Here is a 288,358-nt window from a genome sequence, read left to right as displayed (position 1 = left end):
CCCCAAGTCCCTCCTCCCTACCTTTTATCTTAGCCTGCTGGACAAACTTTCCTCATTCCTGAAGAAGGGCTTATGCCCGAAACGTCGATTCTCCTGTTCCCTGGATGCTGCCTGACCTGCTGCGCTTTTCCAGCAGCACATTTTCAGCTGAAATAGATGGACAAAAGCACATAAACTCAATGCAAATTAGTTTTTTAAAAAGGTTTTGGAATCTCATGGTAATTCATGGGTTATTACCTAAGTTAGCCCCAAATCAATTTCACTGCACCACATTAGAGAGGATTCAGCAAGCCATTTATCTACGTTCCAAATGGGAAGGTTTTCTCCAACGTACACCCATTTTGGGGCTGATTCAGGACAAATGCAGGAGTAAAATGGCCCATAGACTCTACTACTTCAACTTAAAATAATTGGATGTACTACAGTCCAAGAATGTAAGTGCCTATGATCATAGTAAGATTTGAAGAATTGAGTCTTTTCACCAAAATATTTAAAAAGTCAGTTATTTCACTTGGGATAGGGCATTTGCATCTATTATATAATAAACTTTACTAGTTAACTTTAATTTGATTGCATAATTTAAATAAACTTAGCTTGTTATCACATTAATTCATTGCAATGTATCCAATCTTCTTCAAATGTCAGGGACCATTATTATAAATGTGATACTAACAACTTTATCAACATTAATTTTCTCCTGAAAATTATTTGCAATTGTATTGAATCAATGTTGTAAAAATGCCAAATTATTTTTTTAAATGCCTCTGTTTTCCACATACTCAGGGTACTGTTCATTGCTGCATTTAGCTGTGTTGATATTGCATTTTCTGACACACAGTCACAATAATGAAAACCGATGTTTTCACAAATGTCACTTAATTTGATCATTGACAATCATTATTTGCATATATTTATTATTCAGGAGCAATGACAGCACATCTTCCTAGAGTGGCACATCAAAATAACTTCTCACATCAGTTTATAACATACCGTATACTATACAGAACAGTTATGTATATTTTAATGCAGTTTGAATATGTAAAATTAATTCTTATGGTACAATGATGATATTTATGTTGATCTCAATACCAAGATGATGGCGACAATTATAAATTAAACTGGGGTTGATTGATCAACAACCACTGAAAGAAAGGAAAACCGGTGAGGGCAAAAAATGGGCAGTGATTCCTTAACCACCAGTTTATCATCCACAGTAAACATGGGAACAACCTCCATTGCCATTACACTTGCTTGATTGTGATCTTTAGGCTTGAAACAAACAGTTAAGTAATTATGATTTGGAAATGCTGGTGTAGGACTGGGGTGTACAAAGTTAAAAATCACACAACACCAGGTTATAGTCCAACAGGTTTAATTGGAAGCACACTAGCTTTCGGAGCATCGTTCCTTCATCAGGTGATAATGGAGGGCTCAATCCTCCATTATCACCGGACAGAGACCCACATGCACACATATATTTTGTGGGGTGAATTTGTACTTGTAGAGTTATATTGTACTTTGCTCAAAAATGGCATTACTTCATGTAAAACTATGTTATCTCATTTTTTAGATTTAGAATCAATCTAAACATCATGGCACAGACAGAGAACACAGGGAGCTAACACCTCCAACATATTGTCTAGCTAACACCATTGTTAACAGCTAACCTGAGAATGCAACTTAAAAAAAAATGTTTTGTGATTTACACATGAAAGAAGTGAAACTATCATGGTATTCAAACAGATGGAAGACTCAACAGACAATCAATTTTTCAATGTATAATTTCAGTTACATCACACTGTGTAAATTTTTGCTATAAATTCTGTGTGTTAGAATTAGGCCCTCCATTATCATCTGATGAAGGAGTGACGCTCCGAAAGCTAGTGTGCTTCCTATTAAACCTGTTGGACTATAACCTGGTGTTGTTGATTTTTAACTTAGTTAAGTAATTAAGCATTTTCATTTAACATGGTAAGTTAAGTGCTAAACTCTGAAGCCCTACTGATAGTGACATCAAACATAGTGACAAGTGATGTGAGACTTGACATGTTCTGTTATGATTACATTTTAAGAGTTTTATTATAGTTTTGTGAATGAAACAAATGTGACTGAGCTAAATGCTAAAGTACATTGTAGAATACATCTGGTAAAGCATACATGAGGTTTGTAAATAAACATAAAGTACATGGAATTTGAGGTGATATACAAACATGGACAGCAGATTGGCTAACAGGCAAAAGATAGAAAGGAGGAATAAATGGGTCATTCTTCGGTTGGTAAAAAGTGGCCAGTAGGATACCACAAGGATTAATGATTGAACATAGGAACATAGGAATTAGGAGCAGGAGTAAGTAATTCAGCCCTTCAACACCGCTCAGCTTTTAACATCCATAGGGAGTGCTGCCTGGCTTATTGCTCACCAGCTCCCTGGTTCTAACACTGGGTTTATGTAGTGCAATGTGGTGTGGTCGAAAGCAGGAAACCAATGCTTTAGAGGCAAAGAAACCTCTAATTTTATTGATAACAAGCAAATTGAATATATGATTTGTGGATACCAGTGTTGGGCCGGAGTGTACAAAGTTAAAAAATCACACAACACCAAGTTATAGTGCAACAGGTTTAATTGGAAGCACTAGCTTTTGGAGTGCCGCTCCTTTATCAGATGGTTATGGAGGACAGGGGTGTAAATGGTTTTTTGATGGTTTGGAGTGTCCAGAATTTTCCTCGAATTGATGCTCATTAAAAGCTTGACTAGTAATGTAAAGGCTCTTACAGCCAAAGGCGAAACAGTTTTACATGTAGCACAATGGTGTGGTATATTCAGTACTTTTGTGCCTGAGCACTGATTGAAAGTTGAATGGCTCTGTACCTCTGTAGGGTCCAGAAGGTCTGAAGTTGTTTTGTTTTGCAGCCTGGCTTTCATTGTTTTAAGTTGGGGCATGAATGGGGGCCTTCCTTTAGTTTTGCAAGCTAACCCCTGTTCCAGCCAGCTGCCCCTAGGCTTGTGTATTACATAATCTGTCCTAATCAGTCTTCCCTGGCTTGGTCGAGATCCATAGTGTCTTGAACCCAAAAGTTCAGTGAATTTTAATCTAATGGACTTTCCATAAATTTAAGTTCAGAGGGTTTTAGTCCAAGATATGCCCACAAGCAGATGGGGACTTTTGCCCCACCTTACACATGATCATGGCTTATCTTATCCTGGTCTTGACTCCACTTTCTTATCTGTGCCCCATTGCCCTCTATCTCACTTTTGACCAGAAACATATCCATTTCCTTCTTGAATCTGTTGATTGATTCTGTCTCTACTGCATTCTGTGGCAGTGAGATCTACACAATCACAACCCTGGGAGAGACGTAGTTTCTCCTCATCTCAGTTTTGAACCTACCTCCTGTCACTCTATGTCTCTGACCTATTGGTTGTGGCCCAGCTGTTTGTAATCTGTATCAATGATTTTGATGTGGGCGTCATTTGTCATATTTTTAAGTTTGCAGGTTTGTCATATTTCTAAGTTTGCAGATGATACAAAACATGGTGGAAATGTAAATTATGAGGAAGTTTCAAAGGCTAAATGACAGACTACTGAATGGGCTAGAGTATGGGAGGTGGAATAATAGGTCTATAAGTGTGAGATTGGTAGAAGAAATGAAGATGAAGAGCATTTCTTAAACTGAGAGATTGGAAAGGGCCGATGTTCAAAAGCTTGTTCACAAATGACTGAAAGTTTGGATGCTTTCATGCAAGTTTAGCAAGCAATTTGGAAGGCAATTGGTATGTTAGCTTTTATTACAAGAAGACTTGAGCACAGGAGCAAATAAGTCTGGAGATTGCGCTTGGAATATTGTGTGGTTGTGGCTTCCTTGCATAAGGAAGTGTATATTAACCATAAAGGGAGTGCAGCAGAGGCTTATGAGACTGATTTCTGGGATGGTGAGACTGTACCTCAATGAGAGATTGAGGAAACTGGGTTTGTATTCTATGTAATTTAGAAGAATAAGAGACAATCCCGTAAAACTTCAAAAATTATTAAAGTAATAAACAGAGTAGATACAGAAAGGATATTTCTTTTGGCTGTGGGTCTAGAATTAGGGGATACTGCTTCATAGTAAAGACCAAACCCCTTTGGGCTGAGTTAAGGAGGAATTTCTTCAGTCTGAAGTTGTTAAATCTTTGTAATTCTCTATCCCGAGGGCTTTGGAATCTCAGTCATTCATTGCTTTCAAGACAGCGATTGATATAGATTTCTAGTTACTAAGGATATCAATGGGAAATAGAATGTGGCATTGAGATGTGATCACAATGTAGAATGATAGAGCAGGCTTGAGGGCTTGCTATAGAAAGGATATTATTAAACTGGAAAAATTTGCCAGGATGTTTTTAGGAATGGAGCATTTGACATGGAAAAATATACTGGAAAGGCTGGGACTTTTTTCACTGGAGCATGGAATGTTGAGGGATGACATTATTGAAGTTTATAAAATCATGAGGGGCATCGATAAGGTGAATGCCAAGGATATTTTCCCAAGGATGGGTGAGTTCAGAGCTGGGGAGCATATTTTTACGATGAGAGGAGAAAAGTTTAAAAATGACATGCAAGGCAACGTTTTACACTGAGTCGTTCGTATGTAGCAGAGGAAGTGGATGCAGGTACAGTTACAACTTTTTACAAGACTTTTGGATAAGTTCATGAAAAGGAATGGTTGGATGAGGTCGGAGCTAAATGAAGGCAGGTGGGGTTAGTTTAGTTCGAGAACATGGTCAGCGTGGACTGGTTGGACCAGAGAATGTGTCCATGCTATATGACTCTGACTCGGATATGCTATGGCTGGATAGCCTACTCCAGCTCTTATATTCCAATAACTCTATGTCGCTAAAAGGATGCCAAGTAAGACATTTTTATCATAAAGTGCCGAGAGACAACTTAACACTGTTTTCTTTCAAACAGATGATTTTTGATGAAACAGCCAAAATGTTGCTTGCAGAAATTGTGATTTCTAGATTCAAGAATATTAACACATTCCGATTTCTTAAATTGAAGTTGAGTATAGAATGTAACAGAGAGTGATTTACATCCACAAATACTTTGGTCTCTGGGAACAATAATTTAACTCACATTGACCTATGGTGCCAATCTTGTCTGAGTCAAAATATCATATGTTGAAGTCCCCCTCCAGTGAGTTGAGAACATTATCGAGAATGACACATCAGAGCTATTCTGAGAGAGCACTATCCTGCCAGGATGCTGCTCTTCAGATCAAATTTCCTTCAAATGGATATAAAACATTTCATAGTTTTAGTTCAACAAGGAAATGTTCTCATTGTCCTGGACAAGATTTACCACTCAATCAACGTTGCTAAAAACAAATCATCTGATCATTTATTATTGGTTTATTGTAATGGGATGTAACAACACACAAGAGTATGGACTCTGCCTTAGTACACTTTGGTAAATGCTAAGTTTATGAAAGATATTATTGAGATTATTTCACAGACTGGAGAAATTGGGGTTTTTAGCTTTGATTAAGATAAAGTTTGATAAAGATGTTTTTGAAATCATGAAATTTACTTACAATTAATTTACAAGTATTGTGAATGAATGAATGAATGAATGATTTATTTATTGTCACCTATATCTTGAAGATATAGTGAAAAATGTTTTGTCGCCTCAATCTGGCAACATTTTTAGATACAATGAGGACAGAAAGAAATTCCTTAAATAAGAGTTTAAACTTTTGTTCAAATTGAGGTCTCAAGCACAGCCTGGACATCTGCAAGGTCTTTGCCAAGTGTTCCAGTCCTCAGGAGTCCCATTCCAGGAACAGCAACAATGCCCCAGGATCCCCTGCTCTGCTATCATTGTAGCCTCATCAGTATCACCAAGAGTCCAGCCTCTAGGCCAACTGCCAACAGGACTCCACATTCAGGGCACTGCGACCACCAAGAATCCAGGCTCCAGGCTGATTGTCGCCATGCCTTCAGGCTCCAGGCTCATAGCAGTACGTGTCCAGGGCTGAGCCCATCACCATGAGGAGTACACGCCCCGGGCCTATCATCACCAGGAGGCCAGGCTCCAGGCCTACTGCCACCATGTGTCCAGGCTCCAAGCCTACCCCGTGCCAGAAGTCCAGGCACCGGGCCTACTGCTGCCAGAGGTCTATGCTCCAAAGAAACTGTTTTTAAAGGTTGAAGGACGGAAAACCAGATGGCACAAATTTAAGATGATTGTCAAAAAGAACCAATAGTGGAACAAGGAAAACTAGTTTTATGCAGCAAATGGTTAGGATTTGAAAGACATTGTCTGCTGGGGTGATTGATAAAGATTTAATGGTTGCCTTCAAAGGAAAAAAGTTGTAGGAACCTGGGAAGTCCTGAGAGTCGAGTTAGATTGCTCTTCAAGAAGCTAGTGGAAACCCAATGGGTTGAATGAGCTCCCTCTGTTCTATGTTATGATTTTAAGCTTCTCTGCATACAAATGAGTTATATATGCTTTCACATTTTAATTCAACCTGTTAAACCTGGTGACTCTGACAAGCTCCAGATACTACTTTTGGATGAGCTATAATTTCAATTTATTTTCCCTTTGATCTTTTTTAAAGAAATATGCCTTATAAACTGAGAAGGAAACATTATGAGTTGATTCTATTTTGGGAAAATAGAACCAACAATGATAGTATCTGGAATTCATTTCAGACAAGATCAATTATGCATGTGGAAGCATATGCTCTTTGTGATGAATTGGATGGAAAGTTCCTCTTAAGCCAACTTTCAAGTTTTTCTTAAGAACTATCTTTCTTTAGAACAGTTTGCAATATCTTTGAAAGAAAGGTACAATCATGAGTGATCTGGACCTGGTCATGCATGGAACTGGAAAATCCTGGGTACCTTAGTCTATACTTCACTCTTGGTATAAGATGAGGAAGCTGCAAATGTGTTGCTGGAAAAGCAGGAGAATCGACATTTCAGGCATGAGCCCTTCTTCATAAGATGAGGAAACACAGTGACATTTTCCACTCATTTGTGCAGAATGGGGAGTGCCGAGGAACTGGGGAAAAGAAAAATATTTGAAGTTGTACATTGAGATCATCCCCTTAAGGTTTAAGTGGTAAGTTCAAAATCTGGCAATTATGCAGAGAATATCTTGTTCCAGGCAGTTGTATGGAACTGTTTCTATGTATCTTCCAATTCTCCTCTCCTTCCCCAAGATATTAAATGGCACCAATACTGCACATAATAGAGCAGTTTACCTGGGAACAGCAGTTCACTGTTTACTTCTGTGGGTCTTAATCCAACTCTGTTATCACCACAACATTCTTGTATGCCCCATCCTCTAGCCTCTTTCATATTTCATACAAACAAGTCAACATTGACACACTACCAGCCTCACTACATCTTCATACCTGCTGGTAGCCAACTGACACACTATTTCAGCCCTATGGACTTCACTTTGGAGCTCAGGTATATCTACAACTTGCATGTCTCAGCCAGGTTACTTTCCACATAGGGAGACGCACATGTCTCATGCTTCGATACAGAATGCATCTTTTGGCCCTTAGCTTCATTTCTTAGTGTTCAATCACTTTGTGCTTATTTGGAGGCTGCCAGCCTCTGTCTCTTTATTTATTTAACGTGGAGAGAGAGGCAGGCAGTTTATCATGTTTGGAACAGTCAAGGGATGTGGGCATATCACTGAACAGCATTGTGCTGCATTGATATCATACCTATAGTATGCAGCTGACATGGCAAGAACACTGCACGTGCTTCAACCAAGTTGACAGGTTTGAAAGTCAAAAGTGAATTGGCTTTGATGTGGTTAATGGAGACTGTAATCAGTCATGTTATAATGGAGCATCCAGCAGCAGGTGGCAATAGTGAGGGTTTGCACTGAAGATGGCAGCTTGAGCAGTTGTGTCAGGACCTTGAGCAGAGGGTGGCAATGGTGAGGAAGGACATGGAGCACAGCAGCTTGACCAGTTAAAAATGTCCTCTCTGGGGGAAAGGGTAAATTTGGGGGTATCAAGTCCTCATAGGGTGAAGGATCATGGTCACAAAAGATTTTCTCAGCTGATTGTAAATCATTGACTTAATTCAGTGTGAATATCATATCTCCCTTTGTTAACTTTATTGTCTTTTCACGCTTGTAATGACTTGAAGCGAGTGGAATAAAGAATCCAAGCTTCATGGTTTGTAGACTGTTCATATGCTTACTCTCATATAACATTTTTGGTGTAGTTGGCAGGATTCCCCAGGACAGGCATTAAGTCATTATGAACAAGTTTGAAAGGCATCTTCTAAGACAAAGTGGATAGTGCAGGAGTTGAAACTGGCAATGACTATGATGGAGGCTGAAGCTGTAGCAGTATCATTAGAGGGTCAAGTACTGACCAAGGAAATCAGACATTCAGACCAAATGCAGGCAAAGGCTCTCCATGTACATATTCTTCAGAAGGAAGGAAATGGTACTCCTGATTGGGTATTCTATTTGCTGGTGCTAAGGAAGTTCACAGATTCAGTCGAAGACCAAAACACCCAGTTTGGTTTGAAGGCACACAGCTGGTTATGGTTTCCAGGGTCCTCAACACTGGTGAGCAGCCAGCATTCACGATAGATCATCCATGTGGGAAAGTCTATCAGGGAATAGTGGGGAGAGGTACAGATATTCAAATAAGTTTAAAGTGGATCTTTGAGGTACTGACAAGGGCTGTTGGAGTCTGTAGTTATCAGACACAGCTACAAGTAGAGGTTTTGTGACTACAATCAAAGAAGAGGACCTGGACTCTGTACCCCTAGAGCTGTTGATGTTTGACCACATCTTCGTCCTGGACCCTTTCTTCAAATCAACCAGCAACATTCAGCTGAAGGACCATTTAAAGGAAACAGTCAAGATGGAGTTGTAGAGGCTTAATAATGATAAACTTCAATTGACTTTCTTTGGAGCATAGTATCACATTATCCTGTTCATGATGAAAGTTTGGACTCCTAAGATATGAAGGAAGCTACCATCGAGGAGGTGCTGATAGGGATGGTGACAGTAATGGAAATGTTCAGCTGAAGTGATTATTACAAGGCAAACAGAGATCCAGTCCTTCCTGTCTTATCTCCACAGTTCGCCTCAAAACTCATCCCACCCAAGTTCTGCTCCAAAGAGGTGTTGGAAGTGTGACACATCTTGGCACTTCAACCAAGACTGCCTTCAAAAACCATGGTCACCACTGCTGTCAAACAGAGAGACCACATCAAGTACAACGTCCTTCCCTTCTCAGCAGACATTTAACTAATTGGGCCTTTGAGCGACAGCTAAGCCGGAGTGGGGCTGAGTGGGGAGGTTCCTTCAAAAAGTGGCTAAGTCATTTGTAGAGGGAGACGTCATACCTAATTAAGGAGAAAGTGAGGTCTGCAGATGCTGGAGATCAGAGCTGGAAATGTGTTGCTGGAAAAGCGCAGCAGGTCAGGCAGCATCCAGGGAACAGGAGAATCGACCTTTCGGGCATAAGCCCTTCTTCAGGAATGGGGAAAGTTTGTCCAGCAGGCTAAGATAAAAGGTAGGGAGGAGGGACTTGGGGAAGGGGCGTCGGAAATGTGATAGGTGGAAAGAGGTCAAGGTGAGGGTGATAGGTCAGACTGGGGTGGGGGCGGAGAGGTCGGGAAGATTTCAGGTTAGGAAGGCGGTGCTGAATTTGATGGATTTGACTGAGACAGGGTGGGGGGAGGGGAAATGAGGAAACTGGTGAAATCCGAGTTCATCCCTTGTGGTTGGAGGGTTCCTAGGCGGAAGATGAGGCGTTCTTCCTCCAACCGTCGTTTTGTTGTGGTCTGACGATGGAGGAGTCCAAAGACCTGCATATCCTTGGTGGAGTGGGAGGAGGAATTGAAATGTTGAGCTACAGGGTGGTTGGGTTGGTTGGTCCGGGTGTCCCAGAGGTGTTCTCTGAAACGCTCCGCAAGTAGCCGGCCTGTCTCCCCAATATAGAGGAGGCCACATCGGGTGCAGAGGATGCAATAGATGATATGTGTGGAGGTGCAGGTGAATCTGTGGCGGATATGGAAGTTTCCTTTGGGGCCTTGGAGGGAGGTGAGGGGGGAGGTGTGGGCGCAAGTCTTGCACCTCCTGCGGTTGCAGGGGAAGGTGCCGGGAGTGGAGGTTGGGTTGGTGGGGTGTGTGGATCTGACGAGGGAGTCACGGAGGGAGTGGTCTTTACGGAATGCTGATAGGGGAGGGGAGGGAAATATATCCTTGGTGGTGGGGTCCGTTTGGAGGTAGCGGAAATGACGGCGGATGATGCGCTGTACATGGAGATTGGTGGGATGGTAGGTGAGGACCAGTGGGGTTCTGTCCTGGTGGCGGTTGGAGGGGCGGGGTTCAAGGGCGGAGGAGCGGGAAGTGGAAGAGATGCGGTGGAGGGCATCGTCGACCACGTCGGGGGGGAAATTGCGGTCCTTGAAGAAGGAGGCCATCTGGGTTGTGCGTGTTTGGAACTGGTCCTCAGATGGATTGTTCAGCGGAGGAAAAGGTGAGGGGTGGGGCCAGTGTAGTTGCGGAAGAGTAAAGGAGTAGCCATGGGCACCCGCATGGGCCCCAGCTATGCCTGCCTCTTCGTAGGATATGTGGAACAATCCATCTTCCGCAACTACACTGGCCCCACCCCCCACCTTTTCCTCCGCTACATCGATGACTGTATCGGCGCCGTCTCATGCTCCCACGAGGAAGTTGAACAGTTCATCCACTTCACCAACACCTTCCACCCCGACCTCAAATTCACCTGGACAGTCTCAGATTCCTCCCTCCCCTTCCTCGACCTTTCTATTTCCATCTCAGCCGACCGAATCAACACGGACATATACAACAAACCGACCGACTCCCACAGCTACCTGGACTACACCTCCTCCCATCCTGCCCCCTGTAAAAACGCCATCCCATTCTCCCAATTCCTTCGACTCCGCCGCATCTGCTCCCAGGAGGACCAGTTCCAAACACTCACAACCCAGATGGCCTCCTTCTTCAAGGACCGCAATTTCCCCCCCGACGTGGTCGACGATGCCCTTCACCGCATCTCTTCCACTTCCCGCTCCTCCGCCCTTGAACCCCGCCCCTCCAACCGCCACCAGGACAGAACCCCACTGGTCCTCACCTACCACCCCACAAATCTCCATGTACAGAGCATCATCCGCCGTCATTTCCGTTACCTCCAAACGGACCCCACCACCAAGGATATATTTCCCTCCCCTCCCCTATCAGCATTCCGTAAAGACCACTCCCTCCGTGACTCCCTCGTCAGATCCACACACCCCACCAACCCAACCTCCACTCCCGGCACCTTCCCCTGCAACCGCAGGAGGTGCAAGACTTGCGCCCACACCTCCCCCCTCACCTCCCTCCAAGGCCCCAAAGGAAACTTCCATATCCGCCACAGATTCACCTGCACCTCCACACATATCATCTATTGCATCCTCTGCACCCGATGTGGCCTCCTCTATATTGGGGAGACAGGCCGGCTACTTGCGGAGCGTTTCAGAGAACACCTCTGGGACACCCGGACCAACCAACCCAACCACCCTGTAGCTCAACATTGCAATTCCCCCTCCCACTCCACCAAGGATATGCAGGTCTTTGGACTCCTCCATCGTCAGACCACAACAAAACGACAGTTGGAGGAAGAACGCCTCATCTTCCGCCTAGGAACCCTCCAACCACAAGGGATGAACTCGGATTTCACCAGTTTCCTCATTTCCCCTCCCCCCACCCTGTCTCAGTCAAATCCATCAAATTCAGCACCGCCTTCCTAACCTGAAATCTTCTTCCCGACCTCTCCGCCCCCACCCCAGTCTGACCTATCACCCTCACCTTGACCTCTTTCCACCTATCACATTTCCGACGCCCCTCCCCCAAGTCCCTCCTCCCTACCTTTTATCTTAGCCTGCTGGACAAACTTTCCCCATTCCTGAAGAAGGGCTTATGCCCGAAAGGTCGATTCTCCTGTTCCCTGGATGCTGCCTGACCTGCTGCGCTTTTCCAGCAATACATTTCCAGGTCATACCTAATTAACCCAGGAGTGGTGGTGTCAACAGTCTGCAAACATCTTGCTGAGGGGTGTAAGCTTATTGATGTCTTCTCTCGTCCAGATCTCTGCTTCATAGGGGTTGGACATCCCCTATTATGAGTTTGCCCGAACTGTCCTCCAATTCACCTTTTCACAACCAATTGAAATTCTAATGGAAGTAAGAGAATATCCATGGTGTTAGGGTCGGTTGTGTTAAGAGATATCCAGTCATTCTTGGAAAGTATTTGACTGCTCTGAGCAGCATATTACAAGGTCAACAGATGAGGCTCAAGAGTCTATGACCTTGTTTCTCACACTCCAGGTGTATCAACCAGTATAGGATTCTAGAACTGCCCAAGCATCATGGAATAGTGTGCTTTTTTTACATGCTCACACCACCACTGTTCTTAAAGACTCACACCAGCCATCTCCAATTTGCCAACTTTGGGTTTTGCTAGGATGTCATGTGCCACACATAGCAGAGCTCCCATTTAGTGTAACTCAGGGTTGGCCGATAACAATATGGGAGAAAAGGACAAGGTTCTCTTCACAGAAAGAGCGGGAGCACCAGGGGGAAGTGACGACGACCAGAGGGGCAGCCGGGAAGGAAAGCGGTGAGTATTTATACTCACCCTTCGAAGCCGTCAGTCATTTCCAGTGCGAGCAGCAGCGAAGGTAAGACCGTTTGGTTTTAAAAGTACTTACCGGTAGCGGGCGGCGGTGTTTTTTTTTCTCTTTCACTCTCTCTTCACAGAAAGAGCGGGAGCACCAGGGGGAAGTGACGACGACCAGAGGGGCAGCCGAGACCCGGAAGCAGTTAGTGTAAGCTTACCTGGGTAGGTTTTTTCCCCCTTTAAAAGCGCGAAGGAGAGGAACCCGAGGCACTACACGGGTAGTGCCTCCCACCCGCCCTCCTCCTCTAACCTAATAATAACATCTGTTGTGGTAAGTAGGTAAGTGCTGAATTTTGCTTGTTGTATTCTTTAGACCCAGTTTTTTTTTAAAATAAAAGTTAGCTTTAGAGGGATGGCAGTGAAGGCAGTGCAATGTTCCTCCTGCAACATGTATGAGGTGAGGGATGCCATCGACGTCCCTGCCGATTACACTTGCAGGAAGTGCACCCATCTCCAGCTCCTCCAAGACCGTGTTAGGGAACTGGAGCTGGAGTTGGATGAACTTCGGATCATTCGGGAGGCAGAGGGGGTCATAGATCAGAGTTATAGGGAAGTAGTAACTCCAAAGATGGCAGATAGATGGGTGACAGTGAGGGGGACTGGGAGGAAGCAGCCAGTGCAGGGACCCCCTGCAGCCGTTCCCCTCAAGAACAAGTATACCGTTTTGGATACTTATGGGGGGGATGACTTACCAGGGGTAAGTAACGGGGCTCAGGTCTCTGGCACGGAGCCTGTCCCCGTTACTCAGAAGGGAAGGGTGAAGAAGAGCAGAGCAGTAGTAATTGGGGACTCGATAGTTCGGGGCACAGATAGGCGGTTTTGTGGGAACGAGAGAGACTCACGTTTGGTATGTTGCCTCCCAGGTGCAAGGGTACGTGATGTCTCTGATCGTGTTTTCCGGGTCCTGGAGGGGGAGGGGGAGCAGCCCGAAGTCGTGGTCCATATTGGCACCAACGACATAGGTAGGAGGAGTGCCGAGGATGTTAGACAGGCTTTCAGGGAGCTAGGTTGGAAGCTCAGAGTTAGAACGAACAGAGTTGTTGTCTCTGGTTTGTTACCCGTGCCACGTGATAGAGATTCGAGGAATAGGGAAAGAGAACACTTAAATGCGTGGCTACAGGGATGGTGCAGGAGGGAGGGATTCCGGTTTTTGGATAACTGGGGTTCTTTCTGGGGACGGTGGGACCTCTATAAACAGGATGGTCTACAATTGAACCTGACGGGCACCAGTATCCTTGGGGGGAGGTTTGCTAGTGCTCTTGGGGGGGGTTTAAACTAACTCTGCAGGGGCATGGGAACCCAGATTGTAGCTTCAGGGTGCAGGGCCTGGAGTGTAGGGAGGTTAGGAACATGGCATCAATTTCCAAGGAGGGTGCCTGTAAACAGGAAAGTGGCTTGAAGTGTGTATACTTCAATGCAAGAAGTATACGAAATAAGGTAGGTGAACTTGCAGCGTGGGTTGGTACCTGGGACTTCGATGTTGTGGCTATTACGGAGACATGGCTAGAACAGGGACAGGATTGGCTGTTGCAGGTTCCAGGATTTAAATGTTTTAGTAGGGTCAGAGGTGGGGGTAAAAGAGGGGGAGGTGTGGCATTGCTTGTCAAAGATAGTATTACAGTGGTGGAAAGGACGATGGATGAGGACTTGCCATCTGAGGTAGTTTGGGCTGAGGTTAGGAATAGGAAAGGTGAGGTCACCCTGTGAGGAGTCTTTTACAGGCCTCCTAATAGTCCTAGAATCATTGAAGAAAGGATAGGGAAGGTGATTCAGGAGATGAGTGACAGTAATAGGGTGGTTGTTATGGGGGACTTTAACTTTCCTGATATTGATTGGGAAAGCTATAGCTCAAGTTCGTTAGATGGGTCAGTGTTTGTTCAATGTGTGCAGGAGAGTTTCCTGACACAATATGTAGACAGGCCAACAAGAGGTGAGGCCATACTGGATTTGGTTCTGGGTAACGAACCAGGCCAGGTGTTAGAATTAGAGGTAGGTGAGCACTTTGGGGATAGTGACCATAATTCGGTGATTTTTACTCTCGTGATGGAGAGGGATAAGTGTGTACTACAGGGCAAGAGTTATAGCTGGGGTCAGGGAAATTATGATGCGGTGAGGCATGACTTAGGATGTGTGGCTTGGAAAAGTAGACTCCAAGGCAAGAGTGTAAATGATATGTGGAGCTTGTTCAAGGAGCAACTATTGAGTGTCCTTGATAATTATGTACCTGTCAGGCAGGGAGGAAAGGGTCGTGCGAGGGAGCCGTGGTTTAATAAGGAATTGGAATCCCTTGTTAAATGGAAGAGGGCGGCCTATCTCAAGATGAGACGTGAAGGTTCAATTGGGGCGATTGAGAGTTATAGGGTATCCAGGAAGGACCTGAAGAGAGAGCTAAGAGCAGCAAGGAGGGGACATGAAAGGTACTTAGTCGGTAGGATTAGGGAAAACCCTAAGGCTTTCTATAGGTATGTTAGGAATAAAAGAATGACTAGGGTAGGAATAGGTCCAGTCAAGGATAGTAGTGGGAAGTTGCGTGTGGAGGCGGAAGAGATTGGGGAGACACTGAATGAATACTTTTCTTCAGTATTTACTCAGGAACAGGGCATTGTTGTCGATGTGAATACTGAGTCACAAATAAGTAGAATGGATGGCTTTGAGGTATGTAGAGAAGAGGTGTTGGAAATCCTGGAAAAGGTGAAAATAGATAAGTCCCCTGGGCCTGATGGCATTTATCCTAGGATTCTCTGGGAAGCAAGGGAGGAGATTGCAGAGCCATTGGCCTTGATTTTTATGTCCTCTTTGTCTACAGGAGTAGTGCCAGAAGACTGGAGGATAGCAAATGTGGTTCCCTTGTTCAAAAAGGGGAGTAGGGATAACCCTAGTAACTATAGGCCGGTGAGTCTCACTTCTGTTGTGGGCAAAGTCTTAGAGAGAATTGTAAGGGATAGGATTTATGCACATCTGGATAGGAATAATGTGATCAAGGATAGTCAGCATGGTTTTGTGAAGGGCAGGTCATGCCTCACAAACCTTATTGAATTCTTTGAAAAGGTGACGAAGGAGGTTGATGAGGGGAAAGCGGTAGATGTGGTATATATGGATTTTAGTAAGGCGTTTGATAAGGTTCCCCATGGTAGGCTACTGCAGAAAATACGGAGATATGGCTTTGAGGGTGAGTTGGAGGTTTGGATTAGGAATTGGCTGGATGGAAAAAGACAGAGGGTAGTAGTTGATGGCAAAGTTTCTTCATGGAGTGCCGTCACTAGCGGTGTTCCGCAAGGATCTGTTTTGGGACCATTGCTGTTTGTCATTTTTATAAATGACCTGGAAGAGGGGTTAGAAGGTTGGGTGAGCAAGTTTGCGGATGATACAAAAGTCGGAGGAGTTGTTGAGAGTGAGGAAGGATGTGGCAGGTTACAGCTGGATATAGAGAAGCTGCAGAGCTGGGCAGAAAGGTGGCAAATGGAATTCAATGTAGCTAAGTGTGAGGTGATTCACTTTGGGAAGAATAACAAAAAGATGGGGTACTGGGCTAATGGTCGGATACTTGGTAGTGTGGATGAGCAGAGGGATCTTGGTGTCCATGTACACAGATCTCTGAAAGTTGCCACCCAGGTAAATAGTGCGGTGAGGAAGGCATATGGCGTACTGGCTTTTATTGGTAGAGGAATTGAGTTCCGGAGTCCTGAGGTCATGATGCAGTTGTATAAGACTCTGGTGCGGCCGCATCTGGAATATTGTGTGCAGTTTTGGTCGCCATACTATAGGAAGGATGTGGAGGCACTGGAACGGGTGCAGAGGAAGTTTACCAGGATGTTGCCTTGTATGGAAGGAAGATCGTATGAGGAAAGACTGAGACACTTGGGGCTGTTTTCATTAGAGAAAAGAAGGTTTAGGGGTGACTTGATTGAGGTGTACAAGATGATTAGGGGGTTAGATAGGGTTGACAGTGTGAACCTTTTCCCGCGTATGGAGTCGGGTATTACAAGGGGGCATAGCTTTAAATTAAGGGGGGGTAGATATAGGACTGAAGTTAGGGGTAGGTTCTTCACTCAGCGAGTCGTAAGTTCATGGAATGCCCTGCCAGTAGCAGTGGTGGACTCTCCCTCTTTATGGGCATTTAAGCGGGCATTGGATAGGTATATGGAGGATAGTGGGTTAGTATAGGTTAGGTGGGCTTGGATCGGCGCAACATCGAGGGCCAAAGGGCCTGTACTGCGCTGTATTCTTCTATGTTCTATGTTCTATGTTCCTATTCATATCAGCAATTTTAGTGACAGAGATGTTTGCCTCCAACCAAGAAAGCCCATAGGTGTCCTTAAACCTGTACTATCATTGCCAGTAGACTGACTGAAGGATACATCTCTAACAAGATTATGAAGATGGACATTGGCAAGTTGAAGAAGACCCAGAGGAGGCAGTTTATTTCTATTCTCGCTAAGTATGGAACGACTTTCAGTAAAGATGATAATGACTGTTGGTTATTTTGACCTGGAGAGCCCCAAATTAGTCCCAGACTGTTTGCAGAAGTTTTTGCAGTAAGGAGTTATCACGTTCACATGCCTCCCCGTTGTCTTCTATGGGAAGAAAGAAATCTGGAAATATGTGTTGTTACCAGAAACACAACACAAAGACACCAAAAGACACTTACCTCTGCCTAGGATTGAGGCAGCATTACAAGTTCTCCAAAGGTACAAAGTATTTCTGCAGCTTCAGATAGGCCCATAGTTATAATCAACTACCCAACACTGAATAACACATTAAAAAGACAACATTCCAAACAGGCATCCCAGGATTTTAGACAACTCTGCCATTTGGACTCTGTGTTGCAAGTACCACATTCATTGAGGTATAAATGCAGTTTTGCTGACCTTGCTGGTGTATTTGGACAATATAGCTACATTTGGCTCAGCATTCAAAGAGTAGCTTGAAACTTACCAGCATGTGATGATGCCCTTTGCACTCTTAAGCAGAGGCTTGTCCCCACACATGTCCTTGACTGCTCAAGTTCACATTTCCCTTTCAATCTGGAAACTGATGCTGGTTTCGGATTTTTTTCCTGCAAAGAGACAAAGGGGGGAATACACTTTGATGGAAGTGAATAGAAGAGCTGTTAATGGTGATGCATGGGCAGGAGAAATTGTGAGGCATCCCCTTTGAAGATTGCAAGAGAAAGTCATGATGGGCTGTAGTAGCACCATGAATCTCACTAAATAAAAGCAGGGAAGACTTAGGTCACAGTTTTTGGTTCCAGGCTTAACTTGTGATCCTTCCAGACTGGGAAATGCCATGGAATTATTGTGGCCTTGCAGACTCATCATCTGTGACTATGTTACTTTTAACTTACCAATTTACTCAAAATCCTCAATCTATGCTCCATTGTTACCCATTAACCAACCACTTATCATTTCATCAAAATGTGCTCCCAACTGCAAATATCTGAACAGCAAAGTCTGTCCATTACTGTATTACTTTTAAGGTAATACCATGTAGTATATTTTGCAATCTTTATACAATCTTCAAAAACATACAACCTGGGGTGGCACTGTGGCTCAGTGGTTAGCACTGTTGCTTCACAGTGCCAGGGACCTGAGTTTGATGCCAGCCTTGAGCAGTTGTCTATGTGGAGTTTACACATTCTCCCTGTGACTGCCTCTGAGTGTTCTGGTTTCCTCCCACAGTCTAAAGATATGCAGGTTAGGTGCATTGGCTGTACTAAATTGTCCATAGTGTTCAGGGATATATGAGTTAGGTGTATTAGTCAGGGGTAAATATGGGGTAGGGGGAATGGATCTGGGTGGGTTACTCTTCAGAGGGTCGGTGTGGACTTGCTGGGCCGAAGGGCTTATTTCCCAGGGATTCGTCTAAAAAAAAGTTATTTGACATCTATCTGCTTAACTGTAACAGGTCTCTTAGAAGCTATGATATAAAATATCATCTGATGATTCATGTACAGGCATAACATTTCTTTAATCTATAAGCTCTGAGATTTCATCAAAAACCTCATTTATATTAGTCAAGCATGGTCTAACCTTGGCATTATCTTTCATTAGCCCATGTCATTTTAATCATTCGCTAATTTCATCCCATGTTAGAGATTCGATTTTGACCTTTGAGTGGTTAATCAGTGGAGTGTCCCAACTGGCTGCCCATTCTAGTAGCACTGAGGCAGTGACGATTTTATGGTACTGATCTCAGACATCAATTTGCTGCAAGGTCTGAGTACCTGAGCCAGAATATCGATCAGCTGAGGTGCAACCAACAGATGCCGAGAAGAATCACAGGACAGCTGGCCTCAAGATGGGGGAAAAGCTAGGCTGGCAGAACCTGTCAATGTTTTTGTAAAATCAGGAGGGGCAATTATGTGTGTGTGTGTGTGAGACAATTGAGATGTACAGGATAAGTACCTGGAAAGAGAAAAGTTTCAGGACTATAAGGGAATTAAAATGAATCGGTAGCTCTTGGATAGTATTGGCTGAGAATGATAGACTCGAAATGTGTTGCTGGAAAAGCACAGCAGGTCAGGCAGCATCCAAGGAACAGGACTGAATGGTCTGCTTTTGAGCTGTACCATTCTGTTATTAGAACCCTGATTTTCATTAGAAAGGGGTTCAATGTCCATTTGCACCAAAAACTTCCAGAGAGCCATTCCCTTGTAAAATTGTGGTGGCTCAAACGTAAGAGTTAATGAAGTATTAAGGCTAAGAAAACCATTTTGAGACGATTTGTTATGATCTCAGCTGACATTATTACTCGAAAAGACAGATCCCAGAATGAAGTCTGGTTTAATAGATCATATTTTGTTTTATTTTTCATTTTAATGATGTGGTCTTTCACTGAAACACAAACGTGCAATATTTCAGATTTGGATAATATCATAAAGCTTGTCCTTTTTTTCTAAAAGCTGTTCCTTTTCTCAAGGATATATTTACCGAAACAAATTTCAAAGCTATGGTCTGAGCTGCCTGCTGAAGAATGTTTTGAGTGGTCTGGCCTTGTCCATAATGGACTGGCGGCTTCTCTGGGCTTTTAAACAGTGAGTGGAAAGTCATAAAACACTCTGGGCTCTGAAGCAGCTCGGTTGGGCAGAGAGAGATGAAGGGTATTGAGAGGCCTTTTTGTTTATACGTAAACAGATGAGACTTTAGGCCAAAGTTTTTATGTTTTTAGAAGTAACTTGGGTATGTCAAGGGAGCGCGGCCATCTCTCTCACTGAGCAGTTCAGTCCAGAACTAGGTCTGGAGTTCAGCAGTGAACTGTGTGGAAGAAAGGCCAATAAACTCTCTTTCCTTCTGCCCTTCTAATATCAACCTGTCAGCCTTCGTTTCATTTTTACTGTGTTTAGGGGGTTTGCTTATTGAGACAGTTGTGTATATTTGGAACAGCATAATTAAATCTAATTTTGCTAGACTGACTTCTGTGGGGGTCCTTTATTCGGTTCTTTGTGTTTCATTGTATATTTTTGTGAATAAATTATTTTTGTCTCTTTTGAACCTGGTAGTCAACCAAGCTAACTTACTCTGAGTAATTTTCACTGTACACTGACCGAAACAAATTGCAAAGTTATGATCTGAGCTGCCTGCTTAAGAATGTTTTGAGAGGCCAGGCCTGTCCATAATGGACTGGGGGCTCTTTGTGGGATTTTAAACAGTGAATGGTAAGTGCTAGTGTCGGGTGTTGGTTTGGTTGGGTAGACAAGGCTTGGGATAATAATGGCTCTTTCAGTCGCCAAAAGTTATTGGAAGTGGATGTGGTGACTGGAAGTTTTGCAAAAGGTGAATAAGACTAAGCTGCAGGAATTAGCAGACAAACTGGGATTGGAGCTGCCTCCTTCTGTGAGGAAAGGAGAGATAATTACAGCAGTAGTTCCACACTTAAACTTGCTGGAGAAACCATCAGAATCTATAGAGATGGCAAGAATTCAATTGCAACTGAATCAGCTTGAGTTAGAAGCAAGAGACAAGGAAAGGGCAGCAGAAATGAAACAGTTTGAATCACGGTTAAAAGCAGAAGAGAAAGAAAAGGAGATAAAGTTTGAACTTTAGAAACTGACACCTAAAAAGGAAAGTCAGCTTAAAAGGATGGAGATGAAGGCTGGAGGCAAGTCAGTGAGGAAGATAATGGGGATGAGCAAACCCATGGTGGGCGAAAGCCGGATGAGAAACTGTTTAAGTATATACAAGCATTACCTAAATTTGATGAGAAGGTTGTGGAAGTTTGTTTTCATCTCATTTGAAAACGTGGCTAAACAAATACAATGGCCAATGACCATGTGGGTTTTGTTTGTCTAAATGAAACTTGTAGGTATGGCTGGTGAGGTATTCACATCACTATCAGAGGAGGTATCTGGAGAGTATGAGGAGGTGAAAAAAAAACATAAGTGCATTACACCAGAAGCCTATTGACAAGGTTTCAGGAATCTAAAGATATAGGTTCAAACCTATATTGAGTTTGAAAGGATCAAACAGCGTAATTTTGACAGATGGATAAGAGCATTAAAAATAGAGCAAACCTACGATGCCCTTAGAGGTAATTATTTTGGAGAAATTTAAAAATTCACTGTCTAAAGCAACGCAAGCTCATGTGGAAGAGCAGAGAGTTAAAACAGCAAGGTTCGCAGCTGAAGTGGCTGGTGATTATAAGCTGGTCCATAAAACATGGTTTGGCTTCCAGAGTCAATTTCAGTCCATGAGGGATAGAAATTGGGGCAAAGAGAAATCCTCATGTGGAAAGTAAAAGACAGATCCCAGTGAAGATCATAAGGTGAACTTAACCACAGGGTAAAAACGAAACCCTTGAGGGGGACAAAGAAGTTAAAAAGCTCTGGTGTGTACATTGTAATAAAGTGGGCCACATAAAATCACTCTGTTGGTGGGCTAGGAGAAAGCCAGATGTAAGAAAACAAGACAAGACTGGAAGTCTTGTTGGACCAGTAACAAAAAGCACAAGGGAAGTTAAATAACTGCCTTAGAGTGTACAAGGTGATCAGAGGTTGATTAAGAAGGAAGTGCCAGATCTGCTTAAAAAAATACACACAAGGGTAAAGTTTATTCACATAGGCCAGTAGCAGTAGGTAAGGAGGTTACAATATTAAGGGACACAGGATCCTGTCAGTCTGTAATGCTGAAGGATAAGGAGATATATACTCCTGATGGACTATTGCCAGAAAAGGTACTGGTAACAGGAATTCATGGTGAGACAAAAGCGCTCAATTTTGCAATGTGAGGCTAGAGTGTCCAGAGAAGAGTGGAGCATTGTGGTAGGAGTACTGGACAGACTCTCAGCTCCAGGAATTCAATTTGTCCTTGCAAATGATATAGCTGATTCACTGGTGGGTGTGCTGCCTACTCTAGTTAAAAAGCCAGTGGAGACGCAGGCAACTGAAGAAATGCAGGACGTTTATTCAGGAATTTTCCCTGATTGTGTAGTAACAAGATCACAGAGACACAAGCTGAAGCAGGAGAGATCAAAAGGCACAGATAAGGAAGCTGATATAGCTTTATCAGGGACTCTTTTTGATCAGATAAGTGGGACAGAGCAGGAGCAAATAAGTAAACATGCAAGTATCTTTAGCTCTGCCAAGCAGAAAGATGAAAATTTAAAACAGTTGTATCAAAAGGCATTTACAGAGAAGGAGAGTGAATACATCCCTGTTGTTGTTATTTAACAAATGATGTCTTAATGAGGAAATGGAGACCATCACACATTCAAGCAGATGAGAAACGAGCAGACGTTCATCAAATTGTTTTGTCAGTAGGGTAGAAAAAGGATGTGCTGCGAGTGGTGCATGAGCTACCATTTTGAGGTCATTTAGGAGTGGGGAAAACACAAGTTAAAATACAAAGATATTTTTACTGGCCTGGACTACACAAGGATGTTGTTGAATTTTGAAAGACATGTCATACATCTCAGCTAATCAGAGAACCACAGGCAGTAATAAAACCTGCACCTTTAATACCTATTGCAGCATTTGAGGAATCTTTTACAAGAGACTTGATTGATTGAGTAGATCCCCTATCTCAAACAAAAAGTGGGAATAAGTATTTATTAACAATAATGGATGTATTGACTTGATTTCCAGAGGCAGTACCATTACACAATATCACAGCAAAAAGGGTTTAGATGAATTAATCACATTTTTTACTAGATACAGACTACCAACAGAGATCCAGCCAGATCAAGCTATTCAAGGAGGTTATGGATAACTTGGGAATAAAGCAATTCAAATCTACTGCGTACCATCCAGAATCACAAGGAGCGCTAGAGAGATAGCATCAAACACTAAAGACCATGTTGAGGGCTTATGGTCAGGATTATCCAGATGCTTGGGATAAGGGAGCTCTGTTTGTATTTTTTACGATCAGAGATGCACCAAATTAATCGATCAAATTCGGTCCATTTGAATTAATTCTAGGGCATGAAGTAAGAGGACCATTAAAATTGATTAAGGAGAAATTAATAAGCCAGAATTCAGAGACCAATGTGTCAAATTTTAGGGAACAATTAAATAGAACTGGAGAGTTGTCTAGGCAGCATTTAAAAGTATCACAGCATACAATGAAACAAGAAACAGATAAGAAATCACAAGTTCATAATGTTGCCATTGGGGATAAGGTATTGGTATTACTTCCAGTAATAGGTGAATCTTTAAAAGCAAGGTTTAGTGGACTGTATCAAATTGAGAAGAAATTGAGTGAGGTGAATTACTTCATAGGGACTCCAGACAGGAAGAAATCTCACCAGGTGTGTATGTGAATAAGCGCAAAAAGGTATTTTGAGATGGAAAGCAAGAGGAGAAGGTGTTAAGCACAGAAAGAAGAACCAAGTTCAGAGGATTCTGAATTGGACGTTCCTCACATCAAATTGGACAAAGAGGAAGTTATCAAAAAATGGGATGAATAATTAAGTTACCTTCCACAAGAAAATCGAAATGACTTGTAAGAATTTTTACTATCACATGGGGGGATATGCAGATATAAGCTGGGAAGTACTAACCAAATTGTGCATGATGTAGATATGGAAGATGCTGTTCCAATAAGGAAAATTCTTACAGGCATAACACTCAAAGTTGGCACAGGTTCAGAATGAGATAGAACACATGCTCCAAGATGGCAAAATTGAAGTGAGTTACAGTGACTGGAGCTCACCTATAGTCATGGTGCCAATGCCAGATGGTACCCAGCGGTTATGTGTCGATTATCGCAAAGTCTATGTTTTCACAAAGACTCGTGCATATCCAATTCCATGGTTGGAGGACTGTGTCGAAAAAGTGGGACATTGAACTTACATTTCTAAGTTGGACTTGCTCAGAGGCTATTGGCAAGTACCTCTGTCAGAGAAATCAAAGGCAATTTTGGCTTTTGTAACATCAAATGGACTATATCAGTTCAAAGTCATGCCACTTGTATGAAAAATGCTCCAGCCACATTTAACAGACTGACTAATAATGTCATTGCTGGGTGACCCAACTGTGTGGTATTTTTAGTCACTCATGGAAGGAACATTTACAGCATTTATTGGACTTGTTCAATCGATTTGGGAAAGCAGGCTTGGTGATAAACCTGACTAAAAGTGAATTTGCCAAAGCCCAAGTTGCTTTCCTGGGCCATTTTATTGGACATGGACAAATGGCCCAATGGGATGTGAAAACAAAAGTAATTTGGGAATTTTCCACACCATCGACCAAAAGATGGTGGGATTGAATGAATTTTATCAGAAGTTTGTACTGAATTTTAGCAGTGTGGCTGCTCCACTCACCGAATTAAAAAAGGGAAGGAGTTTCAGTGACAGTGGATTGTCAAAAGGCATTTGACAGCCTAAAAACTATGTTAACCACAGCCCCAGTATTATCCACACCTGATTACACAAAGCCTTTGAAAAAGGTGGCTATCGGTGTGGGTGTCGGTGCAGTGCTCCTGCAGGAGGATGACAAGGGAATAGAAAGATCCATCGGATATTTTTCCAGGAAGTTGAACATTCATCAACAGAAATATTCAACAATGGAAAAAGAGACTTTGAGCTTGGTATTGGCCTTAGTACATTTCAGTGTTTATATTACCAGCAATGCATTCGAGACGATCGTATCCACTGATCACAACCCATTGACATTTGTGGAAAAATTTAAGAATAAAAATGCCAGTCTGTTTAGATGGAGCTTGTTGTTGCAGCCATTCAATTTGACAATTGTGCTTGTGGCAGGCCCCAAAAAACGTGTTTGCCGATGTGTTATCAAGACTCGAATGAGATACGGGGCATTTGGTTGTGGGTGTACCACGGCTTGAATTCACCTATAGTTTGTGTATATGTGCGTTTTAGACTACTAACCAGTTTGCTTTTGAAGAGTTTTAAAAATGAAGCCATCTTTTGATATTAGAACATAGAACATAGAACAGTACAGCACAGAACAGGCCCTTCAGCCCACGATGTTGTGCCGACCATTAATCCTCAAATTTCTGTGACCATACGCATGTCCAGCAGTCTCTTAAATGTCCCCAATGACCTTGCTTCCACAACTGCTGCTGGCAATGCATTCCATGCTCTCACAACTCTCTGTGTAAAGAACCCTCCTCTGACATCCCCTCTATACTTTTCTCCAACCAGCTTAAAACAATGACCCCTTGTGTTAGCCATTTCTGCCCTGGGAAATAGTCTCTGGCTATTGACTCCATCTATGCCTCTCATTATCTTGTATATCTCAATTAGGTCCCCTCTCCTCCTTTTCTCCAATGAAAAAAGTCCGAGCTCAGTCAACTTCTCCTCATAAGATAAGCCTCCAGTCCAGGCAGCATCCTGGTAAACCTCCTCTGAACCCTCTCCAAAGCATCCACATCTTTCCTATAATAGGGCGACCAGAACTGGACACAGTATTCCAAGTGTGGTCTAACCAAAGTTTTATAGAGCTGCAACAAAATCTCACGACTCTTAAACTCAATCCCCCTGTTAATGACAACCCAAACACCATATGCTTTCTTAACAACCTTGTCCACTTGGGTGGCCATTTTAAGGGAGCTATGTACCTGCACACCAAGATCCCTCTGTTCCTTCACACTGCCAAGAATCCTATCCTTAATCCTGTACTCAGCTTTCACGATATTGACAATTCTTATTTTTAAGGGGGGAGGTGTCACAAAGCTGGTCCTTATTTTTCTAAAAGCTGTTCCTTTTTCCAAGGATACTGTATCCTTGTTTATTTTCGGAGGGGTCATGAAACATTCCGGGCTCTGAAACAGCTTGTTTGGGTCGAGAAATAAAGGTTATTGAGAGGCCTTTTTTGTTTTTACGTAAACAAATGAGACTTTAGGACAAAGCTTTTATGTTTTTAGAAGTAACCTGCATAAGTCAAGGGGGCGAGGCCATCTCTCTCGCTGAACAGTTCGGTCCAGAACTAGTTTGGGAGTTCAGCATTAAGCTGTGTGGAAGAAAGGCCACTAAACTCTCTCTCCTTCTGCCCTTCTAACGTCAACCTATCAGCCTTCGTTTCATTTTTACTGTGTTTAAGGGGTCTGCTTGTTGGGACTGTCGTGTACATTTGGAACAGCATAATTAAGTCTAGTTTGGGTAGACTGTGTTCTGAAGGGGTTCTTTATTCGGTTGCTTGTGGTTCATTGTGTAATTCTGTGACTAAATTATTTTTGTCTGTTTTAAAACCTGGTAGTCACCCGAGCTAACTTACTCCGGGTAATTTTCACTGTACACTTACTGAAACAATTTGCAAAGTTATGGTCTGAGCTGCCTGCATAAGAATGTTTTGAGTGGTCTGGCTTCATCCATAACAATAACAATAAAACAAATCTTTATTATGGAAAATAAATTAAAATAAATTAGAATAAACCAAACGACTCACATTGGAACACAGGGACTGGAGTAGGCCATTCAGTCCATTGAGCCTGCTCCAGCATCCAATGAGATCATTGCTGATCTGTGGCCATATTGGGCTTTATCCCTCATTATCTTTGCTGGACAAAACATTATCTGTCTCAGATTGAAAATTTACAACTAATCCTGCAGCCAGTGCTGTTTGTGGAAGAGTGTTCTAAACACCTACCACCCTTTGTGTGTGGAAGTGCTTCATAACACCTTTCCTGAACATTCTGCCCTAACTCTCAGATTATGTCCCCTGGTTCTAGAATCCCCAATCAGTGGAAATATTACATCTTTATGTATTCTGTCATTTCCTATTATTATCTTCAAAATTCTAGAGAAAACAGACGCAAATGTGTGTAATCTCTCCAAATAATGTAGTGTCACAGCACCCAGTGCAAGGACGTTTTATGAGCAAGAAATCTATAGTATTGGATGCATTGCCTCCTCGCATTCAGGTACTCCTCCAGAGCATAATCTGCAGATCGTGGCTTGATCCATAAAACTTGCTGAAGATTACTAACTCATTCCTCTACTATTACTGTTCTCCAGGGATCCTTGCCCCAGTGCCAGGCAGGAACTGTAAGGTAGATCCTTTTCTGCTTTATCTGAATGAGAGACTCAGAGCAGAAAGCCAAATTTAAGGAATCCTTATTTAGATTCAATACCCTTTGGGCTTTTGGGAAAGGCATAACTTCCACCCCCTCACAGCTATTCCAGTAACTCTGCTGCTGTGAATGAACTTACAGCTGCTGTGTATGTATTATCAGATCTTTAAAACTCACTCTTTCTTCAAATATTCCTTCATGTCAAAGTGCTTGTGGAAGTCTTTGATATTTCTTTTTCTATTAACTGCTTGTTGCTTTTTGTAACTCCTCTCAGCCTTCCCAATCCTTTTTGATGTTTACATTTTATGTTGGTTTCTTCTGTATTTATCCTCTAATAATCATCACTTAGCTCTTTTTAAAATGCCATTTTTTGTGTAATCTATTTATGGTCATTGTCTTCTCAACGATCATTTTATTCTTTACTCTTTTAAATTTAACTCATACATCCCAAATTCTTTATATACCTTCCATTATTTGTTTCCTCTAAACTGTCATTTGTTACTATTTGTTTCATTAACTCCAGTACTCTGGTTACTCACATGTTTGTTATTGCTCTAAAATTAATGGTTTTGAATCCAACACCAAAGACTGTTCCTTTCTCTGTATTTCCACAATGAACCTAATTTTGTATGGACAATGATTTTCAAGCACTCTGCCTTCAGTCCACATAATCACTTTGTGTTATTGCTCAAACACCGATTATATTCAAGATACTGATTAAGAAATCATCCCATAATATCCTCGATAAAAAACTTTCTATTTTGACCTGACATTTATCTTATCTGACTTTACTTTGTTAAGGTCCATCAAAATTTGAACTATTCCCACTACACATGTTTCAAAAATGCTTAAAGTGGAAAAACACTGGAGTTTAGGAGCTCTGAGAAGCCAGAGAGACTTTTAGGATGTTCATTTACTTCTTACAAAGAAGCTTTTAGAGATGTTATGCCTCGTTTAGGTCTGTGAGTTAGCACTGCATAAATCTGCTTGTAGACCTGCTTTAAGTTATCTAGTTTGGTTTGGTTTGGTTTGGTTTGAGTTACTTTCCAAATCTAAATTGACAACAAGAAAATTTTCTGATTCAATATGTGGATGTACCGACCAGAGAAGGTGCAAAGCTTGATTTACTCTTGGGAAATAAGGCAGGGCAGGTGACTGAGGTGTCATTGGGGGAGCACTTCCGGGCCAGCAACCATAATTCTATCAGTTTTAAAATAGTGATGGTAAAGAATAGACCAGATCTATAATTGAAATTCTAAATTAAAGGAAGGCTAATTTTGACGGTATTAGGCAAGAACTTTCAAAAGCTGATTGGGGGCAGATATTCGCAGGTAAGGGGAGAGTGGGTAAATGAGAATCCTTCAGAATTGCGATAAAGAGAGTCCAGAGACAGTATTTTCCTGTTCGGGAGAAAGGAAAGGGTGGTAGCTATACGGAATGCTGGATGACTTGAGAAATTGAGGGTTTGGTTAAAAAAAAGGAAGCATACGAGAGCTTAAATGAATCCTTAGAAGAGTATAAAGGCAGTAGGAGTATAAGAGAGAAATCAGGAGGACAAAAAGGGGACATGAAATAGTTTTGGCAAATAGAGTTAAGGAGAATCCAAAGGGTTTTACAAATACATTAAGGACAAAAGGGTAACTAAGGAGAGAATAGGGCCCCTCAAAGATCAGCAAGGCGGTCTTTGTGTGGAGCCGCAGGAGATGGGGGAGACACTAAACAAGTATTTTGCATCAGTGTTTACTGTGGAAAAGGACATGGAAAATATAGAATGTATGGAAATAGATGGTGAATAGATCTTGAAAAATGTCCATATTACAGAGGAGGAATTGCTGATGTTTTGAAATACATAAAAATGGATCAAATGTTCCCTAGAACTCTATGGGGAGCTTGGGAAGTGATTGCTGGGCCTCTTGCTGAGTTATTTGTATTATCGATAATCATAGGTGAGGTGCCAGAAGACTGGAGATTGGCTAACGTGGTACCGCTGTTTAAGAAGGACAGTAAAGACAAGCCAGGGAACTATAGACCAGTGAGCCTGACGTTGGTGGTGGGCAAGTGGTTGGAGGGAATCCTGAGGGGCAGGATGTTCATGCATTTGGAAAGGCAAGGACTGACTAGGGATAGTCAAAATGGCTTTGTGCGTGGGAAATCATGTCTCACAAACCTGATTGTGTTTTTTGAAGAAGTAATAAAGAGGATTGATGATGGCAGAGCAGTAGATGTGATCTATATGGACTTCAGTAAGGCATTCAACAAGGTTTCCGTGGGAGATGGTTAGCAAGGTTAGATCTCATGGAATACAGGAAGAACTAGCCATTTGGATGCAGAACTGGCTCAAAGGTAGAAGACAGAGGGTGATGGTGGAGGGTTATTTTTCAGACTGGAGGCCTGTAACCAGTGAAGTGCCACAAGGATCGGTGCTGGGTCCACTAACCTTTTGTCATTAACATAAATGATTTGGATGCGAGCATAAGAGGCACAGTTAGTACATTTGCAGATGACACCAAAATTGGAGGTGTAGTGGATAGTGAAGAAGGTTACCTCTGATTACAACAGGATCTTGGTCAGATGGGCCAATGGGCTGAGAAGCGGCAGATGGAGAATAATTTAGATAAATGCGAGGTGCTGCATTTTGAGAAAGCAAAACATAGCCCGACTTATACACTTAATGGTAAGGTTGGAGGAAGTGTTGCTGAACAAAGAGACCTTGTTCCTTGTTCATAGCTCCTTGAAAGTGGAGCCGCAAGTAGATAGGATAGAGCATAGAGCATAGAACATAGAAAAGTACAGCACAGAACACGGCCTTCCTCCCACGATATTGTGCCAAGGATTATTCCCAGTCTAAAATAAAATAATCTGACCTACACACCCTTCAATTCACTGCTGTTCATGGTTGACGGTTGGGGGGGTGGGGACGGTGTCGGGTGGTGGCGATGTTGGACAGTTGGGGGATGGGGACAGTGTTGGGGTGGTGTTGGGAGGCGGGAACAGGGCGGGGAACGGTGTTGGGGGTGGTGTTGGATAGTTGGGGGAGCGGGGCAGTGGCGGTGTTGGATGGCTGGGAGGTGAGGACGTTGTCGGGGTGATGGTGGTATTAGACGATTGGGAGGAGGGGCCGGAGTTGGGGCGGTGTTGGGAGGGGGGCAGGGGCACTGTTGAACGGGGTTGGAAAGCGGGGCTGGTGTCAGGGCAGTGGTGGTGTTGGATGGTTGGGGGGGGCAGGGGTGGTGTCGGGGCGGTGGCGGTGTTGGACAGTTGAGGGGGCGGTGTCAGGGCAATGGCAGTATTGGGCGGTTGGGAGACGGGGCAGTGTCAGGGCGGTGGCAGTGTTGGATTGTTGGAGGGGCAGGGGGGTGTTGGACAATTGGGGGCGGGGCAGTGTCGGAGCTTTGGCGGTTTTGGGCGGTTGGGAGGTGGGGGCAGTGTTGGACGGTTGGGAGGCGGGGCGGTGTCAGGGTGGGGGCAGAGATGGATGGTTGGGAGGCGGGGCGGTGTCAGGGCGGGGGCGGTGTTGGACGGTTGGGAGGCGGGACGGTGTCAGGGCGGTGACGGTATTGGACGGTTGGGAGGCAGGGGCGGTGTTGGGGCGGTGGCGGTGTTGGACGGTTGGGAGGCGGTGGCGGTGGCGGTGGCAGTGCTGGACATTTGGGAGGCGGGGCAGTGTCGGGGCGGTGGCAGTGCTGGATGTTTGGGAGGCGGGGTGATGTTGGGGAGGGGACGGTTGGGAGGTGGGGGCCGGGGGGTGGTTCAGGGTGGTGGCGTTGTTGGACGGTTCAGAGGCGGGGGCGCTGGCAGTGGCGGTGTTGGACGGTTGGGAGGCGGGGGTGGTGTCGGGGCGGTTACGGTGTTGAACGGTTGGGAGGCGGGGGCGGTGTCAGGGCGGTGGAGGTGTTGGACGGTTGGGAGTCGGGGGCGGTGGCGGGGTGGTGGCAGTGTTGGATGGTTGGGAGGCAGGGGCGGTGTCAGGGCGGTGGCGGTGTTGGATGGTTGGGAGGCGGGGCGGTGAAGGGGCTGTGGCGGTGTTGGACGGTTGGGAGGTGGTGTCGATGCGGTGGCGGTGTTGGACAGTTGGGAGGTGGGGGCGGTGAAGGTGCTGTGGCGGTGTTGGACATTTGGAAGGCATGGGCGGTGTCGGGTAGTAGCGGTGTTGGACGGTGCAGAGGCGGGGGCGGTGTTAGGGCGGTAGCGGTGTTGGACGGATGGGAGGCGGGGGCGGTGTCGGGATGGTGGCGGTGTTGGACGATTGGGAGACGGTGGCAGTGGCAGTGCTGAACATTTGGGAGATGGGGCGGTGTCGGGGCGGTGGCAGTGCTGGACGTTTGGGAGGCGGGGGCTGGGGGCAGTGTTGGACAGTTGGGAGGCGGGGGCTGTGTCGTGGCGGTGGCAGTTTGGACGGTTGGGAGGCGGGGGCTGGGGGCAGTGTTGGGGCGGTGGCGGTGTTGGACGGTTGGGAGGCGGGAGTGGTGTCGGGGCGATGGTGGTGTTGGACGGTGCAGAGGCAGGAGCGGTGTCGGGGCGGTGGCGGTGTTGGACGGTTGGGAGGTGGGGGCGGTGTCGGGGCGGTGGCGGTGTTGGACGGTTGGGAGGCGGGGGCGGTGTCGGGGCGGTGGCGGTGTTGGATGGTTGGTAGACAGGGGCGGTGGCGGTGTTGGACGGTTGGGAGGCAGGGGCGGGGACAGTGTCGGGGCGGTGGCGGTGTTGGACGGTTGGGAGGCGAGGCGGTGTTGGGGCGTTGGTGGTGTTGGATGGTTGGGAGGTGGGGGCGGTGTCGGGGCGGTGGCAGTGTTGGATGGTTGGGAGGTGGGGGCGGTGTCGGGGCGGTGGTGGTGTTGGACGGTTGGGAGGTGGGGGCGGTGTTGGGGCGTTGGCAGTGTTGGATGGTTGGGAGGTGGGGGCGGTGTCGGGGCGGTGGCAGTGTTGGATGGTTGGGAGGTGGGGGCGGTGTCGGGGCGGTGGTGGTGTTGGATGGTTGGGAGGTGGGGGCGGTGTCGGGGCGGTGGCAGTGTTGGATGGTTGGGAGGTGGGGGCGGTGTCGGGGCGGTGGTGGTGTTGGACGGTTGGGAGGTGGGGGCGGTGTCGGGGCGGTGGTGGTGTTGGACGGTGCAGAGGCAGGAGCGGTGTCGGAGCGGTGGCGGTGTTGGACGGTTGGGAGGTGGGGGCGGTGTTGGGGCGGTGGTGGTGTTGGACGGTGCAGAGGCAGTAGCGGTGTCGGGCGGTTATGGTGTTGGATGGTTGGGAGGCGGGGGCGGTGTCGGGGCGATGGTGGTGTTGGACGGTGCAGAGGCAGGAGCGGTGTCGGGGCGGTGGCGGTGTTGGACGGTTGGGAGGTGGGGGCGGTGTCGGGGCGGTGGCGGTGTTGGATGGTTGGTAGACAGGGGCGGTGGCGGTGTTGGACGGTTGGGAGGCAGGGGCGGGGACAGTGTCGGGGCGGTGGCGGTGTTGGACGGTTGGGAGGCGGGCGTGGTGTCAGGGTGGTGACGGTGTTGGACGGTTGGGAGGCGAGGCAGTGTTGGGGCGTTGGTGGTGTTGGATGGTTGGGAGGCGGGGGCGGTGTCGGGGTGGTTACGGTGTGGTTGGTTGGGAGGCAAGGCGGTGTCGGGGCGGTTACGGTGTTGGATGGTTGGGAGGCGGGGGCGGTGTCGGGGTGGTTATGGTGTTGGACGGTTGGGAGGCGGGGGCGGTGTCGGGGCGATTACGGTGTTGGACGGTTGGGAGGCAGGGGCGGTGGCAGTGTTGGTTGGTTGGGAGGCGGGAGGTTGGCAGTATTGGACGGTTGGGAGGTGGGGCAGTGTCGTGGCGGTGGCGGTGTTGGACGGTTGGGAGTCGGGGCGGTGTCGGGGCGGTTACGGTGTTGGACAGTTGGGAGGCGGGGCGGTGGCGGTGTTGGACGTTTGGGAGGCGGGGGCGGAGGCGGGGGCAGGGGCGGTGTCGGAGCGGTGGCGGTGTTGGACGGTTGGGAGGTGGGGTGGTGTCAGGGCAGGGGTGGTGTTGGACGGTTGGGAGGCGATGGCGGTGTTGGGGCAATGGCGGTGGACGGTTGGGAGGCTGGGGCGGTGTTGGGGCGGTGCCAGTATTGGACGGTTGGGAGGCGGGGTGGTGTCGGAGAGGTGGCGGTGTTGGATGGTTGGGAGGCGGGGTGGTGTCGGGGCAGTTGCGGTGTTGGACGGTTGGGAGGCGGGGCGGTGTGGGGCGGTGGCGGTGTTGGACAGTTGGGAGGCGGTGGTGGTGTCGGGGCAGGGGCAATGTTGGACGGTTGGGAGGCGGGAGGGTGGCAGTGTTGGAAGGGTGGGGCGGCGGGGGCGGTGTCGGGGCGGTGACGGTGTTGGACAATTGGGGGTCGGAGTCGGTGTTGGACGGGGTTAGGGGGCAGTGGGTAGTGGTGGAGGGGTGGCAGTATTGGACAGTTGGGAGGCAGGGGTGGTGTCGGGGCGGTTGCGGTGTTGGACGGTTGGGAGGCGGGGTGGTGTCGGGGCGGTTGCGGTGTTGGACGGTTGGGAGGCGGGGTGGTGTCGGGGCGGTTGCGGTGTTGGACGGTTGGGAGGCGGGGTGGTGTCGGGGCCGTTGCGGTGTTGGACGGTTGGGAGGCGGGATGGTGTCGGGGCCGTTGCGGTGTTGGACGGTTGGGAGGCGGGGGCGGTGTCGGGATGGTGGCGGTGTTGGACGATTGGGAGACGGTGGCAGTGGCAGTGCTGGACATTTGGGAGATGGGGCGGTGTCGGGGCGGTGGCAGTGCTGGACGTTTGGGAGGCGGGGGCTGGGGGCAGTGTTGGACAGTTGGGAGGCGGGGGCTGGGGGCAGTGTCGGGGCGGTGGCGGTGTTGGACGGTTGGGAGGCGGGGGTGGTGTCGGGGTGGTGACGGTGTTGGACGGTTGGGAGGCGGGGGCGGTGTCGGGCGGTTATGGTGTTGGATGGTTGGGAGGCGGGGGCGGTGTCGGGGCGATGGTGGTGTTGGACGGTGCAGAGGCAGGAGCGGTGTCGGGGCGGTTACGGTGTTGGATGGTTGGGAGGTGGGGGCGGTGTCGGGGCGGTGGCAGTGTTGGATGGTTGGGAGGTGGGGGCGGTGTCGGGGCGGTGGTGGTGTTGGACGGTTGGGAGGTGGGGGCGGTGTCGGGGCGGTGGTGGTGTTGGACGGTGCAGAGGCAGTAGCGGTGTCGGGCGGTTATGGTGTTGGATGGTTGGGAGGCGGGGGCGGTGTCGGGGCGATGGTGGTGTTGGACCTTGAGGCAGGAGCGGTGTCGGGGCGGTGGCGGTGTTGGACGGTTGGGAGGTGGGGGCGGTGTCGGGGCGGTGGCAGTGTTGGATGGTTGGGAGACAGGGGCGGTGGCGGTGTTGGACGGTTGGGAGGCAGGGGCGGGGACAGTGTCGGGGCGGTGGCGGTGTTGGACGGTTGGGAGGCGGGCGTGGTGTCAGGGTGGTGACGGTGTTGGACGGTTGGGAGGCGAGGCGGTGTTGGGGCGTTGGTGGTGTTGGATGGTTGGGAGGTGGGGGCGGTGTCGGGGCGGTGGCAGTGTTGGATGGTTGGGAGGTGGGGGCGGTGTCGGGGCGGTGGTGGTGTTGGACGGTTGGGAGGTGGGGGCGGTGTCGGGGCGGTGGTGGTGTTGGACGGTGCAGAGGCAGGAGCGGTGTCGGAGCGGTGGCGGTGTTGGATGGTTGGGAGGTGGGGGCGGTGTCGGGACGGTGGTGGTGTTGGACGGTGCAGAGGCAGGAGCGGTGTCGGGGCGGTGGCGGTGTTGGACGGTTGGGAGGTGGGGGCGGTGTTGGGGCGGTTGTGGTGTTGGACGGTGCAGAGGCAGTAGCGGTGTCGGGCGGTTATGGTGTTGGATGGTTGGGAGGCGGGGGCGGTGTCGGGGCGATGGTGGTGTTGGACGGTGCAGAGGCAGGAGCGGTGTCGGGGCGCTGGCGGTGTTGGACGGTTGGGAGGTGGGGGCGGTGTCGGGGCGGTGGCGGTGTTGGATGGTTGGGAGACAGGGGCGGTGGCGGTGTTGGACGGTTGGGAGACAGGGGCGGTGGCGGTGTTGGACGGTTGGGAGGCAGGGGCGGGGACAGTGTCGGGGCGGTGGCGGTGTTGGACGGTTGGGAGGCGGGCGTGGTGTCAGGGTGGTGACGGTGTTGGACAGTTGGGAGGCGAGGCGGTGTTGTGGTGTTGGTGGTGTTGGATGGTTGGGAGGCGGGGGCGGTGTCGGGGTGGTTACGGTGTTGGTTGGTTGGGAGGCAAGGCGGTGTCGGGGCGGTTACGGTGTTGGATGGTTGGGAGGCGGGGGCGGTGTCGGGGTGGTTATGGTGTTGGACGGTTGGGAGGCGGGGGCGGTGTCGGGGCGGTTACGGTGTTGGATGGTTGGGAGGCGGGGGCGGTGTCGGGGTGGTTATGGTGTTGGACGGTTGGGAGGCGGGGGCGGTGTCGGGGCGATTACGGTGTTGGACGGTTGGGAGGCAGGGGCGGTGGCAGTGTTGGTTGGTTGGGAGGCGGGAGGTTGGCAGTATTGGACGGTTGCGAGGTGGGGCAGTGTCGTGGCGGTGTTGGACGGTTGAGAGTCGGGGCGGTGTCGGGGCGGTGGCGGTGTTGGACGTTTGGGAGGCGGGGGCGGAGGCGGGGGCAGGGGCGGTGTCGGAGCGGTGGCGGTGTTGGACGGTTGGGAGGTGGGGTGGTGTCAGGGCAGGGGTGGTGTTGGACGGTTGGGAGGCGGGGGAAGGCAGCGTTGGACGGTTGGGAGGTGGGGGTGGTGTTGGGGCGGGGGCAGTGTTGGACGGTTGGGAGGTGGGGGTGGTGGCAGTATTGGACGGTTGGGAGGCAGGTGCGGTGTCGGAGCGGTGGCGGTGTTGGATGGTTGGGAGGTGGGGTGGTGTCAGGGCAGGGGCGGTGTTGGACGGTTGGGAGGCGATGGCGGTGTTGGGGCAGTGGCGGTGGACGGTTGGGAGGCAGGGGCGGTGTTGGGGCGGTGCCAGTATTGGACGGTTGGGAGGCGGGGTGGTGTCGGAGAGGTGGCGGTGTTGGATGGTTGGGAGGCGGGGCGGTGTGGGGCGGTGGCGGTGTTGGACAGTTGGGAGGCGGTGGTGGTGTCGGGGCAGGGGCAATGTTGGACGGTTGGGAGGCGGGAGGGTGGCAGTGTTGGATGGTTGGGCGGCGGGGGCGGTGTCGGGGCGGTGACGGTGTTGGACAATTGGGGGTCGGAGTCAGTGTTGGACGGGGTTAGGGGGCAGTGGGTAGTGGTGGAGGGGTGGCAGTATTGGACAGTTGGGAGGCAGGGGTGGTGTCGGGGCGGTTGCGGTGTTGGACGGTTGGGAGGCGGGGTGGTGTCGGGGCGGTTGCGGTGTTGGACGGTTGGGAGGCGGGGTGGTGTCGGGGCGGTTGCGGTGTTGGACGGTTGGGAGGCGGGGTGGTGTCGGGGCGGTTGCGGTGTTGGACGGTTGGGAGGCGGGGGCGGTGTCGGGCTGGTGGCGGTGTTGGACGATTGGGAGACGGTGGCAGTGGCAGTGCTGGACATTTGGGAGATGGGGCGGTGTCGGGGCGGTGGCAGTGCTGGACGTTTGGGAGGCGGGGGCTGGGGGCAGTGTTGGACAGTTGGGAGGCGGGGGCTGTGTCGTGGCGGTGGCAGTTTGGACGTTTGGGAGGCGGGGGCTGGGGGCAGTGTCGGGGCGGTGGCGGTGTTGGATGGTTGGGAGGCGGGGGTGGTGTCGGGCGGTTATGGTGTTGGATGGTTGGGAGGCGGGGGCGGTTTCGGGGTGGTGACGGTGTTGGACGGTTGGGAGGCGGGGGCGGTGTCGGGCGGTTATGGTGTTGGATGGTTGGGAGGCGGGGGCGGTGTCGGGGCGATGGTGGTGTTGGACGGTTGGGAGGCGGGGGCGGTGTCGGGGCGGTTACGGTGTTGGACGGTTGGGAGGTGGGGGCGGTGTCGGGGCGGTGGCAGTGTTGGATGGTTGGGAGGTGGGGGCGGTGTCGGGGCGGTGGTGGTGTTGGACGGTTGGGAGGTGGGGGCGGTGTCGGGGCGGTGGTGGTGTTGGACGGTGCAGAGGCAGGAGCGGTGTCGGAGCGGTGGCGGTGTTGGACGGTTGGGAGGTGGGGGCGGTGTCGGGGCGGTGGTGGTGTTGGACGGTGCAGAGGCAGTAGCGGTGTCGGGCGGTTATGGTGTTGGATGGTTGGGAGGCGGGGGCGGTGTCGGGGCGATGGTGGTGTTGGACGGTGCAGAGGCAGGAGCGGTGTCGGAGCGGTGGCGGTGTTGGACGGTTGGGAGGCGGGCGTGGTGTCAGGGTGGTGACGGTGTTGGACGGTTGGGAGGCGAGGCGGTGTTGGGGCGTTGGTGGTGTTGGATGGTTGGGAGGCGGGGGCGGTGTCGGGGTGGTTACGGTGTTGGTTGGTTGGGAGGCAAGGCGGTGTCGGGGCGGTTACGGTGTTGGATGGTTGGGAGGCGGGGCCTGTGTCGGGGTGGTTATGGTGTTGGACGGTTGGGAGGCGGGGGCGGTGTCGGGGCGATTACGGTGTTGGACGGTTGGGAGGCAGGGGCGGTGGCAGTGTTGGTTGGTTGGGACGCGGGAGGTTGGCAGTATTGGACGGTTGGGAGGTGGGGCAGTGTCGTGGCGGTGGCGGTGTTGGACGGTTGGGAGTCGGGGCGGTGTCGGGGCGGTTACGGTGTGGGACAGTTGGGAGGCGGGGCGGTGGCGGTGTCGGAGCGGTGGCGGTGTTGGACGGTTGGGAGGTGGGGTGGTGTCAGGGCAGGGGTGGTGTTGGACGGTTGGGAGGCGGGGGAAGGCAGCGTTGGACGGTTGGGAGGTGGGGGTGGTGTTGGGGCGGGGGCAGTGTTGGACGGTTGGGAGGTGGGGGTGGTGGCAGTATTGGACGGTTGGGAGGCAGGTGCAGTGTCGGAGCGGTGGCGGTGTTGGATGGTTGGGAGGTGGGGTGGTGTCAGGGCAGGGGCGGTGTTGGACGGTTGGGAGGCGATGGCGGTGTTGGGGCAGTGCCGGTGGACGGTTGGGAGGCAGGGGCGGTGTTGGGGCGGTGCCAGTATTGGACGGTTGGGAGGCGGGGTGGTGTCGGAGAGGTGGCGGTGTTGGATGGTTGGGAGGCAGGGGCGGTGTCGGGGCAGTTGCGGTGTTGGACGGTTGGGAGGCGGGGTGGTGTCGGAGAGGTGGCGGTGTTGGATGGTTGGGAGGCGGGGTGGTGTCGGGGCAGTTGCGGTGTTGGACGGTTGGGAGGCGGGGCGGTGTAGGGCGGTGGCGGTGTTGGACAGTTGGGAGGCGGTGGTGGTGTCGGGGCAGGGGCAATGTTGGACGGTTGGGAGGCGGGAGGGTGGCAGTGTTGGATGGTTGGGCGGCGGGGGCGGTGTCGGGGCGGTGACGGTGTTGGACAATTGGGGGTCGGAGTCAGTGTTGGACGGGGTTAGGGGGCAGTGGGTAGTGGTGGAGGGGTGGCAGTATTGGACAGTTGGGAGGCGGGGTGGTGTCGGGGCGGTTGCGGTGTTGGACGGTTGGGAGGCGGGGTGGTGTCGGGGCGGTTGCGGTGTTGGACGGTTGGGAGGCGGGGTGGTGTCGGGGCGGTTGCGGTGTTGGACGGTTGGGAGGCGGGGTGGTGTCGGGGCGGTTGCGATGTTAGTTGGTTGGGAGATGGGGTGGTGTCGGGGCAAGGGCAGTGTTAGACGATTGGGGGTCGGAGTCGGTGTTGGACGGGGTTAGGGGGCAGTGGGTAGTGGTGGAGGGGTGGCAGTATTGGACAGTTGGGAGCCAGGGGTGATGTTGGGGCGGTGGCGGTGTTGGACGGTTGGGAGGCGGGGCAGTGTCGTGGCGGTGGCGGTGTTGGACGGTTGGGAGGCGGGGGTGGTGTTGGGGTGGGGGCGGTGTTGGACGGTTGGGAGGCGGGGGTGGTGTCGGGGCGGTGGCGGTGTTGGACGGTTGGGAGGCGGGGGTGGTGTCGGGGCGGTGGCGGTGTTGGACGGTTGGGAGGCGGGGGTGGCGGTGTTGGGCGGTTGGGAGGTGATGGCGGTGTCGGGGCGGTGGCAGTGTTGGACGGGGTTGGGGGATAGTGGGCAGTGTTGGACGGTTGGCAGGCGAGGCAGTGTTGGTATTGGACGGTTGGGAGGCAGGGTGGTGTTGGTTGGCGGGGCGGGGATTGGTGCTGGTCAAAATTTGGGCCGGGGGGCAGTGTTGCACGTGGTTGGGGAACATGGCCTTGTGCTCTGTGTGCTGCTGCAGTCTCCTGAACAAGGAGCAGACTTTTAAAAACTCCGATCCCCAGTGGAAAGGCATTTAATTGATTAACCAAATAATCGTTTAATCGATTATCCGAACGAAATACTGCCCACCCATCACGTTCGGATAATCCAGATTCATATGTATACCTCCATCAGTCACCTCTCTTCCTCCGTCTCTCCACAGAAAAAAGTCCAAGCTTAGTCAACCTCTCTTCATAAGACAAGCGCTCCAGTCCAGGCAGCATCCTGGTAAACCCTCTTTCCACCCTCTCAAAAACTACTGTATCTTTCCTCTAATAAGGCGACCAGAACTGGACACAATATTGCAAGTGTGGTCTCACCAGGGACTTGTAAAGCTGTAGCAAAACCTCGCGGCTCTTAAACTCGGTCCCCCGTTAATGAAAGCCAAAACACCATATGCTTTCTTAACAACCCTATCCACTTGGGTGGTAACTTTGAGGGATCTATGTATTTGCACACCCAGATCCCTCTGTTCCTCCTATCTTCAGCATTCAAGTTTGACCTTCCAAAATGCATCACTTCGCATTTATCCAGGTTGAAAACCATCTGCCATTTCTCTGCCCAGCTCTGCATCCTGTCAATGTCACGCTGCAGTCTGCAATAGCCCTCAATACAATAAACGACATCTCCAACCTTTGTGTCATCTGCAAATTTACTAACCCACCCCTCAACCTCCTCATCCAAGTCATTTATAAAAACGACAAACAGCAGAGGCCCAAGAACAGAGCCCTGTGGGACACCACTCAGCACTGACCTCCAGGCAGAATACTTTCCATCTACCACCACTTTCTGCCTCTGTCAGCCAACTAATTCTGAATCCAGATAGCCAAATCTCCCTGTATTCCATACCTCCTGACTTTATGAATGAGCCTACCATGGGAACCCTTATCAAATGCCTGGCTGAAGTCTGTATACACCACATCCACTGCTTGACCTTCATCAACCTGTCTCATCACCTCCTAAAAGAACTCAATAAGATTTGTGAGGCATGACCTGCCCCTCACAAAGCCCTGCTGACTGCCTTTAATCATGCTATGTTTTTCCAAATAGTCATAAATCCTATCCCTCAGAATTCTTTCCAAAATTTTGCTGACCATAGGCATAAGACTGACTGGTCTGTAATTGCCAGGGATTTCCCTATTCCCTATTCCCTATTCCCCTTTCTTGAAAAGAGGAACAACATTCGCCTCCCTCCAAACCTCCAGTACGACTCCTGTGGAGAGTGAGAAAGCAAAGATCTTCACCAGCGGCTTAGCAATCTCCTTTATCGCTTCCTGGAGCACCCTAGGATAAATCGGGTCTGGCCCTGGGGACTTAGTAATTTTAATGTTTCCAAAATTTCCAGCACTTCATCAATCTTGATCTGTTCAAGCCTGTTTCCCGGCTCTTTAAAGTTTTCATTCACAACAAGGTCCCTTTCTTCAGTGAAAACTGAAGCAAAAAATTCATCTAAGGCTTCTCTTATCTGCTCAGACTCCATGCACAAGTTCCCAACACTATCCCTGACCAGCCCTACCTTCTTCCTGATCATAGTCTTATTCGTCACATGTGAGTAAAATGCCTTTAGGTTCTCCCTAATCCTTCCTGCCAAGCCTTTTTTGTGGTCCCACCTGGCTCTCCTCAGTACATCTCAGAGTTCCTTTCTAGTAAGCCTATAATCCTCTAAAGCTGTGCTAGATCCTTGCTTCCTCCACCTTATATAAACTGCCTCCTTCCTTTTGACGAGAAGCTCCTCTGTTCTGGTCCTCCAAGGCTCTTTAACCTTACCCCTTCTTGCCTGTCTAAGAGGAACAAAGTTGTGCATCACTCGCAAAAACTGCTCCTTAAACAGTCTCCACATGTCTGTTGTACCCTTTCTGTGAAACAATTGCTCCCAGTCTGTACTTCCCAACTCCTGTCTGATAGCGTCATAATTTCTTTTTCCACAATTAAATATCTTCCCTTGGTAACTGTTCCTTTCCCTCTCCAAGGCTATGGTAAATGTGATGCAGTTGTGGTCACTGTCACCAAAGTGTTCTCCCACCTCTGGATCTGACACCCGTCCTGGCTCATTGCCGAGCACCAAATCCAAAATGGCCTCTCCCCTTGTTGGCCTGTCTATGTACTGAGTAAGGAAACCCTCCTGAGCATACCTGACAAAAACAGTTCCATCCAAACCATCTGCACCCAGGAGGTTCCAGTCAATATTGGAAAAGTTGAAGTCACCCCTAACAACAATCCTGCCACATCTGCATTTTTCCAAAATCTGCCAGCCTATGAGTTCTTCAATCTCCCTACTGCTATTTGGGGGTCTGTAGAAAACCCCCAGTGAGGTGGCTGCTCTCTTGCTGTTCCTAACTTCCACCCATACTGACTCAGTAGACAAATCTTCCAAAACAGCCTTCGTTTCTGTAGCTGTGATGCACTTCCTGATTAGCAATGCTACACCCCCTCCTCTTTTTCCACCCTCCTTGTTCTTTTTAAATATTCTAAACCCTGGAACATCAAGCAACCGTTCCTGTCCCTGTGAAACCCATATCGCCGTTATGGCCACAACATCATAGTCCCAAATACTGATCCATGCTCTAAGTTAATCACTCATAGTGAAAAAGGTGTTTGGTATATTTCCTTTATTGGTCAGAGTATTGAGTACAGGAGTTGGGAGGTCATGTTATGGCTTTACAGGGCATTGGTGAGGCCACAGTTGGAATATTGCATGCAATTCTGGTCTCCTTCCTATGAGGAGAATGTTGTGAAACTTGAAAGGGTTCAGAAAAGATTTACAATGATGTTGCCAGGATTAGAGCTATAGGGAGAGGCTGAACAGGCTAGGACTGGCTTTCCCTGGAGTATCGAAGGCTGAGGAGTGACCTTACAGAGGTTTATAAAATTATGAGGGGCATGGATAGGATAAATAGACAAAGTCTTTTCCCTGGGGTCGGAGAGTCCAGAACTAGAGGTCATCGGTTTAGGGTGAGAGGGAAAAGATATAAAAGAGACCTAAGGGGCAATCCTTTCACAGAATGTGGTATGTGTATGGAATGAGCTGCGAGAAGAAGTGGTGGAGGCTGGTACAATTGCAACATTTGAAAGGTATCTGGATGGGTATATGAATTGGAAGAATTTGGAGGGATACGGACTAGGTGCTCGCAGATGCAACTAGATTGGGTTGGGATATCTGGTCATCATGGATGGGTTGGACTGAAGGGTCTGTTTCCATGCTGTACACCTCTATGACTCTATGACTCTAATTCACAAGTTACTGAATGAATGAATTTACTCATTCTTGCTGAATCATTAATGAAGAAGTCAGCCATGGAATAGTAACTACTTATTGATTAATTGCAATATCAGGACGGTCATCACCTGAACCAGAGAGGGGGGGAGATTTGCTCATACTCCTCGGGTGGGTTTAAACTAATTCAGCAGAAATTGTAGCTGAAGTATACAGGAGGTTGAGAGTATTGAGGTCAGAACTAAGGTTTCAAGGTCGCAAGAAAGCACCAGCAAGCAAAACATTGGTTTAAACTGTGTATACTTCAATGCCAGAAGCATCTGGAATAAGGTGGGTGAACTTGCAGCATGGATTGGTACTGGGATTTTGATGTTGTGGCCATTTTGGAGACATGGGTAGAGCAGGGACAGGAATGGTTATTGCAGGTTCTGGATTCTTGATGTTTCAGTAAGAACAGAGAAAATATTAAAAGTGGGTGGTGTGGCACTGTTAATCGAGGACAGTAATATGATTTGTGAAAAGACGTTTGAGGACTCATCTGCTGAGGTAGTATGGGCTGAGATTAGAAACAGGAAAGGAGAAGTTACACTGTTGGGCATTTTCTATCAGCCCCTGAATAGTTCCAGAGATCTAGAGGATAGGATAGCAAAGATGATCCGTCATAGGTGCGGGAGTAACAGGGTAGATGTTATGGAGATCTTTAGCTTTCCAAATATTGACTGGGAATACTATAGTTCAAGTTCTTTAGATGGGTCAGTTTTTGTCCACTGTGTGCAGGATTTCCTGACGCAATATGTAGACAGGCCAACAAGGGGTGAGGCCACATTAGATTTGGCATTGGGTAATGAACCCGGCCAGGTGTTAGATTTGGAGGTAGGTGAGCACTTTGGTGATAGTGACCACAATTTGGTTATATTTAATTTAGTGATGGAGAGGGATAGGTATATACTGCAGGGCAAGAGTTATTGCTGAGGGAAAGGCAGTTACGATGCGATTAGGTAAGATTTAGGATGCATAGGATGGGGAAGGAAACTGCAGGGATCGGGTACATTTGAAATTTGGAGTTTATTCAAGGATCAATTACTGTGGTTCCTTGATTAGTATGTACCTGTCAGGCAGAGAGGAAGTTGTCAAGCGAGGGAGCCGTGGTTTACTAAGGAAATTGAATCTTTTGTCAAGAGGAACAAGAAGGCTTATGTTAGGATGAGACGTGATGACTCATTTAGGGCACTTGAAATTACAAGTTAGCCAGGAAAGACCAAAAGAGAGAGCTAAGAAGAGACAGCAGGGGTCATGAGAGGTCATTGGTGGATAGGATCAAGGAAAATCCTAAGTCTTTATATGGTATATCAGGATTAAAAGAATGACTAGAGTAAGATTAGGGCTAATCAAGAATAGTAGTGGGAAGTTGTGCGTGGAGTCAGAGGAGATAGGGGAAGTGCTAACTGAATACATTTTGTCAGTCCTCACACTGGAAAAAGACAATGTGGTTGAGGTGAATACTGAGATACAGGCTATTAGATTATGTGGGATTGAGGTTCACAACAAGGAGGTGTTAGCAATTCTGGAAAGTGTAAAAATAGACAAGTCTCCTGGACTGGATGGGATTTATCCTAGTATTGTCTGGGAAGCCAGGGAGGAGGTTGCAGAGCCTTTGGCTTTGATCTTTATGTCGTCATTGTCGACAGGAATATTGCCAGCAGACTGAAGGATAGCAGATGTCATTCCCTTGTTCAAGAAGAGGAGTAGAGACAACCCTGGAAATTATAGACCTATGAGCCTTACTTCAGTTGTGGATAAAGTGTTGGAAAGGGTTATAAGAGATTGGATTTATAATCATCTAGAAAGGAATAATTTGATTAGCGATAGTCAACATGGTTTTGTGAAGGGTAGGTCATGCCTCACAAACCTTATTAAGTTCTTTGAGAAGGTGACCAAACAGGTGGATGAGGGTAAAGTGGTTGATGTGGCGTATATGGATTTCAATAAGGCGTTTGATAATGGTAGGCTATTGCACAAATTGCGGAGGCATGGGATTGAGGGTGATTTAGCAGTTTGGATCAGAAATTAGCTAGCTGAAGAAGACAGAGGGTCATGGTTGATGGGAAATATTCATCCTGGAGTTCAGTTACTAGGGTACTACAAGGACCTGTTTTGGGCCCACCATTATTTATCATTTTGATTAATGACCTGGATGAGGGCATTGAAGGATGGGTTAGTAAATTTGCTGATGACATTAAGGTTGGTGGAGCTGTGGATAGTGATGAAGGATGTTGTAGGCTGAGTTAAGCTGAGTTGGGCTGAGAGGTGGCAAATGGAGTTTAATGCAGAAAAATGTGAGATGATTCACTTTGGGAGGAGTAACAGGAATGTAGAGATCTGGGCTAATGGTAAGATTCTTGGTAGTGTTGATGAGCAGAGAGATCTTGGTGTCCATGTACATAGATCCTTGAAAATTGCCACCCAGGTTGATAGGGTTGTTAAGAAGGCATACGGTGTGTTAGCTTTTATTGGTAGATGGATTGCATTTTGGAACCATGAGATCATGCTGCAACTATACAAAACTCTGGTGCGGCTGCACTTGGAGTAGTACGTACAGTTCTGGTCACCAAATTATAGGAAGGATATGGAAGCTTTGGAAAGGGTTCGGGGAGATTTACTAGGATGTTGCCTGGTATGGAGTGAAGGTCTTACAAGGATAGACTGAGGGACTTGAAGCTGTTTTTGTTCGAGAGAAGAAAGTTGAGAGGTGACTTAATTGAGACATACAAGATAATCAGAGAGTTAGACAGTTTGGACAGGGAGAGCCTTTTTCCTCGGATGGCAATGGCTAACATGAGGGGACATAGTTTTAAATTGAGGGGTGATAGATATAGGACAGATGTCAGAGGCAGTTTCTTTACTCAGAGAATAGTAAGGGTGTGGAACACACTGCCTGCACCAGTAGTAGACTTGCCAACTTTAAGGGCATTTAAATGGTAATTGGATAGGCACAAGGTCAAGAATGGAATAGTGTAGGTTAGATAGGCTTCAGATTGGTTTCACAGGTCATCGCAACATTAAGGCTGAAGGGCCTGTACTGCGCTGTAATGTTCTATGTTCTACCACAACACTAGTGCATTGGCATTTTATGTGTGGGAACAATTAATGGACATTAATAAACATTTTCATAATCATACCAAAGTTTAATAACAAGCAATCAATAGAATTACTTTGCAGAATGATTAATGAAGGTTGTAAAGATAATGCTACCTACTGTGGGCAAATAGGCCATTTGGTCCAACAAGTCCACACCAACCCTCTGAAGGGTATCCCACCCAGACCCAATTGCTTCTGACTAATGCACCTCGCACTATGGGCAAGTTAGCGTCACCAAGCCATCTGACATGCACATCTTTGAAGTGTGGGAGGAAACCGCAGCACCCAGAGGAAACCCACGCAGAACATGCAAACTCCACACAGACAGTCAACCAAGGTTGGAATCAAACTGAGGTTCCTGGCACTATGAGGCAGTCATGCTAACCACTGAGCCACCATGCTATCCTTATTCAGTAGTATCCTCCAAATCCACGTAAATAGTCTCTGAGAGTGATACTACATTTATGAAATGTTATTAAATGGACAATAAAGATTGGCATTTCTGACCTTTATTTTAGTTGGCGTTAGATTAAAATCAGGAGGTGCACAGACTGAAATTTCAAGTGTATATTTTGTCCTACTGCCCAAAAGTCGAATTACTTCAAATCATCAGTATATTATTAATCAGGTCATTGTCTAAGACTCAAAAATTTATCTTTGTCCCTTTAAACACTACTTGGGCTAGATTTTATGGAACTTGCTCGGGTGGGTAAGAAAGTGGGCTGACATGGAGAATTGTGCAGGTAATTGTGTGTCATTAAATCAGTGGCAAAGAAGATATAAAAATTAGAAACTTTCCCGTTCACAGCAGGAAGCTAATTGAAATGCTTAATTGCTGACACACATATAATTTAAATACATTTTACTAGCCACTCTGGTGTTTTCCTTTTGAGAGCTGGATCAGTGCGAGTGTGTGTGCACGTGCATAAGAAGAAAAAAAGAAAAAGAAAAAAAAAATTAAATACATTTTGACAAAATGTAATCCTGTCTCTCCAAGTTAGTGAAACTCACATGTGGCCCTTGAGCCTTCAAAAATCTGCTTCAAGAAACATAAAGACTTCTATCCTTACTTCACTGGGAGTTCTTTGTACTCCCCAGAAATTCTGTCAGAGAGCACTGGATTATCCTTTGTTCACTCAAGGAGTATACACTTTGCTAGGAGGAATAACATTTATTGCCGATCCCTAATTGTTGTCAAAATGGTAGTGATGAGCTGCTTTCTTAAATCACTGCAGGCCATTTGGTGAAGGTACACCCACAATGTTGTTAGTTCCAGGATTTTAAACCAGAGACATTGAAGACACAACAATCTATTTCCAAATCTGGATGGGGAGGAATTTATTGGAAATGCAGTTCCCAAGTATTTGCTCTCCCTGTCCTTCCACACGGTCATGTGTTGGGGTTGGAAAATGCTTTCAAAAGAAACATGATGTATTTCGGCAGTGCATCGGTTGGATAATACAAACAGCTGCTATGGTGCTTTGGTGATCGAGGAAGTGAACGTTTGTGAATGTGGTGACGATTAAGCAGACTATTTTATACAGCATAGTGTCAACCTTCTTACAGTTATACCTATCCTTACACCACTCACGGCATGCTGTCCTGGCTTTTTGTATCAAACCATGAATTGGAGTACAATTCTAATGCTGATGGCCCAAATGTCTCAAGAATCTTGAGATACTAGATCTCATTGAAATCTGTTGCATTTAGCATAATGATAGTGTCACACAATAAGATGGAGGACACCCTCCAGTGGAAAAAAAAGCCCTGAACTGGTCTTCAGGGCTTAACCAATTCGGTCAGTTTTGCTCTTGCCAAGCCGCTTGCTGAGCTACTCTTATTGGTGGACATTGAATACTCACCCACAGTACATTCTGCACCCTTGTCACCCTCAGCACTTCTTCCAAGTGGCATTCAACATGGAAGAGTACTCATTCATTCGCAAAGGAGTGAACGAGGGAGTGATATGTGGTAATCAGCAGTATAGTCCCTGCCAACATTTGACCCCAATAGCATGACACTTTATGGGTTTGTAATCAATGATGCTCCCAGGACTCCTGCCAACTGTATAGCATTGTCTGTGACATCTCAGCTCTCAGGATCTTGTGTGAATCTTCTTCTTGGACTCTGGAAGGACGTTTCAAAAAATTCAGACAGTGGATATTTATATAACTGCACAGCTTTCTTATAAAGCCTGTTAGATGATTTCTAATTCTAGCTCAAGGCTTTAAACATGTTGATGGTGCTGGACAGCCATCAGGGAATAAGGGCTTCTGATGTCACATGATCTGGTGGCAAGCCCATGTCACCATACTCATCAACTTGCTGCCATCCAATCAGGTTCAGCTCGCTATCACGGACCAAACCAGATCCCCAGCCACCCCTGGGCTTCCTGGCAGTTGCTGCAATGATTGGTCAAACCTAGCCCCTGGTAATATCTTTGAGAGTCTGGAGATGGTGGGATTGTCATGCACCATGTTCTGTCAATGAAAGGTGTAGCTGGCGTCCTACCACGGTCACAGGGCACTGATTTGTAATGTTGCACCATCTCCAAAGTGATTGGAAATTGAACCACACACTGGAGAAACTCAGAAAGACTGGCAGCAACTGCAGAGAGAGAGAGAGAGAGAGAAAAAGATTTAACATTTTGAGTCCAATCACTCTGGGAACCAGTATGAAACATTAACTGTTTCTCCAGAATTTTTTTTATTTCAGACATCCGATATCCACAATATCTTTGCTTTTAACGGACTTGATCTAGTTGGGAGGGCTCAATGAGCAATTAAATGCTCACTTGAAACTTGATTCAGATGAGCTAGTGGGTGCAGAAGGACCCATTAGACTCAGTTGTTCAGAGAATCATAGAATCCCTGAAGTGTGGAAACCGAGCATTCAGCCCACTGAGTTCACACCAACACTCTGCAGAGTATCCCATCCAGACCAAACCCCCTAACCTATCCCTGCATTTCCTATGGCTAATAGCCTGCATATCGCTGGATACTATGTGCAATTTAGCATGGCCAATCCACCTAACCTGCACATCTTTGGACTGTGGGGGGGAAACAAAGCATCTGGAGGAAACCTACACAGACACGGAGAGAATGTGCAAACTCCACACAGGCAGTCGCTCAAAAATGGAATCAAACCCGAATCCCTGGTGCTGTGAGGCAGCAGTGCCAACCAGTGAACAATTGTTGGTTGACCACTTTTCAGTTATGCAACTTAATGTTGAGTGTTTCCTTTGATCAAATTTATATCAGCCAGTTATAGAGAGATTATTATTGGTAGAGTATAGAAAGTTGTCTATGAATAGTTTCAACCACAATATAGTATCTTAAAAATGTGTTGCTGGAAAAGCGCAGCAGGTCAGGCAGCATTAAAGGAACAGGAGAATCGACGTTTCGGGCATAAGCCCTTCTTCAGGAAGGGCTTATGTCCGAAACGTCGATTCTCCTGTTCCTTTGATGCTGCCTGACCTGCTGCGCTTTTCCAGCAACACATTTTTAAGCTCTGATCTCCAGCATCTGCAGTCCTCACTTTCTCCACAATATAGTAACACCAGAGACATCAAAATATAGAATATTTAAAAGAAAAGTCAATTTATCAGGAATATTACATTATAATAAAATAACATACATTAGTAATGATATCTAGATCATGTAGTTTCCAAGATGATCAGTCTGTAGAAAATTGGCGAGTTGAAATCAGGCTATACAATATCAGAAATGATTAAAGTCTGTTATTTGCATGCAATTTCTTTGCAATCTTGAACTCTACAAGAAGCTTTTGAAGTGAGGTTAATTGAAAATGTAAAAACTGATGTTGATAGATGTTTTTTGAGATATTAAGTTAGTATCACACAACCAAGGTGGGCAGGTTGAAGCTCGGGTGCAGATCAACCACGATCTAACCGAATAGTATAACAGACCCAAGTGGCCAATACCTGTTCCTTTGCTCATGTTGAGCAGTCTCATTGAAGTAACAAAAATAGATATTCACAAAATGAATTAAGCTATTATTGCCTCGTATTATTTGTTATGATTCCAAATGAATGCTTTTAGATCTTGACATACAAGAGAGAGAAAAATCTTTGGCATTCTGATGGAGTGTGTGCAGTTCCAATTATATAGGCATAACTCTTTTCCCTGTTGCATTCATGAATTTTACATTTGGAGTAATAGATGGGTCACAATATTTCAAGTGAATAATCTGCAGAAGTGAAGTTATCCAGAACTGTCGCTGCTACTTGAAGCTTTATAATTGTTGTTGTCTTGAAGCAGACGTCTGCTGGTGGTGTTCTAAATAGTACACATACTACATCGGAGAATTTATCAACAAATTTATCAGCTGAGATTATATTAAAATATTTGCTGGGAGAATCATGCCAATTTAAACAGTTAGGGTGTACCATTAGTTTGATAATTTGATTCAAACTGCAGTGATTATCCATCACTTGAATTTCACTGCTCCTGGGAAGATATTGCACCAATGATTCATGCTGCTGTGATAGTGTATGTCGTTTTGTAGTAAGTTTCTCTGTATAGATTATATTAACCCCGTTATAACATGACAATGTGTGCATGTTCCATATAAGTTGTTATAATCCCCGAAGAGACTGATCATTTTTAGAGAGAGGCAAACTGCCCGGAGATTGACAGAAATAATCACAGGACAATAATTCATGCTACTTTTTTTTTCCTGGAACAAACAAATGAAAATCAACATTGACTTAACATTACGGAACAGGAATCTAATACACCAGACAAAAGAACAAATACTTCTCCAAAAACTAACAAATACAACCTAAATATTCTTTATCACAAAAGAAGCACCTTGCTTCCAGCTGACGTGTAACCACAAGTTTCATGTTCCTCCCTGCTTTCCAACAGGCTTCCTTCTCCTTACCATCCAACTATTCCTGTATCCTTCGCAAATCATTCCAATCAGTCTGCTGAGCATCCTGAAACAAACCTCAAGCATCGAGGCTCACTCTGGTAGCTGCTTCTTCCTTAAACCAGCACAAATTTTGTCCTTTCAAACAGATAGTTGGTTGTGATGAGCAGTGGCTGGCTCAAAAGGCAGCCTTGTTCTATGGTCTTCATGGCAGTGGCTGCTGCCTGCTCCACTGAGCAGTGATATATTTGTCACCCTCTCTCTATCCAGAATTAAATTGAATTAGCTTTATTGTCACATGTACTCAAACGAGAACAATGAAAAGTTTTTAAGTTGCTCTTACAGCGCAGGTACCTGGGTACAATCCTTAGTTACAAACTAGACAAACAAAGAAAAAATTACACTTCAGCTATACACAGTATGACCATAGGACTAAAAAACCCGAGAAGCAAAGTTTAAAGGTCAAACATCCCTGATAACGCATTGGACCAATATATCCCCGCTCCCGCACTGGGACGATATCCCTGATATCGCACTGGGCCGATATTCCTGATATCGCACTGGGCTGATATCCCTGATATCGCACTGGGCTGATATCCCTGATACTGCACTAGGCCGATATCCCAGCTCCCGCACTGGGTCGATATCCCTGTTCCCGCACTGGGCCGATATCCCTGTTCCCATACTGGGCCGATATCCCTGTTCACGCACTAGGCCAAAACCCCTGTTCTCTCACTGGGCCGATATCTCTGATACCACACTGGGCCGATATTCCTGTTCCCGCACTGGGCCGATTTCGCTGTTCCCGCACAGGGCCGATACCCCTGTTCCCTTACTGGGCCGATATATCTGATACCGCACTAGTCCGATTCCCCTTTTCCCTCACTGGGCCGATATCCCTGCTCCTGCACTGGGCCGATATCCCTGCTCCTGCACTGGGCGGATATCCCTGATACCGCACTGGGCCGATATCTCTGTTCCTGCACTGGGCTGATATCCCTGTTCCTGCACTGGGCCGATATCCCTGATACTGCACTGGGCCGATATCCCCGCTCCCGCACTGGGACGATATCCCTGATATCGCACTGGGCCGATATCCCTGATATCGCACTGGGCCGATATCCCTGATACTGCACTGGGCCGATATCACTGTTCCCGCACTGGGCCGATATCACTGTTCCCGCACTGGGCCGATATCTCTGATACCGCACTGGGCCGATATCCCTGATACCGCACTAGGCCGATATCCCAGTTCCCGCACTGGGCCGATATCCCTGCTCCCTCACTGGGCCGATATCCCTGTTCCCGTACTGGGCCGATTTCGCTGTTCCCGCACAGGGCCGATACCCCTATTCCCTTACTGGGCCGATATATCTGATACCGCACTAGTCCAATTCCCCTTTTCCCTCACTGGGCCGATATCCCTGCTCCTGCACTGGGCCGATATCCCTGCTCCTGCACTGGGCGGATATCCCTGATACCGCACTGGGCCGATATCCCTGATACCGCACTAGTCCGATATGCCTGTTCCCACACTGGGCCGATATCCCTGCTTCCGCACTGGGCCGATATCCCTGATACCACACTAGTCCGATATCCCTGTTCCCGCACTGGGCCGATATCCCTGCTTCTGCACTGGGCCAATATCCCTGATACCGCACTAGGCCGATATCCTTGCTCCCGCATTGGGCCCGACATCTCTGCTCTCGCACTGGCCCGATATCCCTGTTCCCACACTGGGCTGATATCCCTGCTCCGCACTGGGCAGCTGCCACCACGGTCCCGCACTGGGCCGATATCCATTTTGCCACACTGGGCCACTGCTGCCACGCTCTGCACTGGGCTGATATCCTGCTACCACACTGGGCTGCTGCTACCAAGCTCTGCACTGGGCCGATATCCCTTTTGCCACACTGGGCCGCTGCTACCAAGCTCTGCACTAGGCCGATATCCTGCTGCCACACTGGGCTGCTGCTGCCACGCTCTGCACTGGGCTGATATCCTGCTGCAACACTGGGCTGCTGCTGCCATGCTCCGTACTGGGCTGATATCCCTGTTCCCACACTGGGCCGATATCCCTGCAGCCACACTGGGCCAGTGCCGCCACACTCACACTGAGCTGATATCCCTGTTCCCACACTGGGCTAATATTTTTTTTTAGATTAGATTAGATCACTTACAGTGTGGAAACAGGCCCTTCGGCCCAACAAGTCCACACCGACCCGCCGAAGCGCAACCCACCCATACCCCTACATTTACCCCTTTAACCTAACACTACGGGCAATTTAGCATGGCCAATTCACCTGACCCGCACATTTTTTGGATTGTGGGAGGAAACCGGAGCACCCGGAGGAAACCCACGCAGACACGGGGAGAATGTGCAAACTCCACACAGTCAGTCGCCTGAGTCGGGAATTGCACCCGGGTCTCTGGCGCTGTGAGGCAGCAGTGCTAACCACTGTGCCACCGTGCCGCCCACCTTTTTTTAAACAAGCTTTACTCTGTATCAAACCCGATGCCCCCTGTTCTAGGAGTGTTTGATTGGACAGTGAAGACTAGTGATTAGATTAGATTAGAATTTCTGCTCCTGCACTGGGTCATTGTTGCCACGCTCTGCACTGGACCAATATCCCTGCTCCTGCACTGGGCCGATATCCCTGCTCCCGCACTGGGGCGATACCCTTGCTCCTGCACTGGGCCGATATCCCTGTTCCCGCAGTGGGCCGATACCCCTTTTCCCTCACTGATATCGCACTGGGCCGGTATCCCTGTTCCTGCACTGGACCGATATCCCAGCTCCCGCACTGGACCAATATCCCAACTCCCACACTGGCCCGATATTCCTGCTCCCGCACTAGGCCGCTATCCCTGCTCCCGCATGGGCCGATATCCCTGCTCCCGCATGGGCCGATATCCCTGCTCCCGCATGGGCCGATATCCCTGCTCCCGCATGGGCCGATATCCATGCTCCCGCACTGGGCCGATATCCCAGTTCCCTCACTGGGCCGATATCCCAGTTCCTGCACTGGGCTGATACCACTGTTCCAGCACTGGACCGATATCCCTGATAGCGCACTGGGCTGATACCCCTGTTCCCACACTGGGCTGATATCCCTGATACCACACTGGGCCGTATCCCTGTTCCCGCACGGGGCCGATATACCTGCTCCTGCACTGGGCCGATATCCCTGATACCGCACTGGGCCAATATTCCTGATACCGCATTAGGCTGATATCCCTGATACTGCACTGGGCCGATATCCCTGTTTCCTCACTGGGCCGATATCCCTGATAACGCACTAGGCCGATATCCCCGTTCCCGCACTGGGCCGATATCGCTGCTCCCGCACTGGGCCGATATCCCTGATGCCGCACTGGGCCGATATTCCTGATACCGCACTAGGCCGATATCCCAGCTCCCGTACTAGGCCAATATCCCTGCTCCCGCACTGGGCCGATATCCCTGCTCCTGCACTGGGCTGATATCCCTGCTCCTGCACTGGGCCGATATCCCTGCTCCTGCACTGGGCCGATATCCCTGATACCGCATTAGGCTGATATCCCTGATACCGCACTGGGCCGATATCCCTGATACCACACTGGGCCGATATCCCTGTTCCCTCACTGGGCCGATATCCCTACTCCCGCACGGGGCCGATATCCCCGCTCCCACACTGGGCCGATATCCCAGCTCCCGCACTAGGCCGATATCCCAGCTCCCGCACTAGGCCGCTATCCCTGCTCCCGCATGGGCCGATATCCCTGCTCCCGCATGGGCCGATATCCATGCTCCCGCACTGGGCCGATACCCCTGTTTCATCACTGGGTCGATATCCCCGCTCCCACACTGGGCCGATATTCTTGATACCGCACTGGGCCGATATCCCAGCTCCCGCACTAGGCCAATATCCCTGCTCCCGCACCGGGCCGATATCCTGCTCCCGCACTGGGCCGATACCCCTGTTCCCACACTGGACCGATATCCCTGTTCCCGCACTGGGCCGAAACCCCTGTTCCCGCACTGGGCCGATATCCCTGATACCGCACTGGGCCGATACCCCTGTTCCCTCACTGGGCCGATACCCCTGTTCCCGCATTGGGCCGATACCCCTGCTCCCGCACAGGACCGATATTCAGCTCCCACACTGGGCCGATATCCCTGATACCGCACTGGACCGATATCCCTCCTCCCGCACTGGGCTGATATCCCTGCTCCCGCACTGGCCCGATATCCCTGTTCCCGCACTGGGCCGATATCCCTGCTCCTGCACTGGGCCGATATCCCTGTTCCCGCACTGGGCCGATATCCCTGTTCCCGCACTGGGCCGATACTCCTGTTCCCTCACTGGGCCGATATCCCAGTTCCTGCACTGGGCTGATACCACTGTTCCAGCACTGGACCGATATCCCTGATAGCGCACTGGGCTGATACCCCTGTTCCCACACTGGGCTAATATCCCTGATACCGCACTGGGCCAATATTCCTGATACCGCATTAGGCTGATATCCCTGATACTGCACTGGGCCGATATCCCTGTTTCCTCACTGGGCCGATATCCCTGATAACGCACTAGGCCTATATCCCCGTTCCCTCACTGGGCCGATATCGCTGCTCCCGCACTGGGCCGATATCCCTGATGCCGCACTGGGCCGATATTCCTGATACCGCACTAGGCCGATATCCCAGCTCCCGCACTAGGCCGATATCCCAGCTCCCGCACTGTGCTGATATCCCTGCTCCTGCACTAGGCTGATATCCCTGCTCCTGCACTGGGCCGATATCCCTGCTCCTGCACTGGGCCGATATCCCTGATACCGCATTAGGCTGATATTCCTGATACCGCACTGGGCCGATATCCCTGATACCACACTAGGCCGATATCCCTGTTCCCTCACTGGGCCGATATCCCTGCTCCCGCACTTGTCCGATATCCCTACTCCCGCACTGGGCCGATATCCCCGCTCCCACACTGGGCCGATATCCCAGCTCCCGCACTAGGCCGATATCCCAGCTCCCGCACTAGGCCGCTATCCCTGCTCCCGCATGGGCCGCTATCCCTGCTCCCGCATGGGCCGATATCCATGCTCCCGCACTGGGCCGATACCCCTGTTTCCTCACTGGGTCGATATCCCCGCTCCCACACTGGGCCGATATTCTTGATACCGCACTGGACCGATATCCCAGCTCCCGCACTAGGCCAATATCCCTGCTCCCGCACCGGGCCGATATCCTGCTCCCGCACTGTGCCGATACCCCTGTTCCCACACTGGACCGATATCCCTGATACCGCACTGGGCCGATACCCCTGTTCCCTCACTGGGCCGATACCCCTGTTCCCGCATTGGGCCGATACCCCTGCTCCCGCACTGGGCCGATATTCAGCTCCCACACTGGGCCGATATCCCTGATACCGCACTAGGCCAATATCCCTCTTCTCGCACTGGACTGATATCCCTCCTCCCGCACTGGGCTGATATCCCAGCTCCCGCACTAGGCCGATATCCATCTTCTCGCACTGGACCGATATCCCTCCTCCCGCACTGGCCCGATATCCCTGTTCCCGCACTGGCCCGATATCCCTGCTCCCGCACTTGTCCGATATCCCTACTCCCGCACTGGGCCGATATCCCCGCTCCCACACTGGGCCGATATCCCAGCTCCCGCACTTGTCCGATATCCCTGTTCCCGCACTGGCCCGATATCCCTGCTCCCGCACTTGTCCGATATCCCTACTCCCGCACTGGGCCGATATCCCCGCTCCCACACTGGGCCGATATCCCAGCTCCCGCACTAGGCCGATATCCCAGCTCCCGCACTAGGCCGCTATCCCTGCTCCCGCATGGGCCGCTATCCCTGCTCCCGCATGGGCCGCTATCCCTGCTCCCGCATGGGCCGATATCCATGCTCCCGCACTGGGCCGATACCCCTGTTTCCTCACTGGGTCGATATCCCCGCTCCCACACTGGGCCGATATTCTTGATACCGCACTGGACCGATATCCCAGCTCCCGCACTAGGCCAATATCCCTGCTCCCGCACCGGGCCGATATCCTGCTCCCGCACTGTGCCGATACTCCTGTTCCCTCACTGGGCCGATATCCCAGTTCCTGCACTGGGCTGATACCACTGTTCCAGCACTGGACCGATATCCCTGATAGCGCACTGGGCTGATACCCTTGTTCCCACACTGGGCTGATATCCCTGATACCGCACTGGGTCAATATTCCTGATACCGCATTAGGCTGATATCCCTGATACTGCACTGGGCCGATATCCCTGTTTCCTCACTGGGCCGATATCCCTGATAACGCACTAGGCCTATATCCCCGTTCCCTCACTGGGCCGATATCGCTGCTCCCGCACTGGGCCGATATCCCTGATGCCGCACTGGGCCGATATTCCTGATACCGCACTAGGCCGATATCCCAGCTCCCGCACTAGGCCGATATCCCAGCTCCCGCACTGGGCTGATATCCCTGCTCCTGCACTGGGCTGATATCCCTGCTCCTGCACTGGGCCGATATCCCTGCTCCTGCACTGGGCCGATATCCCTGATACCGCATTAGGCTGATATCCCTGATACCGCACTGGGCCGATATCCCTGATACCACACTAGGCCGATATCCCTGTTCCCTCACTGGGCCGATATCCCTGTTCCCTCACTGGGCCGATATCCCTGCTCCCGCACTTGTCCGATATCCCTACTCCCGCACTGGGCCGATATCCCCGCTCCCACACTGGGCCGATATCCCAGCTCCCGCACTAGTCCGATATCCCAGCTCCCGCACTGGGCCGATATCCCTGATGCCGCACTGGGCCGATATTCCTGATACCGCACTAGGCCGATATCCCAGCTCCCGCACTAGGCCGATATCCCAGCTCCCGCACTGTGCTGATATCCCTGCTCCTGCACTGGGCTGATATCCCTGCTCCTGCACTGGGCCGATATCCCTGCTCCTGCACTGGGCCGATATCCCTGATACCGCATTAGGCTGATATTCCTGATACCGCACTGGGCCGATATCCCTGATACCACACTAGGCCGATATCCCTGTTCCCTCACTGGGCCGATATCCCTGCTCCCGCACTTGTCCGATATCCCTACTCCCGCACTGGGCCGATATCCCCGCTCCCACACTGGGCCGATATCCCAGCTCCCGCACTAGGCCGATATCCCAGCTCCCGCACTAGGCCGCTATCCCTGCTCCCGCATGGGCCGCTATCCCTGCTCCCGCATGGGCCGATATCCATGCTCCCGCACTGGGCCGATACCCCTGTTTCCTCACTGGGTCGATATCCCCGCTCCCACACTGGGCCGATATTCTTGATACCGCACTAGGCCGATATCCCAGCTCCCGCACTAGGCCGATATCCCAGCTCCCGCACTGGGCTGATATCCCTGCTCCTGCACTGGGCTGATATCCCTGCTCCTGCACTGGGCCGCTATCCCTGCTCCTGCACTGGGCCGATATCCCTGATTCCGCATTAGGCTGATATCCCTGATACCGCACTGGGCCGATATCCCTGATACCACACTAGGCCGATATCCCTGTTCCCTCACTGGGCCGATATCCCTGTTCCCTCACTGGGCCGATATCCCTGCTCCCGCACTTGTCCGATATCCCTACTCCCGCACTGGGCCGATATCCCCGCTCCCACACTGGGCCGATATCCCAGCTCCCGCACTAGTCCGATATCCCAGCTCCCGCACTAGGCTGCTATCCCTGCTCCCGCATGGGCCGATATCCCTGCTCCCGCATGGGCCGATATCCCTGCTCCCGCATGGGCCGATATCCATGCTCCCGCACTGGGCCGATACCCCTGTTTCCTCACTGGGTCGATATCCCCGCTCCCACACTGGGCCGATATTCTTGATACCGCACTGGACCGATATCCCAGCTCCCGCACTAGGCCAATATCCCTGCTCCCGCACCGGGCCGATACCCCTGTTCCCACACTGGACCGATATCCCTGATACCGCACTGGGCTGATACCCCTGTTCCCTCACTGGGCCGATACCCCTGTTCCCGCATTGGGCCAATACCCCTGCTCCCGCACTGGGCCGATATTCAGCTCCCACACTGGGCCGATATCCCTGATACCGCACTAGGCCAATATCCCTCTTCTCGCACTGGACTGATATCCCTCCTCCCGCACTGGGCTGATATCCCTGCTCCCGCACTGGCCCGATATCCCTGTTCCTGCACTGGCCCGATATCCCTGTTCCCGCACTGGCCCGATATCCCTGTTCCCGCACTGGGCCGATATCCCTGCTCCTGCACTGGGCCGATATCCCTGTTCCCGCACTGGGCCGATATCCCTGTTCCCGCACTGGGCCGATACTCCTGTTCCCTCACTGGGCCGATATCCAAGTTCCTGCACTGGGCTGATACCACTGTTCCAGCACTGGACCGATATCCCTGATAGCGCACTGGGCTGATACCTCTGTTCCCACACTGGGCTGATATCCCTGATACCACACTGGGCCGTATCCCTGTTCCCGCACGGGGCCGATATCCCTGCTCCTGCACTGGGCCGATACCCTTGATACCGCACTGGGCCAATATTCCTGATACCACATTAGGCTGATATCCCTGATACTGCACTGGGCCGATATCCCTGTTTCCTCACTGGGCCGATATCCCTGATAACGCACTAGGCCGATATCCCCGTTCCCTCACTGGGCCGATATCGCTGCTCCCGCACTGGGCCGATATCCCTGATGCCGCACTGGGCCGATATCCCTGCTCCCGCATGGGCCGATATCCATGCTCCCGCACTGGGCCGATACCCCTGTTTCCTCACTGGGTCGATATCCCCGCTCCCACACTGGGCCGATATTCTTGATACCGCACTGGGCCGATATCCCAGCTCCCGCACTAGGCCAATATCCCTGCTCCCGCACCGGGCCGATATCCTGCTCCCGCACTGGGCCGATACCCCTGTTCCCACACTGGACCGATATCCCTGTTCCCGCACTGGGCCGAAACCCCTGTTCCCGCACTGGGCCGATATCCCTGATACCGCACTGGGCCGATACCCCTGTTCCCTCACTGGGCCGATACCCCTGTTCCCGCATTGGGCCGATATCCCTGATACCGCACTGGGCCGATACCCCTGTTCCCTCACTGGGCCGATACCCCTGTTCCCACACTGGGCTAATATCCCTGATACCGCACTGGGCCAATATTCCTGATACCGCATTAGGCTGATATCCCTGATACTGCACTGGGCCGATATCCCTGTTTCCTCACTGGGCCGATATCCCTGATAACGCACTAGGCCGATATCCCTGCTCCTGCACTGGGCCGATATCCCTGCTCCTGCACTGGGCCGATATCCCTGATCCCGCATTAGGCTGATATCGCTGCTCCCGCACTGGGCCGATATCCCTGATGCCGCACTGGGCCGATATTCCTGATACCGCACTAGGCCGATATCCCAGCTCCCGCACTAGGCCGATATCCCAGCTCCCGCACTGGGCTGATATCCCTGCTCCTGCACTGGGCTGATATCCCTGCTCCTGCACTGGGCCGATATCCCTGCTCCTGCACTGGGCCGATATCCCTGATCCCGCATTAGGCTGATATCCCTGATACCGCACTGGGCCGATATCCCTGTTACCACACTGGGCCGATATCCCTGTTCCCTCACTGGGCCGATATCCCTGCTCCCGCACTTATCCGATATCCCTACTCCCGCACTGGGCCGATAATCCCGCTCCCACACTGGGCCGATATCCCAGCTCCCGCACTAGGCCGATATCCCAGCTCCCGCACTAGGCCGCTATCCCTGCTCCCGCATGGGCCAATATCCCTGCTCCCACATGGGCCGATATCCATGCTCCCGCACTGGGCCGATACCCCTGTTTCCTCACTGGGTCGATATCCCCGCTCCCACACTGGGCCGATATTCTTGATACCGCACTGGGCCGATATCCCAGCTCCCGCACTAGGCCAATATCCCTGCTCCCGCACCGGGCCGATATCCTGCTCCCGCACTGGGCCGATACCCCTGTTCCCACACTGGACCGATATCCCTGTTCCCGCACTGGGCCGAAACCCCTGTTCCCGCACTGGACCGATATCCCTGATACCGCACTGGGCCGATACCCCTGTTCCCGCATTGGGCCGATACCCCTGCTCCCGCACTGGGCCGATATTCAGCTCCCACACTGGGCCGATATCCCTGATACCGCACTAGGCCAATATCCCTCTTCTCGCACTGGACCGATATCCCTCCTCCCGCACTGGGCTGATATCCCTGCTCCCGCACTGGCCCGATATCCCTGTTCCCGCACTGGGCTGATATCCCTGCTCCGCACTGGGCAGCTGCCATCACGGTCCCGCACTGGGCCGATATCCCTTTTGCCACAGTGGGCCACTGCTACCAAGCTCTGCACTAGGCTGATATCCTGCTACCACACTGGCCTGCTGCTACCAAGCTCTGCACTAGGCTGATATCCTGCTACCACACTGGGCCGCTGCTGCCACGCTCTGCATGGGGTTGACATCCTGCTACCACACTGGGCTGCTGCTACCAAGCTCTGCACTAGGCTGATATCCTGCTGCCACACTGGGCTGCTGCTGCCACGCTTTGCACTGGGCTGATATCTTGCTACCACACTGGGCCGCTGCTACCAAGCTCTGCACTAGGCCGATATCCTGCTGCCACACTGGGCTGCTGCTGCCACACTCCGTACTGGGCTGATATCCCTGTTCCCACACTGGGCCGATATCCCTGCTCCCACACTGGGCCGCTGCCACCATGTTCTACACTGGTCAACTGACACCACACTCCCGAACTGGGCCGATATCCCTGCTGCCACACTGGGCCAATGCCACCACACTCACACTGAGCTGATATCCCTGTTCCCGTACTGGGCTAATATTTCTGCTCCTGCACTGGGTCATTGTTGCCACGCTCTGCACTGGACCAATATCCCTCCTCCCGCACTGGGCTGATATCCCTGCTCCCGCACTGGGCCAATATCCCTGTTCTCGCACTGGACTGCTGCCACGCTCCGCACTGGGCCACTGCCGCCACGCTCTGTACTGGGTGAATATCCCTGCTCCTGCACCAGGCCGCTGCTGCCATGCTCCCCACTGGGCTAGTATCACTGCTCTGCACTGGGCCACTGCTGCCACACTTCACACTGGGCCATTGGTCGCTGGTGAACCCCACTGGCCACTGGCATCTCCACCAACCCTGCTTCGGAGGCCAGAGGCCAGAGCCGGGGCCAGAAGGACTACTTTCATTTTTTTTATCAAGGTGTGAAACAGATGCTTGATCTTCCATAGGTTTCAGTGACCAGCTCACATGAACATCCCTCCAGGCAGAGGTTATTTTCTCAGCCCCCCAGTTCAGTGCGTCCTATGTCCCCCCCGCATCCATTCAAGGAAACATTTTAAAATGTAAAATAAAAATAAAACGTATAGTTTTTCATTCATAATAAAAGACAAATGGTTATGTTGATATATTATTTCAAACTTTGGAAATATTTAATGTTTATTTTAATATTTATAAAAAGTATTGTTTAAAATTCCCAAATTTCTTTTTGATTTTATGTGAATAATTCCAGAATAATTTTAATTGATTATTGTAGTTAAACCTAAACTCTTAAACAAGCAATAAACTATTTGTAAATAGTTTGTGTAAGTAGATTATTTGAAAACTAGCACTGATGTCTTTTTTCATAGGGTGGTGGAGTGACTCATACAACTCACCAAATTAGAAGCTTACTTTATAATTATTATTGTACTCAACGGAAGTCATACTACTCTGCCTAACGTCACCCCAGGGACTCCTTATTCCTAGCATGAGCAGTCATGTTAGAATCTTTTGGATGTGGATAATAGATATGTTAAACACCCTAAATCTTTTTAAGGAAAGTCACAATTACCTAAGAGCATGACAAAGCATCCTTATTATTAGAACAACATGTCTTAAAAAGCCAAGTTCAACTCTGGGTGAGATTGAGCTGGGTGGGAAAAGTTTGTGGATGAGAAGCTCACCCACAGCAAGGGAAATAGGGTCTGGGGTATTTTAACTCCTGGCCTTCAGTCAAATCTTAGCCACTGACTTCCCACTTATCCCGGTTGGGAAGTTGATGGGAAGAGAAGGAAAACCATGTTGCTTGGAGGCCACCTGGTACGTGTGGAATGTTTGTTGGATGATTCCTCCTCCTCCTAGGCACAGACAAAATACATCTAACTGGATCTCTGCTTGTTCTTAAAATCATCTTCACTGTCTACATTGGAACTGAATCAGGGATACCCTTATGAATGAACATTGACAGGCTTTAATAAATATTAACTTACACAGTTAATGTACAAAGTAGATATCTGCTGGAATCCTATTGACTTAGGTTCCATTTCCATAGCCACTTACACACATGCTGAATGGCTATTCTTGGAGTGAATCTATAGTTAATCCTTCCTTTTCACAGCAGATGACGGTGGAGTAGCTGTGGGCTTCTGCACTCTGTTCTGTTACCCTGAAGCACTTTGTGTGGCTTGATTTGCCCATATAGCATGCAAAACAACACTTTTCACTGTGTCTCGGTACATGTGACAACAATAAATCAAACTCAAACTTCTGTTGTCAAATTTAAATTGCTATGAGCTCTTGGTGCCATCAAGTGAACCAATATGTACATGTAAAGAATGGCTTTGCCTGCAGGTGAAGTGTGTCTTTACTGCTTTCAGACAAGAAATTTAAAATGATGAGCAAAATTCCAATTCTCAGTGGTCTAAATAGCAGGTAAGCAGAGTATCTGATAACTGAAGTCTAACTATGTGATAGGCATTAGGGAGGATGGAGGGGAGATCAAGCTAACCTCCAAGCTCTTACTAGGTTGGACCAGTTCCAGTCAATGGGCAGAATCTTGTGGAAGTGTTGGGGGTTCAGCCATTATTGGGAGAACCAGCAAGAGCCTGTGTCACATCTTTTCAAGATGGCCAAGTGCATCACCTCTCACTCAGGCACATAACAGGCCAGCAAAGAGCTTACCCTTTGGCAGAGGACCCCCTTCCATGGTCAGCCAATCAGAGTCAGCAAGCTCCTCTGTATTCAACAGCATCACAAAGAGGTAGTGGCTGCTGCTAGTACTGCACTTGCCAGAGGTCTCAGTTTGAACAGGGTTTCAGGAGAGTGATAATAGGAATGGACTAATGAGGATGGAGGTCAGCATCAAAGGCAGAGGGTGTTTTTTAATAGCCAACAGCTCTCTCTTCCTAATACCAGATTCTTTGATTGGATCTTGAGTTTCTTTGAACCAGGACCCTCCTTGATGTTATAGTTCTTATATTATTGGTCAGTAATATAGAATTAATAGCATGGATTCAGTTTACTTGAAATTCTCATACAGGTTTATTTGACAGTTCTGAATATAACTTGCAGTTAGAGGTAACTATGTATGCATCTGAACACTAGCATGTTTCTGCCCTGGTATATGTCACAATTTGTCATGTAGTTTATCCTGGTTGTTGGTTTATTAGCTTATCCAGTTGTTAAAGCAACACAGCTCTTAAAATGATGACAAACCCAGAATCTTAGAAGCAAACAAGTTTACTTGTGCTCCTGCATTGTAAGACTCACTCCTTTCTTGGGTTAGTATCAGCAGCAGAGGGATGAAGACCTGAAATGGAAATCAATAACCCAATTAAAGACCTCAATTAGTGGCACAGCAGGAATGCTGGACATGAGCCTTCACTCCTTGAATGTAATTGGAACACAGGCAAGCATATAGTGCAGCCCGCACCTGCCATATCCCCTACCTGGTCAAATTTGATTTGATTTATTATTGTTATGTGTACTTAAGTACAGTGAAAAGTTTTGTTTTGCATACAATACAGCAGATCATAACATACACAGATACAGAAATCATAGGGTGATTGAACAGAGGGAGGAATACCAAGTTATGGATACAAAGATGTCCAAAATGCAAGATCAACAATAGATTTGAAATTTGAGAGGTCCATTCAGAAATCTGATAACATTCGGGAAGAGGCTATACTTGAATCTATTGGTACATGATGGAATTTCTTTCTGTCAGCCAACTCGCCACGCAGGAGGGCACAAGATTCCACCCAATGATTTCATGTTAAGAAACATTGGTTAATGATGATATGAAGTAATGAACAAAGGACTACCATATCAATATATGGAATGTTTGCAGAGTAATGGCACAAACAGTAATTTTGAGGCCAAAATATGATTGATGTGTGAATTTTAATCAATATTTCTCATAAATAGTATCAGTCATGAAAAGATTTGAATCTTCATTTGTTTGGATATGGCATACGAAAAAGAATTGCTATCCATCCACCCACAAAGATAGGAATTCATTCAAAGGAACATTGTTACTTTGGGCACTTCGCAACTTTGGTTGTTTGATGAACCTATCATGTGTTTACAAAGAGCCTTTGTCTGAGACGAGTTCTTATTCTATTTTTCATATTGTCAGTGCAGTTCTTTATCTTTTAAATCAACAAATTAGGTGCTGCTTATTGCTTTTTTATTGACTATCTAATAGTTCATGTGTGTGTATCACATTTATGACTTGTTGCAAAGCAGCTTCATGGTTAGCTTTGAATTCATCTTGAAGCTTTATGTTAAATCAAAAATAGGGACAGAGTTTTATGTTAAATCAAAACATCGGGACAGAATCAGTTATGCTCCCCATCAAACTGCTTCACCCATTCAGTTGAATCATGGCAGATCTGCATTTTACTAACATAAACTCACTTTGGCTCTGTAACCCTTAATACTCTTTTATATCAACATCTATTAATCTCTCAATCCATATTTATTTCTGCAATGTCATTGAGACAATAATCTACCTTATCAGATCAATCCTAAAAGCATCCCTAATGATTACCATATCCTGACAGTTTCTTGATTGAAAGTAAATGTGAGTGATATGGATATTCCCTTGGCAAGCACAGCACATCTCTATTACAATCTGTTATTTGAACAGTCAAACAACAATTGACTCAGTGCAAGCTCAATGATGCTGCCTCACTTGTTGGACCATATTGGTTAGCAATACGGTCAAAGATCAACTCCTCAAGGTATATCAGGACAGTAGAATCCAAACTTACATAGAATGCCTCTAATCAGGAAATCTACATGGAGTTAATCATTACTGTGAAATATCACAATACTGGTAAAAGGGTTTCTAATCTTAAACAAACTTCTCCTACAACAGTCACAAAGATTACTCACTTCTTGGGTTTCAAATTGGCATTTTATTTGCCAACACTGGAACTCTGTAAATTATTTCAGCATCCTAAGGTATGATTATTCCCCTCCTGGAGGTTGCAAGGGAGGTGGTGTGAAAGGAGCAAATAATTGGGCAAATTGGGCACATCTGGTTAAGGGAATGGCACAGTTGAAGAAATAGATGACTGAGTGATTAAACTTTGTGAGTTGAAATCAGCTCATCTTGATGATATGAAAAATCCTTGGCTTTCTTGGTACGAAAATGGCAGGTGCGTCACATGCAGATATTTCTGCTATAACTCTGCTAAATATCACCTTTGTGAGAATTTTTCCACTAGTGTTGGTTGCATGCACCAGGTATATGAAGAATCGGCAGACTGTGATGACAATCAGCATTACATGATAATTTGATGCTAATACTGCAATTTTTACTTTCAATAATTTAGCTAATACCCTTTTCTCCCAAACCCACACAGTTATAGAGTCATAGAAATGTACAGCACAAAAACAGACACTTTGGTCTAACTCGTCCATGCCGACCAGATATCCTAATCCCTGTATTCCATGAGATCTAACCTCATGATGAGGAAGTTTTTCGACTGCCTACTGAAGTCCATATAGATCACGTCCACTGCTCTGCTCTCATCAATCCTCTTTGTTGCTTCTGCAAAAAACTCAATCAAGTTCATGAAACATGATTTCCCACACACAAAGCCACTTTGACTATCTCTAATTAGTCCTTGTCTATCCAAATACATGTAAATCCTGTCCCTCAAGTACCCCTCCAACAATTTGCCCACCACGATGTCAGGCTCACCAGTCTATAGTTCGCTGGCTGTTTCTTACCACCTTGCTTAAATAGTGGCACCATGTTAGCCATTCTCCCGTCTTCCAGCACCCCATCTGTGACTATTGATGATACAAATATTTCAATAAGAGGCCCAGCAATCACTTCCCAAGCTGCCCAGAATGTTCTCGGGTACACCTGATCAGGTCCTGGGGATTTATCTACTTTTATGCATTTCAAGACATCCAACACCACCTCCTCTGTAGTATGGACATTTTTCAAGATGTCATAATCTATTTCCCAACATTCTATATCTTCTATGTCCTTTTCCAGAGTAAACACTGATGCAAAATACTTCTTTACTATCTTCCCGTCTCCTGCAGCTCTACACAAAGGCTGCCTTGCTCATCTGTTAGGGGTCCTATTCTCTCCCTAGTTACCCTTTTATCCTTAATGTGAGGTCATAACCATGTATGTAACACCTTTTCAAAACCCCACAAGAGTTCTGCTTCAGGCTGCTTGCTCCCAATCATGGGTGTATTTCGTACACTCTTCTCTGGACTGCAGCATGAAAGGGGGATGGAACTGAATCAGCAGTAGACAAATCAAGTGAGAGTACAGGGAGATGTTCTTCACCAGGAGGCTTTACCTACCCAGCATCTTCCAAGAACATTTCTTTCCCCTCCACAATTTCAGGATCAGTGGGTGTTTTGACTACAATTTATAAAGTGTCATAAAATCACTTTAAAACAGAGCTAAAACCTCAGAGGAGAGGAAAAAATGTAAATAGCTATGGACTTCTCAACAGGCCTGAATTTATTTGTGTTGGTATTTTTCTGTGTTAGAGTATGTGAAATATGTAACATTTCATGGGTTGTTGTCTGCTGTTGCATCAATGAGCTGACACGGCTTATTTGTCAAGAGAAGCAAATTCGTTGTGTTCTCTCTGAATTGAAAGAAACATGCATGTGACTTTTACAGGACTCCCAGACTTCCACATGATTCAGGATGCCATCAACTGTGCCTATGTTATTTTGTGAACATTTAACTTCTGAGATATACTGTAAACACAAAGCTGACAGCTCTCCAATTATAATTAGAGGGCAACCAAACCATGTATATCAGGCTGGTGAATACCTATTGTCCTGGCTCCATCACAATGCTTATATTCTGTGGCAGTCTGTGTTCTCTTAATTGCTAAGCCATCATTTCATTCAGCATTGGTTGCTCAAACTTCAATAGAATTTGGAGAATCCCACCGTCAGAAGCTACATTATGATAATTCTACAACTGTTCTCATGAGATTTTTCATGAGTTCCGTGCTGGAATGGATGTTCTGTGTAAAGTCGTGTCAAATTGGAGTTGACCTCCATTCTGTCCTTGCATGGTTTTCTTGCAAGTCCACTAACACACCAAGATACTTGAGTTGCTCATCAAGTTTTTTTTTTCTGTAAGATATCCCAGTAATGCTCTCACCTGAGTCCTCTGCAATTGAACTTGTATGCAGCCCCACTTTCTGGGGAACTGGCGTCAATGTTATGCTTTCCCTCCAGCCTGGCTGAAGGCCCTTTGTATCTGATGACTCACCACATGCAAATACTGTCTCTCCATACCATCAAAGGTTTATCTGAAATGGCGTCTGTAAATGTGAGACCAAGTGATGAGTTTTTCATCAATCTCATGGTCTTTAAAAAGGGGTGATATCCAGATTTATTTAGAAGAGTTAGTGGTAAAATAAATGTAGCTAGGTGGCAAAGTGTCAGACCAGGAAGTGAGAGATAAAAACAAAGATGCAGGCTGGACTGCATAATCATTGGGATAAAAGAGGCCTTAGGTGGACATGAACAATAATGTTTATACCGTAGGAAATAAATGACACCTAGTTAACAAGCAGTTATAAATTGATCAGATTAGAAATTGAATATGTGATCAAAGGTGCATAAGAGATGAAAATTTGTGGGTAGTTGTCAGAGTTTTCTTCTTAGAATATTTAAAACTGATTCTCCCAGTGTACATATAAGTAAATAATTGTAATCTATACTTGAGTCTGTTGCTAATTCAGAAGTTAAACAACAACTGTCCTCTTTAATGTCATGTTAATGCATCAGTTCCTGACCAGACGACATTTCTTAGTATCGAAAAGGGTAAAGGCATGTGAGTAAAATTGGTTTGAAAGAATGTGGGGAGTGCAAATTGTGCACGTTTATACTATCATCAGGTTATACTAAGAACTGGCATGATGACATTCTAAATCATTAAAGCTGTATTCTAAAGGCTACATTTTAAAAAGAGAAAGCAAGATGCTTTCCGAGGGTTGCAAGATGTTTTTTGTGGATTATGAAGTGATGTAATCCAAAGAAGAAGCAAAGAATATATACCAAACTGATGTTGACTCATTGCTCTTCTGGAAAGAAATTCAAAGGCATAGATGAATAATGAAATGTAATTGTGTGTTTGGCAAAATTACATAAAATCCATTGTTTTTCCATTGTACTATGATCACATTTCTTCAAATACAAAGATATGTGCAGTTACTCTCTTTAAAGTAGGAAAGCTACAACCATATGATGGCCCACTGGCTTTCCCTAGAACTTATTTGGCGAATAATACAGTGCTAATGATAAAAGTCATGGGTGGAAAGCAAACTTATTTGCCCCCTGTTAAAAGATACAGCAGAATTCTAAAAGGTTTCAAGTGAATTGTATCAGAGAGAAAGAGAGCAAGAGTCCTGCAAACAAGGGGGTTGGACCACTCCAGTTAGACAAGTAACTACCTGCAATATCTTTCCTACTCTCATCCAACTTCAAGTTCACTTGAGAAATATATTTCTGGACAAAACAACAAGATGCATCTCAGTTATTGAAAAACCACTGCACTTAAAGACCATTATTCCAGCCAAACCATCAGTTCAACCAAGAAATATCAAGCCTGCACTGAAGTAGTGACAGAGTCAAATTCCATTTTTATTGTTCTTGGTTTATCTCCATTACATGTTGTTAACCTCTGGATCAAGTATGTGAAAACTAAAATACCTTCTTCATTTTAAATGGCAGAATCTTGCTGCTGAGTATTCAAATTAGGTAAAATACTCTGAGGGTAAGAAAACACATATATCCACATACAAACTTATTAATCAAGGGTAAATAAAAGGAAATATGAAAAAAAAGATCCACCATGAATGTGGGAAGGCAAATACTGTATTAATAAATCATGATTTCAGCACCACTACTGATAACAGCCTCCATCAGCATTATCTCCTCCATGGAAGTTTTGACATGCCTGCCCCATTCTGGTTCTTGGAAGATGGGTGCATTATCTGTAGGTCATGTTTCTGTCATAACTGAATAGCTGCAATGTACTTAAGCTATGAGGCCTGAGTGTGAGACTTCTAGCAGTGCAAAGTGGGTGAGAGGGGCTATGAATATTAAGTATGAGTTATGTTGAATAAAGGCTATTGGTAGATAAGTGAAGTTAGCAGTCACGAATGGAAGACCTGTTCATTTGAGAGGGTATTTTTCTTGAAGATATAGTCACTGATCTTAACAATTTATGTGAGGAAATTGAGCTTTACTTGTGATATTGCATTCATTTGGTCATTGGCGGGCCACTAGCATTGACTACATTAGCTATTAGCTCCTGCAGGCTTTGTAATATCTATTTGGAAAACCTCTGGAATTAAGAGGATATGTCTGTTCACCTCCACCTCCTGTGCCAAGACCAACAGTGTTGCATTGGAGAAGCTTGTGGAACATACTTTGGACTATTGTACACTTGTATCACTTTTGTTCTTTTTCTGTCCATGAATTCATTCAGCTTGAATAGTTGCTATGTGATCCAAAGTGATACCAACAGCATATGTTCAATTTCCATGCTGGCAGAAGTGACCATGAAGACACTGCCTTCTCAACCTTGTGATGTGGTGTACTTCAGGTTAAACTTGCCATCAGTTTTCTCTCTCTGTTGAGAGTGTAGACTATGGTACTTTTGTTTGAGATCTGAAATGGAAAATTATCCATTGTCAAGCATAATGCATTGTCAATTTGATAAACATTGAAATGTAAATCTGAAAGATAAAAGAACTGGTAAATGTTTACAATAGCACTAACAACACAATAAGCATCAAAGAAAGATTTGGGATATTATGTCTCAGAAACATCGCAAAGTGTTTCTTTTCATCTCAAAACACTGAAATACATTGATAGTTATGTCAATAAATATGGTAGCTTTTTTTGCTCATTGTATTGTTACCATCTTTCCTTACTGTTGTACTACTGGAAAATGTCTAGTTGCAGGAATGTAGAATCTTCCTTATCATGCATGACATATAAAAGAAGATTTACTATTGGTTGGCAATGAGCCATTTTGAAGGTGGAGTAAAAAACACATTTTTGTTCATTGTTATCTTTCTTTCATTTGGATTTCCATGCTGCCTTTTTCAATTAAAGAATTAAAGGCAATCCCTCAAAACATTGTCCTTTATTTATAACAGCGTGAGTTGAATGATCTCATTGCTCAGAACCCAAACTTCTGAAAAGAATACTGTTCCAAATGATTTGTTTTACCCTGCTGGGTTTTTGGTCATTCTCATTTTTTTGTGGACATGAAACTTCATTCAAGGGAGGAGGGTTGTTACAAATCACCAGTACCTGTGCAAGATAGTGGACAATCCATCCTCAATTTGAAACTGCAAAGTATTTCGAACAATCAGATTATTTGATTATCATACACATATTCAAAAACCTTTAAAATTTCTGCTTACCTCACTCCACAAGGATATAACGCAGATTTGAAGACTAGAATTAAAAAGTGAGACTACAATAAAATCTGGTGGAAATCACACCTACATTCCAGTTTTGTGTCATTTAAATATAGGGCAGCAATTTATGCAAGGGTGCAACTTATAATCTTTTAATCAAAGTGTCAATCATAAGATAGGCATGCACTTTCTACACAGGTACAACGTATAATCAGGATATCACGAATTTTCAAAGGTTAATGTGTTTATATTATATAAAATATACAGAGCTGAGAAGGAGATAAAAGCTACACTATCTTACCAGGGTATTTGACATCATCTTGATTAGTTTACAGTATTGTCACATCTTCCTATTATCTATTTTTCTCTTCATTTTAATAATTTTCCAGACAAGTAACATCAGTTTGAAAAGACTGGACTTATTTTCAATTTGTGGTGCACAGTATAATTTATCCAAGGTCATGCTGTTCCACATTTCCTCCCTTATTGTGAAAAAGCAAATGTGCAGTAAGTAGCTGCTAAATGATTTGTCTGCCTTTGTGATCCTAAGCAGGGAAACATGCAGAGCTTCTTGCTGACACTCTGTAATTTATCTGCCATCCAACCTGTTGGGATGATCAACCCAAGCAACAAAAAGGAAAAGCAGAACCTGCAATGCAGAATTAAATGAAGCATGTTTAACGTGACATCTGTTTAGCCAAAGAAGGCAGTAGAATTACTCTTGCTGCATCAAAGGAAGATTTGTCATTTCTGATATTTTGATAAATGTCAACTTTTACCGACAAGGTGCAAAGCATTCTGGCTTTGAACTGGACAAACTGTAATGGTTATCTTTGATAGGAACACCAAGTCGGAATATTATACTTTTATGCCAAGCCTCATTTTAACTGTGATTTAACAGAAAATGGTCAGCAAAGTCTGGAGACAGAAATTGAGTTAATGTATAAAATTGCACTGGCCCCTTGGAAGTGGGCCTGCAAGTAGTGGTTGAGAGATTGGGGTAATTAAATGTTAGGCAACCACCCCATGTGACCAGAATTTAACATACACAGGGCAGTGGCAAGCAGACAATGGAAGGTGATTTTGCAGCGTCTTTTAAATTTCTCTGGCTCACACAGCTTCCACAGAGCAGCTCACCTTGCACTGATCTCAGAAAGGCATCATACCTTGAAGACAGTTAGATGACATCATGACTTGCAATGCTCCAGTATAAGTGGTCCCCATCTTACTCTGTTCAGTCAGTCAGTAGGACAGTCAACTATGTATGTGATATAATAGTAATCTAAGCATATAACCTAAACCAAATATATAATTCTGAGATGTTATATAAGCATACATAGTTGTTAATATCTTCCAGATATTTGTATCAATAAGAAGTCAGCTGTCTGTGATCAGACATATAGAAAATCATATCATAACATTGCGAGCTAATGGTTGGTGAGTGTTGGTTAGAGGTGGCACCATTGAAAACAGGTACATCACAACACAGCGGGCTGAGAATTAGAAATGGGACAATTTGTACACTTGGAAAGATTGCAGAGGATGAAGCCATAGCAGTCAGCATTTATTGAAAAGATCTAATCCAAGTTCGGTCCAACAGATGCATAATAGAGTTGACAGGTATTCCACCATGAAGGTTTGAAATTTCTACATGTTCTATATCTGCATTTGAGAGTGATAGGGAGATATAAAATCAGCCATATGGAGGGAGTCTGCAACTGCCCAAGGAGCTGAAATGTCATGAAGCTGAGAGGAGATTACACAGGAGAATAAGTCTATCAAAGTTCACAGAAGGATTTACCCAGATAAACAGTTACAGACAAAAAAAATAGTTTCTTGGAAATATTGAAGCTCCTATGTCTCTGAAAGCTGTCCAAGAAGGAGGTTGCAGACTCATGCTGATTGTCGATGGAGTACTTGAGGCCTCTTGGTGGCCACCCATTGCCTGCAGCAATGCGCATGACTGTGATCCTCAACTTTGCTATTCAGGCATATTCTGGAGACTTGTTTGAGACTTCTGTGACATCTCTCAGCCAATGGCCTGTAGGTGATATATTCCATGTGGCCAATGACAGGTAAATTCAACAAGTATTGTGCAAATTGGGTCAGTCAGGCTGAGAAGACAATAAGATTTGAGGTAATCACTGGATTCCCTGGATGTAGGAGGGTAAACAAATCCTGCAATGCCCATCAAGGCTCCAGCTAAGCTATTCTGTGCCTTCATAAGCAGGAAGAGACCCTAAATGAGGAAATACCTATAACCACTGTAAATGGATCCTGCAAGTGTATATCCCTGGGAAATTGGCAATACTTTTTCATCCTGAAACAGTATTAAGTAACCGAGCTTTTTAGGCCAGATCATAAACTTGGAGGATGGGTATCGGGTAACAAAGGATATGCAGTAAAGATATGTATGAAAACCCAACATCAGAGGATAAAGACATGTACAGAGATCGTGATCAGATGTCTTTTAAATCTGAGAGAGAACTACCACAGGCCCCCATCAAATATGTTCTGTGTTACAGTGGTATGTTATACACTGCACAACCTGATACTCCAGAGAAGTATTGAATTTGATGCTGACATTAAGCGATCAGCTTCCTCCTCAACAAAGGAAGAGAGATGGGGCAATCTTTGAGACCGGGTAGTCAGTGAAAATGTGCTTCTGTCCAACTGGATCGTAGGGCTAATATCTCATTAGAGAAATAAACAAATGATCGTGGCTTAACCTGAGGGTCACTATGCCTCGGGTGTGGGGAGATGTTGAGAAGGAGTGTCCTTTATGGTGGCTTCATGGTCATAGAGGAGGCCACATCCTCACTTGCTAGAGATATAGTACCACACACACATTCATACTTTGGGGCAATCAACCTCTGACAGAAGTGCTCCATGGTCTGACAGATGATCACACATTTCATTCTGCTTTGATAGTGACTCCTGATCTTCACATCTGTTGCATAGGTGAGCAATATTGTACCTTTTCTTATTCTAAGGATTGGGAGTGGCTGCAGTCATAAATGTCTGTGATGCCTGCTCAAGTCTTTCTGTGCTATGCTCGTTAGCTTGTGCCAACCTTTCTAAATAAGTAAAATCCCACTGAGGTGAGAGTATTTATGCAAGTGTGAGGTACACTGGACTGATGTGTGCTGAGCAACAGAGTTACCATTGTAAACATCCATGCTAATGATGTAGTTATGATGTTGTGATGATGCCAAAGTCATATGAAACAGAAAGATCTGGAAGGAAGCAGATTCTCTAATCTGTTGTGAAGACACGTATGTACGGATTTAGCTGTGTGAAAAAGAATGCTTGTATATACAAGAATGCATATTCATGGACTCAAGTGGTGTACCTCACAACCTCAGCGGTGCGAAACTATCTACAATGGCAAAGTGTAAGTTTTTACTTAATTTCACAGAACTTTAAAGGCAGATCAGTTCTCCCAATGGTAAGCATCAGAAAATGTTTTTGCATGCATCAACATGTCATGCATGCTTATGAAAACGCCTGCTCACCATAATCAAGTTCCCTTTGCAATTAAGTTTGCTGTGTCTTCAGATGACTGCTTACAACAGACATAGATAAGGTGAGGCACTGCGCTTGCTGGTCTTTGGAGTGAATAGCTGCTACTTTGCCCTCTTTGGGTAATGTTTGTTAATGTCATGCCACTAGTGAGATCAGATGGCATAGTTTAAGTTACATAGATCACAAAAGATGATCAAATGAGAGCATCTGGCAAGCAATAGATTTAGAGTCTGGCTAATAAGCACAGAGAAGCAAGCTGACAAAGGAAGAGTAGAAGGGTCAAATGTATATCTGCAGCCATCCCATCTGAGAGTCGGTGATGCTCCTGGCTTACAAAGAATGAATGCTGGTCTGAATGCCCTTTGAATATGGTGCCAGGACCTTCAAATCAATAAGGTAATGATGGGAATGTCAACTTACTACCCACTCCTACAATTAATGCTCATTCCTTCTTTACAGATACTACTACAGCATTTTGCATTTATCTCAGATTTACAGCCTGTGCAATATTTTGTTTGAAATTATTTTTTTCAGTTTCAGATAAAATGTTATTGAACATTTATAAAGATAAGCTACATGAACAGTAAAAAGTCTGCATGATGAATAGCTCTGGTTGTTAATATAGTGAGGATAATAGAAAATATATTTTAATAGATTGTCTTTCCCTAGCACTTTAACTTTCGATTTATGTAACCTCAACATAGCTAAAAAAAAGATCAGTATAGTGATAGCTCCTCTCAACTCAAGCGCAACCTCAGAAAAATATCTTAAATATATTATCTTATTGTGACTCTGTTAGAAATATATAACTGATCAATGACATTAATTGCACTCATCAATAAATTAAAAAAATATTTATATAACATCCATGACAACCACAGGACAGCCAATGGTGCTTTATAGTCAATTAATTAGTTTTGAAATGCAATCATAGTAATAGAACATAGAACATAGAATAATACAGTGCAGTGCAGGCCCTTTGGCACTCAATGTTGTGCTGACCTTTGAACTATTCTCAGCTCATCCCCTACACTATCTCATTATCATCCATGTGCTTATCCAAGGATTGTTTAAATCTCCCTAATGTGGCTGAGTTAACTACATCGGCAGGTAGGGCATTCCACGCCCTTACCACTCTCTGAGTAAAGAACCTGCCTCTGACATCTGTCTCAAATCTATCACCCCTCAATTTGTAGCTGACGTCATTATCCTAGGAAAAAGACTTTCACTGTCTTCCCTATCTAATCCTCTGATCATCTTGTAAGTCTCTATAAAAACCCCTCTTCGCCTTTTTCTTTCCAATGAGAACACACCCAAGTCTCTCAGCCTTTCCTCATAACAGCTTCCCTCCAGACCTGTTTACCAGGCAACATTCTGGTAAATCTCCTCTGCACCTTTTCCAATTCTTCCACATCCTTCCCGAAATATGTCGACCAGAACTGTACACAATATTCCAAATGCAGCCGCAGTAGCGTTTTGTATTGTTGCAGCATGATATTGTGGCTCCGGAACTCAATCCCTCTATGAATTAAACCTAACACACCGTATGCCTTCTTAACAGCACTATCCACCTGGGTGGCAACTTTCAGGGATCTATATACATGGACTCCAAGATCCCTCTGCACATCCACGCTACCAAGAATCTTTCCATTGACCCAGTACTCTGCCTTCCTGTTATTCTTCCCAAAGTGCATCACCTCACATTTAGCTGCATTGAACTCCATTTGCCAGCTCTCAGCCCAATTCTACAGTTTATCCAAGTCCCCCTGTAACCTGTAACATTCTTCCACACTGTCCACTACTCCACCGACTTTAGTGTCATCTGCAAATTTACTCATCCATCCACCTATACCTGCGTCTAAGTCATTTATAAAAATGACAAACAGTGATGGTCCCAAAGCTGATCCTTATGGCACACCACTAATAACCGGAATTCAGGCTGAATATTTTCCATCAACCACCACTCGCTACCTTTTTTCAGAAAGCCAGTTTCTAATTCAAACTGCTAAATCACCCTCAATCCCATGCCTCTGCATTTTCTCCAACAGCCTACTATGTGGAACCTTATCAAAGGCTTTACTGAAGTCCATGTATACCAAGTCAACTGCCCTACCCTCATCCACATGCTTGGTCGCCTTCTCAGAAAACTCAATGAGGTTTGTGAGACACAACCTGTCCTTGACGAAACCATGTTGACTATCCAAAATCAAATTGTTGCTTGCTAGATGATTATAAATCTTAAGTCTCATAATCCTTTCCAAAACTTTTCCTATAACAGAAGTAAGGCTCACTGGTCTTTAATTATCTGGGTCATCTCTACTGCCCTTCTTGAACAAGGGCACAACATTTGCAATCCTCCAGTCCTCTGGCACTAAACTTGTAGAAAATGATGACTCAAATATCAAAGCAAAAGACTCTGCTATCTCTTCCTTAGCTTCCCAGAGAATCCTTGGATAAATCCCATCCAGCCCAAGGGACTTGTCTACTTTCACTCCTAGAATTGATAACACCTGTGTGTAACTAACCTCAATCCTTTCTACTCTAATATCTCGTATCTCATTCTTCTCCTCTACAATATTCTCCTTTTCCTGAGTGAAACCCAATGAGAAATGTTCATTTAGCACCTCTCCGATCTCCACAGGATCCAAACTCAACTTCCCACTTCTGTCTTTGACCAGCCCTATTCCTACCCTAGTCATCTTTTTATTCCTGACAAACCTATAGAAAGCTTTAGGGGTCTTATGAAGGCAAATTTAAGAGGTTTTTTGCATTGAATAAAGTTTCACAAACAGTGATGAAATAAATAATGAGATAATCTGGTCTGGTGATGTTGGCTGAGGGATAGATGCTGGCCAAGACACCAAAGAAACTTTGCTTCTCTGCTGGAATTTAAATTCTTAGTTCCAAAAAGCCATGAGTGGACTCGCTTCTAGTTTTGACAGGAGTTAAATTTGCAGAACAGAAAATGCTGGAACAAATGTCAGAAGCAACTAAAAGAATTCCTGGGAAAGCATTCCTTCATATTAACATTTGTAGCACAATGCGGTGGGGTGGAGGCAATTAGTGATGTTATGATTGTAATGAGATCAGCCACATGGACCTTGTAGAATCTGAGTTCCCTGATTGGGGCTGTTAATCTGGTCCAATCGGGGAGCACTGACTGTCAGATACAAACAGGAGTGTCGGAGGCTCTGTTCTCTCTGAGAGCTGGCTCTTGAGGGAGCTGGACCAGTGTGTGAAGGACTCTCCCTTTTTGTATCAAGACGAGGGGACTGATTCTGAACAAGCTGGCCCACATCCAGTGTATTGAAAGGAAGGAGAAGAAGAAGGAAAAGGAGAAGGAGAGAGAGAAGGAGGAGGAGAAGGAGAGGAGGAGGAGGAGTTAAAAAAAAAACAAGCAGGAGTGTCAGAGGGTCTGTTCTCTTTGAGAACTGGCTCTGAAAGAGTCAGACCAGTGTCAAGTACTATGCATGTGTAAATAAATTGTGATTTGGTAATGGCATACTGACCCCTGTGGAGTTATTTCAAGTGATACGTTAGAAAATGGGCAACATATTATTAACAAATCATCCAGTCCATTAGATATAGGTGGCAGGTGACAATATAATAGGAGAACTGTAATAAAATAGAAACGAGGACAGAAATGCAACTGATAATTTCGATTTGGGATTTACAATAAGTGGGTGAAGCCCAAGAATGCTCATGATGTCGTTAATCAATTTTTAAATTCAAAACAACATCATACTATGAATGTCCCAAATAGTGTAACAAAATATTTGAATCTAAAAAAAATAGAAGTTTCAGTGGAAGAAAATTGGGATAGAGTTCAGTCACAGGGCAGTGTATTGGTCACAAGAAATTACAGCCAATGATGAATGTGCTGGTGGCAGAGTCTTTCAGTTGTGCAGTTTTAGACAATGGATGCACATCTGCAGTGTGTGGAGTAGACTGCCTAAATAAAGATCTGTAAAGTAGATATTGAAAATGACAAAACTATTGCATTTAGAAAATCTATGAATTCACAATTTGTACAATCAGTGTACTCTTGTCTTCCTTTAATGGAATATTACCTCTCCACTAAAGAAATTAAAGGAGTGTTAATGAATTAGGGGATTGAATTTTGGAATGTCCATTATTTTAAAATTACATAGGCAAAGGTTAAAAAATGAGTAAATGATGTAGCAAGAAGCGATGGAGAGTATAATAAGCTCATACAAGATGTTATTGGTGTGAGATTTGTTGGAAATATCAAAAGATATCATCACAGCCTTTAATAGTTCTACCCTTGGCAAAAGATTTGAATGAAGTTGTGACTATAGATTTAAAAGTGTGTGATAAAGAAAACAAAAATATTTTTTATCAATGTGATAACCAGATTTTGATAATCAACAATAACACATAGTTAGCATTAGAAAATAATTGTTGATTAGGTAATGGAAAAGTAGATAGGGAATGAACTTGGACAACTATGTGATAATGGGGGTAATGCAAGTTTGCTAACAATGAATTTAGAGATGTGTGTGTGAATATGAATGTAATAATTTTGAATATGGCAACAGAAAGCCCTTTTAGCAATGGGTTCTGTCAAAGGAAATAGACAAACTGCTTCATAAAAATTTGTCAGATTAACAGAATTGTAAATTATCATCAGCACCAGTGTGTAAATGTTAAGAATTTGTTGCAGGTGATTGGAGGATATAGTTCATATCAGTTAATCTTAAATAGGAATCCTAAAGTTTCCAAAATAAATAAGTGATCAGCATTCAGCTTGAGAAGAGGTACCACTTTGGAGCATTTGAATGCCATGCATTAAGGCAGAAAGGCTTTAATTCAAGTCAAAGTCACAGAAAGAATTCTGCAAGACTCAAAGTACAAGGCAAGGCCAGGGACAGTTCTTTGCCGAGGCAGAAAATTTACATTTGTGCAGCATGGGAACCAAACAATCCGGTTCCACTCTTTAAGTTTGCTTGGTATGGATTACAAATTTGCAGATTCTGAAGGAGTTACACAAAATAGTGAGGAGTTATGTATCTCTCGTACCTTGGTGTTGCACAGCAATATAGATCAATCACTGCAATTGGCAACTTGACAAAGGATAAAAGTGGGTTCTAAACTCAAATATTTATCAGAAGAAGCTAACCAATGGAGAAATGTGACTATTATGAATAGAGCATGGAAGGTCACCAGAAAATATAAAATCTGGATGAACATACAGGATGAGGAGGGCCTAGAAAATGTTAATAAACCATTGTTAAAAGTCCGATTAGGAAAAGTGGGAGATCAAACAGAAGCAGTCCAGAAAGAGAGATAAGGCAAGACAGAATGTGAAGTAATTCCACAGAGGCTAATATTCCATCACCAAATCAACCTTTATTTACACAGAGAAATTACTTGACACTGATCTAACTTCCTCACAGCTCTCAGCATGACAGCATCTCTGACACTTCTGTCTATATCAGGGCTCCCTGATTGGACCAGATTAACAGACCCAATCAGGGAACTCATATTCTACAAGGTCCACCTGGCTGACCTCATTACAATCACGTGCTTTAACAAGGACAGAATTACTGTGCACATCATTAACACAATCAGATGCAGATGCCCATCTGATCTGAAGATCCAAGGGGCCACAAACAAACTGGAAGACAAGATAATAAAAGATGCCCAATAACAAGAACTTCAAGGCTGGAGAGAATTTGGAGTGTACATATCAGAGACAATGAGCCCTATCACTTATAAGTCCAAAGTCAAGCAGTAACATGAGGTTTTGAAGAAAATCTGGGAGACCAAGATATCAGAATAGGTTTACCAGTGGCAGAAAAAACAACCTGGTAAATTTTCTTCATGCTTGTGAGTGACAACTGCTTGAGACAGTGCCTCAATTGATATTAAAACTGCATTTCTGACAAGGGTTCAGCCCAAAAGGGAAGTATTCCTTTATCCTCCAAAAAAGGCACCGACACAGTGGAAATACTATGGAACATAGATAAATGTCTATATGACCTAAATAAGATTGGGTGGATTGGACATGCTAAATTGCTTATAGTATCCAGGGATGTGCAGGTCGGGTGGGTTCGCCATGGGAAATGCAGAGTGACAGGGATAGGGTAGGGGAGTGTGCCTGGGTGGGATGCTCTTTGGAGGGTTGGTGGGGACTTGATGAGTCGAATGGCCTGCTTCGATATTCTAGGGATTCTATGTATGCCATAAAAATAAATCCTCTAGGAGAAAGTGAGGACTGCAGATGCTGGAGATCAGAGCTGAAAATGTGTTGCTGGAAAAGTGCAGCAGGTCAGGCTGCATCCAAGGAGCAGGAGAATCGACGTTTCAGGCATGAGCCCTTCTTCAGGAAGGCTCATGCCCGAAACGTCGATTCTCCTGCACCTTGGATGCTGCCTGACCTGCTGCGCTTTTTCAGCAACACATTTTCAGATAAAAATAAATCCTGCCATGTTTAATTGGCCTCATGAAGGCCTAATGTTTTATAATGCACAATGATGTTTTTTTTATGGGATGGGAGTAGTGAATTTGAAAACATTGTTGTAGATGGGCTTAAAACAGAATTCAAAATTGGATATCGGCTTTTGGGTTTTAAAATACATCAGAATGGAAACCAGGCAGAATGGATCAAGTGTCACTTTGCATCAGTAATCTTATTTGGAAAATATTATCCTTGGGACTATTAATTAAAGTAGGGCCCACAAAAAGATACAGTGATCTTGAAAATTGAAATGGAGGAATTGCAATGTCTAATTGGGCAGCTGAATTGGCCAAAAACCAATTTTTAAGTATTCGAGCTGAATACAATTATGAAAAATCCCAAAGTGGATAATATTATTCAGATGAATGATACATTGAAAAAAATAAAAATGCAATGTTGTGTTTTGAAGGATGATGGATCTGCTAATTCAGGGATAATTCATATCACATTATTACCAGATAATGATAATATCAAATTGTACCTGGATGTTCAATACATTACCATCTCTGAATATCTGGATATGAACTGGGCATTATCATGAAGGAGAAACTGAACTGGACTAGCCAAATAAGTACTATAGCTGGAAAAACAGGCGAGGCTAGGAATCCTGCAGCTAGTATCTTACTTCCTGACTCCCCAGAGCTGTTCCATCCAAGGCATTTGCCTGGATGAGTGCAGTTCCAAAAACATTCAAACGTTTTGACGCCATCCAGGACAAAGGAATCTATTTGATTGGCATCAAATCCACAAACATTCATTTCCTTCACCACTGACACTCATCTACCAGATATACCGCAGAAATTCACCAAGGCTCCTTTGACAGCACTTTCCAAACTCATGATCACTACCATCAAAAAGGACAAGGGCAGCAGATACATTGGAACACCACCACCTGCACTTCCTCCCCAAAGCCACTCTGAATCCAGTCTTGGAAATATTTTGCAGTTTCATCAGTAATGCTGGGTTAAAATCATAGGACTCCTTATCTAATGGCATTGTGGGTCTATCTATATCACATCAGCTGCAATGGTTTAAGAAGGCAGCTCATAACCACCTTCTCAAGGGTAAATAGGGATGGGCGATAAATGCTGAAGCAGCTAGTGATGCCTAGCTTCTTTGAATGAATAAAGAAAAAAATGTGACATGGTCACATAAATATGCTCATAATCATTGTTATATGGATTGTACTCTGTTTAAATACAGATATCATCTTGAGTATAACACCACTTGCTCTTGCTATAAGTTACAAGCAATTCTCAAGCCCACCCTTTGCAAACTAATGGAATATATTCAAACCTCACATCATTATTGAATTTGAATTTTGGGAGATTATAATTCCCTATTTGTCACTTCAAGGTAATGCTTTTGCCAATTAAAGTTAATTTGCCAAACTATCAACACCTTTTTCTCATTTTCTCGTTAAATCATGTGACACAAAAAAGAGGCCAGTGGAGTACCACAAGGACCAGTACTTGGGTCTAGCTGTTGACAGTATACTTCAATGACTTGGATATGGAGATCAAATGTAATATTTTTTAAATGTGCAGATGACATAAAGCTAATTGAGAATGTGTGTTGTGAGGGAGACATGAAGTTGTTTCAAAAAGATTTGGACAAGATTGTTACATGGGTAAGAATGTGGTAGATGGAGTATAATGTGGAAAAATGTGAAATGATTCACTTTGGTAGGAAGAGGAAATGTGCAGTTTATATTTAAATGGTAAGAGGTTGGATAGTGAAGATGTAAAAAAGGACCTAAGCTTCCTTTGTCAGTCAACTACTGAAGGCTAACATGCAGCATGCTAAGAGATGGTAATAGTATGTTGGTCTTTTTGCAAGGTGATTTTAGTAGAGGAGTAGTGCAATCTTGTATTAATTGCATAGGAACTTAATTAGACCATACCTGCAATGTGTGTATAGTGTTGATGATCTTATCTCAGAAGGGATATTATTTCCACAGAGGAAGTGTAAGGAAAGTTCACCAGACTTGATTCCAGGATAGTGGAACTGACCTCTGAAGACAGATTGGGAAAACTGGGCCTGTATTTGTTAGAGCTTTGAAGAATGAAAGGTGATCTGATTGAACTCTACAAAATACTTCAAGGGATTGACAAAATAAATGCAAGTCGGATGTTTCCCATTATTGTGAAGTTTCGATGAAGGGGGATCAAATTAAAAATAAGGGTTTGCTGTTTAGATTGGAGGGGTGTGAATGCATAATTTTTTGGAGTATAGTTAAAGCAGAGATTGGCATTCATAAGTCTATCAATTGTATAATTTTTTTTGGGGATAATGTGGATGAAGGGCCTTGAAGTATTTGATCAGCCATGATTGTATTAAATGGCAGAGCAGTCTCAACAGGCTGAATAGCCTACTCCAATGTTTGCTTTCAGTAAATTCTCTAAACAGGCTTGTAAATTCATTATTTCTCTTGAGCTTTCTCTATTGGCCTGAAAATACTTTCTTTTCTAGTACATTCATTTGTCCTATGTACTAATTTTCGTCTTATTTTTGTTAACTTGTACAAACTCTGAAGGGTATTATAGACCACGCTGATCTAATAGATAGAGGTAATGCTGAGGACTGTATCCCCTTGGCACGTTAATAGTAATTCTCCTGGACCTAGGGCAGACAGGTTAATCTTCAACCTTGAACAAGTTCCACAATATCAATTAATATTTGTAGATGAAGTCGTAGCAATGCCCCATGTCTTTTTCTGACCTTTAGGCTGGTACAGAACCATACCATTTATAATGAGCACTCTAATTCTCTGGATATTAATGACCATAAAAGAATCATTCAGAATAAATAGTAAGAAGATCAAATGAGCAGTTTTAAGACCATTTTGTTTTATTTTCATTCTCCTGCTACTTAAGGTAAATTGAGCATATATGGTAAATTTTTTTTTCTTCCAACCGCTCCATCTTAAGCCAACAATGTAATTTCCAATTAGCAGGATGTTACGGACAATGAAGAGAAGATCAGCAGAGTGACTATTAGACAAGGCAGATTTCACTTGAGATGTTCTGTGCTCATCCACCAGTGCACATACACTGGTGGATGTTGAAGTTAGTTACATGTTGACGAAACAACTTGCAATGCACACCATTGAAACATTTAATATTTTCAGAGATACTACATGACAGATGAAGGAGGGCCAATTTAGAGTCTGTAGTGCTCCTAATTTTCTAGACACCACACAATCGCCATTTACTCAAAAATGAAGTTGAATGAAAAATGGGCAGTATGCTACCTTTAAAAAAAAAAATCCCAGTCAGCTTTCTTAAATTATTGCTAACAAGGCTTTTAATGAGGCTCATTGGCTGCCTGTTTTCAGGGTTAGGTGACCTTACCAGTCCCAAAATAGTTTCTGCTAAAATGCGCAGTATCACAAAACTATTGTACAAGTCAGCATTTAATAATTTTAGGCCCTGTTTGCTTGCTTTCCCACCCTCAGCCAGGCTCAAATGTCTTGTCTCTGAGGATCAACCAGGATGCTTGCCACCACAGAATCATATTTGAGCACAAGTTGAGAGTTAGACTGCCTATGTCCACCTCCATGACATTGCCTGACTCCACCCTGCCTCAATTCATCTTTTACTATATTTATACTTGGCCATTCCAGAGTAATGTTGGCCAGCCTCCCATTTTTCAAATCCCACTAGCTTAAACTCCTCCATTACATCATACTAACTCATGCTTAGTCCACTCACCCAGCTGCAACCTTGACTATTTATAATTTGGAGATGCCGGTGTTGGACTGGGGTGTACAAAGTTAAAAATCACACAACACCAGGCTATAGTCCAACAGGTTTAATTGGAAGTACTAGCTTTTGGGGTGCCGCTCCTTCATGCTAGTGTGCTTCCAATTAAACCTGTTGGACTATAGCCTGGTGTTGTGTGATTTTTAACTTTGACTATTTATAATCTATATAAGTTAATTGGATGAAGAGACTGAAGAAATGGTCACTAAATTAGCAGATAACGTAAAGCTAGACTGGAAAGTAAGTTGTGAAGAAGATGTAATTAATACACAAAGAGAGAAAATTGGCTAAATGAGTGGGCAAAGATCTGGCAACTGAAGTGTAATGTTGGGGAAAAAAGTGGAGTTGTTTATCTTGGCAGGATGAATTGAAAAAAATGTGGCATATCAGTTATAAGAGATTGCAGAGCTATGAGATCCAGGGGGATTGGTGTGTTCATGTGTATGAATTGCTGAAGATTAGTGTGCAGATACAGCAAGTAATTAGGAAAGCTATTAATTTTTAATTTTTGCAAGGGTAACTGAAGATAAAGCATCAAGATGGCACTTGAGTATTGCAAGGCCATGGATACATCTCAAGCATTATATACAGTATTAATGTCAATCTTTAGAAGAAAAGACGTTAAGGTATTGGAAGCAGTTCAGTAAAGAGTATGCGTGATATGGTGACTCAATGATTAGCACTGCTACCTCCGTGCGAGGGACCTGGGTTCAATTCCAGCTTTGGGTGACTGTCTGTGGAGAGTTTGCACCTTCTCTCCATGTCAGTGTGGGTTTCTGCTGGTGGGTGCTCTGGTTTCCTCCCACAGTCCAAGTGGACAGTGAAGATATTAAAAGGGACTTGAGCTTCCTTGTCAGTCAGCTACTGAAGGCCAATATATAGCAAGCTAAGAGACACTAATGGTATGTTGCTTTTTTTGCAAGGTGATTTTAGTAGAGGAGTAGTGCAATCTTACAATAATTGCATAGGAACTTAATTAGATCACACTTGCAATGTGTGTACAGTGTTGATGATCTTATCTGGTTTCCTCCCACAGTCCAAGGATTGGGTGGATTGGCCATGGTAAATTTCCCTGCAGTATGTAGACTAGGTGGATTAGCTCTAGTAAATGTGTGGATATGGAGAAAGGGTGGGAGCTGGTTTTGTGTGGGATGTTTGTCGGAGGGTCAGTGCAGACTCGATAGGCCAAATGGCCTCCTTCTGCACTGCAGGGATTCTATGATAAGATGTACTAAAATGGGCTAGTTCTCTTTTGAGGAAAGTTTGGACAGGCTTGGCTTGTATTGACTGAAAGAAAGTGAGGACTGCAGATGCTGGAGGGTCAGAGTCGAAAAGTGTGGCACTGGAAAAGCACAGCAGGTCAGGCAGCATCCGAGGAGCAGGACAGTCGATGCTTTAGGCATAAGCTCGTCATCAGGAATGTGCGGGGGGTAGGGGGGCAAGGGCTGAGAGATAAAAAGGAGGGGTGTGAGGGTAGCTGGGTAGTCGATAAGTAAATGCAGGTGGGAGAGTAATGGTGATAGGTTGGAGGGGAGGGTGGAGCAGATAGGTGGGAAGGAAGATGGACAGGTGGGACAATTCAAGAGAGTGGTTTTGAGTTGGAGGGTTGGATCTGGGATAAAGTGGGGAGGGGGAAGATTGGAAACTGGTGAAATTGGCATTGATGCCAAGTGGTTGAAGATCCCAAAGTGGAAGATGATGCATTCTTCCTCCAGGAGTCAGGTGGCTTGGATTTGGCAATGGAGAAGGCCCAGGACTTGTATATCTTTGGCAGAGTGGGAGGGAGAGTTAAAGTGGTTGTCCACAGGATGGTACTTGTGTCCTGAAGATGTTCTCTGAAACGTTCTGCAAGTTGGCATCCTGTCTTCCCAATGACGAAGGCATCCAAGCTCTCCATTTCTTCCTCTCCCCCTGATCAACCAGTCCCCCTCCACCAACATATTCATTCTATTGATGGAACTGGTCCTCGCCCTCAACAACGTCTCCTTCAAATCCTCCCACTTCCTTCAGAACAAAGAGGTAGCCATGGGCACCCACATGGGCCTCAGCTATGCCTGCCTCTTCATTGGATACGTGGAACAGTCCATCTTCTGTACTTACACTGGCACCATCCTCCACCTTTTCCTCTGTTACATTGAAGACTGTATTGGCGCCACCTCAGTTCTCATGAGGAGGTTGAACAATTCATTAACTTCACTGCACCCACACCCACACAAACACCTCCCTCTTCTCCTCATCCAACACCCAAAATATCCTTCCACACCCAAGATGCTCATCTAGTGTGTCTGTTGCTCTCAATGTAGTCTCCTCTACACTGGGGAGACAGGACGCCAACTTGCAGATCGTTTCACGGAACATCTCTGGACACACGCACCAAACAACCCCATGGCCCTGTGGCTGACCACATAAACTCCCCCTCCCACTCTGCCAAGGACATGTAAGTCTTGGGCCCCCTCCACTCCAAATCCTAGCCACCCGATGCCTAGAGGAAGAATGCCTCATCTTCTGCCTTGGGACCCTCCAATCACATGACATCAACGTTGACTGCACCAGTTTCCTCATTGTCCCTCCTCCCACGACATCACAGATCCAACCCTCCAACTCGGCACCGCCTCTTGAACTGTCTTACCTGTCCATCTTCATTCCCACCTGTCTCCTTCATCCTCCCCTCCCCTCCAACCTATCATTATCATCCCCACCTGCATCCACCTATTGCTTTCCCAGCTTCCTTTCCCACAACCCACCCCCACCTTGCTATTTATCTCTCAGCCCCCTCCCCCTCCGCTAACATTTCTGATGAAGACCTTATGCCCAAAACATCGATTCTCCTGCTCCTCAGATGCTACCTGATCTGAGCATATAAGATCTGGATGGCTCTTGACAAATTATCTGTGGAAAGAATGATTACTTTTGTGGAAGACTTTAGACTTCAGGGCATTTGTTTTCCGGAATATTCTTAAATTTATAAACAGTTGTGATACAGGAGAATATTTTGCCCTGTTGTTTAAAATGGGTAAATATATTTTTTCTCAGAAATTTTCCTTTACGATATTGAAATGATTGACAAAATAATTCACATCAGCATATTGACTGAGAATTGATCAAATTTGTTTAATTTATTTTCACGATACACGTCCTGGAGTTTTGATATTCAGTGCAAAGATGGGAATATCAAAAAGCCAATAATAATCTCCTTTTGACTTGTTTCATGAATATTTTCTTCCTTTTTATATAGCATCTCTTGCCTTTTATCTGTTTGACTGGAGAGGAATGAGAAAATGTAGTTGTTATTACATTAAGTTTTTGAGGTGGTTGTATTCACAAACCTCCACAGGGGTTCTCTATGGTATTGTTTGACAATGATTTGTTCATGCCATTCAAAATCTGACCTTAATAGACTCTATTCAATTAATGATTCACCTTGCTATCCCTCAGACAATGTGGACCATTGCTTTTTATTTTCTAGTTTCATATGTTGGAAATGTTTTTTGGTCAGTTCAACATCATTAATTCCTCAGTTATAAACATGTATCTTTTAGCAATTTATTTGAAGAACTGAGTCAATTGCTCTCTGAACTTAATTGGTTTGGCAGTTCTTCCAGATTTACTACAATTGAAATAGTCCAGTCAATAGGATTGCAGTTGCATTGCTTGATATCAGGACAATTAATATTTTTTCTATAGTATTTTGAAAAGGTGTTAACCTGTGAAAGAAATTTATTTGCACCCTTCTTGATTCTGTCTCTGTGAATCTTTATTATGAGATTTGCACCTGTATGAACATTTTCACATTGAAACGGTTCAAGTGCATTAGAATTTCAAAAAGCTTGCATTTCTAGGACACATTTTATGAGTTCAGGATATACTAAACAGCTTACAGCCAATGAAGACCTTTTTCAAATGCAGTCATTCCTGCAATGTAGAAATACAGCAGCCAACCTGCGTACAACAATATGCCAGACACAATAATGTTGTAATCACAAAACAATCATAATAAGCAGAAGGGTCACAATGACTCCCACAAGGAGTGAGCTCAAGAGAGAGCTGGGCCTTCATGATAACCCCAGCAAGTGCAGGAATTGAAGCCATGCTGTTGTCATCATCCTACTTCACAAATGAGCTGTCCACACAACTGAGTTAATGAACTCCCAAGTTGAACATTGGAGCAAACTGATGGCTGAATGGCCAACCTGCTCCCTTATGGTCTCATGAAAGACACTGGTTAAGGAGCCTTGGTGAGGTGCTGTAAAGCATCTTATAGACTGTGCACACAACATTCATTGTGCACCAGTGGAGAGACTAGTGAATGTTTAAGGTGTCATTGGCATGCCCTTCAAGCAGGTTACTTTTTCTTGGATGGTGTCAAGCATCTTGAGTGTTAAAACTGCTCTCATCCAAGCAATGAAGCATATTCTGTCACAGTCCTAACTTGTGGTGGACATGCTTTGTAGAGACAGGTGCGACATGCCACACAATGCAAGGCCACTTTCCTCTCGTGCAGCTACAGTATGTATGTGGCTGGAGTCAGTTCAGTCTCTGTTCAATAGCAAACCAGGGGACTTTGGGGTTGTTTTCTCTGGAGCCTGAGGGGTGACATTATCGAAGTCTATAAAATCATAAGGGTCATGGATAGGATAAATAGACATGGTCTTTTCCCTGGGGTGGGAGAGTCCAGAACTAGAGAGCATAGATTTAAGGTGAGAGAAAAAAATTAAAAGGGAACTGAGGAGCAATGTTTTCGTGCAGAGGGTGGTGCGTGTATTGAATAAGCTGCCAGAAGAAGTGGTGTAGACTTGTACAATTATAACTTTAAAAGGCACCTGGATAGGCATATGAATAGGAAAGATTTAGAGGGATATGGACCAAGCACTGGCAATGGGACTAGATTGATTTAGGATATCTGGTCAGCATGGACGAGTTGGACTGAAGGGTCTGTTTCTATGCTGTACATCTCTAAGACTCTATGGAAGATTTGATGACAGTAATGTCATTATTTGTTAATGGTTAGATTTTCTGTTGTTAGAGATGGTCATTGACTGACACTTTTGTGGTGTAAATATTAATTGTCATTTAAAAGCCTAATCTAAATACGGTCCAGATTTTGCTGCATGTTGATCCAGACTATTTCAAAACCTGAGGAGTGAGGAGAATAGTGCTAAGCATTATTCAATCATTAGTGTACACCCCACATGTCTGACATTGCCTTTTTTTTAAAATGCTTCTTAATCAACCTGTTTAGAGATACTATTACACGGCTCTGGGGCAGGTGAGTCTTGAACCCAGGCCTCCTTGATCAGAGGTATTTCTGCACATAAGATCCCTTTTTGGTGTTGTCTTGGAGTGAAGACCATAGATGAAGCAGTTGGAGATGTTTGGTCCCTTTCTTTGGGAACTTCTACAGTGTTATCCTGGGACTGAGGTGGTAAGCCTTCAACAACCATAACCATCTTCGTTTATGCTAGGTTTGTCTCCAACCAGTAGAGATTTTCCCATGATTCCTATTGGTTTCAATTTTGCTAGGGACCCTTGATGTCATTCTCAGTCAAATGCTGCCTTGATTGACAGCTGTTACAAGCAGTCACTCACACATCACCTCTGGAATTAGATTATTTTGTTCATGTACAGAAAAAAATTGTAATAAGCTCAAGGGCTAAGTGCCCTTGCTGGAACCCAACCTATACATCAATGAGCAGATTATTGCTGAGTAAATACTGATTGATATCACAATTCAAAATATCATCGTCATTTTACTGGTAATTCAGAATAGACTGTTGGTGCAGTAATTTAGTTTCATTTGATTTTCCCTGCTTGTTGTTGAAAGAATTTACCTGTGCAATTTTCCACATTTCTGGGTCGATGCCAGTATTGTAGTTGGATTGGAAGAGCTTGGCTAAGGTTTTGGTCCGCTTTGGCAATACAGCTGGAAACTAGTCAGACTTCTGCTATATTCTACAGTGCTCGTCTGATTCTTGGTATCAAACAAATTGTCTGAAGACTGGCATCTACAATGTTCAGGACTGCAGGAGGAAGTTGATATCAACTGTTCACTCAAAATTTGCCTGAAGATTGTTGAAAATGCTTCAACCTTGTCTTTTGCACTAATACTAAGAATGGGAATATTTTTACCATGTCCTCATCTTGCCCTTATTGGTCACTATAGGAGTTGGGAATGTTGCAGCTGCACAGGACATTGGATCGGCCATTTTTGAATATAATGTTCAATTCTGGTCTCCCTGCTATAGCAAAGATGTTGTGAAACTTGAAAGGGTTCAGAAAAGATTTACAAGAATGTTGCCAGGGTTGGAGAATTTGAACTATAGGGAGAGAGTGAATAGAATGGTGCTGCATGCTGGTGCAGTGGTTAGCACTGCTACCTCCCAGTGCCAGGGTCCCAGGTTCAATCCCAGCCTTGGGTGACTGTCTGGAGTTTGCACATTCCCTCTGTGCCTGTGTGAGTTTCTTTCCACAATCTAAAGATATGAACAAAGAACATTACAGCACAGGAACAGACCCTGTCCAAGCCTGTGCCTATTTCCTCTCTCTAAATCTGCCACCTATTTTCTATGGATCTGTATCCCTTTGCTCCCTGCCCATTCATGTATCTGTCAAGTTCCATCTTAAATGAAGCTATCGTTCCCGCCCCTACTACCTCTGCTGGCAATGCATTCCAGGTATCTATCATCTTCTGCGTGAAGAACTTTCCACATCTATCTCCCCTAAACTTTTCCCTTCTCACTTTGAACTTGTGACCCCTAGTAGTTGAGTCCTCCACTCTGGGAAAAAGTTTCTTGCTATCCACCCTGTCTAAACCTCTCATGATTTTGTAGACCTCAATCAGGTCTACAATGAAAATAATCCTAATCTACTCAACTTCTGCTCATAGCTAGCACCCTCCATGTCAGGCAACATCCTGGCAAACCTCCTCTGCACCCTCTCCAAAGCATTCACATCCTTTTGGTAATGTGGCGCAGACTCCCGAGATAAGATTTTTAAATGGTTTGCTTACCTTCCCAGCAGCCCCCGGCCCTCGTTCTCTCCGCCCTCACTGCACTTAAAAGCAGGTTAGGTGAATTGGCTGTGCTAAATTGCCCATGGTGTTCAGAGATGTGTAGGCTTGGCATATTATTTAGGGGGAATGCATCTGACTGGGTTACTCTTCGGAAGTTTGGTGTGAACTTGTTGGACTGAAGGGCCTGTTTCCACACTGTAGAGATTCTACGATTCTATTTTCCATGGAGCGTTGAAGGCTGAGGGTGACCCGATAAAAGTTTATAATATCATGGTTAAGGTGAAGAGCCAAGGTCTTTTCCCCAGTGTAGGGAAGTCCAAAATTAGAGGATATAGGTTTAAGGTGAGGGGTGAAAGATTTAAAAGGGACCTCAGGGTTAACTACTTCATGTAGAGGGTGGTACATATATGGGTCAAGTGCTGGAAAATGGGACTAGATTAATTTAGGATATCTGGTTGGCATGGACGAGTATGATCGCTGGGTCTATTTCCGTGCTGTACATCTCCAAGATTCTGTGACTGTATCTGGTTAGTTGGGGAATTGTCTGTCACCATGCATGACTGCATGTGGCAGATGTGGCAGGACCACAGAGATTATTGCACAATTATTGCACAATTTATTGTGCAATTGAGTAACTCTGTTTATGCACGTTGTTTCAGCTGTTTAGCAGGAAAATCCTGTGTTATAGCTTCACCAGATTAGCGCTTCATTTTTAAGCATGCCTGGTGCTGCTTCTGATATGCTGTCCTTCATTCTATATTGAACCAAATTTGTTTCCTTAGCAAAATACACAGAAAGTACTGGAGAAGCTCAACAGGTCAAGCAACATCTGTGGAGAGAGAAAGAGTCAATGTTTTGAATCCAGTATTGTTTTTCTTTGGAATGGAAGGGAGAAGAGAGAGATTTTCTAGCTCATTTCAATTTCAAAGAAGAATCAGACTGGACTTGAAATGTTAACTCCGTTTCTCTCTCTGTAGATGTTGTCAGTCCTGCCGAGTATGTTCTGTTTTTATTTCATATCTCCAGCTTATGCAAAATTTTGGTTTTGATTGCCATCAAGCAGGGAATCAATGGTAGAGGAGGGATATGAGGTTTCAGATCATGTGAGAATAAAATTCTGCTCATGTTGATAGCTGCAGCAGTGATTGGGTAACATAATTTGAGCTGCTATATCAGTTCTGAACCCAGTCCATTGAGTGCAATGGTAGAGCTGAACAACATAATGAATGGTATCGTAGGACTTTGACTCCACAAAGACTGCATCATGGTGAATCTTATGAATACTATCATGAGGAGAGGCATCCATGACAGATTGGTGAGGATGAGGTAAAGTAGATATTTCCCTCTTGTTAGTTCTCTCAACACACCAGCAAGACAGTCAGCAGGAGGCCTCCGTTACACTGTTTGATCTGCTGTCTTGAAACTTCATGGGGTCCAGAGTCATTATTCAGTAGTCCCTTGGCTAGATCCACATGACTGACCACCATCTCTGCTGGTCCTGAACTTCAAATAGAACAAGACCTCACCAAGAGTAGTCTGGAACATGGTCTGCTAAGTATTGTTCAATAAGTGTGATAGTGTCTGGCTGTTGTTCATCTAGTCTTTTGAACAGCTATTCCAAGTTTGGCTGAAGTCCCCATATGTTTATGAGGAGGACTTTGCAGTTTGAGTGGACAAGATGCACCTTTACTCATTTCAACTGCTGAGGTAATTGACAGTTGATTTGTCTCATTTTATTATTATTCAACTTTTGTGTAGTGATTTGGTACAACTGTGTAGTTTGTTCAGAGCAGTTAAGAGTCAACCACATTGCTATGGTACAGGTGTCTCATATATGATAGACTTGGCAAGGACTACAGATCTCCATGCTGAAGGACTTTAAGGAATCAGATATGTTTTTATGATAATCTATTGGTTTCATTAACTTTATTAAAGAAACTAGCATTGTATCCCAGGTTTGTGATTTGAGTTTAAATTCCCCCAGCAGTCAGAGTGGGATTTGTACTTGTATCTCCAAAGCATTACTCCAGGCCTCTGGCTTACTCATACAGTAACTTTATGACTATGTAACCATTTACCTTTCTCTTCCCATTAGTTTCATATAAAATGAAGTGATGGTTTTATTAGAAGGTTGTATGGGAAAGAACATTTTGGAGTGATGCCAATGCATCTCACAGTAGTGGGTCTATGTGGGCAGCTGCCAACATTAAGGTATTGTAATAGTGGAATTACAGTATACACAATCCTTCTGACAGTTTTGAATTAACTTTTAGAGGTTGCAGATTTAAAGGAAAGTGAATGTGACTCAGTGGAAAAAAATTTATGAAGAAACCTTTTCGATCCTGAATAGCAAATCTCAAGATGCACAATGGAACAATATCTTTGCATCAATCAATCAAATTTTTGTAGTGCCTAATTAGGCAAACATGTGAATAGATAGATCTCACCTGTCTAAAACTAATGCGACAAAACATACAATAGAAAATAAATAATAAGTGATGCCCTAAATTTCAGGATGAGAAGTAACAACAAGTATCAACAATATCACACATTGCTACACCATGTGCATATCTTGCTTGAATTTACAGCTTTCTGCTCCACAGCCACAAATTGCAATTAATGATTGAGTTCCCAGAGGTAGACATTATTTAGTTTACTGCAAATATGATGCATCATCTTTTCGGAAATAGCATTATAATATAATTTGATTAGCAGTGTGTGTATCAGCATTTATATATGCATCTTAAAGGTAGAAATTTAATTTAATACTTGTTGAAGATGAAGCACTTTTATCTCATTCGTTTAGTTGTTTAGCACTTTAAATCCAGTGATAATACACAATGACAGAATTTTCCCATCCCTGCCTACCTGATTTTGGGCAGATGTTGGACAGTCAGATTTGTGATGCATAACCAATGAGCCAAGTTCCTGACACCTTCTACTACTTCCTGAGTTTTTCACCATAAGTGGCTACAGATGTTAAATATCAGTAGTTTAGTAGGAATAATGGTGTAATGATGAAAATATTTCATTTGAGGAATTTTCAGCACCAAATCTTCACACGGAGTGGTATGTACGTTCTTGCTTTCTTGAATAGACCTGTTTTACTAAGTTAGCACAGGGAAACCTTAAAACTTAAAGAGCTACCAAGTATAGCACAACTAATTGCACTAGATACCTATGTCAGATACCTATTTATTGAATATAGCTCCACCTTCAAAACCATAATTCCAACCAAAGTCATCTCCAAACTCAAAGATAGGATTCTGTTCCCACCTGTGCAACTGGATCCTTGATTTCCTAGCCTGCATTCTGCAAGCAGTAAGGATAAATGACAACACCACCTCCACGATAATCTTTAACACCAGAGCCCTGCAAGATTGGGTACTCAGCCCTTTTTTATGCTCCTTTTACACTTAGGACCTTGTCACCAAATTCTGCTCAAACTCCATTTATCAAATTTGCTGATGACACCACTCTAGTGAGTTGGATCTCAAACAACAAGGAGACAGAGTACAGGAAAGACATAGAAAACTTAGTGACATAGTGTAAAGACAACAATCTCTCCTTCAATGTCAGCAAAACGAAAGAGCTAATCATTGACTTCAGCAAGCAGAGTGGAAAACATGCCCCTGTCAGTATCAATGGTGCTGAGGTGGAGATGGTGAAGAGCTTCAAGTTCCTGGAGAAAATGGCTTTGGTAGGAGTGCATGTACGTTTATGAGAATGACACCTGGACTTCAGGGGTTAAGTTATGAGAAGACATTATACACATTAGATCTGCTTTCTCTAAAATTTAGAAAGTTAAGGGGTGATCTACTGAAGTGTTCAGAATATTGACAGGGAAAGATAGGATAGAAAGAAAGAGGGAAAGGTCTCAGTTTGTGTTCTGCAATATGGTTAGCAAGGTGACCACTATGATTGAATAAATGAGTGTTCGTGTGTTGGTGAGTCTGTGTGGTTTGCGTGTGTGTGTATGTGTTGCAGCATCATTAAGTGTGTGAATATGAAGTAAAGCGTATGAATTTTGAGTCAGTATTGATTGATAGAAATTGTTGATAGGTCAGTAATGGGAATGCAGATTTGAATATTGGGTCAGCTGGTAGTGCAGTTGGTACGCTTAGCTAATTAAAAATAAGATCAGAGACCTTGGCAACTCATTTCAGATTATTTAAAATCTACCAGAATTGTAGCAATGTTGACTTAATAACATTCCTGAAATTGACTTCTGCTACTTTTTTAAACTGCTTCCTAAACGTGACTGACAGTCGTCCTGTCGCAATGCAGATACACAATGACCCAGAAATTTTGAACAGGGTGGGAAAACACAATTTCCTCAATTCGAGACTCATAAACCCTTACAGCACAGAAGGGGCCATTTGGCCCAGCATTGTCATGCCAGTCAACAAAGGTCTGCCTGTAACAATAACATTTTCCAACTCTTGGCCATAAGTCTTGGTGGCTACAGTGATACAACTGAATATCGAAATACTGTTTAGATGTTTCAATAGCTTCTGACTCAACTGACTTTTCAGGTAGTGTGTTCCAGACTCTTATCACCCTTTAGATGGAAAAATAATTCTCCTCAACTCCTCTCTTAGTCCCCCATCTTTTCCTCGAAGTGGATGCTTCCTGGTTTGGCCCTTCTACTAGTTGATCAAGTATCCATCCTATCTGTGCCATGTCTATGTTTAAATGCCTCCCAATGAAGCCCTCTAAACCTTCCCTGCTCCAAGGAAAAAAACCATAGCTGAAACAATTTGTCTCATAACTCAGATCCTACAACCTAGGCAGCATCCTGTTAAATCTCCTCTACACCCTCTCACAGATGTCAGAGGTAGTTTCTTTACTCAGAGAGTAGTAGAAGGGGCATGGAACACCCTGCCTGCAACAAAAGTAGACTCACTAAATTTAAGGGCATTTAAATGGTCACTGGATAAACATATGGTTGAAAGTGGAATAGCGTGGTTTAGATGAGTAATTCAGATCGGTTCCACAGGTCGGTGCAACATTGAGGCGGAAGGGCCTGTACTGCGCTGTAATGTTCTAGTTCTATATTCTATGTCTTCAGGCTCATGCTCTTACTGTGGATTTCCTAACCCTTCACTACCTCTTGTCACTTTTTAGTTCTCCTTCATTTGAGTCATGCGCATTCCACATGATCATAATTGAAATGTTGAGCTGTCCGTGGAAAGTCTCAAACAGCAAACCTCACTTCAGCTGAATATATCAATGATCACATCCATATCAGAAAGTCTCCTGTCTCCTCTCATGTATAGATTTGCAGGTAAATGAAAATGCACTGAAATTCCAGTTTGATAGCTATTAGAATGGAAACATGTCAACTGAACTCTGTGGGCAGATCATTCTCCTGTGTCTCTTCATGGAAGAATTCTCATACTTGATGTTGCAGAATTCTTTGAAGATGGAGGGAGACTAACTGTTCAGGCCGTAACTGTTGCTGTGACAATCTTTGCCTGCTGTTGCTGCACAGATAGCTGCAAGGTTCATGTGCTGGAAAAATGTCCTAAAATGTACCTCTCTACAAGGTAGTTCAAATTGACAGCATTTCCTCTTCAATGCTTTTATTCTGTAAGAGGTAAAGGAACAATATGTAATCAATGTATTCAGAAATACTGTGTAGGAATGGAATATAGTTTCTTTTGCTGAGGAAAATGATAGTGATTATGTGTCTCAAGTTTAAATTGATGTAACTTGCGTTATTATGTTATACACATCAGGTGAAAATAAAGAAGCAGAGATAACATGAATAAGATGAATAAAAATAATTGTTATATTTTTCCAAAAAGGTTTTGTTCCATAATTTATCTTAAAGTCAGTCAGAAATCAATACAAATCACTTGCATAAGTCCGTCATGTCAGAAAAAGGAAATCTATTAGTTTTAATACTAGAGAATCCAGTACACTCTCCAACTTATGATTTGAAGAATTGTAATGCTCATGAATTTTCTTTTGTTAGAATATAAAAAGATGAAGTAATTGTTGCAATAAGACTTTCAATCTATACTTAGAGGCCTCCAAATACTGGAAACAAAATAATTTGGTTTTAAGTGTAATATTCATACTACAGATGGAGAGTGTTCTGTCCAAAATACAATACTACCTGAGTGTCAAAACATAAAAGATCCATAAGTTCAAAGATGATTGTTGCATCTCCATGAAGACTAATGATTTTTATGAAGAGATCCAATAGAAATAACTGAACAACATGATTTCTCTTTTTAAAATATTTATTGTAACAAACTCAAATCAAAATAATTCAAATATATTGGCTGTCCTTCAAGTCAAAGGAGATTGCTTAGCAGATGGTAGACAAGTGCTCCATACAGTTCTGGCAAGATAGAAAACTTTACCACTTGTACTGACTTTCATGAGGATGTTGAAAGTTTTTGCTGGTGATGGTTTTTGGTGACATCATGAATGCACCTTCCCTGACCAAGTTATCCTGGAGGGGAACCTGAACCCAGAGCTTCTTGCTCAGTGTCAGTGACACCACCAACTATGGGTCTGAGGGCATTTTTGTTGACTCTCTGTATCTGTAAAAGTGATCTAGCTCTCATAATATATTATTGTCAAACATCATAAACCATCCATTTTATTTTTAACTTATGTTAACTCTGGATTCAGTTTTGATGAAGAGTCACTGGATTTGAAAAATAAATTCTGCTTTCTTCCCTTAGATATTGCCAGACCTGCTGAGTTTTAGCAGCGATTTCTGTTTTTGTTGATGCTGCCTACCTACCTTGAGTGTATCCAAATGCCCTGCTATAATGTCTTTAATAGTAGCTCTGTCCTGCTTTTTTCCCTCTTTCCAAAGGGCTATTTTCCAATCAAAAGGAACCTTCCCCAAATCTATTGAGTTTTTGAGAAACCACTGCATTACCTATCTCATTGCTACTTCTTTTAAGACCATAGGATGAAATCTATCAGCAACTGAGGACTTATCAAATTGCAGTTCCAATAATTTATTCAGTACTACTTCCCTGGCAATAGCATTTTACTCAAGTTCCTCCTTGTTTAATACCTGATTTGTAGCTTTTATTTTTGGATGCAGCTTGCATCCTCTCTAGTGAAGACAATGCAAAATATCTGTTCATTTGGCAGCCATCTCTTCAGCCTTTATTACTAATGCCCCCAAGTAATTTTCTATTGGACCAACAATAAGTTTGTTAACTCTTTTTTTCCTTTTTAATCAGCTGAAGAAGTTTGTCCCATCTGTTTTTTTTTATGTTTTTGACAAACATTTTTTCTCTCTCTCTCTAATCTTACCTTTCTTGTTAATCATTTAGTAATTCATCACATTAGTTTTTATATTTTATCTAGTCCTCTGACCTGCTACTGACCTTTGCAGAAATATGTTTTTTTCTTTGAGTATAATACTATCCTTGACGTTTTCAATTAACCACAGATGACAGGTCTGTGCCTTTTTTCTCTTTGTTAGGTGATATCTATTCTGCACTTTTTGGGATATCCCCTTAAATGTTTGCCACTGCATCTCTATTGATTTATCCCTTAACCAAATTTTTTGCTAGCTCTGTTTCCATGCCCTCATAGTTGCCTTTATTTAAATTCAAAATTGCAGACTTGGACCCATACTTCTCTCCCTTAAACTATATATAAAATTCAATCATGTTATGGTCACTGTAACCAAGGATGCTTTCTCTATGAGGTCAGTAATTAATCTTACCTCAGTAGGCAAAATCAGCTCCCTCATCTAGGAAACTGTCCTGAAAACGTACAATAAATTCCAAATCTAGATGACTTTATCCGATCTGACGTTTCAGTCCAAATGTAGTCTAATTCTCCCATGATAATTGCTATACCTTTTTGATGAGCTCCACTGTCTCTTTCTTGATACCCTGTGCTCACAGTGTGACACATTTGAATGTGCTAGAAACTGCATACATTAATACACAGGGTCCTGTTTTAAGTAGGCAAAAGGAACTTGCACTTTGTTCATCTTTTCATGGAAACGAGTCTTGGAGACTGCTAGTCTCTACTGCATTCCCATGGCAACAACCTGACCAATCAGACTCTATCTATCTAATCTCAGAATTAAGATCTATAGTGAACTGTTCTTGTTACACCTCCATGCCACTGATGGTTCAACCAACAGCATCCTGACATGCTGTTTGTAAAAATATGATCCTTTGTATAAAATGTAGTTGTCCAAAATGATCATTTTCTCCAAATCTCGCACACTTAGCTCTGATAAGTGCAAGATGAAAAGTTCCAACTTCTTGTCTCATTTTAGCAATGCCTAGAGGTGGTAAATATGGATCTCAAAAGATCAGCATAGTTAATACTGAGGAGTGCAATAAGCACCACCCACCACAATAATATCACATGGATTTGTAACTTGTAACTTGTTGCTAGCCTTCAATAAACTACATCTTGTTAATAACAAAGATTCTTCCAGTTAGACCAGCAAGTATTTCTTTCTCTCTAATAAATAAGCAGCACCATCATCATCAGCAAGAGCTCATACAACACAATGAGCTAGCATGCCCAGACACCAAGAGGCAGAAGGTATGTCCAGAAATACTTAGTAAATATTTGTACCAGTGTTTATTGGGAAGATGATTCTGAGAAAATAACAACATAAGTGGGGGTTACATAGGTAATGAGTGGGATGGAAGTTAATTGGCAGGATGTACTGCAAAGGCTGTTTACAGTACAGAATTCACATGCTCTGAATAGCTTAACTTAAACCGTAAAGGTGGAGGTGGTCATGGAAAGGGGTAAAGAATTGTGAGGCCTTTTTGTTCCAAACAATGAATAATGATCTTTAATTCTGCCCAGGATGGTGGTGGCAGAAATGATTTCAAAAGGAAATATGAAAACTTTTGGGAAATAGCTTGCAAGGTTCAAGATAGAGCAATGGAAACAGACTGGCTGCATTGGTCAACAGAGAGGAAGCATGAATTTGAAGAGTTAAATATCCTCCTTCTGCACTGTGTGTCTCTATTTATTTGATTTCCTTTATTCTGAAGATAATTAAGTCAAAAGTTTGTTTGATACCTAGGACAGTGTGTTTGAAGTGTTTAAATTATGTAGATTGACAGATTGTTGAAAAGATGATTGTAATCTCCTTGATGAGTACACAAAAATTACTTGAAAATTATAGCTGCTGTACCAACAAAGACATCAAGTATTCTGTCATTCAATCTGGTGTGCTGAACGCAGCCTGACAGAGAGAAATCTTGTTACCACTAGCAGCTACAAAGCCTATACAGCATCCTACAGCAAAGATAGGAGATGAGAAAATGCTGCTATTTAAAACAGTATAAAACTTCAACTGCTCCCAACTCTCACGCAAAAAATAAACACTGAAACAAAAGCAGAATACTATGGATACTGCAAATTGGAAATAAAAATAGAAAATGCTCAGCAGGTCAGGAAGTATCCGTGGTGAGAGAAATTGAACCAATATTTTAGATCAGCAGTAGTTCATTCAAGAAGGCTTCAGTTGGAAATGTCCTGCTTTCCTGAATTAACAACCATATTCACCATCTGTCTTACTTTTTCTATCCATTGAACAAACGGCGCCCTCTCAAAAGACTGTGCTAAGTTTAAAAATGGTCTAAATTACATAAGGAGAAGGGCAAAGCTGACTCCAGTCAATGATGAAAGTCATTGAGCAAAGACAACTGAAGAACAATGGCAGATGTTTAAGAAAATACTGAATGAGTCACAACAAAGTATTAAATGGCAAAGCTGTCCTAATTGGCTGAATAGCTTTCTTCTGCTTCTGTATCCTGTGATTTTATTAATATTCATGCCAGATAACATTGCAGCAGTAGTTACTGCAGGAACATGCTCTGCAAACTAATGTCAGTGAATTTGCAGGCCAGCACAAATTCCAAATCACTAATTGTTGCACCTTAGTGTCTAGCCTACCTTAAAATGCTGCAGTGCTTCTGCAAGGTGCTACTACATGAAAGCTGTGGGATGATTGTTGCCCCATCAGGAATCCCTAAGATGCTTGTGATCATGACCCTGGCCATGCTACAGATGAGTTGAAGAAGTTGCAGGAGTCCAGACTTACAGGCTGGAATTTAATGGCCTTGCCCCGAGCCTAATCCACTTGGAACAGGGCGGTAGACAGTTCTTTGGGGAATGGAGTTTTAATTGAGTGGGAAGGCCAGGTGTGGAAAGCCTGTCATCATCATAATTTTCCTGGTTGAATCATAGATTGAGAGTTAAGGTCAACCTTCTGCACCTAGGTAGGTCCATAAGTTGTCTATTAGGGCAATTAAATACCTCATCCTGCCATTACTAGTATTTTATATGTCACAGTGTGTGCCTCTGGGTTCAGGTAGAGGGGGCTTTCCAGTCCTTGTACTATGTTGACATATGATATGCTCACTGGAAGATTCTTCCCACACTCCACACTTACAATTCTACTCACTGGGGCTTGCCTGACTGGCCATTGGGAGGATGCCCAACATATCTTTCTTTTGGGTTTCCAGTACTGCTCCTAGTGCTGGGCATCCTGCTGTTCCAGCGATGGTGTGTCACTGCTACTTGATTGGGAGCTCCTACCGGTGATATCTTTACCGCTAACGCTTAGAAGCTGTGATGGAAGTTAGCTGAGTATCTGGTTGGAATTTACTCCTTGTGGGGCTTCCAGAATTGGCCATGGCAGGATTTCTACTGTCTTTCTAAATGGTTGGATGGAGCCACTGTTTTGGTCATTAAGTTCAGTTCACGGATACCCTGTGAATGGGCACTTTGTGCCATTTCATTGCATAAAACGTCTCAATGATATGACTTGATTTTAATTGTACATATTGTCTTCATAGGAGAGTAATCAGAATTAGTAAATACAGATAACATCTAAATCATAAAAGCAAATTGAAAAAAGCAGATATTTCACAAAACTTCAAAAGCACAATAATTTTTATAAGTTGTCATTTCAGTCCACTTATTGAATTAAATTTTATATGGACTGCACTCTTTAGATTGTTGTCAGTTTCTTAAAATGATTGATTAAAGCATATTTAGACTTTCTGCTATAGAGACCATAATAAATCAATTACATTTTACTGAGGCACAACAGTTAGAATTAAATTTGGTCCTTTATTTAAGAAGTATTTTATCTTGTCATTTGACGTCTGAGGCATATTTACTGCTGATTGTTCTTTATCCAGTAGCTGCTTTAAATTCCATCTAACCCCATGAGCTGGTCTACAATATAATATGAGATGTCAAGTGTAACCAGCACCTTCCACTTGAAAAGACTAATTTAGAAGCCAGGCTGTTTCTTTAATCTAAATGTGGTTGAACAAAAGACTGTTTAATTTCAGCTTTGTTGTATTTGTCAACAGTACTCACAAAGCTTAAGTATATTCAAAGATTTATTCATTTAGTTTGTCCATTTTTGCTCTGTAATAATAGTTTTCAAATTATTGTATCATATGAGTATGAAGGTAAAATATCAATTCTTGAGGTGGAATTGTTTTGGCAAGTAGTTGAGAGATATTTGTCACAATGAACCTCTTAAAATATTGTGCTAAAATTCTTACGTCAGAGCTCATAACATCTCATCACATGATTTGAAACTCCAGACTCTGAGTTTATATTATTTTGCATACTGAGCTTTATTGCAAATTCGTAAACCAAACTCTAAACCTTAATCCTCAGAACCCAAGGTATGTTCATTGGTTGGCTTTGAATCAGACAACTTATGCACCAGGAAGACTTCAAAAGATTTTTGTTTTGAGATCTATGATACAGTCACATAGGAGAAGTTGCGAAAAAATGCTAATCTTGCTAATACCTGAACATGAATTTCCACAGGCAAAACCACTTTGTTGTGAAGATCATTGAAAGGTGAAAAATAAATATTTTTGCATTCTGAAGGCACATTGAAAACATTAGAAATGTTTTAGCGGTAAGGCTGCAGGCAGGGTATCAATATGGTATTACAACTTGATGAGATTTAAAAAGAAAGCCTGTTTTCATTTATTTAAAATTACACTGCATAGGTTTAAAGTAGAAGATTTATATGCCATTCCTTTTTATTACATTGGATATATTAGCAAAGTTAGAAATTGAAAGGAAGAATGCCCAGTCACTAAGGTATATTTATGCTTTTGAGCTACAGTACCCTATAATCATCAAATCCAATAGCACATAGCAACAGGGAGGCTATTCAGTCATTGTGTCAGTACTAGTGTCAGCTCTTTTAGTTGGCATCATTAGAATAGATTTTCCTAATCCCATATTCCCAAGAAATATGCAAATGTGAAACTTTTAGGAGCTTGTTATATTTTCATAATAATTTGTAAATCAAATCCATTATTTTGGAAACGGTAAATTATTAAAATATATAACAATCATTAATGTTTGATATCTCAAAATGGTATCATATCCTACTTTGCATTTATGAGCTATCAAATTAGCAATTTCAGCAAAAGCAATTTCAGTACTTTCTCAAAATTCCTTTTAATAAGCTTATTCATAAAGTTCTTTCTCAAGCCATAATTTGTTGGAACAATCAAAGTTAATATTTTAATATCCTGTTCCATAGACTCTAATCTAAATATACTCCCTCCTCAATCCTCACACAGCTATTATGGGTTTGAAATCTTTTAAATTACTCTCTTGCAATGCCATTTACTGATTAGTTTCTATTTTAACAGTAATCTGTTTTTATAACCCCAGTTGATGGTACTACTGGACAAGTGAGATCTCAAAAATGAATCATGGCTTGATAGATCATAAATTTAGTTTTTGCAGTTGGTTAATATGGTGATTAGTCACAAAAACACATGAGCTGCAGATGTTCTATAACAGAACATAAGTTTATTACATAAAAACAGAAAAATATCAAACAATAACTATTTATATATAAATGGCAGAAAGAATCAGAACAAACATCAGAACAAAGGTTCAAACTATCTCCTGACATGATCTATTATAGAAACTCAATTCCATGGAAATATCACCCTCCAGTTTTTAAATCTTTCCTTAATTTTTTTTGTTCATGGAAGATGGGCATTACTGTCTATGCCAGTATTTCTTACCAATTTTCTTACCAATTCCACGATTCAGATGATCCAAACTTACATAGTTCTAACAGCTTGGACACTTCATAGGCTAGAAACTACTCCTGCTGAGATCAGTGGTTTCCCTGAACTAAACCTATAAAACACCTACCAGGAGGAACTATTCTACCTCTGAACTAAACTCTAGACTCTTCTGAGCTAGAGTAATAGCCATAGAATCATAGAGATGTCCAGCACGGAAACAGACCCTTTGGTCCAACTCGTCCATGCCGAACAGATAGGCTAAATTAATCTAGTCCCATTTGTCTGCACTTGGCCCATATCCCTCCAAACCTTTCCTATTCATATATCCATCCAGATGCCTTTTAAATGTTGTAATTGTACCAGCCTCCATCACTTCCTCTGGTTGTTCATTCCATACACGCACTCTAAACCTATGCCCTCTAGTTCTGGACTCCCCCAAACCAGGGAAAAGTTTTTTCCATTTACCCTATCCATGCTCCTCATGATTTTATAAACCTCTACAAGGTCACCCCTCAGCCTCCAATATTCCAGGGAAAACAGCCTCAGCCTATTCAACCTCGCCCTATAGATCAAACCCTCCAACCCTGGCAACATCCTTATAAATCTTTTCTGAACTCTTTTCAAGTTTCACAATATTCTTCCTATAAGAGGGAGACCAGAATTGCATACAATATTCCAAAAATGGCCTATTACCATTTTGATCGTCTGTTCTGAAATCAAATTAACCTAATTACTTGAATGCATTTACTTTTCCTGTCATAAATCCAGCAGCATAAATATTTTACCTATTGAGACTACAGGGGTTTGCTAGGTAGTTGGCTAAAGTCATACATTCACAAACAGTTAGTCTCACTACCATGAACACACAGTAACAGCAAAGTGTGGCATCTGTAAGATGAATTGTAGAAATGCACCAAGGCTCCTTAAACAGCAACTTCCAAAGTCAAGACTATAACTGTCTAAAAGGAAAGAGGCAGCAAATACATGGGACAGGGGCCACCTGCAAGTTCTCCTCCAAGCCATTCAGCAACCTGATTGGAAATATATCATCATTCCTTCAGACTTACTGTGGCAAAATTGTGGAACACATGCCTATACCAAACGATATAGTGATTCAAGATGGCAGCTTACCACACCTTCTCCAGGGCAGTGAGGAATAGGCAATAAATGCAAGATGGCAAGGCCACATCCCATGAATGAATGAACAAAATGCCTTCTTAGAAATGATGTATTTAGGTCATTGTCCAAAGGACATCTATTTCTTTTCTAAAAGAAAAAAAAATCCAAATTCTAAATATAGTAATGATATAATACACTTGTTTCATCACACTATGCTGACTAGAAATGTTGGGAAGGTACATCAAAGCCAACGTCCGTTTGAGTGAAAATGCTATAGTAAACAAAATCTCAGCATTAATGACTTAATAAAAGAAAAGCCCTTTACTAAAGTTTTGACAAAGGTTTAGTTTATTTCAGTAACATTAAAATTGAATCAATTGATAAAAGCCACATCAGAAACTTTTATGGAACAGATCTGAGTGTGTGATTCCTCACACAGTTAAAAATCACACCACACCAGGTTATAGTCCAATAGGTTTATTTGGAAGTACTAGCTTTCGGAGCGCTGCTCCTTCTTCAGGCGCCAACGGGCTGATGAAGGAGCAGTGCTCCGAAAGCTAGTGCTTCCAAATAAACCTATTGGACTATAAACTGGTGGTGTGTGTTTTTAACTTTGTACACCCCAGTCCAACACTGGCACCTCTAAATCATTCCTCACACAATGTTTCTCAACCTCCGCTAGGAATTACAAGAAAAACCATTAGGTACAGTAATCTTGATTTACCACAGGAATAAGGGTAAATTGATAAATGATATCAATCTCAGGAACTTGCAGAACATAGGGCAGATTTAGCAAATGATTGGGACTAACTTGAATCTCTTAAAACAATTGGAAAGTATGAAAAACAACACAATAAAATTTGCAGCTCAGTGAGCTGGCCCATGAAGTGCGCTTATAACTGAAAATAGATTGAGATTTAGGATTAACACACAGACTTCAATCCATGTGGGAAATAATGCCTGAATCTCCTTTTAAAAGAGTTTTTAGATCACAAAACAATCTAACGATTTATATTAGGCTTAGAATTTCAAGGCTTTCCTATAGCACCATTCATATTACAACTTGTTTAAGATTATAGTGACTACTTGGCCAACACACCATAAATCAAATGGCATAAGTTCCCTAGTTTATTTCTGGGTCCAAGATATGATGAACAACAATTTAATTATTTTAGTTTACCAGTGTGTGGCTTATCTCCTCTAATTTACAATATTTCCTACCTTTCTCTAAATTAATTTCTTGAAACAAATGTCAGTTTACAAGTTGCATTAGTTAAACAGATTTTTGTGAAATTCCTGTGTCCAGCAGTGAGAAGACACATTGACCTTTTTATTTAAAATGACAGCTCCTTTTGAAATGTATGTCATGCAAGTGTCTCATATTAACAATCACCAACCGTGTCCAACTGGGAGACCTTTACAGGAAATATTCAAAAGTTGAATTCCAAGTGAGCAGATTGGACAAGATTTCTGAAGGATGTTTTGGTCGCAAAACAAAAGGAAGTACTCCTTGTTTCAGTGACTCAGCTGGGAGCTGAGGAGGAATCTTCCAAACCCACCTGGAAGTGGGCAATTTAATTGCGTGGAAGGCAAAAGAATGTAGTTTTCTAACAGTGGGCTATAGTTTTGGAATTTAGTTCTGAGGTCTTTCAGGTGGGTTGGTTTTCCTGACCTGGTGACACGGTGGCTCAGTGGTGAGCACTGCTGTCTCACAGCACCAGGATCCCAGGCTCGACTCCAGCCTCGGGCGACTGTCTATGTGGAGTTTGCACATTCTCCCTGTTCTGTGCGGGTTTCCTCCGGGTGCTCCGGTTTCTTCCTACAGTGCAAAGATGTGCAGGTCAGGAGAATTTGCCATGCTAAATTGCCCATAGTGTTAGGTGCATTAGTCAGAGGGAAATGGGACTGGATAGGTTACTCTTCGGAGGGTTGGTATGGGCTTGTTGGGCCGAAGGGCCTGTTTCCACACTGTAGGGCATCTAATCTAGAAAACCGAAAGCATTCTGGATGCTGTAAATCAGAAATACAAACAGAAACTCTGAGGAATGGTCACTGGACCTGAAATATTAACTTTGATGTCTAGTCACAGATGATGCCAGACCTGCTGTGCTTTTCCGGCAACTTTTGCTCTTATTTTTGATATTTAGAAGCCTGTCATTCTCTCATTAGCATACCATGAATATCATTAACAGCCCTGCATACTCAATCTACCTTCACAGGAATGTGTAGGTGGCTGTTGGACAGATCTTCATTCAAGTAGCCTGACAAGAGTTCAAAGTATGGTTTGACTATGTCAAGCACTCAAATGAACAACATGCATCTCATTCCTGGTGTTTCGTTACAGATCAGTACTTCCATGTCAGTCAGGTCAAGGTGAAGGAGAAGAAGGAATGCCCAGTGCCAAAGGAACCAGAGACAGCAAGGCTCAGGGAGCAGTAACAGTGGATGAGGAAATAGCACTTGAAGAGAGGAACCAGGATCTTCAGAGCCATTGAACAATGGCCTTGCAAAAGTCATTGCGGCTACCTGCAGTGCAATAAAATGATGTGCCGGAAGCACCTTTGCATGATTAGGATGGCTATTACCGCCATCAGCACTATTTTTATGAAGCTGAAGACCACAGTGGCATTAAACTTCCTCTCCCAGTGGTGTCTGGGGGGGGTGGGTGGGTGTGTGTGTGGGTCGTGTGGTTGTTTGGGGGGAATCTCCTAATAATCAGGACTCAAAGTGCATTTACGAGTTCACCACTACCCTTTCTAGGAAAGCAAAAAAACTTGTGCAATTTACCATTGAACCAGAAGGGCAGGGTGCCCACATCATCAGATTAGCAATCATCTCTGGATTCCCTCACGTCCATGGGAACATTAACTGCATAAATGTAGCATTCAGAGCTCCCCGGATCCATCTAATCCAATTGCTGAACAGGCTGGGGTTTCACTCCCTCAAAGTCCAGAGACAGCAAAGTCCAGAGACAGCAAGGTTTTCTTCCCCTTCCCATGGAGCAGCCACAATGCACACTTCCATTCTGCACAGCTCCTGAGTTCACTGAATGTTCACACTCCCACTTTATCTTCAGGGCTGATTTCAGGATGGTGATAAGGGATACCCCCAGAAGGAATAGTTTACTGATCCCAGCACATAATCCTCAGCTCAGACAGGTGTGGAAAAATGCTGTCCATGAATCCACAATGACCATCATTGAACAGACAATGGTCTTGCAGATGTAGTTTGATAGCCTGGACACTTCAGAAGGAGCACATCAGTGCTTGGTGGATAAGGTCTCCAGAATCGATATTGTTTTTTGCACATCCTAATTCAGTTGTTATGTTTGAAAAATATCATTCATTTGCCTTTCTTAAGTAATTTTTGAGTCTTTGTCTTGAATTAAGCAGTAGGGAATCAACACAAAATCATTGTTAAATGGATTGTTGATTGTGCAATATAACTTAAAGCAGTTTCTGCTTTAACCATTCTTATGATAGTAGTGTTCAATACTTGCAAACATATGGCTGTATAAGCCTGCAGCATAATTCAGTAAAATCATAGCTGATCCAATTACTCCACATTCCCACCCACCACCAATAACCTTCTGCCTCCTTGCTTATCAAGAATTTATCTTTACCTTAAAAATGTTAGCACTCATCCAAAAGTACACATTTTTCAAAGTGTTTTCTGGAATTTTCCTTTTAAATAGTCAATGTGAATTATGTCCTAAACCAATAAACCTGGATGTCAGCGAGGCAAAGCAATTCAATTAGTGCATTCACAGCTGAGATGGTCTGATCATGGAAGCATTGTGGGTTGATCGTTACATTTCTATTTATATCAATTTAATGCCCCCTTCATATAAATCTTTGAAATTAAACCTCGATTTTCTATTAACTTACATCTCAGATTATAATTTCTGATGGTTGGATGTGTTGTATGTGCACCTCACCTTTAAGAGAGTTCACCTTTAAGATCTCCATGTTTGTGTATATACAATGCTGTGACTCTGCCTGACAGTTGGTCTGCAGTCGGTTTGCAATCGGCACGCTCATAAATCTTACAATAGCTTACTGATTCCATGTGCAGGATCAAGAGTGCTAGAGAGCAAGTACAATTAATCTGCCTGGTCACCATCAATGTTCTCCATTGCAGATACTGCTGAACTAACAACTGCAGGTTTGTTAGCAAGCTGTGACCCTGCACTAGTGGCAGTCTATGGAATCAGTCACAAATCAGCAGACCATTAAAGAAACACTTGCAGAACTAAAAGAAAAATAGAATGTTTCACTTTCTTCCCAGCAGTCCGCGACAGAGAAACATTTCAGAGGAAGAACTGAAACTACCAGTGAGCATTAATCCAAACCTGGAACTCCCATCTTTGAGAGGATGAAGTCTTTGGAGGATACTTCTGCCAACTCAGAAAGATTGATGAACAGCTGAAAGAGAAAGAAAGGGAACAGGATGAAATACAAATCAGCAATGCAATGACAAGATTTCTGGTTCATTGGAAGATCTGGAACAATTTTGCAAACACACCTGGAAATACACAGTGCATAAAGCAACAAGCTGCATCTCAGTCATCATATGTTCCTTTCAGAAATAAATGCCAGCAAATAAATGATGCTCAAATGAAAGAAATCAAACATGACTTGGAGAAATTCAAACAACCACTGAAGCAGCAAATGGAACTGATCCAGGCTTCCAAGAAAACAAAGAGAAAGAAAAGGTTGTAGAGGCTGGACAGTTATTACAGCATGTTATGAAAGAGAACATATTCTTTACCAACAGCAAGCTATAGCTGTTCTCTTGGAAGTCTGGGTCATTTCCATTTGCTGTTTCAGTGATTGTTTAATAGAATTGGAAGTATCTGGGTGTAAAACAAGAAACTTTAAAATTAACTGGAAACTCTTTAGGAGCAAAGCAGTAAATGCCAAGAATATCTGAACCACTTTGAGGAATGAGATCAATTGTTGGCTTAACTGGAGCAAAACCTGGCTGCAGTACTTCAGGATAAGTAAATTCTGGGACAGCAACTGCAGCCCATGAAAGAAAAATCTGACAACACAAATACGAATGACAGATAAAATCACAATCATTGTGGAATTAAACGGCACTATCATGAGATCTGAACATATCAGTAAATTAACTATACATTATAGAGGCTCCCTTGTATTGTAAATAGTTTAACTTTGGAAAGGAGGGGTTGTTGTACATGTATCTTGCCTTCAAGAAAGCTTATTTTTAAGGACTTCACATACCACGTGTATTCAGTGTTGTGCCTCGCCTGTCAGTTTGTTCCCTGTATGCTTGCAATGTGACATACCATAGAAATCAATTGTTTCACTGTAATGTCTGCTTCATAACTTAAAACCTGTTTTAACTAAACTAACCAGTAGAATTTATTAACCCAGATGAACAATTGGAAAATTATCATTAACATACAGTGTTATACCATTCACAGGTCATTTGAAATAAGAATGCTGCATATTCTGTTAGACAGAACTTGCAATGAAATGACCGCTTTATCCTTTGGAAATCTAAACAATATAGGCCTAGTTTCTTCAATCTGTCCTTGTAAGACAATCACACCTTCGTAAAGATTAGCCTGCTGAATAACAGAAATATAAGTTAAGGAATTCTGAAGCCTGTGAGTTCTTTCAATGGAGGCTAGAAGATTTTTTTTGCTTACTTTCCTGAATTTAAGTTTTGAAAATTATTATATCGATGAACTCAGATTGTTCCCCCATCAAATAATAATAAACCCATTTCTATTTTTTTTTCCGCTCTTTCTGACCCCTAAAATTTGTGGACCCCTCTGATAATATTCCCATTTTTAAAAAAGAGCAAACTGTTACGTTTTGTAGAAAGTCTGTCTTGTCTGTTTTGCTGACCATTAGAAATGGTAAATGAATTCTTTGCAGCTGTAGAAGAGTTTAATTGCTGAAGTTATAATATAGAGAGAGGATAGAGAAAATAATAATCAGGTAGTGTCAAAAGAGCTTGATGCATACCAGCATCTTACTCGATGCATTTTGTGACCAATAGACAACACAGGATAAGAGTAGCCTGTAGAAGTCAAAGATAGCATTCTAAGTTAAAATGCATAGTTACACTTTACATTATATGGAACTTAGTTAGAATCATCCCATATTAATTAAAAGAAAAACTTGTGGTGAATTTCTTTGCAAGGTGACCCAGAAATGACCATTGATCCTAGCTTTGGATTCTGACAAAATTAGACTGTTCTTTTAGATCTGACTTTCTATCTACCCAAGCCAAACATTCCACCCTTAGACATACATTCACAAAGCACACATATCTTAAGGGGCATGTCTTGAGTATTCCTAGGAATCCACAGAAATCCTGCCCATAATGCCCTTGGTAAACCCATAATAGAACATCACCTGACATTTGTGTCCTGCTGAACATAATAGAAAGACTCTAAATCTCTAGACCAATTAACCGATTTTTTTGGGATGGTTATATGTCATCTACAATTTTACTTTTGATCAGAAAGGATCTTTGGCACTATAAAGAGTGTTGTTGCAGATTGGTCTGCCTTCAAGCATTGTTTCAGGATAATCACTTCTAAAGCAATTCTGCAAATGTGATAAAACTGTCATGAAAATAATCTATAAATTTTAGATGGTACTAGAATAGATACGTTTTTTACCCTGGTATACTAATATAAGTTGTGAGTCCTTTGGAATTTAATTGCCAGAGCACGTTCCCTCACATTAATTTTACTTTACAAAGCAAATATATTTAGTTTTAAAAATAATAAAAACATCTCTTTATAAGAGCTAGAGGGGAGAAGCTAGAAGGAAAGGGCAGAAGTGAAATTGATTGAAAGAGAAGAGGCAGTGGGTTCTCGTCATTATTTTAGGGGGAATGACTGGGATGTGAGTGGATGGAAAACTAATGAGAAGAGGAGTGACAGTGAGCAAAGTGGAGGAAAGGGTGCAGAGTTCAAAGCAGAATAGGTTGAGTTAATTATAAAGGTGAAGGTATCAGTGGAAACAGGAGTAGGAAGGAACAGGAGGAGAAAAGCAATGATAGTGAGAGGAGAAGCAACAGTGATTGAGAGAGAGCTGATAAAAGCAGTACTGCGCCCGCAATTATCTTGCAGCCATCAATCCAAAGGTTGTCTGCAGCAATTGGTGGTTCCTTTGGCCACTGAGTCAGATTACATCAGCCATCATATTCCAGCATAGAGGAAAAAAATGATTGAAAAGTAAGCATGAAGGCAAAAGAGTAGAGATGAAACAACATAAGGAAAGAAAAATAAAAGGGAAACAGGAAGCAAAAGAGGAAAGACAGAGACAAAAGCTGCAGAGACAGGTAATAAAAGTCCACGTCCACTGACACTCTATTCACCACCACAGGGGAGTGACGAATAAATCTTTAAATAACACTGTGAGGATGTTAGTATAGAAGTTCACCACGCATTCGAGTGCTAATGTTTACAGAACATAAATAGAAGGTAATAATTTCATTAAAATGTAACATACTCCATGGTTCAGAACATCATCACCTGAAACAGACTTACTTTGTCAGTAACATGTTAAAGTTCAGAAAAATAACTGATCTATCCTCAGAGTTATATTTTATGACTCCACTTCTCTACCCAGTGCTTCCTCAGGCTATGCTCATGGTATGGAACCTTGGCTTTCTGCTTAGCTTTTAACTTAGCTGTCTTCCCCACGTTCAATCCATCATCATGACTGCCTCCATTCATCAGCAGAGTACTACATAACTGTAGTTCTGCCATTGTCTCATGGCTGCTGAAACACTACAGCACTTTCATCACAACATAGCTTGACCTCTTCAAAACTCCCTTTGCCAGCTTTCGAAATTTCAGTCGTCCATAAATGATAATTCAGACAGAGTATGGTCCCTGTCTTTAGCAACCTCAGCTGCATTTTGTGTCCACTCACTATCCACAACCAGATAAAGTACTTCAAGATGTACTATGAATGCTGTAAATACATCAGATTTTATGATTTATTTATTAAAGGAAAGTTGGTACAGCTTTTTGTTGTTTGGCTGTTGTTTATTCCTGAAAGGCTGGTGGCTAGTTTTAGATAGTATATAATTTTCTGAGGTTAATGTTGTGATTATAACAAGGTCAACCAGCTGGATCTCTCAGAAACGAGGTCCCTGACTGAGTCTGTTAATCTGATCCAATCAGGGAGCCCTGGCTGACTTATAAAAAAGCTGAGTGTCAGAGATACTGACATTGTGATGCCCGACACTGTATGAGGCAGTACTATAAACAAGAGATTGTGGAGATATAGCTGCTCATATGTAAGTAAAGGGTCATTCAGTGAAGGGGTACCAGTCTCTGCAGAGGTATTTCCATTAGCTTGTGGACTTAGATTGATATAGGGATAATGTAAGGACGATGTAGAGATTGATGTAAGGAGGAGATCTGCTTGTGTTCCAAATTCCACATTCATATTAACCCTCAATGACCTTTGATTATTGTTGTGTGGATGAAGGGTTCAGGAGCATGGTGTTCATTGACCATTGGGGGAACATGCGGCAGAGATAGTAGTTCCATTGGAAGTGAAGCTGGCTGGCCAGCACAGCCATTCCACAATTTAAAATGGATGCTAATGAGACAAATCACTAGGCACCCTCCCTGTTTTACCAGTTGAATATCTATGCTGTTAAGTTTCTAGAAGATGGAAAGAAAAATCAGAAGTGCAATGTGAATACGACGAGTTCCATTCCTACTAAGGTGGAAATTACCTCCTTGCCACTCAACAATGAGATTCACAGCTCACCATCTAAGGCATGAGGTAACTGGCAGATTGCTCACAATGTCAAAAATCCAATATTTTAACTTTTGCTCAATTAAGTCATCTCATTCATCATCATTCTTGTTACCTAAGTGAGGGCAAATTCCTGGCCTTAGGGAAAGAGTGAGATAGACAGAGAGAGAGTAAGAGAGAAAGAGAGAGAAAATGGATGAGAAAAGAAGGAGAGGAGGAGAAACTTTCAATAGAAAGTTCCCTCACTCACTTGGAGACCATGCTACAGAATGTTTTGACCCACAGAGAATTTTATTTCTTGCAGACATAAGGAAGAGTACAGTCTCTCAAGACCAATGGGTATGATTGAAGAGGCCAACACCAGGAATGAAGTTCCTCTTTGTTGGATATTTTTGCCCTAAGAGGTCCAGTGATCTCATGAGTGCAGGAAAGGTGATTAACAATCCACTTTCACATAGTCCTTCAACTCTATGCAGCCTGAAATGCTGCATAACACTTCCTGACCAACACACCTTGCAGCATCATTGAGGCACCTCCTCACCTCACCAATTGAACATCCAAGACAGATACTCACCATTCGCTTTTTTAACAGATCATAACCATCTTTCACAGTCACGTGGCAAAATTGTTTTCAGTATATCCTTGATATAAAAGTTATTTTACATATACATAGATATCTGTCTCCTCTCCTCACAGGAGAAGTGAGTGCACCACTCCAGAGAGGCTCAGAGAACTGAGTAGGGGCTTGGCAATTATAGCCAAACTGCTTCTTTGGGCACAAACTTTAGAGATAAGTGGAGTGAAAGCATGACCATTAGTCATGGAGAGTCATGGATCTCCTGGATGCTGGGATTTAGTACCAGAAATCAAATGGCCACTTACTGCACAATCACTAATACTGATTAGTTGTCAGCATGAACTCAAATGTGAACAACTGAATAATAGTACTTTCTGAATCTTTCCTCGTGTATGTTCTAACTCATATCTTTTCTCTCTCCCAGGCTCATCTAATGTGACACAGGGAGGAGACCAATTGTATTCAGAAGAATGAGGGCAAGTCTTCTGGAAAGCTATGCAACTTGAACAGGATTAGGTAGATTCGATGCAGTAAGGATGTTCCTGATGGTGCCACAGTTCAAAACCAGAGATCATTGATCAAGGTTAGGGGATAAACCTTTCAAAACCTAGTTATAGGAAGGATATTATGAAACTGGTTCAAAAGCGATTTACCAGGATGTTGCCAAATATGGAAGGTTTGAGTTATAAATAAAGGCTGGATAAGCTGGAACATTTGTCACTGGAGGGTGGGAGTTTGTGCAAAAAGGTAGATGGGTGAAGGGGATATTGGGTAGGATCGGAAAGGTTAGTCAGGTTGGAGGTGGGTGCTGGGTGGTTAGTGAAGATGGTAGTCAAGATGGATCAAGAGAAACAGACAGGTATGAGTGGTAGTTCCGTGGTCCGAAGTTAGTCAAGCTGAGATGAACAGTGAGGTAGCAGAGGCGGGAGTCAAGTTGGGTTGTGAGGGCTAATCAAGTCAATGCTGGAGGATAGTTTGGCTGAGTTCGCTGGTGTTAGTCAGATCCAATCATGAAGAGTATTCAAGTCAGGGGTTGGGCAGGGGAACTGTTGAGCCAGAAAGATAGTCAGGTGGTCAGTAGTGTAGTCAAGTGGAGTTGAGCTGGGTAGTCAAGGCATGGGGTTGAGGGATTGGGGGGTAGTCGGGATGGGAAGTTAGTCAAATTGAATCAAGATGGTATTCAGATGCTTGAAGCTAGTTGGGTGTACAGGGCAGTCCTGTCTGGGTAGTGGTCAGATGATCAGTGCAATGCTTGGTAATAGCTTAGTCGGGAGGAAAGTAGGTAGAGACAGCAGGTTAGTCAGGTTAGGTTGAGGTTAGTCAAGGTGAGGAGAAAACCAGGGTGTCAGGCATTAGTAGGAGAGGTCAGCATCGGTTGGTGATCAATTATGTAATTACCCAGGAGAGAATCTGTATTAAACAAACAATAACAAAAACTGCTGGAGAAACTCAGCAAGGCTGCCAGCATCAGTGTGGAGAAAACAGAGTTAACATTTCAAGTCCAGTGCCCCTTCTTCAGAACTAGAAACAGCAAAGAAAAGGTGGGTATCTGCTGATGATAGAGAATTTGTAGTTAATTGGGTGAAGGGGTGAATGTGTGAACAGATAAGTGATGACAGAGCACAGAGTGAGAGAAAGAAGATGAGGCACACAAAGGGATTGTTCATAATAAACCAAAGAATAAGAGAAGCTGGAGAGATGATAATGGGGATGATGAGTCATTGAAAACAGATTGGCTGTGCTGAAAGCAACCCATTTCCTGACAGAAGCTGGGCTTATGCTGGTAGGTAATCGACATGGAAAAAGATTTTCATGCTCTGAAATTGTTAAACTCAATGTTGAGTCCTGAAGGCTGTAAGGTTCCACGTGGTGCTATTTGTCCAGTTTGCATTGAACTTTGTTGGAGCGCTGCATCAGGCCTGAGACAGAAATGTTGGCAATGGGAACTCAGTGATGTGTTTGCATTTGGAGGGACCTGGGTGATCTTTTCTCTGAATAATAGGAAGTTAATATGGAAGTACAGCAAGCAATTCAGAAAGAAAAATGGCATATTTACCTTTTGTTATGATAGCATTAGAGGACAGACTGGTACTTTTATGGGGATTTAATCTGCCCTCCCATGCAAATTAAAATCTGCTCATGGCTGAAAATGTGTTGCTGGAAAAGCGCAGCAGGTCAGGCAGCATCCAGGGAACAGGAGAATCGACATTTCGGGCATAAGCCCTTCTTCAGGAATGAGGAAAGTTTGTCCAGCAGGCTAAGATAAAAGGTAGGGAGGAGGGACTTGGGGGAGGGGCGTCGGAAATCCCCCCACCTTGTCTCAGTCAAATCCATCGAATTCAGCACCGCCTTCCTAACCTGCAATCTTCTTCCTGACCTCTCCGCCCCCACCCCAGTCTGACCCATCACCCTCACCTTGACCTCTTTCCACCTATCACATTTCCGACGCCCCTCCCCCAAGTCCCTCCTCCCTACCTTTTATCTTAGCCTGCTGGACAAACTTTCCTCATTCCTGAAGAAGGGCTTATGCCCGAAACGTCGATTCTCCTGTTCCCTGGATGCTGCCTGACCTGCTGCGCTTTTCCAACAACACATTTTCAGCTCTGATCTCCAGCATCTGCAGTCCTCACTTTCTCCTCAAAATCTGCTCATGATTAGCCAAGGTATCTGATATGAAATGCGTAATGAGATATGGTTTGGGGATTGGTTTGGAGAGGGTTATAAAGCTCTTAAATCTCTGAGCATAAGTTAAATATGTACAGTTGCTTTTGTTCTCTTTTCACCGCAGCTGAAGGAATGCACCATTTTACACAATATCTGTTCTTCAAGACTGACTGTATTGCAAATAATGCATAACTAATCAGCTCAGCAGGCCAGAAATAATGCTACTTGGTCACCTGATAAACTCTAGAAGATGGAGGTAATTATCACAAATCATTCACTTGCTGGTGATTGGGGTATGAGCTATAGAAATTGAGATGCTTATGGGACAATTTTGCACATGATGAATTTCTTGCTTAAAAAGAAACCTTTCAGATTACTATAGGTGGTGTGAAACAGAGGGTGGTTACAGGTCTTAAGTAAATTAAGGGTGCAGAATCAGCAAGAATAAACTAAGCAGAAAGTGAACAAAATACATACTGTTTACTTTAGTTATAAGGATAAGGAAATACTGGATTTGAATAAAATTGCTAAAACAAACAATGAAAATAGGCAGGATGCTGAATGAACACAACAAGCCGGGCAGCATCAGAAGGTGGAGAGTCAATGTTTCGGGTGTAACCCTTCTTCAGGACTGGGGGTGGGTGTAGAGGGAGCTGCAGATAAAGGGGGTGGTGGGGGCAGGGTGATGAAGTGGGGAGAGGTGAAGACTGGTCGAGGGTGTAACCTGGTTGGTCAATGGGAGGAATGAATCTGGTTGGTGGCAGGGAGGAGTCGAAGGGAGGGGGAATCACTGGGAAGGGAGTCAGGGAATGGGAAGGGAGGTTTTTTGAAATTGGAGAACTCATTGTTGAATCCTCCAGGCTGTAGGCTGCCCAGGCGAAAGATGAGGTGATGTTCCTCCAATTTGTGGTTTGGTTCGTTGTGGCAATAGAGGAGGCCAAGGATGGTCACATTGGAAAGGGAGTGGGAAGGGAAATTAAAATGGACAGTGACTGGGAGATCCAATCAGCCCCTGTGGGCCCAGCTGAGATGCTCGGCAAACTGCTCCCTAAGTTTACATTTGGCTAACTCCACCCCCACCCCGATGTAGAGAGGACCACATCAGGAGCATCTGAGGTAGTAAATTAGGTAGGAGTAGGGGCAGGTAAACCGCTGTCTCACCTGGAAAGACTGTTTGGGGCCCTGGATGGGGCTGAGGGAAGTGGTGCTGAGGGAAAAGCGCAGCAGGAATTCCTGAAGAAGGGCTTATGCCCGAAACGTAGATTCTCCTGCTCCTTGGATGTTGCCTGACCTGCTGTGCTTTCCCAGCAACACATTTTTCAGCTCTGATCTCCAGCATCTGCAGTCCTCACTTTCTCCTGAGGGAAGTGGTGTATCAGCAAGTTTTCATCTTTTCCGGTTGCAGGGGGAAGATACCTGGCGGTTCAGGTGTGGTGGGGGGGGGGGTTGGCTTGGCGGGGAGAGCTCGGGTGTGATTTCTCCACCTCCTGATGCTGCCTGGCCTGCTGTGTTCTTCCAGCCCTCCTGCCTGTCTACTTTGGATTCCAGCATCTGCAGTTTTTTGGTTAGCGCCACTCCCCCCCACCAAACCCCAACCCCCCACCCCCACCCCGAAACCCCAGGTACCTTCCCCTGCAACTGGAAAAGATGCAAAACCTGTTGGTACACCACCCCCTCTCCTCCATCCATGGTCCCAAACAGTCCTTCCAGGTGAGACAGAGGTTCACCTGCCTCTCTTCCAAACTAGTTTACTGCATCAGTGCTCCCAATGTGGTCTTCTCTACATCAGGAGACCGAATGTAAACTTAGGGAATGGTTCGCCGAGCATCTCAGTCGGGCCTGGAGGGGCCAACCGGACCTCCCAGTCACCACCAATTTTAATTCGTCTTCCCACTCGCTTTCCGAAATGACTATCCTTGGCTCTTCCATTGCCACAATGATCCAAACTGCAAATTCGAGGACATACACCTCATATTCTGCCTGGACATCAACAGCCCAGAGGTCTCAACATTGAATGCTCTAATTTCAAATAATCTCCCTTTCCATCCCCCGACTCTCTTCCCGGCTCCTCCCTGCCACTCCTCCCTGCCACCAGCTGGATTCATTCCTCCCATTGACCAACCAGGTCGTACTCTCTACCTTCTTCACCTATCCCCACTTCACCACCTTGTCCCCACTTCATCACCCTGCCCCCACCACCCCCTTTATCAGCAACTCCCTCTACACCCACACGCAGTCCTGAAGAAAAGTTACACCCAAAATGTCAACTTCTCCACCTCCTGATGCTGCCTGGCTTGCTGTTCTTCCAGCCTCCTGCCTGTCTATTTTGGATTCCAGCATCTGTTTTTTTTGTCTCAAAACAAGCAATGAAGACAGTACTGTACATAATTATGTTAGTTGTGAAATTATAGCTCAAATCTTCTGATCTGTGTTTGAATCTTACAAATGCAGACCTGACAAAAACAAATGCATTGTTACTCACCTGCAATGTTTTGAACCCCTCTGCTGAAGGATCCCGCAGAATTCACAAAGCAAAGGAATGCTCGGAGGGAACAGTTCTAAGAATCAATGTGGAAGTTACCCTCCCTTGTACAGCAATAGCTGTTGTATTCCAGTAAGGAAACACAGTATAAACACCCAAAGCCTCTGTGACAGACTCCACAGACAGACATTTTACGTGTGGAAGGTAAATGCGTGAGGGGATAAAGTGGCAGTTTGTGAGTGAGGGCAAATTGGTTTGTGAGTTTAACCAAGGGGTGTGGAGGCAGTCAGGTCAGGTCAGGGGCTTAGTCAGGTCATCTCTTTTAATGAGATGGTGGTAAGAGTAGTTGGGTCAGATCAGGGAGGTGGGGAAGGTGTAACAGACACATAAATTCAGAGCAGATGTAGATCATTCAGCACCTCAAGCCTGCTTTATGATTCAGTAAGATCATGGTTTGTGTTTTGAATTCCATATTCCCAACTTTGCCCGATAACCCTTGAGATGCCAATTGCATAGTTAGCAAGGGCTTCTATATGGAATATATCTGTTTGTGTTTTTGGGTTAATTGTACAGGCAAGTAAAATTCAGAACACCTGACACCTATGACCCTCGGATCTGGAGTCTTTTTTTTGTAAAATTCCAATTGCAGGATAGTTGTGCATTCGAATTTTAAACATCTTTGTCAATTCCTGCATTGTCAGCATGCTGGAAATGTCAAGGGGTCCGACCATGTATCTTTGGAGATATGTCCAGTCCCTAATTATCCAGAGACTGGAAGATCTGGGTCTATGACACCTAAAAGTAGTAGAGCTCATTAACCATTTTCCCTATTTTCTCACTAATGTGGATTTTTACCTAAGTTGAATTTTTAACTTAACTTTTGCATTACTGGAAACGTAGTGTAAGGAGATAACAACCAATGGCAGGCTGCCACAAGCTTTCAGAGTTAGTGGAAAATGAAACTATACTTTTTAACTATTTATTGTGGAAGTTAAATATTTTATGTTTCACTGTTAGATGTTCTTTCTTTTGATAGTTCTGCTGTGGTACGACAACTGACTCTTGGTTTGATATGTGTACATAATTAGTCCATTTATTGAACAAAACAGAAACATGGAACAACACACGAATCATTCCAAAACTATTAAAGGTTAAGAAAGTGGAATTTTTACATTTTCAATTAGAAATATTTTGTCGAGTGGGATACATGTTGCTAAGTCTGCCAAGGCTAAAAGCAAATGTTCTCACTCAACCCTCCAATCTTGACCTCATTAATTGTACAACTGCACCGTTGAGCATCTTTATCAGAGAATTGCATTGGTAAAGAGGCAGAAGTGAACTGCTTGCCATTGCTGGGAGGCTTTGGCTTGCAAAATGCTGACATCATATTTAAAGGTCAACTGCAGACCATTTCCGGCTCCCACGCTGTGGTCTCGAACCTCAGCATTCAGACATGCCTTAAAGCAAAGGGAAGGTTACTCCCTGCTTGATAGACAGGGACCTGTCAGTGAAGGTTAGGGTGGTGGAGTGAAGGACACTCCGTTTTCCAGCTCACCACCTCAGGACATCAGACCACCACTCAAAGCCAGCTTGTGCTGTGTCCTGGGTAAAAAGGAATATCCAGAAATTCAATAAAAAGGCCAATGATCTTCTGCCCTCTGCTAAAGTAAATGTCAACCTCTTCCTTCTGCTACCTCACCCTCACAGAGCTACCACTGACCCACTCATTTGAACGCTGCCACTCCTCAACCTTCTCATCAATTCTCATTGACTACATCTTGCATTATATCCACTCAAGGGCTCTCACAAATTCTTCCTGCCCTCAGCACTTCTGACTCACTCACTGGGGACACATTAATACTTCTATAGCTCATGCATCACCATTAGCTGTTCTTCAGTCCATTTCTATCATCGTGAATTATTCCATTTGTCTTATTGCAGGGAAAACCAACTTGCCCGTACATCCCAAACCCCCTATCTACCAGATTAAAGTCTGCATTTCCCAACTGACAGTAATCCACAGACTGGTAGCTCTTGACCTGCAAGACTGATTGTGGTCCAACTCCTAGACTGCAAGAACATGGACCCCTAGGCTTTGATAGGACACAATACCTGATTAGCCCTAACTGACCCTGGCCTGGGATAGGACCAACACCTTGGCTGACTGTGGCAATCCCCTGGCAGTCTGTAGAACCCCTTGATCTCATGAAGAATTGCTGTCCTTTGACTTTTACACATTACCACTTGCTTGAAGAACATGCAGTGTGTTTAGTACATACACTGTAAACACATGTTTAGTGTTGCATAGCAACATGTCCACCTGCCATCGCACTGATAGATTAGCTGTTCAGTGCTTCCCACTGCCACAAGCTGTCTGTCTTTCTCTCTGCTCTAAAAAGCAATGCAAGCCAGAGAGCCTGTAACTGAGCACTGAAGAGTCTTTGTCGTGTGTAAAATTAGAGTGTATATTATGAAAGCAATATGGAGTATACAGATGTTGGCAGCCTCCCAGTAAGCAGTGAAGTAACTGAGCATAATAAAGCGTGCTGAATGATAAGATGGATGTATCCCTGCAAGCAAAGTGACCCGACCAGAGCATGCGAATTATGGTTGTCCCTGAGTTGCAAACAAAGTGAAGGATAGATGTGATGTCTGAGTTGGTCTGAAAACTGGCAGGATGATACAGTAAGACTGGTGGCTTGCCAATGCTGAGTTGTGTGGATCAAACGTCTAAATGTGCATTGAGCACAATCATTGACTAGAATCGAAGTTTAGTGGAATTAACATTTTGATTTCTGTTGTGAATATTCTAATGATTCTCCTCTCATATACATCTAGTTCTATTATCTGAGATTATGTTTATGGTCATCTGTAGGCTCTGTGTACACATTGAAATACAGATTACTCAGCTATATACATACTATTTCAGGTAACAGTGAATCCTTAATGTTTGCCTCCCATGTTCTTGAACATCACAATGGTCATCTTTAGGCTGTCTTTGAAATAGAGAGGAATTACAGTACCACCAGGCTGTTGTGATCAATAAAAGGTATTTCTTCCTGTGTTTTCTTTCTAATTTCACTGCCTAGCTATCCTCAAATATTGCATTTTGATGCTTAAAGTTAATTATATTAATCAAAGTGCTGTGTGAATCATTTAAACACTGAGTACATTTTACACATTCCCTGTCAATTTCTGTTCATTTGATTTTTAAATTTTTTTTTCACTAATTTTTGTACTGGTTTTATTACTCCAAGGAGCAATTTTGAATATTGGTTAACAGCATCTGTTCCATTAACACCAACACCTAAATTTATTATTGCCCCATGCCCAATTAATAAGTACATTAACCTTAGTAAACAAAACAAAGTAATAATTATGCAGTAATCCAAATTTTTGCTTTCACAGTTATAGCTTTGTAAAAACTAAAACCCATTGCCAACCTTATGTAATATTAAATAAACAAGCTATCCACCTTATTAATGCTAGTGTTATTGGTGCCTATGCTTCTTTTCCAACTACATTTCATCTAATATTTCTTATTTTCAGATTCTACATTTCCTTTCTCAGCCTACAGATCACACCACAGTGAATATCCAGCAGTTGTAACAGTCATGTGATAGTCAATTTATTCCAGAAAAGAATTGGCGTTTTTCTAAATTTTGTATATATCTTTAGCACTGACAAGTACGTATCATGTTAGAAATTAAACATGTTGAACATGTTAAACTTGCTGATTCTTGAAATTAATAAGACCAGTAGAAAAACATAATATTGGATGAGAATTGCAAGAATTAATAAATAAAGAAAGCTTCAACAAATGAGTTAATTAAGTTATACCATGAACTACCCAGAGAATGAATTCAACAGGGATTGTGTGCCATCAGACTTATATCCAAATGGAAGGTTAGTCAGGCATTTTACAATTTGGGAAGCCAAAGGTTAAGACTAGTCATGTACAATCAGGGACTTTAGTGAAACCTAAAAAAAACAGCACAGATCATTCAAATGAAATCAAAGTCAGCTCTATAGCTGACATCACAAACAAATGATATACATAAACTTATGATAACAGATTCTTTGAACTTAATATCAAATTGTGTGAGTAATGGATTAAGATGAATTAACTGAATGATTGTTGATGCCAAAAAGTTAAGACTGTCCAAAATATCATTGCTCTGTTATGTCCCAGTCACTATCAGCATACTGTTAAGAGACATAGTCAAGAACATATTGCTGTAGAAAGTATATGACCTGTGGGATAAACATCTCATATTCCTTCTTACCCTAATGTCAGTTGAAACATGACATTCTACTTGAAGCACACTCCCCTCTTCCAAAACTAAAGCTAAATACTAGCCTAGGTCTTAGTGTGCCCATGAACGTAATGTTTGTACACGATAGCTAGCTGTAATTAATATCTGATGCATTCTTCAATACCACAATATTCATTCCCAGTTTCTTACTTTATGGCAATAACATATTCATAGCTGTATCAGTTGAAATACCCTGTTGGAAGTAAGCACATACCATTGTTAGGAGAAGAGCCTCCTCTACCTTGGTGGTAGATATTCAGAAAACTAATTGCAGAACATTTGGACAACAGCTTTCAAATCAGGAATTTGGACAATCGGCAACCTGTTTACATGAATGCAAATGACTTTTCAGATCTTAAGACAGCGCATTGATCAGCAAGAATACAGAGTTTTTATTTACTTTGTGAATTTCTTACTTTATAATAAAAAGTTTATTACAAAAACCATTAAAACCAAAGGCTTCAGAGCTACATTGGTGAGAAGTCTGTAGATATTGTGTCATTTTTCAAAAAGGGGGTGAGGCATAGAGAAAATTACTATCAGCTTGTCATTCTAATCTTAATGGTGGGCAAATTATTAGAATCCATAAAAGACAAACATATAACTGTTACTTAGAAAGGCACAGATTAATCAGGAATATTCAGCATTGCTTTGTTAAGAAAAGGTCATGTCTTTCAAATTTAATTGATATTTTTGAGAAAGTAACAAAGAAGATTGGACGTATAGAACAGTGGATGGTGTCTACATGACTTTTAGTAAGTTTTTTGACAAAATCCCACATGGCAACTGTTTAAAAATGCTTATGGAATGCAGTGAGTTGGATGCAAAATTGGCTCAATGACAGGAAGCAAAGATTAATGATGATGTATATCTTTTGCAAATGGAAAGTATTTTCCAACAGTAGCCAAAAGAGCTCAGTGTTGGGTCTCTAGCAGATGTGGTATATATTAATGATTTTGATTTAAATGTGGAGGACTAGGAAATTTGCAGATAACCCCCAAAAATTGGCCATGCTGTTAATGAGGATAGATGCCAACTGCAAAATGATGAGTGGTTTGAATGAGTGGGCAGGAATGGAGAGGTGTGAGGGCAAATAACACAAGGAAATACAATAACTGGGAGAATATTGAGTGGAGTAGAGGATGTGAAAGATCTTGGTGCACATAATCACAACTCCCTGAATGTGACAGAACAAGTAGATATGGTGATAAAGAAGGCATTGAATGAGGTAATGGATGAGTTATTGAATACAAAGACTGGAATTTAATGCTGGAACTGTATAAGACACTAGTTAAATCGCAACTGGGGTATTGAGTATAGTTCTGGTCACCATTTCACAGGAAGAGTATAATTCTCTTTGAGAGATATTAAGGAGATTTACAAAAATGCTGTCAATGTATGCAAATTGCAGTTACAAAGCAAGGTTGGATAGGCTCAGGTTGTTAGAACAGAGAAAGATGAAGGGTGATTTAATTGAGGTGAACAATGATGCGCTTGGATAGAATGGACAATGAAGACTTGTTTTCTGGTCATTCAACAGGACTTACCCAAAAGCTGTGCAGCTTTTCTTAATATCTCTGAAACATGTTGCACCAAGGAATATTGAGCAGATGTGCAGGAAATGTAGTTTTAAAGTTTAAGCCAGATGCTAGAACAAAACACAGGTTAGCAGAAATATGGTATATCTCCACAACACTGGAAGCACAGAGAGTGATAAGAAGGTATATCAGTGAAGTTCAGAGTCAAGTATCAGAGAGGCAAATTTATAATCATGAGCAAGCTTTCCATATTGTTAGTCTCACAAATGATCATGATGGTACAAGATAATCAGAACATTTTACAATCATTAATATGATATACACTGAATAGACAGGACAGCACAAGCTAAAAGCGAAAGTTGACAAAAGATTTCGGCCAAGTGACTCTGATGGAAATATGAAATGGATGGTGAGTAACTTGGAGGGGAATTTGCAGGTGGAGGTGTTCCCATCTGGTTGTTGCACTTGTCCATGGTGGTGGAAATGGTAATTGGTTTCAACAATGCTGTCTTAAGGAACTTTGGTGAATTTCTGCTGTGCAACTTGTAGATGGTACACACTGCAATTTAATATTGTGTTGCCCTTAATCCATTGGAGAAGAAATCACCACAATTATCCCTATCTTCAATAATGGAGGACCCCACATATAAGTGCAAGACACAAGGCTGATGTATCCACAGGCAGGCAGCATCCGAGGAGCAGGAGAATCGATGTTTCGGGCATAAGACAATAGACAATAGGTGCAGGAGTAGGCCATTCTGCCCTTCGAGCTTGCGTCACCATTCAATATGATCATGGTTGATCATCCTTAATCAGTATCCTGTTCCTGCCTTATCCCCACAACCCTTGATTCCACATTCCACACAGCCACCACTCTCTGGGTGAAGATGTTTCTCCTCATCTCTGTCCTAAATGGTCAACCCCGTATTTTTAAGCTGTGTACTCTGGTTCGTCACTCACCCATCAGCGGAAACATGTTTCCTGCCTCCAGAGTGTCCAATCCTTTAATAATCTTATATGACTCAATCAGATCCCCTCTCAGTCTTCTAAACTCAAGGGTACACAAGCCCAGTCACTCCAGTCTTTCAGCGTAAGGTAGTCCCGCCATTCCAGGAATTGACCTCGTGAACCTACGCTGCACTCCCTCAATAGCCAGAATGTCTTTCCTCAAATTTGGAGACCAGAACTGCACACAATACTCCAGGTGTGGTCTCACAAGGGCCTTGTAAAGCTGCAGAAGAACCTCTTTGCTTCTAAACTCAATCCCTCTTGTTATGAAGGCCAGCATGCTATTAGCCTTCTTCACTACCTGCTGTACCTGCATGCTTACCTTCATTGACTGGTGTACCAAGAACACCCAGATCTCTTTGTACTGCCCCTTTACCTAAATTGATTCCATTTAAATACTAATCTGCCTTCCTATTCTTGCCACCAAAGTGGATACCATACATTTATCCACATTAAACTGCATCTGCCATGCATCTGACCACTCACCTAACCTGTTCAGGTCACCCTGTAATCTCCTAACATCCTCCTCACATTTCACCCTGCCATCCAGCTTAGTATCATCAGCAAATTTGCTAATGCTATTACTAATACCATCTTCTATATCATTAATATATATTGTAAAAAGCTGCGGTCCCAGCACTGATCCCTGCGGTACCCCACTGGTCACTGCCTGACATTCTGAATAGGAGCCGTTTATCACTACTCTTTGTTTCCTGTCAGCCAAACAACTTTCAATCCAAGTTAGTACTTTGCCCCCAATACCATGTGCCCTAATTTTGCTCACTAACCTCCTATGTGGGACTTTATCACAAGTTTTCTGAAAGTCCAGGTACACTACTGGATCTACTGGATCTCCCTTGTCCATCTTCAGAGTTACATCCTCAAAAAATTCCAGAAGATTAGTCAAGCATGATTTCCCCTTCATAAATCCATGCTTACTCTGACCTATCCTGTTACTACTATCCAGATGTGTCGTAATTTCATCCTTTATAATAGAGTCCAGCATCTTTCCCACCACTGAAGTCAGACTAACTGGTCTATAATTTCCTGCTTTCTCTCTCCCACCTTTCTTAAAAAGTGGTACAACATTAGCCACCCTCCAATCCTTGGATGCTGCCTGGCCTGCTGTGTCTTTCCAGCACCACATTTTTCAACTCTGGTCTCCAGCATCTGCAGTCCTCACTTTCTCCTGATGTATCCTCAGCCCTTGTCAGCCAGAAGAGCAGAATAGCTGATCCAAGGCAGTCTCACAAATCATTCACAGAATGAATAGGAACACAATGATGATTGCACAGTGACACTGAGAGTGACAACAACCAGCAGCAGGACACTGAAGTTATCAACAAGTGCAATGGAAAACAAAGCACATCTCTCCTGGTGGGTATATGATCAGCAGATCAGAATGAGTTTGAAGTCACCATATCATTAAACTAATACATAAAATTTTAGCCTTGTAAATCTTTTGTATTCCTATTTGTAGATATTTTCTCATCAGCCTGCTCAGGCACATAATGACCTACCAATGAGAAGGTGGGACTTGAACCTGGGCCTCCTGGCTCAGAGGCAGGGACACTACCACTGTACCAGAAGACTCTTAAAATGGCTTTGAAATGTAGTCAGACATTTTCTAATCACCCTATTCAAAGGTGTTATGACACATCTCTGGAGTAGGTCAGATTTGATCCAGGACTCTCAGAACAAAGGTAGGGCACGACCAATGCATCAAAAGGGTATAATTATCAAAATGAAAACATGTGCTTATGTGCAAGCATGTACATCTATTAGGGATACGTTTTTTATCTTTGGAAATAAAGGCATGCTGTGTTATTCCTTATAGTTAGTATGCCATGATATTATCATATTAGCATGTGCCTGAGGGTGCAATGGTCTTATTTTCCATTTAATCCTGGGATCACTTAAATCTACCAAAAGCTTGGTCCTCTCTTTTAAATTTATAGCTCAATATCACCCCATACACTGATGTACCTGTGAATGTAATATTTGTACATAATATATAGCTGTAATAAAGGTATATTAGATTCTGCAATACCACAGTCAGTTTCTTATGTTGTAAACATTGCTGCATCAGGTAAAGTACCTTGCTGGAGGCAAATTCATGTTACCTAGAAGATACTGAAAATGTATGAAAATCAGGTTTTTTAAAAAAAAAACATATATCCATATGTTTCAAGTTTAGTTTTACATGTCTTTTTGTAAGAACATAACTGCAACTGATCATATAAGAAAGTTGTCAAGCAGAAAACATCTACAATAATACTGCTCAGTCAATTGTGAAGCCGCTAACACCTACAAAAGATTACTAATGCTGTTGTGCATATTTGTGCTTACAGTGCTGTTCATTTTAATTGACTTGTGTGGAAATGTGGGAAACCCATGCATCTAATTGGACTTGTATTTACTCAGCCCAATAATAGTAATCCTTCTACTTTTTGCAAATTACAGCCTGTGTTAAAATTTTGCTGTCTAAGACTTCACCTTGCTGCTGCAATTTGAGGAGATTTGTTCAGCTCTGACATACATGTGTACACTCTTTGATCAGGTCAGTAATTTGTTTTAAATCATTAGGAAGGAATGGAATTATCCTGCATTTAAGGGAGTAATGTGATAAAATTGAAAAATGGTCCACTGTTCATGTGTATGTACCTACACACCATACACATTGTGTAGATGCCATTTGGGAAATGTTGTAAAGCTATTTTGTATATTGATGACATTTGTAAACATTTCATCATTTTGCTCTGCAGATAATAAGATGAAGCATAGAGGTGTAATTGTACTTGAATTTTACATGGATACAAGGTAATCATCATTTATTGGTTTTACTATCTACCAATATCTTGTGCAGTCAAGCAAAACCAGTACATTATAGGACATGCAAGATTATCACAATAAAGTATGTCCCCCCATTTGCAAACCTGACATAGTAAATTATCGGTCATTATTTTTCACGGCCTTTCTCTGATCTATGTCGACATAATTTCTTAGCAAGTACACAGAGATTAACACGAATTAAGTAATATGATTATTTTAGTCCTAAAAGATTTCCATGTCCATATTTCATAAGACACAACTACAGCATTGAGGATCAGCATAGAATTGTCAGTAGCCATAGATAGGTCAGTGGCACAGAAACTTGCCAGTATAAATGCAATGCCATTGACAACTTACAAAAATCTAGTATCTATGTTCAGTTATGGGAAAAGAAAGTAGAATATTGGCTTTTATTCCAAAGGGCATTGGAGACTGCCCTGAGAAGGTTCTCTAGTTTGATGCTGGATAGTTTGTCATAAGGGTAAGTTGATTAGGTTGGACTCATTGGAGTTTAGAAGAATGAGTGGACACCTTATTGAATCATATAAGATTCTTAAAGAGCTTGACAAGGTATATTCAAGTATAAGATGTACACTTAAGAACCCAAACTTGCTAGCCCTCTGAAGTAACGCATTCCACTTTTCAATGGATGAGGCACACTGGTCCTAGATTCTCCCAAAATTAGAAAAAACCTCTTCGCATATGCCCTGTAAAGTCCCTTAAGAATGTTATGTTTCAGTAACGTTTCGTCACGTTCTGCTCGACTCAAATGAGTTCAAGCCCAACTTGCTCAACCTCTCCTTATAAGGGAATACCCAGGATCAACCTGGTAAACTTTCTCAGGATTGCCTCCAATGCCCTTTGAAAGAAAGGCCAATTTTCCACTTGCTTTTCATATTACCTGCTGAATACAGATACTAGCTTTTTGTAAGTTGTCAATCAGCACTGCAGAATTAAATTTATACTAGCAAGTTTCAAATCATTAATGGGATCAAGAATTATGAGCATAAGGTTGGAAAGTGGAATTGAAGATTTTCAGATCAGCCATGATCACACTAGAAGTTGGACTCGATGGGCCGAATAGCCTATACCTGCACTTATATCTTTGGCTTTATGCTTTTAGTGATGTGTAGATAGTTCCAGCAGCAGTAAACAACTACCATATTAACTTTGCTGTCACTTTATCATTTCCTTACCTGAATTTGAAAAAAAACACAATAGAATCGGGAATAAAGTGGGTTGAGTTTTTAAAAGCTTAGAACATTGCATTAGTCCTTTTAGTAATAAGCTAATCTTGAGTGCATAATGAATCGTAACAAAATGGGACAACGTTTCCAAAATTGTACAGTCCTAACTTTCAGTTTAGTCCTCTCTAGAGATGTGGTTGATCACAAACCTAATTTTGACATTTCTTTGCTAAAGCACCCAACTTTGTTTTTTGTAACATGTATAACACCTTGTCAATGGATTAACTTTGCATGCTGTCCATATATCAGACACTCACTACCTTTTTTTGTCAATTTCAGAAGAATTTTCCATTCCTATGCTTTTGTTGCAAGTTTTGAACATATATAATATAAACTATTACTATGGAAATGCCAAGGCTGCCACATTTTAGTTATGTAGTCCATTTAATTGCTTTTCTCAACGTTTTAACAAAGAGCAAATTTGTCTGCATGATTTTACATCATTATACTTAGATAAGCAAGTAAATTCTACACATTAACCTTCAATTCATGTGTCTGAATAATTTGAAGGAAGCTCTCGATTATTGTTCATTCAGCCACACAATGTTATTAGAATCCATAGAGTGTAGAAGCAGACTCTTTGGCCCAACAACTCCACACCGACTCTCTGAAGAGTAACCCACCGAAACCCATTCCCCTACCCTGTATTTGCCTCTGACTAATAACCTACATTATGGGCAGTTTAGCATGGCCAATTCACCTGACCTGCACATCTTTGGACTGGGGGAGGAAACCGGAGCTCCCGGAGGAATCCCACACAGACACGGGGAGAATGTGCAAACTCCACACAGACAGTCACCCCAGACTGGAATTGAACCCAGGTCCCTGGTACTGTGAGGCAGCAGTGCTAACCACTAAGCCACTGAGCCGCCCCAAAATTGTTTATGCAGCAAGTATCAAATCAATTTTCAGTGCTTCACTGCTGTATTTGTTAACATTTAACAGGTCTCTCAAAGATTCCTTTCAGAATATCCTGGTTGAAACAGAAGAATAACCTGGCAAAAGGAACAAATCCAAATTGTATTATAAAGGTTATTAAGAGGATAAAACGGAGAATTATGGATTTCTTATAATGTCTGCAAGACAGAGGTCTAGGCAAAATATTCAAATGACTTCCATAATCACCAGCTGAAATAAGATGACTCCTTTGAAATCATTTGGAGAATATTACTCTTTGTTAAATAATATGTCATATTAATTTTATTTGATTATCTTATTCAGTTCTGAGTTCAATTCTTGTGCTCTTTGAGCAATGATAGTTTCTTGATAATCAGAACAAAAGAAAAACTTACATTTTTATATAGTCACTTATTAGATTTCTCAAGGATCTTGAAGCATTCCCACATACAATGAATTACTGTCAAATTCAATGACTATTCAGCAGTCAAGCACTTGAACAATTAGCAAATATAATGGCATTATTAGAAGTACACTGAAATAAGTTGTAGTATGTTCCTCAGAAATTGAATGACTATTGTCATACTCCTGATATTTCCAAAATACGAACAACACTTCATTTAATTTGAAGAGATTGTGGGTGGAAATTTCCCCTCTCCGGTGTGATGTGACCAATGGTGAGAAAATTGAGGAAGATATTGCAAGAATGAAAAAAAAAACAGGTTTTCAATGTTGAGATAAAGTTTTGCGATTTTCCCCTCAAGCCTGAAATGGCCACGTGCCATTGGGTTATAGTCCAACAGGTTTATTTAAAATCACAAGCTTTTGGAATGCTGTTCCTTTGCCAGGTGAAGAAGCAGCACTCTGAAAGCTGTGACTTCACACAAACCTGTTGGACTATAACCTGGTGTCATGTGACTTCTGACATTTTCCACCTTAGTCTAACACCGTCACCTGCACATCATAGCCTTAAATAGTGACATTAAAATCTTGCTGTTGAGAGGCGACCTTCTTTCCATGCATTTGTATTTCACTAATTACTCAGCTCAATATTTATACACCATTTCTAATTCTCCTCTGCTTGCCTGAAAAAATAAATCACACATTCCTGACATATAAATCAGAGTGGGTACCTGGCGGCTGCAGCTCATCACAGATAACACCAAACTTGCTAAGTTGGTCCAGTGTTTTCTGTTTTTATTTCACATCAGATTAAGCTCTGTAGTTCTGTCACATGCAGTCCTACATGGTAGTGAACAATCAAGCTGCAAAAACAAAATGGAGCCTCCACAGTGATCTCCATCCTCCCTGCTGGGGGGAGTCCAATACAACATTGCAAAAGGCTAAAGAATTTACATTCATCTTCAGCCAGAACTGGGAAGTGGATGATCCATTTCAGTCTTCTTTTGAGATCCCAAACACCATAGTTGCCAGTTTCCAGCCATTTTTCTTCACTCAACATCATATCAAGAAATGTTTGAAGATGCCTGGATACTGTAAAGGTAATGCATGATAACAATATTCCAGCAGTACTACTGAGGACGTCTACTCCAGAACTGACCACTCACTTAACCAAACTGTTGCAGTACAATTGGAGCAAAATTGGAGTCTGTGAAAAACAAGGGAAAATGCGCTGCTGTTGTAGTCAAATTTGGCACAAAAGAAAATAGCTGTGGCTGTCGAAGTCATCTCAGCTTCAGGACTTCTCTGCAGGAGTTCCACAGGATAGCGTCCGAGGCTCAGGCACTTTTCGCCTCTCCATCAATGACCTACTCTCCGTCATAAAGTCAGAAGTGGAGAGGTTCACTGATGATGATGATACAATGTTCACCAACAGTCTGAACTCCTCAAATACGAAAGCAATCCACGTCGATAGCAAGATAGGTTTTTGATGAGTAAAAAATCAAGGGTAATGAGGAAATGGCACAAACGATCTGTTACGTGGTGGAACATGCTTGAGGGCTGAATTATCTACTCCTGTTCCTACTTCGCATGGTCTTAAGACTGGAAAAACATCAAGCCTGGGCCAAAATATGACAAGCAACATTCAGGCCATTTAAATGCCAGGCAATGACCTTCTTTTTAATTCATAAGATGTGGACATTGTTAGCTGGTCAGCATTTCTATTGTCCATCCCTAGTTGCCCTTGAGAAAGTGGTATGAGCTGCCTTCTTGAACTGCTGTAGTCCATGTTCTCTAGGTAGACCTACAATGCCCAGAGGGAGGGAATTCCATGATTTTGACCCAACAACCGTGAAGAAACAATGATATATTTCCAAGTCGGAATGGTAAGTATAGGCAGTGCAGCGGACATCTAGGGATGATGGAGCAGGGGAGAGCTGGGGTGGGAAAATGTGAGTGAGAGTGATGTTGTATTCAATAGTGAGATCAGTAGAGCATGGGCCTTGGTGATAGATTGATTCAGTATCAAATACAGGGTGGGTATAAGGTAGCAGAGAGAAAATGCTAGCACTTACCCTGGGGAAGCAGAATTGGTCAGTGACCTTCTTGCAGCATTCCTTCAGAGAGCTGATACTGAACTGAACTCCATTGCAACCTCAGACCAGGCTGGCAGAGCATGGCATTATGATGCCATTTGCCACTCCTAGGGGAAGAAAATAGCCTTTCATTGCAACATGCCATCCCCCAGGACCTTTTCCACAACATGGAGCACCAATTTCCCCTTATCTGCCTAGTCTGGGCCTATTTTCTCAAACTGTGCAGGGCAGCTGCAAATCACTAGAGCTTCACGGCCCACACAAAGGCCTGCTCAATATGGTGACAATGCCTGGGAACCTGGGATATTCTGACAGTGCCAAGTACTTTTTCCCCAAGACAAGTGAGAGAATCAGGCTAGCATTATGCAGGTAAGGAGCCATAGGGGCGTGGTACCTATTTCATGATGCAAGTTTGGAGCAAAAGCACAAGGAAATTTGGTGGGCCTCAGGGAGAGAAAACATTCATGAAACCTAAGGAAAATCTTACTTAGTCATATCTTTCTGGTAAAATCCAGCATTTTTACCACTGATGAAGACAGAAGAAGTCTCCCTGAAGTAAATAATGTTCACAGTTCCAGTAAGTGTGTGGAAATGAATGAAATTCCTATTTGTAAAACTCAGAAACCTAGAAATAGGAACAGGAGTTGGCCATTTAGCTATTGATCCAGCTCCACAATACTGTTTGATCATGTCTGATCATCTCAGTACCCTATTCCTAACTTTGCTCCTAACCTTTGATCCCCTTAGTTCTAAGAGCTTTATCTAATTCTTTATTGAGAATATTCAATATTTTGGCCTCAACTATTTCCTGTGGTAGAGGTCCACACAAAGAAGTGCACATGCTCACCACTGTCTGGGTAAAGACATTTCTCCTCATCTCAGCCCTAAATGAGCTACCCCATATCCTTAAACTGTGCATTCTCACCATACCTGGTGTTCTAGACTCACCAGTTATGGGGAACATCCTCCTGAATTTACCCTGTTTAGTCCAGTACAAATTTTATAATATATAGAATAGAATCCCTACAGCGTGGAATCAGGCCGTTTGGCTCAACAAGTCCACAGCAACCCTCCAAAATGTAACCCACCCAGACCCCTACATTTACCCATGACTAATGGACTTAACCCACACACCCCTGAACACTATGGGACACTTGGCATGGCCAATTCACCTAACCTGCACATCTTTGGATTGTGGGAGGAAACCAGAGCACCCAGAGGAAACCCATGCAGACACAGGGAGAGTGTGAAAGCCCCATACAGACAGTCACCCGAGGGAGGAATTGAACCCAGGTCCCTGGGACTGCGAGGCAACAGTGCTAGCCACTGAGCTACCATGCCACCCATTATCCACCCCTCATTCTTCTAAACTCATGAAAGTAGTCATAAAAAATCTAATCTGTCTTCAAACATCTGTCTTGCCATCCCAGGAATCTGTCTCGTAAACCTTTCCTGCCCTGTCATAGCTAAAACATCCCTTCTGAAATATACAGACCGAAACTGCACACAGTATTCCAGATGTGATCATACCAGTGCCTTGAACAATTGCAGCAAGATATCCCTGCTTCTATATTCAAATCTCTCACTATAAAGGCCAATAAACCATTTGCCTTGTTCACCAGCTGCAGCACCTGCGTGCTTATTTTCAGCAACTGGTTAACAAGTTCACCCTGGTCTCATTGTACCTCCCCTTCTCCTAATTTTTTGTTATTCAGAAAATAATCAACTTTCCCGTTTCTGCTACATAAGGGGATAACCTCATAGTTATCTTCATTAAACTGCATCTGCCTTGCGTTTGTCCACTCACTCAACTTGCTAAAAACATACTAAAATATCCCTGTATTCTCTTCATAGTTCACCCTTCAATCCAACTTTGTGTTATCTGCAAACTCTGAGATTTTAAGTTTAGTTCCCTCATCTAAATCATTCATAGATGTAGTCAATAGCTGGGGTCCAAGCACTGATCCTCGTGGTCCCCACTAGTCACTGGCTACCACTTGATGGGTATGAGATTAATGGGAATGAAGGTTTGCAAATCTCCAGGTTCCAAGGTTGTTTTATTCTTGAATGTTGAAGGAGGTGAATACAGAGATGATGGATACATTGGTGATCATCTTTCAAAATTCCATATTTATTCAACAGTACCAACACTTGGTAAAGAAAGGAGGGAAAGCAAAAATAGGAACCTTCAGACCTATTAGCCTGACATCGGCAATAAGCAAAATTATTGGAACCTATTATAAAACAATTTGATTACTAATATTTAGGGAATAATTGATTGGACAGAGTCAACATGGATCTATGAAGTGCAAGTTGTGTTTGACAAACCTGACACAGATTTTTGAGAATGCCATTACCACAGTTGATAAGGGAGAACCAGTGGATGTCATGTACAGAGGAACCTCAATTATCTGAAGAACACAGGTGGGGAGTATTTCGCTCGGTTAATCAAATTACAGACAATTGAATGCCAGATAATATAGTTTAGCCAAGCATTGGAACCTGCAATCTTGCCGGATAATCCGATATTTGGATAATCGAATGTCTGATAATCGAGATTCCTTTGTATTTGGATTTTCAGAAAGTTTTTGATAAAGTTCCACTCAGATGGTTAGTGAATAAAATTGAAGTGCATGGGGCTGTGTGTAATATAATAGCATGGATTGAGGATTGGTTAACAGGCAGAAAGCAGAGAGTAGGGATAAATGGAATATCCTCAGGGTGTGACCAAAGAGATCTCAGAGCTTAGATTCCATATGTTCACAATTTTTAGCAATGATTTCGATATCTGATCCAACTGTAACATTTCCAGGCTTGCAGACAGTAGAAAGATTTGGAATTGTGAGGACGATGCAAAGAGATTTCTGGAGGACAGGTTGAGCAAGTGGACAAGAACATCACAGATTGAATATATTGTGTATAAATGTGAGGTTATCCTTTTGTAAGAGCAATGAAAGTGCAGGGTATTTCTTAAATCATGACAGATTGAAGAGTATTGATTCCAAAGGGACCTAGATGTCTTTGTTAATAAGTCACAGAAAATTTCCAAGCAAGGGTGCAGGTACAGCATGCAATTTGGAAGGCAATTGGAATGTTAGCCTTTCCTGCAATAAGATTTGCATACATGAGCAAATACATCTTTCTTCAATTATACAGAACACTAGCAGAACTGCACCTGGAGTATTTGTGGAGTTGTGACATCTTTGCATAAGAAACAATGTACTTGCCATGGAGAACTACAGCATACACATGAAGATCTAGACTCAAATTTTTGCTTGCTCTCTCTCCATAGATGCGGCCTGACCCGTTGTGATTTCCAGCAATTTTTTTCTTCAGTACAGGTAGCAGCATCTGCAATAATTTTCTCCTTCACTGGTTTAATAGTCTAGTGATAACACCACTAAACCATTGCCTACCCATCTGACTCAACAGGGTCCCTCTTTCTGTGAACCATACACCATTTAGAATTGGGAGTCTGTCCACATGAAATACCTTAACACAAATGTAATCTCTTTTATAATTTTTTAGTGCATAATATAATCCTTCATGGAATAACCACCTATTTTCAGAGAGATGTCCAGTCTGACCATTCTTCTTCGTCATTTAACAGATCAACTTTCTTACAAAGTTCGTCTAACTCTAACAGAAGGTTCAAACTTACATTAGCATCTAGCTGAGAAGCATCCAGCTCACAAAACACTTTGCTTCTCATTTTAATGTTAGTAGAATGGGACAATGAAAAGGTCATTTCATTTTGGTGGGGATGTAACCAATGACAACATATCCACCATCTCCTGTATCCACTGTTCATCTGGTCCAGACTCTAAGATCATTAGAAGGTAGTTATACCTGACAAAACTACACTTGAATTCAGGCATTTTAACAACATCTATCAGGATTAGTGTTTTTTTTTGTTGCCTGAAAAGGCTTCCACTTTTTCAACCTTCACTTTAGGCAACCATCATTTTCTAGCATGTTCCATTCCAGAAAACCCATTTTCACAGGCTAGAACGAGATCCAGTCTTTACACAGTATTATATATATATTTCCTGAGTCATCCTTGACAACACAACTTCTGATCAAACAATTACATGCATATCCATAGCTATTTATAAGATCTCAACTGAATCAACCACAGAGATGAAGAGGATTTTATTTTCTCTCTGGTTAGTCGATTTGTGGAATTCTTTACAACTGAAGGCTATAGAAGTTGAGTTGGTAATTATTTCTAAGGCTGAAATGGACAGATTTTTAATCAGTAAGGGAATCAAGGTTATGGGGAAAAGGCAAGAATGTGAGCTGAGGATTATCATACTAGCCACGATTTCATTGACTCAATGGGCTGAACAGCCTACGCCTGCTGCTATGTCATATGGCCATATGTAATCCCCAGGTAATGTACACCACCTGCATCGAACTTATGTTAATATATATGAAACCAAGATGCTATACAGTCAGTATAAAATTTGTTAATCAGTTGTTCACTTGGTTTTCCCTGAAATCTCGTGTATACACCAAGAAATCATTCCTTCTCCATTTAGTTGTTGTACGTAAGTCTGAATTTCTCAGCACAGAATATATTAACCAGTTGTTAGACTTGATTTATTGGTATAGTTTAAAAAGACAAGAGGCTGTTCTTATTTTACAGAGTGTGAATATTCAGAGGTTTGTTTATTTGTTTTTGAAGTTATATCATTTCTATTCCTGCCAACAGTTCATTATACAGTTTCCCCTTTTAATTTTTTTTTGCATGCTTATGTTATTAGCATAGCAGTGCATGAAAATGTTATTAAGCAGGTCATCTGGCATTGGATGCCATGTATTTTGGAAAGTATACAAGAAATAACTCCTTTGGTAGCTCATGACGTTTCGATGCACATGACTGATGGGAAAGGGAGTTTGTTTGTATATCTAACATTGTAGTTAACATTGCGGTAAATTTTACAGCATTTATGAACATTTGTGATTTTCCCACAGGCCCAGTAAGGTGAAAATAATTAGTTGGAATTTACATTGTAGTAGAAATTATAAAGGTAATTGCTTGGTTGCTAATTTTATTTCAATTGTGTTCTGTTACGCAAGCAATATATTTGTGATTTGTGAAATGCATAATCAAATAAATTATTTTCTTGTTCCAGTAATGTTTTCCTATAGCAGTGAGGAAAATCACATGGGATTAGATGGTATTGTTAATTTAATTTCTTAAAACATTTTGGTGCAATATGGGATCAGACAGAGGGCTAGAATCAATTATGTGAAAAACATCTCTTCTTTCCATAACCACGGCAACAAGTGTTGGAGATGTGAACCTGAATTGACGTAAGCGAGTGGGTGTATAATAGATGTGATGATTAATTTTTTTGTTATCCTTCCTTCAGAAGATGTTGCAGATGTTTATTAAGCTGGTTCTATTTTTTTCTCCCACTTATGACACTATGTTGCAGGGTAGATCGATCACTTATGCCTGCCACAGAGTTTGATATAATTGCATTCACCTTTACAGGCTGAAATGAATATTGAGGTTTTGTGCAGCAAGGGATTCTGAGTTTAATTTACTGATTATTTGAGGATATTGATCAATAGGATTTCAGCCTCGATCCCGTCTTGAACTGTTGGGAAGACAACTGCAATGCAAGTTGTCTCGGACCCTATTTGGGAAGAACAAAACTGGGCTGAGTCTGAACACTGTGAGTTAAAATTCAGTTTCAGAATTTCAGTGTATAATCTTGGCTGACAGAGCAGAGCATGACTAAATAACTGATGCATTGTTGCTGCTGCTATTTCACATGTGATTTAGATGCAAGAAAGGTGTTGAGCCAGCTCTGCTATTCAATCAGATCAATGGCTGGTCTGATTGTGGCTTCAATTTGACATTGCCACCAACCCAGGATAACTCTTGGCTGTCTTATTAGTGAAGAATATATCCATTAATGCCTTAAAAATATTCAATGACTCTATCTCAACTGCTGTCTCTGGAAGACTGTTTAAGGCCCACCACCTACTAAGAGAGAAAGAAAAATTCTCATCGCTGTCTTAAAAGGAAAATTTTATACAATGATCCCTTGTTCTAGTCACTCCCAGATGAGAAACCCTCTTTTTAGCATCATCCTTGTCATGTTGCTGCAGAATCTCAGATGATTCAATAAGGCACTTCTCATTATATTGAACGCCAATAGATACAGACCTAGCTTGTCAAGCTATTCCTTGGAAAATAACCCTCATCCCAGGTAACAGTTGCATGAAATGTTTCGATTATATTTATATGCTCTCTTAAATAAGGGACCTAAACTGTACACAGTATTCCAGATGCAATATGAGCAATACATGGGCAGCATGGTGGTTCAGTGGTTAGTACTGCTGCCTTGCAGCACCTCAGATCTGGGTTCAATTCCAGCCTCAGGTAACTGTCTGCATGGAGTTTGCACATTTCTCCCCATGTCGTAGGTTTCCTCCAATAGTCCAAAGATGTGCTGGTTAGGTGGATTGGCTGTGCTAAATTTCCCATAGTGTGCAGGTTAAGTGGGTTGGTAAAGCTAAATACAGGGTTACAAGATAGAGTGGGGGAATGTGGGTCTAAGTGGGCCTCTCTTTGGAGGGTCAGTGTTAGAACCACAAATTTTCACTTTATGCATTAATGATTGAAATGAAGGAACTGAGGGCATTCTGGGTAAGTGTGCAGATGGATAAAAAGATAGGTAGAGGGGCAGTAGCATTGAGGAGGTGGGGAGGCTGCAGAAGGATTTGGACAGCTTGTGAGAGTGGACAAAGAAGTGGCAGATGGACTACAACGTGGGAAAGTGTGAGGTTTTGCACTCTGGGAAGAATAAAAGCATAGACCATTTTCTCTCCAAATGGGGCAAAAATTCAGAAGTCTCAAGTGCAAAGAGACTTGGGGGTTCTAGTCCAGGATTCTCTCAAGGTACACTTGCAGGTTGAGTCAGTAGTTAGAAAAGCAAATGCAACAATGGCATTTATTTTGAGAGGACTTGAATATAAAAGCAGGAATGTGCTTCTGAGGCCCTATAAGGCTCTGGTCAGACCACATTTGGAGTATGGCACACAGTTTGGGCCCCATATCTCAGGAAGGATGGACTGGCCCCGGAGTGTGTTCAAAGAAGGTTCACGAGAATAGTCCTAGGAATGAAAGACTTAACATTTAGGAACATTTGAGGACTCTGTTTCTATACTTGATGGAGTTTAAAAAGATGAGTGGCAATCTGATAGAAACTTACAGAATACTGAATGGCCTGGACAGAGTAGATATTGGGAAGATGTTTCCATTGGAATGTGAGAATAGGACCTGAGGGCATAGCCTTAGAGTAAAGAGAAGACCTTTTAGAACGCAGATAAGGAGAAATGTGTTCAACCAGAGAGTGGTGAATCTATAGAATTCACTGGCACAGAAGGCTATGGAGGCCAGGTCATTGAATATATTTAAGATGGAAATAGATAGGTTCTTGATTGTCAAGGCAATCAAGGGTTACAGAGAGAATGCAGAAGAATGGGGTTGAGAAACTTATCAGCCGTGATTGAATGGTGGAGCAGATTCGATGGGCTGAATGGCCTAAATTCTGCTTGTGTCTTATGGTCAGTGCAGACTCAATCAGCTGAATGGCTTCTTTCCGCACTGTATGGATTCTATGAACATCTATGCTTTCATATTGAGTTCCCCTCGGAATAAACAATAACATTTGCCCTTGATAATTTGTAGTATCTTCATGCGAACATTTTGCAATTTATGTACCCAGATTCCTCTATACTGCAGAAGTCTGCAATCCCTCTTATTATAATTAATATGCTGATGTTCTATTCCTTCATCCTAAAGGTGTAAGCTCATCTTTTGCCACTTTATATTCTATTTGTAAATTCTTCCCCATTCATTTAACCTATTTATATTTTATTGCAGAGTCCTTTGGCTGAATTTGTCATATTTTGGCTACATGTCAACTTTGTCAAGTTTTACCGAGGACTTTGGTCTGTGAGACCCAATGCAATTTCTTGCTGTATTACCCCAAACTTACATTATTAGTTATATAAGCCGTTACTATGTTGATGGTCTCATTGGATGCTAGCATGATTCTACCTCTATTTGTACCTGGAATACCTCTACATTGTCAGAATACACTGAGGTCTGCAGGCAATCATCACAAGCCCCTGGGCTTTGTGCCTGCACTAAATGGTAAGGCAGTACTGTGAGCCTGGTATCTCTAGCTGAGGTGGTGAAGGCACAAGGCAGGGGTGTTCTGACCATCTAGGTTGGGTCAAAATGAGTGACCGCTAAGACAGCAAGTGAACAGCCCTGAGATGCAGGCTGGTTGAGTCTGTGATATGGTTATTTGTCTCGGTGTGCAAAATGTCCTTGGAGCAACATTTCATTGCTAGTGGCCAGTATACCCTGAGGTGCAGCGCTGTAATGTTCTGGATATAAATGAAGAAATGTCATGAGGGTCTGAGAGGGTGAAAGGTGTCAGGTGTGGAATTGGGAGGGAGGGAAGAATGGGAGATTGCTTCAGCACATGTTCTGTTGCAGGCTCTGAACTGTTGTTACTGTATGCCCGAGATGGTGGCCTAGAGAAGTCGGCCAGCCGAAATCACCAGGTACCCGCTCAGATTTTCATGTCAAGAACTGCCAATGTTCAATTCCCATGCTTTGGGAGGTAGAATACGATGCTGCATATCAATTGTGTGAGACTGAATGTTAATGAGCTTGTTAAATAATAAGCAATAATGTTGTTAGTAGATGTCATGTTACTGCATAGCGGAAATCTCTTCATTGATACCTGGAACTTAGTTGGAAGATGCAACTGGTTGTCCTAGATTCTCTGCCTTAGCCCATGTTGTTCAGGCCCTTATGAGATTCTGTCCATATGTCCTTTTCAAAATTTACCTCCCTACACATCTTTCTGTTATCAAGAAATTTGGTAACCATGTCTTATGCTCTTTCATCCAAGTCATTGATATAAATTGTGAATAGAGTAAAAGTCTATTCCAAGTTGAATGTTGGAGTCCACAAAAAAATCAGACAACATTATAACTGAACCATGGATAGACGATCCTAAAAAAGAGGAGAAAAATGAAAGGGAAGTTGAGGCCAGGGTGGAGTTAGGACAGATGGAGGAGTCAAGGCAGAGAGATAAGTCTGGGCGGAGGGAGGAATCAAGTTGGGCCAAGTAAGAAGAGTTAGTCAGAAGCAGGAGGTGATGGAGAAATGGTAGAATCAATTTTGTTCATTGCGTTGCTGTTCCCATCACTTTTTCAGAAAACCAAGGCCTGGTCCGAGAATCAAACTAAAAACTACACAGGATTCTTTCACTGAAACATAGAGACAGACTTTTGAAGAAGTGGCAACTCTGGCTTTTTTTGATAAAAGATGGGAGCTTTGCATTTCTGAGAGAAGATTCTGCTCAGGACTCCTTCAGAAGTGTGGAGCTGTACTTCCATTCTGACAGTTCTTTCATAGCAAAGAACAGTTGGGACAGGAGGGAAACTGGAACCTGTTTCACAACAGTCAGCTGCTGTATTCTGAAATGTGAAGGTTCTGGCGGACACTCTGACAGTCAAATGTTAGAGTGATGTTAGAGTGCTAGGAAGGTACGGTGCCAGATTGACAAGGGGGTGGAGTGCCAGGTAAATGGAGTGCCAGGAGGATAGGATGCCAAGGAAGTTGGATGCCAGGTAGGTAGGATGCTGTGGGGCACTAGAGTGTCAAGTGGATAGGGTGCAAGGGTACCAAGTGGTAAAGAGGGCAAATAAGTGATGCAGAGTTTAAGGCAGGAGAAATTGGGTCTTCGTTGTGGAGTGGATTCAGATCCTGCAATGGGGAGTTTGGGTTGGATGTGACAGGAGAGCGAATGTATATTTGGATCCAGTAGCCCAGGGTTCTGGTTGAGTTGGTTAGTTTGGTGGGAGAGAGCATGGGGAGGCCAGATCTTGTCTAGTTGGGGAAAGGTTTGAGATCTGGTTGGAGTGGAGAAGTCGGGGTTTGGGCAGGTTGGGGTCATATGGTGGGGAGTGTGCGCCAGGGGTCAGGTAGGGTCCAGTTGGGGGAAAAGGAGGAGTCAGGTCTTGGGCTCTGGTCAAATCCAGCAGGGTGAGGGGTAGTCAGGTCTGGCAGCAAGGGGCTGGATCTGGTAATGGTGGTACGGGTGCGGTCGCATCCAACAGCAGGTTGAGGGATGATTGGGTGTGATGGGCGAGGTGGTTTGGGATGGGGTGGGAGAAACTCAGGTCCTGCGAGGAGAAAGGAGGATTCAGTCCTGGAGGATGGGTGGATCGATTTGTACAATGTGGGAGGGATCTGGTGGAGGTGTACTTAGGGATTTGGGACTTACCTATGGGGTAAGTTTACTCGTTACTTACAAGCTGGACTACGAATTTAATGGAGTAACCTATCCTAATTAATTATTTTACTAAATTTCATCACAACTATCAAAAGTATCTGATTTAAGAATGCAATTTCCCAGGCAATTCCTTCAAAATGTCCTACTGTGATGGGGCGATTCTACAGGGACCCAATGTACAACTCTTATCTACATTGCATAATGACCATCTGGTCAATAAAAAATCTGTCCCAAAATATGTAATGCCAAGGATTTTCTGACGAAGAAAAAAAACTCACAACACCTTTCTAGTTTCATTTGGGAGGCATCAAAACATCATGTTCTAAACTTGTGGTGTATTGACCAGTGTTATATTCCACTGTAAGTGTGGCTCTGTGACACTCCACATTATATCCTGCCACCCAAAAAAATGACTTATTTATGCCTACCTCTGATTCCTGTTAGTGATCCATGATAAAAGATTATCTCCTACACCAAAAGCTCTTATTTTATACTTAGCTCTGAAGTGGCACCTTGTCATCTGGAAATTGGCACACAACATATCCACAGGTTTGCTTTCATCCACATCGCTTGTTGCTGCCTGTACTGACAGCAAAAACTAGGAAAGACGTTTTGAACAAAGAGTATGAGAAGCTACACAGTAAGTTGAAAATCAGAGTCACAAGGGTTAGGTATAGTATTTACTACTTAAAGTTACAAAGCCTAATGCTGAGAGATGACTTCTTTCAGCAGGGGTTCTTCTTCATTATGCCAGAATTATTTGGAGGATTGATTTGCTATTGGATTTTGTTGAATAACATCAAACAGGTTTGAACAATGTCATCACCTCAAATGAGTCATTGAACTCGCTTCAACCTGTGGGAAACATATAGAACACCTAATATAGAGTACATTTATACCAAAAAGGTCACTATATATAACAAAACATACAATTGTATTTGAAAATTACACATTACCTAACCAATGATCTTCGGAAAATTAAGAAAATACAAACAAACAATTCGATGTCAAAGTGAAATAAATAACAATACTTGGATGTCTGTTATAGATGAGTGTATCACTTGAATGGTGAACATTAATTTGTTAGTTCAAAACAAGTATGTGCTGCAAATACTTATCAATATTCTCAGCTTTGAGTTGCAATATTTTTGATTTATTTCATAAACAACAGAACTTTAAAGGCTGAGGTTGTAGATAAAAATGTTAAATAGAACTATTGAAATCTAAAAATGTTATGCATTAAAGTTGCTTTTCAAATACCTTGTGAAAATAAATTAAGCTTCTTTTTTGATTAAAACACTTAAAATCTGTAGCCTTTAAAGCATAGGAAATTATTTAGGAGCAAATTTTTAAACATTCTGCAAAATTCTGTTAAAGTTTTGATTTAAAAAAGTAATCAGAGTATCAAAATAATTACTGTAAATTGTTCTGAAAGTTGAAGATTATTTTGTTTCCACATAATCATTTGCAATCATCACATCCATGATCAGCTATCCTGTATATTATAACCTGGCAGTCACAAATTTGTTGTGTTTTAGCTGGTGCTATGAATGATGGAAATGTTAAAGCTATGGTTTTGGCCACTGGTTGGAGTATTGTTCCTCTGGTGCAGATTGGCTGTAAATTGTTTCAACTGGATCAATGTTGAATCACAGCAGTTTCCTCAGTCATTGCCAGGTAAGTCTGCCAAGGGCCTACAGTAACAGTTAGTGGCATCATTCCGAATCTGGGGAATCTCAATTTGTTATTTACCTATCTCCTGGCATCTTCATTTCTTCTTGTGCCATTTCTACCCTCCATTCCAATTTGCTTTCTTTGGCACTTCTGCAGCTTTTGATGTTCATCATATTGTGTTGAATGTTCATTGAAGCTTCAATTGCAGTCAGATTTTTAGAATTTGGCAGACAAAATCCAGTTATTGTTTATTCTATCTAAATGTTCTGTAAAGATGTCTTTTATAAATTCACTTCACAAAATGATTTAGAAGCGCACATTGAATGCTAAAAAGGCAGAAGGAACTGAAAAGGAAAAATAAGCCAAGACACAAATAATTACTCTTGCTGGTTTCTGATTGGTTAGCAGAGTATCCAGTGAATCTTGTCCTAAACAAATAGGAAAATGCACCACTTATCATTTCTATTGACACCTTATTATTTTATTACAGACGTTTGAAGCATCTAAAAAGTGTTACCTGTCTTTCTTTCACATTTTACACTGGCGGTTACATTTCCATCTACTGGAACTTATGCTGCATTGAGCATGTGGCAAAACAAGACTCAGGAATTGCCTCTAAATTCCTCCCGCTCCACTGCCATAATGTTGGCTGAATCACTGTGGAAACCCCACAGACTTGCATAAGCACACTTCAGCAATAATTGTGGTGAAGTTATGGAGGAGGTTTGAAGCAACTCCAAAGGCATTTCTAATCAGAAGAACATTAAGTGAGCATGGAACAACTGTTACAAAAGTCAGAAGCCAAGGGCTTCAATACCTAGCAACCCCGAGAGTTTTGGCGCATGCGTTATGTGCGATGGCATGACAAACTGTGCATTCTCAGTTCTATTTTTGTGTATGCAAGAGAAGAAATAGTTCATTTTGTAAGACAAATGCGCCTGCAATGATAGTCTGCCATGAAAATGGCAATCACAGGACACAGTGTGTTGCCAGAACATAGGAGCCTTGTAACACAGAGAAAAGAGAACACAGAAAGAAGAGCAGAAGATGGAAGCATGTGCTCCCAAAGTGCGGCTACCAGCAAACTCTGGGCAGTTCAGCCTGTGAGATACTATGATCACTATCAGGCTGGACTAGGAGTTAGCGTCAGCATTCAGGAGAAGCCCAAAGAGCCATTTAGTGAAGTCAAAGCTTAGAATAATCCATTAAGAACTGAGAATACAACAGAAAGTCACTGGCTCCTTAATGCTGGCTGCTGGGGCAAAAGTAACCCTTTTCAACAACAGTATTCTGCCCAGAGTGGTTCACAAGATAGAATTGTAGTTGTGAGTCTGTGCTGGAGTGCAGCTTTGGGAATACAGATGAAGACAGTCTTAGGAGAAAAGATGGAACTACTGGGAGATGAACAAACTTTGAGGCAGTTCAAATTTGAACCACTTCAGAAGCAGGATTTTGGAAGTGTGGGGTTTAAGTCTCCCAGCAGTAAGACAATGTAAATGGAGTACATAGAAAGAAATCTTAGAGTGCTTCAGTGGAGAGGGCTCTGTGTGTTCTCATGCATGAATTGCAAAAAGCTAGTATGCAGGTACAGTAGGTAATAAGGAAGACAAGTGCAATTTTGACATTATCACAAAGGAATTGTGTATAAAATTGGGGAAATGTTGTTGTAACTTCAGAAGGCACTATCATAGAGTCATAGAGTCAGACAGCACGGAACAGACCCTTCAGTCCAACTTGACCACAACAACCAGGCAACCCAATCTGACCTAATCCTATTTGTGAGCGTTTGGGCCATATCCCTTTGAACTGTCCCTATTCATATTACCCATCCAGATACTTTTTAGTTATATCTGCCTCCACCACTTCCTCTGATAGCTCGTTCTATACATGCACTACCCTCTGGTCCTTTTTTAATCTTTCCCCTCTCACCTTAACCCTTTGCCCTCTAGTTTTGGACTTCCCTACCCAAGGTAAAAGACCTTGGCAATTCACCCTATCCATGCCCCTCATGATTTCATAAACCTCTATAAGGTCACCCGTCAGTCTCCATTGCTTCAGGGACAAAAGACCCAGCCTATTTGGCCGCTCCTCATAACTCAAACCTTCCAGACTCGGTAACAAGCTCATAACTCTTTTCTGGACCCTCTCAAATTTAACTACATTCTTCCTATAGAAGGGCCACCAGAATTGTGCACAGTATTCCAAATATGACCTCACCAATGTCCCATACAGCCATAACATGACCTCCTAACACCTATACTCAATGCACTGACCAATAAAGGCAAGCATACAAACTTATCTTCCCAATTCCTGTACTCAGTGTTATGAACAATGAAGACAAGTGTGTTAAATGCTTTCTTCACCACCCTATTTACCTGTGACACCACTTTCAAGGAACTATGCACCTGCACGCCCACGTCTCTTTGTTCAGCAACAATCCCCAGGATTCCATCATTCTGTACAAGTTCTGCCCTGGTTTGCCTTACCAAAACGCAACACCTCACATTTATCTAAATTAAATTCCATCTGTCACACCTCAGCCCATTGACCTATTGGGTGGCACAATGGTTCAGTAGTTAGCATAGCTGCCTCACAGTGCCAAGGACCCGGGTTTGATGCCACCCTCAGGCAACTATCTGTTTGGAGTTTGCATATTCTTCCCGTACCTACGTGGGTTCACTCCCGGTGCTCTGGTTTCCTCCCACAGTGCAAAAATGTGCAGCTTCGGTGGATTGGCCAAGCTATATTGCCCAGAGTTTCCAGGGATGTGTAGGTTAGGAAGATTACCCTTGGGAAATGCAGGTTTACAGGCACAAGGTAGGGAGTGGGTCTGAACAGGATGTTCTTCAGTGGGTAAGTGTGGACTCAATGGGCCAAATGACTTGTTTCCAAACTATAGGGATTCTATCTGATCAAGGTCTCATTGCACTGTGAGATAATCTTCTTTATTGTCTACTGCACCATTAGTGAGATCACACCTGAATTACTACAAACAGTTTTGGTCCACACACTTGAGGAGGGATACAGTTGTATTGGAGACAGTTCAGAGAAGCTTCAGTAGATTAATTCCAGAATTGATGGGTTTTACTTTATGAAGAGAGATTCCGGCCTATACTCTCTAGAGTTTGGAAGAATGAGAGGAGATCTAATTGAAGCTGCTAGAAGGGATTGACCAAGTAGACATAGAGAGGACATTTCCTCTTATGGGGCAATCTGAAATGTGTGCCGATGCTGTCACTTCAAAAAGGTTATTTTGTCCAGAGTATTCTTTTGAAGAGAGATGACCTAAATCAACAATCAAAGAGGCCTTTAGATTTTTTAAAAAATAGTTATAACAATGGATGGGGATTGACCAGTTCTCCAAGATCAGGTTTTCTAGTTTGTGAGCTGTAGCTGTCGCAGTCAGAAGGTGTTTGAGTCCCAGAAGAGTTAGAACTTCAGTTAAATGATTCCAAGCTGCTACATTCTCTGAAATCTCTCTTGATATTGTTTCCTCCTGGATTGGAGAATTACCTGTAAGAATCTGAGTCTGAATTTACTTTTTTGTCAAGGAGTGTGTTTATGGAATGTTACTGTATTGGAGCAGTTTATTATTGATAGGTACTGTATTCATTATTCAGTTAAGTTTTCCAATTGTTAAGGTATTTTAAGTTACACTTTGTATTTTAACTACAGTGTTTAAATAAATTATGTTTTGCTTAACATCGTTCTTTGACAGTTATATCATATCTGGAACACGCACTCTATATCTGCCTTTATAATAAGAAAAAGTTAGGGTCTAGGCTACCTTCTTAACATATTTTGATGGAGTCTGGTCTGGTCCACAACAAATGAGTAGTCACAGTTTTAGGATAAAAGGTAGCAGATTTAAATCAGAGATAAGGAGAAATTCCTTCTCTCGAAGGTGGTGAAACTGAGGAATTCACTGTCCCAGAGTGCGGTGGATGTAGGACATTGAGTAAATTTACAGAAGAGATAGACAGATATTTAATTAGTAATGGGCTGACGGGTTAAGGGAGCGATGGTAAGGAAGATCAGAAGCCAGTTATGTGGTTTGGAGGCAGCATGCTGAGATGCAGGTGGGTAATAATTAAAAGAAGGAGAAGCTAGTTGGAGGAATAACACTATTAATAAAGGATGGCATGTTCAGAATTGTTCAGAAATCAGTAGTCATAGAGTCATAGAGATGTACAGCATGGAAACAGTCCAACCTGTCCATGCCGACCAGATATCCCAACCCAACCTAGTCCAACCTGCCAGCACCTAGCCCATATCTCTCCAAACCCTTCCTATTCATATACCCATCCAAATGCCTCTTTAATATTGCAATTGTACCAGCCTCCACCACTTCCTCTGGCAGCTCATTCCATACACGTACCATCCTCTCGTGAAAAGGTTGCCCCGTAGGTCTCTTTTATGTCTTTCCCCTCGCACTCTAAACCTATGCCCTCTAGTTCTGGACTCCCTGACCCCAGGGAAAAGACTTTTTCTATTTATCCTATCCATGCCCCTCATAATTTTGTAAACTTCTATAAGGTCACCCCTCAGTCTCCGACACTCCAGGGAAAACAGCCCCAGCCTGTTCAGCCTCCCCCTATAGTTCAAATCCTCCAACCCTGGCAACATCTTTGTAAATCTTTTTCTGAACCCTTTCAAGTTTCACAACATCTTTCTGATAAGGAGGAGACCAGAATTGCACACAATATTCCAACAGTGGCCTAACCAATGTCCTGTACAGCCGCAACATGACCTCCCAACTCCTGTACTCAATACTCTGACCAATAAAGAAAGCATACCAAATGCCTTCTTCACTATCCTATCTACCTGCGACTCCACTTTCAAGGAGCTATGAACTGGCACTCTAAGGTCTTTTTGTTCAGCAACACTCTCTAGGACCTTACCATTAAGTGTATAAGTCCTGCTAAGATTTGCTTTCCCAAAATGCAGCACCTCGCATTCATCTAAATTAAACTCCACCTGGCACTTCTCAAGATCCTGTTGTAATCTGAGGTAACCCTCTTCACTTTCCACTAGACCTTCAATTTTGGTGTCATCTGCAAGCTTACTAACTATACCTCTTATGTTCGCATCCAAATCAGTTATGTAAATGACAAAAAGTAAAGGACCCAGCACCGACCCTTGTTGGCACACCACTGGTCATAGGCCGCCATTCTGAAAAACAACCACCACCCTCTGTCTTCTACCTTTGAGCCAGTTCTGTATTCAAATGGCTAGTTCTCCCTGTATTCTGTGAAATCTAACCTTGCTAACCAGTCTCCCATGGGGAACTTTGTCGAACGCATTGCTGAAATCCATATAGATTACATCTACTGCTCTGCCCTCATCAATCCTCTTTGTTACTTCCTCAAAAAACTCAATCAAGTTTGTGAGACATGATTTCCCACGCACAAAGCCATGTTGACTATCCCTAATCAGTCCTTGCCTTTCCAAATACATGTACATCCTGTCCCTCAGGATTCCCTCCAACAACTTGCCCATCACGATGTCAGGCTCACTGGTCTATAGTTCCCTGACTTGTCCTTACCACCCTTCTTAAACATTGGCACCACATTAACCAACCTCCAGTCTTCCAGCACCTCACCTGTGACTATCAATGATACAAACATCACAGCAAGAGGCCCAGCAATCACTTCTCTATCTTCCCACAGAGTTCTCGGGTACACCTGATCAGGTCCTGGGGATTTATCCACCTTTACCGGTTTCAAGACATCCAGCACTTCCTCCTTTGTAATATGGACATTCTGCAAGATGTCACCATCTATTTCCCTACAGACTATATCTTCCATATCCTTTTCCACAGTAAATACTGATGCAAAATAGTCATTTAGTAGCTCCCCCATTTTTTGCAGCCCTACACAAAGGCCGCCTTGCTGATCTTTGAGGGGCCCTATTCTTTTCCTAGTTACCTTTTTGACCTTAATGTATTTGTAAAAATCCTTTGGATTCTCCTTAATTCTATTTGCCAAAGCTATCACATGTCCCCTTTTTGCCCTCCTGTACTTGGAATTAATTTTGTACAGATGATGAATAGAAGGGGAGAAGGAAGTCACTTACAGAAAATGTTTGATGGCCCACAGTGTGGGTTAAAGTGTACAAGAGGAATGCCCTTGAGATAATGAGAAGTGAATATTAATACACGACTTTAATCTAAACTGGGAAAAAAATATATTTTCTAATGTACCTTGGATTCAAGGCATTTTTAGAAGTAGTCTTTTATGGCAGTGCCTTCTGGGACCAAACAGACAGTAGATTTTGTGTTGCATAATGTGGCAGGATTAATTAACGACCTCTAATGTGAGGGACCCAAGATAGCAGTGCCCACAATTTGACTGATTTTTACATTCAGTTTGAAAAGGAGAAGACCCAATCCAAATCTATGATTTAAATCTTAATAAAGGCAATTATATAGGTGTGAAAGCTGAGCTGGCTGACAGAAACTGGCATACTATGCTAGTGGAGAGTTCAGAAGAGACACTGTTGGCATAGGGGATAACTCAGAATACTCAGAATAAGTATATTCTTAAATGAAGAAATTTTCTAAAAGGAGGACCCACCATTCGTGGTTAACTAAAGAATTTAAATAATCATCAAATGTAAGGAAAAAGCATTTAACTGCACTAAGATGACTTCAGGTCAGGTGATTGATCAGAATGTAAAGAGCAGCAGAAATGGACTCAAAAGTTAACTAGATGAAAGAAATAAGAGTATAAAAAGAATGGTAAAAATGGAGAGCAAGTGTTTACATGGAGATCTGAACAATGAAAATGGTGAAGTAGCCATTGTCTTATCAGACCATAGGGCTGCTCTCTTATTAGAGAGAGATATTTGGTGGTGGTTTAACCTGGGGGTCACCATGCCTCAGGAAAGGGCAGAGGCTGAGAAGGAGAATCCTCATGGTTACCTTCGCAAGTGTAGGAATTGAACCCCTGTTGACATCATGGTGCACCACAAACCAGTCAACTGAACTAAACAGGGACCAAACAAACAGTAGACCCCCACTTAGTACTAGATAATAGGGAAAGACAGAAGATATGAACATATGTAGAGGATACAAAAAACATTCCAGTCATAGCTGTAAGTCAGGAGATGGCAGAGAGAGAGGGAAATTGCAATCACAAGAAGTGGTACTAATCAAACTGTGGATTTGTGGGCTAACAAGTCTCTGGGTCCAGAGGAATTTCATCTTGGGCTCTTAAAAGAGGTAAATAAAGTGGTAATTAATGTATTGGTTTTACTTATACAAAATTCCCGAGATTCAAAACAGATTCCTTGGACGGTAATGTAGAAAATATAACCCTGTATTTAAGAAGGTGGAGGGAGAGATATCAGGAAAAATTATTTTTTGTTTTGTCTTGATCATGGCGAAGATGTTAGAATCAATCATTAAAGAGATTATAGATACACATTTATAAAAAACCTCAAATAGATTAGAAAAAGTCAGCATGATGTTTTTCAAAGGGAGGTCATGGTTAATAAATGTATTTGTTTTCATTCAAGGAGTAACACAGTTTGCAGATAAAGGGGAATTGTAAATGGGCTTGGATTTCCTGAAAGCATTTATAACTTGCTGTGTCAAAGATTACTGTGGAAATTTAAAGCCTAAGGTGTAGAAAATAATGCATTAGCATGGATAGAAGATTGGTTGGCTGGAAGAAAACAGAGAAAATGCATAAATTGGTCTGTGTCTGATTTGCAGGATGTGATGAGTGCAGTCCCACAATAGTCTGTACTGGTGTCTCAACCTTTTATAATTGATATCCCCAATTATGTAAATGGGGAGAGTTAAGGCCTGGTAGCTAACCTCACACTGGATCCAAACGAAGTATGTTATGAAGAAGGCATAGGGAGGTTGTAGGTAAATATCGACAGGTTGAGTCAGAGGGAATAATCTGGCAAGTGGAGTACAATCAGGCAAAATGTGAATTTGTTCATTTCGGAAGGAAGAATTAAAGAGCTGAATATTACTTAGACAAAGAGTGACTGCAGAATTCTGAAATCCAGCGGGATTTAGATATTCTGATGCATGAGTCACCAGCACATAATCAAGAAGACCAATGGGATGCCACCCTTTATTATTTTTTTAACATAAAAAGAAAAACGTTATGCTTCAGTTGACATGGCATTTGTGAGGATTAATCTCAAAGTCTGGGGTTTTGGTTTCTTTATTTAATAAATTGTTAATTAATTGGAGACATTTCAAAGGAGGTTTACATGTTATTATCTGAATGAGTTGGTTGAATGAACAAGACAAGTTAGACATGGTAGGCTTGTCTCTACTGCAGTTTAGAAAAATGAAAAATAGCATTAATCAGGCACATACATAGTATGTGGAAAGCAATATACTCCAGTTTCCAGAAATCTGAAAAACAAAATCACAAAGCATTCTGGAGAAACTCAACAGGTCTGGCAGAATCTGTGGAGAGTTAAATGTTTCAAGTCCAGTATGACTCCTCTTCTTCAGAACATTACAGGTTACACAATACAAGTTGAAGATGTTTTCAACTGTAGATCTTGCATGTGGCCAAAATGCAGTGTCCAACTATGTTGGATACAAACCCTGGACATGAGCAACCTCGACCATTGGTCATAGCAGATTGAAAATAGGCATCGCTGTAAAGCAGAAGTAATCATGGGCAATCTCAAAAATTGTGAGACACAATTCAAGATCTCATAGGTTCTACAAGGATGTGTAACTTTTTTCATCTCACCCTGAACTGTAGGCACTTGCCAATATGCTCTTCCATGTAACACTATCTTTCTTGGCTGATGTGGAGTTTGGAGAGTGAGGTGGTGGAGAGGTTTCAGTAATCCTACTGCACTTACAATCTCCTATTGTACTTGTGCAGAGTGGCTAGTGCATCAGAATAAGATCCATGTTAAGGCATTCCATGGGCCTCCTTGTCAGAGTCCTCCATGTCCCAATGTATGGAGGAGGATGCTCAAGTGTAATTTATGTGCAATGTGAATGCTGACTGCTAGCTTTATTAAGGACTCTTTGTGCACCCAAAGCCTGGTGGCCTGTGGATCCTCTGCTGTAGAAAGTGGTTGAGGCCAAAATATTGAATACTTTCAAGAAGGATTTTAGACATAGGTGTTCGAGCTAAAGTGATGTAAAGGTATGGGGAGAAAGCAGGAAGAGGGTACTGAGTTAGGTGACCAGCCATAATTAGATTTCATGGTGAAGCAGACTTGAATGGCTAAATGGTCTACTCCTGCTCCTGTTTTCTGTGACCTGTCTGTTTCTGATATTCCTCACATAGGTTCGTGGGAATGTGGCCAACAGATCCAGCCACAGAAAGAGTTATCATTGCTGTTGCTGCTTTGTAACACAGGGTAGATAAATTGAGGAGCAACAAATGCACTAGCAAGCTTAAAACTAACAGCAAGCTCCAGCAGCTGCCATACAGTCTTCACATGAATAACTCACAGTTGAATATTATCTTAGGATATGAAAGAGTAACAGGAGGTCCTGGATCATCATCCTTGATAACTTTCCCTCTAGGTGAACGAGGTGCATTGCCTCAGCAGACTGAAACTGTCCCAGGACCACATCACACAATTGATTGAGTACAACATGTAACCAGCATTGGTGAGTGGCCATCTTATCCTGGTTACCATCATGGCAGCTACACTTGATTCCTTTGTAAGTGACTACTTTTAAGGATCCACTGAGGATTCTCAACCCTCCACCAACATGTGCACCATGGCTGTTACTAATACAGTTTTTTTCTGAAAACACCTCTTTAACTTTTTTCTCTGTAACAAGGTCAGTGCTGCAGCCTGGATGCCCCATTTACAGGGTGCGAGACACAGTAAACACATTACATCAAAAGTGCTATATCATAATGTGGCTGACTTCATCAACAGAACAAGGGTTCCACTCTATCAATGTACAAATTTGTCTCTGGTCATCAGTACCACATCCACCAGCTATCCTGGGAGCTACATGATGCCTATATCTTGGAGATAGATATTTTCCTGATTCATTTCAAAAGCCAAATCTCGAACAAGAATAGTTGCTGGAGATGAGGGCTACCCTCTGTATTTATGGCTGGTGACTCTGATGATCTGATGGCTGATGATTCACATCCCCTGACTGCAGTTAAGCATAGATACGATGCTGCTCATTATTTCACCAGGACTATGGTGGAGCAGAAAATAGTTCTGTACAGGGTGAAGTCCTGGTGCTTTGGGCCTTGCAATACAATCTGGAGAGTGCTGTATTAGTCTGGCATGCTATTCCCAACATGAGGAGAAAGTGAGGACTGCAGATGTTGGAGAATCAGAGTCAAAAAGTGTGGCACTGGAAAAGCACAGCCGGTCAGGCTGTATCTGAGGAGCAGGAAAGTCGACGTTTCAGGCATAAGTCCTTCATCAGGAATATGGGAGGGGAAGGGGACAGGGAGATAAATAGGAAGGTAGGACTGAGGGGAAGGTAGCTGAAAGTCAATTGGTGGATACAGGTGGGGGTGATAGTGATAAGTCAGTGGGCAAGGTGTAGCAGATAGGTGGGAAGGCAGATGGTCAGGTAAGACAGGTCAAGAGGGTGGTGCCGAGTTGGAAGGTTGGATCTGGGATGAGGTGGGGGAGGAGAGATAAGGAAACTGGTGAAGTTGATGTTGATGCCTTGTGGTTGAAGGGTCCTGAGGTGGAAGATGAGGCGTTCTTCCTCCATTTTGGGGGTGGCTTGGATTTAGTGGTGGAGGAAGTCAGATGCCCAACATAAGTGGAACAAGCAAAGGGGATGATGAAGAGCATGGAGCATAGCAACAGTTTTCCAAAGAGAAAGATGAGGACATTCAACAAAAGGAACATCACCTTCAGCATGATAGAGTGCTGCCTGCAGCATTGGGTGCAACAAGCCGAGCAGGACTCGATTGACACCTGTTTGCAATAGTTGAGAGTCAGGTGAAGTTATCATTCATTGACTGTAACTTAGTCATTGTTTGAAAGACAAGCAGTCCCTATTTGTGCCCAAAAGCAAATAGAACACTTCCTATCATTCAATAAAAGTGAATGGGTTCAACTGTTTGAAGGCTTTCCAGCATTTGATTGCTCCCACATTCAACCATGACAAGACTTTATGCTACACTGGAGCTTTGTGAAAGTATTATGCTGCCTTTAGGGTTCAAACATATTATGGCACTAACAAGAGGTAGGCTCTGTCGCTTGATTCTTGAAGCTGCAGTTACAATGGCAGTTGTTCTGACAGGTGATAACATAAAGCAACAATGCATTTATGAATGTGTGCTTCTATTTCCAATGAAGTGCTGCCTATATGCCCGCAGAAGCTGTTCGAAGTGGAGAGTAGTGGAGAATTGCCCGAGAAAACGTGTTGGAGCCCATGAAGAGAAAGCGTCCATGAAACTCCTCGAAATTGGCACACAGCCATCTTTTGGAAAAATTCAACACGAAGTTTCCAGCAAGTTTTTTTTTTGGTACTGGGCCAGAAATCTATATTAGGTGAGTTAAATGCTATGTAAAAATATAACTTGGTATGAAGATTCTGTTCGGAATTTTGCACTGAAATTGCCCAAACATGAATTTAAATGGGCATGTTAAACATTCAAATAGCAACTCCATTAAGTCAAAGTTCTACCATTTTAAATGCATTCATAAGCCTATATTAACAAATTTTATTCCATTAAAACCTCTTTCAGAGCCAGATGATTTAAAAGTAAATTCCTGTTAAAGTCAGATTGCTTTTAAAATAGTCCATATCTGAAAATAATTTGATAAGACAGATAATAGTGTAAAATTATTGCACAGTACAATATATGTCTTTCTGCATCTAATTCTTTTTTAGAATAAGTACAAGTTTGGCCCAAACATGTTTAGTATAAATCAATCATCACAAATTAGGAATAGTGAAGGCAGAAAGGAAATGGTAAATATGTTAAAAGTGTATGAATTTTGAATCATTATACTTTAATTCAGATGGCTGACAACTCTTTACTGGTTTCCATCCTATCGTTTCAATCAGTAAATATAATTCCATCATGTGCTGTTGAAAAATTAATTCCTATTTTAACTGATTTTGTTTTCATGCTCGTCTTGTTTTGGCATCTTGACTGTGTCAACTATTATTTTCTTCTGTGCATTATTGTTTGTTTATTCAATTCATATTTAATCAATGTTAACTAAATAATGATTTCTTTCTATTCTTGGCAAAAAATTCAGTTATTAAATGGCTATTCTGTGTCTTATTCATTTGATTGAATTATAAGTTTAGTTCTGGATATTCTTTTGTGACCAACATACAATTTAGCCGAAGGAAAACGGCCATGAATGAAACTTCTTTCTGGTCTGCACTCAGGAACTATGTAAGTATCTCAGTATCAGGTTCATTTTGTTTTTCTAAGATTGATATATGCTTCATTTGTATCTGCTTTTGAGGTATTTCATGGGCCTAGTGAATTAGAACATTCAAAGGCTCAGGATATTGGCATGTAGGACTTTGTAGTTCAGAAATAAGCTTATGAGTCCAGGTACCAGGAGTAAAAGGAAGGATTGTATGGTAGATACAAGAAAATATGGCTCTTTGTGCCTCACTGCAGTCTTACACTAGGTACAGTCCCACTTTATTTCTGCAGTCAGCCTAATTCCCATACACTGCAATCACTTCAGTAATGTGAATACATTTCATAACTACAATAGACATTTTTATGAGTAAGTTCATACATTTTGAGAGTTATTCTATATTTTGACTGGATAGTGCAGAATCTTACAGTCCCTGAATGATGTGAGGAAGTTGGGAGAATTGCATAAGATGGCCAATGTCAGGAGCAAAATGTCCCATTTTCTAAGCAAGTTTTGAACAAAGAAACAAAATTCACACTCGTGAGTGGCATGAAGTTCAGTTGCATCACAATCTCACTTCATTAAGATGCAATTTCACATTCTCTCACCTGTTGGGTAGAAACTAGGCAGCAATAATTCCTGATCGGAAAGTCAGAGTGGTTCCCTGGCTGCTTACTGAAGTTCAGTGGTTTGTATTCTTCAAAATATATGACTATATTAAATTACTCTTTGCTAATCAGTTTAAATGAAAATATGAAATCACATTGAACCAAGGAAACAACATTTCACCTTGCTCACCTGCAGATCTGATAGTGAACCTCAATATTGACAATATGAATAAGTTCTAAAACCAGGCAACAAAAAGCCTCCAAAATTGCAACTTGAGCATATTTAAGAACACTTACAAAGGTAATAGAAAAATGTTCAGAATTATTTGTCTCTAACTCCTCCAGGCAGTTATTGTGGACATCAGTCACCAACATTCAGAGCTCGCTCCATGGGCAGAAACCTTCATTCATGAACCTTTGCATCGGACACATATCAACCTCACCCACATTAACATGACACATCTCTGATCCACTTTTAGTATTGCTCTGAAGTTCGACACTGCATTTTGGTGCACACTGGCACCTTTCATTATGATGGCCTGTCAGAGGCAGCAGACACCCACCTTATGGTTTGGACTAAAGGAGTATATCAGGGATCCTTGTTTGGCCTTTTGGTGATTGCTCACATTGTACCTAATTCATGCTCACGCAATCCCTGCATTTTGTTGTCTTGCATTGCTGTTTTGTTCTTTGTCCCCTCAGTCACACCTTAAAGGTTCATACTACTGCAGTTTTGCTGTGCTGCTTACTGCAGACTCAAGCCTGGGAAGCCTATCATGGTTGGGCATGTTGCGATAAAACACTGTGCTATGATAATCTCAGACCTACACGCCAGCAGCAAACACGGCAAACTCATTGCATATCAATCCAAGAATGGTCATGACTTAAAGTCGAAGGGGAACAGCCCTCAGAAGTAAAAGGGGGCTGTCACCAGTCAGGGGTCTGGTGCGGGAAATTAGCGGCATCACCTGACCTAAGTCCAGGGGCTTGTCGATAGTCAATCGGCCCTGAGACAATCAAGAGGTCCATTTCACTATAGCCCAGGGAGTACGCCATGGTCAGTCTGGAAAAGCCTTTAGGGGATAGTACACTGGGCAGTCTCCTGACAGGATGTCCAACAAAATCGATGTGGAGGATGAGGAATGGGTCATAGTCAGTCCTGGATGTCAGCAGAATGAAAGCTATATTTGGGGATTAGAGGCAGAATGACCACGAATGATGAATGGGGGAATATTTGACAAAGTTGGGAGTTGATAGTGATTGATTGATTGATTTATTGTCATGTGTACCGAGATACAGTAAAAACCTTGTTTACTTGCAGTACGGGCAGATCATTGTAAGCAATGATGTACAGATCGAAAAGACTTAGACAGAGGCATCCAGGTTACATTGAACAGGGCATGCATGAAACGAGATTAGCGTTAGCAAGATCAGCATTATTTGAGGTTAGAGAATCCATTTATCAGTCTAATAAAAGTGTAGTTCAGTTATAACAAATGTTAGAGTTAGATCTGCTATGGGGAGCTCACAAGGAGTTGCACAGTGTCGGGATTCTGTAGGAGGGTGCTGCTTAGCAGTCACTACCATCATGGCCTCAACAGGGGAAAGTACAGCACAATGTTGAGAATAACTAAACTATGGGGCTAGGGTTTGGGGTAAATGATGAGAGTTGCAGACATATGTCCAAGTGGTGAGTGGGAACATCTGGAGGACCATTACTGATGAGCGGACCAAGGAATTCAAGGAAGAGACAGAACTTGGGATCCTCTTGATTAGCAGGCTGAGCCAACCAACCACAATCTGCATTTTCTGTCATATTTAATCAACTCTTAAATGCAAAATGCAAACAGAAAATGGCCGTGACCACACATAGAGTGCAATAATAAATACAGGTGTCCTTAGAAGTGTTATGTATGGGCCACAAAGTAACTAAGATCATACAAGATTCTATAAACTGCACAGGGGCATGGAACTGACTCCTCTTACTTTGAATTGTAAAATATTTGGCAATATGCTCAAATGCAATGTGTCCTTTCTTGGGTGATGAGGGACTGGGAAAACAAGGTCTTGGCACTTATGCAGCACTTACAGATTCCTAATGTGTCTTTGCGACATGACTGGTGCTGCATTTCATGAAATAAGGTTTATTGTCAGAATTATAAGTAGAGGCATTCCAGAGTCCTCTTTGTCAGAGTGCTGCATATCCCACTGTATAGACGACTATGCCAAAGAACCATCTGTGAGTGATGTGAATGCTGACTGCTTACATTATTAAAGACATGATCTGTTTCTTATGTTCCCCAAACAGCTTCTTTGCAAGTGTGACTAATGGAAACAAACACAGTACTTGCTCGAGCTGAGTGAGCTGCAGTGTTATCTCAGACTGAGGACATCCTGGGATGCTGTCAGAATTTTGCTGAAGAGAGACCTTCCTCGTGAAGATGGCCATTGAATCCCAGTCATGGTAGTGGTGGCAGCTGCAATGAATCTTTATGCAATTGGTTGCCTGTGATGATATTAGTTCTACAGCCTTGGGGAGTAGATTTTGATAATATAACTGGCTTCTCTCAGATGCAGTGCATGATATTCTGTACACACTTGACACAGAGGGGACCGAATCGTAATGCAGCTGAGGTCATCAACAGAAAAGGAATCCATTCCATTAGTGTATAAATTATCTGCGTTCATTGGTACCACATCTTAGACGTCTGTACCAGGTACCGGTGAGCTCCCATGATATATATGTGTGTGTGTGTATGTGGATGGTAGTGGTGGTGGTGGTGGTGGTGGAGGGGGGGTTGCAGGATGGTAACTTCTGGCAGAGTGCCATATAACCATAGCATGTTAAGCTCTACACAACTAGAACAGGTAAGTGGGGATGTGATGGGTGCTGAAAATAGAATGCTGGGAGACTAGAAGCAGTCTTCCAAAGAGGAATATGATGTCATAGAGTCATACAGCACAGAAACAGACTGCACTCCTACCAGTCCATGCTGAATATAATCCCAAATTAAACTAGCTGGTTCATATCCCTCTTTCCTATTCATGTACTTATCCAAATGTCTTTCAAATGTAATAATTGTACTTACAGCCACCACTTCTTCAGGAAGCTCATTTAAGAAGGAGGAACATCACTTTCTGCCGGAAAGTGTGCAGCAGCTTCAAATGGGGCTTAATTGATACCCATTAATGAGTGAATTCCAGTAGATGACAGTTGGGTGCACTGATCATTTACAAAGGTAAGCAGCCTGCATCAGCTCCCAGATACTGGGCTAGATACTGGGCTAGACTAGGCAGTAGGGAAAAGATAATGCTGACTTAGACAGAGTTGTAAGAGGGAGGTGGTAAGGATGGGTAAGGTGTATGGCTTGGTGATTAAACAGTGACAGATATGAATGTGCCTTGCATATGCAATGAAGTGTCAGTTGTACCACAGATATACACTGAGCAGCTTTGATTTGTGGATGTTGTCCCATTACTTGCTTGGGGAAGGACGTCTCAGTGTTAATTATGAATATCCAACATTTGTTTCTATGGTTGTAAGAACTTGGAAAAGTAAAGTAAATTCAGTTCAAGATCATAAGGAAATAAACAAATGTATTTGTATAAAAGTTTTTAGTTTTACTTTTTTAACTTGTTTTTTTAAAAAACTTTTCATCTGGCACAAAAATTTTCAAGAGTCCTTGTGCCAATTATTGGCCCTGTTTCATCTGCCTCTCTTTAAGCAATAAACTGAAACAAGAATGAGAATCACCCAAACCTTCCTTTCAGATGAAACAGTGAAGGACTAACATTGCAAGTCAACTGCATCAGATTTGCTGCAATAATCCTAAATTAATCTGCCACACTCATTTCCTCTGCTGCCAGAAGAGACATGTCCCATTCATGCGGAGAACACTCAGAGCTAACGTGGTGCTTCTTCAGCAGGAATGGACCTCAACCTATAAATGTGACTGGGGTGCAATGCTGCCCATTGACAGAAGCTGAAGTCCAAGGAAGATATGCATTATATAATGATAAAGATAAAAATATATTAAAGGTAACAAATCTATGCTTTTTACCCACACCATGGAAATAAATGACTTTACAATGTAATAAAAAATGAAAGAATTATCTCGTCCTCATGCATTTCATGTCTATTTGCTTCTTTGAAATTAAAAGAGAATTTTTTTGAAGAAAAGCATGATTGTTAGGGAGGTGTGCACACGACCCAGTTAGTGCCACCAGCTTCTGTGTTAGCTCTAACTTAGGTAGGCTGACAAGGATGATAGTAAGCTTATTGCATCTGTCAGTGTATAATGGGCTGCCACACAAATCAGACCAAATTGCAGGGAGGAAAAAATGTGTAGGCGTAATGTCCCCAGCACAATACCAAGATTGTAAGCTTGGCTGGGATCCAACAGCAGCTCCAACAATTTAGGTAATTTTATTTTCTTCTTTTAAACATTAGTGATTTTATCGCTTTTATTTGAAAGGTTTGTTTTATCTTGTTAGCAGTAGGATTTCAATATTAGGGATTTTACCATAAGCAACTGCACATTATGGTGTACCACTCATTTAATGACTATCATCTTCACTCACACTATAAAGCTTAAAACTTAACCTTCAGTGATGCAATACAAATCCAAGCTCCACATTATTCATAAACAATTAGTTACCAAGCAGAGTATATGTAGATATTTTAAACATTTATGTCTCTGCCTAATTTCTTTGCCTGTGTTAAATGAACCAGTTGCAATTGCTGAATAAAAGCCTTTGAGTTAATTTTTAAAGATTGTATAATATACTCAGAAGCCTGAGTAACATTGGTAACATTGTATTTCCATTTCTATTTTATCTAAATATATGGGACAACTGTGATATTAGTTATCAAGTTTCCATATTCCTCAGTAAGCTTTTTGCAAGAAATGCAAATTGTGCAAGTAATCAGCATAAAAAAAAGTTTTCCTTTTGCAAGTCTGACATGATCACTTAAATTTCTACATTGCATCACATTTATCTAATTTTCTACATTTCATGTTTTGGTCAAAGCACATTTTTTTTCATATAATGTGAATATTAATTTAGCAGACCCCAGTGGGAGTAGAGAACAAGCATAATTTAGAAATTATTTAAATAATTTCAACACACTGAATATGATATCTAATCCACACACTTTCTGCCCTTTAGTGGGAGTGCTTTGACAAGTGTCTCCAGAAGCTGACTTATACCATTACCAATTTCTCAGTAACAGTGCATAATAATATCTGAGCTGACATAAAAAATCCTTGACAAAATGCAACTGATTTATCTACAAAGGTGATATCAATAAGAAGGAGATTATTGAAGGATAGTTGGATCAAATGAGGTAAATGGTTTTAAGTATCTGTAGCAGCTGCATATATTTCTAGTCCACAATATCTTCAAAACACATTCCACAAAATTAATGACTGGCATTCAGTGTTTTGAGGACACTTCACTTGATTCACTTCTCCATACTATTAAACCTTGTTCCACATCGGTTGGGGAGGCAGTGGTGTTGTGGCAATGTCATTGGACAGAAAACCAGAACCCCAGGCTAATGTTCTGAGGCCAGGGGCTCCAGGTCCATTATGGCAGCTGGTGAAATTTGATTAAAAGAAAATCTTATTTGTCCAATGATGATATTAGCAATGTTTTTGACTCTTAACAGCTCTCCAGGCAATTAGGAATGGGCATTAAATGCTGACCTAGACAGCAACACCTATATGCCATGAATAAACATAAATATATATTTCGAGTATGATTCTTTCCAATCTTTCTTCTTGAACCTCTGACATTAGATGGGTTGAGGGCAAGGGTGAGTGAAAACATGGAGATGGTTAGACTTTGAGAGGGATGCATCTTCTACAGCACATAAAGGTCTTGGAAATGAAGTGCCCAGCAAAACAACGAAAAAAGGGTCTTCCCACTTTCTACTGATCTCTGCCTACAGTCGGAAAGATTGAGGTCACGCCTGGAGATGCCTTTCATTGTCTATTAATTGGCTACTTTTAGGCTTTAAATGGTCCATCGGCAGGCAGGTTACTGGACACTTCTTCCTTTAATGCTTAAATATGTAGATAGGCACTGGAAACTGAGTCCAATTTTACACCCCCTTACCCTCCTGCTAATTCACCGCCATGGAAGCATAAAATTCAGTCCATGGTATTGGCCCACGGACACTGCATCCAGCTGATGTAAATCCAGGTTACTACTGGCTAGACACAGCAATCATGGTGAAAAGGTAACATAAAGTTGGAATGCTGCCTGCTTTGCAATCAGTAGAATCGGGTCAATCACACTAAACTATTTTATTTGGCATTTTTAGACTTTACTTTAAACACTTAAAATAGATGCAGAACATTTATTCCAAAGATTAATAAAATGTTCAAAGTAATCCACTAAACATTCAGGTGAAACTTTCTTAACCTGAATCATTTAAACACGCAGAAAACGTGGAGCAGATTAAACTCTGAATAAGTGAAACTTCGTGAACATAAGCTTGATCTAGGGTGTGGTACAATAGTCATATCCTTACTTCAGGCCACAAACTTTGGGTTTAAGTGCCACCTCAGTACCTGGTAGCTCTAAAGATTGTGCTATAACACAGCTAGAAAGGTTAATTATCAGTGTGTAAATCCTTTTGATATGCCTTTGGCAGTGGTTAAGAGTGGGAGAGTTTCTTACACAGTCAAGTCATGAGATACCTAAAAGACACAGCCATTCTATATTATAGGACATCCTTATGCACGCTCTTGCCCTAAACAAACATGCCTCTTGTGCACTCATGCATCACCACACACAATTGTCGAATGAGGAATGTAGCCTTTTGCTATGTTAAGTTTCTACAGGATAACATCATTAGTTTATTTCAGTATTTCAAAATATCTTAAATAAACTCATGAGCATAGTCTTTGTATGATTGAGATAACATCTTATGTGGGAATTGAAGATATACTGAAAAATAAGTGATCCAATGAAACACACAAGTCATTCACTCTTCTGTAGGGTGACTTATGTAGCTGGTATTGTTTAATGTTTTGTGCTCACGTAACTCACCAAGGACCATTGTGCTTTTCGCAACAGTGAGCGGCGGGAGCTGGGCGGAAGTTCAGATGGAGCGCAAAGCCGGTCGGGAAGGTAAGTGATTACTATATAAAGAACTTACCTCGACGCCAATGGTCTTTTCGCAACAGAGAGCGGCAGTAGCTGGGCGGAAGTTCAGATGGAGCGCAAGGCTGGTCGGGAAGGTAAGTGATTACTATATAAAGAACTTACCTCGACGCCAACGGTCTTTTCGCAACAGAGAGCGGCGGGAGCTGGGCGGAAGTTCAGACGGAGCGCAAAGCCGGTCGGGAAGGTAAGTGATTACTATTAGAGTGGGTGTGTTCTAAACTCCAGGTCCTACAAAGTAGGGTCTCCCTCCCTCCATCCTCCTCTAACCTTAATTAAGAGTCCACAGACGTGCCACAAAAAGAGGGTCTAAGGAAGTTTAGATCGAAGAGTGAGGCTTCAGCTCAGGACTCTTTGACAAGGAGGTTGAGTGAAGTGATTGCACCACAGTTGAAGAGGGTGAAGACATGACTGCCCAGCTGGTTCAGTGTGCTACGTGCTTGATGTGGGAGGTCAACGACTCTGGTGTGTCTGGCTCGTATATGTGTGGAAAGTGTGTGCACATTCAGCATTTGACCAAGCATATTGCAGCGCTGACGAAAGAACTCGAAGACCTTAGGCTCATCCGAGAGAACGAGATCTTTCTGGACAAGACCTTCAGCGATGTTATTACACCAATCATGCCAGAAGAGAGCAGAAGAGAGCAACTGATGAGGAAGGCAGAGAGGAGACAGGTGCAAGAGACCCCAGGAGAAGTACCTGTCAGGAACAAGTTGAAGCTTTTGGAAGCAGAGACTGATGACACTGCCAGTTCACAAGGCGGCCAAGTTTGTCAATCAAAAGTTGCCGCAGAGGCAGAGCGGAAGAGTCGGACATCGCACAGAGCCGTGGTAATAGGGGACTCCATCGTGAGAGGAACTGACCGGGGTTTTTGTGGCAGCAGACGGGATTTAAGGATGGTGTGTTGATTTCCTGGTGCTAGAGTGAAAGACATCGCGGACAGAGTGCAGGAAATCCTCAAGGATGAGAGTGAAGAGCCAGAGGTGGTGGTACATGTCGGCAAAAATGATGTTGGGAAGAAGAGGAGGAACATACTACAGCGAGACTTCGGAGAACTAGGAAGAAGGCTGAAAAGCAGGACGTCCAAGGTGGTTATCTCCGGTTTGCTTCCAGTTCCTCAAGCTAATGTGGCCAGAAACAGGGAGATAATGAACTTGAACGTGTGGTTGGGGAACTGGTGCAGGAAGCAAGGATTCAAGTTCTTGGATCACTGGGGTATATTTTGTGGTAAACATAAATTCTACAAGAGAGACAGCTTGCACCTTAATAGGTTAGGGACCAGTATTCTGGCAGGCAGGTTTTCTACTGCAACACCGATACATTTAAACTAAGTAGCGGGGGGGAGGGGACAAGCTGGATGTTTAAAAAGGAAATTGAAGGGAAAGTTAGAACAAGAGAAGTCAAGAAAGACAACTGTATTAATGTGGCAGAAAACTCGGAAAGGCATCATGCTGTAAGGTTGAGTGAAATAGGGGTTGATGGGAAGGGTGAGAGCAGTAACAAATTAAAAATACTATACATGAATGCACGAAGCATTAGACATAAGATGGATGAGCTTGAGGATCTTTTGGAAATTGGCAGATACGATATTGTGGGGATAACTGAGATGTGGCTTCAAGTGGACAGGGCCTGGGAAATGAATATTCAAGGACACACGTGTTATCGTAAGGACAGACTGACGAGCAGAGGGGGTGGGGTGGCCTTGTTTGTAAGGGATGATATTCAGTCCCTTGCGCGGGTGGACCTAGAGTCAGGAGATGTAGAGTCAGTGTGGATAGAGCTTCGAAATACCAAGGGTAAAAAGACCCTCTTGGGAGTCATCTACAGGCTCCCAAATAGTGGTCTGGATGTCGGATGTAAGTTAAATCAGGAGCTGAAATTGGCCTGTCACAAAGATGTCACTACAGTTGTTATGGGGGATTTTAACATGCAGGTAGACTGGGAGAATCAGGATGGTATTGGGCCACAAGAAAGAGACTTTGTGGAGTGCCTCAGAGATGGATTCTTAGAGCAGCTGGTGCTGGAGCCGACCAGGGAGAAGGCAATTCTGGATCTGGTATTGTGTAACGAACCAGAATTGGTCAGAGACCTCGAAGTGAAGGAGCCATTGGGAAGTAGTGACCATAATACAATAAGCTTCAATCTGCAATTTGAGAGGGAGATGGTACAGTCGGAAGTGACAGTACTTCTGTTGAATAAAGGGAATTATGGAGCTATGAGGGAGGAGCTGGCCAAAGTTCAATGGTGCAATACCTTAGCAGGGATGACCGTGGAGGAACAATGGCGGATATTTCTGTGTATAATGCAGAAGTTGCAGGATCAGTTCATTCCTAAAAGGAAGAAAGATCCCAGGAGGAGGCATGGGCGGCCGTGGCTGACGAGGGAAGTAAAGAAACATATAAAGTTAAAAGAGAAAAAGTATAACATAGCTAAGATAAGTGGGAAAACTGAGGACTGGGAAGCTTTTAAAGAGCAACAGAGGATTACTAAGAAGGAAATACGCAGAGGAAAAATGAGGTACGAAGGTAAACTGGCCAAGAATATTAAGGAGGATAGTAAAAGCTTTTTTTAGGTATGTGCAAGGCAAAAAAATGGTTAGGACAAAAATTGGGCCCTTGAAGACAGAAACAGGGGAACATATTACTAGGAACAAAGAAATGGCAGAGGAATTAAATGGGTACTTCAGATCTGTGTTCACTTGGGAAGACACAAGCAATCTCCCTGAGGTAACAGTGGCTGAAGGACCTGAACTTAAGGGAATTTATATTTGCCAGGATTTGGTGTTGGAGAAGCTGTTAGGTCTGAAGGTTGATAAGTCTCCGGGGCCTGATGGTCTGCATCTCAGGGTACTGAAGGAGGTGGCTCGGGAAATCGTGGATGCGTTGGTGATTATTTTCCAGAGTTCAATAGATTCGGGGTCGGTTCCTGAGGATTGGAGGGTGGCTAATGTTATACCACTTTTTAAGAAAGGTGGGCGAGAGAAAGCAGGTAATTATAGACCAGTTAGTCTGACCTCAGTGGTGGGAAAGATGCTGGAGTCTATTATAAAGGATGAAATTAATGCACATCTGGATAGTAGTAACAGGATAGGACAGAGTCAGCATGGATTTATGAAGGGGAAATCATGCTTGACTAATCTTCTTGAATTTTTTGAGGATATAACTATGAAGTTGGACGAGGGAAATCCAGTAGATGTAGTGTACCTGGACTTTCAGAAAGCTTTTGATAAAGTCCCTCACAGGAGGTTAATGAGTAAAATTAGGGTGCATAGTATTGGGGGCAAAGTACTAGATTGGATTGAAAATTGGTTGGCTAATAGGAAACAAAGGGTAGTGATAAACGGCTCCATTTCGGAATGGCAGGCAGTGACCAGTGGGGTACCGCAGGGATCCGTGCTGGGACCACAGCTTTTTACAATATATGTTAATGATATAGAAGATGGTATCAGCAATAACATTAGCAAATTTGATGATGATACAAAGCTGGGTGGCAGGGTGAAAAGTGATGAGGATGTTAGGAGATTACAGGGTGACCTGGACAAGTTAGGTGAGTGGGCAGATGCATGGCAGATGCAGTTTAATGTGGATAAATGTATGGTTATCCACTTTGGTAGCAAGAACAGGAAGGCAGACTACTACCTCAATGGAATCAATTTATGTAAAGGGGCAGTACAGAGAGATCTGGGTGTTCTTGTACACCAGTCAATGAAGGCAAGCATGCAGGTACAGCAGGTAGTGAAGAAGACTAATAGCATGCTGACCTTCATAGCAAGAGAAATTGAGTATAGAAGCAAAGAGGTGCTTCTGCAGCTGTACAGGGCCCTGGTGAGACCACACCTGGAGTACTGTGTGCAGTTCTGGTCTCCAAATTTGAGAGAGGACATTCTGGCTATTGAGGGAGTGCAGCGTAGGTTCACGAGGTCAATTCCTGGAATGGCAGGATTACCTTACACTGAAAGACTGAAGCGACTGGGCTTGTATACCCTTGAGTTTCGAAGATTGAGAGGGGATCTGATTGAGACGTATAAGACTATGAAAGGATTGGACACTCTGGCAGTAGGAAACTTATTTCCACTGATGGGTGAGTGCCGAACCAGAGGACACAGCTTAAAAATACGGGGTAGACCATTTAGGACAGAGCTCAGGAGAAACTTCTTCACCCAGAGAGTGGTGGCTGTGTGGAATGCTCTGCCCCACACAGAGCATTCCACACTCTGGATTCATTTAAGAAGGAGTTGGATAGAGCTCTCAAAGATAGTGGAATCAAGGGTTATGGAGATAAGGCAGGAACAGGATACTGATTAGGAATGATCAGCCATGATTATATTGAATGGCGGTGCAGGCTCGAAGGGCTGAATGGCCTACTCCTACACCTATTGTCTATTGTCTATTGTATAGTGTATTCACTAATCATTATTGTCAAAGAGAATGTATTGTGAGGGAATGGAGAATGGAAGAATGATAGAAGAATGTGAAAGTACACATCTCTGAATATATGGCCATTCAAACTCCAGTCCTTGCAGGTTACTAACTTAAGATTGGATGATCTTGTGATGGATAAGGTCAATTGAAACAATTACATAGCAAGGAGCCAAGTCATCTTCTACCCTTCAGAAAACCAGACATGCCCACTTTCACAGTTCGCAAACTACTGACTTGGCCTATGTGTGACTTCACACACCAGTTTTATTTCTTTTCACATTGATGTCAGGTTCATAATATAATGCAGCTTGCAAGCTACACTCGAGTGCATGGGAAGAGATGGGCTGGTGGAGGAGACAGCAATAGTCATCACAAAAATTCCTGTGTCAAAACACGTGGCTGATGGTAGTTTTACATACAACCATGTTGCTGCATAGGTTTCCTATGTTGGGTATGGGGACATGTGGAGAGGGTTGGGAAGTATTGACTGGCAACCATTCAATGGAAGATGACCAAGAACGTTGATGGGGGAGGGGCTGGTGTGCACGACCTTTTCTCATGACTGCCTTATATTTCCCTCACAGGGCCATTAGCTGTGGTCTTACTCTTCCCATCAATAAACCCTCACCACTTCCACCACCTCCCCCACCATGACAGTAGTCCAATCAATGCACAATGTGTCTCAGTTTTCTGATAGTCCAAGATCAAACTTTCATAAGGCAGTAATCACTGGTCCAGAGACATATATGTCAGGGAGGTTTTAGTACGGTGACAGTTTAGTGACTTATCACTGAGCAGCAGTCAGTTGTACAGTGTCAGATAACGCATGCACTTTGATGGTATGTCAAACAGATTGGGTTAATTTTTTCATAATTACTATTTTTCTAACCATGCCCTGAGTTCATCTGCCTTCCCTGTTAGGCTTCCTGCATTGAGGTAAATGCAGTTTAATTTATCTGTCCTACCTTGTTCTTTGCTTTGTTCCCGCCTGCCCTGACTGTTTGACTCGCTCCTTTTCCCAACTGTACCAGTCTCAGATTGATCTCTTTCCTCACTATCTCCCTGGGTCCCCCCCCCCTCCTCCCCCCCCACCTTACTAGTTTAAATCCTCCTGAGCAGCTCCAGCAAATCTCCCTGCCAGTATGTTAGTCCCCTTCCAATTTAGGTGCAGTCCATTCTTCCTGTACAGGTCACTTCTACCCTAGAAGAGATTCTATTGATCCAAAAGTGTGAATGCTTCTCCCCTGCACCAGCTCTTCTGTCAGGCATTCATCTGCTCTATCCTCCTATTCTTACCCTCACTAGCTAATAGTACCGGGAGTAATCTAGATATTACTACTCTCCAGGACCTCCCTTTTAAATTCCTGCTGATATTCTCCCTTCAGAATTTAATCCTTTTCCCTTCATTCTTGTTAGCTCCAATGTGTACATGAACCTCCTGCAGGTCCCTCACCCTTTTGAGAACACTCTGCACTCTCTCTGAGATACCTTTGATCCTGGCACCAGGGAGAGAGCACACCATTCTGATTTTTTGCTACTGGCAGAAATACCTGCCTGTGTCTCTGACTAGAGAGTTCCCTAATGCAATTGATCTCGTGGAACCTGACATACCCCTCATTGCATTCGAGTCCAGCCTCAATACCAGAAATCTGGCTGTTCTTGCTACATACCCCTGAAAGTCCATCACTCCCTATATTTTCCAAAACAGCATACTTGTTTGAGATGGGGATAGCCACAGAAGACTCCTGCACTGCTTACCTATCTCTTCTACCTTTCCTGGAGTTAACCCATCTACCTGACTGTATCTGTAGCTTTTCTCCCTTTCTATAATTACCATCTATGCCACCCCCAGCTCTTGTAAATTCCTCATTGCCTCTAACTGCCACTCCAACCAATCCATGCGATCTGATAGGATTCACAACCAAAGACACTTCCTGCAGACCTAATCATAGAAACTTTCCCTAAACTCCCACATCCAATAGGAAGAGCATATAACTCCACTAAAGGTCAGTTTTGCTCCTTCACAATCTACAGAACAAGAAAATAGCACTGCCTTTTTGCTCTAAAAAACCGTGCTCCAGGCTAACTTAGTACTTAGGGTTTATATTTTTTAAATTTAGTCAAGAGACAGTTCTCAATAAAAATATAATAAAGAAAGAACCCACTCTAATCAGTACTGTAGACTTACACCTGGTACAATTACAACATTCAAAAGGCATCTGGATGGATATATGAACAGGAAGGGTTTAGAGGGATATGGGTCAAGTGCTGGCAAATGGGACTACAGTAGGTTAGGATATCTGGTCGGTATGGACAAGTTGGACCAAAAGCTCTGTTTCCGTGCTGTTTCACTCTATGACTCTAATTAATGAGGGTCTAAGCAAGGTTAAAAGTCATAAAAATTGTACTTGCTTTATGTTTGGCAATGACACCATTTTGAGGCTATTAAGATGAACTGGAATTCTGTGTGGAGTATCTGGAGTAAGCCACTTTATAAATGATGATATACTGCCTAGTGAAGGACCAATGCTGTTTGGTGTATAAAGGTGTATATTGAGGAATGCCTTAAGCACCAACTTACACCTGGTACAATTACAACATTCAAAAGGCATCTGGATGGATATATGAACAGGAAGGGTTTAGAGGGATATGGGTCAAGTGCTGGCAAATGGGACTACATTAGGTTAGGATATCTGGTTGGTATGGACAAGTTGGGCCTGAAGAAGGGCCTGTGCCCGAAACGTCAAATCTCCTGTTCCCTGGATGCTGCCTGACCTGCTGTGCTGTTCCAGCAATAAAGTTTCAACTTTGATCTCCAGCATCTGCAGACCTCACTTTCTCCTTAAGCACCAAGCACTCTGATAATGCCGCTTGAACTTGTGTGCAGGCTAGCTGAGAAAATCAAAAGGTAAGACTTGACATTTAAGTGCATTCCATAGTCTGGTAGCCATGTCTATCATATCAATGTAACCTGTAACTAATTGCTAATGTGCAATAAACTACTTTAGGTGGAAACTTTCCAGTCCCTGAAAAATAAGGCTGTGTTGAGAAATATGGATAAATCTGGTGAGATGTCTAATGAGGACCTTCTCCATGTGGAGATCAAAGAGTCCAATTTTCCAAACATGTGTTTAGATAATAGACAATACGTGCAGGAGTAGGCCATTCTGCCCTTCGAGCCTGCACCACCATTCAATATGATCATGGCTGATCATCCTTAATGAGTATCCTGTTCCTGCCTTATCTCCATAACCCTTGATTCCACTATCTTTGAGAGCTCTATCCAACTCTTTCTTAAATGAATTCAGAGACTGGGCCTCCACTGCCCTCTGGGGCAGAGCATTCCACACAGCTATTACTCTCTGGGTGAAGATGTTTCTCCTCATCTCTGTCCTAAATGGTCTACCCCGTATTTTTAAGCTGTGTCCTCTGGTTCCTCACTCACCCATCAGCGGAAACATGTTTCCTGCCTCCAGAGTGTCCAATCCTTTAATAATCTTATATGACTCAATCAGATCCCCTCTCAGTCTTCTAAACTCAAGGGTACACAAGCCCAGTCACTCCAGTCTTTCAGCGTAAGGTAGTCCCGCCATTCCAGGAATTGACTTCGTGAACCTACGCTGCACTCCCTTAATAGCCAGAATGTCTTTCCTCAAATTTGGAGACCAGAACTGCACACAATACTCCAGGTGTGGTCTCACCAGGGCCTTGTAAAGCTGCAGAAGAACCTCTTTGCTTCTGTACTCAATCCCTCTTGTTATGAAGGTCAGCATGCTATTAGTCTTCTTCACTACCTGCTGTACCTGCATGCTTACCTTCATTGACTGGTGTACAGAAACACCCAGATCTCTTTGTACTTCCCCTTTACCTAAATTGATTCCATTTAGGTATAATCTGCCTTCCTGTTCTTGCCACCAAAGTGGATAACCATACATTTATCCACATTAAACTGTTTGTGGTAAGATTCTCAATAGAGAGTCCTATTTGCATGGATTATTGCTCATTATCACCTTCAGTTGTCTGCAGTTTCTCACTCTCCCACACATCAAATCAAATATACGTGCCAAGATTTCCCTCCATAAAAGTTAGATCTGATATCTGGCAACTCCAGCTTGCCTTTTGGTCCTCCTGGTCTACATCTCAGCTAGCAGTAAGGAACATCTCAGGGCACACTCCATGGGCAGTGACTGTATGAAGTCCATGCCCACAGTTAATGTAATCAGACAAATACCAGCCTCACCACATTATCATGGCACATCTCCAATCCACTTCTGCACGTCAATGCTGCACAGTGGATCACCCCAAAGCAATCACTGTAATGATGTTGACTGGAAATTTTATATTTTGCAGGGATGGACATTCAACTCATGGTCTGATCTAGACAGTGGCTCAGGCATCCTGACTTACTCACTTAGCACTCACAATCTTTGTGCCTGCTTCAATGCTTACAGCATTTCTGACCTTTGTTGCATCTCCCTCTCAGCTACATCATAACAGCTCAAAGTGCTTCAATCATGACTCCCCTTATAGCCTAGATACAAAGCCAGGTTGCTTATCATAGCTGTCAGCAACCATTGTGCAAGAGGAGTATATATGTTTCTGTACAGCTCTGTGCTATATTAGTGTTAGAGCTACACCATGTGTCAAGTGCATATGTGCCAAGCCCATGGCATGTGCTGCAACTGAACAGCCAAATCTCAAAGTCTAATGGCAGTAATCCTCAGTCCATTTAAAAGAGAGTCTCCAAAGGCAATGTGTGTCATTACAGTAAGTCATGAGCAATCTCCAATATCAGTCCAGGGGTTTCAGCACAGCTAACCAGCTGCTTGGGACAGTCAGGGTCAGGGGGCCTGTACTTCTACATTACAGCAACTGGGCTATGGTTGACCCTATGGGTCCAATACAAGCAGACCTGGGCAGTCAGTGAGAGAGCTGAAATCTGCAAACAACTCAATATATACAAGACAAGTGAAGGTAAAGGGGTAATACGGGAGGCGAGAGCATTGACAGTATGCACCACTCTGGCTTAGATAGTGGGACAGTGCCGTATAAACCTTGCACATTTTTAAGATTTGTTCAGGGCTACTGGCAAAATGGGCAGATGAAGGTTGTGATAGATGGGTTGAGTTGAGGTTAAAGGATGTTCAAAGGGTATAGAGCTATGTAGAGGGCTACCAAGAAGGGAATGTGTACCTTTAGGGTTTCAGCAATGCTAAGAATCTGAGTCTGAACCTCACTGTTTCAGGAGTGTCTGCTGAAAGTAGTAAGTGTGCAATAGAGTTGAAAATGGCTGCAAATGCATTCTCCTTCAAATCCTCCCACTTCCTCCAGACCAAAGGGGTAGCCATGGGCACCCGTATGGGCCCCAGCTATGCCTGTCTCTTTGTCAGCTACATGGAACAGTCCATCTTCTGTAGTTACACCGGCACCACTCCCCACCTCTTCCTCTGCTACATTGATGACTGCATCAGTACCACCTCGTGCTCTCGCGAGGAGGTTGAGCAGTTCATCAACTTCACCAACACGTTCCACGCCAACCTTAAATTCACCTGGACGACCTCTGACACCTCCCATTCCTGGACCTCTCCATCTCCTTTAATGACGAGTGACGTGACACTGACATTTTTTACAAACCCACCTACTCCCACAGCTACCCGGATTACACCTCTTCCCACCCTACCTCATGTAAAAATGCCATCCCGCATTCCCAATTCCTCTGCATCTGCCGTATCTGCTCCAAGGAGGACCAGTTCCACCGCAGAACACACCAGATGGCCTCCATCTTTAGAGATCGCAATTTCCCTTCCCACGTGGTTGAATATGCCCTCCACTGTATCACCGTATCCTGCACCTCTGCCTTCAAACCCCACCCCTGTAACAAGGACAGAACCCCCCCAGTCTTCACTTTCCACCCTACCAACCTTCGCATTAACCGCATCAGCCGACATTTCCGCCACCTCCAAACGGACCCCACCACCAGACATATATTTCCCTCCCCACCCCTTTCCGCTTTCCGCAAAGACCATTCCCTCTGTGACTACCTGGTCAGGTCCATTCCCCTCTACAAACCACCCTCCCTTCCTGGCACCCTCTCCTGCCACCGCAGGAATTGCAAAATCTGCACCCACACCTCCTCCCTCACCTCCATCCAAGGCCCCAAAGGGCTTCTACATCCATCAAAATCTCACCTGCACATCCACCAATGTCATTTATTGTATCCGTTGCTCCCAATGCGGTCTCCTCTACATTGAGGAGACTGGACGCCTCCTCGCAGAGTGCTTTAGGGAACATCTCCGGGACACCCACACCAATCAACCCCACTGCCCTGTGGCCCAACATTTCAACTCCCCCTCCCACTCTGCCAAGGACATGCAGGTCCTGGGCCTCCTCCACCGCCTCTCCCTCACCACCCAACGCCTGGAGGAAGAACGTCTCATCTTCCTCCTTGGAACACTTCAACGCCATGGCATCAATGTAGACTTCACCAGTTTCCTCATTTCCCCTCCCTCCACCTTACCTCAGTTCCAATCTTCCAGCTCAGCACTGTCCCCATGACCTGTCCTACCTGCCAATCTCCCTTTCCACCTATCCACTCCACCCTCCCCTCTGACCCATCACCTCCATTCCTCCCCCCCCCCCCCCCCCCCCCATTCACCTATTGTACTCTTTGCTACCTTCTCCCCAGTCCCACCCCCCCATTTATCTCTCCACCCTGGAGGTTCCCTGCCTCTATTCCTGATGAAGGACTTTTGCCCGCAATGTGAATTTTCCTGCTCCTTGGATGCTGCCTGACCTACGGTGCTGTTCCAGCACCACACTGACTTCTCCTTGTCTGCATTATCCAGGACTGGTGAGTACCTCCACCTCTGGTGTATAGGTAAATTAGGCAAGCATTGATAAGCAGAGTGCCAAAGGGTTGTGATCTCAATTAATAACAATAACACAAGGAGACTCACCTAGTCTCACGAGAGAAACTTTTCAAAAAAATTCAATGAAAACAATACTTACCTAATTTCTGGAAAGATTCAGCTCCCATTCTTCAGTCCAAGAACCTCTTCTCAGTCAAGCAGCAAGTGATTTTCCTCTATGTCACTCGGCTAAGCAGACTCCTTAGATCCCCACACTTAATGAAAGCAAACCTACTTCATGGTAAAGCACAGCACATGCAGATACTGTTTAGCTACAAATACAACATTGTTAAGTAAATTTTCTATGAATACAATACCGTGACCCTTACTACAAATTCATAATAAAATCTGATATTGTAACAATCTATGTTGTGAAACCTTTAGCTAAAGTAATCAAATTTACTCAAAAAAGATGAATAATAAAGACATAACCAACAAGATGTCACTATTCTATCATGAATCAGAACTAATGCAAATTAAGCATGAATTAACAGGAAATTAAGTCAATAATAAAAGGCAGCTTTTACATTATACAACTGATACAACAAAGTATGTCTTACACAACCAGAAGTATTCCTTTTCAGCACATGTGACATTATTTCGCTACAGAGATCCACAATATGCTGATTTTTGTTTATGCAGGGCAGATCCAGGGTTTACCTTTTGGCTCTTGAGTTTCACAGGAATGATTACCATCAGTAAGACAAACTTCCAACCTCCCCCACCACCTCCCTCACTTGATTCGTGACAGTTCTATGATGTAGCTCTACAGAATTTCTTTTCGCCTAACCCAACTAATAGCACCTTATTTTGCACTTCACACTTTACAGTCCTTTAGTGTTTCAGAACTATTCATAAAGCTTTCTAAGTTTGAGACAGTTTTTATCCTACTCACAGTGTCTCCAAGAGCTCCTGCTTCCATATGCTCTTCAATGTATGCCTCCAATTCTTCTGTAAGTCTCTGCCAGCCACTTCCTCGTGTTCTTCTCTGTTCTGAAGAAGTCACTCAACCCAAAATGTTAACTCTGCTCTGTCTCTGCAGATGCTGCAGACTTGCTGAGTTTCTCCAGCAATTTCTGTTTTTGTTCTTTCTTGTTGATTGTTTCGAGTTCAAAGCTAACCATATCACATTGTCCATTATTTCTTATCATCTAATTATCCGGTTGCCTTGATACAAACTCTAAAAAGTCCTTTTTAAACTTTTTTAAAAATAATTACAGAGCGCACAGACTTTATTAACATTACAAATTCTCCTCGCTGCATTGCCTCCTGATCAAATGCGATACCATGTCTCTCATCAGATTGTTAGATAGATATTAATGGCATCTATTGATAGATATTAGCGAGGAAGAAAGTATTTGAATTAAAGATACATTAAAAATTTGCTTATCCTGCTTGTCAAAAGTTAAAAATCCTGCTAAAAGATTTTGGTATGCTTAATGCAGAGTTATGGAACTAATAGAAGACTAAGATATATTGTTCAATAACTTGAAGACCTGATAACTAAAGTAGCTCTTAATAGCATACTGGTAGTGGACCTACCTTTGAGCTATGAACCCTGGATTCAAGTCACACCTGCTCAAGAAGTGTGGAAGAACATCCCTAAGGAGGTTGACTAGAAAATATTTAGGTGTGGTAACTAGATTTATTTTCAACAATAATACTGAGTAAGCAAAAATAAGTTATAAATAAAACCATGGAAAAATGAATAAGAACTTTTCTTTTGGTGCTAGGAAGATTCTATCTAATAATGGAAAGGAATTTGCCAGCAATAAGTTGGCACTACAAACATGAGCTACGTTATCATAATAGATAGGCAAAGTAGTGAAATATTGCATAAAATATTCGCTGATCAACCAGACTAAAATAGATAGCATCCATTCATGAAAGGAGTTCAGTCCTGATGGTTGGAGTTTATAGTTCCTACCAATTAATCTTTGGGTAAAATCCCAAATTGCCTTCTGTCTTAAGCTCTAGTCCTTCTGCTCCAGAAGATGCTCCAAATAGTGCAGTATTTTTGGACCTTAAATGTTTACAAGGTGGGGAAGATTAGATTTCATGAAGGCCAAGGTGCCAGTGGTAGTTCATAGCACTCTGAGGCAGTGTATAAGACAATCTAAGACAGAATTTCCTTCAGGACATTTGATCTATCATAAAAGAGAGTGATAGGAAATAGAAAGACCCCACTAAGGTAATACATTGTAATGGTAAGACATGGCAAATATATAATCAAACATGCCAAACGCATTATCAAGATTTATTCCATATCATTGTTAGGAATTAATGACAAAATGTTGAGCTTTGAACAAATGATGAAACTTAACTAGGTGCTGGTTACCTCAGGTGTTCATGTGTTTTGTGCTGGCGGACTTGAGGAACAGAATATGGTAAATCAAGGACGGAATAGCAGTGATTAGTAATCCTTCATGACTTGGAGCTCAGAGCTATCTCACCAATTGGTCAATCCCTCAGAGTGAGTAACATATATTCTGGAGAGGTCTAGTGAATAGACAATTTTGGGACATGCAAAAGTAGCTCCTGAAAGTTCACATATTGTTTGAATGTTGAATGATGGGCAAGAGTGATATCCAACAAAAGCAGATGGGATGAAAGGTGAAGAATAAGAAAGTGCAGAATCAAGTATTGATAATCAGTCTGAAATAACTATTAAATCAGAAAACAATTATATACAAGAAAAGACCCAACAACAGTGCAAAAGGAGATCTCACAGTTGCAGTCCTGACGTAGTAGTAAATGGAAGCCAGAGTCTGACTAAGTTACACAATGAAATGAAGGTCACAGGACAGTCTCAAAACAGAACCAGAAACAGTAGTTTTCATAAGATCACAACGTTTTCATGGCTTCCACTAAATTTGAGGTTAAACTGAAAGCAGTGGCAAAACAAAGGGAAGTTAGTTGGAGAGAGCTGGAAGATTATTCTGAGAGACCATAGAAGAAGCAATCGGCTTTGGTACAGAATAATTATAGTTGGATTAGGAGCTTTGGAGTTGCGACTTATCAGTGTAAAGTGAGGCTAGCTTTGACATACTAGAGTTAAGTATGATAGAGAAACAAACCAATACTGTTTTTTAAGGGCAAATAAAAGTTTAACAATAACATTTAGAGCAATGCATACATAAACTTAGATATACATAGGTAATCCAAAGAATATGAAAATAGTCCTTGTTAACACTGCTGCAAGTGGTCATCTTCCTGATAGATATTTGAATGAGGTAGTTTAATAACGACAGCTAATGTTGCATAACAGCTGTGTATTCTTATTTTTATGTCTTTTAAACATGTGTACTGCAAGAAGAAAGAACAATGTCTTTTAAAAACAAAACAAGTATTTACAGAATGGCTGCATAATTTCTCTGCAAGGAATTGAATACATATTGTGAACTTTATGTTTTCATAGCTGTAAGCTTAAGCAATTTACAGATGACCAACAGGACTTGTTTACAAGGGAAACTGATTGGTTCTCAGTGAACTGAGCAGGTTGGAACTGCTAATAGGTTACTGAGACACATACACAGAGAGAGAGAAAGACACAGAAGTGTATGCTGTTGTTCTCCCTAGAAGAAGCTGCCTGTTCATTGCAGCAAAACAAACCTCAGGTTAACCTTGAAGAAAAGTAATAATCTTTCCTGTAACAGTACCTGAAAGCTATAACTGTTGACTTAATAAATCATTCATTCAATACTTCTTACAAATCAGTGGAAGGTTCCATTAGAAGAACACCAAGGGCATGGCAAGCTGAAGAATGATCATTTTAAAATCGGGAAGCAAAGACTTAACTTTCTAATTTTTTCTACCTATGCTAAAAATCTGCTTTCACTATTTACTTGTTGTGGAAAGGGAGCTTATAAAGGGACTATAGTTCAGTTTATAACATTAAATGTCAATGGTTTATATCTGACGACTTATATTTATAGTCTAATTACTTATAATAAATAATAATTCTTGTTTCATACAGAAACTTGGTGCGTGGTCTCTATCAACTTTGGGTTGAAAGTCAGGTAAATCAGGAAACTGTGTGCATCTCAAAACAAAATTTTAACATTCGGAACAACTCTCGGAATAGTGGGGCTTAGCTTGTGGTGCACTACCCCAAAGGATAGAAACAGCTGAAAATGGGAAATGTTATCCTTTAGCTTGGAGAACTGAATCTGTTTTTATTCAAAAAGAAAGAAAGTGGATGAGATTCTGTACACTGGTTTACATTGAAGATAGGACAACCAGTGAATGTTATGCAGATAATGGACTCATTTTTCTGGCATGAAACAAATCTTGAAGAGAAAGGAAATTTCTAAAATTAAATGTGGGAAATTGGAGCAAGCCAAGAGAGGGGACATATCACATTGTTTCAGATTTCCAGCATCCACATTTCTTTGTTTTTTTTTTAACATTTCACATTGTAATCCTTTGAACAGAATACAGATCTTTTCAATATAATTTGTTTCAAAATTTTGGCTCTGCATTTTAACTCCAGTGAGACAAAGGAATACGTTAATTCTATACAGGGCAACTGCAGTATCCGCGGGTCTGGTTACCATGGTTTCAGTCATCCGCAGTTTACCATGGGCCGAACACATTACACGGAACATTCCAGAATCACGGACCGGGGGCTGCCGGGGAGGTTAATTTCCCATTTAAATGAATGGGTGCACTGCTATCCATGGTTTTGGACATCTGTGATAGGTCTTGGAATGCATTCTATGCGGTACTGTATTCATTATGCATAATTATATACACATGGTGAATATTAATTGAGGATTTATTTGAACCTCTATGAAAGGGTTCTTCTGGTGAAGTGGTAGTGCCCCTACCTCTGAGTCAGATGCCTATGTTCAAGTTCTTCCTTCATTGCAGAAGTGTAATCTCTGAACAGATTAATTAAAAGATATCTTGAACGCCTATAAGTAGATTCAGACTACAATTGTGGTTGTGGGTATAGAGAAATGTAGGGCTGTTCCTTCAAAGCTACCGCTAAAACTAAAAGTGTATAGAGATTAACTTTAGTTCTGTCTTTACAATGGCTTTCTGGAATTACACGCAATAAGCACAAGGTAGGAATTGCTTTGAGTCTTTTGTATTGATTCTTATTTTGAGCTCAACATGACAAATTCAATAATAGAATTGTTTGTCAGATTTTGGTGAACTGCTGCTGACCTCTTGAAAATACAACTTTCAGGATTCCTGACACACTTTTATGTAATACATAATTTTAAAACCGTTTGTCTCAGGATGAAATCTCTGTTTCACTCAAGGAATAACCTGTAAAATCAATTGTTACATATGTAATATATGTACATTATATCTGGCTATCAACAAAATATTGATTGCACATTGACTATATCCCAGCTGGACACTGCTTTTTAATATTTTAGTCATTTTCAGCAATCTTACAGTGAGCTAGAAAAACTGAGTAATCCAACTTATTCACTATGCAACAAAACACTAAGCATGAAATTGCAGTCCAATGAACAATATAATTCATACTGGAATGTAATGTGAGATGGACAATTTAAGATGGATAGGGAAAATTTTGGTTCGACCAGATATCTGTGGATCTGGTATTTGGCAAAATGTATTCGATAAGAAGCGGTGTGGAAAATATTTCCTGTGTGTCAGTGTGTGCTAAGTTCATATTTCCCTGTGATAATAGATGGAGGGGATGTCCAGTCTCTGTGTTTGAAGTTGCAATGGCAATAATAAGTTAATTTCCCTAAATTATTGTAGTTTTACTGGTTATTATGAAATTATATAAGTAGGTGGCTGGAGTCAAAGCAGAATTTATTTTTAAACCACCACAATGATTTTAATGTTCATGCCTGATAGAAATTAGGAGATTGTGTGGTTAAAATCAGGTTCATTACTCACTCTAGAGCTGCTGGGAGCTAACTGCCAGTTTTCAATTTTAATCTATTCCTTTGATCAGCCACCCAAAGTCAGCTCTGTCTTTTTTGCCTCCCACTAATGAAAGATAATGCAGAACAAAAAGGGGCAAAAACAAGTTTTATTTTTAATGTTCCCTATGCTCACTTCTTACATTTTTTTGAAGTCCCACAAGCATTCGTGCACAGCTTCCAGACCAAAGGATTTTCTATGTCTTCCAGGCAGGAATGGTGAACGAATGGGTGTCTAATTACTTAAAATAAATAATAATTCTTGTTTCATACAGAAACTTGGTGCGTGCTCTCTATCAACTTTGGGTTGAAAGTCAGATAAATCAGGAAACTGTGTGCATCTCAAAACAAAATTTAAAACATTCGGAACAACTCTCGGAATAGTGGGGCTTAGCTTGTGGTGCACTACCCCAAAGGATAGAAACAGCTGAAAATGGGAAATGTTATCCTTTAGCTTAGAGAACTGAATCTTTTTTTATTCAAAAAGAAAGAAAGTGGATGAGATTCTGTACACAGGTTTATATTGAAGATAGGACAGCCAGTGAATGTTATGCAGATAATGGACTCATTTTTCTGGCATGAAACAAATCTTGAATAGAAAGGAAATTTCTAAAATTAAATGTGGGAAATTGGAGCGAGCCAAGAGAGGGGACATATCACATATCTCATTTCTGGAGCAGCTACTGAGTTGAGATGACTAGTCCAGATTCAAAACCAAAGCTTTGGTTTTTAACAAACTGTTCAGCATCTCAGCTGGTGAGTTGGACTATTCAATGTCTGCTACCACAGGAGAGGGAAGTTTATTACCAGGACTGGTGGCAAATGAGAAGAATTGATTATTACCTTCGTGCACCCCAGCGCATCAGTTCAAAAGGTGTGGCATAATTCAAAAGGACAGAAGAACCTTTAATAAGAGATGGAATCTTCCCAGCTCCTGAACGACTTAGGCATTGGTGAGAAAGTTGAGAAAATTGGGTGAGATTAGCAGTAATGAGATTTTTGGCAATGCAAGCAATAAGTTAAATCTCCAATGGAAATGTTGAACATTGAGAAAAGTATTTCACCATTGAGTGGCGAGAGGCCTATTTGCATCTGTTTGCATGCATTAAAATCACAGTTAGTTAATGTCACCTTATTTATACACAGTGTTCCATTCTCCCACCAATCAGATAGAAACTTGGAGGTTGGCATTTTCAACATGAAAGTCAGAGCAGTCACTGCTTGCTCCTCCATCTTTGGTAGAAGTTGATAACATCTCAGGCCGTACTCAATGGGCAGCACACGCATGCAGCCTTAGCAGCGGACAGAAAAAAGCCTCCATGCACATCTAATGCACACCTCTGATCACCCGCAAGACAGCTCTGTACCTCACTGGTGCACTTTGGTGTGCGCAGGTACCTTTCATTAGAATGCTGATATAACGAAATTTTGCATACAGCGGCAGGCACCTACCTCAATGATTTGACAGAAATGCATCTCAGAGCATGATTTCTTAGCACGTATTCACTTTGTGAGTATCATCCGCCACCTACAAACAGACCCCACCACCGGGGATATATTTCTCTCCCCACCCCACCCCACCCCTATCTACTTTCCACAAAGACCATTCCTTCCGTGACTACGTGGTCAGGTCCAAGCCCCCCAACAACCCACCCTCGCATCCTGGCACCTTCCCCTGCCACCACAGGAATTGCAATACCTGCGCCCACATCTCCTCCCTTACCACCATCCAAGGCCCCAAAGGAGCCTTCCACATCCAAAAAAAATTCACCTGCACTTCCACAAATGTCATTTATTGCATCCGTTGCTTCTGATGTGGTCTCCTTTACATTGGGGAGATTGGACGCCTCCTCGCAGAGTACTTGAGAGAACATCTCCGGGACACCCACACCAATCAACCCCACCGCCCTGTGGCCCAACATTTCAACTCCCCCTCCCACTCTACTGAGGACATGCAGGTCCTGGGCCTCCTCCACTGCCGCTCCCTCACCACCCAATGCCTCATCTTCCACCTCAGAACCGTTCAACCCCAGGGCATCAATGTGGACTTTGCCAGTTTCCTCATTTCCCCTCCCCCCACCTTACCCCAGTTCCAAACTTCCAGTTCAGCACTGTCCTCATGACCTGTCCTATCTGCCAATTTCCCTTCCCACCTATCCACTCCACCCTCCTCTCTGATCTATCACCTTTACCCCTTCTTCCATTGCATTCTCAGCTACCTTCCCCCAAGCCCCACCTCCTCCCATTTATCTCTCCACCCCCAAGGCTTCCAACCTCAATCCTGATGAAGGGCTCGTATCCGAAACGTCGAATTTCCTGCTCCTCGGATGCTGCCTGACCTGCTGTGCTTTTCCAGCACCACTCAGACCTTGACTCTAATCTCCAGCACCTGCAGTCCTCACTTTTGCCTTACTCACTTTGAACCTACTTCAACAATCCCAGCATCTTTATCTTGCCTTTCCTTTCCATGCTTGACCCCCTCCCTCACGAGTTATAGCTTAGAAGGCTCACAGTACTTCTGCATTACCTTTTAGCGTAGTCAGTAAACCAGAGATCTTGTTATGTCTATCAGCAGTCATCAGCCGGCAGGGATGGGGTCGCTGGGAAGTGGATACATTGCTGAATAGTACCAGAATTTGTCAATCTCAGCACTACTCTATATGATTGTAGCTTATCCACAAACACACTGAATGTAATTCAAATAATTGTCATATCTCAAAGGGGAGTGGTCCTCAGTCAAATCAAAGGAGATAACCATCAGTCAGGGGGTCTTGGGCAGCAGGCGCTATCAGTCCAAGTGTTTGGGCACAGTCAGTCAGCATCTTGGGTCAGCCAGAGTTAGAGATTCCATTTCATTTCAGTTCAGGTAGTGGGCCAAGATCTGTTCTGCATGTCCAGGGATACCAGTCCAAGGAATAAGTCAGTGCTGGGGGTCAGCTTAATGAAAGTCAAAGGGGGAGGTGTGATCAGCTGTGGTAGGTGAGTATGTGAAGTGAATTGTGGTATTGTGGCAGCCTTCATGATGCAAAGGGGACACTAGTTGTGAAGAAGGGAATCAATGTATGGGGTGGGGGTGTTCGGGGAATATGGGAGCGGTAGTGGTGACAGCAATAGTGCGTTTGGAGGACGATGACTGGGGATGGGAAATATTGACAGTTGGCATGGACAGGTTGAACTGAAGGGTCTGTTTCTGTGCTGCATCTCTCTATGACAGTCACTACTACCCTGCCTGCACTGAGGTTTAGTGTAATGAATCATGATTGTGGGCATGGCTAAGCTGTAGTGTGGGAACTCCAGGGTAATGTTGAGATAAAGTTGTAATGTAAAGGGGCTTATGGGAGTATTTGGAAGGTCAGTGCTGGTGGACTGAACAGGGAGAATGAGGAAGAAAGGAACATGGAGTTCCTGTGGTGAGGGAAAGGACGGTCTTAATTACCAGGTTGAACCTGCAATTCACAGTGCCAAGAGGAAGCTGCAGTGCTTCTGTACTCATATAATTTGTAAATGCACACTGGAAATGGAAAATGGCTCTGATCATTTCCAGAAAGGGAAAATTAATTTGCTTTTGGCTGTCTGAGCATGTGGATTGAACTTATGGGATGAAAGGAGGAAACCCGTGTAGTTTGGTCACTGAATAGCAATAGATTTACAAAATTGCACTGTATTTGCAAATGAATTGTCAGCTGTGTCACTTGTGTGCTTTCAGAAGTGTGGTGAGGGGCAGCAAATCCTTGCTGGCATCTCTTGACTGGATACACAGCTGGACTTTAATGATGGCACCAGCCACTGTTCCTAAGATCTTCAGGCATAAGTGAGTACTTCTGCTTGTATCAAGAGAAAAGACAGGACAAGCGTGATGCCATACATTTGTGGTACATAACTGATGAAGCGAGTTTAAAAAAAATGAGAAAACATGTTGGGGTTCACAAAGAGAAACACTTCTTGAAATTTGTCAAAATTGGCATTTGGCCAATTTCCACTAAAGTTCAGTTCATGCTCCTCATTTATACATGATTTATATAAACACAGGCTACCAATTGTTTGAAATGTTCTTTGATTCTATTTTTGCTGGAATTATGTCTTCAAGTGCTCTCTTGGAGTTGTGGTCTCAATTAACAGTTGTTTTTCTTTTATTCTTTTACTTATGGAATGTGAGCATCACCAGTTAGGCCAACATTTATGGTTTATCCCTACTTTCCAGGAAAACAGTTAAGAGTCAACCACATCACTATGGATCTGGAGTGACATGTAGGATAGACCAGGTAAAGTTGGCAGATTTGCTTCTGGATAGGACATTAATTGACCAGATAAAAGCAAAATACTGTGAATGCTGGAAATCTGACCTTTTTTTAATGACAATCAATGATGTGTGTATGATCTCCATGAGCTTTTTATTCCATATGTGGATTGAATTCAACTTTCCACATCTGTATTGGTGGAGTTCAGTATCATCACTTTGTCCTTCTCTTGTGTCTGCCTGAATCATTCTCAGCAAATTTTGGGTCTTCCCAATTCAATGGTGACAGGATGTAGCCAAAACCCCAACCCTGAGAACTGCCAAGCCCAACCACATTCCTCATAAGCCCCTCAGCAAGTGTGTTCACCTGACATCCAGAAGTCTGGACAACATTGAAGGGGCTATCTCCACAAATCTTGAGAATCATGTGCCTGAGCTCACTGGGTGTATTACATTTATTGAGTGTTTAGTTCCAATGGTAGCATAGAAATATGAGTCCTCACATTATAAGCCCCCATTTTCAGCTCCAATGCCTTTCTGGTCATTTGCATTGGTAGGAGAATATTTATGTTCTGGAAATATCAGAGGTCCAACTCAACTGAATTTTCTAATGGGTTCCACCCATCTTGCAATACAGCTTCTCTCAACAACCATTAATCCCTAAGAAACTGCAGCTTCACTCATTAAAACATAAACCATCTTAATATATGTTACCCGCAATAATGTATTTACTTTATATCCCAGACAAAATCTATGTAGATAGCACTACCAAACAGATGATACCTTTTAAAATTAATCACATTATTTTACCTTTGATTGTGAATTTGACTCCCTACCTAACAGTGTTGTAACTTCTCCTTCCTGTCATCCTTCCCCATCAATTTAGTATATGACTCTCAATCAGAGAGAAGATGATTCTTTTGTCTACAGTCTCCTTCCATCAGGCTTCCCAATGAAAGGGACTGCAGTCACACATTTGCTGAGATAAATGGAGTCCTCTTTCCTTCCCAGCAGCATATTTTCCATCCTGAATTGAAGACTGTTCACAAACGCAATATTCAAGTGTAAGAACCCAGGCTGATGCCATCAGGTAACAGTTAGTTTCCCATTCATTAAGGTGAGAAAAGATTCTATTTTTCTGTGATTGATTAGAATCTCCAGAACTTATCAGAAAATGGATATTTCTTCAAAGCCAGCCCTTTTCTGTTTTGTACTGTTCACTACATTGGAAACTCACTTGCCTCAATGCTCTTGGCAGCTGTTATCTCAGTGGTGATCTGACGCCTCCAATATCCTGCTAATGCTTCCCAGTTTGTAAACTGCGGATGCATTTCTGGGCAAGCATCCCATATCTACAGCCTGTAATTATCACCAATCACTACTTGTGATCCATTGATACCACCCAGAGAAGAAGCAGGTGGATAAACTGCATCTGTAAACAATGGTGTTTTATCAAAATGATTGGCATTAAAATGACAGTATTTCCCGCCCCCACTAAAAAAATGAATTTCACTCTCATTTTCCTATACACCCACAGAGGTGTCAACACAGATGTAGCAGTTTGCAGATGTCTGTATTAATTTGACCTTAGGGAGTTATAACGGCTTTCAGATGTCTGCATTAACATGACCTTTGAGTTAGGTATAAATTAACTTTCAAATGCATAAATAAGGCATATCCCACCAAAGAAGGTTTTTTTGTAAGGTTCTAATGTAAATATAGGAAACCTTTGACAAGCTGAGACTGTTTTTTTTTGCTGGAGTGGGAAGCAGGAGGTCAATGGAAGTTGGACAGTATTGAAGAAACAAACAACACAATTCATTGTAATAATAAACTGTGATGAGCTAAGAAGCAAATTTGGCTTTGTGGGTGATACTCTTGTGTCTCAAGTTTGGCAGTTATGGGTTCACACCCCATTCTAGAGCTACAGTACAGAAACTGGGTTAAAGTTATTTCCATAAAGGCAAACTTGGGAGCATTTAGATTAGATGTTAATCAAAGGTTCCTCCCTCTTGAGACGCTATTTTAAACATCATAATGTTATTCAAAAGGACAGAAAATCCAACCTCGAAATACCAGTGCACAGATTACTCAAAGTTATTCAGAAATGTGACGTATTCTGAAAAATTTGAGTGATGTACTTTTTATTCTTTTGCAAGATGTGCATGTCACGGGCCAATCCAGCACATACTACCCATCTATACTTGCCCAGAGAACAATTAAGAGTCAACCACATTGCTGTGCATCTGGTGTCACATGTAGGCTGGACCAGGTAAGCTTGGCAACTTCCCTTCCCCAAAAGACATGAGAAAACCAGAAAATTGATAGTATTTTTACATGGTTTCAATTAGGCTTGCTCTGTATTCTGATTTTTATTGAATTCAAATTTTGCCATCGACCATCTAGAACATTGAACTGGGATTCTGGATTGCTTGGGAGCCAAATAAATAAAAGTATTTCTGTAATTCCAGCTAACAGTCCAAAACTCAACTTCTTAACATACTTTTTAAAGTTTTGCTATCAAGAGCATTTTCATTGGTTACGTTTTAACCAACAACAAAAAATATCACAGAATATGATGAAAATAAGGAGCAAATAAAGTTATTTCTCTCTTCATTGTCATTCATTCAGAAAGACAGACAGTAACTGTGAAGAAGGAAGCTTAATAATTATTCATTAATATATGTATTCTTAGATTAGACAACACTGAAGGGAAGAAGTATGCTTTTAAAAAAAAACACATATTGTTTATACATTTGTGTCGACACCACCAACTGAGAAAAAAAAAATCCGTGGTAAGATTCTGGAGGTTTTGAACTCTATATTTCCAAAATCAACTACCCTTGTGGCTTCTTGTAGTGAGAATGACCAATTAGTGTTCTTTCTGTGCTTTAAACTCCAGTCAAAAAGGAAATGGTTCATGACTGACGAAATTCATTTGGGGAAATTAAAGGCATGACAAACGTTTGTATAGTTCTTTGAAAAGATTTATTACAAGTGTGTACATAGAGCTTTGAATACAATGAATCAATACATTTCTGTGACTGTAATTATGTAAAAGGCAGTTTCATTGAATCAGAGAATCACAGAAGGGTACACCACAGAAGGAGGCCATCCAGCTTTTCAAGCCTGTGACAGTTCTTCCAAAAAAGCAGTCTAGTTAATCCCACGCTTCCACTATCCCTTAACATCTTTATCCATTGAATAACTTTATTTCAGCAATGCATTTAAAATCTTTCCTTGTTGATCACCTTAAATCTGTGAATTCTAGTTACTGACCCTTCAGCTCTTGGAAAGAACTTTGTTTTATTTACGCTATCTAAAATCATGATGATGTTAAAAGTTACTTTTAGATTTCTTTGCTCTAAAGAGAACAATCGTAGGTTCTCAATGCTATTCATCTAACTGCAATCTGTTATCCACCTTAATAAATATCTCTCGTACACTCTCCAAAGACTTATTGAACTCCAAACGTATGTTGTGGTTGTGTTTGCGAGGTGGGAATTTGTGTTGCAGACGTTTTGTCCCCTGTCTAGGTGACATCCTCAGTGCTTGGGAGCCTCCTGTGAAGCGCTTCTGTGATGTTTCCTTCGGCATTTGTAGTGGTTTGAATCTGCCGCTTCCAGTTGTCAGTTCCAGCTGTCCGCTGCAGTGGTCAGTATATTGGGTCCAGGTCGATGTGCTTGTTGATTGAATCAGTGGTATGTTGCCAGAATTGTACATAATAGCTTACCTGGGACCAAAATACTATTATCCATAGGTTTAATATAAGCTTTGCTTAAAAATATATAAAATGTTATGACATGAGTGCTTTTATACTCTAAGCCTCCATTTATAAAGCTAGGTTCACATATACTTTATTAACTGTTTTGTTCACATGTCCTACCACCTTCAAGGATTTGCACCAAAGAACCCTAAGGTCTATCTTTCCATGTGTTCCTCTTCAGATTATTACCATTCAGCATGTATTGTCTTTCTTCATTTTTCCATCCAGAACTGTCAGCTAACATTTGGCTGCTTTGACTTTCAACCACTGTGTTAATCTACACTTATGTGTATATCTTTGTTTTTATATAATAATTATTATATATGCCTCTGTTACTATACCTCTCAGGTTTAGCACCGAATTTTGAAATTGTGTCCTCTATCCCCAAATCCAAGACATTACTACATTCCAAAGCAGCAGTAGTCCTATTAGTATTAAACCTCAGAGAAATCCATCTGATATCTCCATCTAGTTCAAAAAACAACTATTCACCATAACTCTGGGGTCTATTACTTTGCCAGTTTTGCATCCAGTTTGTTTCTTTTTATCCTCTGGGTTTCAATTTTGCTAGCAAACTTAATACGTGATACATTGTCAAATGCTTTTACAAAGTGTAAATAATCAACATCAACTGTAATGCCTTCAGACAGCCTCACCATTATGTTATCTAAATATTTAATCAAAATTCAACTAACATGCTTTGTCCTTCATAAATCTATGTTTGCTCTTCCATTAGTCCAAGCTTGTTCATGTGGCAGTTAAGTTTCTCCAAATTACGACAAAAACTTCCCAATCACCAATGTTGAACTGATTGGTCTATAACCGTAAGGTTTATTCTCCTCCATTTTGTTTTGAACAAATCCTGCAGTTATTTGATGGCGCGTCTGAAATTATAGAGGATTTGAAGATTACAATCAATACCTTCACAATCTCTTCCCTCAATAACCTTGGATACATCCCATCCAGACTGAGTTACATGATTGTATTTTCTTTAAGTCTTTATTACCTGTTTTTATTTCATCATGTTTTCTAACATCCTCTTTTTCCTGTAGCTTTGTACAAAGTTCAGTTTTTTTCGTCAGCATCAATCTAAAATGTTATTTTAGTACTTCACTCTACATTTTTAATGCACAGAAAGATCACATAAACATCAATGAGTTGAATAGTCATTTAAATGGAGTAGCAAATAGTCAAGTCTGATGAAAGCCATTGTTTAAATTTGAAGGTAGAAGACAGAGGGTGGTGGTGGAGGGTTGTTTTTCAGACTGGAGGCCTGTGACCAGTGGAGTGCCAGAAGGATCGGTGCTGGGCCCTCTATTTTTTGTCATTTACATAAATGATTTGGATGCAAGCATAAGGGGTACAGTTAGTACGTTTGCAGAGGACACCAAAATTGGAGGTGTAGTGGACAGCAAAGAGGGTTACCTCAGATTACAACAGGATCTGGACCAAATGGGCCAATGGGCTGAGAAGTGGCAGATGGAGTTTAATTCAGATAAATACGAGGTGCTGCATTTCGGGAAAGCAAATCTTGGCAGGACTTATACACTTAATGGTAAGGTCCGAGGGAGTGTTGCTGAACAAAGAGATCTTGGAGTGCAGGTTCATAGCTCCTTGAAAGTGGAGTCGCAGTTAGATAGGATAGTGAAGAAGGCATTTTGTATGCTTTCCTTTATTGGTCATAATATTGAGTACAGGAGTTGGGAGGTCATGTTGCAGCTGTACAGGACATTGGTTAGGCCACTGTTGGAATATTGTGTGCAGTTCTGGTCTCCTTCCTATCGGAAAGATGTTGTGAAACTTGAAAAGGTTCAGAAAAGGTTTACAAGGATGTTGCCAGGGTTGGAGGATCTGAGCTATAGGGAGAGGCTGAACAGGCTGGGGCTGTTTTCCCAGGAGCGTCGGAGGCTGAGGTTTACAAAATTATGAGGGGCATGGATAGGATAAATAGACAAAGTCTTTTCCCTGGGGTCAGGGAGTCCAGAACTAGAGGGCATAGGTTTAGGATGAGATGGGAAAGATATAAAAGAGACCTAAGGGGCAATCTTTTCACACAGAGGGTGGTACATGTATGGAATGAGCTGCCAGAGGATGTGGTGGAGGCTGGTACAATTGCAACATTTAAGAGGCATTTGGATGGTATATGAATAGAAAGGGTTTGGAGGGATATGGGCCGGGTTCTGGCATGTGGGACGAGATTGGGTTGGGATATCTGATTGGCATGGATGGGTTGGACCGAAGGGTCTGTTTCCATGCTGTACATCTCTATGACTCTATGAATCTATGAATGGTGCCTGGCTGACCATCAGTTAAAGATAAGTTTGTGTTTATGATGCCCACATTTAAATAACATACTGACATTCAGATTCAAGGCAGATAATTGGTATCCAAATGGCTGAGTTACTGAAGTCCATGAAAATATATCTTGACAAGACCAAGTAATTTTAATAAAAGGTTAAAAGGTGACAAGAGTGGAGCTATGGGGAAAGGGTTGGAATTGGTGGAAATGTGGGTACAGTTTAGAGAATGTAATATTTTACAAGTTATGTTTCTATATTGATATCTAAGATCATGGAACCTTGCTTCTAAATTTCAAAAACATTAGTTTGCAGTTAAATAAAGCCACTGAATGTTTGGTTGACACTGATAGAAATTGAAACACATACAAAGCTTAATCAGGACATCTATACCACAGAAATTAATCCTTCATATGGACTTGGGAATGTTTTATTTTGATTAATAATGTGACCTAATGGGTTCATGTGAGTATGAACTGGAAAATGTGTTTTGAATTCATACAATTTTGTTATCTATGTTGAGCAAATGAAGGGAAGTGTTCACCTAGAATTCTATATTAATTCAAATACATATACTTTCAGACATCCCTTTCGCTTATTACAAATGGATTTTGGGTTGACCTAACTCCTTTACTCCAAAGTTGACATCCCTGACTGGTAAACCATTCCATGAACAGGCAGTTTCTTAATCTGAAACAATAGGTGCTTATTTTTATCTCCAATAAGATTGGAAAATGGCAACAGATTGCTTCATCTAAATTTGCACAGTCTCTAATTCTTCCTTCCATAAAGAGGTAGAAAATGGATCATAAGCAACTAAACCATTGCTGCAGTGTTCCAATACCTGAAATTGAACATGATACAGAATGAAATTAAAATTATACATCATTTCTGCATCTGAAAATAAATAAATATTTATAGAAAATCTATTGGTTCATATGCCAGATATCTTAATCTCATTGATCAACACTGGAATTTTGAGAAATTAATGTATGTAATTAATTCTATTTTTTTGTTTCGGAATCTAATCTGGTAACATTAATTTGAGGTGAATGTGTCACAGCCATTCTTGTCAACCATTGTTAAACTCTAGGAATTCATTTTGACCTGTAATTTTAAACTAACGCTTTACAATAACCACCCATTATACACTGTGTCTGATGTTTAATTCATGAGCCACAGTTAATATAGAACAACCTTAAAAAGTTATAAAATGTCCAACCCTAGAAGTGATAGACTTTTGTTCAGGAATAGTATTGTGCATGTAAATTGCCAAGATCTAATAACTATGTGTCAATGAGGAACAGAACATTCAGAATGGGAAATTATTCTTCCATTTTTTTGCAGTTATGAAGGTCAATTAATAGCAGGAAAGTTAAAAAAATCCTCACTTTTTTTAAAGTGGGCGTCAAATAATTGTCACATATTATAAACTAATGACATGAAAATATTAGCACAACAACTTATGAGTGACTGTGTATATAATGGGGAGATTTACAAAGCATTAGGACAAAGATTCTACTCAAAATCAAATAATGCCTTTTAGTCTTTCAGCTTTAACAATAATGTTTTTATTACTGCCAATTTTGTTACTACTTCTTAGTTTTCACTGCCTTGGTAATGATTGAGAGGAACTACTTTAACATGCATACTTGATGTGAATTTATTTTTAAGGACATTTTGTTGCTCATCACTAATTATCCTTGTGAAGAAATGAGTGAGCCACCTTCTTGAACTGCTGTAATCTGTACGGTGTGAGTACACTTCACAAAGCTGTTAAAAAGGGAATTCCATGATTTTGACTCAGTGACAGGAAGGTTCAGCTATATATTTCCAAGTCAAGACTGTGTATGACTTGGACGGAATCTTCCAAGTGTGGTGTACCAACGAACTTGCTGCTCTTGTCCTTCTAGGTGATAGAAATGCAAATTTGGAAAGTACTTCAAAGAACACTTGGTGAGTTACTGCAGTGCACCTTGCCACTGTGCATCGTTTGTGAAGTGAGTGAATGTTTAAATTGGTGAATGGAGTGTCAATCAAACAGGCGGTGTTAAGCTTCTTGAATGTTGTTGGAGATGCACTCAATCAAGCAAATGGAGAATATTCCATCACACTCCGAACTTGAGTCGAGTAGATAAGACCATAAGACCATAAGACATAGGAGCGGAAGTAAGGCCATTCGGTCCATCGATTCCACTCTGCCATTCAATCATGGCTGATGGGCATTTCAACTCCACTTACCCGCATTCTCCCCGTAGCCCTTAATTCCTTGTGACATCAAGAATTTATCAATTTCTGCCTTGAAGACATTTAGCGTCCCAGCCTCCACTGCACTCTGCGGCAATGAATTCCACAGGCCCACCACTCTCTGGCTGAAGAAATGTCTCCGCATTTCTGTTCTGAATTTACCCCCTCTAATTCTAAGGCTGCGTCCATGGGTCCTAGTCTCCTCGCCTAACGGAAACAATTTCCTAGCGTCCACCCTCTCCAAGCCATGTATTATCTTGTAAGTTTCTATTAGATCTCCCCTTAATCTTCTAAACTCCAATGAATACAATCCCAGGATCCTCAACCGTTCCTCATATGTTAGACCTATCATTCCAGGGATCATTCGTGTGAATCTCCGCTGGACATGCTCCAGTTCCAGTATGTCCTTCCTGAGGTGTGGAGACCAAAACTGGACACAGTACTCCAAATGGGGCCTAACCAGAGCTTTATAAAGTCTCAGTAGCACAATGGTGTTTTTATATTCCAACCCTCTTGAGATAATTGACAACATTGCATTCGCTTTCTTAATCACGGACTCAACCTGCATGCTTACCTTTAGAGAATCCTCAACTAGCACTCCCAGATCCCTATGTACTTTGGCTTGATGAATTTTCTCACCATTTAGAAAGTAGTCCATGCTTGTATTCTTTTTTCCAAAGTGCAAGACCTCGCATTTGCTCACATTGAATTCCATCAGCCATTTCCTGGACCACTCTTCCAAACTATCTAGATCCTTCTGCAGCCTCCCCACTTCCTCAGTACTACCTGCCTGTCCACCTAACTTTGTATCATCGGCAAACTTCGCTAGAATGCCCCCAGTCCCTTCATCCAGATCATTAATATATAATGTGAACAGCTGCGGCCCCAACACTGAACCCTGCGGGACACCACTCGTCACCGGCTGCCATTCCGAAAAAGAACCTTTTATCCCAACTCTCTGCCTTCTGTCAGACAGCCAATCCTCAATCCATACCAGTAGCTCGCCTCGAACACCATGGGCCCTCACCTTGCTCAGCAGCCTCCCGTGTGGCACCTTATCAAAGGCCTTTTGGAAGTCTAGGTAGACCACATCCACTGGGTTTCCCCAGTCTAACCTACTTGTCACCTCTTCAAAGAACTCCAGCAAGTTTGTCAGGCACGACCTCCCCTTACTAAATCCATGTTGACTTGTTCTAATCTGACCCTGCTTTTCCAAGAATTTAGAAACCTCATCCTTAATGATGGATTCTAGAATTTTACCAACAAACGAGGTTAGGCTAATTGGCCTATAATTTTCCATCTTTTGTCTTGGTCCTTTCTTGAACAAGGGGGTTACAACAGCGATCTTCCAATCATCTGGGACTTTCCCTGACTCCAGTGACTTTTGAAATATCTCAACCAACGCCTTCGCTAATTCCTCAGCCACCTCCCTCAGAACTCTAGGATGTAGCCCATCGGGGCCAGGAGATTTATCAATTTTAAGACCTTTAAGGGATCGGCATTTGAAGTCAGGACATTAGTGCCATAGATAGAGTCATAGAGATGGACAGCATGGAAACGGACCCTTCGGTCCAACCCATCCATGCCAACTAGATGTCCCGGCCCAATCTAGTCCCACTGCCAGAACCTGGCCCATATCCCTCCAAACCCTTTCTATTCATATACCCATCCAAATGCCTCTTAAATGTTGCAATTGTACCAGCCTCCACCACTTCCTCTGGCAACTCATTCCATACATGTACCACCCTCTGCATGAAAACGTTGCCCCATATGTTTCTTTTATATCTTTCCCCTCTCACACTAAACCTATGTCCTCTAGTTCTGGACTCCCCGACCCCAGGGAAAAGACTTTGTCTATTTATCCTATCCATGCCCCTCATAATTTTGTAAATCTCTTTAAGGTCACCCCTCAGTCTCCGACACTTCAGGGAAAACAGCCTCAGCCTGTTCAGCCTCTCCCCATAGCTCAAATCCTCCAACCCTGGCAACATCCTTGTAAATCTTTTCTGAACCCTTTCAAGTTTTGCAACAACTTTCTGGTAGGAAGGAGACCAGAATTGCACACAATATTCTAACAGCAGCCTAACCAATGACCTGTACAGCCGCAACATGACCTCCCAACTCCTGTATTCAATACTCTGACCAATAAAGGAAAGTATACCAAACGCCTTCTTCACTATCCTATCTACCTGCGACTCCACTTTCAAGGAGCTATGAACCTGCACTCCAAGGTCTCTTTGTTCAGCAACACTCTCTAGGACCTTACCATTAAGTCCTGCTAAGATTTGATTTGACTCCCTACAAAATTCCCAGCGTCAGACTTGCTCTTCTAGACAAAAGCATTTATATGGTTTCTAGGGAGTGACAATACCCATGATGTTGATAATAGGGAATTTGGTAACACCAACAAATATCAAGGGCAGATGGTTAGATTGTCTTTTGTTGAAGATTATCTTTTGTTTTAATTGTCTGCCATTTTAGTAGCATAAATGGGACATGTCGTGTGAGGAAAATCGTATGAGGAAAGGCTGAGGCACTTGGGGTTGTTTTCATTGGAGAAAAGAAGGTTTAGGGGTGACTTGATAGAGGTGTACAAGATGATTAGGGGTTTAGATAGGGTCGACAGTGAGAATCTTTTTCCACGTATGGAGTCAGCTATTATGAGGGGGCATAGCTTTAAATTAAGGGGGAGTAGGTATAGGACAGATGTTAGGGGTAGGTTCTTTACTCAGCGAGTCGTGAGTTCATGGAATGCCCTGCCAGTAGCAGTGGTGGACTCTCCCTCTTTATGGGCATTTAAGCGGGCATTGGATAGGCATATGGAGGATAGTGGGCTAGTGTAGGTTAGGTGGGCTTGGATCGGCGCAACATCGAGGGCCGAAGGGCCTGTACTGCGCTGTATTCTTCTATGTTCTATGTTCTATGTCATTTATCATTTAAATGTTGCCCAGAACCTGCTGCATTTGGGCAAGGATTATTTTAGTATGCAGTCTTTATATGTGCCTGAGGCATGACAAATGATGCTGAACATTGCATATTCATCAGGAACCTCTCCACTTCTGACCTTATGATGAAGGTAAGGTGAAGCCGTGAAAAATGATTGGACCCAGGACACTACCCTGAGGATATCCTGCACCATTGACTTGTGAATAATGTCCTGAGAATGAGGTGATTGGTTCTAGAAATTGAACCACAGAGAGAGAAAGATCCCAAGATACTCACATTAGTGGACACAGCAAATGTTGGCCTTCCTCTGTCGCTTCTAATAACAATATAATTGCCAGAGCAAGCAGTATTTGATGATTTGCCTTGAGTCAGCCAAACATTTCATTTTAATGTGTGTGTATATTTCTACTGGCAGGAAAGACCAGGAACCATGAGCACATCCTCAGAGTGAAGGGACAACCCGTAGAACTGAAATAAGGAAGAACATCTTCAGCCAGATAGTGGTTAATCTGAGGAACTCATTGCCACAGAAGGCTGAGGTGGCCAAGTCATTGAGTATATTCAAGATAGAGATAGATATATTCTTGATTAGTAAGGGGATCAAGGGTTACAGGGAGAAAGCAGGTGAAAGCGGTTGAGAAACACATCAGCCATGATCAAATGGTGGAGCAGATTCGATGGGCCAACTGGCCTACGTCTGCTCCTACATCTTGTGATCTAATCTATCAACATCCTTTGCAGAAACAACAAAGCCCCAGAAGAGACAACCAGAGGTGAAGATACCATAGAGGGTACAGGATGGAAACAACACCGTGGCAGAAACAAGGATCAGACTTCAATGGCACCAAATGCCACTTCACCAAACTCTCAAAATGAGTGTGTAGGTGGGAAGAACACTTTGTTCAGACCAGGAAAACTGAGCTGCAATTATGATGCTCCTTATTTATCACAGAAGTATGTGTTGAGAACAAACAGCAAACATGGTTGGAAAGGCAAACCTTCACAGCAAAATCTGGCTAGTGGAGAAGTTATCAATGCAAACTGTCAACATTGGAAGAGAGAAAATTGCTGAAATTGTTCACCATCCACACAAATTCGATGCAGGGGCTGCAGTCGCTGTTATGTTGGATAACCTTGCAAGTTTGAACCTTGCTTGAACGTTTCCAACTAATCAGTCCTGGAAGATGACTCTTAATTTAAAAGCCCAGCTTCATGAAATGTTATGACTGAATGCCAGACAAATTATGGAAACGCTATGAGCTGAATTTTTCGAAGATTAGTTGACTTGGTTATTGCAGGAGAACATATCTCATAATAGGGCAGAGAGGGCAATGACAGGAGGTGGGTAGTCAATATCTGTCTCCTCACCCACTACATGGCAAGAATGCTTGCTTATACAGGACCACTGTATATTCATGACCACTCAGGAGATGATGTTGAGACCTCCATGTCCTGACAAACAAGTATGATTCATTGCCATCATGCCACCTCTATTGCCTGGTTTGCAAATTTTAAATTTGTGTTACATGAAAATAATATATTTTTCTAATCTGATTTTCATTTCTTGTGTATGTAAATTTCTATTGCCTGGGATGGAACAGTTTAGCTATGAAAAGAGGTTGGTTAAGCTTATATCTTTGTTTTAGAACAGAGAAGTTTGAGAAGGGATCTGAATAAGAAACCATCAGGTTATGTGTGCCATGGACAAGGTGGATAGAAAACAGCCATCCACCTAATTTGAAAGGTCAATACCAAGGGAGTATGACTTTAGATGGGACTTTGAGGAAAATATTTTAAGCCGGATGGTTGCAATCTGGAATGCATTACCTTGAGGGTAGTCGAAGTGGGAAACTTCAAAACTTTAAAAAGTATTTGGATGAGCTTATAAAACCTTGTATTATCATAATATTCAAGGCTATCGGTCAAGTGAGAAAAGTAGCAATTGCATAGTCTTAGAGTAATTGTTATTGTTGCAGCCTTGATTGGTTAAAGGAATTCTTCTGTACTGTACGACTTGATGGTCCTATGATTCATTGTGAAATAAATTCCTGTTTAATAGTTAAAATCAAATCTACAGCATTGACTCCTTGTGTTTCAGAGCAACATTACTTCATTATAATAAAAGAAATTGTATCAAGTTAGATTTCAGTTTGCGAACTATCTTGTCCAGTAATAACATCAGTTGACAAAATAACAAATGATAGAGAATGGAATTCTCTCTGGTGAGTATTGTAAAGGAGTGCTGGTGAGGTTAATTGGATTGCATTTCATAGTCTGGTCTGAAATCTTTGAATTTATGTTACATGTAAATCACATATTTTTCTCTTCCGATTTTTATTTCTTGTGCATGTAAATTTCTTTTTTATGGTTAAATGCAAATCTGCAACATTGTCTGTTGTATATTAATGTAAGACACCTTGTGAAAACCAAACGAAATAAAATATGATCCATCAAGCCAAATTTCAGACTAGGATCTGATTTAGCTAGTAATAACAATGGATTGGATTATAGAGAGGCAAGCCATCCTTAATGCCACACAATGCTCTAACCCTCTCTAATCAGTAGCTATCCTTTCCATTGTGCGTGTGATAGCATGAAACTGTATCACAAGTGAATGAGACAGCATCAGATATTGTGAAGACTTTAATCAATATTTAACCTTAAATCTTATTAAATAGCATAAAATGCCTGTAAAATTCAAACCATTAAACTGCACCTGTTGCTGTGATTATGCAGGGGATGTTGGCCTCAGCAGCATCAAAACATTTGTAGTCAATGAAAGATGGCTTCACACAACTCAATTCTATTAATCAAAGTTCACAAAGAACTCCTGCCTGAGTGTCTTTGGTCAACATTGCTATACTATAAGGTGCTGAAGGTTCTGTTCCATCTGAGGAATGTCATGTTGTAGCTCATTTGGATCCTATGATTCATTATATAGCCTCAGTGCATCCTCAGTTGTTTGGAACAAAGATTTTGTGAATCAAGAGACATTCTCTATGTACAAAGTGAGAGACATGACTTAGATGGAACATAGTTCTGCATAGTTTCAAAGAAGACTCATATTGGACTTGAATCATTAACTCTGTTTCTCTTTCCACAAATGCTGTCAAACCCAATGGATTTTTCTAGTACTTTGTTTTCATTTCAGATTCAATATTTTGCTTTTATTTTTACCTGCAAGTAAATTTGATATTGAGGGAGCCTACATATGGCTACATGATGGTCACTGTGGCAGAAGGTGTTGTACACAGAGAGAAGCTGAAAATGTGTTGCTGGAAAAGCACAGCAGGTCAGGCAACATCCAGGGAACAGGAGAATCGACGTTTCGGGCATAAGCCCTTCTTCAGGAATGAAGGATTCATTCCTGAAGAAGGGTTTATGCCCGAAACGTCGATTCTCCTGTTCCCTGGATGCTGCCTGACCTGCTGTGCTTTTCCAGCAACACATTTTCAGCTCTGATCTCCAGCATCTGCAGACCTCACTTTCTCCTCAAAGAGTTGTACACAGATAAACTGGATAACATGATATAGCATTATGACCTAAATCTCTGGTCAATGTACAGGGACATTGACCCTCTAGCATCTGCACTCTCCATCTGCACTGTGGATCTCCTGCATCTGGAAGCTCTGCAATAGGGAGCAACTCCAGTTGGAAGTTGATGCTGGTCCTAGGCTTGTGGATGCATGTGTTCCTCATCCATTCAAATAGCAATTCTTAGTTCAGCAGCCACAAGAACCACTACATCTTCTGTTCCTGGCTCCACTGGAGTCAATTCCAATGAGCTTGAATGGGTAATATCATAAATAAAGTAGTCTCTCAGTAATGTGATCATGCAGAAGTTGTGCCATATGCAAAACAACATTTGTACACCACTCTCCAAACACTGAGACGTGAAGGCTCCTGACCAGGAGGCCAGTGGGATACCTCCACATGAACTTTGCACATTGGTACCTTGATTTAGAGATCTGTTGCCCAAACTGTTTGGTGCACGTATAGTAGTAGATTATATTTGTAACAGTAATTATGAGGCTCTCTCCCTAACTATTCACAATCCTTATAAAGGAAGTATTTTTTACGGGATAATGATATTGACATTTTATGTCCAAGATGTGAAGTGAGCAGCTCCTGCACCATGTCTGATTGATATACTTTAGTAACTAGAATGAGTGTTTCCAGCCCACAAGACCTGCTTTGCCTCATAGCACAGGATTGATTTGTAATGTTGAATGATGTGGTTGAGCATGCTTTTGTCAGGATTTTAAGTTGACACAGGAGCTCAATGTGTGAGGTTCACACACAGCATTCATAATTACAGATGTTCTTCACCTGTACTGTATGGTTTCGGGTTGGATTTATTCTAATTTTTGTGGAAAGACAATGAGTCACACTGTTGGGTTGACACTAGTCTTATAGATATACTGGAACAGTGTAATTAAAGACAGGGCTAGTTACTGAGCACAAGCCTTTAGTACCACTGCGCTGGAATATTGTCTTCAGAGCTCAGGCAATCACATACAGTGAATCAAATTGGCTGAAGACTGGCATTTGTGATGCAGGGATCCTCAAGTGGAACCTAAGGTAAATGAACCATTCAGTGCATAGAGCTGAAGGTGGCTGTAAATGCTTCACCCTCTTGAAGATGGAGATATTTGGAAAGTATTCCATCTCCTCTTCGTTATTTCATTTCTACTATGATTTCTGACTTGATTTGGTAGGGCTATAGTGTTTAGGTCTGAGCTGTTGCCTGCGGGATCACTTAGCTTTTTCTGTTGCTTGCTGCTTCTGGTATTTGGCACATAGTAGTCCAGTGTTGTAGCTTCACAAATTGACACCTCACTTTTAGGAATGCCTGGTGCTGCTCCTGGCCATAAGGTTGCAGATTGTAGTTGAACAAAATTCTGCAGCAGCTAATGGCCTATAGCATCTCATGGATGCTTACTTTATAGTTACTACACAGTTCAAAGTCTATCCCATTTAGCATGGTGATTGTGCCACAGTGGATGTCTGTGAAGACTTTGCTTTCTCATCACAAGGATTATGTCATGGCCACTTCTATCAATACTATGATGGGCAGTTATATCTGTGAAGATATATTCTGAGGGCAAGGTCAAATAAGTGTATTTTTATCCCCTTTTGTTGATTTCCTCACCACATACTGAAGGCATATGTTTTGTTTTGTTTTCAGTACTTTGCCAAATTGATCAATAGAGATGCTACTGAGCAGTTTTGGTAATGGACATTCATGTCCTCCACACACAGCATGTTCAGAGGCCTTTCCAATCTTAATGCTTCTTTTAATTAATGTTAATTTTTATTCACTTGTGGAACGTGGATGTCTCTGACTAGGCAAGCATTTGTTGTCTGATCATAGTTGTCCTTGAAGAAGTGGTGAGCTGCTTTTGTGAACTGCGGCAGTCCATAGACAGCATGGAAGAGTGTTGATTTATTGATTAGATTAGATTACATTACAGTGTGGAAACAGGCCCTTCGGCCCAACAAGTGCACACCGACCCACCGAAGCACAATCCACCCATACCCCTACATTTACCCCTTACCTAACACTATGGGCAATTTAGCATGGCCAATTCACCTGACCTGCACATCTTTGGACTGTGGGAGGAAAGCGGAGCACCCGGAGGAAACCCACGCAGACATGGGGAGAACATGCAAACTCCACACAGTCAGTTGCCTGAGGCGGGAATTGAACCCAGGTCTCAGGCACTGTGAGGCAGCAGTGCTAACCACTGTGCCACCGTGCCACCCACAGGCGCCCATTGGCTGAGGGAGAGTGACAGGTAATCAGCAGAAAGCTTCATGCCCACGTTATACCTAATGCCGTGAGACTTTATACAATTTGCAGTCAATGCTGAGGATTCCAAGAGCAATTCAGTCCTGACTATGCCACCACTTCCAGTGGGACAAGTATAGCCAGGGATTGTATTGACGGCATAATTTGGTGAGAATGACTATGCTAGGCAGTTCTTTGACTCGTCCACAGGACAGCTATCCCAATTTTTGCACAAACCTCCAGATATTATTAAGGAAGACATTCCAATATCAACAGAACTGCGTGTGCTGTTGCCATTTTCAGTCTGTAGGTCAACAATAAATGGACCCTCTGGTTTCATTCCTTTTGAGGTGATAGTGGTTTAATACAACTGAGTGAGTTGCTGAGCCATATCAGAGGACAATTCAGAGTCAACCACATTGTTGTGTGTCTGGATTTACCTGTGGGTTCAACCAGGTATGTACCTCAGATTTCCTTTCCTAAAGCACACCTTATGAACCATGTGGATTTTTACGACAATCGACAATGATTTCATGGTCAGAATTATTCAGACTAGTTTTTAATTCTAGATTTAAATGTTTAAGTTAATTTTGATCTGCTGCCATAATGGGATTTGAACACATATTGCCAAAACATTAGCCTGAGAGTCTGAATTACTTGTCTTGTGTCACTGTCATCACCTTGCATCATTATTGAGTTATCTATTGATGCTACCTAGTCCATCAAGGTTGGGTTAAAAAATTCAATTTGGTTTGGAAAATTTGCAAACATAAATATTGCGGACACTATCAGAAAACTGGGCAGAGTTCCATTTCACCTGACTCTTCTACTATCATTTTGAACAATTTCAAAAAAACTTCCACCCATTCTTGACATTTGCAAACTAATGGTCCAAAAAAGGTATTGTTATATCAATCAGCCATTTTCCATTGGATCCACCTCATTTCCTCTGGAACCTTTTCCAACTCTCTAGAAACTGTCTTGCATCAGTTTCTATAGGTCAATGTCAACCTTTGCAGCTATGACTCATGATATTTGTATAGAAACTTAGAGTATGAACTCAGTATTAGTCCAAGCATATATACCAATGGTATATTGTAAATGCAATTGTGATGCCTAGATTGATTTGGGGACATCTTGCGACACAGATGGGCTATCATCTCAAACATTGTTCACATATAATGGCCTCTAGCCAAACTTTAATTTATATATAGGTCTCAGGATGTGGAACCAGAGAAGAAAGGGTATTAAATGCAGCTGAATTATCAGAAACATTCAAAATTATGGAGAACATTCCATGTCAGTTGATTAATTGCCCTGTTGTCCTGCAGCTATTGGTTAATTTGAAAGTAACTGTTTCTCTTCCTTTATACATCTTTGTAAGTTTTTTATAACATGCTTCATTTTAAAGCTGGAATTAATTTTTTGCTTATCTTTATAACATAATTCGCTGATATCAGTAATTAACCTCATGGTACTTCTCTCTATTTCTTTCAGATTTGCATGATCTGAGTTGATTGAATTAGCCAAGACATGGCCTGACCATATTAAAATGCAACTTTGACATGTTTGCCTCAATTTAGCTCAGCATTCAGGTCAAGAAAGCTACAAATGCAAGAATTGCTGATATTAATTAATGGAATACATATTTCACACCTTATATATGCGTATCAATATAAAATGTAACCAGGTCAAAAATAAATCATCATGACCAGTGGTCTCTCTCGGGCCATTATCTGGTCTGGTTCCATTATCCCTTCTTCAAATCATTTTGCCTTGTGGTTCTCTCTCTCCAATTCTCGAGACATTCTCCCATTCTTCAGATAAAGCAGAAACATTGGTTGTTTCTCCTCCCACTTTATCATTCTCCTTTCATCTGTCTAACACTTATTTCAACATCCTGTCTACTCTCAGTGCATACACAGTCCAATTAATTTGCATTCTCTGATAACATCAATCAAACCACCTCCAGCTTGTATCATTATAAACACCTCCACATTACTTTTCTTGTCTATCCAATATGTTTTCTACATGTGTCTCCAAACCCACATCTCAAAGTTCTTGTTCACATTTTTAGACAGATTTGAGCATACATTACTTTAACAGATGATTAGTACATTTGGGGCTTCAATTATAGGGTATAATACAACAGCAGGCTATATGGCACAAATATATACTGTTTCTTGTATACTGATATCTTTCTGGCAACTTCCTGTGCAAGCTTAAACAAGTGTTAGAATGTTGTTCCTGACATTGGAAACACAAATAGTTGAGTCCAATCTAGCTTTGCAGCAGAGGATGCTAAATTAAAACCTATATTGGCATCTCTGACGAATTGTTCCTCTCTATAACCCATAAATGACAAGGACAATTGTAGTACTCAAAACAACACTGCAGCTAAAGTCAGCCAACTCACCAGCAAATATGAGGTTGAGCTTGATACTTTACTAGTCTGTATAATTCGGTATGTTCACCACTTTTTTTGGCACAAATATCATTTGTAAAGCCAACCAAAAAGTATTGCTCACAAAATTCAAATTCAATCAACTCTCTGGGGGTATATGCTTGTAGCACCCTCCTGGCTGCTAAAACATGGATTGATAACTTGGCAAAACAGCAAGGGATGCTGGGTACGTTGGCCAAGTAAAACTCTGAAATCACAAAACTACACACCAGATACAGTGCAAACACAGCAGCCAGGTGCTAATTACATTAGCATAATATAAAAGCAAACAATTATTCTGGACAGACACCCCCAACAACTTATCCACTAAACAAAGGAGGGGCTGAGACAGAAAGGCACTGTGTCCTGCTACACATAGAAACTAGCAGTGGCATGCCATCTAAATGATTGACTCTTGTTTCAGATTATTAAGTATACCTTCCTGTTTTGCCAGAGCTGTTAAAAGTTCCAGAATACCACTAAAGGGTATAAAAGCAGGGTTCACCTGCTGACCTCTCTCTTGGAACTGCACTTGGAATTGTCTGAGGCCTTCCAGGGAGACCAGCATGACAAGAGATAGAGACCCAGTTGACCATCCAGAGAGAGAAAGCGAGCGAGAGAGACAGAGGAAGAAAGCAGCTTTGCAGATCCAGAGGCAGAGCCACAGAGATAGTGCCGGCATAAATTTACAAGACACTCAGGAAGTATTGTAACCCCTTAAAGGGCAAAACAGGATTAGGGATAGTATGTTTAGATTAGATTACTTACAGTGTGAAAACAGGCCCTTTGGCCCAACAAGTTCACACCAACCCGCCAAAGAGTAACCCACCTAGACCTATTGCCCTACATTTACCCCTTCACCTAAACTACAGGCAATTTAGCATGGCCAATCCACCTGACCTGCACATTTTTGGACAGTGGGAGGAAACCGGAGCAAACCCAGGCAGACACAGGGAGAATGTGCAAACTCCACATAGTCAGTCACCTGAGGTGGGAATTGAACCCAGGTCTCTGACACTGTGAGGCAGCAGTGCTAACCACTGTACCACCGTGCCGCCCATAGTTTAGTTTTAATGGTTATTGTAATTTTGTTCCTAGTAAAGTTGGGACTGTTTTATATTGTTACCAACTCATGTTCATATTGATCTGATTATTTTGGTATTGTGGGACACCTGGGCAAATTCACTCATAACATTCTGGTTGGAGCTGTCTAAACTATTTTAAAGAGGAACTAGACAACATGCTCCATCACCACCTGTTTCAGATGCAACCAGCTTGGTGTTTCCTCTTATGAAGTGACTCATGTGTTTGTGTCCCCTGTAAATGCCTAAAAACCTATACCAGTGCTATTCTGCCATCATGTAGCTCAAGTGGCTAATGTGATATCCGATGCACTAATTTAGAGCATGTAGGCACATTCATCTAACATGTATATTTCTGATGTGGGAATTACAAAGGGGTTTCCCTCCTGCCCATCACATATAACATTCATTCACGAGATGAGGGTGTCATTGGCTAGGTCAGCATTTATTGTCCATCCCGAATTGCTGAGTGGGCAGTTAAGAGTCAGCCATATTTCTGTCGGAGTCATATTAGGCCAGATGAGGTAAGGAGGACAGTTTCCTTCCCTAAAGTGAATCAGATGGGATTTTTTGACAATTGGCAATGGTTTCATGGTCATCATTAGACTCTCAATTCCAAATGTTTATTGAATTCAAATGCCACCATCTGCCATGGCAGAATTCAAACCCAGGTCCCCCGAACATCCCCTGGGTCTCTGGATTAACAGTCCAGCGATAATATCATTAGGCTATCACCTCCCCTTCATTGACTTGGCCAAGGCATTTGATTCCCTAAATCACGATCTGCATGGACTGTCCTCTAGTGCTTGAGCTGCCTGTTGAAGATTCTCACTATCCTGACACTCCTGCATGACAATATGACCACTGCTGTCCTGCGTGGAGGACCTGAAATTGATACTTTGACATTCAAACAAAGTTGTATGATCATATCCACGTTGTTCGTCATCTACCTGAGTGTCATCATTCATTTTTTTTTATATAATCACGATATGAGGACATCACTGGCCAGGCCACAATTTGTTGCCCATCCCTAAGTAGTCAGAGGGCAGTTATTAGTCAACCAAATTGCTGTGGGTCTGGAGTAACATGTAGACCAGAATAGGTAAGAATGACAGTTTCCCTCCCTAAATGACATTAGTGAACCAGATGGGTCTTTTCCAACAATCAAATGGATGCATGCTCATCGTTAGACTCTTAATTCCAGATTTTTAATGAATTCAAATTCTATCATGTGCTATGGTAGGATTTGAACCCAGGTCCCCAGAACATTACCCATGTCTCTGGATTAATAGCCCAGCAATAATACCATTAGGTCAAATAGCTGAGATGATCTCTCACTTGCTGATCTATCTGAAAAGGAAGCTCTTCAATGTTGGTCACTTCTGGGCAAATAGAAAACTCACCATGGGTATCCACAATGTCCAGTTTGCATACAACTGCAGCATGATTGCTCACACTGTGCAGGACATGCAAAGGTCAGTTGATTTTTTTAATGTCTCATATATGAGGCTTGAGCTATTGTTAAGATGATGATCATCCTGTTGATGATCATCATCTTCCCTGTTGAACTTGCCAGTTGAACATCCTTTATGCTGTGTACAGTGATGGTGTGGCTCTGGAGTATGTGAAGCACTTCCCATCTGTACAAAGGAATTACAATTAATGAAGTCATGCACCAAGTCAACTGTGTCAATGCTCCTTTCTTAAATCTGTGACAACATGTCTTTGAGAACAGAGACCTCTGGAAGTCAATAAAGATTCTGGTCTGAGATTGCTGTATTGACAACCCTTCCAAACCATAGTGAAACCTATATTGTCTCCCAAAGTCACATTAAGGTCCTTGAGAATTTCCAGTTGTGCTGACCATATTGGACAAACTCCAAGGTCTCAGTAGTTGATGCTTGAAAAACTAATTGAAGACCAATCCAACAATAGCATCAGTCTCTGTAAGTATAGATACCTGTACAGATTATCAAATAGGGCACTAACCAAGAAAAAAAGAGAACTACTCAAAATGTGGGCTGTTTTAAGATAAAAGAAATTTCTTAAATTGTCTCACATAAATATAAAACACATTGCTATTGACCATTTTTGAGCTAAAAGTTCCTTTTTGAGGTGTAAAGTAATAACTGTTACCTTGTAAGACATGGCAATTACTCTCTGTGGTGACAGTATAGTTAAACAGAGGCATCACTACATAATTAATAAATAATTAAGACTTTTTTTTGTAATGGAGGTGCCATAGTCATAGTAGGCCAAGCCATTTCAGCAGTGAGTTGGGCTATCACACTCAATAAGATCATAATTTCAATTTAAGAGCCATTTACTGCAATGAATTTAGTGAAAGGCAAAGGGAGAACATAGTGAACACATTTTGACAGTTGCAGAAGGACTATAATGGGTGGCTATCTAAGAGCTGGTTCAGGAAAAATGAACCATAACCTTAACTAAGGATTCCTTTAAGATATTTCATAAGTTTGAAATCATGGGGAAACAAATGAAATAAAGGATGCTACATTACACAAATATTTGCACCAGTTATTTCTCTCCTTGCAAACCATATCGACAACTGGGTTTGCCGTAGCAACAGTTTCTCCAAATTATTTATGCGCTGTCATGAAACAAGAGCCGACTGCTTTGCAGTAAGCTGGCATGTGTGGTGCAAACCTCAGGCATGCCAGCAGCAAGCACAGTTGGACTACTCTTCAAAAACACTCCCACTTATAATGACAAGGCATTTGCTTCCATACACTATGACATAACAACCATCGGCTTCAATATTTCTGAAGGTGGGATTTTGGACATCTGAAAGGGAACATTTTACATAAACTAAATAATAATAACAAACCAAATTGATCTTGTAATACAAAGTTGTCTATATATGCAATGATCTGCTTGTTCGAATAAACACTTGCCTCAGTGTTTCAGGTTATAATGTGGCAAAGGAAGCATCATAAGGTGTTTTATTTCATTAAAGGTTTTATTGTTATTGTTGAAGGTGGACCAACAAGTATTGAATTGATTTGCCTTTGATCTAACTAAAAGCAGACAAGATCCAAAATTCCTGGAATCTGCTCCTCTGTTACAAATGAGTACCTTTTATGCATCTGCCTTGCAGTGAAGTGAATTTCTCACCAGACTGTGGTGATTTGCTAATTAAGGGAGATTATAGCTTGTTGAACAACTTATTGATGGCACAACAGACCTTATTAATTTTATGAATACTCAGCTTCCTAACTTACCAAATGTACTGAACAAACTGGAGAATTCTTGACATGGAACACAGAATGGGGACCTATTGACTTCATTCCTGATGAAGGGTTTTTGCCCAAAATGTTGATTCTCCTGCTCCTCAGATGCTGCCTGACCTGTTGTGCTTTTCCAACATCACACTCTTGACTCTAATTTCCAGTATTTGCAGTCCTCATTTTCACCCAACAGCATTCTTCAGAGCATGACCCAATACAGACACAAAGACAGTTGTTTGTCAGTGTGAACAGGTACAGGGAGGAAGCTCTTGCTGTATGGGACATCAAGATGCCAGTCTAATATCTACAGTATGTGCCAGCTGCCTGCATGACAAACACACGACACATTTATCCAACCAAATCACCCTGTCAGAAAGTGGATGGAGACGAGACCCCAGGCCAGTCAAGGGAGTGCCACTGTCAGTCAAGTGGTCCTGGTATGGTTAGTCACAGGAGTAGTCTGCACACAATCTGCAGACCACAGCCATTCATCTGCCCGGGCAGTACACAGTTGGGGAAATGTTTGACTGCAGTCTGAACAGTAGGATTCGGTTAGTCCTATAGGGCCAGGAAAGCAATCGGGGGGATCCTTCTGCCATCTGGGCAACCCCACCCGGTACAGTCTGGATAGAGTGTGCTATATCACCCTGGTGTTCTGAGTATGATTGGAGCAGCCAGTAAGGTGATGTGATAGATACTGAGAAATTGGGGAACAGGAGCAGTCTTCCAAGAAGGAGAATGCAAACATTGGAGTGGATGAGTTCTCCTTGTGAACAACAGAGTTCAGCTATGTTGGACACTAGAAGTCAGGAAGAATCTGGTTGACACATTAGGTGAGAGCTGGGTACAGCAGACCATCGTGGAACGGAAAATAATTGTTAGTCATGGCGCCAGCATTTGGTTTACATTGTAGGGGTGAATAGCAGCGTGCATTTGCTGCCAAAAATAGAAATTCATCTTTGGAATTGTCTGACTGTTTGCCTGTACCTATGGTCCCCTATTGGTCCCTCTCACCTCATTTTAGCCCTGTCTTACTACAGACCATTTGCAGAAAACTTGCCACAGAGCACATAGCTGCTCAAATATTGCAATAACAAGTCCATAAGGGTTAGTAGTAGCAGGCAATGTAAGCGAGTAAGTAGTTAGTAGAGCAAGTTAGGAAAGATAGTTAAGAAATCATGCACAATCTCACAGAAGTAAACTCTCCAAAAAACTGGACACAACTGGCACTTAGCCAAAGAAATGTAAGCTACAGCTCCTTTGAAGAAGAACTGTGTATTTGGAAACCTTTTAAGTTTACAAAGTATCTTCTGTGTAATCCAAGATGGAGGATGCAAAGAATTGTGGCTATAAGAGCTGCTTCTTTTTTAGGTATTCTGGGTGTAGGAGATGATCTCCTTGAATTCTCGGAGCGGTAGTTAAGGTTTTATAAGCTGTTACATTTTTATAGAACTTTGGGAAAAGAAAATCGAAACAACAGCATTTAAAAAAGGAAGAAGACAGAAAAAGGGCAGTGACCACATGGTCAGTGATTGAAATCAAGAAAGAAACCCTACACTGCTGTCTGACTCAGCAGTAGCCTGCAACGGTCCTGCCTTTGCTGTTTGTTTTCAAGTATCTCTGAACATCAGAGTTTGTTCTAATAAAAATAAAACAAACAGCAAAATTCACAGCTGAGCTTGGAGTAACCTGTGTAGGGAGCTCACACCAAGGGAGCAGCTAAGTGGCTACTTTTAAAGTGTAACCTTACTTTTTTTTTAAAACGACAATAATGTGTAGAGTGGGTTCTTTATCTATTATACATTTTTATTTAGATACGTACTAAGTTAGACTAGAGCATGTTTATTAAGCAGTAAGACTGTGCTATTTTCTGGGTCTGTAGATTGTTAAGGTGCAAAGATGGCCTTCAGAAAAGTGATGTGCTTTTCCTGTAGGATATGGGAGAGTAGGGAGAGTTTCCATGTTACTGATGAAGACATCTGCAGGAATTGTGTTTGATTGCGAGAGATAATGAGGAAAGAGATCAGTCTGAGACTGATACACATGAGAAAAGGAGTGAGTTAAACAGTCTGGCAGGCAGGAACATGGTAGAGAAAGAGGTAGGACGGATAAATTAAACTGCATTCATTTCAATGCAAGAGGCCTAACATGGTTAGGAACATGGGGCTAGGATATCATAGCAATTACAGAAACGTGGCTCAGGGATGAACAGGCCTGTTCCAGGGTAGAGATGCTAGAGGAGGGGGAGTGGTGTTTTTTATTAGGGATAACATTATGGCTGTACTTAGTGAGGATATTCATTGGAGTACAGCCGAGGAAGTTACTTGGGTGGAACTGAGAAATAAGAAAGGGATGATTACTTTATTGTGATTGTACTATAGACATCCCCCAGTAGTCAGCAGGAAATTGAGAAACACATTTGTAAGGAAATCTCAGTTATCTGTGAGAATAATAGGGTGGTTACGGTAGGGGATTTTAAATTTCCAAACATAGACTGGGACTGCCATAGTGTTATAGTTTTAGATAGAGAGGAATTTGTTAAATGCATACAAGAAAATTTCATGATTCAATATGTGGATGTACTGACTAGAGAAGTTGAAAAACTTGACCTACTCTTGCAAAATAAGGCAGGGCAGGTGACTAAGGTGTCAGTAGGGGGGCACTTTGGGGCCAGTGACCATAATTCTATTAGTTTTAAAATAGTGATGGAAAAGGATAGACCAGATCGAAAAGTTGAAGTTCTAAATTGGAGGAAGGTTAATTTTGATGGTATTAGGCAAGAACTTTCAAAAGTTGATTGGGGGCGGATGTCCACAGGTAAAAGAATGGCTGGAAAATGAGAAGCCTTCAAAAATGAGATAATGAAAGTACAGAGACAGTATATTCATGTTAGAGTGAAGGGCATGGCTGCTAGGTATACGGAATGCTGGACCACTAGAGAAATTGAGATTTTGGTCAAGAATAAGAAGGAAGCATTTGTTGGGTATAGACAGCAGAGATCGAGTGAATCCTGAGAAGAATATAAAGGCAATAGGAGTATACTTAAGAGTAAAATCCTGAGAGCAAAAAGAGGACATGAAATAGCTTTGGCAAATAGGGATAAATAAAATCCAAAGGGACTCTACAAATACATTAAGGACAAAAGGGTAACTAGGGAGAGAATACCGCCCCTTAAAGATCAGCAAGGTGGCCAATGTGTGGAACCACAGGAGACGGGGGAGATGCTAAACAAGTATTTTGCATCAGTGTTTACTGCGAAGAAAGACTTGGAAGATAGAGAACGTGGGAAAATAAATAGCAACATCTTGAAAAATGTCCCTATTACAGAGGAAGAAGTTCTGGATGTCTTGAAACACATAAAGGTGGATAAATCCCCAGGACCTGATCAGGTGTACCCGAGAACTCTGTGAGAAGCCAATGAAGTCATTTTTGGGAGCCTTGCTGAGATAGTTGTATCATTGACAGCCACAGGTGAAGTGCCAGAAGACTGGAGGTTGGCTAACGTGATGCCACTGTTTAAGAAAGATAATAAGAAAAAATCAGGGACCTATAAACCGGTGAGCCTGACATCGGTGGTGGGCAAGTTGTTGGAGGGAATCCTGAGGGACAGGATTTACATGTATTTGGAAAGGCAAGACTGATTTGGGATAGTCAACATGTCTCTGTGCATGGGAAAAAGTGTCTCAATAACTTGATGGAGTTTTTTGAAGAAGTAATGAAGAGGAATGTTGAGGGCAGATCAGTGGACGTGATCTATATGGACTTCAGTAAGGCGATCGATAAGGTAAACTGCTTAGCAAGGTTATATCACATGGAATACAGGGCAAACGAGCAAAAGGAATACAGAACTGGCTCAAAGGTAGAAACCATGGATGGTGATGGTGGAGGGTTGCGTTTAAGACTGGAGGTCTGTGACCAGTGGTGTGCCACAAGGACCGGGCTCGGTCCACTGCCTTTCATCATTTATATAAATGATTCAGATATGAACATAGGAGGTACGGTTAGTAAGTTTGCCGATGACGCCAAAATTGGAGGTGTAGTGGATAGCAAAGAAAGTTACCTCAGAATTCAATCGTATCTTGCTCAGATGGGCCAATGGCTGAGGAGTGGCAGATGGAGCTTATTTTAGCTAAATGTGAGGTACTGCATTTTGGGAAAGTAAATCAGGGCAGGGCTTTTACACTTAATGGTAAGGTCCTGGGAAGTGTTGCTGAACACAGAGACCTTGGAGTGCAGGTTCATAGTTCTTTGAAAGTGGAGTCACAGAGATACAGAATAGTGAAGGCGGCGTTTGGCATGCTTGCCTTTATTGGTCAGTGCATTGAGTATAGGAGTTGGGAAGTCATGTTGCGGCTGTACCGGAGATTAGTTAGGCCACTTTTGGAATACTGCGTGCAGTTCTGGTCTCCCTGCTAGAGGAAGGATGTTGTGAAACTTGAAAGAGTTCAGAAAAGATTTATAAGGATGTTTCCAGGGTTGGAGGATTTGACTTACAGGGAGAGGCTGAATAGGCTGGGGCTATGTTCTGTGGCACATCGGAGGCTGAGGGGTAACCTTATAGTGATTTATAAAATCATAAGGGGCATATAAGTAGTCAAGATCTTTTCCCCAGAGCAGAATCCATAAGTAGAGGGCATAGGTTTGAGGTGAAAGGGGAGAGATTTATAAGAAACCTAAAGGGCAACTTTTTCACACTGAGGTTGGTGTGTGTATGGAATGAGTTGTCAGGGGAAGTGGTGGAGACTAGTACAATTGCAACATTTAAAAGGCATCTGGAAGGGTTTATGAATAGGAAGGATTATAGGGATATGGGCCAAATGGCAACAAATGGGACGAGATTCATTTTGGATATCTCATGGCATGGGCAAGTTGGACTGAACGGTTGGTTTCCAAGCTGAATATCTCTATGACTCTATGACTAAGTGACTTGATCAAACAAATATATCTGATAAACAAAACATTCTTTTTTATATATAAAGGACACCTGATATTGTATGAGAAACATTTATTCTTAATTGTTTGTGTTCCTGGAGTTATTAGGTGAATTATTTTTGATTGTTTGCACTGATGCTAAGAAAATCTAACAATGTTTGTACAACTTCTCTGTAATAAGATATGCCATTTATTCACACCTTGAAATGTTAGGTCTTGGATCAAAGGAATAAGAGATGACAATTGTTAAGCTTATGTGATTCAAGTTACAAAGGTTGGGTGACATCTGATGGCCCTGATTTAAACAGATGGAAAGAGATCATTTGACCCATTTCATAATAAGGAATTGATAGCCTTCATAGCCAGGGATTAGAATGTGAAACTCAATGTTTTGAGGCACAGTGTTACCATTGTTTCTGTGGCATAAGAGACACGAAACACAATATCACTTACAAGACAAAAGGGGAAGCATCACCTGCACAGGAAACATTGAATGGGTCCTTGTCTTCCCTGCTTATTCGTTAAGTTTATAAAATCTTATTTAATAAATTCTATATTGTTCAGAAGGGCGAGTTGTGCCTTTTTAGGTCAAGCACAACTTCGGACACCATTGTTATAAATTAAGAATTTGGAATTAGGATTTTTTTTTAAGTAAACAAGTTTTATATTACAAAACCCCTTAAATTTAGAATGACTAACAATTCCCACACTCTGGAATCAGTAAAAAGATATTGTGCTGCAAGGAGCCTCATTCTTTTAACAGTATCTGTGGGCAGCCTTTTGGCATGCCCCAGGCGTTAAGTAACCTCTCTGCATCATTTTTAAGAGCTGCTATCCTTACTTGTGTCAAAGAGGACCAGGGGAATTGGAGAGAACAGAAACTGCCAACACCAGGAGACTCAGGCTTCCACTCTCTCATTGACCTGTTGGATCACTGGCACCAAGCCTGGGCTGACAGATGGCCCTTTTGAGAACCACTTGAAAGCGCAATCATGGTAAAACCTCATAAAAGAAAATCGTAGACCATTATTCTTTCATGTCTATCTCTCAACCCCCATAACAGAAACTCAACCTTCCCCAAACTCACAAGCTCAGATCCAGCAAAAAACTATTGATTGTGGAAAGCTGGGAACTCTGGCTATGTCCCAGAAATTCTGATAGGATTTCTCTTTTTTAAAAAAAAAGATAAAGGAGCTAGTAGATGCAGTGCAACCCCAATTTCTGGTCTCAATGCCATGTGTACACTAGAGAATAATTCTCCTAGGCCCAAGAACTGTGAGGCACAGTTGTCTGAAATCCTATCCATTCCACAGAACAAACTGACTGCGGCAGCACAGCAGGATTATTAATACTTTAATCGGTCGTTACTTATGTCAGGTAGAAATGATAGATTGCAGCTGCTGATCAATAACCATTGAACCTTCAATTACCTTCAGGGTAGTACTGTAGCGTAGTAGATGGCACTGGTGCCTCCCAGCGCCGGGGACCTGGGTTTGACTCCACCCTCGGGTGACTGTCAATGTGGAGTTTGCACATTCTCTCCCTGTTTGCGTAAGTTTCCTCTGGTTTCCTCCCACAGTCCGAAGATCTGTAGGTTTAGTGGATAAGATATGAGGTCTGCAGAGTTACAGGATAGGGTTAGGGGAAGTATATCTAGGTGGGTTGGCCCTCAGAAGGTTAGTGTAGACTCAATGGGCTGAATAGCCTGCTTCTGTACTGTAAGGATTCTGTGTATTAGTGTTTTGTCCTGTACAACAAGGACAGTAGAGTTCAATTCCCTGAATGGATGAGTTAAATGTTATGTTACCTATCACTTTCTGAAGTAAAGCTGCTGGAGGATAGATTAGCCTGTGAAAAATATCGGACTTGTTGATTGACAATGAAGTACAATTGGTCCAAATCATCTGTACTCCAGCATCTAAGACGGCCCTAACCTGAGATCTCTGCTCGTGTTGTAATTGCCTTTGAGGCCTTCCTCACAATACACAACAAATAAATGTTAGAGTTTATCTTCAAAGTATAATTACAGCATGATGTAGATTTAAAACATTTAGAATATATTGGCTATTACTGTAAGATTCAAATGATTAAAAACTGCATTTTGTGAGACTTAGATAACTGATTTGTAGCCTTGCAATCTAGTGATAGTTTATTATATGTCCTCTGACCGGTTAATAAAAGCTATCTTTATTTCACTGTCACAAGGTTCCAATCCTTTACAGTCTTAATACTTCTCTACACCCACGAATAACCAACAAACCCTTCATCAGTCAGCAGAAATCAATAAATGGTGAAATTATCCATCATTCGTTGATGCAGAATAATTAGTGTGTTCAGAATAATCACTGCTCAAATGAAGCACATTGCCAGATACTGTGACTGCTGCTGTACACAACAATAGTTTATCACAATAAGAAAATTAGATATGAAAAAATATCTTTGCTTGGTCCGAATACTTGCTTCATACCTCCCTCAACTAGACTACTAATATTAACAGATAAACCTGTTGGGTTTGGACATTTGGTAAAACTAGAGGGGTGAGATGGCAGGGAGATGTGAGAGGGAGAAAGCAATAGTTTTATGGGGAAAAGTGCTGTTAATGAGAAATCATGAACACAGACATTGTGGGATTGGGTTTACCCACATGTGGGATGTACAGAGGCAGGTCAAAAGCAAAATGCATCTTCAATGCCGAGAAACTGTTTTGAGCAAAGTGGAAGAGAAATCAGAGGGCATTGACACAATTTTCCTTTTATTTCGTTTTCTTTGAATAATTCTTTTTCTTGTTCATAATATTATTGAAGACAGAAAAAGAAGAATTATCCAGTCAGATAATGATGATACTATTCCCTTTCAACTTAGAATATGAAAGTAATGACTGGTAAATGTGACATGACATGTGTCCAATAATAGAAAGTCGGATATGGCAAAGGTGTATCCTAGAATTGTGTGGGAAGCTAGGGATGTAATTGCTGGGCCCTTTGCTGAGATATTTATATCATCAATAGTCACAGGTAAGGTGCCACAAGACTGGAGGTTGGCTCACATGGTGCCACTAGTTAAGAAAAGTGGTAAGGAAAAGCCAGGGAACTAAAGACTGTTGAACCTGACATCGGTGGTGGACAAGTTTTTGGAAGGAATCCTGAGGAACAGGATTTGCATGTATTTTGAAAGTCAAGGACTGATTCGGGATAGTCAACATGGCTTTGTGCATGTCTCACTAACTTAATTGGGTCTTTTGAAGAAGTAACAAAGAGATTGGAAAAGGCAGATTGGTAGATGTGATCTATATGGATTTCAGTAAGGCTTTCAACAAGGTTCCCCATGGGAGACTGGTTAACAAGGTGAGATCACATGGAATACAGGGAGAACTAGCTCTTTGGATATAGAACTAGCTTGAACATATGAGACAGAGGGTGGTGGTGGAGGGTTGTTTTTCAGACTGGAGGCCTGTGACCTGCAGTGTCACAAGGATTGGTGCTGGGTCCACTGCTTTTCATCATTTATATAAATGATTTGGATGTGAGCATAAGAAGTATAGTTAATAAGTTTGCAGATGACACCAAAAGTGGAGGTGTAGTGGACAGCGAAGAAGGTTACCTCAGATTACAACAGGATCTTGATCAGATGGACCAATGGGCCGAGAAGTGGTAGATGGAGTTTAATTTAGATAAATGTGAGGTGCTGCGTTTTGGAAAGACAAATCAGAGTAGGACTTATACACTTAATAGTAAGATCCTGGGGAATGTTACTGAATGAACAGAACCTGGAGTGCAGGTTCATAGTTCCTTGAAAGTGGAGTCGCAGATAGATAGCATAGTGAAGAAGGCTTTTGGTATGCTTTTGCCTTTATTGGTCAATGCATTGAGTATGGGAGTTGGGAGGTCATGTTGCAGCTGTACAAGACATTGGTTAGGCCATTTTTGAAATATTGTGTACAATTCTGGTCTCCCTGCTATAGGAAGGATATTGTGAAACTTTAGAGGGTTTAGAAAAGGTATACAAGGGTGTTGCCAGGGTTGGTGGGTTTGAGCTACGAGAAGAGGTTGAATAGAGTGGGGCTATTTTCCTTGGAGTGTCAGAGATTGAGGGGTGACCTTATGGAGGTTTATAAAATCATGAGCGGCATAGATTTGATAAATAGACAAAGTCTTTTCCCTGGGGTGGGGGAGTTCAAATGTAGAGGGCGTAGGTTTAGAGTGAGAGGGGAGAGATTTAAAAGGGATCTATAAGAGTCAATGTTTTCATGCAGAGGGTGGTGCGCATATGGAATAAGCTGCCAGAGGAAGTGGTGGAAGCTGATACAATTACAACATTTAAAAGAAATCTGGATGCGTATATGAAAAGGAAGGGTTTGGAGGAATAAAGGCCAAATGGCAGCAAATGGGACTGGATTAATTTAGGATATCTGGTCACTATGGACGAGTTGGACTGAAAATTCTTTATCCCTTCTGTACATCGCTATGACTCTATGGCTCTATTTGGATCCAAGATGTTATGTAGGTAAATCCTTTTGAAAACATCCAAGCAGAGTTGAGAGTCATAAGTTGGAGGTTACAAGGTTAGTGGGAACAATAAGAGACCAGGTTAAGAGTACTTCTGTTGTGCACAGCTCTACATTTCATGAATTAAATTTTAAAATTATGTCTTTTTATTAGCAGGCAATGCTACATCTTGTTTTAGTGGATACATTGAAGTTGACTAGTTAGGAATTGGGAATGTCATATAGGTTTATAGATGTCATCTAAGGGTTTGGGTAGTTTGATGCCACCAATCTTCCCTCAATGATCAGTCTTGGGGCCTGTTTAATTAGCAGTGCTGAAATAAGACTACTGCTGAGTCTAAACAAAAGAGACACTTGCCTCACATAACTAGGGAGTCTATTGTAGTCCAGGGCGTGTCAGTCCTGCAGTTCCAGTCCAACAAGTCCAGAATCCAGCCACTGCATTATCATTGCAACATCAAAGGTGCAGAGCAATTGAGAAGGAACAACTGTGCCAGCAAGCCCAGGTCTAGCAGTTACTTCTGGCAGCTACTGGACAGCTGCCACATGAAGACCTTAGTAAATGTCACCTGAGGAAATCTAGAGTTTAATGTCCAAAATGCCATTTTCCCAAGGTGAGTAAGACACTAATGGAGGATTGCCATGGACACTGTCACAAAATGATGCCAGCTGCTGAAAAGGGATCTGTGACAGCAAAGGGATGGGTGGCCATCACATCCCAACTGGCTGTGCAAGGTAACAGCTGTACTATGTAACTGACTACCTCCAAAGGTCCAATAGGGACCTCTGTAGGCTTCCACAACCCTGATTGACTGACCTCCAACAACCACAACCCTTTGTGCCAATATTATTAAAACTAAGACAGATTTTTTTCCCTGATTCCCATTGATTCCAATGTTACTAAACCTCCGTGATGCCACTCCGGGTCAAATGCCGCCTTGATGTTAGGGGCTGTCACTCTCACCTCACCTCTGGAATTGAGCTCTTTTGTCCACATTTGAACTAAGGCTGTCACAATGTCAGGAACTGAGTGGTCTTGGTGGAATCCAAACTGGGCATCATTGAGCAGGTTATTGCTAAGCAAATGCTACTTGATAACACTGTTGATGATGGTTTACATCACTTTACTGATGATCGAGAGTAGACTAATAGGGCAGTAATTGATCTGGTTGAATTGTCCTGCTCTTTCTGTACAGGACACACCTGGGCAACTTTTCACATTGCTGGCTTGATACCAGTGTTGTAACTGTACTGTACTGGCTAGGGACGTAGGAAGGGTACTGTGAAAAGTATAATTATTTTCCCTAACCTTTTGGAACTTTACAGGTTGAGTGCATAACTATTTAATTTTAGAGATATCCTGCCACTTCAAAATGCATATTTATTACTTAAGTCAGATAAATCTATCAAGTTACCAACTTGTATGCTTTATCAAGGTAGCCCTCCTGGGTTATAACCTTTTGCTGGCATTACGTAGGTAGGATTAGAAAATTGAATGGAGATCTTACATTCCAGGTCCTCAACTACTTTTATGACTGCAAGTATTTTCCAGTGTTACTTTAGCACATTACCAGAGGCTCCCATCCAGATAGAGGTGGGCAAACTTTGTTGAGGAAGTAACTAATTCTTTGCTACTTTTGAGTAACTACTGCCATAGCACCATCAGAAATAAGAAACACTTGTGCGCAACATGCTCTCAGTATCACTATAGAAGTGCAAATGCTAGAATTACAAGCCATATGACAAATCAATTTCTGTGCAAATGATGAATGTACAAGACTTTGTTTTCATTATTCACAATTTTTTTTGCTTCATCTAGTTCATCCTGATAAAGAACAGCATGATCGCAGAAACTGTTAGAAAAATTGCAAACTCAGCAGTTAAGCAGCAACTGAACTTTAACATAGATAACTGTGAGGTGATGTGATTTAGCAAGAAACTGAATGGGGTAGAAGTGAAGAGTAATTTAGAGGTGGATATGGACAAATCATTAAAGCGATATTGCTAGACATAAAGCTGATTAAAAATGTGACTTAAGTACTGGGATTTATTTCTAGTTTAGAATTAAAACATAGTAAAGTAATGTTAAACTGTGTAAGAGCCTGATCATGCTGCATTCAGAGGTTATCAATTTATAAACGTTCAACTTATCAATGCTCGTATTTATGGACATAATCCCAATCATGGGGTGCATTAATAATAATTTTAACGATCCAACATATGAATGTTTTCTGTACTCACAAATGGCTATTGAGAAATTGTTCTGCAGTGTGTTCCAACTTGCATACAAATCTGTTGGTGAACAGGCTCAAGAAAGAAGTCTTTTGCAACCAACAACTGCCTGTACGTATTCCCCACACAATTAAAAAGAGAGCATAGAAACACCAGAAGATTCACAAGGGGTGTACTAAAACTGAGAGATTACAGATACCAAAAAAGATTGATCATGTTGGGCTTTACTTCACAATGACCTGACAGAGTTCTTTAACATTATGCATGGGTTGGAAAAGGTAATTAAACAATCATTATGGTAAAGACCATGTATTTTATGTCTTTTTTCCTATATTTTTAAGTATGACCTGAGGTAAAACAAAATACTGTTTTAACAACCAAGGATTTTAGAAAGGTTTGCTGCACATTTCAAAATAAGTGACCTGACACTTAATGTAAGTATTGTTTAACCAGCTGTTTGCTCGAGCAATGGGGAAGGTGATCACAAATGAGCTGGGATTGAGGGGTGTGTGTGTGAATGGCAATTCAGTAGTCAACAAATAACTGATAGATCTGGGAAACACTGATAATAGCCTTCTGACTGCTGACAAGTGTGTGATTGGCTCCCAGGTACCTGAACAGTTTGTTGGTGTGAATGTTGAATTAGAAACCATCAGATCTCCAACAAGGAAGGAGCTTCAATTTTTTTCTCCACAAGAAAAATATTTCCAGCTTGAACAAAGCCTGTTTTTTCCTCCTTTGTCTGATGCTGTAAACTGTCATTTTTGACCATTAATTCAGGACTTTATGGGTGTGAACCCTTCACTCTGAGTCTCCTGAAAACAAAGTAGAAGTACCTGGTGAAGGAAGATTGAAGAGCAGCAAGTCCTGACAAAACCAAAACATCATCTCAGCAAACCCTGTGAACAGGGAGCATTCAACCTCACAAAGTCTTCTCAGTTTTTCCCTCCACCCATGAGACAATTTTATTTTATCTGCGTCTGTCTGTATGTGGCTGAAGTGAGAGCTTTATAAGGAAGTTAGAGATTTTCCTAATATACTTTGAACTTATGTGGTGAAAGTTTGTAACTGTTGATCTGTAGCTAGAATGTTTTCATTTGTATTAAAATATGATTCTTGTTAAGTGCAGAAATCTGATCTGTGCTTTCTGCCAATTTGATAATTTGTGTACTTTTATAAAATCTTTGACTTTTGTGACAATTCTGGGATAGCAGCAGTTGATTTCTATCATGTTACTGCATCGAGACTGTTGTGATTGGAACCAGGTAGGTCTTATTGTAGATGAGATCCTTGATTGGGGTTGTTAGTCTAAGCCAATCAGAAAGTCCTGACTGACAGAGGATTTTTCTGGGGGTCTGTATTGCATGCATTGTTTCTTACATAATTGAACTGTCTTATATGTACAAATGTCATTATTACTGTTTGCAATAATTGAAACAGGGATTTGAGGTTTGTCCTCATTTCCTTGAAAACCGGTTGAATGTCAGGATTTGGGGCTTGGCTTTGCCATTCCTCTCCCTTGTAAAATTGCTGTTTCTCTGTATACAGCTGTAAATGTTAATTGTTTTGTAAATTGTGAATTGTTAAATACAATATAAAATTAACAGAGGATTTCAGGTCCAGGCAGTGGGCCATGGAGGAGGTCGTTAGGGCCTACGTTACGTTACGTTACGTTAGAGGTTACGTTAGAGCCCGGGTGTCTCTGCAGAGGGAGCACGCGGTGTCCACCAACACCCTTGAGCTGTTCAGGGTGTGGACTGTATTATTTCCCTATCTAATTCTATTTTGATTTAATCCCTGCCCTCCCCTTCACTGTTTGATCATGCAGCATTGCCCTTTGATGTGAAGGGCACTGCTTGTCACTGACGTTTCTTTTCTTCCTGGTGGTGGAAATTGAATAAAGAATCGTATACCTTGTGTCTTTCACTGTATCTCACACCTGCACACACACACAACATGGTTGCTAAGAGAAAAAAGAGAATAAAAAAAGAAAAAAGAAAAAAAAGAAAAAATTAACAGAGGATTTTGAACCTCCTCAGTTCAGGGGACTGACTCTGAGCTGGCTGGCCACAGCCAGTGTGCTGTGCACTAATAAATAAAGAGTGACTTGGTGACAGGATACCAGCCTCTGTGCAGTTATTTCAGAGACAGCAATGTTTCCACTTGTGGAAGAATCTCAAGTCAGAGCCATAAGTGTGAATTAATCCAACTGGGAAATAAGGAGCAACTTTTCAATGAGAGTTGTTAGTAATGGAAGCAAATAACTTAGATGCTTTGTAAAGGATACTAAATGAACAAATGAAAGGTGAGGGAATATAAATATTTGCCAAAAAGCTAGGATGAGACAGAAGCATTCGAAGTTAACTTGTATGAGGTATAAGAACCAGTACAGACTAACTGAGCTAAATGTAGGTTCTGGAGCAGTCCCAGCAGATTGGAGGGTGGCAAATGTAACCCTACTATTTAACAAAGAGGGAAGGAGAAAACCAGAAATACTGATGGTTAGCCTAACATCTGCAGCACAGAAAAATGCTGGAGTCTATTTTAAAGAATGTAATTTCAGAGCACTTAGAAAACACCAATGGGATTACACAAAGCCAACATAGACTTGGAAAAGAGAAATAGTTTTTGACAAATCTACTGGACTTCTTTGACCAATTAATTAGTCGAAAAGAGAAAGGAGAACCAGTGAATGTGATGCTTATGAATTTTCAGAAGGCAATTGATGAATTCCCACATAAAGAGTTAAAGTAAAAGAATCAAACACAGAGTGGTGACAGAGTGGATTGAGAATTAATGAGCACACAGAAAACAGAGAGAAGGAGTAAATGAGTCATTTTCAGAGAGGATGGTGTTGACAAGTAGAGTCCCACAGGGATCAGTGCTTGGGCCTCAGCTATTCACAATAATATCAACAATTTGGGTGAGGGAATGAAATGCGGGTTTTCCAAGTTTGCTGATCTCATAAACCTAATTGGGATTGCGAATAGTGAGGACAGTGTTAAAGAGACTTCATGACAAGTTGAGTGAGTAGGCAAATACAGATACAGTATAATGAGATAAATATGAATTGTTCACTTTCTTAGGAAAGACAGAATGGCAGAGTATTGTTGGAATGCTCATAGGTTAGGAAATGTTGATGCACAGAGGGAGCAGGGTGACCTTGGAAACTGGTCGCTGAAAGTAAACATGCAGGTACAGCAATTAGGAAGACAAATGATATGTCAGCTTTCATTGCAAGGGGCTTATTGGGAACACAGGGTTTAGTGAAAGGGAGGAACCAAAGGAAATCAATATTAGTAGTGAAATGGTGTTGGGAAAATTTATAGTTTTGAAGGCTGATAAATCCCCAGGGAATAATAATCCACATTCCAGAATAATTAAGGAAGTGACTCTAGAAATAATGAATGCATTCCAAGATTCTTTAGGTTCTGGGACAGTTCCTACCAATTGGAGAGCTGCTAATGTAACCCCTCTATTTAAAAAGAGAGATAGAAATAAAACCAGAAATTATCGACCAGTGAGTCTGACATGAGTAGCGGGCAAAACGCTAGAGTCTGTTATAAATGATTTAATTGTAACAAGATCAGACAGAGTCAGCATGAACTTGTGAAAGAGAAATCATGCTAAACAAATCTACCAGAATTCATCAAGGAAGTAACTAGTAGAGTTCATGAGGGTGTGCAGGACACAGTTTATTTGAACTTTCAGAAGGCTTTGGTTAATATTCCAAAGGGGTAGGGGGTAGTGTATTGAGATGGATAGAACTGGCTGGCAGACAGAAAAAACAATTGGAAAAAAACCAGATCATTTTCAGAATAGCAGGAAGCTAATAGTGGGATACTACAATGGTCAATGCTAACATTCCAGTTATTCACAGTATATTAATGATTTAGATCAATGAACTAAATGTAATATCTCTAAATTTGCAGATGAAACAGAGCTCGATAGAAGGGTGAGCTGAGAGGAAGATGCATAAAGTTCATTTGAATATGGGGACAATGCTAGAAAAACTGTGTGCATTTTTTGCAATACACAGACTCCCGGAGGTTTAGCCATCGCTTACCAACAGGGAATTTAAGTATTTCCTCAAGTTGAAGGGTACTCATCATAAAAGGACAGCTCCATACCAGCCATCATTCAATGGTCTGGCAGCAAGAGCAGTCCAAACTTTGAAGGCAGTCTTCAAGAAGTAACCTCCAGCTTCACTAGATACCAAACTGTGCAAGTTCCTATTTGATTATAGGAATAGTCCTAACGCAATTACAGGGATAGTTCCATCAGAGTTGCTAATGGGGAGAAGACTCTGCACCAGGTGAAATCATCTTCCTGGACGTGGGAGAGTGGTCTGAAATGGCATCAGGAATGTCAGTGCCGGACACAAGACTCCACAAAGTGAGAGAGACAGTTTACTTCAGAGGTCAAAGTTTGGTGTAGGAACCACAGGAATGGCTCTGCATGGGTAAGAGGCATAGTTGATGCGAGGTCAGGTCCAGAAGTGTATAAAATCCAGGAAGATGTGGCTCTCCTGAACAAGCATGTGGGCTGCAAACAGTGTGAGAGCAAAACATGCCCAGCTTCTCAGCAGCAGGATCCAGCTGTCGCGAAACCCATGGGTTCTCCCTCTTCTTCAAGTGTTGAAGATACCTCAGAATCTGAAATGGACATGGTGGATGGTGCCAAGTCAACATCTTTGCCACCTGAAGAAGAGAATGAACTTATTCCGAGTTGCTCTGGACACAAGAGACGAACTGCTGTGCGTTACACATGCCCGTACCTGAGACAGTGTTTGAGGAAGCCGACCTGGTGCTACAACACCCCAGGAGGAGCTACAAAAAAAAACAACCTATGTCCTCAGACCCAGTGAGGGGTATGTAGCGATTGTAACAAGGTCAGCCAAGTGGACCTCACAGAATGTGCGTCTCCTGATTGGGGCTATTAATCTGGCCAAATCAGGGAGCCCTGGTTGACAGATATAAATAGGAGTGTCAGACAGTCTGTTGACTCTGAGAGCTAGCTCTGAGGGAGTTAGATCAGTATCAAACACTCTTCACATGTAAATAAAGGGTGGCATGGTGATGAGATACCTGTCTCTGTGGAGTTATTTCAGGTATAGCCCACAATACAGCACTGTAATGCAGAAGCAATCTGTAAGTGAATAGAGAAATCCTGTAAGAGTTCTTAGAGGCTGGCACATGTCCAAATGCTCCAAGCAAGAATGCAAATAAATTTGAGTTATAGCATGCATTGTTTGTTGACTCCACATTAAGTATGTAGCCTCATTTGACAAGAACACAAATAAGAAATTGTCCCTCGAGGTCAGCTTTCAGTTTCATGATAGACTGACCCCCACAAACAATTCACTGAGCCAAATTCCTATCATCAGACTTCACGTCTTAAGGAGAAGAAAATTGAGTGAGCATACTTTGTGAGTGAAGTTTTGTTCTTGTTCAGTTGTATGCTGGAGAGGTACATAGATGTCATTCTGTAGCCTTATCAAAGTTTCAGAATACATGCAAAAGTATCTAAAATAATATGTGGCATGATTTTATAGCTTTATATCAGGACTGTCAGTACTGCTTCTGAAGTCAAATTTGGTTGAACAAAAACAAGCTCTATGTTGTTTGGAGAATTTGAATGGGAGCAGAGTTCAGATTTTGTTATCATGTTTACAGTACATTTGAGTATTGGCATTTGATATTTAAGAAGGATTTTGGAATGACCTGTGGAGTGGCTCCTTATCTTTGCATTATTGCTCAGTAAATCGCCGCAAAGGAGATCCAGCCTGTGTGTCATCAGCAAGCAGATTGCAAAAAGCTTTTGTCATGTGCAGACAAGACTGAAGCTGCAATAAATTAATAAAAAGTAAGTGCTTGACTGGTATTTCTTTTTTAACCAACATCCATTAGCCATAAGAAGGCTTTTGTATCCAGCTATAAGCTGAGGAGACCAGTGACAGTGGCAAGTATGACAGTTGGCTATAGAAGAATTGAAAATTATGGAAGTTTCCTGCACCCATGTAGACCTTCCAAAAAACAACAGAATATTGTGTTCCATTTTGGTCATTGTATTATAGTAATATAGAGGCACTGGAGAGGATACAGGCAAAATTTAACAAAATGATTTACATAAAAATGGTGCCAGGAAAGTGTTGATGCATATATCAAGAAGGGATTGATCAGCTGTGTCTCTTTGTACTTGAAAAAAGAATGAGAGGTGACTTTCTTCAAAATTATCAAAAACATAAATGGAATAGATAGAGAGAAATTGTTTCTTCCTGTGAAGGTCAGTGTAACTAGCAGTTTTGATTATCAGATAGTTACAAACAAACCCAATTGAGAATTCAGAATAAATTTCTTTACACAAAGTGTAGTAAGGAGCTGAATCTGACAGCCACAGGGAAAGTCTAAAGCAAATAGTATGGATTCATTGAAGGTGAAACAAGCTAAGAATATGAAGGAGAGAAAGGAGAGAGTTTAATGGGTTAAAAAAAAACAGAAATTGCAGGAAAAGCTCAGTAGGTCTGGCAGCATCTGTGTTAAGAAATCAGAGTTAATATTTTGGGTCAAATTACCCTTCCTCTGGACTCTGAGAATGACTTGCTCAACCCGAAATTTCTCACCACAGGTGCTGCCAGACCTACTGAGCTTTTCCAGCAATTCCTTTTTTTTTGTTTCTGATTTCTAGCATCTGCAGTCCTTCTGGTTTCTTTTTGAGTTATGTTTTAATACTGAGATGAGAAAAGTTAAAAGCAAGCTTAAGTCGAGCATAAAGATTCACGTGGTCTGGCTGGGCAGAATGGCTTTTTCTGTTCCCTAGACTTCATGTAATCCTTCATAAATTGATGATTAAATTAGTCTGCTTGAAGCCAAAATATGGTATTTTATGATTGAAATAGAATTACATGAAATAAGGTCTATTAAGTAGAATCTGAAGGATGCTATCTACAGCTGTTAGTATGCTACCATAGCATCGGGTTTTAGGATGTCGATCAGCACTAACTAAGAACAATTGCCTCTATAGAATCTCAATCATCAGAAAACCAATTGCAGAGCTTTTTCAATCAATGCAAAGATATCTGAAAAGAAATTCAGTATGGTATTGCCAGTGAGTGCTCTTGTAGTGCAGTAGTAGTGTCCTGACCTCTGAGTTCAGAAACATGACTTCAAGTCACACCTGTTCCACAGGTGCATAATAACATCGTTGAACAAGTCAGTTGGAGAGAATGTGTAGAATACCAATGGTAGTAATAGTTACTGCCACCTTCAGACTTTCTATTCTTGGCCATTGTAGATTATATACAGTTGTATCAGCTAATATCTGAGCTACGTATTTACAAAACAAACAAATTCCTAACACTGTGCCATTGAATAGCAGTAGGAGCATGATTTCCTTTTTATTTTCATGAGATGACATCACAGCCATTTTATTGCCCGTCTCTAATTGTCCAAACGGCTGATGAGAGTCAATTACATTGCTGTGGATCTGGAGTCACATGTAAGCCAGACCAGGTAAAGACAGCAGTTTCCTTACCTAAAGAATATTATGCATATGAAATTCAACTTCATAGTTTTGTATATTTGAGTAAATTCAAGGGTTAAAGATGGCAAATTTGAGTCAATTCAGCTCTTGGTTCCTGCTCTTTTTATGCTGTTACTTTCTCTCATTCACCATAGTTCTACTTCTTTAACCTCACTGATATATCTTCAGGAGGTGAGGAGTTGTGCTGGCATTTGTAAATGCTTATGGGGACACATAGGATATTGTCTAGTGCTGTCCTTTCCTGGCTTGAAGGTTACCATTTGAAGGTTACTCTTCCTGTAATGAATGCAAAATGATACCTTTTATAAAGGGATTGTCTCACAATATACTATTGTGTGTTTGTGAAACCATGAATGTGAAGGGGACAAGACATAACTGATTTGGCCTAAGCTTGGAACAGACCATCACCTTAGTCTTCCTCCACTCTCAGGTCATATTGAAGGAAATCAGTGCATGAGGGTTAATGATATCATAGCATACCTATAACTTGAGATTGTTACCAGATGTGGGGTGCCTTTGTGTGCCAGTAGAGAAGTATATTTGAGACATTGCAAGTCCCCCAGCCTATCATTCATTCCTGTGTTAGAAGAGACTTTACAAAGAGCAGCTAGTAGGTGTTCTGACAGAGCACTGGTTTCAGTACAGTTTCAGTTATGAGGTAAAGTTTGATTGTGTGTGCCCTTGCAATATGCACTTTCATGAGATGCCATAAAAAAAGTGTACAATTTTGTGAGGCTTGACAAGGTGAATAATAAAGATGGAACTAGATGATACGCAATACTTCCTGCAATCAAGATACATCTGTCTAATATGTGGTACAAGCTAATGTGTGAAAGACAAAGAGTGCATTAAACTTAACACACAATTGAAAGCCTTTATTTACAGAGTTACTCATTATAATCATCTCCTTACCCACGATCTACAATTTCAATATAGGCCAATTGGTAAACTTCCAGTTAATGTTCACCATCTACACATAATTAATTACACATCTTCTATAATTAACACTGTTTTGTAGGTTATTTAATTATTCAAGTGGATGTGGATATCACTGACTAAGCCTATTCCATTTGGTCTGAGAAGGTGGTGAGCTACCTTCTTGAGCTGCTATAGGCCATTTGATGTACATGCACCAACAATGCTATTAGGAATGGAATTGCAGGATTTTGACTCAGTTACACTGAAGGAACAGAAATGTATTTCCAGATCAGTATGGTGAATGGACTTGCAGGAAACCTTGCAAGAGGTGATGCTCCATTGTATCCACTGCCCTGTCATTATAGATGATAGTGGTCATGAATAGAAGCCTTAGTGAATTTCTCCAATGCTTTCTGTCAATGGTACACATTACTACTACTCATAGAATCCATATCTATAGAATCCCTACAGGATTCAGCCCAGAAAGTTCATACTGACTTTCTCAAGTGCATCCAAGCCAGATTCACTCCTCTACCCTATCCCTGTAACCCTGCATTTCTCATGGCTAATCCACCTAACCTACACATCCCTGAACACTCTGGGCAATTTAGCATGGCCAATCCATCTAACCTGCACACCTTTGTGAGCACCCAGAGGAAACCCACACAGGCACATGGAGAATGTGTAAACTCCACACAGACATTCATGCGAGGATGGAATTGAACCTGGGTCCCTGGCACTGTGAGGTAACAACACTAACCACTGAGCTACCTTGCCACCCAAGGGAAGACAGAGTGCATGTTTGTGGATGTAGTGCCAGTCAAATAAGCTACTTTATCCTAGATACCTTGCCATTTGCCAGGACATTGTCCAAGTCTTGCTGCACTTAGATATGAAATGCTTCAGTATGTGAGGAGTTATGAATGCTACTGAACACTATGCAGTCATCAGCAAATATCCCCACTTCTGACCTTGTGATGGAGAGAAGGCCATTGAGGAAGTCGCTAAAGATAGTTGGGCCCAGTTCACTGCCCTGAGGAGTTCCTACAATGATGTCCTGGAGCTGAGATGACTGACTTTTAACAACCTTAACAATCTTACTTTCTGTCAAATACAACTCTAAATAGCAGAGAGTTTTCCTCAATTCCCATTGACTCTAGTTTTCCTTGGGCTCCTTGACACCAAATGTAGTCAACTGGGTCCTTAATGTCAAGGTCAGTCACTTTCACCTCACGTCTAGAATTCAGTTGTTTTGCCCATGCTTACAGCTCACTGAAATCAGGTTGGGAGCTAAGAGACCCTGTCAGAACTCAAACTGATCAGCAGGTGCTGCTTAAGAGGACTGTTAATGACACCTTCCATCACTTTATTGATGATTGCGAGGGTAATTAGTCAGGTCGGATTTGTCCTGCTTTGCATGTACAGTTCATAGCTCGGCAATTTTCCACTTTGCCAGGTAAATGCCACTGTCATAGGTGTACTTGAATATCCTGGTTAGGTTACCACAGATTCTGGAGCATGTCTTCAATGTTATTGCTGGAATACTTTGCAATACCCAGTGTCTCCAATCATTTTTTGATATCACATCAAGTGAATCGAATTGGCTGAAGCTTTAGGAAATGCTTTAGCACTGCTGGTTAAAGATTGTTGCAAATGCCTTATTTGTGTCACCTATGTGTCTGGACTTCCCAGTTTCTGATGATGGTGACATTTGTGGAACACCACTTGTTTATTCTTGCTAAGTTTCTTTAAAGCAAGCCATTCTCCTTTGGATTTGTGGCTGGATACAAAGCAACATGGCTGCCAAGCGACATGCAGTATGATCTGTCGGTTTAAACTCCATTGACTTCCTTCACATTATCGACAGTCGTGGGAAATTTATAATCAAAGACAACAACCAAAAATCAAGTGACAATATCATAGGATGTCAAAACTAAATCTCAACCTAAACAGCAGGATGTATTCTGTGCAAGGTCAGCTCACTTCATTCATTGCTTGCCCTGTGTACTTTGTAATGTACATTCTTCAGCCTTGCAAAAGAACAATATTATTGAACTCTTAGACTTACCAAATAAGGGGGTAGCAAATGTATGTGTTTAGCTTCATGCTCAACAGATTGGAAATTGGAAACTGAAATTATTTCCATTTAAGCTGCTGCTACAGGGACGAGTTAAAGGGTTAGTCGTATAATGGATTAGCAATCCAGAGATCCAAGTAAAGTTCTGGGAATATGGGTGTGAATACCCCAATGGAAAATGGTATTGAATCAATAGAAATCTGGAATTAAATGTCGAATGATTACTGTAAGCATTTCAATTGTTGTAAAATTCCATCTGGTTCACTCATATCCTTTAGTGAAGGAAAACTGCCAATCGTAGCTGGATTGGCCTGCATGTGACTCCAGATCCACACATTGTGATTGATGCTTAAATGCTCCCGGAAATGGCCTAGCAAGCAATTCAATTGTATGAACTGCTAAAAGGTCTCAAAAATGAATGAAATCAGAGCTACCACCCTTAAGCTAGGCACCAGAAATGACAATGACATACTCAACCATTTGGACACTGCAAAAATCCTCTTACAAACATCTGTCAAGCAACAGTCATGCCCATACTCGCAAAGTCCTATGCAGTACCATCACCATCCGCTGGTCTGTCCTGCCCGTGGGACAGGAGATGTGACAACAGTGATATACATTTGGGAATCTCAACATTGCCTCCAGATCTTGTGTAGTCTCAATGCCATCAGGTCAAGCTTGGACAAGGAAACCTCCTGCTGATTATCACATAGATCCTTTGCATTGGCTAATTAATCAATACACCTCCATATTGAAGGGAGCATCAAGGATAGCAAGGGACCAGACTTCAATATTCATCATCAAGAGTGGTGCAGCAGCAGCACTACAGAATGAGCTGGTTGAGTCCTAAAGGACCTTGTTGCTAGACTGCATCTGCAACAGGTAGTGAGGCAACCAACAACAGGGAATAACATACTTGTTCTCAACAATCTGTGTGCCATGAATATATCTGTCAATGACTATCGGTAAGTGTGTTTACATTTTACAAGATGCACAGTAAAAATTCACCAAGGCTCATTAGGTAGAACCTTCCAAACCAATGACCAATTCCATCTTAGAACAAGGGCAAGAGATACATGGGTAGACCACCACTTGCAAGCTCTGCTCCTCAGATCTTCCCTTATGACATTTTGCACCCACCTCCACCAGGTGAATTCCCATGTTCAAAGGTAGCTTGCCATCATCTTCTCAAGGAAAACTACAGATGGACAATAAACGCCAGCGCTGCCTACATCCCTTAAATAAATATTTTTAAAAGTATAAATAGCAAAACTACACATTTAATCAAATGTGCCAATATGCAAGGAACAAAGCAAGCCTCCATCGGAATAAATGCAAAATAAATGTCACTCGAATCAAACTAAAGGAAGTCAGATGTATACTTAATCAGCATACATTTAATTAGATAATAAACTGTGATAGCTGCTGGTGAGAACCACAAGCTTCAAATTACAGGACCTGAAGATGAATCTATTATCTTAACAAAGAAAATGGGCAGCCTCAGAGTTAAAAATAGTTGCTCTTTTCTTTATAACCTGGAGACATGGAGCTTTACATGTTTTTTTTATCCACTGAACTGGGAAAGCGGGACACATGGGGAAATGGTTATTAACAATAGCTGAATATTTCTTTTCTCCCTGAGCATGCCCTCTGAGCTCCCTTGATGCACTGCAGAGCCGTTCCAATCTTTTACATCTTTCCATATGTGTGGGTGGCTCAAGACAGTGCTGTCTCAAAGGAAAAAATACTTACTTCATAAATTTAATAAAAATTATAATCTGCTGAAATACTCGCTTCACTGATTGTCACTTTCTTTAAAGCAATATTTGGTAGCACCATAGAATATACTTTGAATATATATGGCTCATTTTACAGATTAACTTGATTGAATATACATTGCATCAATTTCAGATTATCGAAATGATTGCGAATATTTGTTATTCAATGATTTAAAGAATGGGAATCTACATATGTTTGCATATTTAGATGAGATTAAAAGTGAGCTGGAGTATTTAATCAGGCAAAAGCTGATCAAGAGCTAGAACAGACATTATAGAGTTGGAAAGAGAAATTCAACTAGTTTATCAGTGTCTCCTTGATCCATTAATAATTTGCAATGCATTTCAGCATGGATTATTCTATAGAAATGGAGAAATCAGTTTTGTTCCGTTTTAATTATTCTTTTTACTGGTAGTTTATATTATGATGGACAACTTGCAAGTACATGCAGACAAAACCCCCAATATTTTCAAAGTGGGTAGCAGAATTTAGATCAGAAAACTAACATTTATACCTTTGGCATCTCAGGGCTAGCAACTATCCAAGGTAAACATTTAGTTTATCTGGCAAAAACTACTTGGATCTCAATTAGGTTTGCCTCATGTGTTTGTAGGGGTAGTGTCTGGCGGCACCACTGAAAGGTTTGCCACTCAAAGTGCGACATGAATTATGGATGCAATCTGATATCCTTTAAAACTGGTCACAGTGCAGGGCCATTTCTGGGTTCCAAACCAATTACTTCTAAAAAATTAATTCTTTGGATTTAGATATTGCTAAATAGACAAGGATATAGTGCCAATCCTTAACTGATCCTCAGACATTTATTGGGAGCTGCCATCTTGAATTGTTGTAATCTTTGTGGGGTAGGTACACCCACAGTACTGCTCAAAAGAGGGTTCCATGATGTATACCCAACAACCACGATGAGACAGCTTTATGGTTTAATGTCAGGATGATATTGGGGAGGGACATGCAGGTGGTAGTGTTCCCTTGCATCTGCTGCCCTAGTCAAAGTCATCACTATGGGAACACGGTGCACGTAAATATGTTGTATTGTAAGACGGTTCCTGATTTACTGCCAATATATATGCCATCCAATGAAGGATAGTGGACAGGTTACTGACATGCCCGATCAGAGGATTTGCTGCCTTGATAAAATGGCAGCTCCACCAGGAGAGATGGGTGTTGTACTTCCCTAAGGCTGACTGATCATTGTCATTCTGTAAGAGGGGTAAGTATGAAGGCTTCATGGTTCTTCCAACCCTGATATCTTCCAGGCATTGGCAGCAGTGGGATGCCAACCTGACAATGTCTCCTATCTGCCTTCAACTGCATGTTTAATTATTTAAATTGTTTACCCACCACTGCCGAGAAGGTAGGCACTGCCTTCGCTGACCTGCCTGTGGCAAGATTGCCTGAAGGTGGGAGCACATCACATGACTGAACGCTGCTTTCATGTCAGAATTTCCTCACAATCCTGGCTTCAAGCAGGACTGTGCAGTACCTGACATATGTACGCAACAATAGCCAAAGCTTTTCTGAAGAAAGAAAATATCATATTTAATTATTTGCTTACAGTATGGTAATAAGATAAATGGAATTTCAAACAATCACAAATTTGTATTTAAAATCTTCTGTTTGTATTCAGTTAAATTTTTCTGAGGCAGAGCATCTAGCAGCATGTTTTTTCAGTTAAACTGTCCTTCACATTTCAGTGTTTAGAATTTTTCAAAGTGCAAGCTGATAAAGTCACAGTCAAGAAATCAGACTCCTGTAATTTGGGTAAACAGACAAGCAACTTTGTACCTCTTAAACATAGAAAATTGAAAAATTATGAAATTAATATAACACAAAGACAACAAAGGTTTACTCTTGAGATCCCTGGCATCTTTAATACCAGTCTTTAACCAAATTGATTGCCTCGATATGATATCAAGAAACAGCTGAAAGCACTAGATTCTGTAAAGGTGGTGGGCTCTGGCATCAGCCCAGAATAATACTGAAGACTTGTGCTTTACATCTAGTCATGCATTTTGTCAAGTTGTCCTAGGATAAGTATCACACAAGCATTTACCTGATAATAAGGAAAATTGCCCACAAAAGACAGGACAATTTCAATTTGATCAATCATCGCCCTATCAGTCTACTCTTAATCACCAGCAAAGTGATGGAAGGGATCAGTAGTGTTATCAAGGTGACCTTGATTGACAATAACCTCTCACTGGTGTTCAGTTCAGATTCTACCAGGTCCACTCACCTCATTTTAGCTTTGTTCCAGACTTGGAAAAAGAGCTGAATTCCAGAGGTGAGTTATGAATAACTATCCTTGGCATTGTGTCACTCTTTGACCTAGTATGAATTCAAGGATACTAAACAAACCAGTAGTCAACAGGAATCTGGGGAAAATGCTACACTGATTGCAGTCATACCTAGCACAAAGGAAGAGATGGTGAATATTGCAAACAGACACATCGGTCCAAGCTTTCCAGCTTGCTCTCATTAGGACAATTTTTTAAAAACACCGAAGTAAAAGGAAAACAGCATTTATACAGTACGTGAGGAGAGCGCTGGTTAGTTGCAAAGTCAATTACTGATTGGTGGAGTCATGCCATGGAGAATCCAAACTAGTTTCAACTTTAAACAGGATGAGTTGATTCTAATTAGCCATGGCTTCACCCTGAGAAATTAACTAGATAATGGCTATTTCCTATTTTGGTGAGTAGAAACAGACACAGTGTGTAAACATGTTCTTTCTGTCCTCAAAGTATATAGCCTTGTGTACTCATATGTGTAGCTTCCTGTACACACAACTATGCCACACTGCAAGCTTAAATGACAATCTTAAATTAGTTATCATTAAGACTCATTGCATATTCAAGATTATTTACTAAACATTATCCAATTACAGATCATATTTATTGCTGAACATTGCATTAAGAATTTTGGAAGATTGTTCTGGTTGGGTACATCCAACATTTTGCTCTTGAAAACAACTTGAGGGATATGTAGTTTGGTACAATCCACCAGGTTTTGGGATTTAATGCTTCAACAAAATCACTCTTTTTCATAGGATGTGGACATCACCAGCAAGGCTAGCATTTATTATCCATCCCTAATTACCCTTACATGAGTGGCCCACTGGTACATTTCAAAGAGGAGTTATGAGTCAACCACAGAACTCAGGATTTGAAATCATACAGAGGCAGGCAAGGCAAGATATTGGATTTCCTTCCTGAAAAGGAATAAATGAGTATAAATTTGACCAGCTTCCTTGGTGAGATTTCAATCTATGTCCACATTACATTAGATTAGGTTTTTCTAGTGATAGACCAGTGACATCACTACTATATCACCCTCTTTCAATAAATGTGTCTTTTTTCAGCAATACTCAAGCTCTGCACTACCAAACACCTACATGGTTCTAGATGTTGGAAGTCAATAATGTCAGTCCAAGGATATCATTGCAGGAGTTCCTCAGGGTAGCAACTCAAGTCAACCATCTTCAGCTTCCTCATTAAGGACGTTCCTTCAATCATAAGGGGATATTTGCTGATGATTGTACAATCTTCAACACTATTTGTGACTCACCACATACTGAAACAATTTTTGTCCATGTGCAGCAAGACCTGGACAACATTCCTGATGAAGAGCTTATGCTCGAAATGTTGACTGCTCCTTGGATGCTGCCTGACCAACTGTGGTTTTCCAGCACCATACTTTTTGACTCTGATCTCCAACACCTGCAGTCTTCATTTTCACCTAAACAGCTTGGTCTATTAACTGACACGTAGCTATCATCTCACATGTGCCAGGCAATGATCATCTCAAACGAGAGCACGTTTAACCTACTCCCCTTGATACGCAATGGGATTACCATTCCTGAATCCTCCACTACAGACATCCTGAGGGTTACCAAACATTAGAAACCAAACTGGACCTGCCAAATAAATGTTGTGGATACAACAGAGTGCCAGAGGCTAGAAATTCTGCAAGCAGTAGTGCATCTTCTGATTCATTAAACACTGTCTAGTAGGTGCAAGCAGCAGTGTAATAGAATGCTCTTTATTTACCTCATTAGACACAGCTTCAACAGCACAAAAAGAGATTGACACCTTTTCGGACAAAACAGCATATTTGACTGGTATGTCACCCACCACACTCTACATTCACATTCTTCATCACTGATATTCAGGGAGGTAGAGAGTTTGATCTATAAGATGCACTAGAGTAAGTCACTCTGACACCTTTAACAGCACTTTCCAAATCTGCAACCTCAATCATTCATGACAATATGGGCAATAAAGCAGGAGAAAGCAGGAGAATGGGGTTGAGAAACTTATCAGCCATGATTGAATGGCAGAGCAGACTTGATGGGCTGAATGGCCTAATTTCTGCTTCTATGTCTTATGGTCTTAAATGGAAATAAGAGTCATTAAGGAATTTCTTTTCAAAAGCTACATTTTTAAAATCTGTAGCAACAATTAAAATGTTAAGGAATACCGGTCTGTTGTTTTGTTCATTTTGATGTCAGAGCAGTTATTCCTTTGTTAAAAAAAGGTAAGGAGAATGAGGAGAGTGATGGGAGCAGTCCCAAGGATTTGACCAGAAATATGGAAAAGGAGCTGTAAAGAGAGTTAAATGGCATGGTGCAAATTGCATGAACTGCAATTGGTGAGAATATTGTGATTCTGGACAAGCACATCTGCAGTCATTATTTGCTTATTCAGGAATTTCAGCTTAATGTTATTGAAGTGCTGTCCAATACACAGACATTGCTTGGCTTCCGGGAGGGGTAGAGTTATTTGAAATCTTCGATTCAGTCACACCCTTAAGTTGGGAGGTGATACAGTTTGATGATTAGTCAGGAGAGGAGGATAAGACTGTGGGTGTGGGAGATAAGGGGACATGAAATAAAGTGCTTGGAAGAAACTTTGTCTTTTGTTTATTCCAACAGGTATGAGATTTTCATTGTCTGTGAATGACCTCCCCATCCATGGTCAGAATGCATGTAGTAGGAACAATGCTGTCACACAAAACATCACCAGGTAGTTTGGTGAAACATTACTTACATTAGCTCACCACTCTGATGGAACACTGCTATACCATCCAGAAACCACGGCATGATTTTTCATGGTCTTCTGTATCTTTCACATTCTCACTAGCATGAGGACAGAGGCATTGGCATTAGGTATATGATTAAGAGCTAACTAATATATCCCCTTTCCAGTCCATTCTGGCTGTTGTCAGCTTATCTGGATATGATGATAGTGAACACAACTGCATTCCCCATAGTATAACCTTACTTTGCCTTCTCTTGGTCACAATGCAAAAGCCACCAGAAACCAACCAGTCCAAATAAACTTTATCAAACAAACAATCCAATATTCTATTCAAAAATTAACAATTCCTCTTTGTTTCTATATCTTTGTGCAGTTGCCTGGCCTATTCTGTTATTCATTCTTACTCTTTTGGTTGCTGACTTTCAATAAAGAAATTTGCAGATATCCTTATGAGACAGCATCCTGCAGAAAGCAATTGCTGATTGCCTTTTTGTAGTGCTGTCTTCTTTCAATTTAATATACCGCATGCACTGCTCAGAATGAGGTCTCCTCTACACTGGGAAGACTACAGCAGCTGGGTGACTTCAAAAGCCTCTCCTCAGTTGGTGAGTATGACCCAAACCTCCTGGCACTGGTCATTTTAATTCCCCACCTCTCACCCACTCTGAACATTTTGTTCTTGGCCTGTTACACTGTTCCAGTGAAATTAATGCAAGCTTGAGGAACAGATCCTTATCTTTCATCTCAACATTCTTACAGTCTTTTAAATTCAATATTCAGTTTAACAAACTTAGATTGTAACCTTTGCCTCCATTGTGTTTTTTTGTTGGGAATCTTTTTACCAGTTTGTTTCTTTAATCCTTCATGTTTTATTAAGTTGGCTGCTATTCAACCATTTATGCCTCATCTGGTCATAACGGTTATCTCTGTGCTATATCCAATAGTACAATGTTTGGGTTCTGTATTGCAAAAACATTTACTAATTTATTTCTTCCATCCTCTATCCTGGCCTTCCTTTTTGTTTCTGCCTCACCCACTCTTCCACTAGTTTAAAATCTTTTCCATTAGATTTGTAGGAAGATAGAAATGTACGGCTAACTTGAATAGTTAATTCTGTTCCTCTGCACAGAAAAAGCCTGGCTTACTGAGTAATTCCAGCACTTTCATGTTTAGATTTCAAAATTGTATTTTGTTTCTGTATGAAGTTAATGTGGCACAGGTGCAACATGTAGAAGTCCCAGTGTTATTGACCAGACTATATTATCAAATAACAGTTTAAGGCACAGAACACATCATGACATTGCCAATAAATAGTATATTTCGCATTCAGTTTTAGCCAGATGAAAGGTAAAACCATTAATGCTTTGATCTTTAGCACAACAACCATGCCATGACTTATTCACGTGTGAAGGAAAGGACTATTTGATATTCACAGACTACTAACCAACTGATCCAGCATTATGATCATGAGAAAAATAGTGATCAAAGACATTAAAACTATTTTCTCCAGCCACAAAGTACCTGTAGAAATCTTTAGCAAGAAATAGCAACTGTGAAAAATGCTGAATTCAGATAATTTGTCAGAGTATTTCATTCACACCATCTCAAATCTAAAATACTTTGAGTTAAATGGCATTGCAGATAACCAATGTAGATTGTGCGACATGTGAAAAATCATGAGCTCAGATTTCTTCAGCGACTCTGCTTTTAGAGTACATTATGGGAGAAGGCACATATGAGTGTGGTGAAAATCAGTGTGATAATTAACCTCGCTAGAAGAGGGTACTCTCTTGTTTATAGATATTTTGATAATAGCGTAAAAATACTTACTGAAAATGCAGCTTAAATTCCTACAGAACTTAGTTAGGCATTTCCCTCCAGCTACCACCAATAGAAAATAAATCAGCCCATTACCACAGGTCAGATGGGGTAATTTCCGGAAGTGTTTAATTTGCATTATTTCAGCTTATTGTTTCAGAAGATGGTCAGTAAGAACTCTGTACATAAAATATTGCATTTTTACAGTTGTGTGGCAAAATGAGACATTATCATATATTTAACACATTAAAACTTATGGAACAGGCACAAAAAAGAGAACCATACCAGTATTGTCAATTATATATTGTCAGGCTTTAATTAGGTGAATTTCCCAGAATAATACTTCTACAACATATTTTTCTACACATTAATCTACTCAAAAAATAATGATAAAATATACAAAATGAAGAATGACTTGCAGTTATATCACATTTTTACAACCTCAGGATGGTCTAGCTGACTTGCTAAGGGTGGGAAAATCAATTTCCTGTTTTTTTAAAACCCCTTTCAGTCACTCACAATATGTTTTTTGTTTCTTTTTACCACTCCACTATCAGACCTCAATTAAATTTCATACTAATCAAAGTTAAGGAGCTCGTTATAAAGTTACCTAAAATTAAAGGAGAAAGGATTTTTATTACCTCCTAAACCTGAGAATAAATATTGAAGACATTACATCAAACATATATAAACACAGGTTATAATTTTAAAAGCAAGAGTGCCTGGTAAATAGGAAGAATAAAGGCTACATTGTTGAAAAGTCTTTAAAGTACTTGAGATGTTATATTTTTAAGTTATTAAACTATTGTCTAATATTGACTAGTATCCTCAGGAGTGACAAATTTTGTAGATCTGTTTGAGTCCTCTCTGAATGGTTATTTCCCAACTTCCATTTTCATGGGGTGCTGCTTTTAAGATGCCGAGGGAAGCATGCAGGAAGAGAGAAAGAGTTCTAGCTTGCGTTGTTATAAATTCATTTTCCTTCTCTCTTCTGTTCTACTAAGGAGCAACTTGAAATATAGTTCAGTGTGTATTCCAAAATCTGGCTTCATTGTTTTTCACCTCTCAAATCTCAGTATGTTAAATTATCATATAAATTTGACTTAAAACAGGAGATGTCATTGGCTTGATGCTGACTTAGGTGACTGAATCTAAAGATATCAACTCCAATGTGAATTTCAGTGCAAACTGTTTTAATTATTCCACAATGGTCTCGTCTACTTCATTCTGTGGTCAGGTGATCACAGTCATCATTTTTGGACAGTATTTATTCTTTTTAAAACCTTTTTTTATCCATTTAAGGTCTTAAATAACAATCAGATGACGGAACTTCAATTTTGGTAGCATAGTTATCATGATTAAAACAACCTTATAGCTAACAAAATACCTTAGAAGTGTAGTCCTTGTTGTAATGCATAAAATAAAGTAGCCAATTTGCACACTTTAAATGTCAAAAATAGCAATGCTGTAAAGAAGAAATAAACTGTTTTGATGGGCTCTTCGGTGAAAGGAATTAAGTAAGGCGTTCAACAGGGTTCGTCATGGGAGACTGGTAAGCAAGGTTGGATCACACAGAATACAGGGAGAACTAGCCATTTGGATACAAAACTGCTAAATGGTAGAAGACAGAGGGCAATGGTGGATGGTTACTCTTCAGACTGGAGGCCTGTGACCAGTGGTGTGCCACAAGGATCAGTGCTGGTTCTACTGCTTTTTTGTCATTGATATGAAAGATTTGGATGTGAACATAGGAGGTATAGTTAGTAAATTTGCAGATGACATCAAAATTGGAGATGTAGTGGACAGCGAAGAAGGTTACCTCAGGGTGCAATAGGATCTTGATCAGATGGGCCAATGGGCTGAGGTATGGCAGATGGAGTTTAATTCAGATAAATGTGAGGTGCTGCATTTTGAAAAGACAAATTAGAGCAGGACTTACACACTTAATGATAAGGTCCTAAGGAGTGTTGCTGAACAAAGAGACCTTGGAGTACAGGTTCATAGCTCCTTGAAAGTGGAGTCACAGGTAGATAGGATAGTGAAGAAGGCATTTGGCATTCTTTCCTTTATTGGTCAGAATATTGAGTACAGGAGTTGGGAGGTCATATTGCAGCTGTACAGGGCATTGATTAGGCCACTGTTGGAATATTGCGTGCAATTCTGGTCTCCTTCCTTTTGGAAATATGTTGTGAAACTTGAAAGGGTTCAGAAAAGCTTTACAAGGACGTTGCCAGGGTTGGAGGATTTGAGCTATAGAGAGAAGTTGAATAGTCTGTGGCTGTTCTCCCTGGAGCGTTGGAGGCTGAGAAGTGACCTTAGGTTTATAAAATCATTCGAACCATTAATAGGATAAAAAGACAATGTCTTTTCCCTGGGTGGGGGAATCCAGAACTAGAGGACATAAGTTTAGGGTGAGAGGGGAAAGATATAAGAGAGACCTAAGGGGCAACTTTTTCACACAGAGGGTGATACATGTATAGAATGAGCTGCCAGAAGAGGTGCTGCATGCTGGTAAAATTACAGCATTTAAAAGGCATCTAGATGTATATGAATAGGAAGGGTTTAGAGGGATTTGGGCCAAGTTCTGGTAAATGGGACTAGATTAGGTTAGGATATCTGGTTGGCATTGATGAGTTGGGCTGAAGGGTGTTTCCGTGTTGTACATCTCTATGACTCTTTGAGATAAGTGCAATTTAACTTATGTTAAGTTAAATAATGCATTTAGCGTCTAAGTCTTGTTTTATCATTTTACCTAATTCAATTAATTAACTGCCAAAAAGTGAATTGGTTAAACTGTATTTTGACAAGGAATGGTAAAATTGGACATCTGGCAACACTTAAACAATTCTGTGCAAATTTGCATTATTGTGAAAATGTCAGTTGTAAACCTAGCAAATTAAACAACAGATTGCTGCATATTATTCAGTTTAGTTTCAGATTGATCACTGAGTATTTGGACTGTATAAACAATAACTGGGTTATTATACGCTAATAAATAGGATTAACTGTGATCATTCTCTCTCATCTCTCATTAAAGTATACTCTTTCCTCTCATCATGGGAGACTAGTTACATTGTCCCAAACATTAAACCTTACAAACCTTTTACTAGACGAACTTGCAAATATACAACACCTTTCAAGTAGCCTTGGAGGCATAGTGTTCTGAATTGACACCTCCTGTCATGATTTAATTCTATGATTTAATGAGGATTTTAGCAGATGATGGTTGAGGCAAAACAGAGAAAAATGATTTTTAGGGATGAACGTAGACATTTTAGTGAAGAAGTCGATCAGGAATTGGAAGTATCTGGATTAAATAAGATATTAAGTTGAAAAAGGTTTAGTTCAACTTGAGTCAGTAGCTGGGGTTCACTTTGGAAACACACTCTAAGGGATAGATTTTTGATGAAGGCCAAAGATTTTCTGACAACAAGGGCAGTGAGGGGATTGAGATATGTTGTGGAGGTAAAGTTCGAGTCATCATTTGAAAGCAGACCCTTTGGTCTAAATCAGAAATTTTGTAAAAAATTAGCTGACCTTTGTTCAATGTAGTACAGGCAACATGTTAAGATTGTGTTGCTTGTACCTTTTCCTATACCTACATGAAACACATTGCTTGCAGGTTCCGTACATTAGCAGAAGGACCAAAACTGCAACTTCCAAATAGATGTTAAAGATGAATTGGGTACATTGTGACTATAAAAGGGCAAAAGCTATGGCCAGTTTTGGAAGAAGTGATATTGGCCTTGGAAACAATGTAGAATGGTAACCATTATCCATTCTTGTGAAAACCCAATCAGTTCAGTAATGCCTTTTAGGGAAGGAAATCTACCATCAAATCCAGGCCAACATGTGACTCCAGACCCACAGCAATCCCCCTAGGCAATCACAGTTGATTAATAATTGTTGGTCTAGCCAGTGACACCTATATCCCATTGGACTCTGAATATAATATGTTGAAAACAGGACAGGAAGGAAGAACAACATAGATAATAGCTCAATGGAAGGCAAGAATTTCACTGCAAAGGTCTCAGGTGAACATTCAGTCAGGCAGGTCACAGAGAATCAATTATGTGTCTGCAAAACAAAATGGTTTGTGCATTAAAGCAGGGAAGCCTGCTTTAATGTCTGTAGTCAAAGTTAAAAAGCATGAAGGAAGTCAGCACCCACCCTCATGGGGCTTTCTATAGAGCTTAAGAACATCTCTTTCAGCCTGGATTTGGTGACACACTTCTTTCAGCAGTCAATGGAAACTGTAATATGATTAACTCCATACTCAGCTGAATGAACAAGATCAGGCTTTGTAGAACATAACTACATACAGAGAATTGTGAGTGATGGCCTATTACTTGGAGCCCAATAGATCCAGTGCCTGCCATCACCTTGACACAGCTCCCTGAGCAATATCTCAGCTTATTTTATCTTATCTCCCTTTTACATATGCTCAGTAACTAAGAGTAAATGTGTAATTCCATGGGACCTTTCACATCAGAGACAACCTATTAAGAAATTGTTACATCTGGACTACTGACTCAATTGAAGACAGTCACCTACTCCTAACAGCCTACAGCCAATAATGAAAAGACTGCAGTTGGAAGAAAAGGATGCATCAATAGATGTGCATTCTCAAATCACGGTAAATGGGTTCTCAGCTGCCAGGGTCAATCAGGCAGGTGAGAGGCCATTGAGTAAAGACCGCAGAATTGCTGTCAGAGTAACTATTGCAGTGAAGGCCCCTGTTCAGGTTAAAAGAGTGCCCCAACTACCTTCTAGAATGTCACCAGAGTGTACCTGGTGGTCTCTCCTTGTGCCAAATGTCCTGCCAAGCACTAGTAAAATGCTGAAGATAGCAAGTGGCCTATAACTAGCCATTTAAATTGATTAATTAAGGTCTGAGTAGACAGGCCATCTGCTCACCCTTTAGACCACTACCAAAACGCTGGGAAAATCCAGCGTTCGGGTTTGGATTCAGTAGGTCACAACTCTACCAGGACTGTGGTGAGAATTGAGGGGTTTGAAATGAGGCATGAGCACACAGGAATGTAGGAGTCATGGATTGACTTGTGGGGTGGATGATGACATCAGTTTTGAAAGGTTGGAGGACAGTGCCTGAACATCAGTCAGCATAAGGAAGGATGTAGACTGAATAGCAATGGGGTCAAACATTACTGGATATCATGCAGATGATGGGCTTGGAGAGGGCATGGAAAAAGGTAGGAGAGGTTTTTTTCTAAATTTCACAGGATCAGAGCTAGCACAGAAGGAAGCTTTGGGTATCCTGGCTTCTTATGCATTGTAGATATGGCTGAATGGATGGTCACAATCTTAAGATTAAAGCACTTCACGAGATTCACATGTTCTTTGCTGTAGTTTACAAGGAGAAAGGTTTTTAAGAGATGGCTGGTAGTGAAGAAAATAATTTGATCATTATCTTTGGCTTGCACAATAATTCTAGAGTGTTAGTTTGTGCAGAGAAGAATAAAGGAGAAAGTGAGGTCTGCAGATGCTGGAGATCAGAGATGGAAATGTGTTGCTGGAAAAGCGCAGCAGGTCAGGCAGCATCTAGGGAACAGGAGAATCGACGTTTCGGGCATTAGCCCTTCTTCAGGAAGGAGGAAATTTGGTCCAGCAGGCTAAGATAAAAGATAGGGAGGAGGCGTTCTTCCTCCAACCGTCGTTTCACTGTGGTCTGACGATGGAGGAGTCCAAAGACCTGCATATCCTTGGTGGAGTGGGAGGGGGAATTGAAATGTTGAGCTACAGGGTGGTTGGGTTGGTTGGTCCGGGTGTCCCAGAGGTGTTCCCTGAAACGCTCCGCAAGTAGGCGGCCCGTCTCCCCAATATAGAGGAGGCCACATTGGGTGCAAAGGATGCAATAGATGATATGTGTGGAGGTACAGGTGAATCTGTGGTGGATATGGAAGTTTCCTTTGGGGCCTTGGAGGGAGGTGAGGGGGGAGGTGTGGGCGCAAGTCTTGCACCTCCTGCAGTTGCAGGGGAAGGTGCCGGGAGTGGAGGTTGGGTTAGTGGGGGGTGTGGATCTGACGAGGGAGTCACGGAGGGATTTCACCAGTTTCCTCATTTCCCCTCCCCCCAGCCTGTCTCAGTCAGATCCATCAAATTCAGCACCGCCTTCCTAACCTGCAATCTTCTTCCCGACCTCTCCGCCCCCACCCCAGTCTGACCTATCACCCTCACCTTGACCTCTTTCCACCTATCACATTTCCGACGCCCCTCCCCCAAGTCCCTCCTCCCTATCTTTTATCTTAGCCTGCTGGACCAACTTTCCTCATTCCTGAAGAAGGGCTTATGCCCGAAACGTCGATTCTCCTGTTCCCTAGATGCTGCCTGACGTGCTGCGCTTTTCCAGCAACACATTTACATCAGAGAAGAATAAAGCCAACCAGTAGTTAGGTCAGATATGATGATGGATGGTCAAAACAATTTAAAATAAATAATTCAAACAATTGTGCTCAGCTGAACTCAATTCTATACCCTTTAGACTTGAAGGGGAAAAGAATGTGACCATAACTTGGAAATGGCTGAACACAAGTTTTCTCTAAGAAATTGGAAGAACTAAATTCAGTCCAGGGAGAAGTTTAGTAAGTTTCATTGTACATTTATAATGTAACTAAGGTACTAAAAGTATAAAAATAACATTGTAACAGTTAAAAAGAAAGTGTGATGAATCAGGAGTGAATGATGATTACCTTTCTCCAGTAACCAATTCATCAGAGAAAGAGACACAACCCACATGTCACTTGAGAGATGGAAATAGTTTGCTGCAGAGGCAGATTCAGCATTGACTGATCATGTGATTACTCTGTAACAAGAAGGTCATAGACCTGACTGTTATTAACACAGATGCACAAGACTAGTACCTATTCTGCAGTTATACAGCCTGAAAAAGACTTAAGATTTCAAACAAAGGTGCTGAACTAAAACATGTTAAATTGAACTCGGGGTTAATTCTAAAGTTGGAATGAGTTATACCACTTAACCAAGAATGGCTGTTTTTGAAGACAGTTTTAACTGTTGTAGTTGATATAAAATTATCTTTGCATGCAGAGGCCAAATAAATAATGTTAAACAAACAAATTTTGTCAGCATTCATAACTGGTACAATAAGTTGCTTACTTTATGTTATTGTAATCAATTTAAGACTAGTGGCCTTAATGTATGGAAATTCCAGACATGCCATAAACATTTCTATCAGGGATTAGTTTTTTTTTGTATGTTTTTCTATTAGTTTTTTTTGGAGCAAGTACACTTTGCTGCTGAGTTGTTGACAGGAAATTCCTTACTTTAGTTTTCTGCTTAAACTGTACTCCTGAGAATCTTTTGGATTGGATTGGTGGAATTCATAACACTGTAGTTGTACAAAATGAATTAGGTAGATCTGGCACAATGGAGTAAATGGCCTTTTCCATTTTAGTAATGGTGTTATGGTAAAATGTAAAATATACCTGACAACAAGGGATAAGACTATAAGCTACTGCCTATATATAGACAACATGTTGCTGTCATGTAACTGTTGCACAATATAATCAAGATTGCTAATGAACAGGGGGACCATCAGACGCTAGCTATTTTTAAAACATCCCACACAATGTGTAGGAGCAATGCAAGTGATTCATTGAATAAATGTATGATTTATTAGCCACGGAACTGATTCAACATTTCAATGCAGTCATGTGTGGAATGACCCTAGCTACAGGAGCTGTAGAAAAGCTGCTGATTTGAAATCAAGTTCAGAGTCACAGGTAGATAGGATAGTGAAGAAGGTGTTTGGTATGCTCTCCTTTATTGGTCAGAGTAATGAGTACAGGAGTTGGGAGGTTATATTGTGGCTATACAGGACATTGGTTAGGCCACTGTTAGAATATTGCATGCAATTCTGGTCTCCTTACTATCAGAAAGATGTTGTGAAACTTGAAAGGATTCAGAAAAGATTTACAGGGATGTTACCAGGGTTGGAGGATTTGAGATATTGGGAGAGGTGGAATAGGCTGGGTCTGTTTTCCCTGGAACATCGGAGGCTGAAGGGTGACCTTATAGAGGTTTATAAAATCATGAGGGGAATGGATAGGATAAATAGACAAAGACTTTTCCCTGGGATGGGAGAGTCCAGAACTAGAGGGCATCGGTTTAGGGTGAGAAGGGAAAGATATAAAAGAGACCAAGGGGCAACATTTTCACTCAGAGGGTGGTACATGTATGGAATGAGCTGCCAGACGAAGTGTTGGAGGCTAGTACAATTGCAACATTTAAAAGGCATTTGGATGGGTATATGAATAGGAAGGGTTTGGAGGGATATGGGCCAGGTGCTGGCAGGTGGGACGAGATTGGGTTGGGATATCTAGTTCGGATAGATGAGTTCGACCAAAGGGTCTGTTTCCATGCTGTACATCTCTATGACTCTATGACTCTAAATATGGGACTGAACTTTATCAAAAACTGGTGACATATCCACTTCAAGGAGTAACAGCACAATTCTCTGGGATTCTGGAACTGAGATGAACATTGTTTCCTGATTGTAGTTCAAAATAGAAGAGATTCTGCTTATTTTATGTATTCAAATTAATCTTCTTTTGCAATGTTTTCCTGAGAATCAATGCTCACTATGAGATGGATTTGCTAATAGACCATAGTAATGCAATTTCTTGATTCTCAATCCCATTTATGTATCATGTAATAAATAACACGTCATTTACAACATGCTCAAATATTCTCCACATGAATCCTTCTGATATTTTTGATCACTTTATTACCACTGGTTTCAGTGTTTGTTTCACACTGTAAGAATTCAAAGGATTTTCTTATTGGTGATGGACCTTGGTCTTTCCCCTGGGTCTTGATAAGAGTAAAAAAGATAAAGTCGGTACCTATGGTAACATCAAGCTGGGCTTTAAAAAGCATATATTCAAAAGGAGATGGTGAAGATTGATAGAGATAAGGAGCTCCATACTGTTGAGATGCTGGATGAAGGTGACTTTGCATAGGAGAGGTTGCAATATAACATATTTACTTGGATTTTGTGAGTAAGAAATGTTCATTTTGCCAGTAATGGAAGAAAATATTGATTTTACAGACTAGAATCACCATGCTGTACAATCTGCTTGTCATCTGGATTTAGCTTTGGTGGGAGGCAGACACAAGAGTATTTGCACCCATTAAGTAATAAAAGATCTGATCACAGGGGAACTATTGGTAGCAACCAAACATCTATAGTTGTGATCGCTGTTGGCCCATTTGGGGCAAATGTTATGAGTTTGCTGAATGCAAAGATGAACATGCAACTGCATACCTGTAGTCTGCAAAGATGAACATGCAAATGCATGCCTGTAGTCTGCAAAGAGCTGCCAACAAAACTAAGGGAAAATATGATCTGATAGAGTTACTTAAAGAGATGAGATCACATCTGTAACAAAACAAAACTTGCGAGACAAACTCAGCAGGCCTGGCAGCATCAATGCAGAGAAAGCAGAGTTTACATTTTGGGTCCAATCATCTTTTTCAGAACTTCTCTAACAATTTTGAGAATAAAATTTGGCAAATCATGCTGCAGCTACATAAAACTTTAGTTAAGCCACATTTGAAATATTGTATGCAGTTCTGGTTGCCACACTATAAGAAAGATGTAGAGACTTTGGAGAGGGTATAAAAGAGGTTTACCTGGATTGGAGTATTTAAGCTGCATGCAGAGGTTGGATAGACTTGGATTGTTTTCTTCAGAGTGTCAGAGTCTGAAGGGCACCTAGATAGAAATATGTAAAATTATGAAAGGAATGGATCTCACGGATAGTCAGAGTCTTTTTCCCAAGGTGGCACATAGCTTTGAAGTGAGAGGAGGAAAAGTTTAAAGGAGATGTGCAAGGCATCTGTTATGCAGAAAGGAGTCGCTATCTGGAACATGTCAGAGATTGTGGTTGTAGCAACTACAATAACAACATTTAAGAAGCACTTACACAGTTACATGAATAGACGAAGAATAGAGGGATATGGACAATGTACAAACAGGATTAGTTTAGTACAGTGATATGGTCAGCACAGACATAATGAACCAAAGTGCCAGTTACTGTTCTGTACTGTTCTGTGTTCTTAATTTTTTTATTGTTTCAAATTTCAAGCATCAACAGTTCTTTGTTTTCATTGAGAAATCAAATTTGTGTTAAGTTTCAAAGCAAGTTCCCACCTTTCAAAAGCTGCTTGAAATAACAAATCAGATACTGATAAATCCATTAGCCAAATGTAAAGATATGGGAAAACGATCAGGCTAAAGCTGAAGGGACTCAGCATCTGAACATCAGGGATACTGCATTGGATAAATTGGGAAGCAGCTCACTACCACTTCAAGGTATTATCAAATAGCATGATCAGTAGCAGGTCTGTCAGAAGATGGCAGCTAGAGTGAATTCTGAACACTGTACTCGCAAGATATTCACACATGATAGTACACCTTAAGAAAGGTACCAAGCTAAGCCAAGCTAATGATTAAACCAGTGAGGTATTTGACCAAAATCGCCATAAAATGATGTTGAACAATATGTTAAATTCAGTACTGGTCCAAGTCAAATTTTCAGGCAACCTAAGAATTCCTTTATTACTGAATATCTACATGCACTATAACCTAAAAATAAATCTGTCAATCTTGGCACATTCACAATTTATTTTTAAATTCACATAAAAGCCATTTATCATAACACTAGCTAAATGCTATTTTGCTACCTCATTGCATTCATTGTGGTTTGCAGCTAATCTCCAGTTGCACATTTCTGCCATTGTGTATGCATTTGTTCAACTTACTAAATGTCAACAAAACTTGAGATTAAGTTTGTCTGTGTACCATAGTGAAAAATGGACAATGTGAAAATTAAATGTCAAAGAGATGTAAAATGAATAGCCAATATGTTATAACTTAGTTTAATTTGTTGAACAGAGTTCAAGTTATCCTCCTGTGGTTGTTCATGAGATGGCGCCTAATTGAACAGTAGTAAACAAAAGCACTCAGAAATAAAAAGCATTGGTAGGTTTCGGGAATCCTGGCCTTTAAGATGTTTAAGAAGATAAGAGACAGTCAAGATGCAAACCTCTCTCATGCGAGAAGTAGACCCATTTAGACTTTAAGTCTTGCCCCTACTTACTCAATCCCACACAGAGATGTACATATTAAGCAAACGTGCAAAATTAATATTTAACAGAGTCTTGTAGGGTATTTCATGGAGCCAATTTCATAATTTTTTTGTCATTTTTGTTCTGAGATGGCAGCCTACCATAACAGTCAGCTAGGACAAAATAGAAAAATAACCCTTGCCAATCTTTGTAAGCATCAACACAGCTACAGAAGGTGCAGTTAGTGAGCTGGCAGCACAGACTGAGTCACAGAACCCAGGTGAGAACAGCATAGTCTCAATGGGGAGCTTATTTTATATATTCTTTCCTCTGTGGGAGTAACATTGACTTTGGACAAGGGTGAAAAACCAGTTATGTTAGTTCTACCACTCTTAGTTTTGTTCCATTTGTTTCAGGCAAAATATATTAATAACCAACCAGTTTCTGGTTAGTGGTTAGGATTACAATTTACTTTTTTGTTCAACCCAGTTATCAGAGATGACTTTGTTAAATTATCCTCTACTGTGTATTCTGGAAGAACTTCTGATTATGTCAATTGTCTTTTCAGAATCAAGTAGCGGAACCCAGAAAATTAGCATTCCCAAGGTTCTTCAACCACTGACTTCCTCCTGATTTGCCCCAAGGTGTGTTACAGAGATTTAGGCTTTTGAGAGTGTGCATATAATGCCCTGAATTTTTCCAGTTCCATGGAGGCAGGTGTGGAGACAGGACAGAAACTGGTGATGAGCTTTGAGAACCCATTGAGACCATTTCCTGACATAGTCCCAGTTCCAGGCAGCTTTTTCCACTCAATGGCATACGCAGATTATGAAATCAAGAACCAATTTCTCTGATGGCTGCAATTTTCCTGTGTCATACAGGTTCCTCATTGCATTGGGAGCCTACCAACCAAGCAGCAGTCCTCAGCAGGAGGTCTGTCCTCCAAAAGTGATTTAATTAATTGTCAGTCTCATGCAGCTGCGATGATCCAGGGGAGTCTGCAGATACTCATCTGGAAGGATTAACTCTCTGTGATGCTGAGGTACATAGTACTTTGTTATCTCTTCCACCAACGATGAGGGAATCTTTTGTAAGAGCCTCCATTTGAGATTCCCACAGGTCTCCTACTAGTTCTCCAACTTGCCTGACAGGATTAGAATTGAAATGTTCTTGCAGGCCCTGCCTGTGGGCTTCCAGCTTTCCTAGTCTGGGTATCTTCCTTAAATTTACAGTGAATGTGGAGGCAGCAAATGAAGCTGTCTCATATAAAGCTGCTCTAATGAGCCTCCTGCAAGGGCTAAGGAGTAATATGTGGTCTCAACATTATAATTTTGATTCTTGTGTAAAAATGGGTGGCACGGTGGCTCAGTGGTTAACACTGCTGCCTCACAGCACCAGGGTCCCAGATTTGATTCCAGCCTTTGGTGACTGTCTGTGTGGGTTTCCTTTGAGTGCTCCGGTTTCCTCCCACAATCCAAAGAAGTGCAGGTTAGGTAAATTGCCCATAGTGTTAGGTGCATTAGTCATAGGGAAATGGGACTGGGTGGGTTACTCTTCGGAGGGTTAGTGTGGACTTGTTGGGCCGAAGGGCCTGTTTCCACACTGTAGGGAATCTAATCTAATATGTTTAACATTGTCAGAACCCCAAAATAGTTACCATTGTTTATGGTTTCTATGGAGCTTAATAAAATCCAGGTCCCAAATGAATGATGACAAACATATATATTGTTCCATGGTGCCAACATGCCCTCTAAGTTTTGTTCTCTGTGCATGGCTGACCCCTGTTGCACAATGTGATGTCTTTCAGATCGGTGTGTGACACTTCTTACATCTTTATTGGCCTAAAATTCTGCAGCACCTGTGGAACATTTATCAAACCATTTCAGGCAGCACGTTGGCTCAGTAGTTAGCACTGCTGCCTCACAGTGCCAGGGATGCAGGTTCAATTCCACCCTCAAGTGGCTGTCTGCATGGAGTTTGCACATTCTCTCTGTGGCTGCATGGGTTTCCTCCCACAGTACAAAGATGTGCAAGTTAGGTAGATTGACCATGTTAAATTGCCTGTAATGTCCAAGAATGTGAAGGCTATGGTGGATTAGCCATGGGAAACGTAGGGTTACAGGGATAGGATGGGGGCAGGATCTGAACAGGATGCTCTTCGGAGGCCCGGTGCAGGCTTGATGGGCTGAATGGCCTCCTTCCACAGTGTAGAGATTCCATGGAATAAATAATAGGTGATAAAGAAGAACGTGTATTCTATTTTGAACCTTTTACTTTCACTATGTTTGATTCCTGCACGCAGTATTTTAAATAACGTTTCTGCTTCAATTTTTGTACCCAAGCTTTAATTATTTATACCCTAAAAAGAAGAGACAGATGGATAAATGTTCCAACCAGGGAAATGGTTCCAGTCTGTATAATTCTGGCTATCATGGATGAGAATATTAGATAAGGAGCCATTTTGTCTAGACTCAAACCAAATTGCTTTGTGACAGTCTCTACTCAGTCACTCAGAGTAGTTTAAGTATATGCTTCATTTACAGGATCATTTTGATATAAAATGATTAAAATGAGAGCTCATGGTATTATTTTGAATCTCACTGCGAGGGTCTGTACACTCAAGAATGTTAAGTTGTATTACTAATGCTAAGTTCTAAATGATGAATTAGAAATTACTGTGGTTCTCAGGAGTAAACATCTGGTTGCAGACTGCTGCTGTACCTCAGGCAGATTCAACTGACTTGCAGGTACCTATGGCAAATCGTGGCACCCGTGTGATGTTGGAGCAGGTGTGCTGACATCTTGGGAGAGGCCAATGAGCATCCCTCCCATAAGGCCCCTGCCATTCCTGCAAGACTGGGTTAATCGATTCCACTCATCCACAGGAGAACATCTGTGCAAGAAAAATGATTTCTTCCAGGTTCCAATGAACTGATCTGTCCAAGGTGGACATCTGTATTTTCATTGAGATCAGAGATTTGATTGATAACCACTTGAGTTTCCATCAAAATGGATGAAAATTAACTCCTGCCATGAAGGCTCAGCTTTACCATCTCTGCTAGTGGCCACATTCTTTAGAGTTAGTTATCTGAGGGCTATTACGATGTGAGGATATTCCACAATGTTGAGAAAATAACTCCCCAAACTCTCCAAATGGCAGACGGAATACATTGTGGGAAAGTGTGTGGTTATGCACTTTGGGAAGGAAATAGACTATTTTCTAAATGGGAAAACACCTCAGAAATCTGAACCACAAAAGGTTCACAAGAAAGATCTCGAGAATGAAGGGCATATCATATGAGGAACTGTTGAGGAATCTGGGTCTGTACTCAATGGAGTTTAGAAGAATGAGAGGGGAAAATCATTGAAACTTACAGAATACTGAGAGGCCTGGATAGAGTGGATGTGGAAAAGATAGTTGCACGAGCAGGATAGACTATGACCAGAGCCTCAGAGGGAAGGGAAAACTCATTAGAGCTGACCTGAGAAGGACTTTCACAGCTTGGCAAGGCAACTGCTCTGCCCAAGACTGCAAGAAATTACAGAGAGTTATGAACACAGCCCAGTTCATTACGAAAACCAACCTTCCTTCCATTGATCCCGTCTACACTTGCTGCTGCCTCACGAAAGCAGCCAAAATCATCAAAAACCCCTCCCATCCCGATTATACTCTCTTCCATTGGGCAGAAGATACAAACCTTTGAAAACATGTACCAGCAGATTTAAGAACAGCTTCTTCCTTGCTGCTATCAGATGTATGAATGGACCTTTCATATTAGCGTTGATCTTTCTCTGCACCGTCTCTGTAATTGTAACACTGTATTCTGCATTCTGTTCTGGTGATGTACTTATGAAAGGTTCGATTTGTCTGGTTAGCACACAAAACAAAACTTTTCACTGTATCTAAGTACATGTGACAATAACAAATCAAATCAAATTTCTTCAACCAGTGGGTGGTGAATCTGTGGAACACATGCCACAGAAAACCACTGAAACCAAGTCATAGAGTATATTTAAGATCAAGAGTTACAGGGAGAACCACAAGAATAGGGTTGAGAAATGTATCAGCTATGATCGAATGGTGTGGCAGACTCAATGGGCCAAATGCCCTAATTCTGCTCCAATATCTTATGCTCTATCACAGTGCTTAAATCTCATGGCATTCTTTCCAATATTTCCTTTAACTACTTATATGAGACTACCAAATTTCTTCAAATTACTCATATATTTTCCTCTCTATCCTCCATATCAGGATCTCACCCCTTAGTAATCTCTCTCCTAGGCTGACCCTGCTGCTCACCAGTATTGAGTGTTTGAATATGTTTAGCTTACTAACTAATTTAAGTTAAGACTAAACCTAGAAGAATGAAAGACACAGCTACAGAAGTATCTTCCTGTGAGATCTCTTGCTGCATATGAGGATATCATGGAAATGATAAAGAACAGAGTTAAGATGGGAGAATTGCAGAAGACAATTTTGAGAATACAACATGAAGTTGTGAAGCTTGCTGCATACTTACTGAGGTGAATGGGAAAAAAAGTCAGCCATCTCTCACCAATCCTCTGCTTCCCAAATACTGATGACTCTGCCTGAACCACTTGAGCTACTGCATTATTTGAAGATGGTGGTGATGTAGAATAGATAGGTGATCAGTTGTGAGTCATCCAGCACAGAAACAGGCTCTTCAGCCCACAAATCTATGCCAATGAATTAAAAACCAAACTATTCCAATCCCATTTACCTGCACTTGATGCATAGCCTACTATCCCCTAGCATTTTAACTGCTCATTCACAAGCTTCTTAAGCGTTGTGAGAGTACCTCTCTCCACCACCATCTAAGGCAGTACATTCCACATTTCTACCATGCTCGTGGTTAAGAACATTTCCTCAGATCCCCTTTAAACCATATATTCCTCACTTTAAGCCTCTTCCCTCTGTTTTTCAACATGTCTGCCATGAAGAAAAAAGTCCTGCTTCTTCCTTGTTCATCTCCTTGGAATTAGGTGTGATGAACATATTGGCAGGTTGACTTGAGTTAGGTGGAAAAGTGAAGATCATTTCTTTTCACATTTCAAATGCTATTGAAGCTTTTTTTTTTACTTTGAACCTGGGTCCTGGACTGGTGCTCATGATCCTGGCCTTTTTTAACCACCCTTTCCCAGCCTGCTTTATTGATGCTGTAGACGGCCTCTTGTAAGTTTTTGGAAACAGTTTCTTCCTTGTTCTGGTTTCTTCTACTTTGAACCTCCAGGAAGACATCAGAAAACCAAGGAAACTGACTCATCCCAAAAGGTTTTACAGGATCACATAATTACAATTTCAAGCTGGGAATGCAAACTCACCTTCAGGTGGGTCGCTGCTTTCAAGTGACTTCCAAAATCGCACTGGAAACTATCCAGATCATGTGGGCAGACTGCTCAATCCACCACACAGTCCGATGAGATGCAATCCATCATATTCAGATTAGGTCCAAGTAATAAATTGTTCATCCCCATTTGCTGAAACCGTGGAGTTTGCTATCCACCTTTTCACTTCTACCACAGATTTGCAGACAAGATTAAAATCATGACTCGAGTACTTATCATTCAACAGAGTCCTGGATCTTTATTACAGAAACCATCTGGTTCATGAAAATCCTTTAGGTCATTCTCATCTGATCGGGCCCACATGACACTCCAGCACGAGAGCAATGACTTTTAATTATCATCTGGATAATTAGAAACGGCCAAGAAAACGATGCCTCTCCAGAGAAACCCACATCCCATGAACAAATTAAATAAAAACAAATGGATTTTCAGTAAGCATTTGGCCGAGTGGAATAAATGAGTTTAAAAAAACCCTTACCATCAGGACGTATTTGGCCAACACATATGTCATGTCATGCCTGTATTGGCCAAGAATTAGAAGTTGACAAGATATTTGTATAACATAACACGATGTCTTTTTATACAAAGAAGAATATAGTGAACAATGAGTCCTCTTTAGCACTTATTTACAGGAAGATAGCAGATAATAGATATAGAACAATAAGCATACTAATGAGATGAAGATGTATAACCTGATGTCACACTGACACCAGCAGCATATTAAGACATTGAGCAGAGAGCATAGAATAACTACACTGAAGAACCTTATTACAGAGATCAGTATTCTGTAATAGTAATCTGTAAATAATAGAGTCTATTAGAACTCCAGAGAGCCAAACAATAGTCATTACTGGGTGAGGCAGAAAGAAAGATGCCGTCAGAGTATGGACGTAAAGTCTAAGAACAGCCTCTTACTAGTGCAAGACCGAACCATCATCCCAGGTCAGACAACGTTGTCAGCACAAAACAACAGGATTTAGGGATTGAAAACAAACTGAAAGCAAAGCAACAACTCCACAGCGAACAGTTCACATGTGTAGTACTACAGAGAAGTGAACAGTCAAAGAGACACAACAACAGCTCCTTCTTCTACTTTAACATAATACACACTCCAAGGCACTTCATAAAACTGTCATAAAACAAAATTTGGATCCAACCCATGCAAAGATATTTTACGGGTAGTGGCCAAAGCTCGATGGAGATAGATTTTAAGGGGCATCTTAAAGAAGGAAAGAGAGGAATTGAGGTGCAGAGGCTTAGAGAAGGAACTAAGTCAAGTGAAGAGGCTGGCACCAATAGCAGAGTAATGAGAACAGGGATGCTCAGAAAGTCTGAATTACAGGAATGCCAATACATTGGAGGATTGTGGAGCTGGATATTGCAATTGATCTTTCAGTTTTGTCACCCAATTGAGAAGCTGGGCTAAGCAGCAAAATAATTTTCAAATTAATTGCCAATCCACTGTGACCAGAATTGCGGCAGTTCAGCTAACTTGAAAACATGTAAATTCTTGTCAAATTTTGACCTGTTGGGTTCGACTGACTTGTCAGATTGGTTGGTACAGAAGGTCTGTGTGAGGTGATTCACGTTGGTAAGAGTAACAAAAAGACGGGGTACTGGGCTAATGGTCGAATACTTGGTAGTGTGGATGAGCAGAGGGATCTTGGTGTCCATATACACAGATCTCTGAAAGTTGCCACCCAGGTAAATAGTGCGGTGAGGAAGGCATATGGCGTACTGGCTTTTATTGGTAGAGGAATTGAGTTCCGGACCCCTGAGGTCATGTTGCAGTTGTATAAGACTCTGGTGCGGCCGCATCTGGAGTATTGTGTGCAGTTTTGGTCGCCATACTATAGGAAGGATGTGGAGGCACTGGAACGGGTGCAGAGGAGGTTTACCAGGATTTTGCCTGGTATAGTAGGAAGATCGTATGAGGAAAGGCTGAGGCACTTGGGGCTGTTTTCATTGGAGAAAAGAAGGTTTAGGGGTGACTTGATAGAGGTGTACAAGATGATTAGGGGTTTAGATAGGGTTGACCATGAGAACCTTTTCCCACATATGGAGTCAGCTATTACGAGGGGGCATAGCTTTAAATTAAGGGGTGGTAGGTATAGGACAGATGTTAGGGGTAGATTCTTTACTCAGCGAGTCGTGAGTTCATGGAATGCCCTGCCAGTAGCAGCAGTGGACACTCCCTCTTTATGGGCATTTAAACGGGCATTGGATAGGCATATGGAAGATAGTGGGCTCATGTAGGTTAGGTGGGCTTGGTTCGGCGCAACATCAAGGGCCAAAGGGCCTGTTCTGCGTTGTATTTTTCTATGTTCTATGTTCTATGTTCTATGTCTCTTGATGACTTTGTCGGTAAACTTAGCATATAATTCAATTATGTCATCAGAAGGACCCGATGAATAGCACACTAGAATTTAGGAAAATAGGAACTAAATTCACTGAGCTCAGCATCTGTGGGCTAAAGGGAAGAAAGCATGTCAGTATTTTATCTGTGATAGAATCATAGAATCCCTATAGTGTGGGAGTAGGACCTGCAGCCCATCGAGTGCACATCAACGTCTGAACAGCATCACACATAGACCTACCCTTCTAACTCTGCATTTCCCATGGCAAATCCACCTACCCTGCACATTTCTGGACACTATGGGCAATTTAGCTTGTCCAATCCACCTAACCTGCACATCTTTGGACTGTGAAACGAAACCAAAGCACCCGAGGAAACCTCTGCAAACACAAAGAAAATGGGCAAACTCCACCCAGTCACATGAGGGTGGACTTGAACCTGGGACCCTGGCACTGTGAAGCAGCGGTGTTAACCACTGAGTTACCATGCTGTCTTTTGTATAGCTCATATGAATATATGAATGCATTGAAAGTAGAATTTGATGCTGCTGTGATATTCTTTCCCATTCTATATATTACATAACACATTAACACTGTCAAGACTTAACAATATGAAGAATTTGTGAGAAGAAGCTGACTAGCGTTTTTAGAACTAGACTTTGCTGGGATTAAATGCAATCAGAGAAGGGAAGTTACAAGAGTGAAATAGGTTGTAGCTCACAACAAAAAGTCAAAAGATCATTATGAGTTTACACATATAAATTATTATGCTTGATATTAATGAATTTGTGATCCTCCGTGGCTGGAGATACAATGACAAGAGTAATTTGTTATAAGTTACATTATAGCACATACATCATCAAACGCAAGCTCCCCTCTAGGTCACATTCCATTTTGATTTGAAACAAGATAGTTATCTCTTTACTGTGGTTGGGTCAAAGTTCTGGAATTCTCTTCCTAACAATATTGTGGCGTATTTAAGCCCTAAGAACGACAACAGTTCAAAAAGGCAGCTCACTATCACCGTTACAAGGACAATTATGGATGGGTAGTAAATGTTGGCCTAGTCAAATATCAAATATACTGATGAAACTGCTTCAAAACAATCTCAACAAATCTGACAAAATATAAGGCACATCTTGAGGTTATGAAAGGCATTACCTAAATGCATTACTTTTCTAATGGAATGAATGTTTTTTGAGTTTGATACAGCAGAGGTACTAAAATTATGCAATTTACATTTTAACTAAGAAATACATGTGGAAATCAATTCCTCAGTTTTTCAGTCATGAAACTCCTCAAAAATGTCCTGCTCGTTTAGAGCTGATCCACTTTCTGCTAGCTTAGTAGCTTGCCAGGCAATTTTCATTCACCTCTCTACAGCCAGTATGGTGCTCCAGCTATTTATTTCCCAGCTCGTCAATCACTCATATCAACTGATCAAAGGAAGTGAGGAGTGTGTGGCCTTTGAAGAGTTTCTCTTTGAAAGGTTTAAAAATTATCTTATTATTTTGTTCCTACCAAACATACACTTGATTTTGACAACCTACTTTTAGGTCAGACCACCTGAAGTTTTCAGGTCCCAGTGATCAAGATGTGTCTTTGCATTCCTTTTTATAAATGGGGTTCAAGAGAAATGCACAGCATATTCACAACACAACTGTAAGAAATTTACAATTAATACAAACATCTTGAAGAGAGAATTTGAGGGACATTCAATACAAAATAAATAAGCCTTAGAATAGCTCTCTGTGTGCATTTTGAAATGATGCTGGTGCTTTAGAGATCACTCAAGAAGTCTGAGTTATTGTGGCAACTTGCACTTGTACATCCATGTTGTGGTCTGGAGCTATGGCTAATGATAGTAGAGGATCCAACTTGCACATGCTGACCAGCAATCTCTCACTCTTTTTGCCAACTGTTGGTATGTGGAATGGATTCACAGGTTGATCATCAATCTGTGAGTTATTACTCATCCTCCTTGGCCATATTGTAGGAACAATAGGATGGTAAAACTGAGCTAGGGACACACAGGGATGAAGGAGATAAACTTGTCATGAGATGTACATCAATGCTTACATGTGTTAAAAATCAGCCCAGCAGAGTCCATCCTCTATTTATCCTCAACAATATTTCTCACTGAATGGAGCATGGCATCTGCCTCAAAGTTATTTACAGGTCAGTTGCAGTGAAGAATTTCCTTTGTCACAAACCCAATGCAAAAACAGTTCTCAGCTTTAGTGTTAGAAGAAATGCATGCATTTCAGACAAGGATTTTGAAATATTACCTGAGAAGTTTTGCTTAAGTAATATGCTCTTTATTTAAATTATGTTTTCCAACAAATAATTTCGTGTTCTGAAAGATTTCAAGTTTACATCTTTGGCTCACTGCAGAGCAGCTGTCGCAAGACACTGATACCAAAAAGAATGTTTCACTTATTGAAGAAACACAGTTTTAGACAGCATAGAACAAAGGGACTTGTGTTTACAGGAAATAAAATATTTTCACATGAAAACAAATTATTTGTTGAGAATGAAGAAATGGGTAAATAAACTAAGATATATATAAAATCAATACTAGTTTTCACTGGAGCAATAGCAAAGCAAACAGACTTGCTTTCAAAATTTTAAGATGAGAGCCTCTATTCAGGAAATTCTTACTTGGATCTAAACCAAATGCACTGGAAGTATTCAAGGGCAGCTTGGTAGCACATCAGATAATCTGAGCAGCTGTGGCACTTTTGCTTTGCTTTATTATGATCCTCTTAAATTGTTCATTGTCTTGAAGAGATAAATGTGTGACAGACAAAATGGAATATTACATGTGACAGTGCATTATCAACAAAATATTTGCAAAAGCAAATTTGGTATAAAGGCTGAATGTCCTTTTCATATTCACTTATAAATCATCCCCACTTCCATTAATTAAATGTACCATCACAACCACAATCAAGCAGGCTGATTGATGGCTTCTGAATGTGAGAAACAGATGTACTTAGACCCCCTACTCATCCTGGTCTTTAAACAGAATGTGTCAAGAAATGTTGACAGGGTGTAATGTCATGTAGTGAAAGAGTGATTTGGCATATTTCTTCACACATGTAAACTAGAAAAAAAATCAATATGCTATACTAAAATCCAATAGCTGAGAAAAATAAATCAATACCAATTTGGTTATGCAACTATCCTGCTGCAAACAGGGTACAAAATATTCCATTATTCTTCTGAAACAAGAATTGATATTGCAAATGGAAAACAAATGAAGGAAAAAATATTGACTGAATTTTCCAATTTGGAGGTAACATGTTATGCCAAATAAGATTTGTAGTGGCTGGTCAGCTATGGCTAACACTACCTTTACTTACTGTGCTTCACCTTATTATTTATACATCCAGGCTCTTCATTGTCTTTCTTGGAGAATCATGTGGCAGGAAGTGGAACATCAGGACCTGTCAGCATTCACATTGTGGCACCATGTTTAAAGCACAGTTGCACACCACTTCATTCACTGCAAGCCAGCAATTACCCTTCATGTTGGAATGCTTGTCACTAAACACATGGCTCAAAAAGATTATCTACACTCTGCAAGGTTAAATGCCACCACTTTCTCTCTCTGCTATCTTACACTAACTCTGTCTCTGTGCAGATATCTTACCAAGGCATTTGGACAGCAACTCTCAGTACTAAATGCATTACTTCGCTCAACGGCCCTCACTCACCAAACAACTAGCTCTTCCTGCCCTTTGTGCTTCCTACTTACTCAATGGGCACACCTCAACACTTCTCCTTCCACTGTACCTTCACAAATGGCACCTCCAACCACTTCCATCACACTTAACTCCTTCCTTTCTCACAATGTGGGAAGAATTGTCCCACAACCAGGCTGACATTGTTTGAAGTGTGCAGGCATCAGGTTCCTCATGCCATATGAGGGGAAAATTCCCAAAATGACTGGAGGAGAGTACAAATGCTCGTGTGGGGATTGGCAAACCTCTATGAACAGCCAACCAGTAAGCTTCATGGTGATGTTCTGTGCAACTCCCTCATTACCACCAGCTTGCACTCATTCTTACCCTGCACAACCTTTTGTCTCTCTTACACAATTAATTCCATTTTGTTACTTATGCAGGCAGGAGTGGCACCTATTAAATTTCTGCCCAGAGGAAGCCAGCACCAGAGACCCACAACTCCAATTCCAGCTCAAAGGAGAGAGCACTGAACCTGCAACACATTCACTTGCATCCTCCACCACCTCACAGACTCTAAATGCAGTGGGGTCTCTCTCTCTCTACAGATTATATTCAGGGGCACAAACTGGTGAGCACACACTCAGACAACTTCAAGAGACCAGGCACCTACTTAGCCCTACAGAGGAGAAGATCCCATAATTAATGACTTTGTGAAAATGCACAGACAGGCATGAGTACAGAAGGCAGGTTAGTCAGAAGCAGTCAGTAAACTGCTTCGAATAATAACACTATCAGTGTCATTATGGCTCTAACATACATGTTTCTGGAAGCCTCTATGGACAGATTGGTGACTGCCACATAATACCAGGTCCAGCACACTAAGGATCAGAAGGATATGTGTACAGACTATCACTCTATTAGTCCAGCTATAGATGCTCAGCATCAATTGCAAGGAGAGAGAGGGTGAGGAAACTTGAGCTTACTCCAAGTATCCCATCTTTTCCGGGAAATAGCATTTTGCCAGAAATTATCCATGAAGATGAAGGGCTATACACAGGACACCCAGAGGTGTTTATTTTCTTGAGACCTACCAGAGGTGCCTGTCACCTCCACCTCCCTCCTTGCCTGTGATGCCAAAGCCTGTAGACATTCTGTCCAAGCAGATTGAGCTGATACCTGGGTAGGACAATCTCAGCAGACCTGGTACCTCTAAATCTAAATGCCCACAGGAATGCCTGCTCAAGTCTTCCAGGTGAATGGTGCCAACTACAGAATATGCTCCCTACAATGCAGTACTTGGGAGGTCGAAGAAGAAAAAACTTACTGATGACCTATAGGTGGCACAGGTAATAAATACGTAATTGGAAATAGGGAAATCAGGGATAGGATAAAAGCAAAACAGAAAGCATATAAAGTAGCGAAGAATAGTGGGAAACCAGGGGATTGGGAAGCTTACAAAAACCAACAAGATAAAGAAATAAGGAGGGAGAAGATTACATATGAGGGTAAGCTAGCTTTAGGTATGTAAAGGGCAAAAGAGAGATGAAATTGGACAGTGGGTCCCTGGAACATGACACTGGAGAGATAGTAGTGGGGAACAAGGAAATGACTGAGGAACTGAAGAATTACTTTGCGTCAGTCTTCACAGTGAAAGACATGAGTAATATCCAAAAAAATCAAGAGAGTGAGGAGGCAGAGCTGAGTATGGTGGCCATCACCAAGGAAAAGGCATTAGAAAAACTGAATGGCCTGAAGATGGATAAGTCACCTAGACCAGATGGACTATACCCCAGAGTTCTAAGGAAGATAGCTGAAGAGATAGTGGAGGCGTCAGTGGTGATCTTTCAGGAATTGCTAGAATGAGGGAGCATCCCAGAAGACTGGAAAATCACTAACGTAACACCTCTGTTTGAAAAGGGAGTAAGGCAGAAGATGGAAAATTACAGACCGATTAGCCTAACCTCGGTTGTGGTTAAGATCCTGGAATTCATTGTGAAGGATGAGATTTCTGATTACTTGGAAATATATGTTAAAATAGGAAAATGTCAGCATGGTTTCATCAAGGGATGGTCATGCCTGACAAATCTGCTATCATGTTTTGAGGAAGTAATGAGCAGATTATACCAAGAAGACCAATGGATGTTATCAACCTGGACTTCAAGAAGGCTTTTGACAAGGTGCCACACAGGAGGTTACTGAGTAGGATAAGGGCCTCTGGTATCAGAGGTAAAGTGCTAGCATGGATAGAAGCTTGACTGTCTGGCAGAAAGCAGAGAGTGGGATAAAAAAGCCCTTCTCAGGATGGCAGCCAGTGGCAAGAGGTGTTCTGCAAGGCTCAGTTGGGACTACAACTTCTCACTTTATATATTAATGATCTAGATGTTGGAACTGAGGGCATTCTGGCTAAGATTGCAGATGATACAAAGATAGGTAGAGGCACAGGTAGCATTGAGGATGCAGGGAGGCTGCAGAAGGATTTGGAAAGGTTAGTAGAGTGGGCAAAGAAGTGGCAGATGGAGTCCAACATGGCTAAGTGTGAGGCCATGCACCATGGTAGGAAGAATAGAGGGATGGACTATTTTCTAGGTGGGACTAAAATTCAGAAGTCTAAAGTGCAAAGAGACTTGGGAGTTCTAGTCCAGAATTCTCTCAAGGTAATCTTGCAGGTTGAGTCAGTAGTTAGGAAGGCAAATGTGATGATGGTATTTGATGAGCACTTGAATATAAAAGCAGGGACGTACTTCTGAGGCTCTTTTAGGCTCTGGTCAGACTACATTTGGAGTATTGTGCACAGTTCTGAGCCCCATATCTCAGGAAGGATGTACTGGCCCTAGAGCGTGTTCGGAGGAGATTCACATAAATGGTCCCAGGAATGAACAGCTTAACATATGAGGAACTCTGGGTCTATACACGATCGAATTTACAACGATGAAGGGGAATCTAATTGAAACACACAGAATACTGAATGGTCTGGACAGAGTGGATGCTGGGAAGATGTTTCCATTGGTAGGAGAGTCTAGGACCTGAAGGCACAGTCTTAGAGTGAAGACTTTTTAAAGCGGAGATAAAGAGAAACTTGTTCAGCCAGAAAGTGGTGAATGTATGGAATTCATTGTCACAGAAAGCTATGGATGCCAACTCATTGAGTCTATTTAAGACTGAGATAGATAGGTTCTCGATTGTAAAGGGGATCAAGGGTCACTGGGAGAAAGCAGGAGAATGGAGTTGAGAAACTTATTCGCCATGATTGAATGGCGGAGCAGACTTGATAGGCTGAATGGCCTAATTTCTGCTCCTATGTCTTATGGCCTTAACTTTTACAAATATGTATGCACTCATGCACTCACACTCTTAAAATATCTGCTCTGGTGTCTCTATTATTGTCAGACCTGATTAAGCCATGAGAGTTGTGCAACCTCTTCAGAGATGAAAGGAATTGTAGTGGCCAAGCATTGCTCATCTCTCACAAGCATTTGGCTCTTTGACTGCAGGTAGACTCACACATCAGGGATCCTTAAACTGTGGCATTGATGAGTGCAGCCAAGCATTGCATTTAATATGGGCAGCACTGAGACGAAGCACAATGTGCACGAGGCCAGACGAACACACCTTGTGGTGAAAGTACAGAAGCAGTGATAATGCCACACATACCTAAATGGAATGGTTTATTCTGTCCATCAACTTATCAACAGAGTTCTCTGCCATTCAAGGCTGGGTTTATACAAAGGGCATTTCACATATCCACTCTCTTTCATAGCACATTGAAAGAAGCTGTGTAATTAAACAGTCTATGTGCACTACAAAATGTTGAAGGCTAACCAATGATGGAAGGACAAAAAGGAGATGCCACAGAAATTCTCTCGACCTGTTGTCTATTATGGGAAGCTTGGATATCATGTGCTGACTAAAGTCTTAAGTACTACCAAAACCTTAGTGCCATGCAATGTCAGTGCCACTGTCCCACTCACTGCTGGTTTCTCCTTAACAGTGAGAAAGACATGTAATAGGTAGCTACTTAAAAATGGGATTGCCCAAAGCTGTAAAGGGCACAATCAGATGGAAAATGAGCCAGCAACGGAATAGGTCAAGGATTGCAAAAGCAAAGTCTGCATGTCCTTAGGATAAAGCAGAAGCTGCTTGCCTCATAACCTACAGAATTACAATTACAGGAAGTCCAACTCCGGGCTTATTCACAAACAAGAACAGGAATTTTTGGGAAACTTCAGCAGGTCTGGCAGCATCTGTAGAGAAAAAGCAGTTAACATTTTGGATTTAGTGACCTTTCTTCAGAATAATCATTCATCCTGGAAGAAAGTTGAAATGAGATCCTTTCTGGTTTGTCATGCTTGACAAGTCAATATTCTGTTGTGTTCTCTTAGATGTCCTTCCCAGTTAATGTCCTGATCCTCATTCTCATCTTCATCCTCAGGAGATTGATGTCAATCACTGTTTCCTCTAGATTTAGATCATCCCCAGTTTGGCGCTTCAGTTGTGAAAGGCACATCTTGGCACAATGATGCCATACCATTGGTTATACTGTAAGGTCTGCTAGGTTGATCCAAACATCAAACCCACATTTTATGTAGGTCAATGTTCTTCCACTGTCCCCTTTTTCGAAGTGTGAGCAGCATTGTATCTTCATTCTGTATAAGTCTGAATGTTTTGAAAAGGTGGTATCAGCCATGTCTTCCAGCAGAAACCCCTAACTGGCTTCAGGACCTTGAAAGGAGGCAGAAATCATGGCATTGATGATCACATATTGTTTAAAAATTGAATGAATGGGATGGAAATCTTTTCTATTGACAGACTCTGCAGGTTGCTGACAGAATACTCTGAAAGCAACATGGATTTTGTCCATAAAGCCAGTGATGTGAAGACTCTCACTGCCCAGGCTGCTCTAATCTCCTCATCAGAGGGAAGGATGTAAACAGCTGTGATCTGCACAATGTACAATATTGACATCCTGAATGCAATTGTGGGTTAAGGATTGGGCAATGCCACAACTGGTCTTTGAAATGAGCTGCTGGCATGAAAATATAGGGCATCTGTTCCTTTAATAGTCATTGCATTGGGGTGACCACTCAGTCTTCCTGAGTGAAAGCCCTATTCCAGTTGCTGATACAGTTTGGTGATTATGTGATCAAACCCTTCGGGTATCCTTTACCTGTGCTGCACTGTGTTCTGACAGCCATAGAAAATGACAGTGAAGCCTGGAGACATCCGGTTGCATCACTCTCCTCCACTCCTCTGGTGAACTTTCAGCAGCTGCTTCTCTCTCTGGAGGCTGTGCGGCAGCTACTGGTAGTTACTGTTCTTGCTAGATTTGATGAAAACTGGAGTTGTTCTCTGTTTTGACATTATGGTCACATTTAAAGCATGGGCTCAAGTTGACAGGCTGCCTATGTTGGATCGAGGAGGAGATAATCTGCTCAGGTAATGTCAGAAAGAGAACATCATTTCACTAAGGGTGCTCCTGACCTCTCACATCCATCACAATGAAACATTATGTTATTCACTCACAATGTGGCATGGAAGTTTTGCAAGGAAGTCAATGTAATTTCACCAAAAGAAGCTCTGAAGTATACAGTATAACCTTAATCAAATATACATTACACAACAAAAGTGTTCATGCTACCTTGGTGGAGTGGAATTCAGGCAGCATGCCAACATGTTTGCTGTCCAGCACAAAAAATAAGCATCCTTACATGCCACTTGTCTTGGTTACTTACACTTTGGTGTGTTTTAATAATGGATGGAACATGTTTCAGAAATACCAAACCCTACTGATTGTTCTCAGTTAGCTTCTGATTACATTTGCTTAGCTGACGCAACAAGGAGGGAATTAGTGTTAACAATGTAAAGGTCATAATTGAGGCCATCATTTGTCACATGTATTCTTGAGCAGTGAATGACCTGACAATGAAATGTAATTTGATGCCAGATGGGTGGCATAACTGAACCCATGGATACATGATGAGTCTAATTGAATGTGTGGCCTTGCTAAGGACAAACAATTTTACTCCTCCCACAAAGAGAAAAACAGTAAATTACTCTGTACATTCTGCATTCAGTGATAGTCATTTTGTATACTTATTGCACAGTGACTTTGGATCAAATATTTCATCTTTATATCCTTGAGAGTGACTCGTTGTCTATGCCTGAAGTACAGGATCATTGCCAATCTTCCATGCTCCGTTTCTGTTGTCATTCCATGTTCCTAATGACTTTTCAGACTTCCCCGTCTCATTCAGCCTCCTGAAATAATGCCCCCAGTCTATCCCTGCAGACCATGCCTTTGCGAATGTCATGTCCTTCTTGGCCATATACTGTTACTATGTAGAGACCAAGATGATAATGACTTGTGGAAACACTCCCAGCTTGGCCTTGGAGCTCCCCATCCCCTCTTGTGCTCCATAAGATCTCACCCTTCTATCCCAAATTGCCCCCTTTTACTTTAATTATTCCCTCAATGACTGAGTACAATGTAGCTTATCCACAGATTTGAGTCACTTTTTTTCCAGGACTCCAAAGACTGCCTCTGATAAATTCCCTAAGTAAAAACAATGACTGCAGATGCTAGAAACCAGATTCTGGATTAGTGGTGCTGGAAAAGCACAGCAGTTCAGGCAGCGTCCAATGAGCAGTAAAATCAATGTTTCGGGCAAAAGCCCTTCATCAGGATGAAGGGCTTTTGCCCAAAACATCAATTTTACTGCTCCTCGGATACTGCCTGAACTGCTTTTCCAGCACCAATAATCCAGAATCTGATCAATTCCCTGCCTATTATTGTGTAAACCCTCAAGCCAGGAATTAAAATTGCAGAGACCCCAATCTGATACCTTCATAGCATCCTGAATGATGTACCTGTAGTGTAGTACAGTATGAGCTACAGGGATAGATTGGGGAGCATTATATAATGGGGCTGAATGAGATGGGGGAAGTCTGAAAAGTTATCAGGGACATGGGATGACAACAAAAAGGAGCATGAAAGACTGGTGATTATCCTGTATTTCAGGTGTAGCCAACAAGTCACTCACTACAGCAAGTCACTTGACCAGCAAGACTGACCATGGTTCAATTGCTCAGTCAGCATATGCTGCCAATGTGTCATTAATGTAGCATGGGGTGATACAGCAATATGTCAATTTCCAGTGGTCAGAACAGGAACACACTGCCTGCCTCTTCCTATAAGGCAGTGCAAGCCAAAAAAGATGGCAACATCCAAGGAAGAGCAAAGTGAATGATTGCGAAGAAATTGAGCAAAGCCAAACGATTCATCCTGTGAAGATACCTGATCCTCTCATGAGAGTGAATAACAAAAAAGACACAGGAGTGACCAACTGCTAAGGTAGTCTGGTTATAAGCTCTATTTCAGTTCTCTGAAGCTCAATCCCAGTTACATTACAGCCTGTAACTAGAATACACCTTCACCCACCCATCCCTCACAATGTCACCTCTATGGTCATAATGCCAACTCATACCAACTCATGTATCTACCCACCCAATGATGTTTAATACCTTCCATACTGAATTATGACCCCTCCATGCCTTTGACACAGTTTCAACAATGCACAGACCCAATAAATCATATAATAATGATATTTTGGTGTGGAGCTACTCAGAAAAGTAAAATCATAACTCTTGTATTGATAAAGAAATTGCCATTTCTATGGTCCTACAAAATTGTCAATCAGACAGACCTTTAAAGTATCAATAAGAAAGGTTTCAACTCTCCATCACTCTTAATTTTGTAGAAATAACAATTAAGACATAAGAGATTTCAGAAAGAATGATTTGCTCTAACTACTTAAATATATCAATCGAGCAAAGTTAACAAGTCCCTATAGCTGTTAAAACAGAATTTCATGTAATGTAATGAATACTGATTGAAAAATATGAATAATGTCACCAGAGACACTTCGAAATATATGAATGCATAAGGATTTAGGGCAATTGTCGTGTTCACAATCACTGGCAAGAAGGAAATCAATTGCTTCTCCAAACAGAACTCACTTTAAACTTAATGCAAAATTCAACCAATATCTTTCAATATAAGAATGTAGCAATTTTTTAAGTGTCTAAGGTCTCAGTCATTCCTGAACTCAGAGGCCACCCAGTTTTACTGAAGGAATTTCTATATCTGCTGACACAGTCAAATTTGAAACAAGCAGGTACATAATGTTGGGAGAAGATGGTCCTTAGGATTTCCATGGCTTTCACCTATTTCCTGCCCTGATAAAATACCTCCTTATAAAATAACACTTCAATAGCAGTGACAGTTTTGTGTTCAGAGAGATTGAAACAAATCTACAAGGTGAAAGATCATAAAGTATAGCAATCTGTCAATACTGTTTTCACTGGAAATGACCTACAACATAAAACGTTTGCTACATTTTGTATTGAAAGATATTGGTTGAATTTTGCATTAAGTTTAAAGTGAGTTTTGTTTGGAGAAGCAATTGATTTCCTTCTTGCCAGTGATTGTGAACACGACAATTGCCCTAAATCCTTATGCATTCGTATATTTCAAAGTGTCTCTGGTGACATTATTCATACTTTTCAATCAGTATTCATTACAGTAAGTCATGTTCAGGAAGACCTCTGAGTTCAATTTTCCCATGGACCAGCAAAGCAATAGAGACAGCAATCAACTTCTTTTGACTAGCATAATTTTTCTCAAATGCAAGGTTATTGATGCAACCCATGTAGTTGTAAGACATTTCCTTCACTACATGTGCAGATAATGAATGATACAAACCATTTCATGTTGTACACTGATACACCTTTTTTGTTCACTCTTCAGAGTTTTGTGTCAAGATGTTCGGCAGCCATGACTAATGGCACCTTTCGATTATATGTAGGACAAAGACCCAAAATAGACACAATAAAGTATTCAATCACTACACAAGAAAAAATGAGCAGGCCATTAAGATTCTCAAGTTCTGAGGGGATAGTTCATAGTAGAACTTATTGCTATGTCACCATTGTGGCCATTATAAATTGATTGAATCTTTCTCCACATAAGCTAAAGGAGGTTGAGACAATCAATCCACTGATCATGACAAGTGGGCCTAGAACAAGAGGGTCAAACAATGTAATATTATTTAGGAAGTTATCGACTGTTGCATTGGAAAGGTGTATGAATATCCTCTGCATAATACAAAAAGTCCATTAATGACTGTTTAGTACCTGCTGACAGATATCGTCCAAAGGACCTTTAGGCTGTGTGCATGATTTTGCTTTACAAACAATCCCAGGATTTTCAGAACAACTTTGACAAAGAGTAACAGAGTTCTTGTAACCAGCACAGGGTGAGGTGAAAGAGCAATGCAAATTTTCAGCCAGCATTGAGATCGGAATCTAATATGTGGAACTCTACATCATTTTTTTAAAAACACACAATTAGGGGTTTCCAGAGAGTAAATATAAAAAAATGATTTTTGATATGAATCATGGTTTCACTACATCTGCAAATATGTAGCTTTCATTTCCATTTCTAAGCAGAATAGGTCAGATGCAACATTCTTTAAGAATCTAAGCAGCACTCCAGCAAATTGAAGCAGAAAATCATCCTCGCTCTTTTGAACATTGAAAATATCCTTATGAGTAATAAAATTTGGCTATTTTCTCAGTCTGTGTAATCAAAGTGCTTTATGAATTAGAAGGTAAGGCCTGTAAATTGGTTCACAGTGGGGTGTGGAATTTAATGTCCCTCATAGAGGGGAGTTTGAAGATGCAGGGTGCATTTAATCAGACAGAAGGGTGGTGCTGGGGAGGCAAATGCATTCCTGCCTCTGTTTCTATTAAGTCTAGAGGATGAATGCTTATGTCAATCAATTCACCCACCTGGCAATCGAAGCTTTTAACCAATTAATGATTATTCAAGGACCCCCATCTTGCTGCCACAACTATTAATCCAGCGACAGGCAGGGCCTTGCCATGCGGGAAGCTCGAAAGCAAATCTTTTCAGAGTTGACTACGGGCTTCCAGGACAGTCCCCATTCACACCTGATCAAGGAAACTGGCATAGAGAGAAGTGGGGATGGGGGTTAGGTTTAGGGGGACAGCCAGACTGGCACTCCTTCCCCTCACTGTCGACCTTCCTCCCCCACTGCCCTCATTACCATCTCCCTGCAATTCTGAACCTACTGTCACTCACCTGTGGCCTAGGTTCCTGGTGATGCCTTCCGGGCAGCAGCTACCTCTGCCACAGGCAGTACCTATCATACAGTGTAGCCAGCCACTGATTTACCAGCAGCTCACCAGGGCAGGATTTCCACCCCCTGAATTGGAACTAAATCCAATCAGGCTTCCTAAAAATCAGACTGTATCAAGGTTTCCAGTTTTTCATCTAATGGATTGCCCCCCCCACCGCCCCCTATGTCTATTAAGTTTCATCTAGATACCTATCTTTGTCTGCCTATATTTTTGCGAAGTATCTAAGGACATTTTTTATATTAAATATGCAATATAAATGCAATATTTGTAAATTTATGGTCTACGTACATCAAATTGGAAAATATAGCAGTGGAATGCTGACTATGGATAAAACCTAATGGTGGAGAAGCTCTAGGAGAAGATACTAAGGGACAAGACGTATGCACATTTGGAAGAAAATGAAATAATTAGTGACAGGCAGCTTGGTTTTGTATGTGGAAAGCCAAGTCTCACCAAACTGACTGAATTTTTTGAAGAGATGACAAAGATAATTGATGAGGGAAGGAGTGTGGGTGTAGTTTACATGGACTTCAGCAAGGCATTTGATAAAGTTCAAAATGGCAAATTGGTACAAAAACTAAAATCACATAGCATTCAGGGTAGGCAGGCTGGATGGGTACAAAACTGGCTTGGTCATTGAAGACAGAGGGTAACGGTGGAAGAGTGTTTTTCAGAACGGAGACCAGTAACTAGTGGTGTTCCACAGGAATCAGTCTTAGGTCCACTGGTGTTTGTAGTATATATATAAGTGATCTGGAGGAAAATGTGGTCATCTGATTAGTAAGTTTACAGATGACACAAAGATTGGTGGAATTGCTGACAGTGCCAACGCTTGTGAAATGATACAACAGGATATAGATAGATTGCGACTTGGGCACAGAAATATAGATGGAGTTAATTCAAACAAATATGAGTTGATGCATTTTGGAGGATCAAGTGTAGATGCAAATTATACTGTAAATGACAGAACCCTTAGGAACATTAACATACAGGTCCACAGTTCGCTAAAAGTGGCAGACAGGTGACCAAGGTGATTAAGAAGGTAAATGGTATACTTGCTTTCATCAACCGGGGCATGGAGTACAAGAGTTGGCAAACCATGTTGCAGCTATATATGTGCAGTTATGGTCATCACACCACCAGAAGGACGCGGAAGCTTTGGAGAGAGTGCAGAGAAGGTTCACCTGGATGAGCTTTGGCTATGAGGGAAAGTTAAAAAGACTAGGATTGTTTTCACTGGAAAGACAGTGGCTGAGAGGAGACCTGATAGAGGTCTACAAAATTGTGAGAGGTATAAATAGGTTGGATATTCAGAGGCTTTTTTTTCCCAGGGTTGAACTTCCAATTACAAGAGGGCACAGATTCAAGATGAGATGGGGAATGTTTAAGGGAGATGTGTGAGGGAAGCTTTCCACGCAGAGAGTAGTAGGAGTCTGAACGCACTGCCAGAAGAGGTGATGGAAGCAGGTTTGTTGGTGACTTTTAAGAGGCATCTGGATGGCTACATAAATAGGGAGGGAATAGAGGGGTATGGACTGAATAAGGGTAGAAGGGATTTTTTTTAGTTTGGGCATGATGATCAGCACAGACTTGAAGGGGCCAAAGGGCCTGTGCCTGTGCAGTACTTCCCTTTTGTTCTCAAAACAATAGCTGAAGGAAGTCTAATGCAAAAAATCTTTAAAAGCTTATTGAGTATTTAACTTTAAATAGACGGTGTCTTGCTGAATTTGAAATGGACCACAGAGGTCTGGGGGTGGGGGCAGGGACTGACCTTCAGTTATCATTTTACATCTTCGAAACCGTTATCATTTTGGTACATTCATTATTCCTCAAATAAATGTATACTTAGCTTGGTTAACAGATAGTGCAGTGTTCTATTTGATATCTTAATTAAACTTTACAGCATTTTGAAAGCGTTCATTTATGTGTCTGTCACTGGTACACTCACTCATTGGTGATGCTTTCTGTATCATAGATTGAAAAGGTCATATCATATTACCATGCTGATTTACATACTCAAGCCTTGTACTGGTTGTAAAACTGCTTGTAAATTTCAGTTTTGACTAGTGAAAGCATAAAAACAGAAGTTACACAAGAAAAAGAAGAATTAATACAAAGGGAAGATAGAGTTGACTGAAGGGTATAATTGATGGTCTATTTTTAAAGTAGAAAAGAGAAAACAGAATGGAAAATAGAGGTGAATATATATTTTTATTTCTGTTCTATTCATGAAAAATTGTATCCTTATTATTAATTTAATAATTGTGATTAACATTATTTGTAGTTAAGACAATCCCAAATTTGGAATAGTTTTATTCCTGATTGGTGTTATTTTCAGCATTATAACACATCTGATGAAAATGTAACGTCCTCAGCTAGTCCAGCCTATAAATGCTGTAAATCTAGTGAGCCAGCAGGCAAAGGGCTGTCAATTAAAATCCACATTGACGAGTTTCAGGCTTCTGTACCAGTGTCAACATGATCTTTTTGTAATGCCCTGACCCCATCCACACCTAGGAATGGGGCATTGTGTGATTCATAAAGTAACAGTTCTGAAACAGTTATTGCTGAAGACTGCATTAAGGTCCATTCAATCTGATGATACCATGTCAACTAGGATGGAATAAAGGCAGAACAACGAAGCATCTTGTGGAATGAACGTTTGCATTCTAGGTCTTCTTATGGTCTTATTAAAAATGTCTATAATTTATTACTGATTACCAAAGTGCAATAAACTACCTAATATTTAACGTAAGAGTCTCTTCCCATAAGATCTTAACTGGTGGCAGCAAACTACCCCAAATGCAAGTTGGAAACGGTTGGCATCTCAAAGCATACAACAATGTCATAGGGTTGGGCTATGCTGGTATGAGGAAGGGGTTTCTGAGGAAGGAGTCTTACACATCCTGCAAATTCTTAATCCTCAACCTGGGTGAAGAGCAGCAGGCAGTATGCTAACAGAAAACCAATTTTACCAACCAGCTATTTGGCAGAAGTGGCAGCCACCTGGAGCACTTGACTTTGATTGTGGTCTACATGTCCCAAAAAACGATTATTTCAGTCTCTTCATAAAACAGTGCATCTGGGTATATTTCTACTATTACATCTGGGGAGTTGCCCCAAATTTTAAATCTCAGAAAGTGGAAACCTATAACTGCATTTCTTTTATGACCTAACATTCTTTCATCAAATTGAGAATGTTTCTCATATCTCAGTTGAGTCACTTGTCTAAGTTGACTTGAACGTAGCTAATATGACCTTTCCAATTCAAAAGTTAATCATTGATTGGTTGCATTATTCATTAGTCATTATTGTTAAATAATGAGTAACACTGGGATAATCAATGTACAAACCCAGCACTTTACCAGATGTCATGTTAATTGCAGCCTGTTGTACATAGAGATGGTTTTGCAAAATAAGGAAACAATTACTGTGATTTATATGGAGGCACTTACATAGCAGTGAACATTGTTTGATCATACAGGAACTGTGAAACATTTTCCTACATAATAACATGATATGACCTATTTTATAGCAGTGGATTTATTTTATAAATTCTTGAAAGCATTTGCTTCCGAATCTTGAAGTAACCATTGGAATCAATTGTGTATATAAAATATACCATGACTTATTTTCTATACTATGATGCTGAGCACAAAGTTACCATGGTACATGTGGAAGCAAGACAGAATACCATTACAGGAGGAGGACATTTTGGTAACCATGACAACATTAGATTATTTACACATGATATGTTGAGAAAAATTAGCACAGCGTTTGGCTGTTTGTTATGAACAAGTATGAAATGCTCAACAAGATTATTTGATGTTGGAAGTATTAGTTAACAGATCCTTTAGGTGCTGACTTGAGCTTTATGCTTGTGTTTTTTTCTTGGCATTGAAGAAGCGAAAATCAATGTTTTCAGAACATTTTCATTACTTTATCATATGGAAACCTTGGTTCAAATTTATTCACAGAATTAGTAAGATACATTTGGTGCCCTTCGCATCAGGTTCTATGTCCTCGGAAAACATCAGATGGTGTCTTTTATTGCAGCTTAAACAATGCTAACAAGGACAATGTGAAATGTTGAACTGTCCTACCAAGGGAGGGATAAAAAGAAGATTGGAAGTGAAGAAAGCCTATTATTTTGCTGGTGAAATTTGTCTCTTCAAATGTTACTGTCCCTCAGGATCAACCATACCTTTGTATGATTTTACTATTAACATATTCCTTTTAACCTGTTCTCAAGGATAAAGTATTTAAAGCGGATAAAAAATATTTTAAAATATGCCATGTCTGTAAATTGTGAAATGTAAAGGCTGATCAGTTTCTTGTTGATCAAGAGAAAACTGGGCAAGCCATGAAATGGAGTTCTCTTTTGAAGTATGCAAGACCAGTCCAGGTCTTGTCTGGAACCAGACGTTTCCATCAAAAGCTTCACTGGTTTTCCCTTCTGGAAATTTCACCGTTTCCTTAGACCTCATTTCCTTAGATGGCATTCACCATTTCCTTAGATGGCTTACAGCTGCCTACATCCTGCTCTCACTTGTTGGCCAGCTTTCTATCCTTTCCCAATGCGAAATATGTCACTTTCACTGCTGTAGAGAGGTCTGCAAACTTGTCAAGCCTCATACTCTTCTGTTCTTGACAACATGCTATCCCATAAGGTAACAGAATTGTAATGGTGCAGAAGAAAGCCATTCAGTCCAATGTGTTTACACCAGTTTTCTAAGCATTTTTATTTAATGCAACCTCTTGCCTTTTCTGTGTAATCCCTGCATGTTATTTCTATTTAAGTGATCAGCTAATGTCCTCTTGAAGCCTCCTTCTTGCACCATGCCTGTGCCCGCCTAAAATCAATGCTGTGGTACTTTGCTAGCCCTCACAGTATTATTCAATCCATTTTGGAAATAAAAGACAACTTCTTAACGAGGGAAATTTTTGAACAATCAACATTTTCCTCTTTGCTATTAGACCCTGACCACTGAAAAGTCCAGGCCCTTCAAGCAGAAAATTTGCTGACATACTTTAAATCAGTTTTGCGCACATGCATTAAATCAACAGGAAAAAGAAGAAAATTAAAAGGACAGAAAGTAGTCATCCTTGAATTCATACTGAAATATCTGTCTTGCATATGAATTTTAAAAGCAATTTCAAATGTATGTTGATGTTCAAGATTTTTTATAAAAACGGCACATCAATACTGTACCTTTAAAATAATAAAATATCCCAAAGTGCTTCTGAAGAGTAATAATCAAACAAAATACTGCACACAACCAAATAAGATATCAGGACAAGAAGACACATATTTTAAGAGCAGTCTTATATGAGGAGCAAGTGGAAGGGAGGTGACGAGGTTTATAGAGGGATTGAAGTGATTATGGTCTGGACAGCTGAAGGTAGATGGACTAAACAAATGAAGGTTGCCCCAGAGGTCTTTTAGGATGAGCCAGAGAACGTTGTAAACTTTGGGAGGAAGGTTACGGAGGGATTTGAAAACAGATACTAGAATTTTAAAATTGAGGCATGACAAGACCAAGAATGAAAGTAGATCAGCAAGCATAACAATGACAGATGAACAGGACCTGGTGTGAATTAGAATACAGAACTCTGAACATCCAATGCATTTATATTTACATATTGTGCAGGGATCAAGGTCTGGTAGAAGAATAGTGGAGTATTCAAGTTTAAAAATAACAAGGCTACAGATCAGTTTGAGCAGGAATTGAAATAGATAATGTTACTGAGGTGAAAGCAAGGTGCAGGAATGGATGTACAGTCAGAAGCTCATTTTAGGATTAAATACAGGAACAAAATTTCTAACAATCTGTTTCAGCCTTAGTCAATGGCCAGCGAAGAGATGCTGACTAATGAATGCATTTTCAGTGGGAATTGAAGAAAATGGCTTTGGTACAAAAACTGAAAGTGCTGGGGAAACGCAGCAGGTCTGGCAGGATTTGAAAAGAGAAAAACAGAGTTCACATTTCGAGTCCAGTGATCCTTTGTCAGAACTGGTGATAGGACTCAAAACTTTAACTCTGTTTTCCTCTGTCCAGATCTTGCCAGACCTGCTGAGTCACTCCAGCATTTACAATTCTTTTTTCAATTAAATTGGCTTTGATCTTCTGGTATTTAATTGGAGGAAGTATTTGACCGAGCAAGTATGTTAATTTAAGTTTAGGGAGGGCGTGTGCTTTACAAAGAATCTCAGAAGAAAGTATGTTTTATTTGGTTTTGAACTCAGTGTTACTTGTACAGCTATTTTGTCCACTTATTTGTTGAGTTTCTTGCCAACAATGTAAGTATAAGTTTGCAAATAGGAATATCATTTTTCTGTATTTAGGAATGCAAGGCAGGTGCATAAGGTGTGAGCAGCTTATACCCGAACATATCCAGAAGGGTGTGCCTATAAGCAAAGACATGCTTACATTGGAATCTGAGGGGAAAGCTGTGGTTGCACGTTACGACTGAGAGAGTGGCAGAACTATATTGCCTTCTAGAATATAACTTCTACCTAGCCTTCATTTCAGAGGCAGCACTGCATGAGCTGTCAAAATCACGATCCATGAACATTTATGCATTTGACTCATTCCAAGCTGCCACAGAGAATGTTGTCCACAAGTCACAGATCTATCATGATAGTGATGTATTCACTGTTTCCTGTGGCAAACATTTTGTTACTTACCATCTCAGCACTCAGCACAAGAGCTCAGCAATTTACTTGTATGATCCAAGATCCAGGGCACACTTATAAAGCCTTTAGGATTTCTGCACAAAATCCCACACCCTCTATGACAGAGGCTTCTATATTATCAACATATCCTGTTGTCTTTTTTCATTCATTCAGAGGATATGAGCTTCATTGGATGAGCCAGCATTTATTGTCCATTCCAAATTGTCGTGGAGGAGGTGGTGGTGAGCTGCTTTCATTAACACAATTTGGTGCAGGCATAACAACTATGCTAGAGGTGAGGTGGGGTATTCCTGGATTTTAACTGAGTAATGGGGAACGAGCAACAATATATTTCCAAGACAGGACTGTGAGTGACTTGGAGAAAAAAGCTTGGAGGTGGTTTCCCATTGGATCTGTTACTCTTAGACTTCCAGGGGGCAGTGATCGTGCAGTTGGAACGTACTGTCTAAGGTGTATAAGTGAAATTCTGCTTTATATATTGTTGATGGTAAACACTGCTGCAAATGTGCAGATGGCATGTTATGGCAAAATGATAGCAGAGTAAGACAGTCCAGTCAGAGCTCCTTTGCTCCGCACATTCTTCTATCTTTCTTTATCTTTTGCTTTCTCTTTTTCTTTCCTTCTTCCTGCTTTTCTTTTCAACTAATGAATTTGAACTACCTATAGGGGATTCGAGGAGCTAGCGAGCCCAGGAGTTGGATCCCAGAGCCGTGGGAAGGCAATCACGGAGTGGCGGATGGGGAGGGGAAACAGTCCCAAAGTGAAGGCTGGAGAGGGCAAAGTTCCGGAGCAGAAATCGGTAGGGGAAGCAGTCCTGGAGCAGAGGCCGGAGACTGGAAGCAGTCCCAGAGCAGAGGCTGAGGAGGGGAGGCATTCCCAAAGCAGAGGATGGGGAGGGGGAGGGGAAGCAGTCCTGGAGCAGAGGCCAGGGAGGGGAGGCAGTCCCAGAGCAGAGGCCGGGGAGGGGAGGCAGTCCTGGACCAGAGGCCAGGGAGGGGAAATGGTCCCAGAGCAGAGGCTAGGGAGAGGAGGCAGTCCCAGAGCAGAGGCCGGTGAGGGGAGGCAGTCCTGGACCAGAGGCCAGGGAGGGGAAATGGTCCCAGAGCAGAGGCTAGAGAGAGGAGGCAGTCCCAGAACAGAGGCCGGGGAGGGGAGGCAGTCCCAGGGCGGAGGATGTTAAGGGAAGGCAGACCCGGAGCAGAGGCTGAGGAGGGAAGGCAGTGCCAGAGCAGAGGCCGGTGAGGGGAGCCACCCAGTATGGAAGCTGGTGAGGGAAGGCAGTCCCAGGGGGCGGAGGCTGGTGAGGGAAGGCAGTCCTGGAACAGAGGCTAGGGAGGGAAAACAAACCTGGAGCGCTGGCCGGAGAGGGGAAGCAGTTCCAGAGAGGAGGCTGTTAACTGGAACAAGTCCTGGAGCAGAGGCTGGTGAGGGGAACAAGTCCCGGAGAGGAGGCTGGTGAGGGGAGCAAGTCCCAGAGAGGAGGCTGGTGAGGGGAACAAGTCCCAGAGAGGAGGCTGGTGAGGGGAACAAGTCCCAGAGAGGAGGCTGGTGAGAGGAACAAGTCCCAGAGAGGAGGCTGGTGAGGGGAACAAGTCCCAGAGAGGAGGCTGTTGAGGGGAACAAGTCCCGGAGAGGAGGCTGGTGAGGGGAACAAGTCCCAGAGAGGAGGCTGGTGAGGGGAACAATTCCTGGGGCAGAGGCTGGTGAGGGGAACAAGTCCTGGGGCAGAGGCTGGTGAGGGGAACAAGTCCTGGGGCAGAGGCTGGTGAGGGGAACAAGTCCCATAGAGAGGCGAGGGAGAGTAACAAGTCCCGGAGCAGAGGCTGGTGAGGGGAACAAGTCCCGGACAGGAGGCTGGTGAGGGGAACAAGTCCCGGAGAGGAGGTTGGTGAGGGGAACAAGTCCCGGAGAGGAGGCTGGTGAGGGGAACAAGTCCCAGAGAGGAGGCTGGTGAGGGGAACAAGTCCCAGAGAGGAGGCTGGTGAGGGGAACAAGTCCCGGAGAGGAGGCTGGTGAGGGGAACAAGTCCCAGAGAGGAGGCTGGTGAGGGGAACAAGTCCCGGAGAGGAGGCTGGTGAGGGGAACAAGTCCTGGGGCAGAGGCTGGTGAGGGGAACAAGTCCCGGAGAGGAGGCTGGTGAGGGGAACAAGTCCCAGAGAGGAGGCTGGTGAGGGGAACAAGTCCCAGAGAGGAGGCTGGTGAGGGGAACAAGTCCCGGAGAGGAGGCTGGTGAGGGGAACAAGTCCCAGAGAGGAGGCTGGTGAGGGGAACAAGTCCTGGGGCAGAGGCTGGTGAGGGGAACAAGTCCCGGAGAGGAGGCTGGTGAGGGGAACAAGTCCTAGAGAAAACTTACCTGGGAGCAGCTGAGAGCCGGTGTGGAGCGGACTGAAGGCTTGGAGCTGATCGGAGCAGTGACATTTGTTGAACTGGGGTTTGGCTCAGGCTGTCAGACCATGTGTAGAAATGCCCGCACTGAACCACTGCAATATAATGTTTATATGTAATTTGTTTATCTGGCTGTATTGTCTATCCTTTTATCTATGTCTTATTTCTAATTTAATCTGTGAATCACTGTGAAGTAATGCAACTACTTTTTTTATTCTTCTTTTCGTATTTAAGATTGTACCTAGGTACTTTAACCTAAGATGGCGCCAAAAGAGGTCATATTGTACACCTGTGCTTGAGTACACATGAAGATAAAGGATATTCTATTATATCGGGGGAGTAGGAGATGGGGGTATGGAGAGCAGGTGATGGGGGATTGAATGTTTGTGGATATGGTGTCAGTCAAGCACACTGCTTTGTCCTGGATAATGTCAAGTTCTTTGCACGTTTTTGAAGCTGCACCATCCAGGCAAGTGGGGGGTATTTCATCACACTCCCAACTTATAATTTGCGAATGGTGAACAGGCTTTGGGGAGTCAGGAGGTGAGTTACTTGCTGCAGGATTCCTAGTGTCTGCTGTCCTGTTACAACCACTGTTTTTATGTGGCTAGGCCGATTCAGTTTGTGGTCAATATTAACCACGATCACTAACCACCTCCCCCCAACTCCTCCAGGATATTGAAAATGGGGGTTGCAGTGATTGTAATGCTATTAAATGTCAAGGGGTGATGGTTTGATTTTTCTCTTCTGGAGATAGAGTAATAGAGTTTTTACAGCATTAAAAAAGGCTCTTTGGCCCATTCTGTCCATGCACTCATCAAGCATCTATCTATTCTAATTGCATTTTCCAGCACTTGGCTATAGCCTCCAGCATGTTATGGCATTTCAAGTGCTCATCTAAATAATTCTTAAATGCCTTGTATGTTCCTCTTTCTACCACTCTTTTAGGCAGTGAGTTCAGGTGCCCACAATCCTGAGTGGAAAGCAAATTTCCTCAACCCAAAGACCCGGGTTCAATTCCCACCTCAGGCGACTCTCTGTGTGGAGTTTGCACATTCTCCCTGTGTCTGCGTGGGTTTCCTCTGGGTGCTCCGGTTCCTCACACAATCCAAAAATGTGCAGGTTAGGTGAATTAGCCATGCTAAATTGCCCGTAGTTTTAGGTGAAGGGGTAAATGCAGGGGAAGGGTTCTGGGTGGGTTGCGCTTCGGCGAGTCGGTGTGGACTTGTGGGGCTGAAGGATCTGTTTCCACGCTGTAAGTAATCTAGAATAAAATAGAAGGAAAGAAAAAAGTGGGTGGCATGGTGGCACAGTGGTTAACATTGCTGCCTCACAGTGCCAGAGACCCAGGTTCAATTCCCGACTCAGGCGACTGACTGTGTGAAGTTTGCACATTCTCCCCGTGTCTGCGTGGGTTTCCTCCGGGTGCTCTGGTTTCCTCCCACAATCCAAAGATGTGCAGGTCAGGTAAATTGGCCGTAGTATTAGGTGCAGGGGTAAATGTAGGGGAATAGGTCTGGGTGGATGTGTTTCGGCAGGTTGGTGTGGACTTGTTGGGCCGAAGGGCCTGTTTCCATGCTGTAAGTAATCTAATCTCCTTACTTTAAAACTGTGCACCCTGTTTATTGATACCTCTACGAGTTGAAAAGTTTCTTCCTATCTAACCTGCCTATGCCTCTCATAACTTTGTACAGTTTAATCAAATCTCCTTCAGCCTTCTCTACTCTAGAGACAACTCCAACCTATCTAGTCATAGATGAATTGCTCCAGACCATGCAACATCATGTTGAATCTCCTCAGCACCATCTCTATAAATTCTGCTCAGTACATCGGAATATAAGCCGCTCAGTACATAGGAATATAAGCCATTCAGTTCCTCAAGCCTGTTTCACCATTCAATGAAATCATGATTGATTTGGAGCCGAACTTCATATACCTGCCTTTGGTCCATATCATTTAATACCTTTGCTTAACATAAAATTACCCATCTCAGATTTATAATTAACAACTGATCCAGCATTCACTACCATTTGTGGAAGAGAGTTCCAAATATCTACTACCCTTAGTACATAGAACTGTTTCCTAACCTCTCTCCTAAATGGTCTAGCCCTAATTCTCAGACTCCCTTGTTCTAGAATCAGTTTAACACACATTATATGAGTAGAGTGAAACAAGGAGAGCAAAGAGACCTTTGGATCTTAGCTGCCTAAATCTTTCTCTCTCCCCTTTTTCTGTAAAGTTATTCTGTCCAGTTTTCTGTCAAAATAACAAAACAGACTGTATTCAGAAATGCTGAATGAAGTCAGTCTAAAACCTGGGTCCAGCAAACAACTAGTGAGCGAAAGACTGACCCTGCTGTGCAGATAAGTGAGTCATCATCGAAAGAGCATCAAAATGAGTGTGAAATCAACTAATTTAGTGTTGGTGATTTGGACTGGTGATATAAGTTGTGTCCTCCTAAATGGAGGTTACACAGATTGGGTTTGACACAGTACGTTGGAGGCTGAGCCTGGTAATCCGGAGGTTTACCAAAACTCAATGTTCCTTTCTTCCTGGCACTTGTTCTCAAGCTTCTCAGTACTGAACTTCCAAACATTCCCACATTCTTCTTTAAATGACAACTTCATCTCTGAATATTACACTGAGTCCTGGTCCTAAAGTTTGCTCATGTCAACTATCGTGCTGCACTGTCTTCCCATCAAAGCCCAGCTGATGGTGACCCTCGATTAATCCCCATACTCACAGTAACCCATGTCTTCAATGCACTCTCTCTGTTCCCTTTATGTGTTGATTTGCTTTCCTTGTCTTTCATTGAGCTGACCACCAGCACTGAGCATGGCCCACCACCCCACCAACCTATTTGATGAGACAGCCCTGACACGTGTGTGACCAGACCCTTGATGGATCTCTTGTTAAGATTCCTGATTAATCTATCACAAACTCCCCACACTGATTGTACTGAGCATGGAGGACTGACTGTGGCCCACTGCCCAAACAGATGGATTCCCTGATTCTGGATCAGTGGTGCTGGAAGAGCACAGCAATTCAGGCAGCATCCGAGGACAGGCAAAATCGACGTTTCGGGCAAAAG

Source organism: Chiloscyllium plagiosum, unplaced genomic scaffold (genome assembly GCF_037043375.1).
Source record: "Chiloscyllium plagiosum isolate Xiang-an unplaced genomic scaffold, Cpla_swu_hap1 HiC_scaffold_12, whole genome shotgun sequence".
Taxonomy (NCBI): domain Eukaryota; kingdom Metazoa; phylum Chordata; class Chondrichthyes; order Orectolobiformes; family Hemiscylliidae; genus Chiloscyllium; species Chiloscyllium plagiosum.
The sequence above is the reverse complement of the archived record's forward strand: the minus strand, read 5'-3'. Positions refer to the sequence as shown.